The sequence below is a fragment of the Perca flavescens genome, chromosome 22 (genome assembly GCF_004354835.1).
Source record: "Perca flavescens isolate YP-PL-M2 chromosome 22, PFLA_1.0, whole genome shotgun sequence".
In the NCBI taxonomy this organism is placed as follows: domain Eukaryota; kingdom Metazoa; phylum Chordata; class Actinopteri; order Perciformes; family Percidae; genus Perca; species Perca flavescens.
Window position 1 is genome coordinate 17,415,781 of NC_041352.1, and position 288,358 is coordinate 17,704,138.

General features: G+C 39.8%; 10 protein-coding genes across 20 annotated transcripts in view; 6 read left to right on the forward strand and 4 right to left on the reverse strand.

The window, feature by feature from the left end:
• Window positions 1–9,637: 9,637 nt before the first annotated feature.
• Window positions 9,638–129,395, reverse strand: ptprn2 (protein tyrosine phosphatase receptor type N2). Its single transcript, XM_028569280.1, has 22 exons — window positions 129,075–129,395; window positions 115,021–115,071; window positions 107,962–108,075; window positions 100,922–101,157; window positions 98,348–98,801; window positions 97,912–98,208; window positions 97,625–97,665; window positions 96,652–97,070; window positions 93,543–93,629; window positions 88,020–88,099; window positions 60,514–60,578; window positions 36,572–36,787; window positions 33,987–34,190; window positions 28,836–28,983; window positions 27,713–27,786; window positions 24,066–24,143; window positions 20,546–20,665; window positions 19,066–19,232; window positions 16,637–16,690; window positions 15,586–15,650; window positions 13,474–13,547; window positions 9,638–11,202 (listed from the first exon to the last, which is right to left on the reverse strand). The coding sequence occupies exons 1-22, from the start codon at window positions 129,157–129,159 to the stop codon at window positions 11,131–11,133; spliced, it is 3,201 nt and encodes a 1,066-aa protein (XP_028425081.1). The 5' UTR covers window positions 129,160–129,395; the 3' UTR covers window positions 9,638–11,130.
• Window positions 129,396–130,992: 1,597 nt separating this feature from the next.
• ncapg2 (non-SMC condensin II complex, subunit G2) lies at window positions 130,993–147,638 on the reverse strand. 5 transcript variants are annotated; one of them, XM_028569941.1, is made up of 27 exons: window positions 147,550–147,638; window positions 147,162–147,290; window positions 146,302–146,481; window positions 145,597–145,711; window positions 145,340–145,497; window positions 144,632–144,766; window positions 144,421–144,515; window positions 144,186–144,342; window positions 143,996–144,088; window positions 143,779–143,904; window positions 143,009–143,188; window positions 142,609–142,761; window positions 141,260–141,482; window positions 141,056–141,153; window positions 140,514–140,681; window positions 139,550–139,620; window positions 139,282–139,435; window positions 138,980–139,153; window positions 138,710–138,826; window positions 138,050–138,196; window positions 136,730–136,829; window positions 136,244–136,452; window positions 132,724–132,858; window positions 132,480–132,583; window positions 131,676–131,776; window positions 131,469–131,562; window positions 130,993–131,350 (listed from the first exon to the last, which is right to left on the reverse strand). In XM_028569941.1, exons 2-27 carry the CDS (start codon window positions 147,237–147,239, stop codon window positions 131,299–131,301), a joined length of 3,417 nt encoding a protein of 1,138 aa, XP_028425742.1. In that variant the 5' UTR covers window positions 147,240–147,290; window positions 147,550–147,638; the 3' UTR covers window positions 130,993–131,298. The 5 variants fall into 5 exon arrangements, with proteins under 5 accessions (XP_028425742.1, XP_028425741.1, XP_028425739.1 ...); XM_028569940.1 differs by having other exon boundaries at window positions 140,514–140,684; XM_028569938.1 differs by having other exon boundaries at window positions 143,984–144,088.
• Window positions 147,639–148,380: 742 nt separating this feature from the next.
• esyt2b (extended synaptotagmin-like protein 2b) lies at window positions 148,381–183,601 on the reverse strand. 3 transcript variants are annotated; one of them, XM_028569667.1, is made up of 23 exons: window positions 182,682–183,601; window positions 176,158–176,199; window positions 175,426–175,560; window positions 175,040–175,116; window positions 174,020–174,092; window positions 171,145–171,234; window positions 168,184–168,239; window positions 162,432–162,552; window positions 160,721–160,897; window positions 160,439–160,521; window positions 159,825–159,873; window positions 159,535–159,624; window positions 159,338–159,433; window positions 157,669–157,725; window positions 155,305–155,379; window positions 153,295–153,381; window positions 153,007–153,156; window positions 150,876–151,228; window positions 150,499–150,597; window positions 150,085–150,216; window positions 149,648–149,753; window positions 149,489–149,538; window positions 148,381–149,378 (listed from the first exon to the last, which is right to left on the reverse strand). In XM_028569667.1, the coding sequence occupies exons 1-23, from the start codon at window positions 183,063–183,065 to the stop codon at window positions 149,306–149,308; spliced, it is 2,655 nt and encodes an 884-aa protein (XP_028425468.1). In that variant the 5' UTR covers window positions 183,066–183,601; the 3' UTR covers window positions 148,381–149,305. The 3 variants fall into 3 exon arrangements, with proteins under 3 accessions (XP_028425468.1, XP_028425467.1, XP_028425469.1); XM_028569666.1 differs by lacking the exon at window positions 157,669–157,725 and adding an exon at window positions 158,308–158,409; XM_028569668.1 differs by lacking the exon at window positions 157,669–157,725.
• Window positions 183,602–183,861: 260 nt separating this feature from the next.
• Window positions 183,862–193,528, forward strand: dync2i1 (dynein 2 intermediate chain 1). 4 transcript variants are annotated; one of them, XM_028569186.1, is made up of 24 exons: window positions 183,862–183,981; window positions 184,217–184,270; window positions 184,388–185,054; window positions 185,136–185,200; window positions 185,366–185,593; window positions 185,691–185,756; window positions 186,143–186,193; window positions 186,348–186,353; window positions 186,481–186,712; window positions 186,875–186,977; window positions 187,155–187,284; window positions 187,417–187,528; window positions 187,637–187,725; window positions 188,199–188,328; window positions 188,533–188,705; window positions 189,087–189,249; window positions 190,419–190,532; window positions 190,660–190,721; window positions 191,222–191,273; window positions 191,592–191,652; window positions 191,934–192,033; window positions 192,160–192,291; window positions 192,650–192,873; window positions 192,970–193,528. In XM_028569186.1, exons 1-24 carry the CDS (start codon window positions 183,967–183,969, stop codon window positions 193,139–193,141), a joined length of 3,201 nt encoding a protein of 1,066 aa, XP_028424987.1. In that variant the 5' UTR covers window positions 183,862–183,966; the 3' UTR covers window positions 193,142–193,528. The 4 variants fall into 4 exon arrangements, with proteins under 4 accessions (XP_028424987.1, XP_028424988.1, XP_028424989.1 ...); XM_028569187.1 differs by lacking the exon at window positions 186,348–186,353; XM_028569188.1 differs by lacking the exon at window positions 185,691–185,756.
• A 116-nt stretch (window positions 193,529–193,644) lies between these two features.
• Window positions 193,645–198,922, forward strand: wdr97 (WD repeat domain 97). The gene is made up of 15 exons (XM_028569984.1): window positions 193,645–193,723; window positions 194,462–194,724; window positions 194,815–195,392; window positions 195,482–195,603; window positions 195,691–196,411; window positions 196,505–196,653; window positions 196,729–196,962; window positions 197,064–197,154; window positions 197,260–197,392; window positions 197,501–197,577; window positions 197,658–197,745; window positions 197,843–198,001; window positions 198,350–198,466; window positions 198,636–198,749; window positions 198,845–198,922. Exons 2-15 carry the CDS (start codon window positions 194,572–194,574, stop codon window positions 198,920–198,922), a joined length of 2,814 nt encoding a protein of 937 aa, XP_028425785.1. The 5' UTR covers window positions 193,645–193,723; window positions 194,462–194,571.
• A 35-nt stretch (window positions 198,923–198,957) lies between these two features.
• Window positions 198,958–200,979, forward strand: LOC114549641 (uncharacterized). Its single transcript, XM_028570028.1, has 7 exons — window positions 198,958–199,033; window positions 199,134–199,328; window positions 199,416–199,537; window positions 199,784–199,952; window positions 200,287–200,459; window positions 200,550–200,614; window positions 200,699–200,979. Exons 2-7 carry the CDS (start codon window positions 199,326–199,328, stop codon window positions 200,878–200,880), a joined length of 714 nt encoding a protein of 237 aa, XP_028425829.1. The 5' UTR covers window positions 198,958–199,033; window positions 199,134–199,325; the 3' UTR covers window positions 200,881–200,979.
• A 3-nt stretch (window positions 200,980–200,982) lies between these two features.
• si:ch73-174h16.4 (leucine-rich repeat-containing protein 14) lies at window positions 200,983–206,967 on the reverse strand. 2 transcript variants are annotated; one of them, XM_028570026.1, is made up of 4 exons: window positions 206,881–206,967; window positions 204,096–205,545; window positions 203,168–204,010; window positions 200,983–202,531 (listed from the first exon to the last, which is right to left on the reverse strand). In XM_028570026.1, the coding sequence occupies exons 2-4, from the start codon at window positions 204,371–204,373 to the stop codon at window positions 201,964–201,966; spliced, it is 1,689 nt and encodes a 562-aa protein (XP_028425827.1). In that variant the 5' UTR covers window positions 204,374–205,545; window positions 206,881–206,967; the 3' UTR covers window positions 200,983–201,963. The 2 variants fall into 2 exon arrangements, with proteins under 2 accessions (XP_028425827.1, XP_028425828.1); XM_028570027.1 differs by having other exon boundaries at window positions 206,923–206,964.
• Window positions 206,968–219,427: 12,460 nt separating this feature from the next.
• LOC114549605 (MAM and LDL-receptor class A domain-containing protein 1-like) lies at window positions 219,428–221,699 on the forward strand. The gene is made up of 5 exons (XM_028569985.1): window positions 219,428–219,584; window positions 220,456–220,587; window positions 220,706–220,794; window positions 221,311–221,475; window positions 221,691–221,699. Exons 1-5 carry the CDS (start codon window positions 219,428–219,430, stop codon window positions 221,697–221,699), a joined length of 552 nt encoding a protein of 183 aa, XP_028425786.1.
• A 3,909-nt stretch (window positions 221,700–225,608) lies between these two features.
• malrd1 (MAM and LDL receptor class A domain containing 1) lies at window positions 225,609–278,344 on the forward strand. The gene is made up of 30 exons (XM_028569986.1): window positions 225,609–225,659; window positions 227,385–227,472; window positions 230,764–230,895; window positions 231,942–232,088; window positions 234,059–234,164; window positions 234,646–235,013; window positions 235,993–236,438; window positions 239,624–239,711; window positions 239,820–239,999; window positions 240,127–240,283; window positions 241,683–241,839; window positions 241,940–242,050; window positions 242,907–243,120; window positions 243,224–243,471; window positions 245,257–245,539; window positions 251,056–251,301; window positions 252,295–252,452; window positions 258,955–259,135; window positions 262,076–262,204; window positions 262,321–262,482; window positions 265,238–265,395; window positions 269,062–269,263; window positions 270,419–270,697; window positions 271,196–271,321; window positions 273,704–273,770; window positions 276,504–276,595; window positions 276,736–276,832; window positions 276,916–276,976; window positions 277,595–277,702; window positions 277,795–278,344. Exons 1-30 carry the CDS (start codon window positions 225,609–225,611, stop codon window positions 277,891–277,893), a joined length of 4,941 nt encoding a protein of 1,646 aa, XP_028425787.1. The 3' UTR covers window positions 277,894–278,344.
• An 8,167-nt stretch (window positions 278,345–286,511) lies between these two features.
• The window catches only part of plxdc2b (plexin domain containing 2b), a 100,403-nt gene continuing 98,556 nt past the window's right edge, over window positions 286,512–288,358 (forward strand). The window contains exon 1 of the mRNA XM_028569406.1: window positions 286,512–287,063. Within this exon, the coding sequence (XP_028425207.1) occupies window positions 286,970–287,063 (94 nt within the window). The 5' untranslated portion in view covers window positions 286,512–286,969. The remainder of the gene's footprint in view (window positions 287,064–288,358) is intronic.

The window sequence follows — 288,358 nt, forward strand, 5'->3', positions numbered from 1 at the left end:
GACACGCGGGACACGAAGGAAATGTGACACGGGAAACGATCCCCGGTCTCCTGGGTGAAAGTCCTGTGTTTGACCCATCCACCACCCTGGCCAACCTCCCTACACGGATTTTCACCCTTTCATACTACTCGCTAAGGCGTAAATTCATACGCAATCGCAAGGTAATGTAAGTCAATGGAGGCCAAACAGTGTTGATAAGCACGCTAAAAAGTGAGTATATGTACAAATTGGCGTGTCATACATATGCCACTTCATGAGATCAGTCTGCAGACAGATATCTGAAAGCAGCACAAATAAAATCAGTAAAATCTCTATCTCCATGGCTAGATACCACTAGCCTAGAAATCTAGACTCCCCCTAGTGGCAGCAAATTTATTTGGCAGCCAGGGGGGGGTATAGGCACTCTCCGTTGACTTTCAAGCTGCAAAAACCAAATTTTGGTCAGGCCAATCACATTGTGTATTGAGTCGGTGGGCGGGGCTTATGCTGCTGCTGGGAACAGCGGACTTCTGGAAGACTTGGAGTTAAGCTTTTCTTTGATAAAAGAACAAAGAACGGCACAGAAATCATTCTTAAAAAAGGAAGATGTGTTCGGAGTTTTGCCGACCGGATACGGCAAAAGTTTAATCTATCAACTAGCTTCGCTACCTTCTTCGTTGCTCTGCCTGGTTGTAGCGCTATCCTATTACGTGCAGAGGGAATTTGAAAGACAACCGTTTATCCCGCCCCTCGGATCGAGCTCCGTCAATGGTGAGTTCCCAGACCCTACATCTGGATGTGGGTCTGGCTTGTCAGGCTAAGATACCACTAGAGGTAAGTGAGAAAATATGCTTTTTCTTTTGGTAATTTAGATAAACTGACTTTTTAAAGGATAAGGTTGGTGGCATTCTGTGTTTTTGTTATTGTCAACAAATCCTATTAAAGTCAAAAACCAACAATGTGGTGTGTTGGTCCGTGTGTCATTCCCAACCCAATCATTCCAACTGAACGCTGAGGTAAATCTTTAAAAACTGGTCACAGATGGATAGTTTTATCTTTAAAATAGGTGAGGAAATGCCCTTTAAAAGCTGGCCACTGTAGATTTTAGCAGACGTTACTCAAATGGGGGGGAAATAGAGCATTTGTTGGAGACTATTTTCAGTTTTGGATTAATACACATTTGGCCTTCTAGTGAGTATTTACAACAGTGTGTGGTTGACTCAGTGCCAATGTTCATCATAATGAAGGAACTGGTACCCCAGTGCAACATTGTGAATCGCTGATGTTTTTTTACTAGTTTTGGACACAATAGAGGTCCAAGGCACAGATGAATAAGATGTAACAGGCTTTGGATACAGAGACATCAATTCATTGTTGGTTTTGGTCTTTTCATTGAATTTGTTGACAATAAGAACAAAATATCACTAGCCTTATCACTTAACTAAGTACCAGTATTTCTATTTGACTGAAACAAGTATTATTCCAGTCCTGAAGATTTTAAAACAACTGCTAGCATTAAAGTAAGCATATTGTTGGTACTTGCATAATACATTAATCATCTATTAGGGTTTGAATTTGAATACTCCACCAATTTCATGTTAGGATATACATGCATATCTGTGCTTCTGAAAATGTTCCCAGGAAGTTTCTGGTTGTTTGGAGATTAAGTAGTTGATATTTGGATTTTAGGGCTGTTTAAGGAAATGCAGAGAGGAGACTCTGTCGTCTTACTCTAGAAAAGAATAAAAGAATAAAAACTGTCCAAGTAAATAAAGTTATTGTTCAGTGGCATTCATCTTGAAGTTTGTGTAACTCTTTAGTCATCCCCTCCAGGCCAGAACGATTCTATACTGTATTGACGTTTTGAACATTTTGTATGTAGTTTTCTCCATTTTCTGGTTGCGCAGTAAGATGGGAACCCTGCATCTGTACACCGCACAGCGGAAAGAGCAAGATTACTCTTAAGTAGGGAGAGAGACATCAGTGTGATGTATTATCACACAGAATATTATTTTGGACCAGCACAGAGCATATTCCTTTGAAGTGAAGATCAGGCCTATCTGACATCAGATGACGGTCAAAGCGCTCTCTCAGAATAATGATGTATGATTACAGAGAAGCAGGCGAACAAACATCCCACACTTTTGGATCATCTAAATAATAATCTAAATCAACACTATCATCATTATGTACTGTTGTATTTAGGCCGCGGAGGAATATGTTTAAAATGAAGTACATAAGTACAGAAAGTCTTTCTTGAGAAACACACTCACACAATATGCATGTATTATCATTGGTTAAAAGGAAATAATAGTTGTCCTTGTAGAGATGCATTGTTGGACTACAGTTACAAAAAACAATATCTAATGCATTTTCAATTAAAATCCAATTAAATAAATGAAATTAATACATCTAGTGATTTCTTCTTCCTAATAAGAGTATATAACAAGCATACACAGGCAGTGTAGAATGTATAGATAATGTGTGTGAACATATTTAAGGTTTGGACAAAATAAGAGAAACACTATTTGATATAATGCAATGACAAACAGTAGGCTCAGAAATTAACATGGTAACAAATAAATATCCATCAAAGTTTTAATTGCAGCACATGTAATGTAAATGTTTTGAAATAAAATCACTTAACATGTCAATAGACTGTATTATCCTAGAATTGTTAATATTTTGAGTGATTATGATTTAAGATTTATACATATGTATGTATAGGTATAGGTAATTGTTCATGTATTTTGAGTTCCTGACAGCTTTATACTTTGTTAAATTGACAAAAATGAGAAGATGCCAGAGTTTGTGCTGAAAAAATGATACCATGCATGTGTGCTAAGGATAGTTTACAAGGTGCTAAAAAAAAAAGAATGCTTAGAAAGTCTGCAAAAACAACAACTAAAATCAACTTGGACTCCAATGCAGAAATTCATGAACCATGGCAACATTGACCTCTCTACTACACAGCAAAAGTGTTTATAAAACACCATTCGGAAATTATTAAATTCAAATGAATATTAGATCATGTACACACAGACCCACATACAGAGGGATACAGACAGAGTGTATAGCCCTAGACACACCCCAGTCTGGCCAACAGCATGAGGAAATGCATCATCACGCTTTTCGCATGTCCTCCTGTCTTCATTGGCTAAATTTTGATCAGGCATCAAAGTTTCTGATAGGTTGCTGCGGCAGCAGAGAGTTGTTGCTGTTGCTAGGATCCTGTTGCTAGGACGGTTGCCATCTCAGAGGCTCAGCAGGAAACATGTAATGAATCATGGATGGTTGATTTTTCTCTAAGCACCCTAATCTGGGATGCAGATGAGCCCAAAGCTTGCCTCCCCCGTCTCCACCCTCCTCCTCCCAAACGCAACCCACCCACCCCCCACCTCTGGATGGGTTCATTAAAAAAAATAAAAATAATAATTCAAGCTTCGATTTCAAGGAGTGGCATTTCAAATGGTACTGAGGTTGCTAAAGAGGGATGTGTGGAATAATGATATCAATTCTCATGCAAAAACAGGGAGGTCAAAGGTCATTATCAGTTATTTGTTGAGGGAGAGCCAGAGGGAGAACGGCGAAGACTCCTCCTGACCCCTCCTGACCCCTGAGATTATTCTTAATGCTGTGACTCATGACGTTTGGACAGTCCCACACCTCCTGAAAGGGGAGATACGTGAAAACAACAGCTGATATTTAACACTTTTAAGATAAACTTCATCATTTTAATTGTAGTCAGAAGAGAAAAATGAAGCTTATAGCTGTCTGTGCAACTGCATGCAACACAGAAAACTGTGATTTAATTTTGTGCTGCTCACAAAAGCATTTAACTGTGGAACCTTTTCACACAGCTGTTATTATGCTACATGCTACAATATGTTTTGCTTTTGAAACTCATGAAAAAGCCTCATTAGGATTCACAAAAGGTCATCCATCATGGTGCAAATGTGCCGGCTTGACTTAACAATCGCTGTGGGCATTTTTAATATCATGCTATTATACTGTGCAGAGGGTATGCAGGCCTGTGTTTAGCAGAGAATACAAGGAGGGCATTTCAACCCCCTATTGAACCATAGTGTGCATGACTTATTTATTCCTGTCCTGTAAAAAGAGTGCAGCTGTTTCATATAAAGTGGCAAACAGTTAAACCAGTCATACGAAACACTTCTCGTATAGACGCTGAACATTATCCACAGAGGGTAAGACAGTGAAAAAAGTGGTAATTACAGACAACAGATGACAGACAATATGGGCCTACTGCTTTAATGATACACAGCAGAAATACTAAGTGACTCTGCTGTATGTAAACATCTTGTGTTGTTCACCACTGTGGGTTTTCCTTCTACTGGAGCAATATTTTCTTTGATGTAATTATATGTTATATTTCAGGCTTTCAGGCTCCTCATCCTGCTGCTTTGCTTAAGCCCTTTGAGTGCTTTTGTGTTTATTCCTTCCTCTTTTTTGCTTATTATTTCACATTTTTGTCTGCTGTTTGTCTGCTACATTTAGCAGATGTTTTGTATTCTTTTTGACAGTCACTCTTAATCCCAATGGGGCTTCCTGGTCAAACAATGATTTAACACTACAAACACAATATCAAACTTCTCTGTATGTCCCATCCCTGGCCCTTTAATTAACCCTTCCATTCATGCAAAAGTGCATCCCCTGCCTTTTCCTACCCTTTGCCCTAAACTTTCCTCCCGGAACGCCACTAAACAGATTCTTTAGAATCTAGTTGTACACGGGATGCTAATACCTTCTGACACATTTGTTCACCATCTCTTTATCATTAATAATTATGCAAAGGAGCTATGTTCTCAGCCGAGCAAAAGAAAGCAATCTTAGTATGCAAATGGTTAAGGTCCCTGCGGAGTGTGGCGATTAGATGTGTGTTGATAAACTCACTTATGATGAGTGACAGTGAGCAGGATTGAAGTTGCGCTGGTCAGCAACCACCGCAGACACTGATGAAAACACCGCCACCAAATGCCAGGCTATCCCCAGATGCATGATGGGACAGGGATGAAACAGTGTAAAATGTCATTGTGGCTGCTGTGCGCCTATTAATAACCAGAGAGGAGGAAGCAAACAAGGAGTAATGAGAGGAGATTAGCTTCCTGATTGAAGGCTTTGCCTTTTCTGCTCAGCCAGATGTTGGCCCTCGCTGCAACTTGTCACCTTCAGCTGCTAACATCCCAAAACCTTTTAACAAACCTTGTCAACAATCATGACTGGACCATAAATCCCATTAAGGATCCAACACCCAATTTTACACCTGGATTGGGCTGCACCAGCAATTCCTGAATCCTTCACTAAGTTTGTGTGGTCTTAGTAACATGCACGATTTGGGTAATATTAGCTAGATTCAAACTAGTGATTAACTAAATTAGGTTGCAACAACACAACTTAAATAATGTCTTAGCTAGTAAAAACGTTTGCAGTGTGTACATTGGTTGTATTGGAGTATAACATATTATACACAAGGATCACACCTGGAATTTCTCTTTTCTTAAAATTATGTAGTTTTAATCTTTGCTTGATCCATATAAAAAAGCAAAACCAACCTTACTTGGAAAGGCAAAATCGGATACTTGAAATATTGTTTTTAGCTGATTAAAACAGTTTTGGTTGTTAGTTAAAAGATTAGAAAAAAACACAAGCTTAACAATCTTACTTACTATGCTTAATTTTGACAACATGGTGGGAGTCCATATTTTAAACCACAAATCATTGCATACGCACTAGTATGCGTAACTATTCAGGCAAGACCAATTTTCTCAGGATCAGCGTTTTGACGAACAGAAGAAGAAGAAGAAGAAGAAGAAGAAGAAGAAGAAGAAGAAGAAGAAGAAGAAGAAGAAGAAGAAGAAGAAGAGACACCAGCCGGGAGTGCCAAGTTTAAAGCTTGTTTGTTTCTTAAGAAGATCAAAGGTACCAAGGCCTTGGACAGGCATGAGAGGCACATCCTCTGCAATCTGCTCTCCATTCACTCCCAACAACACCAGCAAAGAAAAACAAGGCTTTTCTCTTTGGGAAATCCTGGAAAGCATCCCAGATAGTTTTTTTTCCAACAAGCAAACACTCTGGGCTCTCCCAACCCTCTCCACAGGGAAACGACATGTTTGTCAGCATGTTGTGTGTTATCATTCATAGGTTGAATGATCAGCAGGTGGATTTTCTTCGAGCGCGGACTTGGCTCCCAAACCTAAACGTGATTTGAAAAGTTGAGTAGCTGCTTCTTTTATTTTTAATGTACTCAGCAATTATTTTTTATAAGCAACCAAGTAGATCTGATTAAAGCTACAGTCAAGTTCTCCGCCATAATTCAACGGGACGTGGTTTAATCAGAAAAATCTATTATTTTTGTTGACTTATCCACAATATCTTAAGGGGATATTTTACCCATGAGGCTATTAGAACAAATACTAATAACAGCATTTCACTGCAAGTCCAAGCTTTTGCTGAGACCCACTGAAGTATATCTAATGCAGTGGTTACCAACCTTTCCTTTCCCAACATACCCCCACAGGGGGTAACACTGCAGACAGCAGGAAAAAAAGCTATGAACTCAATACTGACATATAACCCCTTCTATGGCAAACTTTTTAGTAAATAGTTGCCCATTTACACATCCAGCAGATGTCATTGGGAATAGTACTGCAGTTTATATACTATAGTTATTCCATAGTGCGGATAGAAAATTAAGAGTCCGGTCACTATGAGCGACCACTTTATTATACAAGTTGTTAGGTGAACTTTGTTAATAAAAAATGATTAAAGTTGTATCTTTTCTCTTAATGCATTTTCTGCAAGTGGAAAAGCAAGCAATGCATTTAGCATGAAGCTCAACGTCCTGTTTATTCTTCCACTTGCAGAAAAAGCATAACTAAGTATCAGGCAGATTTAAGTTGGTCCAGAGCATTATAGTGCAGAGAATATATATACTACACATAAGCATCACACCATTTTGTAACAAATATGTTTCATCTCCAAATATGTGAATGTATTTTTTTAACAAATCATCTAGGTTTTAAAATTAGCTGAGCTGCTTCTTGCCTTGGGAATCACTGCTCTGATGAAAGAAAGAGTTATCCAACGCATTTCCTTATAAGACTGCATGGATTTACAAGTGTGTCAGAAGGACTGAGAGCCAACAGTGATTACAATAAACCACAGAGAGATCATCAAAGAGTGGGCAGGAGCTGTAAGACTCACTGAGGTCCATGGCTGAAAAGGCCCACTTGACGTTCTTGGCGGTGTGGAGGCCCTTCTCAGGGACTTGCACAATGTGCTTTAATCTGCTTGTTTCAAGAATGAATGATTCATCGGCTTTGAGATGGCTTTACTTCAAAACTTTCTGTTATAAGATGTGTTTCCTCATTTCATGCCTGTGACTTTTCACTTTTGTGTTGCTCCTGTGTTTCCCCTGATTTTACAGCTTTTTGTGGTAGAATTTTAGTCTCCATGATGCCAGGCAGGTTTGTGAGTATTTTCTGGTGACATCAAGATTACACAGACATTTGTCTATTTTACAGTCATTTATATCCCTGTGATATGCCAGCACTTCTTAACAACAGCGAGATATGCTGATTTTGACGGATCTCACTCCAAAGACTTATCCAAGCTTAGCAGTAATTTAGAAATCTCTAAATTAAAAATCACTTTGAGTTAAACCAAGCATCCAAAGAGGCAATACACAGTATCTAATTTTGTGACTTTTTCAGAACGCATTAATCCTTCCAAATGGGAGCTGACAGGATATCACATGGTATTGTAGCACACCAGATACCTCAGGAAGCAATTACCATGAATACATTTTCTAATAAACTTGTACCCATCAGATGATAAGCAATTAAACATGCGTAATTATGGTTTCCATACAGTAATTTCTAAGCTGATTAGGTTTGTGTGCTTTACAACCTGAATGGGCGAATATTAATAGGGCTTTGGTCTGGTGTTGCTGGTTAGCGGTGGCAGCTCATCAGCAGATCTTATGCAAATGAGGCCTCAGGAAGTGCATGAAGCCTCATTCCTAGCTATTAGAACTGTCAGGGGGGGGAGGGACATGTCAACGGGCAGCACACATACACATGAATATGCATTCACAAATGAAGCACACACATTGTTGAAAGGAAGGAAATTACATATTCTCTATACAGACTGCATATGTGTGTTTGTGGCTCTCTATTCTCTGGTAACAGAATCCTATTATACTTTGTGTCAAATTCATAAAATTTTACAGTCTACTTCATCTTCATTTCTATTAATTCCAATATTTATTTAGGTTTTTAATAAGGCCTTTATAAACGGCTTAGACGTTGTGAGTAATGTCTTGATGTCTTGATAAATCATTTTATAGATCAGTTATAAACCATTAATAGGAACATCATTTGGATTGCCTCCTCCACCTCCCTCTTTACTTTGGGTCATCACTTTAATAGACTAATGTATGGAACATTTATTAATGACGTATTAACAAGATGCCTATTAGAAAGTAAGACACATTACCATTTATTAATGACTTAATGTTTGAAACTCAGTTTATGATGTCAAAACGTAAGTCAAAGGTATTTTTCACAACTCGGCAACGGATCTATGAAGCATTAATAAATGATTTATTAACTCTTAACAGAACTATTAGCTTAATGCATACGCCCTTTATAAAAGCTGTCCTATTAGAAAGTGGTACCTTTAGTTTTATTTAACCGTTATTCAACCAGGGATTCTCTTGTCATACATTATCTATTTTACAAGAGTCAAAAAGGTAACACACATTATACCAACTAACAAACCTTCCATGTGGGTTTATATGTTATAACATAACATTGATGCATCTAAAAAAAAATCACCTGAAAACTAACTCTGGAAAGCAGAATTGATACTAACTGGATTATCCCGGTGAATTGAAGTAAATAGCATTGATTAGACAACTGACCAACTCTTTGAGGAAGGATGAGATGTGGGTGAAAGCAAGTCAGTGGACGTTGTGTTGAGAAATGTAACATTAGTTTTATCATTAACATTTCCAAATATCACTTATTTGAGGGGAAAGCTAATTTTATTTTTTATAAAGGAACAGGGGAAATCTGCTCCCTTTAGTAATCACAAAACAAGACAAAAAGATTAAAATAAATGAAAATGCACAATTATGCACACATATACACGTTATCATAAGATACAATTAAAAAAATCAGGGAAACCTACTAAAATAAGCCATTATTTTCCGGCACCAATATGTTAAAAGTTACATCCTTCAGTAAACATTAATAAAATTGGACTTTTGGAGCCACTGAGCCTCCTCCTCTCTGTAATACTGTGAGAGTACCACAGTGGCTGAAATACATGACTGATTTCATTTCAAATCCCTGCCACTTTCTCCTCAGAGCTGGTGAACCAAACATTTCATCTATACAAACCTGCAGGTCTCCCCCAGATACAAACCCTCAGGGAACGTGATACATCTTTTCTTTGTGACTTTACTAAGGCTACCATTCGATCAAATGCCATTCACTGTTAGAGAAGCCTTCTCCCTCCTGTGTGTGTGTGTGTGTGTGTGTGTGTGTGTGTGTGTGTGTGTGTGTGTGTGTGTGTGTGTGTGTGTGTGTGTGTGTGCGTGTCAGAAATAACAATCACCAAGACAGCAAAGCAGTATAATCTGATCTGATTTATTATCAACCTGAATGTTACTTTTCACACAAAATATATAGTTCTCATTGAGGCTCTCAGTATACATTTCAGATAGCACTATATAGGGATTCATGAAGTCATTCGTTGTCTATACATAGAGGGAATAATCTGTCATGTTGCACAAAATATCACAATATACGAGTGATGGAGGGACAAACAAATTCAGCAACAATCCCAATATAAGTTCTGCTTAAATATTGTTTTATTGTTTAATATAATATTTATTGTTACTATCGATACATCTAAGTTGATATATTTGTATTACATTTAATATTAACGGAGATGTTCATGTAACAATGTGTAAAATGTATGCGATGAGGAATAAAAAACACTTGATATGTCAAGAATACCAAGAAATATGACCTGTGAGAGTCACAGCAGATGTCTGGACCCCAAATACACACACACACACACACACACACACACACACACACACACACACACACACACACACTTCAACCTCTGTACATGTGAAGCTATAGTGGGTTGATTCGGCTCACAGAGGAAAAGAAACATGAGTTTATTTTCAAAACGCTATATGTATCTAACACATCAATTCATTTAGGGGATGTGATCTGTACAATTTTAGGATTTATTTTTTACAGGCAATAACTTAATTTACTTTATTATTATTATTATTATTATTATTATTATTATTATTATTATTATTATTATTCTAAAAGTACTATAGGTAAGAGCTGTAATAATTAGTTGATTAAAGTTGAGTAAAAATCTATTGGCAACCGTTTCATAATCAATTAATCATTATTCTTTTAAACAACAATGCCAAACATTCTCAGCTTCTCAAATGTAACAATTTACTGTTTTTCTTTGCCATATATGACAGTAAATTGAATATCGACTGTTAGTCAGACAAAATAAGCAAATTGAAGACATTATAAATGCCATTTTATACAACTTTAACAATTTATCGAGAGCATAATCTGCATATTAATTGTAAATTGTTTGTTTTAAATGTGACAATAGCCATTTTCTAAGCATCTTTATACATGTTTCCAACTGTAGATTTTGGAACAAAAATCTTTACTTGACATCACGTAAACAGCTCGTCAGTGGCACTAGAACGGCATGTTCAGGAACTACATCACAGTTATAGAGGACCGGGGTTCATATGACAAAAGTCTCACAGTAGGAGAGCTGATCTAAGATCCCACATCAGATCAGATCAGGCCCCGCTGGTGCGGCCTCAAATCACTAAAACGACACAGATCCCAGATCAACAGTCGTACTGAGGCAAGACTTTTGCGAATATGGATCCAGGTGCGATATCTGGCACGACATTCATAAGTATACAGTATATATAGAGGTTGAGAGGAAACAGAGACAGAAGAGAGAAACAGAGCGAGGAGGAGAAGGAAGGGCAGAGAGAGATGTCAGTCTTGAGTGGGCAGAGAAAACCGGTGCTCAGCGAGCGAGAAGGTGGATGCGATGCCTTCACTGAGGAAGCGCTTTCAGGATGGCGTTCACCTCCTCTGCCACGGCTGTCAGCGCAAACTCAAACTGTTCCTGAGGAGGTGGATGAGGAGGAGGAGGAGGAGGAGGAGTAGGAGGAGGTGGTGGAGGAAGAGGAGGTGGAGGAAGAGGAGGAGGGAAGGATGCAGGGAAAGAAGGAAGGGAAGACATTTTTAGTGTGCGTAAAAGTGCTCATGATTGCCATATTCAGAATGATTGGCAACTGCTGCCTCCACCCCCTCTTCTTCCCTCTCTCCTGACCGAACCCTGGATGTGTTTGGCCACAGACTGGAGGTGAAGGTGAACCACTCTCTGAGCTTTCAACTCAGAGTGCACCCGCACCCGTCATCGATCCAGCCAGGCGTGTCTTAAAATAAAGCTTTTGAGTCAAGTTGTCTCTCAGCTCTGTGTGTGTATGTGTGCATTTGTTTGTGAATCCCACTCCTAGTTTTCCCCAAGGAGCGCAAAAGGGGGCTGATTGATGTTTGCCCCATGGACCTGGTGTTTTTATATTCCTCTCCTCTCCCCAGGCTGCAGGCCACGGGGTCCTCTCACAGAGAAAAGGTGCGTAGGAGTTTGCAGGGAGCAGTCTTTAGATGTGTCAACACATAGCCTGCCATAGTCTGGCCTGAGGATAGGCTAAATCAATACGGAGGAGTCACTGGTGGCTGTGTCTTTTGCTTTGCAGTGGAGATTATCTGGAGTGATTAGGTTTTCTATTTGTATTTGTATTCTGATGTTGTGATAGGGCCAGAAAATATGTAACTACATCCACCTATAGCTACACCACAGCTATATATGCCGATCTTATCCCAAGATGACTTTAAAGTTCTGTGTGTTAAAAAAAAAATACTTTTAAAAGCAAGTTTTGTGCGTGCTGTGCTGTTCACATTCACACCACTGGGGGGAGATCAATTTCTGCTTGACAGATCAGATATGGATGGTTAGAAAGAAAGAAAAACGGTCACACATGCATTTATTACTACATGTCTGTCAAAAGCAGTAACCATAAAAAGAAGGGAAATTAATGTTTTCTATTTTTGTGGCGGGGGTCTATCCAAAACTAAAGTGGCAACATCATGAAGGAGGAAAAAAAAACATAATTGGTTGTCCAATCCTTGAAACCTAACTCTAAATTTCATACCTCATTACAATCTAATTTCTGTGTAGACCCAGCATAAAGCTACAAAGTGGAATCAACAATATTCCAATATAAATTCACTCAGAGTTGTCAGAAAAAAAGAAAGAGAGAGTGCTTGAAAAGCTCTCCTGCGCTGAATACAGCAGGGCTGTAAAAGCAGCATTAATGAACCATCTAGGAACACTGGAGTCTGTTAGCAAGCAGTTTCCATAAATATGATCACCCTCTGCTGCATGAGGTTCGCCTTTATTATTATTATTATTATTCCTTCCAATTACAAGAGAGAAACAAAAGAGACTTTCTACATATTATGTGCATTACTGGATGAGAGAAAATGCTTTGTTCACACCCTAAACTATCCCCCAAAATAGTGTTTTAAGATGGAGGGCCCGCTATGATATCAACTGTTTTCAGTAGCTGCATTTTGTTAAATTAAGTGTAAGTGTGACATCGACAGTACTGGACCGGTAAAATGTATAAAGGTGAAAAGGAAATAAAAAATGTAATATTTAATTTATTGTCTGATGGAAATCTACCAAACATTACCTTGGTCTAGCTTCTCAAATGTGAGGATTTGCAGCTTTTCTCTGTTATATATCGTTATAAAATGAATATCTTTTGGTTTTGGACTATTGGTCAAACAAAAATGAGACATTTGAAGACATCACATTGGGCCCCGAGAAATCATGATGGGAATTTTTTTCCACTATTTTATAGATTCATTTTATAGATTCATTGATAATGAAAATAATCCTTAGTTGTAGGCATAGTTACCTGTACGTGTCTACTTAATTCTCCCTTTGATTCATTTAACAACTGACATCATGTTAGATAAAAACAGTACATTTAAAAGGATTAGGATTAATAATGTATGTTTATAATTTTATAATATTTGTTTAAGGGATAGAAATGATGAGAAAATCTTAAAATGCTGTGATTTCATAGACAAAATATGTCTGTTATCTTGGTCAGTCGCACTGTGTCGTGTGATGAATGTGGAACAGTAAGTTATTTTCTTCCAAGACAATGTTTTTCTAATCCTGCAGCATTTATCAATTACCACATCATTTCCCCTGATCCTGTGCACATGAAGTAGACAATCGTCTGTTTGAATGACTGCAACCCCTCCTCCCTCCCTGCCCCCCATATTCCCCACCTCTCTAACTCAAAGCCGGGGACCTTACCTTTGTCTGGACCATGCCAGCTCTCTGGTCTCTCAAGTGCTCCAGGGTAGCGGCAATATCAATCTCTTTAGCACCTGCAACAGACCGAAAATTGGACTGAGTTCAAAGCAGCAGAGTAATCCAGCTCACATCTGCCAATCTCTCTTTATACTGGGCTCCTTTTGGAACAGCGCAGCGATTGAAAATTATTACATTCATCCCTCGAAAGACTTGGACGAGAGCCACAGACTGTTTCTCGATAAAATATGCAAGAGGATATTTTTGGGGTGTGGGAAATTTGCAATAATGCTTTCAAAAACGCTAAGCACTGGCTTCTCTGCGAGAAACTTGTTAAAAAATTGGTTTAGATTATGTGCAACTATAAAGTCTGCTAAGTGCTTTTTGATACAACAATATCAGTGTGTGTACATGTATTTGTGACTCTCAGAATCAACAAACTCTAATTAAAATGATATATTGCCTTTGCAGCAGACCATACTGATGATTAACCTATGCAACAGTTGCTTGCCTTCAACAGTTATCAGCTGCTGTTGAGTTAAGTCTGTTTTGGCTTTGGAAGTTAGGGATGCTAATCTGAAAATCTTATTCTACTTTCAGATTTATGGATTTCAAGCAGCACGCCAAAGCTCATTTGAGAAAACCACAGAGAGAGCCTCTGAACTCTCAAGATGTTTTTGAAAGTGAGGCCGAGAAAGGAAGCAAAAGATATAGAGCAAGAGTGAAAATGTATGTTTGTGTGTGTGTGAGAGAGAGAGAGTAAAAAAGAGGGATTTAATGCAGCTGGACTTAGTACTCAAAGTACTCCAGTGCTCCGACAAGACTTTCATGTCTCAGAAGGACTGTGTTCCACAGTTAATCTGAAGAGAGGCTCTTCGACTTAAGAAAAAAAGATTTGGAGAGTGAGATTATGTTCATACTATACATTTGATTTTGGAGCAGGAAACAAAAGGTTAAAAAGAGACCAGGTGGCACCTTTCATCACCGTGGACAACAGCGCATTTCTCGCTGAATCAGATGAACTCCACGAGGATGGGTCAGTCTTATTACTGTTTTACAGAAAGTGAAAGGAAAGGTCTGCATCAGAGGCGGCCGTCCGCCTAACCTGCTCTGACGGGCTGGGATCGCAGGAGGAGGGCATGTAGAGGGGGAGGGGAAAGGGCAGAGGTCAAAGGGCAGGCTAAACTATGGAGGGCTTTAAGGTGACGTAAGGCAGCCTTTGGAAGAACCCAGCTCCTCTGCAACAATAGATGGCCATATCTATTGTATATAAAACTTGGATATCTCAAAGAATATGATTACAAAAATACTTGTTCATTTATACAAACTGAGCTTATTCATGTTCAGCTACAACTGAAGTAGAGATTCAGCTAAAAACAAGAGTTTGCCTTATCACAAGAACCTAAAATTTAGAAACAATCAAAACATTCCTGTTTTAGATGTAGTAATACAGCCACATCACAAATATCCTTTTTCAAGTTTTATATTGATTTTGGCCTGTAGATAATGATTTATCCAGCCAAGTTACTGTGATTTGTGACTACCTTCCTTGACTGTGCTTTTTGATTATACAATACTAACAATGGGCCAACCCAATTTTCAACTCATAATTACAGAAATTAAAAAAGCACCTGAACCACCAGATTGTTAACATCCTGGAGGTCTCGAGCAGTTTAGTTTATATTTTTTTAATGTGAGAAAAACATACATAAAGGGTGAGAATGGGTTGCAAACTATACGGATTTGTAATAATAATAAAATAAACTGTAAAAATTGTCCCCACTAAATATGGATTTCCCCTATAAACATTGTATTTCCATCTAAATTCATGTTGCTGTTGTGATGAAGATGAATATGACAATATATGTGACTGTAGCTTATATAGATAATTACTAATTTGGGTAAAGGTTTCTTTTTCATTTTCCTTTACTCTTTGTTCTACGCTCTCTTCTCCTTCCAGCTCCCTCCACGCCTGCCTCTATCTTTGCTGCCTCTCTAGGCCTCAGTAAAGTCACCCTCTAATGCATCCCCAAGACCCTCTGTGGAAAATGAGAGGCTTTGGCGTTGCCAGGGCAACACTTCAACATGAGTAAAAGGGAAGCCATTGATCGTTACCTTTAGCCATCCTATTGAGGACCATGTCAATCAGAATGTAACTCCCACTCCTGCCAGCTCCATCACTGCAGATAGTCAGAGAGATAGAGATGGAGATCATTAAGGTGGCAGAGTGAAGCTTTAATCTCAGAGTGTTTTTCTTATAAAGAAACAAATTGCTCATTTACATCTGCATCTGCTGAGAGACTGTGAAGTATATTTAAACACAAATGAGTCTATGCACACAGATACACACTGCTCCATCTGCTTATGAAATAGAATATTTAAATAGCAAAAAACAATAATAATCCTTAATATTCTGATATAAACACCTGAACAGATCAGAATATTTAATGTTCCAATTAATGTGATTATGTAAAACCCTTGCTTACACGAGTGCATGTGTGGTCTTGAGACTTGCTCGGCTATTGGGGAGAGGGGAATGGTTTCTGAGGCACACTGGGGACAAAGGCTTTTAAATGAATGCACCTCAGGAGCAGAGGAGAGGTTGAGAGGCCAGGGGCGGTTCGAGAACAGCTTTTGGAGAGCCTTGCTTTTCCATTACTCCAGAGATAGTCTTATGAAAAGCCTCCCTTTGTGCCCGATGGCCATTCAACGGCTCTGCATGTTAATTGCAAACAAGGCGTGCACATCTCTCTAATAAAGGCAAGGCCAATAAAACAGGAGAGCGGCCTGAGCACTAGTGCTTCATTAATCCACTGCTAGACACTCAGTCCGTCAGAGGGAGGGCTGCCTCCCCCCACGCATGACTTAACAGAATGTGACTATTAAAAGTGGTCAGACAGATACCTGGTGTTTAATACAAACCAATCAAGGCCAGTTAACTAACTCAACCAAATGGGAAAAGGAAGTGTCCTTGTGCCACACCATTTCCATAAAGACACAGCCAGTGGAATAAACAGCAGCTCCAGTGGACCCAGATAAAGTAAATGGACTGAGCGGGTTTAAAATAAACAGCCTCTACCCTTCAACACACAGGCCACGACAAACAATCGCTATCCCAATTCGGCAGAGCCAGCCACTGTCATAAGGTTCAAATAGTTATACTTGCCTGCAGTGAACAATTATTGGGCAAGATCGACCCCGGTAGCACTTGTTAACCTTTCTGAAATAAAAAAAGAGAAAATGAGATGTTATTGTAAGCTTGGCAGCAAGTTATCTTCAATGCACAGGCTGCTAAATCATACACTGAAAACAAGGTTGATTATTTGTGCTGAATAATAACAATAATTAAAGCGAGTGTGACTCATAAGGGACTTCTGTGCTTCTGTGGTCTGGATGAAATTAATGACAGCAACAATCAAAAGCACAAACAGAACCCTGAGAGATGCACCCTCCTGTCAATCAATCACTTTAATTTGAGGATGGAGAAATGAATCAGTCTCGCACCATGTGAATAAATTGAGCATCATTTCAAACAGCATTTTTGCGACATGTGGGTGATGGATGTGGTGGTGTGATGTTGTGATTGCCGACCGCCGACGCATTAACCCCAGCCAATTATGAATGTTATACACCACAGGCCCGGTGAAGGCCAACAAGCCTTTTCACACCCCACTGTTGCCATGGAAACTGACTACACAGAGAGCTTCCGCATCTTTCCATTTCCCTCGTGTTTTACCTTTCTCTAGTTATCTGCCGTTTTATGTTACTTTTCAAAATCACTACTACTTATAGATTAGATTATTATTATTATTATAGATTTTTAGTAACATGTAAATAAAACAATAAATGTAACATAAATCACAGGCATGAATATACTATAATAAAAAATAATCTGTCAATAAAGTCAATCTGCAGTTACTACTTTTACTATAGTACTTTTACTACTACTTAGAGTAATAATACTGTGTTGTAGCCTATAATTACATTGCTAAATATACTAAAATATATTATATCTATAAAAATGTGGTATATCAAATACTGCTCGTTTTCGTGTAAGATTTAACTCTGGTATGTATTTCCATTTCCATTTTCATTGTTTCTCTGTTGATTTAACCTCAGTTTTTGTAATCGTATGTTGTATTTGTGAAGGTTTCTATGCATTTGGACATTAAGAACTACAACGGTAAACTGCATTTCCCACGTGTACTTGCATTCCAAAGCACAGGTGTGCCCTCTTTTATGTCATTATGAGCTTTGAGCTTGGCTTCATCATTTAAATACATGCATGGAACATTGAAAATGTTATAAAGCTGCTTATATTTTAAGCAATCCACTGCTTATTTTGCAGAAGGAAAATTTTCTTTTGGGTATCTTTTGTGTATATTGCATTAATTTTTTGTTTGTACATCAAAATTACATTACATCAAATGTATATCTTTTACATTGTAGGTATATATATATATATATATATATATATATATATATATATATATATATATACATATATATATACACATATATGTCCTCAGTTAAAGAGCATACAGAGATAATTGGTGGTAGGAGTTCCCATGCAAGCCAGAGGAAGGAGCAGTGAGAGGAGGAGAGGGGAGACAGAGAGTCAGGACTGAGAGAAAGACAGTTTGTGCACAGGCCTGGCTGAGAAGACACAGTTTCCAATGATCACTTTTGTGACTATGCAACTGGGCTCATATTACTAGCTGCAACATCACAAAAATGACACTGGCAACCGCAAAATACCAAGTTGGCCGAAACCGTGAAAACCGTAAATGTACCGTACATCTCGTGGATATGAGACCTCTGAATCACACAATCAGAGAGTTTATATTCCCAATAACCTATAGCAGCATTAATGGAGATGCATCAAGGTAATCTAGTCGTAAGGGAGACATTGACAGCAACACAGCTCAAACCTGCACACCAATATCATAAATAAATGTAACTGACTGCAAGCTACATCGGGTTTAATTTGAAGAAAAAAAAGCACCGACTCACTGCACATCCTCCTTTTTTTGGCTCTCATCTGCATTACAAACCAGAGGGAAAGACTTCCATCCACAAATCAGATGCATCTTTTTTCATTTGGAGGGATTTTCCTATCCCTCTGGGTTCTCCCAGAGGAGCTATTGCTGCTCTTCTGCCAGAACACATTATATGGAGAACAGAGTGAGGTTATTCAGTCACTAGCTTTCTCCCTCTCCCATGTTTTTAGTGAGACAGCTCTCATTTAATTGGGTGTGTGAATTAGTTTTTTTCTTCCTCTTCTTTTCTTTTCTTCCCAAGCCAAGCCAGGCATTGTGGGGCTGTTAATTTGCTGCATCACATGTACCGAAGGGAGGTGAGGGAAATAGGCCCAGGATGAAAGGGATAGTACAGAAACACAGTCCTTATTAGAACAACCGTTCTCTAGGACACCAAAAGGCAGAGGGACAAAAGGGAGACGGACCAGAAAGGCGCTGACAGAATACAGAATATAAGGGAAGATGATTAAGAACAAGCTCAGCATAAAGGCCAGTTGTAAAGGTGGAAATCTTTCTGAAATCTGCTGAGCTCCAAGCAGCAGGATCTTCACTCTACCTGCGGAAGTCTAAAAGGGTTCTGGCCGAGTTGGGGATCCCGCGGTCCATCCAGGACAGGAAGTGGAACTGCGTGACGGTGCGTGTCTCGTTTGTCTGCAGGTTCTTCAGGTAGAAGCTCCGCACCAGGAAGTCCTCACACCAGATGTGCTCCGACACCAAGTTGACCTGCATATAGAAAGAGAATATGCAAAGGATGGCATTCAGTTAATTAATTACAGCTTCCTACAGCAACCTTAAATAGGAATGCATTCATAACCCACATGCTTTAAAGGGTTGGTTCACCCAAAGTATAAAAACATTTTCTGACTTAATGGCCATGCAAATAGTTTTGGTTTCCCAAACTAGCCATGTATTTTGTTGTTTCATCCTGTTCACAGACACACAAGTATTTTTCTTTAGAAAGAAACTGTGAGGAGGAAGGCAGGATTTTCAGTTTATGTGTACCTTTATTGAAGACAAATGATTCCAGCTGTCATTAAAATTAATTCATTTGTTAAAAAGGGTTTACACAGTAATCAAAGTGATAACTGTTCTTTTCAGAATTTGTATTAGGGGTAGCTTTGTGCGGTGAAATGAGGTGTAATTAAGTTAGATACCAAAGAATATAACAATAATTTGTTCCTTGTGAATGTCTTTATGGTGCAGTGTTGAACAAAGACCAGAGGCATTGTTGTTATGAGCAATTTAAGACATGAATATCCACTCAGTGGCCACAGTAAAATGTAATGCAATTCAATACAACAGCTCAGCCATAAATTATACCTTTACAAAATTAATAATAATAATTTTCAGTTTTGAATGACACTGTCAGAGAGATGTTAATTTAACATATATAAATGTATTATTGAAGTTGTAGTTTGCAGTGGTGTACTGGTGTTACTCATTTACTGGGAAGAATATTTGAAATACATATCAATAGTACAACACCACCACTGTATGTTTTTATACCTTTTTTGGGTCTCCATTCTAGACTCCTCACCTGATTGGCCAGTTTAAAGTGGGAAGGTGGGCTCTCATATGAGTGCAATAGAAGTTGGTGGAGTCTTATAAATAAATGGACTGTTTGAAGACCAGCATTAATACAAAGATTCAGAGATTTCTTTTTTGAGAGTCATACTAAAGTTTTGGGATATCGGCCCCTCAGATTTTTGCCACCAAGCCAATAAAATTAGCGGTGAAAAATTTTCGTTTGTGGTGCGCAAAGTTAATAAAAATTACATATGAAAAGCTCAACAGCAACACATTTTTATATAATTTAGTTAGTCTTATTTATCTCTATTTTAAGGTGTTTCAATCTTCCTAATACATTCTGCTCTTCAAAGGAGCTATATATGATATAAATTCATTAACTTACGGCAGCGTCCTTACTACTCACCAGCTTTTATAGGGACTATTTTATTTGGTAGGAAGTAGTTTTGGTGTAAACTGTTCACAGTAAAGTCTGTTTGTAACTTGTGCTTAATCTTTCACTGACATACCTCGTAGATGTGGTAGACATCAGAGCCTTCGTCAGGCCAGTAGGGATGACACTGCTTCACTCCATTTTCAGAAAGCGGGGTCAGCATGACGACGACGACGCAGCCACTCTCCCACACCATCTACACACCAGACGAAGACAACGTCAGACATCCCTCAAACACATCCAAACACAACAAACCTTTCATAATCATCTGTATGACATTACTGTAGCAGTAATATGGAGCTGAATTGTGCCACTAGGAGCAGCATATTGCACATTAGCATTACATAACACCCTTGAATTAGAGCTAAATTGATTTCTTAATCTTGGTTCAGGAAGTATGAATAAATGTCACCTCTCCACGTGCGACAAATGATAAAAGCTGAGTCAAACAGCAGGAGGTCTGTCAGTCATCTGAGTGAGATCACAACATCTACTGAGCTGCTGCTCCATTTCATATTATCACAATCTAATGTGTCCTTGGGAAAGAAATACAGGCCCATGGCAGCCATTAAGAAAATGAGGAGGAAACACGTCTTTTATGATTGCTATAAAAACACAATGGCCTTGACTATACACTAATCACAAGCGTCTGTGATCCAGCCCAGTGGACACATTACACGGCAACTGTGCCAACTGTGCCAGGATGTAATGAGATTAGGCAAGGTGATAATGTGGGGGAATATTATCCATTTAGTCTTGTAAGGTTTGGCAAATATTTGTAGGTAGTGAGGAAAAGGTGTATTTTCCATCTTCAGCTAGTAAAGTGCTTTGTGCTAATAAAATTTCTAGGCTCCAAAAAAACATACACCTACTATGCATCATTTTTATAGATACAAAAAAAACAACTGAAAATGACCAAAGTTGCTGCTCTGTGAACTCATTGGCTTTTGTTGCATTGAATTCTGAGGAGAAGTGAGTAGGAAAGCAAGGCCCAGCAGAGCTAAGGTAATAGCCGGGAAGGGAGGGAGGGAGGGGAGGTGGATGGGGGAGTGAAGGATGAAGGGATGGAGGAATGAGGAGTGGAGGATTAGAGCAGAGTGCCTTTCATAGCGCTGCCTGAGGCTGGTGTGGATTAGATAGGACAGAGCAAAAAGATTTGCCTCCTGCATGGTCCATTTGCATGAGAGTGCCAGTGTTTCCCCTGTTTGTTTACTTTTAATGGGAGGAAAGAGTGTGTTTTTTTTATCCTGCCACAACCCAAGATTTACCATACTGAATAATGAATGGCTACTTCTTATTTACAGACACAGAACTTATGTTCATTGTGTCAGTCAACCTGTGTCTAATTTTCCATAATTTTCTGCTTAATTGGAAAAGATTTAGTGTTGAGTTCATGGCTAAATAGCCAATTTTTATTAGATAATGGATATGTATTTATTCACCTGGCACAGAAGAAAATTGGCAGACAAACAAATAACCTAATTGACTAAGAGATAATTATCAACTGCTTCATTTGAGGCACTTTCAAATTTACAAATTAAATACCGGAAACAGGGCAGCTTTTATTCCTATTTGAGCTGATGTTGTCAATTAAGGTACACCTTTTAGATAATAGCTACTGACTCTTTTTCTTTACTCTTTTTTATCAATTTAAACACCATGTGAGGACAGAGCTTGTAAGCATGTTTGTGTTTTGGGTTTAAAAAGCGAATTTACAACAAAAACTACATTACTTTTGGTGTGCAGAACAAAACAAAACCACACCAGACTAAACTTGGCATTACCCGCCCTAACACAAAGTCAGTACTATCATAATGATTCCAAACGAGTATCCATTCACTACAAGACGCAGAGTGAACGGCCAGCTGGTCTGCCAGGATTTATGCTTCACACTTCTACATCCTGGTCACGACGAGCAGAGTTTCTTCACCATATGGAGGTGATGGGCCCACTAATTACGACAGCGCTGTCCGATTAACACATGAGAATGCCATTTGGCAACCATGCATCATTTAAAGCATACCTTCTCACAAGACAACATGTTTTACAATAGCCTATATCTGGTGATTAATGGCAGGTTTGTCTGACATTTATGGATAAGAGTAGGAATGCAAATAGCATGGAGGAAAATGCAAATATGAACAAACAAATCAGCATTATTACAAATAATAAGTCTTCCTGGGGGTGGGGACGACGACTAGGTTTCTATTACATATTCGGCTAGTGACATTGTTTTATTGATAAGTAAAGTAAGTAAGAACAGTAGAAGCACCAGTTGGTGGTCGGTCATGTCAGTTTTCCAAAAAATAAACTATTATTCTTTATCTTACCTCTATTTGAAGGATAATCATAACCTGGGACCAGACAAATATGTGAGCTCATGTTTTATTTGCTCTGGCACATATATCTGGTTCCTCTCCCATTCAGACAGATTTCCAGCCAACTTTGCCCTGGTTGGGTCAATCACAGCCGTTTAAATCATATGTGGCTTGTTTAATATGATAACTGACAACTTGTGGACCCTTCCCACTTTTCGCAAAATACGATGACGTCATTTTCGGCTTGCGCACCCTTGCGCCGGGTTGCGTCCAAAGGCATTTTGGTCTCTGGCTGTTGATAACGCCCCTTGGAAATCAAAAATGAACTGCTAGGTTCCAGACTAACTGTCAGGTGATGTCAGGCTAGTAATCAGGCTTCAAGTTTGGGAACTTGGGATGTAAATAGGATAATGTTGCCATGGATTCAGTGAGCCCTGGCAACTTTTGTTTTTGCTTACATTTGTTTACATTTTGGCAAATCGGCACCATGATAAGTCCGCTGAATTAGCTATTAGCATTACCTGTTTGTAATGTAGCCATAGATGTACAGACAACTATCACTGGATTACTTTGATACTGAAGAAAACTTGTGAAAATGTGATGGAGTTATGAGGAGCATCTTTTTTATGATTACCAAATGGATTTATAGAAGTTTGTTTGCCATGGACATTGGATATAATGATATCCTCTGAAAGTGTGAGTCAGACTGAATCTAAAAAATATGTGTATCATGTCTCTGAGTCTTGACTCAGCGAAGCAGTGCCATTTTTGACGCAACTTGCAGTAATCAGATGATCAGAGTTAATAATTTGCTTGTGACAAATATGCTATTTCTGGTTACGTGGATTAGAACATACAGAAAATACAATAAGACAATGGTTAAACTTGTTTTTTGGTGCAACAGAAGAAATATTTTTCCTTCCCGATGATTAAGAGTCTTTGAGGATTCAGATTTTTCAGAACAGCTGTAAGTGATGTTGAACAACCTTCTGGGTTTTTTGCAATAGAAAGGAACTTGAATGTAATGGTAGCACATGAGAGGCACAAACTGGGGCCATATTATTTCATTGATCCCACTTTGAAAAATTCAACCATTGCTTCACCACTAAAGAAATAGTAATCGAGACACTCTTGGACCAAGAAGAACACATCAGACAATCACACATGAATTGGTATGTCACACTAAACCATCTCTGTGGTGGTTCTTCCAAACCCTCATCTTTACAGAACCAAAACAGTAAAAGATGAAAAATCAGCATGATTGAAGATGAGTTTTACCTGCCAGAAGTCCGCCACGGTGGAAAAAAGTGGGCCCTGCGAGGCAATGTAAGTAGGGTTGCGAGGGTCATGGTCCATCTGGAAGAGAGGGAGCAGAGTGTTTGAGCAGGGACTGGCGGTTGAAACCATACAGTCTGGGTAAAAGACTCCCATCAAAGACTCCATCTGGATGGAGGAATGAGAGCAGAAAACATTTGCTTCTGATGTCTTCTTTCTCTTCATTCATTGATTCCTTCACTTCCTCTGTCTCCTCAAGATCTAACTATTTTTAAAGGGTGTCATAAGACTAACTTAAAATATAAAGAAAACTACACACTATCTTTGGTAAACCGTGAACATCACACAGTACTATGCTAGATAAGCTATAAACACATGTAGGAAGGTTGGGTTTGTATGCCTTTCAGTTGATCTTGTTTTTGTGAAAACATGTTAAAGATCAGCCTTTTCAAACATCATGTTTCCATAAAAAGATGAAATCCTGCTTTCTATCTGATTAAAGTTCCAACACTTCCAACCCTTTGACTATTCAACATAAACTTTCAATTTTATTACCTTCAGTTACTTTATTATGTCATCATTCAGGAATATTTATACCTCTGATTTAGTTAAGTCATGTACAGGCTTCTCTACAATGTCATCATACTAAAGACATCAAGAAATGGCTCAATTTCTGTCGTGCTTTGACGTGTTTCTGCATGAAACATGATAGCGTGGTGGGACTTTAAAGCCTGCAGGCTGCTGATGTGAGGGAGATGAGTGTTCAGGTGGGACATAATGACATGGGGGACTTGATTTGAAGGATGTGATTGAGACTTGATTGAGTAGGTGTTGGCTGGCTCGCCCCCCAAAATCAATGATCACATTTATATTGAATGGAATTTTTATGCACACCCTCGAGTGCGAGATGCATCAGTAGAAAGATGTTGACATATTTTGCAGGAAAATAAATGAATGGGTATATATCAATGCATTTTTGATGTATAGTTGGCATTATAATGATAGACGACACACCAAAACAGTGCTGCATTTTTGTAAGTATAGGGATACATTTAATATTATTTATAGTAGACCTACCAAAGATAGTCTTATATGAGCAAAATGTAGTAAGTAAAGTACTCAATTGCTGTTTAGTGTGGTTGTTTTTTTGCTGAAAAACAACTTGTCAAGGACACTGAAACATGAGCTCAAAAGGTAAACATCTAGTTTCCCATTTAATTTCTTTTTATGTCTCTTTGACTGAATTGTCAAGCTCATGGACATTACTTAAAGGAAAATAATTATTGGATCATTTCTTCATGGCTTTAATATCACCATAATGATTTTTCTCTCCTCATGTTCAATAACCTCAACAACAGGATTGATTCTTAATGCTCTGAACAGCTGATAAAACCGAACATACAACTTTAGTCCAAAATTGTGTCTGTTCCGGTCTTTATGTCTGTTTGTAATTTCATTTTATTTCATTATGGTGGATTAAAAATGTCAAATTGGTTTTACCTTTTTAATCTTCTTTCACGCTGGATTTAATTACAAGTTGGGCTCTCAGACTATTGTTGGTGTTCTTAAAGTGTTCAGGAGTACTGTACTGTAAATTGTTTTATTGTGGTGATTTTTTTTTTGAGCATTTAGCAGTGAAATTCTGAAATGCTGCAGATTCCCACAGGTACAGATTTGATCATATCTATGTTTTTTTTAATGATTTATAGACACAATATTTGAATCAAGTGTCTATGAGATGTCAGGCAGGATGTTATTATTTACTGTGGGTATTAGAGGGGTCAGAAGTGAAACATGAGTGACTTACAATGTTCTTTAAATACACTTACACAAGGGCTGCATGAAATGTGAAAATTTGTCTGCCTTTCTATAGAAGAAATTTCACGAAAAGGACACATAAACGCAGGACACATTATGTTCATTACCAATTATTCTACTTCAATTAGGTATAATGTTCGTAATGTTCAATTTTCTTTTCATGCTTCCTGGTTAAAATTCCTCTCATGGATTTGTAAAAAAAAAAAAAAAAAAAAAATCTCCCCCACCGAAATGAAAGGTGGTGCCGGATGCTAGTGCTGCCACTCCGTTTAGCCAATCTCAAGGACACAGACATGCTGTAGCTGTGTGTTGACTTCCCTGCATGAATACTAAAGCACAAACATGAAAGAGCTGTCCTGCATTTCAGCTGTCCTCCCATTGCCATTGTGGGTAGAAGATAGACTACAACAAAAAAGCAAAGAAGTGCTCTTTGGTTTGAAGTAAAATAGCTTGCACAAATATCTGTTCCTGGGGAAACGTTTCAACTTTCAACACCTTGCTGCTGTGCCTTGATTCTGCGTTTATGTAAGATAGAGAGCTTGAAAAGCTAAATGCAAGCTCGAGCTCATCCCAGAAAGTTTGAAAAAAAAAAAAAGCATGGAGAACAGGTGGTGAAATGGAAAAGAAACCGCACAGCGTTTGACTTCGTGAAAACGGACAGACAAGACAAAGACAACCAGGCTTTGACCACATTTTGTGTCACTGCACATTCCTTCTAAACATTCCTCCTGCTAATGATACCGTACATCTGGGAGTGCTTGCATCATTTGTGGTCAAGCATTAATCATTATCCAAGCCTTTTCCTTTGTGCATGTCACCCTCTGCTTTGCAGGGAGCTCAGATCGCTCCTTTCCTTTGCCTCTCTGACCCCTGATTCCCAGAAAGAAGCGACAGATTATTTACTCGTAGGTCACTGCCCCTGAAGCTAATGAGGAGGAAGAAGCCGCATTGACAGACATAATTATCACAGTTTTGCTGGGCTCAGCCAGGGGTCCCTTTTGTGGTGTAATTACTGTCCTTTTATCCACACACCAGTGCATCTGCCATTACTTCAACCATCTTCAACATCCGTTTGTCTTTCGAGATACTTTTCTTTTTCAACTGCACCAAAACAGTCTTGGATGAGTTAACTTTATAGCCTTTTTCTGATCCAGCAATCAGATTTTTTGCCAACTTCTTTCCCTGATTGATTAACTTTATTATAATATTCTATAAGAAGGCAAATGTGGCAATGTTAATAAGCTAAAAAACCTCTATGAATATGCCATTAAAAAACATGGAGGAATACATGTTTGTTTCTGAAGAGTAATAGGCTTTTAGTGCAGCTGTGCTTGCCCCCCTCATCTATCTCCTCAGAAATTTTTGGCACTATATTTGAAATGCATAGATTCCTGTTCCCTTTGATGGAATCCCTTTTCAGCAGCCTCAGGGGAAATCATGACTGGCAATGTTTTTTGGGAAAAAAAAACCCTTAGACCTCTCCAACACTGAGTTCTTTCTGGATTTGTGGGTAGGTGGTGGGGGGCATTTGTTTAGTCAAAAATAATGGATAATTCTTGAAAAAAAGGGGTATCTTCAGGGAGCAGCCATTTTGAAAGCAGTGAAAGTCATAGTGTGATTCAACAAGACACACCAAATCCATTGAGGCTCTCAACATGAAGAACAAAGTTTTAAAAAAGATCAATGCACTTGGATCGATGACAAGTCCTTTGAAACTTCTTTTATCTTAAAAAAAACCACAACCACAACAGGTACTTCTGGTAAAAAAAAAAGGCCTTGGAGACACAGACATTATCCACAACATAGAGCTATAATGAATAAGCAATACTCACTATGGGACTTGCATTGATGTAATCTGAGTTGCCGTGGTTATTCTCCGCTTTCAAGGTGATCCTGGAATGATCATCTGTAATAGAGACGCGTAATTCATCAACATATGTTTCCACTGTTTTTCATCCCCACACAATAACAACATCATTTTGAGTAGCAACAGAGAAACATGTAAGTAAAAAAGGCTGCAGGGACTGCAATTTCACCAGACTTTCATCATACACACACACTGTTCTGAAGTCCTGAATTGCTTCACCTTCAGTAACGAATGTTCCAAGTGAAATAATAATAAAATATCTTAAGAAGTCTGTAAGCTGTGAGCCTTAAAATCCTCTTTTTCTTAAACAAGTGAAACTGTTAAAAGATTCAGATAATCTGTTTCCAGTGAACTTAAATCCGCTAGTCCTCCTAAACAGATCTGCTTTAAATTAATGCCCCTGAAAACTTGGCCTCAAATGTTTTTCTCAACTTCTTGACTGAATAAGCAGAAATCTTTAGACATTACTTATGATAATTAATATGAGTCAAAAACTCTGTATGTGGACTGTAAAAAAGATATTCCACTTCCTCCAACTGTACAAAAGTAAAGCAAAAATATCCCAGATATGTGCACTGCCATCTTCAAATCTTCGAGCCAGAGTCTGCGCAGTAGTGATAGGGCAGTGGAGCCACAGTATTGAGGTCCTGCCATGCCCCCCTTTGGTGAGACCTTTGGCAGAAAATGCTATTTTCTTGTAGATCCCCATTACTCATAGGAAGAGGCTGATTCATGGATGTATAAAGAGCTGATTGAGGAAATTTTGAGGAAAAAAGGTTGTGACTAAAAAAAGATAAAGCAATTGACTGTTTGCTAAGCTTCGCCTCCCTAGTTACTGTTGCTACGCCTGTAAAGCTTTCCATTCTCAAAGCAGTTACAATAATAATGCCGGCAGATTTACCACTCAAAATTTGCAGTCTACATTTCATAAGTAAACACAAATATTTCTCATTTCAAGCCAACAACCGCTGATTTGAAGCATCCGTTCACAAACACATCAACAGGGATGGAGCTGCTTGTACATGGTACGGACATTCTCACAACAAAAAACAAAACAAAAAACTGGATGGACTTCTGAATGGACTCACATACGACCACGGCGTCTGAGCGGTTCTTCTTTGAGCTCTGCTCGCCCTGCCCGACACTGCAGGCACCGGGCTCTGCCTGGTAGGAGCACAGGGCCTCCCACTCACGCTCCAGACGGTTCTTGTTCTTCAAGTGGTCCTCCATGTATGACTAGAGGAAAACAAACATCACCTTAGCCCCCATTTGAAACACCAAGCCAGATCCATGCAAAACTGAATTTATCTCAAAATGTGGCTGTAAAAAGACATTTTGTTTTTGTTTTTGCAGCAAATTTGGATAAATTAAATGAGACACATATTATCTTCACCACAGCATTGCATTGTATTTTCTTCACCATGAGCCAACCAATAAATAAAGTGGAGCCAAACACTAAACCCTTAACATTAAAGCTATGATCAGGTGTCATGGAGCATTATTGTCCTATAAGCTGCTGTATAGCGTAACAACTGGGTGAGAAGGAGGCTGCAGAAGATCTAGGTGGGAAAGATTTGCTAATGTTTGTGTCTTTGTGCGTTTTGTGTTGTGTTTTTGACCGAGAGAGAAAACATCATGCACAATTAAGACTCCTGAAAGGTTGGTCTGCATTAGAAAATACTTCAGGGGTGTTTCAATCACGTCCCTCACTGCTTGCACAGCCACTGATAAGATTGTCTGCATTTAAGCCGTTGCTCAGAGAAGACAAAATTGAATTCACTAGAGAGACAAAGATGGAAAAAGAGAAGGGGGAGGGGCAGAAGCCCCCTGTTTGTGTGTGTGTGTGTGTGTGTGTGTGTGTGTGTTAGGGAGCTTAGAGGCTGTAGCTGGCAAGACGATCTTTTGTAGCGCAGCGCCGTGTTTCGCTTCCTCTCCTGTATCATGGCTTCCCTCCCAATGGGGTTAAATGGTTTAGTCCGCTATTGTGTGAGGCAGAAGATTACAGACTCATAAACTGATGTCAGGGATCAGCTGGCTAATACAATGAAAGTGATACCCAGATGTGCTGGGTTTTTATCCCATATTCAAGGCAGTATAGGTAGGCTGGGCAGAGAGGTGACACTCCATTGTTACATCCCACGTATTCACTCCTGTCTGTCAAATGGGAAATCCAAGTCTTTGCAGGATATATACAATTCCTACATAGATGACAATCACAAATAAGCTTTTCCAACACATAATGGGCAATTACCTTTTGATGGCTTATGAATTCAGACATCTCCCACATAAACGCAAAGGCTATTAGATGACTTATAAGAACATTACAAATCCTACAGACAAAGGAAATCAAAGTTTATTGTTTGATACGTTACCAAAGGTGAAACTTAAGACTTAAGGTCTTAAAGGCCACACTGAGAACTAAAAAAGCAACTCGCGCAGCTGCATTATGAGAGAACACAACAGAAACACTGTGTTCTATCTGAACCATTAATGACATAAAGGGATATTACTGAAATAGTACTGTAGATGTCTGCTGTTATACTTTCATCCATCCCTGTTTGAACTTTTAATGTTATGCATGCAAAAAAAACAATTATGAAAAAAATCAAGTTAATGTCAATTCTAATAGCGGCCAACACACGTATATTTATTTGCATGTGTGCTGTTGTGCATCACCTACGCAAACACAGTGCTGTCTTCCCAGGAAAATGACAGCATGCCATTATGGCCACTTGACAGAGCCTGTCACCACTATGCTCTTGTCACCCTGCACAAGTACTCTCAGCTTGCCAGCCTGACAGCATCCCACCTCCCCTACCAATATTACATCTCCATGTACTTGATAAATCCACTCTGAATTGCCTCCCATTCTATTCAAACGATGCCCTGAATCGATTGCATTCCAAATTCATATTTTAGCAGCTTAATGCAATGCAGCCAGCAGGCCCTTATCAAGCCCTCCGGTTCCTAGGGGGAGGCAGTGGACCTTGGCGTATTCCAGAGACAGTGTAACGAAGGTTTAGTGAATGGGGGGATTATGTCTGCCAATCAGAGGGTTGGGATGGGAGGCCGGGATGTCAGGGAAACAATGTCTAATCCTTCCTAAGCAGTCTCCTCGGCAGCAGAGGGTGCTGGGTGAAATCAGGATGAAGGGACAACCAGGGGAGGCAGACACAACAGGTAGCACATCACTGTCAAGCTCTGCTGTCAAATTAAAATGAACAATACTGGTAACAGTTTGTACAGGGAGCTTTATGATATGATAAACAGCAGTTAGAGGTGAAGAAAACGGTATTAATATATATGTTTTAGTGTGTTAGCTAATAATAGCTAAATAAAAAGAACACATTTTTATGCTTTTAATGGGACAGCAAATTGTTCTTTTGCTGATAAACTTAATTTAAAATTGTAAGAGTAAAAGCCACTGAGGGCAGAACATGTTGCATGAGTCAGTGGCTATTTTACTTTCCTTTCGAGCAAATAATTTATAATTTAAAAAAAATACAACAATAACCACTCATAATGATAAAAGAGTCTCAAGCGACACAATTATTGATTTTTTCTCTTTTAGAGAGGTGATTAAGCAGAGGGAACGCTACAGCAACCACAGCTGCATCAACATTTTGACCCTGTTTCTGGACAATAGGAGAGCTAGATGGACAGAGGGTTTTTTGTTTCACATGCTTGTCAGGGAAAAACAGGTTTACTGAGTGTAAAGTGCTGTCCATGGTGCTGAAAGGACTGCAGCAATAAACACAAAAATACAGCCACATCTCATGCTTCCATGTTACATCTGGTAATCATGTTTGAGGTTTTTAATAATTTTAAGTAGGTAACATTTGCATGCACCATACTGTAGCTGAAAAAGGCAAAAGAGAGAAGATAGAAAATGTAAGATAGCAGAGGTGTGATGCCCTGATGACTCAGCACACAGAGGCATCCAATTTCACTTTTGAAGTGAAGTCGCTATGCAAGACTTTTTAAGTCTAAGTTGAGGGGGGCCAAATGATGGGGCGCAACATCGTAGTTCATAGTGGTTATATATGTGTGTGTGTGTGTGTGTGTGTGTGTGTGTGTGTGTGTGTGTGTGTGTGTGTGTGTGTGTGTGTGTGTGTGTGAGATCGGGCCTCAAAAAAAGGACCTCCAGCATATGTGCTTTGGAAAGCCGGGTATTCATCATCATCCTTCTCTACACGGTGTGAGTTCCAAAGATTGAGAGAGGGGAGATGAGAGGAGAGGAGAGCTGAGATGGGAAAATATAGGTCTGAGATCAGTGATAACAAGGCAATCTCACACATGGTTTCATGTGAGATGGCGGTGGAATTTTAAAGAATGTTTAAAGAAGAACCCCTATAGGACATCTCCCTGTCAATCATGGCATGAAAGAGAGGTAAAGGTCCCTGAGTGTTTTACCTTTCTACATTGCAATGCCTGAGTTGAAAAAAAATTAGGGCTAATAATAACAGCTCCTAGAAATGATTCACAGTGTTTCTTTTGTTATTGCAGGGCTAAATGCTTTTCTATTGTCAATGTTTTCAAAAGAAGCTTCACAAACAAGCCTTGACGAGTGCAACAAAACCCATCTATTACCACAAATACAAGGCATTACTCAGATTCACTCTCATTCATTATAGCCTCCCAATATAAATGCTAGACATGCAGTGTGATGAATGCTCTCTCCATTAATGGAAACACTGCAAGGCATCTATCCATCTCTTTTATCAAGCTTGTCTCAAATGAATGAAGCGAAAGTTGTGCAAAATTAAAACAATCCATTGTGTGTTTGTGGAAGCGTTGGCAACCAAAAGCTTTTTAAAAAAAAAAAAAAAAAAAAACTCTAAAACATCCAATGATAATAATGATATTTCAGTTTTGTTTTGCTCTCATCATGCAAAACAATGTCTTCCTTATTTTGCTGCAGCAGGAAGAGAGACGAAGGGGGTAAAAGATGAAAATGACACAGAGGAGAGACACAGGACAGAATGATAAAGAGAGAAAATGATTCCAAAAAGGAAAAAAATTACAAAACAGTGCTGAGATAAAGCAAGAGGGAGAAAACAGCAGGAAGAGTGATGGGGAAACAAACATAACAGGGTTCTGAAGGGAATGTGGTGAGAGAGGGATGAAAAATATCCAAACAGATAAACAGAGAGAAATCAAGGTGTTGGTTTTCAGCACAGGGTCTAGTATATTCATAGGCAAAGGGAGTTTTAAAAGCAAACACCATAATGTATGCTCACATGAAACATCTCAATAGCCTATTCCTGTACATCTGTGACCAAAGGCCCTTACAGATGATCTCAAGTATCCCTACATTGACATCACCTGTCACGTTCCTAATGTGTTCATTTGAATTGATTTTAACGTGGATGTTGTTTAAAGCAGTTTATTGTTAAAATATGTTTACATAAAGTTGAACTGTCAGTGTTTAGGTTGGTTCAGTCAGTCATGTACTTTGTACACACATTTGTATTACACCACTTGGAGTAACAGAAGGGTTAATGTTATCCATTACTTTTAGCTTTTTATTTCACCATTTATCCATAACTTGTAGCCAAGTATTATCCATCACTTTAAGCTGACTATTCAACCTTTTTTTCCCCAATTGCTTTTAGCAAACTAGTTCACCCATGTATGCATTACTTTTGGCTATTTTGACCTTATATCCATTACGTCTAACTGACTATTCAACCTTTTTTTTTTTCATTGCTTTTAGCTAAGTATCTTAACTGTTTATCTATTACCTTTAGCAAACTGTTTCAGCTTTTCTTTTTAAATTATTTGCACACACTCTTAATTGCAACAGGTGGTGTACAGATGTTACAGCTGACCGAATATGTGGATATATGTGTTTTAGTTCAATCAAATAAAATTTATATATATTTTTAAATTAATTTAGAAAATCCACAATCCACATTGCCCATGGCAACATAAGTACCTCTTGGGGTGTGAGTACCCCTGGTTGGGAATCATAGATATAGATATATGATCTTGTACACCGGCCTGAACCTAATGCATTCTTCTCAAACTACACTAAACCCACGCTGGCAGGTTAAGTGCATAGTCAGTGAGACACGATGCTATGGTTTGTTTAGTTGTAAAATATCATGCTAAGAACCACAAAACATCTCTGAGGGCTTGACAGCAAACCACACTTCAACCAACTTCCTCACTCGCTACTTTTCCCACCACATGCATCATTGCTCACATTGTCTTTGGAGTCAAAGCACGTTCCTTACCAGTATCATGTGACCAGTGGAGATGTCCATGTTGGATGGCACTGGCTCTTCGCACCAGGAGGAGGTGCTGCTGCGGGTCGATGGGCTGGCTGCGGGGCCATCGCTAAACTGGGACGAGACGCTGTTGAGCCGTGAGTGGCGCAGGGTCTCCGGTCGCTCAACACGCTCCGACGTCCTGATTGCCATACGTTGGCGGCACAGCTCCTGGGGATTACAGGGGATAATAGTGAAGCACTGATCATCAAAAATGCAGTGTTTTTTTTCCAGAGTCCTTGCAAGGTTTCATGTATTTATCTTCTTTTCAAGCACATAACAATAGTTTTATGTAGGTTATGTGCTTATCCTTGCTGTTAGGGGCTGAGTTTTGTAAATGCACATCCTGTATCTCGGCTGATTTGATCTGTCCTCACTTGCCTGTAGATTAATGGCTTATCCTCATGGATTATGGAGTTTATACTAATTATGTCAAAAATACATGGTTGAGGAACCCTACACGATTTACAGAATAAATTCAGTCAGTCACACCTGGCTGCCACACAGAGACTGTGTTCATTGTTTAAGAATGGATCTTTTAGTTGTTAAAAAAGTGAGTTTTTAAAGTAAGATCCTGCAAAAAATCACCATACTGCAGAGTCAAGCTATAAAGCAAAAATGACTTTCTTCAAAAAAAAGAATTTGGATCATTTTTTGCTAAGATAGGAGAATATAAAAATCTATTCATCAATCAAGTAGGAGTTCCACAGTGAGTGTACATAACCCAAAAAACAAAAGGAGATAAAAATGCATTTGCACAATCATAAAGTATAATTATTTATTTTGATTGATATCTCCTGGTTTCTGAGAATCGCTTAAAGGGCCACTGCTACAAAGATTACACTTCTCCCAATGACTCAGCTTTTCTCCCATCATGCCTCAGTGCAGAAACCGTGCATCAAAAATTTAGACTAGGCAATATCTATGCTAGTATATACAAAATGAAAAAAACTAAGAAAAAATCCCTGTTGCTAAATCTGTGCAATTGTATACATGTGTAAACGAACAAACACAGCAACAGTCACACACTCCATAAAGTGTGGTCACACTTTTTTATGTGAAATTCCTAATCTGTAAACCCCCTTTATGTTTTGGTTTTGGGAAGCAAAGCCAGCCATGTCCACAGAATTAATTTGCATACTCAATAACAGCAAGGGCAGGGCAGAGCAGAGAAAATGCCTTGTAAAAGCACAGGCTATCTCATGATCTATCATAGTGATATTTCCCTCTGGAGCACAGGCCCCTCTAAGCCCTGGTCTTGGATCAGCTTTCCCGCCGTCAGACTTCAATGATTAGAGCCATGAAGCAGTGCCCTGGGCCTTGGCCTCGGGGAAATATCCAGGTCCACCTCATAATTCATCCTACTTCTTAACATTCCTGCAAAGTGCCGTGCAGCACCGGAGCTGGGAAATCGTCCCAGGAGCAGGCAGAGAGATACAGTTAGCACCGGAGAGGGCCAGAGGATAGACACATGTAGCCCAGAGAGGAGCACTGGTAGTGGGATTACAGCTTCCCCTGTTCCCTCCCCTATTACTAATAAGAAATAAAACAGGCCAAGAGGAAACGTCTCCAGTATGTGCTGCCATCTAACAATATGTCTCTCCCAACATAACTGTATCTGTCATTGAGAACACACCTACATGAACGCATGACAGAGCAGTTATCCATCCCTAAAGGTATATATTGAGAAAGAACAGGTGCCATAAAGAACTCAAATTTGCAGAGAAGAAACAATTGATAAACAAATTGAAAAACAGATATATAATAAACAAAACTGGACATACTTTACTATATATGTTTTATTTGCTTCTCTGTGGCCATCTTTATAACAATGTAACACCTCCAGCTTTGGATAGATAGAGCAGCCCTATGAAAACCTATTTACATATTGAAAATGTTAACGCGACATGCAGATAAATATGCTCGGAGTGCCACGCTGGGCACAGCTGAGCCCCAACGCTAAAAATCAATACAGCCCAGGCTGTCTAAGGCCCTAGAAGAACAGAGGGAATAGGTCACAGTGGCGGCCTGTCTCTCTTTCTATTACACACACACACACACACACACACACACACACACACACACACACACACACACACACACACACACACACACACACACACACACACACACACACACACACACACACACACACACACACACACACTTCTCAGGCAAGGGTGAGCATTGAATAATTGGATGGAGTGAATATATATTGGAGCATTAGGTCAAAAATTCACAAGAAAAATAAAGACCATAAAATAATGTAAATAAACATTAAAAAAAATTATTTCTGATGTACAATTATTGTACTGCACAATAACAAAAAACTTTCATTTTATCAAAAAAGCTAATCACTATCATCACAACAGCCAAAAACATCATGGAAGCAGTTAGAAGAGAACCATTCAAACATATACACACAAACAAACACACTCTCACAAACCAATGAGAAAATCTATCGTACTCGAACAGAGCATGTGTTCCAATGGCAGAGCACAGGCTAAGTGTCCTGGCCCCTGATTGGCTCATAGCAAGGGGGCTGGTCTAACCTGATAGGTTGCGGTTGCATCAGTACTGGGGTCAGTACCCAGGCTGGCCAACTTTTCCTTCATGCGGAGGTGGGAGCGCTGGCGCACACAGAAGAAGGTGGTGGACACTGCCAGCGCCAACAGGATGAACAGCATGCAGAGGACGGAGAGCAGCAGGAACTGGCCCGACTCCACCCTGGTCTCCTTCACCACGGGGATCTGGGTCAGGCTGCCCCTCTGGAAGACACACACAAATAAAGAGAGAACACACTGTCAGAGCAGTAAAGGATGCCACTCTGTCTTCTTTCTGATTGATATAGTCTTTTTTGATTTACAGCAACCGCCATATCAAGTCTGCAGTGCATCACTTTTCAGCTGAAGGCATGTCTCATGGGAAAGTCTCATGACTTTCCCGTGAAAAAATGTGGATGCAACAGCGCCGCAAGGGTTCTTTACCTACTTCCACTTCCTCTCCCCTCTTTCCTTCCACCCACCACCACTGTCTGACTGGCCCCACTCATTAGACAGCTCTAATACTGGCCTCATAATATGCATTCAGATTCACTCAACCCCTAATACCAGCCCCTGTCCAGTGCTGTCACCACACTGTGCCCCACTATAGATATTTACAACCCCATTTAGTGCTGGCATGGGGTGGGCTGGCACTGTACAGCTACAGGAGGTTGGGATACTAAAAGCTTGTGCTTAATTAGCTCCTCTGGTCCTGAGTTTGGCTGGATTAGGCCCTGGCTCAAGCCACACAGCTAATGGCTAACAGGACCGGAGAGACACAGGCAGCCCAGAGTGGACCTTCATACATCCACCACCAGTTGAACAGAAAAGCCTTTTCAAATGCACTGCATGTTCATTAAAACAGGAAGGTAGGGTTTGTCTCACTATGGCAGCCCTGTTTTTTATGTGCTGTAATATTATCTAAGAGATTTTGATCAGCGTTGGTTAAGGAATTGGCCTATGTGTTGATAATTGGTCCACTCATGGCCATTTACTGTAATGATAAATTCCCTTTAGGCCCCACTGATGCAGAATATTTTGAGAGCATAACAGCGATAATTAGGAGCAATAATTTGGAGGGATAATTAATGATACCTAAAATGTGGCTACTGTTAAAAATTTTCTTTGCTGATTTATAAAATATAGACATTGTGCCAAGTTAGTTTTGCATTAATCTCCCAAAATTAGAAATATACTATTTTCCCAGCACAATTTACTTCACATAAACCATCCTTACTGTCCTCTATTACTGACACAAAAACATAGGGTTTCACTAAAAGCCAGCTCCACAGTTTTTGATCACATTTTATCAGCTGCATAAATGCCAACAGTTATACATCTGCAAAAGGGCAATATCAATAACGGTTCACAAATACATCAGCAGGCTCCTAATTGTCTGCATACAATATTGAAAGATTGATGGGTGAAGTGAATCAAACCTACAACATGAGAAAAAAATGACAGAGCTCTGACATTTAGCTGGAGGGGTCTAATGGGCTGGCTACATCTTGTTATACCATTTTCAAAACAAGACACTTCACCTCACACCAGTAACAATTTGGATTGACCTTGTGGCTCGTAATTGCCAATGTTATAGCGGTTATGCGGATGCCAAGGTCTTTTCGATTATCGTATTGGGCCTGACGAGAGATGCTGTTGATTGCAATTGCAGTGGTTCAAGCATGTAGTTTTAATCAAGCATTAAGAGGTTAGACAACAACTGAGAGGTTTGAAGAGGCTGTTGTATGGGTAGGGGAGGGATGGCCTCGATCCAGTGACTTGTCTGTGTTGTTCAGTGACCGAATGAACATATAGACAATTTTCATTTGCTAGAGTATTTGTTGAGGGTGCAAACCTTTCAGCCAGTATGCTCTCTCACATATTCACACAATAAAAGACTGAATATATAGCACGTTAAAAAACCCTCATTAGACGTATTTAGTATTCAACATATTTTGCACTGGAGACACAGCATGTCACATCACTGCTGCCTCTGAAACCAAAGTGCCCCCTACAGACCTATTGGTTCAAATCTGCCTGACAACGGCAAGCTATTGCCTCTAACTAAAATATTTTCTTTATTCGACGGAAAAATACAAGTCTTATCGAGTTAATCAAAGATGTGGCCTCTACAATCTGTGGCTACTTTTACTATGACAACACCTTGAAATGAATAAAAAAGCATTTTCCACTGTGGGAGCGAACAGGCTTGAAACGCACTGCAAGCATAAGAGTGTTTGATGGCGGTAATCGTGTTAGAAAGAAACCAGAGGAGATACTGAAAGGGAAAGAGAAAGAGGAGGTGGAAAAGGGAGGAGATGTGAGGCGAAGAATTACCTTCATGGGCCTTTAGAGTTCTGTCTCTTTGCCTTTTTTATTTTTTTTTTAAATTGTTTCATGTTTTTAGTAATCATTTTATTTCACTATAATTGGAGTTAAAACAGATTTGTCTCACTAAAATATAAAAAAAAACACTGAAACACTGAAAAAAGCATTTTAATGGTTAAATATCAATAGGCTATATGAAAATTAGATCTTCAGCAAATCAAACTATTATTACCATAATATAAACTTGCAGAGATATTTTGATCTGAATGTTAGAGCAAAAATTAAATGGAATAAAAAATCTGATTTGTTTACCCTTTATTAATTATATTTCTAATCTGTTTATTGATACCTTTTAAATCATCTCTGCTATTTGTGTAGGATTGGCACTCAGTAAAGTAATTACTCTCTGCCTCTAACAGACTTTTCTCTGCTGTTTCTCTCTTCTATTCATATTGCCTTTGTGTGGTGAATTAGCCAATCTGAGAGGAGACAAGGGGCAGATGGATTTCGGTGATCTGGATTATTCAAATGATAGGGGAAAGGTCAGGCAGAGAGGTGTTGTTGGGGCGGCTGGCTACCCATTCACTCACATCACAATACCTTTAAGAAGTAGGCTTGCTTAAGCCTACAAGAGAAAAACCACACAACTCACAACTCAAACACACAACTCCTGTTTAAATAAGAAAATGGAGTTGCAGCTACAAATGAAGATTTAAGAGGTTTGAAATCAGCTACACTTAAAGTAAAGTTTCTATACGATAAAACGTGACTGATAGCCCTTCCATTAACACAAAAGCTCACCCACGAAATTCAAAATTTTACAAGCATGCTTATTTTTCATAGATCCAGAAAAACGCTAGCAACACCAACTACTCTATAACACTGTTAAAATTGTGTACTAATGGAAATCGTTAGGCCTATTTTTCAGACAAATTTGTAAACTCTAAAAACCTTTGAAAATAATGATTCATTTGAGAAATAAAAAATATCTGAACTCATATTAGGCCCACCATACTGCACCATAAATGTATATTTCTAATTAGTCAATCATTTACTATTTCGAAATAAATCTAAGAATAGAATAGAATACAATAATACGACATAAATTACCCTAGATAATGATGATTGTGTTTATTTTTTTACTTAACACGATTGAAATAGAATAATCTATGCTAACACAGAGCGGATTTACCAGCTTTCAGGTGAGTTTATGAGTTGGAGCTGCTGCCGGGCAGCACCAGTCAGGATGAACCTGGACACAAACTTTGTCTCCTGCAGACAGATGTGCACACCCCCCCGGTCTCAAGGTCCAGTTTTACTAGGATTTTCCCGATGAGTTTACGTTTAGATTAACTGTATTTGCGTGCATATATTTCCGATGCTCGGCCATATTTTATCTCATAAGCTTTTAGGAGACGCGATCTCCAGCAGACTATCGCAGTAGAAAAGATGAAACAAAATGAAACCATAAAACTAGAGCTCCTAAAAATATTGTGCAACACACTAAAAATCATTTTCATTCACATTGAAAATCAGCGTTCAACCTGATGTTAAAATTGATGACATGTTTTCAAAGCCGGTCCTCTAAGGCACCTTTACTCATTTGCCGCTTTAAAACTTGCACAGTGAACACGACACAGAAAAGAGGACAGAAACACGTTTCAAGCCAGGAGATAATTACCCAAATCCATGTCGCAGGGCAGAGCGCACATTTCGCAGCAAACGGAGGATGCTGTGTGTGTCCTGTATTCCACAGAGCACGGTTAACCACTGACGCCCGCCGCAGCTCCAAGAAGCGTTTGTGCGCCCCGGCCGCCGACTCTGTCCGCTTCTCCAAAAGTTCCCCTGCGAGGGTCCCATGCGTCCCCAAGCGCCAACAAAAGACCGCGGCTTCATCACGAAGATGAAGAAAGAGAAAAAAAAGGGAGAATCGGAGAGAATAAGAAAAAGGAGAAGAATGTGGGATATGCCCGCCTGATTTTCCGAGCCTCGGAAGAATGTGCAGAAGCCCCACGAGTGAGTCCTTTCAGCGCCTCTGTGCCAATGAAAAGAGATGGGGAGGTGGTGGGGTTGGGTTTTTTGCGATCATTTAGTTAAGGCTGAGCCCCTCCTTATATTCAGCAGCTCAGGAGTCCCCGTCCATTGCACATGTCATATCCACTGGTTGCTATAGCGATGCCTCCACATGTTGTCGACAGTGAATGTTCAAGGAGCGATGCCTGGCTAATAGGCTTGCGGGCCGAGGGGCGATATGAATGGACATAGGGCTAGACACTCATTTGTTGAGCTACTAGGGGTCTCTGTGTTTGGTGTGTGAATTGCTGTTTTCTCAGGCTCTCCTTTTCCTCTGCTCCCTCTCCCAGGGATTCAGTTATGTGAGCAGAATAAGGGAGATGGGGCAGTCCTTTCTTCAAAGTAGGCTTTTGCATTCAAAGCTGAAGTGAGCACTATAATAAGAGGCTACCACACAGTACAGTAGTTGTAAACTATATGAATGATGCATAGGACATTGGGTGCAGTCTGAAAAAAATTCTAAGCCTAAAGTAAATTGTGTATAATTGGCTACGTCTTTTCTTTGCTCCCCTCTAAGATTTGCCAGAATAAAGAAAAAAGGAGAGGAAAATTGCAAGTTTAACAAGTCTCAAAGATAAAACTCACCAAAAAGCTATCCTAATTAGCAATCAGTCTGAAAAAAAAAAGATCCAATGGAGAGCAACAGCTGCACTTAGCAGGGAGAGAGAGAGGGAGAGAGAGAAAGGGGGATTATGGAGAGCACAGGGAGAGAAAAGGAGAAAGAAAAAGAAAAGGGGCGGTGAAGAGAGGAGAACAGGGGTCCTGTCAAATGCAGATGACGAGTCTTGGGAAGGGGGGCTGTGTGACGGGGGGCTCTCCAGTTTATTTTTTCCATTCAGAGAGCACCCCCTCCTCCTCTCTATTGTTCCTCGGTGTGACAGCTGGAGTTGGCAATGTGAAGGGGAGAACAAAAACGAGCTTGCTGTCCAGCCTGGGTCCGTGGCTGCATCGGACGCCACCCCACCTTCAAAAAGCAGAGCCAACCAGGCGGCCCGCAGGGACACAATCTGAAGCAGAACACACTCAAACTGACTCAACATTTAGCATCCCCAAAACTCTTAAATGCGAGACCTTGTAACTGAACCAAAACTGAAATTGTGAATGCATTTTATTATTGTATGCTGTTTTTGTTCCTTAAAAAAACTAAACTAGGAAAATGTGTTCCTTCCTTATATATCACGAGTGGCACTTTTTATGTTATGCTTTCTGCACACTTGCATCCTCATTCATCAGGAATTATTCAGAATCCACATTCAGTTTTTTCGCTTGCCAGAGGGCACCAAAATGGTGCGACCACCAGTCGTCTGAGAGCCAAATTTTTATCTTGCAGCATTCAGTTTGAATACAAGAAAGAATCGGCTGCAGTGCTCACTGTTGCACGAATGCAAGATGGATGCAAGGGTAACGCATGGTGGGAGACTTTTATCATGGCTGCCAGTGAGGGGTTTTATTACTGGAAATAAATAGTGGCCCCAAAAGTTAATCCCCAGAATATCCGTCCCTACATTAAGTCAACCATACAATCATACTGTATCTGTCCTGTTCTCTGATGAACTGGAAGAGAGCCCTGTTCACTCTTTTACATATAAGATACTCTGGTCACCCACCTGTCAGCCCTATCTAAATCCACACTCATCCAAACAAGGGAAGCCTATTCCCCTGACACTGCAGTGGATGGGAAAAAAAAGAAAATGTCTACCAAACGCCATCTTCACCTGCTCTTTGAAGGAAAGCCTGACTTTGGCACCTGTTGTTTTCCTTCACTTGGACTCTGCGTAAATGGACAGATTTTCACACATTTCATCCACTACTATGCACTACACAGTACGATTTCACAACTCATGTCACATCCTCCAGTGAGGCCAGTGCTAATGGTTATCACACCAGGGAGATTTGACGTGCATCGATTCCTTTTCCCAAAAAAACTACAAGCAGTCAAATTCTGGAAACTACTGAAGCCACTCTTATGGTCACTGGCGATATTCGTAGAAGCTGTCACACCCGTGTGTTCTTCCAGTAAGTACTTCCTCGGGGTAACACATGTTCGAACAGTCGGCATGAGTCCTGCCAGGCTTATCTGTCCTCCTCTCCTGCGCTGCTCTAGTGTTTGCCTCCATGACACATTTCTAATAAAAAAGATTGAAAAGCAGCTAGCGTGTTTAAACAACAGTAGAAAGAGGTATGCAAGCAATTCACCATTTCGCTGAGAGAGGGGGGAGGAAGAATGTTCATGATCAAGTGCGAGACCTGAGATGGCAGAGCAGAGACATTCACTGATGCTTGTGCATGTGAGTTGAGGAGAGGGATAAAGAGACAATAACTTGCTTAAATATTTGCTTGCACCTACAGGCTGCACAATTTTTAACATATTAACATGTCTGTCCTTGTGTGTGCAATCGGAATATACATGCATAGGTGTTGGTAGTTCTTTCTTGCAAAACACATCTAAAATGCACATACATTTATCTGAGTGTGTATACCTGCAAGGACACCTTAGCCTGGACACAGAACTGTAATATATTTGAGCAAACAGAAGCTCAGTAGCACACTGAGCCAGTCCCACATACCAATCACACTGTAACAATATCAGCGAGAGGCTAATGCCGTTTACACTGCTGCTGTACAAGAAACCAACAGCTGCAATGTGTACCTGCAGACCTAACTAACGTGTGATACCGTTACACCAAAAATAGTTGGGATTTTTGCTCGGCTCTTTGAAATGTGGTGCAATAAATTATTCATAATAATATCTGAGCAAGACTGTTGCTGCAGCTCAATTTGGGAAGGTGTTGGAGGATTAGCTTCGAATTGTTATGGAGAGAGAAATGTATGCAAAACAAAACACATTCGGGTGTTCTGTTTTTTTTTTTTTTTATCAGATCCACCAGCAGTTATTATTATTGCTAAAATGATATTAGAAGATGTGTGAGAGAGAGAAAATATTTAGCCTAATCTGGGTTTCTACTCTTTAGTTTTTAAATGTTCTATCTCCAAGCTTATCTTTAACATTTGTAATAAAACAAAGCTCTCACATAGGCAGACCTTTGGTTTAAAAGTCTGTCGATTTGGATTCATAGTACAGTGATGTAATTTTGGTATTTTTTTTAGTTGGTACATTGCAGTTTGACTTTGTCTGCCAGTCATAAAATAGCCCGTATACTGAGATAAAATAAAAAAGGTGGCACCTTGCTCTCCTGTGTAAACTCCCTTTTAAACATCACTTGAGGTGCATAAACTTAACAGTGAGGTACATGTCTTAAATGCATTGTGTCTCAGTGAGTGTGTGAGAGAAAGAAACACAATTTTTCCTAATGGATGTTGTTCAAAGACACAAAAAGGTCCCATTTCTGGGTTTACTTGAACCATTTGAGTTGCTGTGTTTTATGCTCATCACTTGCTCAGAGAGAAACCATTCAAAGCCTGTGTGTCAGCCATGTCATTCTGGGATTTTCCCTAGATGGGCTTGTACAAATAGGCTTCTTTCTTATGTGTATCCCAGCACAGGCATTGCCCATGCCAAGTAGTTCAAAGCAGTACACATCAAGGTAAATGCTATGCCTGTCATCCTGACTATATTTAAAGCAGAGGCAAACCCACACACATGCACAACAATGTGAACTTCAAAAAGACAGTGTTGTGGCGTCATAGCCTAGAGTAGAAAATCACACCATATCTGGAAAATGATAGAACATTTTGCTACAACAAAGTGATACATATTTAGTGCTCATTTTACATTACTCATCACTTTACATGTACAGAGTGTACTGAAGTTTTACTGATGATTTACGATATACAAGTAAAACAAAGAACAGGCAACATTTCATGGACTAATCTGTATCAGATGGTATTATGAGCCAAACTGTTCAATTTCAGTCTAATACACCGTTAGCTAAGTCCCTCTTCACCTGTCAAATTTTCCATTCTTAAACAGGACATGCTAACGAGTAGGGCAAAATAGATAATACTCTTTTTGCTCTTGACTTCCTGTTTTGGAAAAGGCTAAAAAACACCACCCTCCAAACTCTTTAAATGCACAGCATCTCTTTTACTTTGTACCCCAATGTACACCGCTTTAACATCTGGAAAAATCCAAAGCTTGGACTGCCGTGAATAGTTACGTTTGCTAAGCTATAGGAGATGGCAAATGAGCTTACATACAATCATTTACATGAAACTTGTAATCCAATCACTTTTTAGGCTATTGCCAATAATGCACAGAAAAGCTAATTTGAGTGGTTATTTAAGAGTAAATATAAGCTCTGATCTTCCCTTTCAATACTGGCTTGGTTAATTCCAGAGAAGACCAAGCCGTCAAACTATGTTTGTGAAAGCCGAGTTGATTTACTTCCACTTTTTTTCTTATTCCTTATAATTCCCAACTGGTTTTAGCTGACAGTAATGATTCTTTCTACATGCAGCTGTGTTGACAATAGCAATATGTCTGACAAGGATAATGTTCAAGTTTGCTAAAGTGCCAGCCAAAAATAATTAAACTAAGTTAGCAAATGGTGCTCAAACCTAAAAATTAAAGTAAAATCAACTCAGTATCAGTAAAGATATTTGCACTGTGGCCTGAGACAGCACACATTACACTCAGATTTGCATTAATCTCAAAGACTAGAATAATTTTCAAGCTGTAATTAGTTCTTCATGAGGGATATTACGATACTGTAGGTGAGAAGTCATTAGACACCAAATAAAATGGCCAGGTCCAGAATGTGATCTGAGTTTCCTAAACCCAATCACGACATGTAATTGAAGGGGTAATACTTCATTCTATTGTGTGAAAAGATAAAAGAAGAACTGCCACTAAAAATCTCATCCAACATGTCCACAGTCAAAAACAGCAAGAATAACACCACGGTTTTAATTGTTTTGTTTTAATAGAATCCACCGTACTTTTAGACTATTATGTTCTCGGCTGGCTTTTTTTTTTTTTTTTTTTTTTTTATCTTGGTGAGAGATAAAACTGCAATTAATTTTGAAAGTGGGAAAAACAGTAAGACAATACATCAAGTCACACATGAGTGGTGACAGGCAGAGGTATGTGGGCTGCCGCAGAATAACAGAGGTAGTCAAAGGTAGCATTCATAATTGAAACCCTTGTCACAAGAGACTTAGTGGGCTGGGAGACTCTGATACTGAGACTGACAGTAAAGGGACAAAGAGAAATGTTCAGAGAAGAGTGCAGAGTAACTTCATGGGTTCAATTGGATGGGTCCTCTCTACACCTGGGTCCATATAACATCTGAAAGCCTCTGAAACACATTTCTCTGTGGCTGTTTGAACATAGCCAATGATGCTGGAGTTGATCGTCCAAAGAGTTAAAATTCCACCAAGAATCACAGAAAAATATAGAAGCGCTGCTGTTGGGGATTGAGCTCAGGTCGTGCTGGATGAGTGCTTTTTCTAAGTGCACCCTCCAGGCAGTGGAATCAGTGTGCTACCTTAACTGATTTTAGAAACTTGACTATCACACAATAGGATATCAGCTTGATAATGCTTTGAACACAATGGCTGTTGACATGTTTGCATGTCATTCAGGTCACAACACATGTCTGGGCTAAATCATGGCAGGACTTAATCGTGTCACCTAATTTAGGTTAGGTACAGCATAAACCTTAAACTCTCTGAAACAACTTGGTACCCTAGGAAAAGGTGTGCATCTGTGGCCCTTCAAGTCTGCTAAGGTATATTAGTAAAAGAATATACTTGACAGGACCTCACACTTCAGATGGCCCTCCATTTGGGTACACACTGAGGTCAGAAGAGTACTTTAAATTAATCAAATTTGGCACGTTCTCAAGGGGTGTTGAACTGCTGTTGAAGATAGCGTCCCCAGCAAATACCAGCACACTTCATGAGACCCCTGGCCTGTTTGTGTCCATGGCAGATACAGGATTTTGTAAGTCATGATGGGAGCAGACACAACCTATTCAAAACAACTGGGAACAAGAACTTCTGTGGAAAAACACAACCAATGGTCAATTACAGTGGAGGGTAATTGACCATCGTTTTTTGGCAGGCAATCAAAGTTTTTCTTATGGTCACATTTCTACAATAAATTCAATTGTGTCTGGAGTATACAGCCACCTTAATACAATTTGTATTTAAATTGCCCCCATGAGAACGCCTCTCAAGAGATTAGAATAGCCTACTGATTCTTCTAGTTTAGACTCAATGAAAACAATATTTTTCTGATCACACTGGATTAACTTTATTGGACAACCAATGCCACGTGTACCTGGGTGTTGCTCGACTTGCAGCATATTGAGGCCGCCTGCCTGAGCATACGCCCCATTGATCAGCTACAGCTTGTGTAAGAGATACATGTAGAGCCACAGGAGGCAGCGTGTGATAGGCCAAGGGTCGTTTCCCTGTAAATGCACACAGCTACAGCCTCATAAATTCTCATCAGTGTCTCCATTAAAGATTTTCCCCTGTTATCACCATGACAACGCCAGCCCAGCGTGCGCCCGCAGGGAGAGGCGTGTGTGCCTGTGTAACCCCGGGGGTTACTTTGGGGGTAACTTGGCACAGACTCCAACACCCCATACCTCTCCACTAGACTCACTCTTACTTTAGGGACAAGGGGGGGGATTGTGGAGTGGCAAGCGGCCAGGAAGGCTAGATCTGTTCCAAAGCGATCTCACTTGACAGGCACTGGCTGTGTCTGCACTGGAGGCAAGCGCTCTGATTTCTCTCTTTAATTACTGCAAATCGGAGGAGCCACAGCCCATGCTAATGAAGCCACACCAATCAGCTGGGGGAGAGTCGGGGGCTTTGCACTGCAAAACAATCCTCTGCACGAACAGAGCTGACACTCTGCCTGGCCAGCGCCGCAGCCTCCCTGTGTGTCTCTCTGTCTGTCTGTCTCACAGCTCCAGCAGATTTATAATAGTAGTCTGCCCCCGAGCCAAACCAAGCAGCGCTGCTCGTCGAAAGACACCTCTGTGAATCTCTAATGAGGCTGCTGCCCCAGCTGTACTGTAGTACGGTATCAGCCGCTTGTTTGCCATTCACATCTCCCATTGCTTTACACCACAACCTCTGACAACATTACAAAGTACGGCTGATCAGAAATTCTGAAGGCAGAATTAATTATGATTTATGTCAAGATTTTGATGGCTCTGTAACGTAATAATACATTGACGGCTCATTATTGTAAATGCATATAATCAATCTAGCCTATTTTCACCCACAAACATAATTACACTGTATGGCCTTTTGTGAAGCTGTGATGATGTCTTTTTCCACTCCTTCAAAGTGAATAATGTAATTAATTGTGACTTACATATGATTACATGTGTTCATGGACCTGGATTGCCAAGATCCTTTTGCCTTTTGCTGTTTCCAACAATGAAATGCAATTCCTTCCATTAGTTCTTGATGTTGACAAAGCTTTGAACAATGACACATTTTATGTGTTCTTTTTTCTTAAAATTATACATATTAATTCCCAAAGTGGGAGAGGTTGGGTTTCTTGAGTCATTTGTCCATGCTCTAGATAAAATGTGCATGAATATGTTTAAGTCATTACTGTTTGACATACTGTTATTGTTATTTTAAAGCTGCGGACATGTTTCTGTGCTCTGGTGTAAAGTATGATTCAGGCTTGGTGTACTTGTAGCAGCTTCTGTTCATGAGCAGGTAATCCTGTTTTTGTACAGATATCCACCTGCACCCCGTCGGGTGTTTGCTGCATCTGTGCATTTGCCGCTAATTCTCGACATGATGAGCATGTTTGTGACTGTCAATAGGCATGTTGGCATGGACATGACTGTGATATGTAAAGCAAAAATCCCATCACAACAGGATGCTTCTCCAGTTCACAGCACACTATCAGATGTCTGATCTTTGCCACTGCTTTTTAGCTTCACACATTCGCCACGTTTGCAATGATTGCATCATATATTAGGATGAAAGACAATATATACTGTAGCAATCACATTAAGGAATTGGCTTCGGTTCATGGCTAAAGGGTCTAATTATTCTCAGTTATTGATGGATATTAGACTAAATTAAATAACAGATCCAGGTAAAGAAAAAAACATAGTTTCAATTTCTGCAAATTTCTGCCAGTTTTGATTTAAATGCAATATATTGTTGCACTCCAGAGAAAACCATGTGTCTCATACATGGTTTTCCCAGTAGTGAAATGAGTATAGTATATAGAGTAAATTAATACATTAATATATACTTACCTATATACAATTTTATAGTTGAAAAACCTATTTTGAGAGAAATATCACATGAGAGGATCTGGTATGCGAGTAGCCATTTGAACTGAAATCTTATAGCTACTGTATGTGTTATTTTAACAGGTATAATATTTTTCAATAGCAAAGATTGATTTTTTTTTTATGGCTATCAAGACTCTGATTTATGGAGTGATAAAAAGAGAAATCCAAAATCCCCTCTGTAAAAACCTTTGACTCTAATATGTCAACAAAATGAAACAAGAATTTGGAATCTAGCTTTATCCAATGTTCAGATGTCAGTTCTGTATGCAAGTTAGTGCATTTTAGCAAGATAATGCCTCATTTGCATATTTAATGCAAAGGAGTTTAATAAATTACAATTTTCCACCGCGAAAGGCACGAACGGCTTTCTGGAGGACATCCACCAGACCAGCGGGCGCTCGTTGGATTGTTGTCCGCCGCGGCAAGCGAGTAGGGCGGGGAGGAAGCAGAAGCAGGGACGCCGGCCGGGCCTGCTAGCCCGGCTAAGGAAACTAACACACAGATCGCCACTGCCAATACTCCCACTCACCAACGCCAGATGGATCACACACAAAATGGATATATATGCTACAAATACACACTACTGCGTGTGGCTTATCACAGAAGCCTGCCTGGCTGAACACACTCCCTCCTGGACGGCAGCTACCAGCTAGCACGACGAGCTAGCAACCGGCAGGAGGTATGAGTTGAAAACACATCTTGTTGTCATGTAAGAGCCCTGTTCATGTTGCACAAACATTTTAATTGCATTTAATTGCATTAGCTAAAACTACCGTTTTAGCTAACTGGGAGCTATGGGCATTAGCTGCAGCAACTCCAGTTTGCTAAGACCGATTCTGTTCGTTTTTTTTTTTGCTATCGACAGTACTCACATATTTATAGTGATCAAGATTAACGTAAAATTGCCCAGAGTTCTCCTTTAATGTCAGTAATCAACTAGGGAAGTTTCATGGTGATATCTATTAGTTAACTTTTTTTCCCTTCACCTGGGGTGTCTCCCCTTAAATATTTACTGTTGTGTCTTAATATTGCCAGGCCATTAAAGCAGAATATTTTCAAGCAGTAAATACAACCAGTATAGATGTTGTAAAGCAACTTATAAGCAGAGTGGTCTAGTTTCATTTCATGCTTTATCACCACGGATGGAAGATATTAATACCGCCTCCCAAGTCAAGGTCATCATATAAAAGACCATAACAGCTCATCAAGCAATTTAGTTGACCTTGCCATGCCAAAAGTAACTAGCAGTTACAGCAGGATTCACAATTACAGTCAATTAAAGTCAATAAAAGATGATATGACAGTTGATTACATTTAATTTGCTGAGAGCAAAGTGGTTTTAGTATTGTGCGCTCACTGAGCAATAATTAATCGCTTTACATCAATCACAAACTCAAAATGTGTAGTTTGCTAAAAAGAAAGCTATGACTAATTTATACATGATCATTATATCAAGAATATTAAGATGAACATATGACTACAATATATTCTTTCATCATATATCATATTTTTTAAAATACTTTTTAAAAGACTTCAGCAGCAAAATCTGACCAACACTCCTCTCAATTCAAACCGCATTTCCAACAACTAAACCCTACAGATAGACTTAGAATTTACTTAAACACATACTTCTGCCCTAATTTTGTTGTGATGTTAAAAAGATTACCATGGGCCACCGGTTAGCCTGCAGCAAATGCTTTTCCTGCTGCTGTCAACGCTAAGGTGCCAGATGCGCTAGGCAAGTAGCCGCATGATAAATGGCAGAAGGTGAGAGCTCTGTGACTGGGACCGGGAGCACCCTGCCCCTGCATCCTGCTGCCAGTCCCTTGACATGCAGCTCGTCAGGCCAAATGGCAGCCACATCCCCCTTCAACGCTGACATTTAAAACCTCTGCCATGCTATCCAGCTGTGGACACTGCAGGTCTCCCCCCCCTACCCTCAGTTTCCCCTAGGCACCCAGCCCTCAACCCCACTGCTGCTTCTGCCAGACATCAGTTGACAAATTACCATAAACAGCTTTTGTTCAAACAAATGTGGCATTGTTTACGATGAAAGTGCATGATGATGTTATATCTGCAGATCTAAGTTAAAAAGGGGGCAGATTACTGGTATTTATAAATGAGGAGGTGTAGGCCTATTGTATGAGTCAGACACATCTTATAAGTTATTAGCGGTAGAGTAAGTGGCTCTGTCCTGCTCTTTATTGGAGGAAGTTTGAATGCCACCAAACCTAGCTAAACCTGTCAGCTGAGACAGTGTTATGTTTGCTAAAATATTTGCTAGTCCTCATCCTAAAAGCCTTTTCTCTTGTAGCGTTGTTACGTGAAAACATACTGTTTGAAAATGCAAACAATGAAGCATCAATCTAACCTCCGTCTTGCTTAACCTATTGCGTTTACTAAGTAGCTCAGCAGAATAATATTAAAATGAAATAACAGTCTCATCTTATATCGTCTCTTATAATACCTTTATTACTAGGACCAACACGTGTTAAACTGCATTATAAGAACAATGCTATTTTTTTTATTTCCGTCTTCTACATGAATCATGAGGATGTAACATTCTGCTTGGGACATGGAGCTTTAGCCTCAATCTGTTAGCATGTAGCCATCAAGTGCATTCTGTATTTATGAGACTTTTTTCTCAATTTGCCTCATGAAGCTAATGTTAGCTTAAGTATCTGGCTAGTTATAACTGACTTTTTGCTTTTGTCTACCTGTGAAATCAAAAATACATGGATCAAAATCAGTGTTAAATTGCATTTGCCATGCAAAAATATAAAGATTGACAGGCCTAGGAACAGTAACCAGGAGGGTTGGTTGGGGCTTAGCTAACAGTCAATTGTTCGTCTCGACACTTATGCAATACTTAGAACTAACACTGAAAATAACCACTAAAGAGAAAAATCGGGGAAACAAACCAATTAATCTATTATAGCATTAATGTGTGCACATTTGGATAAAAAAAAAAATAGTTAATTCCTCTGAACACCCACACAGGTGATTTCAGTTATTCTGGCTCATTCAGGCTCAGGTTGAGGGTGGGCCAGAGCTTAGATGGGAATTTATTACATTACAAATTTCATGTACCAATAAGATTGATAAAGCTGTCATTTATCCTACCCTAACAGGTGCAACAAAGCTAATAGGAGCTCAGGAATATGTCAATCAATCAGTCTGTACACACCCACACAGTCCTGAGAAGAGGTCCAATCAGCCAGAATAACTGAAAACACCTGTGTGGGTGTCAAGAGGTCCAACCGCTGAATAGCAGTTCATGTTAGGGACCTCACTGATGCATTTTCACACATTTTATAGGCTTTATTTCCAGTGTGGTATTGTTTTTAAAGCTGCTTTAGGATCCAGTAGCAGTCTACCAAGTACTACTAGAAATTACCAGTAGCACAGAAATCATAAGCTGTCCTATTCCAGGGAGAAATGAGTTCAATGATCACCACATAGGGAATTTACTGAGGCGAAGATGGAATAGAAGCAGCAGGGTGTCCAGTCTGGTTGCAGTCGTGAGTCATTATTTCTTCTTAAAATATGCCAGGCCGGTCAACCTGCACCCACAAGGATGTCATTGGAGCAATTAATCTCATGGAACTATTCAAATCTTGAATATTTATTTCATTTGGACTGCACCCTAAAACCTACTGTTTGGGTGAGAATTATCGAAAACAGCTAAATCGGTTATCTTTTTTTTATTTTTTATTTAATGTTTATTTGGCAAGGACAAATGCATAGAACATTGCTTTATAAAGAATACAAAATAGATGCCATGCATACAGGTTTATAGCCGTGACTAATTTGCAACCCCTGTATCTGGTTAGGAATTATAAGGTAACGCATATGTAATTCCAATCCCACACATACTGTGTATGTACTGTATATTTGAATAGGCTTAAACTGCAATGGTGAAAGCACAGCTACTTTGACTAAAATCGAAAGAGCTGATTTTTTTCTCAGGTCAGAGTGAAAGCTCAAGGGCCTCTCTTGATCCCTTTCTGCAGTAGCTGCTTTGGGCCTGTTTTGTTCATCAATTAGTTGGCAACTATTTTGATAGTTGATTCATAATTTTATTCATTATTATAAGATGAAATGCCAAACATTCTATGGTTCCAGCATCTAATGTAATGCTTGATGAGGATTTAATGCTTTTCATTATCATGTATGATCGTAAGCTGAATATCTTTGAGTTTTGGACTGTTATAAAACACACGGGGAAAAAATAAACTAGAAGGACATTCACTCAGAGAGTGCAGACCTCCGCCAAGGCTTGCCCTAACTTATAATGTTAATGCATCTCATTTTTTTCCGATTATTCCTAAACCACATGAATGCAACACAAACACTCTATGTTGCAATGTTAACAAAAGTGAAAAATTATTCATATATCTTCCCCGTTAATCGGATCAGCTCCAAAAGTTAATGAGTTCTTCCTTGGCAGACAAACAAATAAACCGACAGACCAACTAACAAACAAACAAACAAACAAACAAACCGATAAACCAAGATTAAAACAAAAATTCCTTGGTAGAGGTAATAATTGTTAGTGGCAGCCCGACTCCATACAGAAAGAAGCCTGAAACCAAAGACCTTCTTGCTTTGAAGAAACAATGCTAACCATTGTTAGTTAACACTATTTTGAGTTATTGGGAGAAATGCAGGAAAACATTGACTGGAAAAGAATGAATGCTTGAAAGCACTGATCACAGATTGAAGATTTATTTATTAATCAGTGAATTTTGCTTCAATTTTATCCAAACCTCCATAACACCTCCAAGGCAACCTTGGTGTTGAGCTTATTATTTTAGAGTATACCAGAAAAGAAATCATATTTAATTCCTTACAAAAGGCGGAAGAAGTGCCCTTCAACCAGCTGAGTAAAAATACCACTGTGACCGTACCAACTATACACAGTGCCCGTACCTCTCTTTAAGGCAGCGGAACATAAAAGAAAGAAAAGGTAGGAGAGTAAACACTTTACATTCTGACACTTAAAAACAGACAAGTGCACCCTCACCCGGGGGAACACACACGTCATGATATATAGAGAGGCAAATACCAAACTGCAAGGCATGGTATCAAAGGCATTTCTGCAGTCCAAAGGTCAGGTGATGGTAAAAGGTTGCTGAGAAACGGAGCTGCTGGACGGTCTTTCATCAGTGGGAGGCAGCTGGAGTCGCCAAAGAGGCAGTGTTAGTCAGGGCTCCAGGCACAGTGGGGCTGCTCCAATATGACATTTCACATCCAGATCTGCCACAGTAATGGCATTTTAGCCACTTTTAAAACAGCCAGATTGGCCTTCCTGCACTGTTGAAATTTTTATAGATGACACATTTTTTCATTGTTTGGGTTTTATTACAGTGTCTGAAGGAGATTGGATAGATTGTCAATGTGGAAAAGGCAATTCACGGCCAATGTAGAATTGATTTGATGACGCAAATACAAACACAGTACATACCCACTATACAACACAAGGATGGGTAGAAAATATCTCTCATTTCCTCTGAGCAGCCAAATTCACACTTAAATGAGAATAAGAGATCTTGAAAATGAACATAAAAATATATTTTTCTCATCTTGTGGTTCTTTAGAAAAAAAAAATTCTTGCAAAACCAGCGTGGGGAAATATGTTTTGAAGTAAAGCATATATACAGTAGCCATGCCATTATATGATCAATTTTTTTCAGCCTGTGTATCTGTCTCTTCTCTCTGGTCCCCTCTGAAATGATTTGTCCCATTCGCTTGGAGGAATTGCATTTGCTAATGGCTGCACATGGTATTTGTTAAGTGGTATATGTTACAATATTCAGACATTGTTAGATTAAAGGAAAGCAAAATGCACTGATATTGCCTGACAACCATACGCATAACATAGTAATACAAATCTGTAAATAAATCTTCATGTGAAAAAGTGTTCCAGAAAAACAAAATGCTAATTTAATGTGATCATTCCTGTACCAGAAGTTATTGGATCATATTGAGTGCATTAAGGGTGACTGTACAAATGTAGGTTTTGTTGCTTAAGTTTCCATTGAATTGTATTTAACATAGAAATGACACATGATGATCAACTGACGGTACATTATATGAAATGTACATTTGCAACAGAAATAGGGACAAACACTAACATAAATATTTTACTCCAGTCATGCTTGTGGCTCTGTGAGGCTGCATTTGCTTGTACTTGCTGTGCTAATGTTAGCGTGCTAACATGCTCTAAATGACAATGCTGACATGCCTACTGTATGTTTAGCAGGTATTTTAACACCATTTATGTGTGTTAGCATGCTAACATTTGCAAATTAACTCAAAGTACAGCTGAGTATCATGGGAATGTCATTAGCTTTACAGGTATTTGGTCACAAATAGGCGTGCAACGGCTCACAAAACTTACGGTTCGGTTCGGATCATAGTTTTCAGTCACGGATCGGATCAATTTTCGGATCAGCACAAAACGGGGGAATTTAAAAGATTAAAAATGTAATGACAATAACTTATAACAATAATAACTTATTTCACCAGTAAATTGCTGTTGAACGACAAAAACAGATGAGAAAAGGGTGTTTTACAATAACTTTGAGTGCATCACGATGTTTTCCAGTTTTCAAGTAAACGCAATTTAGTCCTGTCTATGTTGTTTTTCCAACAACAGCAGTGACCAAGTGCTAGTTTGTGTCTTTAGCAGCAGACGGTTGTACGTCCCGCTGTTGGCATCCTCTACAGTGAAATACAGTCACACTTTTACACCATTTAGCTGTCAGCTTTTTAACCATGTTTAATCCAGTTACTAGCTAATGGTAGTCTAACATTACCTGCTGCCAAGTATAACGTTAGTGTTAACTAGCGTGACATGCAGTGATGCTTCTGTTGCCTCTAACATCTGTTTAGGATCATCAGAAAGCAGCACAGGCATTTATGAGGCACCAAAATGAGGCACCGTAATCTGCGTTGCTATTCCGTCCGGTGGATACCGATCGTTTAGGGACCGGTGCCATATTAACACCGCATTTAACACCAGGGCTTTAAACCCCCTATTTTCAGGTAACTCAACTACCAACTGCAGCTTAAATTGCGTTGCCTGTATCTTTTCACGGCAACCCTAAATAGAGATTTATTAGCCTACTTTAAGTAACAGCGACAGTAAAAAAATATTTCACACTATTATTATGGTTAAACATTGCAATTAATTTGCGGTTCACATGCATTCCGAACCGTAAGTGATTATCTGTATGGACCACGGAACTATGGTCCGTTACAATACTAGTCACAAACCAAAGAACTGATTCCCTGGTGGCTAGAGAAGAAGTTAAGGGATCACCAAAGTTGATAGGATACATCGTCTGGCCACCATGGACATCTGTACCAAAAGTTGTGCCAATCCATCCTGTAAATGTTGAGATATTTCAGTCTGGACCAAAGTGGTGGACTGATGACTGACTGACTGACTGACATTGCCATCCTTAGAAACATACCCCTAGCATGGCTAACAAAAATAAATTTTAATTTCCATTTTTATGGATGAAATAAACTTGACTTGACTTGAAAGATAGTAGTTTATAAAAAGATGTAAACATTCTTACTATAAACTGGTTTGCTGTTGACGAATCATACTTGAAACCTGATGCACCGTCGTATTGTTTGAGGAAGCCTGTCAGAGCAGATGTGCTCTTGCATTAATTATGGCACAGGATATGGGAAAGAAAGCCTTCAAATCCAGTGTAAGGGGGCATCATTACATGTGACCTTTCTCTGAGATGAGTTTTGCCTCTGTGCCTCTGCACATAGTTCTTTCATTAGAAATACAACGTGAGCTTTCAACCACCATAAAATGATGGCATTCTCCAACAGTTTCTCTAGATTGTCACATGACAAGATTATAAACTAATGTTTATTTCACCTGCATCCACTTCCTTTAACTAGAGTAAGATCAAATGGAAAACCAATGACTTAAACAGTCACACACATGTCATGAGCACTTAAGGCCTATAAATACCAGTCACAGTATGCATTAAAGACACTGTAGACACACAAATATTTATACAATACACATTTACTGTAGCCAGTACACACACGTGCACAGTGCAGAGACTCCTTGCCTGCCATATATGATTTACATTTAGTTGTTGAATAATCAGTTGACATGCAGCTAAGGGAATTCTATACTTAATGAGAGCCTCTTCACAAGGTTTTTCTGGAGTTATCTCGAACAGGAGAACTCTGTCAAAATGTCAATGAATCTTAATTTAACTACCAACGTAATCACATAGGGACCATCTCATACTGTGCAGGCAGGCCAAATCTGGAGATATGCGCATCCATGTTGCAGTGTATTTGGAAATATTGGCATGAAGAAAATGGAAATCTGGGAATACATTACCATTGGTTCTATACAGATGTGCAGTTTAACATGTTTTACAGATCATTAGGCATTCTAACTGTTCAAAGCAATTTCTAATTAAGCAGGTATATTATAAATATTTATATATAATATTAATATTTTACTCTATTTACTTATTTTCTCAGCTTCTGAAGTTTAGTTTAATATTTAACTTCAGAAAATATTTAGTGATTAAATATCCCTTCACAAGCACTAAGTAAGATTTTAAGGGCATTAAATCACTTCTTCAGTACACAGGAAGCTATTTCCAAGCTTCAGATTTGTTATTTCTATCCTTTGGCCTCACATACGGTATAGGATTGTAGAATACTTTTTCTGACTAACCATATCAAGCAAGCTCGCAAGAAACATCTGACCCACATGTCCCTCCCTTTCAAAAAACATCTTTCTGAGCCTCCCTTTTATTCCCTCTCCATGCTCCCCACTGGTACCAGCCATGCTGTGTCTATGGCTGCCAGTGAAAGCAACCCTTTTTGCCTAATGCCTGGTCGCTGTCTCCAGCATGGAGGGGTTGACTCACCGACCCCCCTCCTGCACGGAAGAAGATACGAGGAGGCGGTGAGGGATGCACGGTCACAAAGCTTTGTGCAGTTTAGGAACGATGCTAGTTGAGGAAACAATGTATGGTATGATCTGCCAGGTCTTATTTCCAAACATAGAGTACTAAGTGTCTGAAGATAGCACGGATATATGTATTTATGTGTGGTTTCAATGCAGTATGAATTCAGACGGTGGACCCAGTTGCTGCTAAAGCTGCAAAGAGGCCACATCATCAACCATGCATTTCTTTCCACTTCACTTCTTTTTTTTCCCTCGCAGTTTTCACACATTTACAGGACTCACAAATTGCTGTGAGAGGACCTCCATTTGCCTTTCGGGTTTCCACAAGAGTGCAGCTCCCACTTGGGAAACAGCTGTTAGTAAGAATGATACTCATTATCATTGCTTATGCCCCAAACATACATACATTATTTGGGAAAAACTAAGTAGTATTTTTTCTGTTGTTCTTTTCACTTTAGAAAGCCAACTTCCCTGTGATCTATAACAGAGTAGATATCGCTCAGCCTATTGATTGATGTCTCCTTCCCCCCACTTTGACATTTGCTTATCCTCGTCCGCATCTACCTCTATTGACGTTTGCTCTATCTGGACATCTTCCTAAGCTGTTTTGTCATTTGTCACCTCTTAAATAAAAATGGAGGAGGGCGGTTGTCAGAGATAAGACTTAATGATACCAACCACATTGATGGTTTTATACAAGCTTGTGGAAAGAATACTGTCTGTGGAAAGTACAGATGCTTTGCTTAATTTCCAGCTTCATACCTCTTATGGATCCACTGAGCAATTTTACTCAGCATATTTCTATTTTTGCCACTAATAAGCAGACTAAAGAAGACCCATACTGCAACCTCCAGCCATGCATTCACTCATAACTGTGGACAATTAACTGACAGCAGGCTTTTGGTTTAACACCTTTTAAACTAATGTATTTAAAGAGCCCACTCCACAGGCTCTCCTGTCAAAAGCTACTATTTTCCCGACTTACCCTCAACTCTCCACTACTTGGATACAAACTGGTGAGATCACACACATCCACATTAGAGCTGTTGCTAATAAAACGCCCTCTGAGTGAGTTTTCAGGGTTTATTCTTTGCCAACTCTTTATTTGTAGTACAGTAAATGCCGCACTTCCCTGACATGCATTTCTACAAACAGTATCTGCCGTAGATTTTCTCCCCATGAGGTAGAAGACAGATTCTTCCTTTCCTCCCTCCCTCTTTCCATCCAACCCTCCCTCACCCTGGCTCCTGCAGAGAGGCTATTATTGCAGCTAATTATCTACAAATAGGCCCAATATGACAAACACAGCCCTATACCAGTGCTGGCTAAGCGCAGGAATCTGTCTGAGTGGGAATAAAAGAATAAAAAGGAGGCGAAGAGAGGCAGACAAAGAACAGGACAAAAGTCACAGTGAAGAAAAAAAAATGGGATTCAGAGATAATTTAGAAGAACGTGATAAAGACACAATGTGGAATAAGATGATAGAAAATGCGGTGCTAAAAAAGATATAAGTGGGAGGCAGATGGGCGAAGAAAGGCAGTGACACCAAAAGGGAGACAGCATAGAAGGGACTAACACTGGGAAATGATCTTGTCTATACAGTGTGTGACGGTTGTTGCCAATGGCAACTGTCCTGCATTGCACAGGCCACATCCATTTAGCTCCCAGCATGCCTCATGATCAGGGCAACTCAGGGGTCTAAGGCTGCCTCTCTCATTTCCATAGAGAAATTCATTTACCAGGCGAGCATGGAGGGCTATGATGCATCAATGGGTGCTTGATTAGATCCTTACCGCTGATACATATGAATATTTATCAGTGTACAATGAATACACATTTACTCTCCTTTCATCTGGATCATCCTGAGTGTCCTCCTGCTCTTCTCTTAATTCTCTCCAATGAATATGTCACAGGAGCATCAAGGCTCCCGACAAAGTGACAGCACTCAAGATAATCTGGTTATTGTTGCTCTTCTGTGATGATCAACACTTACTTTATGTTTTTACAATATGCATCAAGCTTTTGTCTTGTTGTGTTTTATTTGCCATGGTGACAACAGCTCTTAGTGACCTAAAGGAAATGAATACGGGGGACGATAATCAAAGCAACGTACTTAAAAGGATGTGTGTTTGGAATTCATTGTTGCTGCAGATTAGTGTTTGGCTGCACAACTGAAACTGCAGGTGTGATCCGGATGCCAAGACAAGCTGGAATCACAGAGTTATTCCCATCCCATGAGCCCAAACACAGAAGACGCACACAATCACAAGGACACCCACTTTTTTTTTTCTTTTACACACAGAGCTGAACAACAAATATTTTTAGTGAGTATGACTTACATCACTAACTCCGGCCTCCACTATCTTCAGGCCTGTCTCCTTCTCCAGCTGCTGCTTCTGTTGGACTGCACGGGAGACAAAAGCAGAGGAGGTGTTGAGTATGAGCAGTGGATGACAAAGTAGCAGATTTTTCAGTTCCTGAGGCAAAACAAGTGGTCAGTGAAACTGAGAATGATGCAATGGATGTACAGTAACAGCATGAGTCAGATGTCAAACTGGTCAGAGAAAATCACCAGCCACTGCACATACACACAAACACAGAAATTCTTCATCAAGAGGAGAAAGGGGGAAAACACTATCTTGAGGGTAAGACAGAAAGTTGTACTCCTGCTGACATGAGTCTGTGGTGGCACTTGTGGAGGAATGATACGGTGTGTGGGCAGTAGGCCTATGGCGGGTAAGAGCCTACAGCCATGCTAGTGGCTTGGTGAGGCTATACTTAGGCACAGAGAGCCTTTCAGCTAAATGCTAATGCCAGCATGTTGACATGCTCATAATGACAATGCTAACATGCTGATGTTTAAGCTGGATTTATGGTTGACATAAGGGCTTAAGGGGAGGAGGTTTGATTTACTGTTTGTTGTTTGTTGTCGGATTTCACCCGTTGATATCACCACTGCAACACCAGACATATGTACATGATCAGGTCATATCGCGCTTCTATTTTCCCCGCAGTAACCCAAATTTGTGAATATGGAACTATTCCATGTGGTCGCTGTATTTATGTTGTTTTCATTCACTGTGATAGCGAGCGGGGCCCGCATTAGCAGGAGATAGATAGATAGATAAATTTGATAGATGGGCATTACTGAAAAGAAGTCTTTAGATTAGCATTTTCAATGTTCCTGCTGACCAATCCCAGTTCTTGCAGTTCCCACATGCCATTTCTGTAACAACCATTGCCCTGATGTGTAGTTAAAGTTTTGAGGAGGTGCATGTCAGCTGCAGTGTAGCCTACAGCCTCACTGTGTAGCTGCCGTAAGTACGCAGAAGCATTAATGAACAGGTATAATGTTCGCCATCTTGCATGTTAGCATGCTAACATTTGAGAACAATGTTAAGAACAGCTATGGCTAATGGAAGTATCATTAGTTTTTCAGCTTTTGTGGTGGTAACATTTTAATTGTGACCTGCTGATATCACTAAATGAAAAGTTCAGGGATTAACAAAGTTATTGCAATTCATCCTGAGGGGAACATGAAGGTCTGAACCAAATTTCATAACAATGCATCCAATAGTTGTTGAGACATTTCACAGAAAACCTTATGGTGTCATGAGAGGAAAAGTCAAGGAATAAAAATCAATGGGTTCATCCATTAATGTCTGTACAAAATTTCATGACAATACATCCAATAGTTGTTGAGATATAGACAGACCGACATTTCCATCCATATAGCCATGGTTAAAAATATAAAATGCAAAAAAAGGTTTACCAATAAAATTGACCATTGAAGATTACCAAAAAGCAGATGAAGTACTTGTAGATTCGCAGCACACAATAACTAAAGCTGCTGCCTTTGTTTTTGCAGTAATTAATACACCACCCAAATTTCATCCTCAGATCTATTGATCTAATCAAATATAGCATGCTATTTCCAAAGCTTTGTTCACAAAAGATATTCTCATGCAAATCAAACCAAAGTGAGGCAATGTTAAATATCCATCGTTCAAGATCACACATTTCACCGACGTTTTCTTACCCTCTTGTGCTTAACGCCCCTTCCGCACTTTGATGGAGACATTTATATTGAAAAACAAAATCAAAGGGGCCTTAATAGATTATGCCAAATTATAGAGTGCAATGGAAAAAAATGGAGCATAATTTTAATTGAGTTTGTTAGCATGTGAATGTAATTGGTAATGGGGGAAAGGAAAAAAAGTGAGTTAAAGAGAGGAAGAGAAAGAGAGCAGGTCCTTTAAATCCCATTTCCCCAGATGAAGGCTATGCAAATGACCCTGAAGAGCTGAACCCCACCTCATACTCCAAATTCGGCAAAGGCCTGTTTAATTAGTATTTTAATCTATCCCAATGATTCCACTCAGTCCACAATGTATGCAGCATTCCATCTAATTAAGCACGCTACTTTTAGGATAATCATCCATCTCCCTCGCTCTTCCTCTCTCCCCTTTTTCTCTTTCTGGTTATTAAGGATCCTGCAAACATTGATCATCCTATCATCTCATCAACATGGCAGCGAAGGGGACATCTTATATTTTAGGTGTCAGCCAGGCGTTTCTGAATGATGGCTAAAAGGAGGATAAAGGAGGAGGCAAGAGAGCTGGAAAGGTCAAATATACATACACGTCTAAATTAGAGTGCCACATAAAAGAAGTAGACAGAGGAAGAGGAAGGAGAAAATCTCCTGCAGTTATTGAGAGGAGGAAAGTCTTCAACTGGCATTTCTCAACTCAATTTCATTTCATGTGCCCCCCCATGTATGTAGTCACAGACATATTGCCTCTCCATAGATAGCTACAGTACCTGGTCCTGTTGCTAATTAGGAGGGGGGTAATGAGCGAGGTAATTGGGCCCAGCTGGGTGAGGGCGTAGGTGGTGGGGGGAGGTGAAGCCGCTAAAAGGTCACACAACGTTTTGGTCCTAATGAGGACCCCTCTGGGGTTGCAACACATCATGAGTCAAACTACGAAAGATTAGCCTGGAGTCAACACACATGCACGTCACAGCGGTTGCATCTCAGGTTTTGACTGACAATCTGACATTAGCCGTCTTATAGTGAAACCAAAGAAGCCTGAAGGTCAGTATTTACTTGTGAATCAAAGTTAAGGACTCTCCAATCAACCTGAGGGAAAGGAGAGTCCCACAACAGCCACTTTAAATGTAAATACAATGAACTTGCCGGGCTCATTAGTTGGTAACCGGATGGATCTGGGATGCAGTGAGAATCCAGCCAATAGACTGCTTGTTCTGTCACTGACTGTACAGGTAACAACCTACAGCATCTCTTTTTGGTCACCCCTTATATTAACCTCCCACTGGAGCTCACACTCTTTCTCTCTTTCTCACATACACTCACATAGATTTTGTGAGCTTCAAATTAGCCACCAAATACTCCTGACAGACTGTGGAAAAGAGATGTCAGGTCTCATTTTAGAGAGGCTCCTCCAGCCATTTTTAATAGGCATTGTCTGAGTCTATCTAGTCTGATCTCTAATATCAAGATCTGATCCCTGCTGCTCATTTAATCTTTTCGGTTTCCGAGTCATATTGAGCCATATCATCTGATGTTCAGCGGGCAACAAAAGCACAGTAAAGACAAAAGGCTTTTTCATGTACTTTTGAATGTGCTCCATTTTCATGTGCTTTCAACTGAAATTACATACGCTTGCAACAGTTTTATTGGAGAAAAAATAAAATAGAGAATTGCCTGAATACCTGGGACCATTCAATACAAATTCAGTTTATGTGGATTATTACTATTTGGTGAATCAATGTCTAAAGCTGGCCTACAATGTCACTTGTGTACAATACAATTGGACCTTGCCCATGTTCACTAAAAACAATATAATTTAATGGACCTCTATTAGTAAAATAGCAATCACTGTGTAAGAGAAGGTGGGTGTTGAATCATGTTAAAGATTTTCATGAAATAAAAACCCATTTTTCATACTATTGATGGTCATTATCTTTTAAGCCATAAAATTAATTTACATTCTGTAATCGTCTTTCTATATAGTAGTTTTCATTGTAGAGTAGTTTTCATGGTTAGAGTCCGCCATTAATGCACTGGATTCAGTTTGCCTACCTGCACACGAGGGAGCCACAGGAAACAATGCAGCATGTAATTCAGTGTTTCTGTTTTTAATTTGATCTCATTGATATCAGCCAGTGAGGATTACTGTTCACTCTCATTACACTGCCAGAGCTGTTACTGCTAATGCAAGCTGAACATTTCCTACAGCTGCTTCTTCGCACTGAACTAAGACTGGGTGGCTTTTATTGTGAAGCAACCACAAAAAAACACAATGTGTTCTTCAAAGGTTAGTGTTCAAAAATGCATCTACAAAACAAGATAACAGTCATTTCATGCATATTTTGTCGGAAGATTATTTTCAATCAATGGAACAAGAAGGAGCAGCCAGAGTGAGCTTCTCAGCTCCTCAATTAAATTCTTTATTATTATTATTTATTATTTTTGTCTTACACATAAAATCCCAGTCACTTCCACAGTGAGGTATACAGTACACCTTATTAATTGAAGATTTGTATTGGATCAGTACTCGGTATTGGCCGATCCCCAAAGCCCAATTATCGGTATTGGGACTAAAAAAGTTGGATCGTTCATCCCTAGTTTAAAGTAAGTGCATTCACATGCAATGCTGCTCTATGTATAGCACATTTATTACCAATGCATGAAATACCACTGAAGGATTTCAGCTGGAACTGTGCCTGTGGCCAAAGAACATTTAAAATTACTCTTGTGTTATCAAATATTAGAAATGCACTGAGTGTCTCTGCTTAGGATCAGGAAATTCAGCCAGGTGAACAGAAGTAACTAAAGAATACTTAAAAAAACTCATCAAGAACTTGTTAAAGAGGAAGAAAGAAGAGGAAAAAGGAAGAAAAAACAAAAAAGGCCATTAATCATCAATTCCTTGAGACACACACACTAATGACTAAAAATTAAAAATAAAACACACACACACACAAGTACCAATTAAGCTTGTTTTTTTTTGTGACCTTTAAATTACTCTGTAGCATATGTGCTCAATACAAATTATATTGTGGCAAGATATAATTTGATTAAAATGTTGCTTTTCTCTGCCATATGCTGCAAACTGAAGCAATTGTGCACTCCTCATCATAGATTCTAATAGCAATTCAGAAATGATTATCATGAAGCCATCAGAGCTTAAAGTCATGAATATATATATTCATTTTTCAGATATACGACAGGGTTGTTATTGTTAGAAGCAATATAAATTCAGCATCGGGAGACAAATCACCTACTGTAGGCTGTAAGTATTTTGTATTTCAACACGGCACAGCAGCCAGCGCTGTCGTAATGTTGCCTCTTTGGCCAAACAGGGGTATATAGTTGACAAAATGCATATTTCACCACCCTCTGATTGATCTGTTAATATTGAATAACATCCACATCCATTCCATCTATATCCCCCCTCCCTTTCCTGCTCCTCAGGTTGTCTATTCACCACTTCCATCTTTCCATCTGTCACTCCAACCAAACAAAATGAAAGTGTTTATTGCGGAGGGCTGACGCTCACGCCTCTCCACAGCCGTTAGCCTTATCAGCAGGCAATTGCTCTGATATTAAAGCTGCCATTCCGCCCATCACTTTCCCCTTGCACATATGATGGCTGTCTCTACCTATCAGAGTGGAGAGAAGAGGAGAAGGGTGAGGGGGGAGAGAGGAAGAGGGAAAGAGAGGGAGATGCACCTGATCCCCTTGACAGATAAGATGCACAGCAACCCATTTTTCAGTCAAAATCCTAGGCGGGAAACAAAAACAATAATATCCCTTCATACTTCGGAGTATGAAGAACCACAGCACTGACTTCCGATCAGCAGCATACTCGTTACATGTATGATATATAACATGTACATTTGACGTCTGCACGCTGATGGTTATCAAAATGTAAATCAGTTCACAGATATTGTTGTTGCTTTTATAAGGCTTATTTGTTCACTGTTTTTTTCACTACCAGTATACAGAGAGGATATTCTACAGGAAACACGAACACACTAATATGAAATGACTTTTACATGAGCTCTGATGTTTTATTGTAAAGATACAATAAAACATCAGACCTCATGTGAATAACGTAATATATAACTGAGCACACACACACACAGACCCTCTGTCTCTTCTTTTTCATGCGTATCAATTGTTATTCTGCTCCTTGGCTTATATAAATCAAGACACCAAATCAAAGGACCTGCACCTACCTAGAAAATTAAACAGAGGAACAAGGTGATGCTTAGACGGAGGAGAATAAAAGGGGGCAAAGGTTAAAAAAAAGCAATAGATACATTCAAATTCAATGCCTCCTTCTAATGACATGATTATGTGTCAATATATAATCAGGATACGTTTAAACCATCAATAACTAAATAAAAAATCAAAAGCTATTTTGTTATTTGATCGATAACTTGATAAATTGTTCAGTTTTTACTTTTATATACATAATAGTAAAAGAATAGCCATCAAAATTTCGTAAAGCCCATGATGATGTCTTTAAATTGTTTAGTTTTTTTGTCTGACCAACAGTCGGAAATCAAGTATTCAATTTAGAGCTGAACTGCCAATTACTTGATTAGTTGATCCCAGCTTCTAAAAGGTAAATATTTGTTGGTTTTCTTAGTCTTCTTCAATGGTAAACTCAATATTTTAGGTTTTGGACTGTCGTTCGGATAAAACAAGCAATTTGAATATGTCCACTTGGGTTTTGGAAAAATGTGACACTTTATAAACCAACCAATTAATCGATTAATTAAGATAATAATTGGCAGATTAATCAACAATGAAAACAACTGTTTTTTTGCAGTCCAAATTCAATCCTCAATTAGACAAAACAGAGCAAATCTGAACATTAAGAAGGTGGAATCACTAAATGTTTGGCATTTTTGGTTAAGAAATAACTTAAAAGATTAATTACATATCAATCGTCTAATCATTTCAGCACTGATTAATATATCTTGCAACATCATTACGGCTCTCTACCACTCATTATTTAATAATGGCAGCTTATAATAATGATAATCTAGAAATCTAAAATAATTAGACATAATTTAATATAACCGTTAAAGTTAATCCCTAAATAATTTAACTGAACAGAAAACAAACCATCTTCACTCTCTCTTAGTATACCCAACATGATGGTAGACATGACATCATTAGGCTCTAATGTCCAATCAGCAGTGCCAATCATATACCACCATGTCTGTCACATGGTAGAGCCAATGCTGTTACCAGCAGGGGGTCTGGCTGGCTCACTGTTTATTCACCCTGATTGATCGTTTCCTGTGGATAAGCCAACAGTGCTCCCAAACAAACCAACTGCTGTTATTCAGCCTAAATTAACACACCACAAACCTTCTCTATCTAACAGAATACACTGAACTCTCTTCTGCTAAAGACTGGAGATCACAAAAGCAAAATGTTTTCTTTTAGATGTGTCTGGTTGACACATTATAGACCATATTAAAAGAAAACACAGTAGAAAAAGAGGATAGGAGATGAAGCCTGGTTTCAGCTCCTGTAATGGCTATGGTCGTGCAATCAGCATGCGCCTTGTGTCTGTTGCAGACCCTGTCGCGGCCTTTAATATCAAACACATTACAGGCCCCTTCCTCTTTCAAACACAACCCACATGACACATTTATAATTGCATACTACCTTATTAGAGGCCCCTTTCAAATATGGCTGAATAATACACCTGGATGAGTCTCTGCCTGTGCAGACACACACACACACACACACACACACAAGCTAAGACATGCAAACAGCCACATGCACATAATGTCTGTTTCTTTGCCGCCTGCTTGATTAATAGATTGTGGCTGCTCTGACACTCTGTGTAGAATAGGCATTTTGCCTTTGATAGGCGCTGACACCAATTCTTCACGGACTGCAGGACATCGGGGGAACAGAAGCATTACCGGCAAATGACTTGGATTGCAGGCACCTCCAGATGTGGGAGAAACTCCACGGATGTCACTGTGCGTTCTCACCGGGACACGTTTACACCATTTACGCTCCCTTTCAGAGATGACAATCTGCAGATGTGTGACATATGCGACGTAAATCACATCTGACAATCGCTCACAAAGAACAGATAGGTTTGAAGATTATAGTGAGTGATGAGGTGAACAATGCACATCTGAAACAATCATGGTCATCAGAAGTCCAGCATGCTGCGGAGGCATGCTGCTGGGTCTTTGGGTGACCTTTTGCTGGCAAAAAAGCTGGCAGCTTTACTGTCCATAAGACATTGCATAAAAAAAACATTTACTGCAGCCTTCAGGGAAACTTCAACAAGTCTTTATGCATCCACATCCAGATCTTCTCCAGTATATAGCACGCTGCAACTGAAATGTACTCCATGAGAGATACTACATGATACTCTAAAGCTACATGAAAAACATTCTCTCTTTCCTTTCCTTAGGTAAAATCATTCAAATAATGTTTATTCAAATAATTTACAATTGATGGTCTCTGTAAAAGATGCTTAATTTGTTTCCCTGGATGTGTGTGTGTGATACAAGATGAAAACATCTGGAAGTCTGCCACCGTCTGAAGGGAGCCTACTGGGGAAGTGCTTATTGGAGGAAGGGATGACGATGGCTACACACACACACACACACTCTTCCACTGCTTCCCCACTGAGGGAACTTTGACAGAGGCAGCCCTACCTGTCACTGTGGCAGCAATTATCCTGCAGGCTCTCTCCATGGACTGTCTCCTGCAGGTCTCCACAAATTACTAACCACATCACTGAGTACACAAATACTGAGTATGCACACTGATGCACAGGAGGGCGCACTGCACACCCACAAGTACACATACTGTACATATTCATAGACACATACGCACATGCATGCACGCGCACGCGCGCACACACACACACACACACACACACACACACACACACACACACACACACACACACACACACACACACACACACACACACACACACACACACACACACACACACACACACACACACACACACACACACACACACACACACACAGACACACACACACACAGACAGCTGCATACACACGGTTGTGCTTTTCATCCACAATTCGCTCTCCAAAAGCTTAAGGCTCGAACGAATCGTAATGATGTGTTGGTGCAGACATCCTGCTCAAGCCAGGAGAAACACACATCATTACGTGAATGTGAGTGCTCATGCAAGCATGCACACATACCTCTTCTGTTGTAGATAAATGCATTATCACGGATGAGACTGCTAAGAAGTCTGTAAATACACACACTGGAAAACCTAAATAAATCAATAAATATGCTAAAGTTGTCATAAGGCAGAGTTTGGAAACATAGCAGGCAGCATTAACATGAGGCCAGGATATGAGCTCCAGTGAGTCAAGAGATAAGAAGTCGTGGACATTGGAAAAAAACAACAGACATGCTGAGAAGGACAGGGTGTCCATTTTGGCTGCAGGGAGGTCTTAGAGGAAGGAATTGATCTGTTTCACACTGGATCACTGGAGCTTGGATCCAGGACCCAGTCTAAGGGTCTAAGGGACAGTTTGATTGTACGGAGCTGTGAAGGGTGATTTCAGAGAAAGAAAAAAAAAGAGCCCAATGTGACCTCATTACCGTAGATTTGTTCCGACTGTCATTAGGAATCACAAACGCCATCACTCAAATCAGGAATATGAGGGAGAAGATGAGAGGCGGGGTGAAGTAAGCAGGGGGTGGCTGGGCTCTGACGATAATCGAGTGGATTTGATCTGAAAACAGGATCAATCATCAAACAATCTATAGATAACCGAAAACATTTACACATGCAGTATGTTTACCAAAGCATATGTTCGGCCCAAGGACACAGATTTGTGACCGAAGACAATTACCACCATGAAACATTAAATTGTTACCATGATGAATCCACCATAACATGATGTGCGGCTGTTTAACCAAAGCAAGAGACTGAGGTTTGCTGATGGGTAACTTCTTTACAACTGTTTATCAGACATTTTTAGTTGTGAACCACAAAAACACAACATTTCATACAACCTACAATTCCCAAATTCTTGGGTAATTCTAAGAATTACAGTTATTACAGTTAGGCTAAGAAGAAACAGCATTTTAATGAATATACAAAAATATGTATCATTCTTAAATTGCTACAAATATAATGCCCAAAAATGTCAATAGCCTTGAAATCAAGACAGACTTTATGTATGTTCCAAAAAACAGAAAAATATTGTGGATAAATACAGTAAGTTTTAACCAGATTAAATCCAATTTCTTGGCTAAAATATTAGCTAACATATTTCATTTGTTTGTGAAGATTTAATGTCTCTATTTCTTGAGGTATAATTCATGTCTCCTTATTATTTTACCAAACTTTTGACTGTGCGATGTTGTCTGAAAAGAAGTAGGTGTATACTGTATGATAACAACTTCCACAGTTGGATTCATGTCTGTATCTCTACATTGTTTAAAGACTCTATCTCAACAGTGTCTCACTGCTAATCAAAGATGTCTGTTGTGGTCATAAATTGGGAAAAACTACATTTACATACACTCTGCCACAACTGTCATGAATGTGTTGAAATTTGAAATTAGGCCTGCAACTATCAATTATTTTCATTGTCAATTAATCTGTCAATTAAATTCTTCATGCATCAATGAATCACTTAACTGCCTTCAAAAACACTAATGTCTTCAAAATGCCCATTTTTTCCGACTATCAATCCGAAACCTGAAGCTATTCACTTTACTATTACTTAAGACAAAGAATCTCGCAACTGAGAAGCTGGGACCAGGGAGCTTGAATTATGACTTAAACAATTAATAGATATTGAATAGTAAATAGTAGCTTATTCATTTTTAACAATTAATGGACTATTCGTTTCAGCTCCATTTCAAATATCAAATTTTCCGTAATTTTTATTTCAAGATGAAGGACTGCACTCAAAAAATGTGACAGTATGACTCAGTAAAAGATCACACCATTTTCTAACGCAATCCAAAATAGATCCTGAAAAAGACCAATAATGTGCTGAGCTGCTAAACTCATCAAAACAACAGTATCAAAATATACTTGAAAGCATTGATTACAAAGCTTGTTTTGTCTCTTTTCAAACATTTTTAGCCTTCCAATTCCAACTAATGCACTGCCTGAGTATTTTAAATTACATTTCTGAAGCTCTTTTTTAACTGAGGTATTCAAGATGCTTTCAGTTAGAGGAGGATAATGTCAAAGCGAACCCATTTCCTGTCAGCGGCCTCTAAGTCAATCCCTCGAACCACGTCTACAATGAGGTGGACATCTTTCCTCGGAGAGTGGATAAAGTAACCTAGAGCTCCATCCCATCTGCCTTCCTCTCTCTGTATCTGTGAAGCATCCTGGCTGCTCCTCAGATCTCAGTGTTAATCTTGCCGTGGTGCCTTCCTGTGTACAGCTGGGAGTGGTGGGTGTAAAATGAAAGTGTAACACAGCAGTCTCACGCAGGTGTCAAAATGACAAATATGACATTTCCCTTTGGAGATTGATGTGTCACTGGGCTCTTTTTTTAATACTATTTTGCTTCAGGACAAAATATAATCATCATTATTATATGTCTAAAGCAGAGCAGCTGCAACTGCAAAGAGGAAAAAAAAAGTATTCCGGATGGGATGCAATTCAAAAATCAAAATACAGAGTTTGACTAGTGTGTTTGCGATTGTAGATCACCCCTCCCCCTCCTCTGAATCAATCATCTTACTGCAGAGTTTCTCACACAATTCCTTTTAAAAGTGAGGCAGCAATTCAGAGTCACAGCATGATGACTAAATCTACACACCACAGAAGCGCCGATACACTGCTTTTTTCAGCATTCATATTGTAAATAACTGCAGAATCTCTCTATATGTTCCAAACTCTTCTGAGGTTGAGCTCAAGTAGTTAGGAGAGGGGGAAAGACAACACTGTATAAGCACACCTCCCTGTCTTTTTAAGGACACCTGTTGGGCTGCATGGCTCATCTCCTCCTCATTTAGCCGTCTGTCTGGGCTCCGTGGGGCTGATTACCAGGAAGAGCTGATTTCAGTTGCACTGCTTATCAGTCTAATTAGAGCCCCTGGCAGGTGACTTAAAGGAAATTGTGTGTCTCACGAATGTTCAGGCACAGTGATTTGTACAGGCATGGAAAGCTGCTACATGAAACAAATAAAACAGACGGATGTGACATTATGTCTAGAGAATTGTTACTGTTAGTATAGGTGTTTTTGTGTGTGGGAAGTATTTTCAGGGCATTTCTGGGGTGCCTTGAGGAGTATTTTGCATCACAAGAAAATTTCAAGTGGCGACACCAAGTCAAGAGACAGAGGCGACATCTTGACTAACCTTTGGTAAAAGTATCAACTGTCAAAAACTGAGAGAGAAATTGAGACAGGCTATGGTTCTGTTGAGAGCGCTTCAATAGATACAGCAGAGAAAATGGAGGAAGAAATGAAAGCTCAGTTTAAGACATGGAAAAAAACCAGACAAAGAAAGACAAAAAAAAAAAAAAAAAAAAAAAAGAGATGCAGGGGTGGAAAGAAATCGAGAAGAGTTCAGGACAGAGGAAGAATCCACAGGAGGTGAACAAGTTTTCCAGGTAGTGTATCAGTCAACGGTAAAAGGTCACTTCTCTGCTATTCGCACATCCAGGTGCTAATGTAACACCTCTCACACCTTTCTTGGTTGCCAGTGTCTGGCTGCCTGCAGGTTGGTGGGCAGAAAGACTGTTGTTTGTGTGAGAATAATATGCCGTAATCCCCCATCTCAGATGTGGCCTTAACACAGGTAATTGGACTTTGTGTGTAAGGAAGCCTGTGGCTAGACACACACAAACCGTTGTGATGCACATAAACTGCAGTTTAGAATTGCTTATATTCTCAAGAAAGATATCAGGCCACTTATAGTGTATAGCCGCTTTGTTTCTGGTTTTACGCAGATTTTTTGTCACGCTTTTTGTAGGATTTCTCTGCATGTTGAAGCCGTGTAGATGGGGCTGTAGTAAGAGAGATAATCAGTAAAGAGTTTGGTTAGTTAGTTAGGTTCTTTTTTCAACCCTCTCCAAAACCAAAAATACAAGAGCTAAAGCATAAGGAATTAATTAAACAGTATGTTTGTCTGTTCTAACATAAGCAGTAAAAATCAAGATGCCTGGCTGAGCATTTCATTCTACATTGTGTGCAGTTACAGGTTGTTTAGAAAAAGCCCAGTAGTATTTCTCCACTGTTTGGATGCTACCTAAAAAAATCGGTTAGTCCTCATTATAAAAGCCTTTTTACTCCTGTAAGATAAAAGTAAAAACACACTGTTTGAAAATACAAACAGTGAAGCATAAATCTAACATCTGTCTGGTATATCCAAGACGAGATGCCCATGTAAGCTAAGCAGCTAAACATGGTTTGCTAGGAACATATAACTTAAGCTTGAGTCTTTTAGCATGCTATCATGTATATATCCACCAAGTGCCTTTTCAAGACCCTTTCCAGAGTTCACATTGTAAAACGAGTGAGCTGGAAACAATAAAAAAGTCCAACAAAAGAAGTCAGCTGGAGGTGCCGTTTTCAACCAACTCATGAAGCTAACATTAGCTTAACAAGCGAGCTAGCTACAGCTGACAAAATCTGCTAGCGACAGTTATTTCAAACTGGCTGAGAAGCCTGCTATTGTCTACCTTTGTCTGCAACCAAGGGCTCATTGTTTTGAAAATGCCACTGTTGCTATTGTATCTGTATTGTGTGATGCTACTGTGCATGAACAAGCTTGACAGGCATATAACAGTAGGCTATCTAAGCAGGGAAGGGTCAATTAAAATAAATCTTTGTAGGGAAGACTTTAAACAACATAATCCACAATGTATAGTGTATAGGCCAGATGTACAGCCCTTTCAATCTATGCAAAGACATAGCAGGTATTTAGGCATGCTCACTTTCTTTCTGGAAAAAAATTATCATATATATTTTCCTTTCCTTTGTGTCATCCCAAGTCAATCTTAGGTGGATATTGAAGTTAAATTGAAAGCCTTTAAGAGTGGTTTGAGATAGGAACGAGTTATCACCTCCACAGAGAGCCCTGGGAGACACAGCACTCCTCTGTTGCAGTCCAGCCTGATGCATACAGGTCACTGACCCATGACCGCCAGCCCGTATCGATTTAAGAGGAGGCAGAGGACACAGAGAGAAAGAGAGACAGGGGGAGAGAAGGAGGAAAGAAATGAAAAACAGTGAGGATGCCAGGGAGTAATATCCTTGTTAAAACGTATCCATAATTCATTGTATTTTCTTTCTTTCTTCCTTCTATACTTTCTTTCTCTTTCAGATGGATGCACGGCAAGGGTATGTATATTTTTAAGAGGGATTAGTGACGACCTAACACACACACACAGACGCACACGCACACACACACACACACACACACACACACACACACACTTGCAGCGTGGCTTGTAGAGCCAGGGTCCTACTGTGAGAAATAAGGAAATGTATAATAATTTATATATTACAGAGGTTAACACTGTATTATTGCCTGTACCGCCAAAACAAAATCTGTAGAGGTGTGAAAACAGACGCTGCCAATGCAAGAACTACTGCGCCCTGTAGTGTTTTAGGTGGAAGCGAGAGCAATTCTGGGCCTAGCACCCATCTCACTATTTTCTCAGGAGACGGAACGTCTGCACTATATCCAACTGATTAGCAGCGACAGACACCATGGCGGAAGGAGGAACCTGAAGAAAGATAAAAGAGTAGGGCAGAGAGAGGTCCAGGGTCAGACCCAGAAAGCCTGCGTTGGTGGTCAGGGTGAGATAGTCTGGATGGAATTCTGAACGATACGCGTATGATTGTATTACTTGCAATATCATTTTTACTAAAGATTTGTTATAACTTAAACTGAACGAATCCTGAGTATTGATTTTCTGGTCTACCAGCAACAAACACAGAACTTAAAGGTGCAGGGTGAAGTGACCAAATTGGAGTCAGAAAGAATCTGGCCTTTTGAGTCAGAGTCAAATCGGTCACAGCCTTTTCTTCAGTAGCTAACCCTAACCATTACCTTTCCCACAGTTTACTGGCCATAACCACAATTTTTCCCTAAACTTACTGTAACTATACTGTAGTTGCCATGCACAGGTATTTTAAAAAGCTATATTTAAAAAACAACAACTTTGGCATCAGATGTTACATTTCATTACTGAAACATAATTAGAGGTTTTGCAGAATCATTCAATAATTCTAGTCTAAGTTTTTTTTAACTACTGACATCAAAAACATTTTGTGAGTTGGTCATATAGCAAAATTAAATGCTCCCTCTGCCCAATCTATATTTTCCTTGAATCCAATTGTTCAACCCTTGTTGTATCATATATACACAAATAAATATTGAAGAAAGTGGCACCAAGAAAATAATGCTCAACCTTTTTTGATATATTATTTTTTGGGCGTTTCCGCCTTTAATTGATAGGACAGCTAGGTGAGAAAGAGTGGGAAGACATGCAGGAAATTGTCACAGGTTGGACTCGAACCCTGGACCTTTGCGTCGAGGCATAAACCTCTAAGTATACGTGTGCTTGCTATACCACTGAGACAACCCGGCCACAAGAACCAAAGAAAAATACAAATATGCAGCATGTCTCATCTGATAAAGGTAAAGACAGCAATGGAATCTAAATCTTTCCAGGCCACAATAGTGCATTATACTGTAGATGTTACTTTGCAATATACAGTAAATATCCACCTCTAGAGTTCAGTCACTCCCACAGCTTTACCATCAGTGGGGGGTTCATGCGTTTTGTATGACAAGACACACAGAAGCTGCATGTAAATACAGCTGTGCCGTGGGCATTCATGCTTCTCACGCTTCTTATAATGTCCGAAAAAATCAGCTTGTTACAGTCAACATCAAGAAAAAAACCCCACCAGATTTGGAAATTATTTACATTATTATTTTCAGCCAGTTGGGGATAAATGTTTCTTTACCACGCTGTTTTATGTTTATGTGGTGCACAAACCCGAAGGCAACAACAAACACATCTTTCGGACTCTAAACAAACCATAACATCTAAATCCACATGAAGACGCAGCCAGCGGTTAGTCGTGGCTGTGACTCGCCTTAATTTCAGGGACACCACAATCTGCATTACAGGAAAAAGGGGGCAAAAGTGGTCCACAAGAACACAAACAGGTAAAGAGAGATGCACAAAGGAAGTAAAAATTGAACATCTTTCATTTTTTCTTTCAAGCACCATGCCAAAGAAAGCTGGTGCTGCACCTGGACATGAATTATAGAGAGGCACTTAGATGAGGGGGATGGGAGACAGAGACAAGAGGAAGAGAGGTGAATGAAAATGAGGGGACACGGTGGCTTTCACGTCTCTCCCATCTGGAGACACTCACCAGGTGGCTCTATGGGATCAATGATCAATTCACTGTCAATAGCTGCCAATACGGAATAACACTGTGATATAGTGTACTATAGGTTTCATAAAAAGTTGTATTAAATTATGCATAATAGCAAATAATAGGGAAATAAATGTGTTTCAAAAACAATGACAGCTCATTGTGTATCCTTGTTACGAAATGGCCCTCAAATTGTTTTCAGACAGCTGTAATCCTTTAGGGAAAAAAATTAAATAATTATTCTCAAAGAGGAACTACAAAAGCAAATAATGCTTTGAAGATGGAAAGCCTAAAATGTCACCCACCCGCTTTGAAGCTCCCTGGCTCTCTTTGTTTCTCTATACTTGTAACTCACAAAACCACTGACAGAGCGCATTGCATTCAGGGGCCAATTTAGAGCGGATGTACCATTAAGAGGAAAAACACAGATACAAACACATGAGCTCAGACAATGATATACTGTAGAAACACACACACACACACCTGGAAAGACTACATCATGCAGCAAATGTATGGCCATCGCGCTTTGTTTTGTACCAACCTTTTGTGGTGTCAAGCACTTTAAGTGTCATCTCTGCCGCCTCTTTGATACACACACGTCCATTAACAGCCATATTCAACAAAAAAAACAACAATATATATCTATTCAGTGTACATCTTTAACATCATTATGAAGAGTTTATGGAACTGCAGATTATTCACTCTTGATTACATCAAATGTTTTGCAGCTGGTTTAGAAAAGACAGAGAGAGGTTGTAGCGTAGTAATAAATAAGATGAAAGGCCGAAAAATAATCAAAACTATTGTGTTAATCGATTAATCGTTTGTCTTTTTTAAGTAAGTTGTTAAACATTCTCTCTCCAGTTTCTACGTGTGGATTTTTTTTCAGCTTTTAGGTGGAAAAAAAGTCACACAAGTCACACACAATTAATACATCTCCAGAGTTCTTTAGGCTGCTTAAATGATTTTTCTTTTGGATTTCTGCTCTTGTTAGCAAGCTTACTCCTTTCTAAATGTAACTTCATTTATTGTGTCACATACTGGCTGTTGTATTTCAACAACCAGGAAGATGTTGTTGCATTTCCATTAGAAAGATATTAATAAAAGCCATATCAAACTTAAAGCCACTATGTGTACAAATGCGTACAAATGAAGTAGAATCCAAGCCACAGTAGATCGAGGAGAAGCCTTCGAGAATAAGCGCCACAACACTTACCTACAGAGACATAGAGAATGAGACAGAGTTTCTGTTTGAATAAAGGAAAATTGAGGAAAATTGCCAGCTTTAATGCGCCTCTAAATGTCAGACATAAAGACATATTCTTAACCTTACAAGTCATTCAGACTATTATTGAGTCCTAAAAATGAATTATCTTAAGTTAAATGTCTGCTAATGGGGTGAGGGAATTTCATCTGTTTCAAGAAATGGGGTAAATCAGGCAGCAAAAGTCCTGATACTAAAACAGAGATCTGCATTGTGTTGTTTCATGAAACAGATTTTTACTTTTTAGAAAGTATTGACTGACATTTAGAGGCGCATTGAAGTAGGAAAGACTTATGTTCAGCAAAACGTAATGTGCTCTAGCTGCAAGTTACTTTGGATGAAAGCATCATTCCCAGACAAACAGGAACATAAAGCCTAAGTCAAAAACCTTTAGTTCAGTATAATGGGAAATGTTTCAATGCTTTTCTTTTATTGAATTATGACTCATGCAGTAGCAGGAGATGGAAAGAAGCTCATTTGCATAGCTGTTTGTATCTGCTGCCTCATAAAGTAGCACCCATCAAGTATACAAACCACTGTGCACACAACAAACACAACGCACAAGTGCCTGCTGTTCTCGACATGAGGGCCATCAGTACATGGTCTCTTCACTGTGGGTACAGGCATGGAAGATTAGGGATGGAGGGAACATAGAGATGAGGAGTGGAGGAGGGGTCGAGATGAAGCAAAAGGGGAATAAGAGAGTACTGCTGGTGGCAGAATCGAAGAGGTTGGATTTTCTGCTCAACACGGTACTCAGACCCGCAAGTATTCACTGCCCATGGTCAGACAGCTTCTTCAGCTCCTGCTGTTGTCGCGACAAAACCTCTAAGAGAATACAAAAACATAAAGATCCCAAATGTGGCTTCAGACAGAGGGATCTGGAAAGTTTTCGAAAGCAAATAATCAAAATGTTCTGGTCTTTGTGAGCAGTATAGATGAAATACAAAAACATTCTGTAATTTTACTTTAGCGCATTCTGTTTAGATGCAGAAAGAAAACTCTGATGTTTGACTATCTCAGAGTCTCATTATGACTTTGTAGCAAAGTGTGCAGTTTTGTCAGTTCATAAAACATGAAGCTAGTGAGCCATTGTGCTATTATGTTCACCACCACGTGTGAGAAAATGTGTTGTTGCCAGTCGTCATACTTGGCTCAGCTGGAAATTAGATCATGGTAAAGTCCTAGATAAAAATTGCATCATCAACACTTTGGCTCCAATCCAGAGAAGAACAATTATGAACATTTGGAGTCACATTATGATGAGGCCCTGCAAACTGGAACTGTTTGTACCAAGCAAACACACATTCATTAGTTTTGTACACTCTGTATGACTGCAAATGAATATCATCTTCAAAACAAGGAATATCTTAGTCCAATACATGTATAATATGGACAAAATCCTCTATTATGCACAAGGGGGTAAGCTTCGCTTCAGAACTCGATGGCGCCATTTTGATGCTACGAACGATCACCTCCCGTTAGCATTCCATTGACTGCTATTAATTTTGACGTCACTTTGACTGCGAATAACTTTACATCTGAAGCGTTTAAAGACTCTATTTGTCCGTTGTTCATTTCTAAAGAAACACGGCAATGTATAAAAGGCCCCATTACCTTGTACCTCACGTTATGGCTCCGTAGCAGACGTTTTTGTAAAAATAGGCTAACGACTGTGTTATAACCAAGTGACTTACTGTTGCATAGTAGAGGAATTACCGTATAGTACAGGAGAAGCTCGCAGGCAGTTTTGACTTATATGAGCTGTTTCAGTTTAATTACTAATGTTAACTAGCATTTTAGTTAGCAGTAATTAGCCTGTGCCTATGTTATCTCCTTACATATAGCTATGCCCTGCGTCTCTACAAGATTTCTCTTGGCACAGCTACCAGAAGACTTCCAACTTTCAGACGGGTTGCTCACGTCACATTTACGTCGTCTCTCTTAGTTGGAGGCTGTGTAGTAACGCTCAGCGCTCACTGGAAAAGTGCTTCTAATATCCTTCACTGGTCTCCGTCCAGAGCAACGGGATCTGTTGGTCCAGTTTATATACTGTCTATGATTATGCATATGTATGTAAATTATATTTTGCAATACTGATATCTACTGGGATATAGTACGTTTTCTGGGGAAAACTAAAAAGGAAGTGTCTGTTTTTGAATAATCCAGTGAATTAAATACCTGACAAATCAAGATGGTTAATCACATTGATGAAACAATCAAAGAAGAAGACATGCCACTACCTTAATCCAAGTGGCCACAAAGTGCATGACAGGAAAAGGCTCTGCCACCAAATTACAGTTTTGTTAATATGGGGACAGATTCAGTGATAGTGTGGTCTGCATAGGTGAATATGGACTGTTAATGTTGCAGAATTATGATGTGTGTGCCACGCTGTTAAAAGTAAGACTTTAAATTAAAATCTGCTGTCATCTTCCTTCAAGAACAAACACCTACCGATGGAAAGTGTTTAGTGTGGGTTTCGACACCAGTATAAACATATTCATAACCTTGTCAGAAAGTTGGATTTTCTGTCAAAACAAATTTTAGGACAGACATTGTCTTCAATTCAAAAATCCTTAGGATTGGCAATTGAGAAAGTACTTTAATACCATGGCATCATGCTTTGACACACTTCACAAACATATTGCTGTGTTCCTTTCGCAATCCATGTCTTTCTCAGCTCAATGCCCCCCCCCCTCCTAATGAAACAATGTATATTCAGTTTTTGTTTACAAACTCAGTGTCTCTCCGTGTGTCTGAGAAAGGTTGCTCCGTTGTTCCAATTTGCGTTGCTTTTCACCCCTTACTTATTAATCTCCCTCCATTCGCTGATAGCTTCGTTTCGTCCACTAGAAATCACTTTCAATTATTCATGCCTATTTTCCCCAAATACCTTGGAGATGGAATTAGCAAACAAACAATGCCAGGCGACACTAATCCTCATCTACAGCAAAGATGCTTTAATGCACTAGAGATCTGGCCGGCTGTTGACAGGCACCTGTTACTGTCTTCAGCTGCTTCGCAACAGCAATGTTGACACAGTAAATATGTTTACAGGAGTGGTGCAGCCCTGACCCTACACTGAGGTGCAAGGATAATACTGAAGGAAAGGAGAGAGGAATAACGAAGAGCAAGAGAGCACTGAGAACGGGAAAGAGCACAACTGAAAAGGATAAACAGGATAAAGGGAAGTGTAAGACACAGCTCAAGTCATTAGTTGGGTCATTCTTGGCTCCTCAACACAATAGCAAACGTTTCCACATGACACCTTTTTCTGTGAGACGAGCACAGAGTCTCTGAATCAGGGACAAGGATAAAAACTGCATGTTTTAGACTGATTTTCCGATGCTAGAATGCCCTGTTAAAACATTTTTAATAGCTGTCTTAGACAATTTGAGATATGTTCTCTTCCTGGAGGCACTACAAGAGAAGAAAAAGCAACAAAAAATAAGGATGAAGCATTGTGACCTTGGAATTAAAAAGACATCTTACGCCCTGTTAGAAACGAATAGTTTTAACCAAAACAAAGCAGCAATATTATGCGGTTTTCTGTGACTCACACAACTCTGGTTATCTGGCATCCTGCAGAAAGCAACCACACATGCACACACACACACACACACACACACACACACACACACACACACACACACACACACACACACACACACACACACACACACACACACACACACACACACACACACACACACACACACACACACACACACACACACATACACGTAGAGTAAACAAATTGCAAGTTTACCTATTGCAACTGACAGACAGCAAAAGTTACTGAGATCAGCGAGGCATAAATGTTAAGGAAGACAGAAAAGTGAGAAGTGTCATATCAAATAAGCATCATCATGCATTTATATGCATGCGTTTGTATATACTGTATGTGTGTGTATGCCCTCTAGCAGACAGGAAGATGATGCAAGGGAGGGAGCCTGGCAGGGTACAACTGAGACTGAAAGAACATAGTGAGACTGACGGTTTAGACGACTGAGAGCTGGGCTTGTAGCTTGATGACACACTTTTACACACTTTCCCACACTCTCGCACACACACACACACACACACACACACACACACACAGAGCCAGGGGCAATGGAGGAGAAGAGACCGTGGAAGACTTTGATCACCGAACTGAGTACATTCAAGCACTCAACCAGAGAGGGCAGTCAGTGATGAGGAGGAGAGTGCCCAGGGAGAGAGGGGGAAGAGGGAGGAAGAGGGAGGAAGAGGGAGGGAGAGAAGTCGGTTGTTTTCTGACCTCTACGCTCATTGATACAGATGTTAAGGCATGAACACACAGACAATCAGTTATCCGACACAGACAGCACTGAGCTCTGTTGTATAAAAAGAAAAAAAAAAAAAAGGTTTTCTTGACATGTTTCTTGATTCTGTAAACCCAAGCTGACAAAACTAATTTCATTTCAGCTTTCATATGACCGCTGTGTCTTGACATGAGCATATTGAAAGTGGTGGCAACATTCAAATTGCAATCCACACGTATTTCTTCAGCCTCTAGCCACTTGCTGAATTCTGTATGGTAAATATTTCGATACCTGACACACCCCTGTTTCACATAGGAATCCCTGTGGCTTATATTACCTTTACAAACAGTATATGTTCGGAAACAGGCAGCCATAGGACTACAGATATGTCCTCCATGCCTGAGATGCAGGTGGATAAACCATCATGCTGTTTGCGAAGAGAGCAGGTAATTATCGTTGGCATTTTGACAAGTGTTTGCCAGAGTGAAGGTCAACTCTGTCTGCGTGGGAGATCTATGCTAATCTGCTCAGCTGGAAAAGACTACCACTTACCACTCAAATGGAAGCTAGCACCATTATGCAGCCACAGCTACCGTGTTTTCACTTTAGAGTTGTCTGCAAGGGTGCGTGTGTGGTGTGTGTGTGTGTGTGTGTGTGTGTGTGTGTGTGTGTGTGTGTGTGTGTGTGTGTGTGTGTGTTTAGGGAGAGTACCAGAAAGAAGAATAGACAGACAGACAGAATCAGGCAGAGACAAATGGAGTAAGATAGAAAAGAAACCCTGTTATATTTAGGCTGGCTCTCTTATGTTTTTAGAACACAACAATAGACTTAGTGTGGGCAGAGTACATTTCACATCTGCCCACAAAGTATAAAAGTCTCTCCTCTTTACTTTCAGGAAAACTTTTCATTAAGTGTGTTTGAATCCACTTTTTTATGCAAATATTCAATTTCTGAGTGGACAACCAAAATTTTGCAAAAAACATTTTTATACTTGGCTCAGGTGGAAATGTATCTTTAAAAACGAAATGCGACAAAGTAGCAATGGAAATTGACTAAGTGAATTAATCACAACATACATGAAGACTAATCCGCTGGAGCTTCTGCTTCTCTGAAGAGACAAACAAATTGGAGCGGATGGAAACATCAGATCTGCGTGGAGCGCCACCAACTGTTTATCTGTATCTATGTAGTCTCGCATTTCTAGACCTCCCTGCACAGCGCTGCGGAGGAGGGTCTGCCTAGTCCACACAAAATTCCGGGATGGGAGAAAAACGTGCTCTGGTTTATTTACATTTCTTCAAACCAATCGCAATCGTCTTGGACAGCGCTAAACGCCGGACAGTGCCACGGTGCCGCTGCAAAATAGCCTCGGGAAGGAACTTGTTTTGTATGTTCATGTATGTTCAAAGATTGTTTTAGTTGTGCAACAGAAAACTCAGATTGGACATATAGTCTGGCTAGCTGTCTGGACATACATTTTCTTAAAGTTTTTGACGATTTTCGTGATTTGTGTGTGTGTGTGTGTGTGTGTGTGTGTGTGTGTGTGTGTGTGTGTGTGTGTGTGTGTGTGTGTGTGTGTGTGTGTGTTTGTGTTTGTGTGACAGAAGCAGAGGCAGAAACATGGGAGCAGACATTGTCTACAACCACATCTCTGCGTGTCTCCCTCGGGTGACAGCCGTGTGTCAGGGTCTCTGCTCTCTGCTCCAGATGGCCCAGTCAGTTGCTCTCAGGGTCCCCAGGCTCCCAGCACTCATTGACCAGGGCCGGGGTTCTCACGGCCTGGGGGCCGGTGGACTCATTGCTGTGGCCTGGCCTCTGGGGCCTTTGGGGCCTCAGAGGGGCTCCGGGGTCACCCAGCCGTGACAGCCAAGACAATAGGAGTGTCCTCACCCAGCTCCCACCTACCAGCCTCTCTTAACACCTACATATTTATTCACTCATGGTGTTTGGCCTAGCCCTTCTTGACCACAGTTGGTAGACAGTGGCCAAGTCACCCGGCATCAATTTTAATATCAAACACTTACATAACCTGTTGATCAAATAAATACAAGTGTAATTATAATAAAAGTGGTAGAACACAAATGTGTCGCAAATCTGGTTAATGATTGATCCAAACAAATTTATACCGTCAATAAAAACAATAATGACAGGACATAATTATATACACTTCATTGAGCAAAAACACCCTTCCTACACATAAATCCACCTACTCGCTGTGAAGTGCACAAACATGTAGAAACAGGGTGTTGTAGATCAAATCCATCATCGGCTACAAAATTTTGCTTTACAGTGAGCAAAAGCAACTCTGGCAGATCCAATTTCCCCCTACTGAAGGTGATTTACATGTTTAGAAATCACATTGAGATTGAGAGGAAGTAAGAAGGCAAAAAAAGTTGAGTTCTAAACAACACGTTTCAACATTGGTTTTAACAGCTTGGCTGCCACTTCATCAAATATTGAATAAATCATTTTCTTGGCACAGTATGAACACAGCTGCAAAAAAAAAGAAAAAAAAAAAGAAATCACACATAAACATGCACACATCCCCAAACGTGCACACAAACACGGACACACAGAATGCCTTGTAGTTTTGATAAAGCAGCAGCTTTCTCTTTTGTTTTGCAGCCGAGCAGGGATTAGGCAGTCCGGTTCTTTGTCCTGCAGTTTTCCAGTTGAGCAGAACACAAGAGCCTCTACCTCCACTAATACAATCAGACCTCCCAGCAGGCCTTTCACCACACAGCCGCTAAGAACCTGCTGCCCAAAAGATGCTTTTCAATGAGTTATCAAATCTCCTCTATACTGTCCATGCCTTTCAACCGAGTCTCTTTGTCTATTCTTTTCAATGGAGCATTGAACACATCAAATAGAACTGATGGGCAGATAGATGGACAGCAGAATGTAGCAGAGCCATATTAACCTCCTTCAGATGCTGCAGAGTACAGTCAAGGCAACACCAAAAAGGTTTAATATATTGTTGCATATGATTGTACAATGTACAGTGTGTATGTACAAGTAGATCTTTTAAACGAACCACAGCCGTTTACAGTCAGTGTATTATTCCAGGTAGTTTTCCAACAGGAAAATTAATCTACCACATTTTTGACAATTGAGACAACACTCACTGCTTTAAGCTTCTCAAATGTAAGGACTTGCTGTTTTTCTGTGTTTTATATAATTTTAAAGTAAATAGCGCTGGGTTTTAAGCTGTTGGTCAGACTGAAGTCATTATGAAGATATCTCCTACCATTGCTATGCAGACGATATTCAACTATGTCTCATTTAAGCCTCAAATGTCACAAAACTGTCTGTTCTACAAAACTGCCTCAACTCTATAAAAAAAACTAAATTGCAGATAATTTTTCTATAGCTAAATGCTAACATAACAGCATTATTTCTGCCCTAGCTGGCTTAGTTCCGAAGATGATAGAAAGTCTTGGTTTTCTTTCCCCTTCTGTCAAATCTACTCTCCGTAATCTAGGTTTGTCTAGGACAAGGCTTTGAGGCTTGACCTGCGTGTAAATTGTTTGGTTCACTCCTGTTTCTACCAGCTGAGGAACATTGTGTCCCTAGCACCCTAGCATACTTTTTATACTTTAAGCACATTTCTTTAGGTCTGCATTTCATGTCTGTTTGATTTTTTGCCTATTATTGCAAACGACTTTGTGGCATCTGCTCTTGAAAGGTGCTGTATAAATAAACATTCTATCTACTTACTTAATAGTTATTAATAAGCTATAAAAAGTAATATTTTAACAGAATTTTCTACAACACTTTTTGTTTTGTTTTGTTTTATGAGTGCAATGAAGCATGCTGTGCTGGCTCTCAGCAGCAGGTGTAGCAGATAATACAGCAGGGTTTTTGATGAGTTCATTAAGAGGCCACGCCATTTATGCACAGTCACACATAAGGCATTGGTCAGCCAGGATTACCCAGGTGGCCATTGCATGCAAGTGTCAGTTTGATTTTCAGATTCCACTTATACCATGCTATTGCTCCACAACCTGGTAACCACTTTGAAATCACTAGACCAATGTCATACTGTATTGAATTCAATGTCATGCACGTATATTTGAAGTTGGAATATAGCTAAAAAATGATTTGAAACACTAAAAGTAGAGTTTCACTCCACGTTGTTTTTAATATCGGGAGGAAAGTCCACTCCACTTCACACTGTGATGGAAATAGAGGGGTGTAACAAGGTAGGAGGGGGGCGCAGGAGATAAAGCTCCAGCTGGATTTGATCTAAGGTCAGTGGGGGCACACATGTAGCTCCAGAGACAGAGGATTTAACCACTCTTCTATCTTCAAGCGCCATTTTTACATTTTTAATACATTTCAAAGGCGTAACCCACGGTCAGTCGGGATTGAACGACAACAACAATGCATCTGAAGTAGTTTGATAAGCTCCTTCTGTCGCATTTTACACAGCACCATTCAGGTGGGCTGTATAAATAATTCATCACCACAGGTCAGGCTGACGATCATGTTGACTTAACATTTGGTCTGACATTTCAGCCCTGCTCATGCCTGTCATTAGCTCTCGCCACACGCCACCTCATCAAAGTCAGTCACACAAGAGAGGGGGTAAAAAAAGACATGAAGAAGTAGAAAACGAATGGAAAAGAAAGACAGATGTTGTGACACAGTATAATTATTACACCTCATGCAGGAGAGGTAAATCTGCAGCACCTGCAATATTTGCTCATTTAATCATTTTGTTAAACAAACGTTTCAAAAGTGGGATGACGGTGAGGGATAAATACAGATACACACTGTTATCCAACACAACACGCACACATGCACAAAAACTCACACTCGAAAATCACTGAACCAAAGCTCAACCCCCGGCCCAACCTTTCTTGCGGGAAATCTGTATTATCAGCCATCATCCAGCACATCCCTGATAGGAAACGAGTTGGAGCCAAAAAATATCGCCACGTTGAAAAACTGAAGCAGCAACACATTTCAGCCAATAACAACACCACCATGTTGATTCCAGTGGGGTGATATTGGATGATATTGACTGTTGGGAGTATTGCTGTGCTTCTCAAAGTCATTTCCGACCAAAGCAAGGACATCGACACACATCACACACATCGCGCACGCACGCACGCACGCACGCACGCACGCACGCACGCACGCACGCACGCACGCACGCACGCACGCACACACACACACACACACACACACACACACACACACACACACACACACACACACACACACACACACACACACACACACACACACACACCAACAGCAATGCCAGGCAGATCGGAGTGCAGACAATGAACAGGGGAGAGGAGGCACAGTGACAACTCTCCTTTCTGTGGGTGACAGCTCTCCATCAGTCTACATCAAACAAGTGTATACATGCAGGCAAACACACACACACACACACACACACACACACACACACACGCACGCACGCACGAACACACACATACACGCACAGAGGAGTATTGCTGGTGCAAACCTGTTTCAACCTGTTAGATAATACTTTGTATTACACTCTGTGTGTGTGTGTGTGTGTGTGCGTCTGTATGTGTGTGTGTGTGTGCGTGTGTGTGTGTGTGTGTGTGTGTAGACGGACTCATCATCTCAGTAATTGATGGTCATCTGTCATTGCACACTGTTGATAATCTTCTTTGGGACAGGGGTTTGTCTGAACAAGATGAACACCAGCCTATCTACTGTATCTGGAGAGACTAATCTGTGTTCTCATTTACTGAAGCACAGACGGTGACAGAGTGGTCTGGCTAGTGAAAATGAGATGAATTGCAATGAAGGTCATCGACAGCATCATCATGTGATAGGTGATAGAAGAAGAAGAAAATAAACTGCTCTTACCTGCAACTTGAACCAGATCGGCAGTGGTCACGTTGTTGGGGTTGGGGCCAATTCTGAAAGTCAACGCTGGACCCAAGACACTGCAGAAAAACAGCGAAGATAAAGCAAAATAAGATGTTGTATTGACATTTTGGAAATATGCTTATTTGCTTTCTTGCTGAGAGTTACGTGAGAAGATCGATACCATTCTCATATCTGTCTGTTAAGTATAAATCTGGAGACAAGAGCTGGTTAGCTTTACCAAGCTAAAGACTGGAAAAAGCTAGCTTGTCTGTTCCTGGAGTCTTGACGTCACAGTGACGCCTCTTGAAACATGAGGCATTTCAAACACGTTTTACGGAAACACAGCGTATTCTGAAGCAATGTTTACAGAAAGTAATCATATCTACTGTAAACTCTTAAAACCCCCAAATGATTACATTGGATGATGAATTGTTAACGGCTAAAAGAACAAATAAGCAGTGACTTCATCGTCCTGGGCAGGGGTGTCTTTCCAAACAGGTTTTAACAAGGCAACAATAAGCATGTCATCCTCCACGAATGATGAAGACCCTGTGTGGGCCAATCAGTCACAAATATGGCACCTTGTTTTGAGTTGTAATTGTAGTTCCCCAATGGGCCAATCAGGGTAAGTCTGAATGCTGTGAGTGCATCAGTAAGATCATTTTCCTTAAGTTTTGTCAAAATCAAAATTAAATCAGTGATGTCTGAGACACTGATGATGAACACATGGCAAGTGAGCAAATGAACAATGCAGGAGACAGATGCATCACTCTCTCATGTTCTGAAAAAATTATTTGTAGTTGACACAGGTCGACATAAATTGTGAAGAGGTTCAATAATGGAAACACTGTACTTTTCTTTGCAGTGCATGTTTCCTTTAAAGTGTTTTTTGTAAAACATATTATTGCAGCTTCAAGGAGCTAAAACCTTCAAATATTCTTGGATGATCCTTCTGAGATACTGTATGTAATTAATACATAACAAACTTAAAGATTGTTGGATGGTATGGATAATACTTAGTCCTTAATCTATAATAAATAGTGACTATAAACACTCATGGCGAGTTAAGATGTCTACTTGTGCCATCTTTCCATCAACTCTAAATCACTAAGCCATTACACTACGTCATCATGTCTTCACAAGTCCTGGAAAGTGTACATACAGTACAGGCCAAAAGTTTGGACACACCTTCTCATTCAAATGCGTTTCCTTTTTATTTTCATGACTATTTACATTGTAGATTCTCACTGAAGGCATCAAAACTATGAATGAACACATATGGAATGATGTACTTAACAAAAATAATATTAATAAGGGAAAATAATTCCACTAATTAACCCTGACAAGGCACACCTGTGAAGTGAAAACCATTTCAGGTGACTACCTCATGAAGCTCATTGAGAGAACACCAAGGGTTTGCAGAGTTATCAAAAAAAGCAAAGGGTGGCTACTTTGAAGAATCTAAAATATAAGACATGTTTTCAGTTATTTCACACTTTTTTGTTAAGTACATAATTCCATATGTGTTCATTCATAGTTTTGATGCCTTCAGTGAGAATCTACAATGTAAATAGTCATGAAAATAAAGAAACACATTGAGTGAGAAGGTGTGTCCAAACTTTTGGCCTGTACTGTACATTTTTAGTGTACTCCTGCAGACTGTACAACAGAGATTTATCAGACTGCCAGAGTGCTGGGACACAGACCCACTCACCATCAGTCAGCCCGCTACAGAGGCAACAACACCCACTCCGCCAGGGGCAATATGTGAGCCGATACTGCTAGACAGACGGACCCAACCATGCACGATGCATTTGTGAACATGATCACACAAACGGCTCAAAAAAAAAAAAAAAAAAAAAGCCTTCTCTAATGCTTTCACCTGGCCTCAGTTTGCTCTCGTAAATGTCAATATTTCCACAATCTTCACCCCTGCCTTCATTCTCCCCGGCTAAAGGTATTCTGCCAGAGATGTTGATGCATCTCAAAATGAACTGACATGATTTTTTTTCTTCTTCCAAGTCACACAAACTCTATTTAAATATACTATGGGGAAAAACGCCAACTACAGTCAGGAGATGAAGTTAAGACAGATACATTTTCTGAAGGACTCCACACTGTCTTCTGCAGTTATCTGCGTAAGCTTGGACTTCATATTGGCTCTGCTGCTGGGACATGATGAGTGTAAATGTGCAAACTGGTTGGCGGGTATTGGCAGTGTGTGCGTGTGTGTGTGCCTGCCTAGACTGTGTCTAAGGATGGACTTGTGAGTGTGTATCCCACTCCCCCTAGTGTTTCTGACGAGTAAAACACTTACGTCATCTGAGAAAGGCACATATTATCACCCCACATCTCTTTTGAAAAGAAAATATATGTGCTGATTACTGTAGTAGCAGCCTCGAACGTAACTGTGTTCAGCGTCTGAAAATCTTAACAACATCGAAACATTCAGCCTCTTATTCTCTGTCTGAAATTCTTCTCTCCCTGTCTGTTCTCATATTTGAGTATCTCTTCTCCAGTCTTCCTATCAGGGCTCATCAGAGCGAGCGAGGGAAGAGCGGCCCCCGAAGCAGGGCGCCGTGCTCTGACCCGGCTCCCATACTCAAGCCGACTCATATTTAGACAGAGGCTTTCAAACATTCGCCTACCGTGGCCACACAGCGAGAGGCACAATGGGCTTGTGTCACCTCTCTCCGTCTTGGCTATTTCTACATGAATGCGCTTTTATTACGTTGTATAAGGAAAGAGAATGGGGATAAACAAGCCCAACAAAGAGGACACTTTCTGTACGTGTCATCTGTATAGAATACTGTTATCAATATGAGGTGTAATACAGTGTGGAATATTTATTTAAGGCATCAGTCTGTGGCTTTTACACTGGCTTAACAGCTTTAATGCGCTGTGATCATGGATATATGCAAAAGTAGAATAAAGTACATTTACTCAAGTATTGAGTATTCCCAATTTATACTACCTTGTACTAAAACCTAAGAGGAAAATATCTTTTAAGTACACTACATGTATTTGACAGTACAGGTACTAGTCATTTTGAAGATGCAGATATACAGATAGAACTTATCATCTGATGATTTGTTGTGAGACTACACCACCACCAAAACAAGAGAAAGCAAGGACGAAGGAGAAAAACAAACAAAACAAAATAAAACTAGTAATATCTATCTAAAAATAGATAGATACATGGATAAAAGAAAGATAGACTAAATTAGAAGTGGATAAATGAATGACTAAAGAAATAAAAACTCTGGCCTGATCCAGGATCTGTCCTATTGGCCCCGACATAGCTTCATCCCCGGGGCTCGACCGGAGATGCAACATAACCTTTATTTTTTCTCTTCTCTCGCTTTCTCCCTATGATTGTTGTTCTTGTTATTATTGTTAATGTCCCTTTTTTTTCGTTCCCTTCTTTTGTTTCCTTCTCTCTTCTCTCTACACACACAACTCCCATATGCACACATACACCTACTCACGTGCATAGTAAAATAAGAAATTATAAATGTATCTACATCTCTGTATTCAATTTTACTATGATACATTAATTAATTGTCTGTATTTCTATCCTTTTTTGTCGTTTTTTCTTCTTGCCTTGTCACGTCTCATTTGTGTCCTACTAAACACCTTTCTTGCACTATAAATGAACCCCACTCCAAAAAAGAAACTACACAGTGATATACAGAGAATTAGCTTGACCTTAACCAGCTACAACATAAATGCAGGAATTTTTCAAAGTTTTGGCAAAAATATGCTGAATGAGCTATTAGTCATTCCTGTTTGCAATGTACCCATGTGTGTAAAGATAACTATCACTACATTATATTGATACTGAAGAAAGCTTAAAATGTGATGATTCTCAGGCAAATTCTGGGATTACATGTAAGGAGGGTCTTTTTAAGCAGCTGTTCTCTAAATGGTATCTTTGGAAAGTGTAAGTCACATGGAATATGAAAATGTGATATCATGTCTGTGTGTTCAGTTTTGACCGAGTTATGACTCAGAGAGTGAATACACAAATTGTGCCTCACAGTCTAAAAACTCTGCGTTAATGCATCAGTAAAGCTGGGTGATATGGTAGGAATCAATAGGATATTTATACGTTTTTCAGTGTCAAAATATACAAACGTATGCAAAACAACATAATGAAATTCAATTCACTATAATGAACTGTGTTCCACAAGGATAATATTGAATTATCACTCAGCCCTTTTCAGCACAAATAACAATAACCAGTAATAATTTGCCAATAATATAACATTTTAAATTATATACAGTATATCATTGTGCAGAATGAGTACTTTTAGTTTTGATGCATACTAAGTTTTGCTGATAAAACTTCTATACGTTAACTAATGTAAAATGTTGAATGCATGACTTGTAATTGTACTTGTAATAAGGTAGTACTTTATTGTAGTTTTACTGCTTTTACTTGAGTAAAAAATCTGAATACTTCTTCCACCACTGGATATATGAATGCTCATACATTGCAATAATGCCGCTGGCTATTCATCCGACAACATCATCAATCACTACTGTATGTGCATCACGAGTTGAGAGTGATATGAAATGACAGGTGTAATAACAAGATTGACTCGATCAGTGCCAGCACGATGACATGTCCTGGTGTTCTTCCTCATTGAAACTAAATCCAAAGCTTGAATTTAAAGATAGGAAGCAGAACATCTCCTTGGTTGCATTTATTTTAAGGTCACTGTGTATTTTCAATGTTGAACACTAGATACAGAGAGTGCTGTCAGACAGTTTTCCCTCTCAGTAGCTATTATCCGAGCCAGAGTACAGCCGCAGACTGCAGTGAGTGGCTTTGGTGTTCATATGCTGCGGGTGTTACCGAACCACCCAGACTTCACTTCTCCTGCAGGAGCATCTTGAAAGGCTTGTCAGATCTTAGGCGAACACATCTCCTCTGCCTGCTACATGGGCTGACACCAAATGTACAGCAGAACCATGGTACAAGCACAAACCAACACGGGTTCAAGGACAGTTTGCCCGCTCATTAATAGATTAACCGCCTCCTGCTGCACTACTTTCTCTATTCTCAGCTCTCGATCCACTGCTGCTTCCCTTTCTCTCTCTTCACCTCTCACTGAAAGTTGTTTGATGGCTTGACTGCTCCCTTTTTGACAAGGCGTATAGTGACAATAGTGGCGAGGCAGTGTTTTGAATACAATGGAGACATCAGTATGTGTCTGGAGGTAATTAGGCCTGATTTCTCTCACTGTGAGAAGTCAAACACTCCAAAAGGTCAGAAAAACAACAAACGCCTACAGTCTCTGGCAGCTTGGCACAGTTCCTTCACACAAACAGTCTTTGCAACTTCTGGACAACCATCACTCTGTTTCCCCGAGCTCCAAGGCACAAAACAAAACCATTTTAAATGCTTTAAATGTGGCCAATTATCTTTTATGCGATGAATGGCTTGTAAACTGCAAGGTAAATCGTTATTTGCGACAATGTGGGCATGTACAGTGTGTTTGTGTTTGTACATACGAGAGCTGGGTGAGGTCTGCTGCATGGAGGTTCAGCCTCTGCGTCAGCCGCTCCATCAGATCCGAGCCCTGGTCAGTGGTGAGGGAGCTGGGGGAGAAACACACAGACAGCTGGGCGTCACGTTTGGAGGTCCACATCCATTCAACATCAACGCAGCTATTCAGCCGTTAAAATGCTATTTTATTTAGGGAGATGCTGCCACAATTCATAGCCACAAATGGGTCATTGCACACAAGAAAAGCCATGGTTGTCTGAATGGATGTACTGCACACATGTACACACTCGTGGACAAGACACACAGGCACGCGCAAAAACAAACAAACACACAAAGAGCCGTGCCGAGGGAAAAGGGATCAGCTGCCTCTTCAGGCTTGGTAAATCACCTGTTTTTTTCAGCAATGAGACAAACAATAAGGTGCAAATGGAACCTGCATGAGGTGTAATGGCTGTATCATATGAACGCGGCTTTCTCTCCCTTTCTCTCGCTCATCTTTCTTTTTCTTTGCCACATTCACTTTCTCTCGCGCGCACGTACACCCAAAGTAAACCATGATAACACAAAGTACACAAACACACGGGCATGCACGCGCCCTCACGGAGAGATGAGAATAATAAGGTGCAAATGGAATGGAGGTGAAGTGTAATGGTGGTCTGATAAAGCCATGCCTCATCACAGCTCAGTCCGAGGCTGCTCGCTCACTCAGAGAGTAAATCGCCAAGGAAATAGACCAAACAAAGGCAATCTGCAGGCCAACGCGCTGGATGGAGAAAATGAGAAGTGCATACACACACAAACACAAACCCACACAGAAATCTACTTTATTGCTGACAGCTTAACCTGGAATCACTGAGAGTGCCAAGTGTCTGCAAGGTGACATGCACCAAAAAGGCATGGATCATAATGAGACATTGCTCAAATTTTGTTAGCATAGAAATGTGAAATGAACTGGGAACCAATTCCATACAGTGCTGGGTTTTGAGCGCATTATCAGCTATACTGTATGTTTAATTTTTTTTCCAGACATTCAGCATCCTCTCACAGTTAAAAACAGTTTCACAATCATTTTACATATTCAAGGCTAAAATTATGCTGAGATTTTCTATTGTTTTGTCTGCATTTGACACCACAATACAGCAGCTTTCCCACCCCCAAAAGAACAGTGTACTGTGTGCATCAGTGGCTGATTCACTCCACCTTTGAGAGAGTGGGTGGCTCTTTTTTCTCCACTTGTTTGAGGGGTTTTGAAAGGTAAAGATTCCGAAGCAATTCCAGACACGTTTGCATCCCTCTGCGGTAATTCGAGCAACTGGAGAGCTCCAGGAGTGACTTGGTTGTTGATGCTAGCACTTTTCCCCTTGGGTTTCTCTGTCTCTTTCTCTTTCTCTTCTATCCATACCTTTCCACTTCCCCCCTTACACCTCCCTCCTATTCCCCAAACCCCCCACTATCACCACCACAATGTCAGGAGCTGTCAGATAAGCAGGTTTGCGTAGCCTCTCTGCAGGGTGCGAAGGAGCTGGGGATAACAACCGTGCAATCATGAGGTCTGCAGCAAATACAGAGCCCTCTATAGGTCAACTATAGCTGTCCGCTTGGTGGGCTGAGGATAGACGAGGAGGAGGTGAAGATATTTTATTTAGAAGGTGACCTGTCTCTTTACTCTGGCACAAACTTACCTACATACTGCATTTACATCTCATTCTGCATTTCTATGTGTGTGGCAATAAGGTGACAAAGATTGTGCCCATCGCGCCTTTATGAGCTTATATGTGCGTTGAACAGGTGAAGGACAACACACAGACACCGGACTCGATAACGCCATAAAGGGATTTGAGAGAGGGCCAAGGGGGAAGACAGTTGATAGGAACTTATCTTTGCTGAGCCTGAGCTGACTGAGAGGTGAGAGAGAAGGAGAGGGAGGGAACTTGGCTACCCTTCCTGACAAAGTATCATCATTAAAGCTGTAATACAGCACAGTAATACCCACACACTGAGGGATTTATCATCCCTGCTATTGTAATCAGGTGCAGCACACACTAAGGATTTCAAACTGCAGTATTCTTTTCCATAAAGACTGGAATATGTGGGTGGCTTTAGACAGAAATGATGTCTCTTAAAGGCAGTTTTAAGTAACCGAACAAAGGAGAGACATATGCTCGGTATTAAGGTGTGTAAAATGAGTCTGCCTTGAAACGGGTCCAGCCGTACGTCTGACTGGTGAGTGGAGCAGTAAACTATATAGCTGTGAGCTACACCGTCAAGTTGGTTGATAATAACCACTTAAGAACGAGACAGTGGCTTTTACAAGGTTGTCAGGGATGCTTTTTGCATGTACGTTTTCGAGGACAATGACTGAGGTAGAAGGGGTTAATGACATGCTGTAGATCAATCTAGTTACAGAGTCTGCACTGCTGTCGACAGTAAAGCTACAGTTAATATGAGTGCAACTCACAGACATTCAAGTGTACATCTAAAATGTTGCACAGGACAGCTGCCACAGCACATCTCTGTGTTTTATACTCTAGAATGCAATGCAATGCTGTTTTAAAAGCATTTATTATGTTTATTTTTATTGGAACAAGTACATAGCATTGGTCAATGTCCCATACCACACCATTTATAGTCTTACTAGAGGAACATTTATACAAATACACACAACTCAACATGTAAACACAGACCAAACACAAAACACAAACAAATGCCCACAAATCCTAATAAAAGGCATCTCATTATTTTTAATGATTACTAGTCTGATCCTTCTTTAAAAACTTGCATTTAGGTGCAGGCAGTCAGTTTAAATGGCTATCCACCCCATATTTAATATACAAGAATCATTACGTTTCAGGTAATCATTATAATCATTATTTGTATATATAATAAATATTGAGACATCTACCATCTTATTCCTCAATTTCTTTATAAACTACACTTTGTTATTCTGTATACAGGGGTGAAGCACCAGCTTAAGTTCCTCACCCTGTATGTGTATCCTTTCTTGGCTAGAAAGATACAATATTGATTCAGAATATTATAATTTAGAAATTATATATTACAATCTGAATTATTGCAATATCAATATGTAATATTGTATATCTCAACCATACTCACTCTGTGCCAGTGATAATGTAGCCAAAGTGTCTGTCCTTCCCCCTGCTGGAAAACTCCTTCACCGCCACGTGGACCAGCTGAGTTTTGACTCTCATGTCCTTCTTCTTCGGCTCCTCCAGCTGCTTTTTCCCCGCTGGGGCCTGAGTCCCCTTCATCCACCTCTGGATCTCTGAGTCCACCTGAGCGTCAGGCCCATCTGCACCACCGGTTAAACGCAGGGTGGAGCCTTCCTTCACAGGGATGGACTTCTCCTCCCAGCGGTGGGGTACCAGAACTTGGCCCTGCGTCGTCCGGCTTTGGACATTTTCCTGTCCGACCATTTTCCGGAGTGGAGCTGGTGGCCCAATGTTGACCTCTGGAGCATCACCGAAGGGCTCCATGTTGAGGTAGTCAAGCAGCTTGGAGAAGAAGGCTGCATGCTGTGTTAAATCAAAGAAGATTTCTCTTTAGAGTAATAAAGGCATTTTCTACTACATTTTCTACATTACTTTTAGTTTGCTTTTAGAATAGATTTTATTAAATTCTGAGGAAAAATGAATTAATAACTGGAATAGAGACTTCTATTAGATTTGTCAATCAATTAAAAGGTGTAAATTTGTGTAGCATTCACTGATTTCTATATCTGAGTGCTGGGCCAAGGTCTAATGACATCCTTTTTGCTATTACTATTAAAGGGTGCATTCAGTAGCTTACAAGTTAATCAAAAGATTCATGGCATCATGTAGAACTATTTTCATTCATATCGCTTTTAAAGGTCCATTAAATGAAAATATAGAGGTTAGACAACAGCATTTTATAAGATCCTACAGTTGTTTTCAAGTTTTTATAATTGAACAGTAAATGCTAGTCTGCACAACTTTTAAATTGTCCATATTTGAAGTAGCCATTCAAAAGTGAATAAAGTGTAAGTTTGGACATGTCTCTCTCCCTGAGAAACCAATTTGTTGGTTGAGCAGAGTAATTTTAAATTCACCTTGTCAACAGTCTCTTTGTCTGCTCCGTCTATTTGTTGGCCTGGAAACAAACACAATTTATGTGAGCAGATTGTGTGAAAACTAAAGTTCTCTTTTGTAATTAGCAATGAAAAAACAGTTATAACTCAAAATGAAAGACTCAAAAATAGATTTGGCAGCACTTTCTATGAGGGTTATACAACCAAAGCATTATTGACGTATTCATAAACTTAGAATGCCTCATACTCTTATATCTATGGCAGAAAATAAACCCAAAAGTATCTCTTTCTCAACAGAAGACACTTACCTTGCTGTTTCATTCTCAGTGTGTCTTTCTGGTTTAGGTCCTGCCCTTTGTCTGATTTCAGGTCCTGGTCTTGATTCAGTTGCATGGCTGCCAGTGGCTCCCTGTTACCCTCCATGTCCCCCCTGGAGTCAGCGGCTCCTGGTCCTAGCTGTGCCCCAACAACAGGCCGCTCCTCATCCACCTCCTGCAGCGCTCCTGTGATGACCCCAGCCAGCTGGTCCAGGTCTTTACCAATCAAAGCCTCCATGTTGATGCTGTGCCTTCCCAGCTGGTTCACCATATTATGGATGAATCGCTCTGGACAGGAAAGAGAGAAGAATGAAAACCCACAATCATACTAAGACAACATTTCAATCACTTAAATGTAAAACAAAAACCCCACAGGAACATTGTGTTGCAAATATAAAAGCCAGAGTGTGAAAAAAAGTGGTTTTACCATCCATGACACTAAGAGGATCTTTGACGGTCAGTCGGTTTGAGCCAGCCTTGAGCAGAAGTCTGTCTAGATCAGGCCTTTGGGTTTTGGAGCCAAAAGCCACCTGAGACTGCGGCTCTGCATGGTCACTTGGAGCTGGCCGGATGTAGCTGAGGTAGTGGAGCTTTCCTTTGGGCCACGCAGCCTTGCCACCCGGGAAGCTCTGCGGAGTGTTTGGTACCTCGGCAAGAAGCCGTTCCAGCTGCCTGGATAGCAGTTTGCTCCTTCCTGGGTCCCGGTTGGAGTAGGTTGCACTGAGCTTGGGGTGTCTGCCCTCTCCACTCTGTGTGAAGACTTTGGTGACTGGAGGTTGGCCAGCTCCTTTCTGATGGCTGTAGATAGTGGTCTCCTTCCAGCCGTGCTGGGGTTTTGACCGGCTGGGCTCCAAATGACCTTCAGACTTGATGTCTTCAATCTACAACACAAAATGCCACTTAGCACATGCAGAGCATTGTTAATATGTCAAACATTATGTATACATGCTAGAGGCGTGGCTCTGGGGACGGCTGATAGAATTATCTCCACAAGACTTTCATTAATTACTTTTTTTTTCTTATGTGTAACTATGTCCATATACCTCCTTAGGCCAAGTTTAATTAGGTGTTTATGATACCAAAATAGCTGCAAAAACTAATGACATTCCCATCAGCTTCAGCTGTATTTTGAGTTTAGTGCTAATTAGCATGCTAACATGCTAAACTAAGATAGTGAACATTACACCTTCTAAACATCAGCATGCTAGCAATGTCATTGTGAATGAATGAAGTGAAGCTAAAGTGACAACATTCATATGCTGAATCTTCAACCTAATTTCAGCTCTGCAATAGTTTTTTCCCCCAATAAGAACATTAGATGGGTTGCGCTGGGTCAGCATTGTTGTGACAGGCTTTAGTATAAAAAGAGAAGCAACCTGGGCTCGACTAGACAGGACAGGATATGAATAGGGATTCTAGATCAAAGACAACTGCCCTTGGAAATTGCATTATGGAAATCATAGATGAGATAGTGTCACTCAAAGAGTAATTTCATGCATTTCCACAACAAACTTTAAAAGCATATCCTTTCTGTCAGAGAAGTAGCAGCAATCCCTTATCTAAAAAGAAAAAAAACTATGAGACATCGGATTTCTGATTTAGCCATATGAGTTTATATTTGACACATGATGAATTATGTGTTCACATCATAATGCACTGGTACACAGGCATCTAGAGGCCTTTTAACTATTTTGGCATTGTTGTTGGTATGAATGTTGGCACCAAAATGTGTGATTTTGTCCTTTCTTCTCTCTGTGAGGAAGATAAATAATTCCTTTCGTCTGAATCATAAGGACCCACACTTAAATTCAGCATAGAGTATATCCGATCCACTGAGCAGCAATATTATCCATGTCTCTGCAGCACTTATACTAGCTATCTCCCTTGGTGCCATTTTCTGTCCTTCAAATGTATATAGAGAAAATGTCAGTCTTTCCGAGCCCGGCATACTGAGAGGCCATAATGCCATTAGCACAGCGAGACGGGGGTGCTCTGCCATTCATGCTAACCATGTTTGCCTTTTTCCATCACACTACACAACAAAGGACCTCGTCTCATCAATAAGGAAGGTCCTGAACTCTTCAACTTTGCATTATGGCTGCACTGACACAGCAGCAGGAAGCGGTTCGGCTATGAAGGATGCAAAGCACATTGCACACAAAGCCCGGGTTCCACCCTAAATATGAGGATTGAATAATGTAAAGAGGTGATGGAAGATCTTTGTGTAAAAGGGTCCCTGCTCAGTGGGAGAGGAAGACGAAGACAGAAAGTGAGAAACAAAAGTGGTGCGGGGACAAGAGGGCGACCCCAGCAAAAGAAATACGGACTCTTTTTCAAAAGGAATAGGAAGAGGCCCTTCCATAATTCAGCCAAGGAAAACCTTTTTTGTTTTGTTTTTGTTTACTTTGTGGACCAATATATCTAGCCTTAACCCTGGACCTAAATGCGATATCTCTACCGGTTACATTACAACATTAAAATATAGTATCTTAAAGGGTGACTCCAGCAATTTAATATGTCACTTTCTTAAAGTTCAGGGACCTGCCTGAGACAGATTTAAAAAATGGTCAAAACTGAAGCAGCAGAGGCTGAGATATCTTGAATTTTAAGTATCTCTAGTATAGACTAAGCTCCAAAAACACTGTATTTTCCATAACCCTGCCTCATAAATGTGCCCAACTTTCAAACCACACACCTCCAGTTTGTAGGAGGCTTACTGAAAAAAGAAAATCTTAAGATCAAGCCTAGGTAACCCAACAAAACTTAAGAAAGCTCCTTTCAGAGCCACAGAAGACATCATACAACTGTTTTCACAGGCTGAGTAGTACTCCTTGTGAAGAGTAAATTGAACTTCATGTGTAAAATATGTGGCATACCCCATTAATTCTCTCTTTAAAACTCTTCTATTATTACCCTGCATGATTTTTGTGCACTTGTCACACCTGTCCAAACCATTCTAACTCAGCAACTGCTACAAGTCTACAGAGTATAATACTTTTACCTGAACATTGGCTCCCTGTCGTTGGATTCCATGTTGTCCATCGACCTCAGACTGCGGCACGAAGCTCAGGCCCTTCAGGTATTGCTGAAGGTTTCTGCTTAGTGTCCTGTCTCTGGAGCTGCTGTAGGCGGTCAGGGGGCTTGGAGCTGTAGCCTGATGGTGGAGAGGAACGGTCCTCAGTTTGGAAAGCTCTCTAGAGATGATCTTCTGGGTGATGTCGTCCTGCCACGTCAAACCTGGAAACAGAGAGGTGACATTAAAATGCACCTTCAAAAATGAAAATAAGTAGCATATGATGGAGAGTTTAAACCCTTTGGTCATGGGTTCTTTGAAACACCTCTTGACTCAATATAAGCTTAAAACAAAAAGATTTCTGCAGATATCTCCAGGTCAAACACGACTTTGGAAAATAAATTATACAAAGCAGATAGTGGACATAATTTGGTCAACATATTCATTGATGCATATAATACAACTAATATCTGATATTAACATTATACAATAAAATACAAAACTCCAAACACTACTCAACTGATAAAAATAAAATATGGGAAAGCCAAGCTAAAATGACCAACTCTAGTTCTTTGTTATTGATATTTCCAAAATTGTTGAATGTTGGAGGCAAAATGGCTGACCAGTTTCATACTTTCTGGGCTTTTATTTGTTCATATATCATTGCTTGACATTCCTAAAGAGATAAATAAGAAGAGATTTGGAATAGAGGTTGCTTGCCTGGATAAACTTGAGGAATATCTCTTTAAAATACTTGTTGCTGCTTGCAAGAAAGCCATCACATAGAAATAACAGCAGGCTCCAACAAAGTAAATGTAATTGTCAATGCAATAAACTGAAACATCGATCTATATCCTAAGACTACGATGTGAACCATATTTTAAATACAGAGAGGGAAATTGACTACATACAGTATATGCCTGTGAGATGTAACATATAGTATTTCATTCAATATTGTTTTTGCATTAAAAAAAAAATCCAAACAATCTCTCATCTATTATGCTGTAAATATTGTAAGAAATAATGGTAACTGTTGCTGGGTTAGCTCAGTTGGTAGAGCAGGCGCACATATATAGAGGTTTACTCCTCGACGCAGTGGGTTTGACTCCGACCTGCGGCCCTTCGCTGCATGTCATTCTGTCTCTCTCTCCCCTTTCATGTCTTCATCTATCCTGTGGAAATAAAGGCCTAAAAATACCCCCAAAAATAATCTTTAAAAAAGAATATATATATTTATTATTGGTGACTGTACAGTATCTATGTTATCTACTTTGGGGAAACTGTTAAGAGTTCTCTTAGCTTTACAGGGTAAACAAAAGAAAAAGGATGAAGTCTAAAATTACGACACACTAAAAGGAAGCCATGCCTACACATTCACACTCATACACAGACCAGACATGTACCCACACACACACACACACACACACACACACACACACACACACACACACACACACACACACACACACACACACACACACACACACACACACACACAGCCAGTCAACAAGCCCAGGGAGAATGTCACACTGCAGCCTGACGCCTTGCCAACATCTCTGCTGATTGCCAACACATAGTTGGGATGCAGAACTCCTGGGCGGGGGCAAAGCGCACTGGTGCCAGGACCAGATGGAGCTACCCAAGCAAAAAAAGATACCCAAAACATGGCCCCATTCCCAATGAGCCAAGAGGCACAGCATTCCATCGGCATAGAGCATAGGAATACCACAGATATTGTACTTTTTTTAAGGAGCCAAGATGTTCACTGATGATACTTCATTTCAGTTTAAATATACAAAAAAATGAAAGTATTTACACCACAGAATGTCTTCATTAGCCTGGTTTCTCACCCATAGACTCTGGGTATTCTCATAGATATTCATAAGCACCAGATGAGGATCTGAGCAATGCAGAGCAGCTACAGATGCCTCCAGTCATTCTTGGCAGCGCTGAATGGAGCACAAAGCAGCGTATGTTGTCACTGTTCTGGAACGCAGCTCAGCCATCCATCCATACAACAATGACAGTTAACTACCCATGGCTTAACTGATGTGGTGTATACTTGTGTTATATATTAGCGTGGTGATGATCATTTATGCTATCATCATAGCATGGTGATGGGGAAATTAGGTCTGGCCCCTAAAGGATCCATATGGTACCTGCAGTTAACTGCAGCTGGTTAAATGGTTTCATGGTAAATGTGTGATGGTGGCACAACAGGATGAAGCTGGCTTCATTGACTGTGACACCTCTATCCCCTCCGTCTCCTGGGGGATGCACTCATTTCCATACATATCATGTTGTTGTGTGTCTGTGATGGGCACACTTGAGGGGAAAAAGGAATGCCAGCGCAAATTACAGAATCAAAATTAGTCATTTTGTAGAAGAAAAAGTCGGAAAGAAAAGTGGTGGGGCCTTTATGGTTGGATTCCTTTCAATCAACCTCTCAGCTGATTATCCTGGCACTGAGGAGCTAAATGTCATGCAAATTCAACTGCAAGTCCAGAGAAAGAGCGGGTTCCATCACCAAGTGCTGCTGGGTTTTTGCCTGTTAAGGATTGCAGGCCGTCTCAGGGAAATGCCTCAGTTAATTAACGCCTTGCCATTAGCGCAACAGCTTTGAAACAAGCAAGATATTTGTGTTGGCCTCCTGTCTGTTTTCTGCGTGACACATAGAGAGAGAGAGAGAGAGAGAGAGGGGGGGGGGGGGGTTCCTAAATATTCAAAGCCTATTAGAAGGGATCCTGTCTACATGTTCTGTAGTTTGATCTGCTGTTTTTGAAATGCAGATTTTCCCCTTTCCTTTACTTCTGTCCAACTGATTTTAAAGGCATTAACGGGAGAAAGCGTGAATAATTTAGCAGCGAGTTCTACCTAATTAGTAAAAATTAAATGTGTCAATCAAAATTGGAAGGAAAAATTAAAACAATATTGCAATAGAAAATATTAATATTTTGTGTACAATGTCATTAAACAAATATTTGTTATCTTATTAACATAACTTACATCACACTTACTTTTTATGGTCTTAAGTGAAACGTGTTTATAGCTGCACTATTTCTTAAAATACAAATATTCTACATATCTTTTGCATTATCGCCTTAATCCATCCATCCATATTTGCTATCTTTAGAGGTTTCTAAAAATTACATTTAAAATAAAGTTCTGTGAATGAAGCCTGACTGACTGACCACCTCTACTGCAGTAATTTCATATTGTCTGCAAAACAGTCAGTGAACATCTACAAGGACACAAATGATTATTTGTCTGTGGAGGAAATAATTTTGCTGGTAGAATCTGAAAGTAGAATCTGTAGCAGGTTTCTTTGAAATGATCCTGCCCCCTTCCCACAGATACGGACTCACACTGAACGGTTCAATAAAACCACTCTTGTTTTTCTCATAACAACTCCAGTTTACACATGGCATGTTAGTATATAAGTGTATCTGACTTTTTTTTTTCTTTCTAGTACCATCTAGCAAGGTTGTCAAGGAACAGACAGAGCAGAATATGAGGGGGAAGAACAACAATAGTTTTTGTCGATTGTCCGTCAAAGAAAACATGTTTGTGCAGGAAGCAAAGTATCGCTGTGAGTAACGTGGTTTCAGTGGCACTGGAGTGACATAATGTCAGTTTATAGTGACTGATTCTCCCTGACAGATGCCTCCTATCAATGCAAACGTCCCAATGCATCATTTTACTTCACTTGTCAGTACCATGAGAGTATCCACCGCTCGGCACAGGGTCAGGAGGTCAATCGACTGCAGGTTAGTGGTATATCAAGAACGCCAGTGTCACATTCTGACATGATCCTTTCTGATGTTGAGAGTACGGCGCTTGCCAGAAAAAAAAAAATACTGATCAGGAATTGAAAAATATGACATAAACTAGTTTAAAAAACACAGAATTAACCTTAATTTGCCCTGCAGTCCAAGTGACTGTTCGCTAAGCCCTAAATAAGCTAATGCTAAAACTTCATTTGGTTTTGTTGGTTTAGTTTGAAAACAAGAAATCCTCTAAATGGCTCTTAAATCTACACATGACAGCTACACATACATGATGCTGTGCTAAAAGACTGAGGCTAAAAGCTACTTGTCTCAGGAAAACATTCAGCATCCTTACTAATGTATAAGGAGCAGCATTGTCCATGCATTTCAGTGTAGAGCTAGTTAGCCCTAGTACTGTATTATAAATAAAAAATATTAATAAAACAATAATATTTGTTAATTCAAATGTTATTTGTTCTAACATAACCCTTGGATGGTTTGGATGCTTACTATAAAAAACATACTTGGACAGGCAACACAGTGGTTAGATTTATGCTTAATACCTCCGCCAAGAAGGTTATGTTTTCGGCTCGGTTTGTTTGTCTGCCAGCAGAATTACGGAAAAACTGCTGGCCAGATTGTCATTAAATTTTGTGGAAGGGTGTAGCACAGGCCAAGGAAGAATAAAATTTGAAGTGGATCTGAATCATGGGACGGATACACAAATTATTTTTCCTCTTCGTTAACATGAGATCGGGTATTTGTGCTGTCTTGATGTGGTGTCAGAATAATCTAAAAATAAGTTCCTGACTGGTAAAATTCACAATGCATTAATATTGTGACCATGCCTTGGTGAAGGTCTGCGCTCTCCGAATGCCATTCCAGTTGCTCTTATTTTACAAGAGAAAAGGAAACGTAACCTGTAACCCCCAAACATATTGTAGCTAGCTAATGACATGCCTCTCTAGCCTTTGTAAATAACACATAAGCTTGGTACATAAGCTTGGTTCCTACTGTACGTACTACGTACGTACTACGTACAGTAGGAACGTAATAATCTAGTTAGTCGGGAATGCACGTTAACTATGGATCATATCTCTTTACTAGTCCATAACTAAACAGACCAGCCTAGTTACGGTTGCTAAGCTATGACGGACATTTGGTGTTCAGGGGCAGTGTTTAGAGAACATTCAATTAAATTCTCACACAATCCCTATCTACACACATTTAGCAGAGCCATAATGACTCCACAGCAATATGACTGCAACCTGGCTATGAAATGTGTAGACACACTCTGGCTGCACACGGTGAATACTAAACTTGCTTGGCTTTAGGTGCTGTGTTATATAAAAGTAATTTGCAGTTGGATGACAGGGTTCAGCATTCAAAAGGTATTGTGGTGAAAATGTAATACCACACATTGTGCTCTGCCAATGGGGACACATCCAGACAACCCAAGCCCTTTTGTACAAGGGTCAATTTCTATTGATCTGAATGACATTGGTGTTGTGCAGTGAGCAGAGATTGTGTGATTTCTACCTGCATCTCTGATGGAAGATAAAGAGGATTGTAAATCGATTCCATTGATGTTCCTCCCCCGTTTTTTCCCCACTTCATCTCTTCAATTTAGGTTACAGTACAATGGTCTCAATAACCCTTTCTGGACTAAAAAAGAAACGTGTCCCACACGTCTCAAAGATGACACTTCAATAGCTAACTTCAATTAACAGTGCATTGTGGACCCATCCAAAGATAATGCTCTGTGTCTGTGGATGTGATTCTACAAGACGGAAAAGGGGAAAATTATTCAAAGTGATGATGTCATGTCTGCGGCATCTGTAAACGGGTGTCTACAAACACAAGGTCAGAGTCTCATGATAAAAAGCGTCTAAAGAACAAAACACTTCTTATAAATGGAGCAGGAAAAAAATTACACACCGGCTCTCTTCTCATCCTCCTCAATCTCATTTGTTTATTTCTAAGCAGTAATTAGAATAAATGTGTGGTCTCGCTTTGCTTAATATTCATCACTGCATTTTTCCCCCTCTTTTTTTGATTTCCTCTGGCCGACTGCATACTCTTAATGATTTTCAACAGTGGTTCACGCCTGTTAAAAGATATTAAGCTCAGAGTGGCCTGCAAAGCCAATTATATTTGGATGGCTGATGTATGTGGTCACAGCCTGTGTTAAAGGAGTCTACTGCCCCCTGGTGGGTTATAACTACAGTTACAGGCTGCCAAATGTGGTCTGTATTTTCCTATAAATGTATTAATAATTTCCTTAGAGTTTCCTGGAAATAACCATGTAATTAATACTAATTATAAGGAAAATAGAGACACAGGTCTGAGAATGTTCTTTTAGGTAGAATTTAGTTGAGTTCATGATTGAGCAAGAGTAATTTCCTTGGAAGAGCTGCTACATACATTATAATCCCAAGTAAATGTTCATCCATAATTTATTTATTATGAAACACTTAACTCTCCATATATGTTGAATTGTAGACACAAACTGAACACTGTGTCTGCATTATTTCACATATAATTATCAATTATCAAGAGATTATGGGCCCATGTAACCATTCGGGTCATAAAATCCAACATTACATTTAAGCTATTTTAGGCATTTTATGAGCAGAAAATAACTTTCCAAGAGTGCCTAACTTGTCTGTTAGAAACAAACAAGCCAGAGCCATTTGTTTAGCATTTACAGAAGCTCTGTCTACCACAGACAGTACAAGACATGGATACATGAATATAAAATCGTCTATATTATCGTGACAGAACTGAGGAGATGTGCTGATGAGATTTTTAAATTCTTGGCATGGCTCCGGGTTGGGAAACTTGAACCCATAGTTACTTCTGTTATGAAGACATCTTATTGTAAATGCACTATGCCCCTGAAGATGTAACCTGTTATAACAAACACATTAGCTGCTGCCAGTGATTAGTTATAATTATTAGAGTAGGAGAGACTGCATAATGCGATTACACTGTACACCTCACAGTAACTCATCCACAAAATTAGCTCTAAATGTCCCACCAGCATACAAGCCAATTAGATTGGCTGCTGGAGTTAAGCGATGATGGCAAAACAATGGCCCGGTATGAGTCAAATGACCTGTTCTAGCTCAATGGTGTTGCACTATGCTAGCCAAGGAGACAGCTTGGCTTATTTGGCTTGCATCACACAATGGCAGTAGACAAGCATTTTGCAGGGGGGGCACTAGTACAAAGACAGGCAGGCAAACGGGCAGTATGTACCTCTGTGAGCCAGTTTCTGAAGGAGAATCCTGAGGCGTTGCAGAGCAGAGGAAGAAACATCATATGTGTACAGGTCTGCAGCGGCCAACTCCTGGCACTGTCCAAACACTCCATCTACAAAAAAAGAAAAGAGGAAAACAGTGAAAACAGTGAAAACCAGTATGTTTTGATAGCTGTAAGTCAGAATGCAGATGATGTAAGATGTAAGACGTCTACCTGCCTAGTTGAAATGTTGTAATGGTGTGTGGCACCTGCAGTGTCTCTGCACCGATAACTTCCTGTTTTGGGGGAGGTAATAGATGACATTTTTTCTTCTGACAGCGCCACGATAAGCAGCCTTTCGTGGCAGGAATGACTTTATCAGGGACCCTGGTAATCTCCCACATCAGCAGGCCTCCTGGCTCACTCAATACATGTTGCTAGGCAACCCACGCCACAGAGTCCCTATCAGCCCCATAATTCAATGGCTGGTCTAGACCTCAGAAGGATGCTGAGGCTCAGGGGGTCAGAAAGCAGTGTGCAGACGCAACGCCTGGAATATAAATGACCCACTGCTGTCACCTTCTCTCAGCTGGAGAGATGAATCCATGCATCTTGTTGGCTAAACTCACTAAATGAAAGTCCACCTCTTAGATGATCCTGCAGATTCGATCTGAGCCATCTCATCTGTGTGTGTGTGTGTGTGTGTGTGTGTGTGTGTGTGTGTGTGTGTGTGTGTGTGTGTGTGTGTGTGTGTGTGTGTGTGTGTGTAATCATGCATACTACTGTGTGAGAGTATGTGTGAGGAAGCAACTGTGATTAGATGAGATCTAATCATGTGAATCAACACTTTGTCATGCACCACAGCATCCCATTAATTGGGCCCAAGATGTCGGACAATGACAGCAGACATCAATGGTACGATGGATGCCCGATGACACGTTGGGGACCGTAGTCTACACAAACACGGATGTCCTTTACATGCTGCAATTTTCTGTCTCCTCTTCCAGTGCCAATTATACACTACACGTGTATGACAAATAATATCTCTTATCATCTATATGTGAATTAACATTTTAACCCAGAGATGTTGAGATTCACCTTTGCATCAAAAATGAAAAAGAAAAGTATTCGCTTTTTATCTCTGTTCAAACATCACCAAGCATCAGTTTTTACCAAATTTAATTACATCGCCTTGTTTGGTGTAAAATTCAGTGACTGATGATTACAAAGATAATAACGTGATGTCAGCATCTAAATTCTCTCTCTCTCTCTCTCTCTCTCTCTCTCTCTCTCTCTCTCTCTCTCTCTCTCTCTCTCTCTCTCTCTCTCTCTCTCTCTCTCTCTCTCTCTCTCTCTCTCTCTCTCTCTCTCTCTCTCTCTCTCTCTCTCTCTCTCTCTCTCTCTCTCTCTCTCTCTCTCTCTCTCTCTCTCTCTGGCAGTCCTGTCAAATAAAGGCCTAAAAATTGTCCTTCTTATTCTAAACGAGAAGCGGGTGTTTTCCTGCCTTCCGCCCTTTTGTGTGTGACCCGTTAAATGACAGCTCTGTAGAGAAAGAAGCCCGTGGGAGTTGGTGAATTAGCATAGAAAACACAGTACAACGCTCAGGAGTTATTTTGGGATCTCAAACAGCGAAGGAAGGAAAACTTCCAACCTACAGACGTCAGCTGTCTCCGTACTCTTACGCTTTTTATATTATCGGGGGTGACATGGTTAATAAAATGACAGCAAAAGGTTTTATTTTTTCTAGTCAGACGCTAACAACACATATTATGTAAGAAATAAGGGGAGGCTGGTGACATAACAAGTGACAGAAAAATGAGTTTGATGCCCTGCATTCCTACTTGGTTTCCATGGCAATAGCTACTTCTAAACATGTTACTTCCTTCTCCGTTATCAGGGACATTCCTGATAGCAACCAGAAGCACAAACACACATGACCAGGTTTAAGGGAATTCTAAGCTGACAATGGATCAATTCATGCCTTGTGTCACTGTGATGATCAAATGGCAACTGCAATGCAAATGAACCTTGATCAATCTAATCTATAATGCATGAAAGGCCACGGAATCAATCAATCCGTACAATCCTACAAATCAGTGAGTAAAGAGTAGCCTCGTCTGGATCAGCGCCATGTTGACACAGTAATAAAGATGAAGATTTTCAGCCAAAAAAAAGGTAAAGAGCTGTAAATCCACACACCGTCTCTCCTCCCACTGAGACAGACAGAGTGACACCCGGCTGCTGCTAAAGCTATTTAAACTGTGAAGGCTAGGCGTCGGGATAACAGGAGCAAACGCTAAAGCCGAGAGTCGGCAACGCATTTCTAAAAGACTGTACGTCTCAAGGAGGGGAAGACGAGTCCAGGAGACAAATTAAGACGTATTGAAACAGGTGTATTGGCTGTGCAACTCATGTCATGAAAATGAATAGGCCTGAATCAATGCACCGAGACCGGCCAGATGTAGCCTGCTAATAAATAACAGAAACAAAAGTGATCAGGATATGATTAATGAAGTGTTTACAGATTATTCAGGTCTTTATGTGAAAATTGTAGCTACGAAGTGATGATTACATTGATGCATGCATCATAATCTACATACGTAAATACAGGAATTAATAAAGATAAACCTGATTCTCCGAGCTACATACACACATTTTGCTTATTCTGTTTGGCTGTATTGGCTCTATAATTACATTTTTTTTTAATAATTACATTATAATTTATTTTTTTATCCTTACCATTACTTCTCCCATTATTTCCACACATACTCTAGATTTTGTAGTAGTTACTTAAAGTGTTTATGCTGCAGTTGAACCCTTTTCAAGTTTTGATTAATAGAACTATCACCTAAATCGTTGAAATCTAAAATACAGCGCAGACGTTTCAGACAATATTGGCCCAAGTGGAGGCAAGGTAACCACCAATCGATAAAACGCTGTTGGTTAAGTGTTTAATAGGAGACAAGGTGCCCTCAGGGAAACTTTTAGCACTTATCCGCTGTACTTTAGGCTTATCATACCAATAAGCCACAGACTCTGGAGAGTTGCATTAAATTTAAATGCTTTTCCGGTCTCAGGGTAATCAAATGTCACTTTAAAGGAACCCCTGAGAAAGTATTCCACTGAAGATGGAAATAAAGATTTGAAGAGGTTGGTTCCAAAATGAGACATGACAGCAGAAGATCTAATGATATATGGAGGATGGTAAGTGACAGTAGAAAAACATATTGAAGGAACTTTGCTCCAAAAATGGACTCCTCATTTATCATTACGGAGTGTCTATTTGCACCCCCGGTACGAATAGCCTCGGCCACACAGCTGAGCTATTTACACCCTGTGACGTAACAACAAAAACACGTTGCTCGCGTGCACCGAAATCATGGCGGACGTTCATCTTCCATGACTGCAGAAACTGGCATATTAGGGAAGTTTTGTCTCTAAAGATTATAACAATTGAATTTATAGCGGAAAATGGAGACTACAGTTGCGCTTTCTGTCTTCAGTGAAAGCATACAACCGTTTGTTTGTACCTATTTTTTGTATACAGTATGGTTACCAAGCAACCAAGGCTTGAAGATACCAAGTGGTAAACAGTACAACATTCTGCAAGAACTGCTAGGTGAATGGTTAGAACACTGAGCTTTGGTCTGAGAGTCTAGAGTTCAATTCCCTGGTGAAGTGATTTTGTTTTTTCCCCCATTTTGGATTGGATAATTTGCATGCAATTGCAATTTTTTTTTGCAGGGTGGTATGGGGAAGACTCATGAATATGCCTGCTCTGTTTGGGTTGGTTAGGTTTAGGCAAGAGGAGTGGGATTGGTTATGGTTAGGGTAAGAATGTCAGGGCGATAATATTCCAAAAAGGTGTAATACATGAGTAGTATGGATAACTGTGTGTAAAATATGCCAAGGTACTGTAAATGCACAGGGGTGCAAATATCATAGATTGATATTTGTACGCTAATTGTACCAGGGGTGCAAATAGCCTCATCCTTATTATTATTATAATACTAGGGCTAACGGGCTCTACCCTGCAATACACAAACGTCTTCTACGTTAGCTGGATCGTTAGCTAGCATAGCTTTAACCTCAGTTTTAACCTTACATTTTACAGGGCTGTTGTTTTAAACCAAATCAGCTGGAAACATTAAGAAGGTCATTTGGAGAGAGAGGTTTTTAACCAAGTCATGGTGTTTGAGCAAAATGTGATTTTGTCATTTCAGCCGACACACTAGAAATGAGAAGCCTGCTTTATTTTTACTTCTGTGAAAAATTAAAGACCCATTTGCACAACTCAAACGACGGATTGGACCCAAACACAGACAAAGCAGGCAAGTCTGAGGACATCTGGTGGATGGATGGAAAATGGTAATGAAGAGGCCTGGGGAATGGGAAATGTGGCTAGAGAAGAGCGACAGAAAGGCAGACTGTGACACCCATTGTTTAAAAAAAAGTTTGGGTGGTAAATCCGGGTAAATCTGCCAACATTATCTTTGTACAGTAAACTTTATATTTTCTGTCTGAGAGCAGAAAGCTTAACAGCCGCACAGTAGCAATAATAGCTATTAAAAAAAAAAATCAATTGGTGCACCAGCGATGATTTGGGTGTGTCCTATTAAAGGAGATGGATATTTGTGCAAACATACATTTTGTACTATTTATTTTTTTATTAATTTAAATCTCTTTGTAGAGATCCGTTTTCACTTTGACATTAAAGGGTATTTTCTGTTAATCAGTGTAAAAGAGCCACATTAAATCTACTCTGATTCAATGTTGTAAAATAATCAAACATAAAAACTTCCAACAGGGGTGAATCATTTTTATATGCACTCTAAACGACAGTTAACCATGTATAAAATGGTACTGATTGACACCTCACAGAGCAGCTCCTTCCCACAGCCCTTCCCTCCCCTCAGTCACTTTGCATGGCAACAGCACGGGTGAGGAAGAGCACGGTTGGCCCAGCCCAGAATAAACCAGGTTACTCCTTCAGGGACCTGGAGAAGTTGAAGTGGTAGACCTAGTTACTCCCACTCATCTTCTGTTGTCTGTGCGGCGGTGGCTGCTGCTCATCAGGAGTCCAATGGAGAGTAACAGAGCGTTAAATATACATATAGGGTTATGAAGCAACTAAATAATGTTTCATTACCTGCATATTAGGTACAACATTAATCCAACATTAGTCTTTCTTGCCTGTATATATTTGCCTTTATCGAGCATAGCGCCTGTAATTATATTTTTAATTATAAGAGAAGATGAAAAGATGTGGGAAAAGAAATGACAATCCATGTCATAGATTTGCATGATAGTCTAATGTAATGTGAAAGTTCCACACCCACCATGACCCTCCTCTGTGCCTCTGGGTTTTTTTTTCTGTCGAGGTGTCAGCAATTTCCCTCTATTAGGTTACACACAGCTCCCCTCTGTACCAATACAGTCTGTGAAATTAAAGTCAGTTTTTTATATTTCTCTTCAGCGCTGCCTCCTCCTTCCCTGTTTCCTCCTAAACTGAGTTAATATGGAAATCAGGATAGGGATCTCAAAATTTGCTTCTCAAACATGCAACTGCAAATTCAAAGACTACTGACTTCCCTCCTCACTACGATTTTCATCAATATTTATTTTTGTATTCTTATTTTTTTCATCTCTCTGCAAAGCACTTTGGTGAACATTTAAACAGATATTAATCAAATGAATCAGCAACATCTTTGAAATGTAAAAATAGTATAGTAGTAGTATAGTATATTGTATGTGAGTGAATGTGTATGTTGTACTGCAATGTCTTGTCTTCTGTACTGTCCAGTCCTACCGAGGACCCTTGCGAAAATGAGATGACACATCTCAAGAGGTATTCCTCGTACAATAAATAAATATCAAATAGTAGTAAATTGAATATATCTGGCAATTGGAAATTAACTTGTTTTCTGTCATTTTATAGACAAACTTATTACCTATTATTAACATTACTTGAGAAAATAATGAATATAATTGTCAGTTGCAGACCTGATCAATTGACTTGACTATTGTATGAGAATTAAAACATCAACATTCATATCTTCACTGTCAATCCACAAGATGTTAAAGTACAAAGCAGCATTTTATATAAAATCACCCACATAACTAGGGAGAAGCCAACAGAGATACAAAAGATAATTATTTTGGGTCATTCTCATCCTCCTCTTTTTATTGACATATTCATATTCAAACTGGTACTTGTTCTGTGTGTTACTTCACGCTGTTTCCTATAGGTCACGTCATGTTTCGCATGTAATTCTACTGTCTGCCACAGAGCAAGTGTTCTCTTTGCTGGCTTCATGTTGTTTGTGAAATTTATTGTATGATGAATCTACAGAAAGTAAATGAAGTGAGAAAACAGAACAAAGAACCTCAAAGTGCAAGGGCATTTAATCATTATGCTCATGAGGCCAAAAACAAACGCTGGGATGGATGTAGATTTCCTGTGTGCATGTAAGAACAATATGGTGTTGAAACCTTCCACAATGGGAGAATACATTAACCTTTCACGACGGCTCTCTCGTAAAAATGATTCTGGATATCGACATGCTATCAATCCCCTTCAAAATTGAAGCCCCAGCTCTGTGTGATTCTGCTGAATGCCACCCTGTGGAAAGCCCTGACATTTCCCCTCCATTCATCAGGTGACACGTTGTCATGGCAACCACTGACACAGACACATACATCTTTCATGACAAGATGGTTTTATAGACGAGGTTGTTGCGGTTTGGGTCAACCTTAACATATAAAAGGGAAAACATCCTACTGGTATTGATCCTAAGCCTGGTTGTTAGTTGAATAAAATGAGACAACTGTTGTTTAATAGCTATATTGTGCTGTTCTTACTGTTGCAGCCTGGCTCCCAGTTGTTTTAATGCTTTTCTTAAACATGACTCATATGAACAAAATGCTGTAAGCAAGCTCTCCATCTATGTATCTATTATTTCCTGAATGATTAAAAATAGCCAGCACAGCTTTAAAGCTGCCGGTGATGGTTGATACCACAGGGATGATGTACAGTATAATGAGGTATGGTGGTGGGCGTACATGAGTCCGACTTACCATTGACGCAGAACTCATATGTTGTACAGAGCTCGTCTTCAAACAGGCAACCTGGAGGGGAGAGAAGGTGAAACACAAGACTTACTAATAGGCAAAAAAAAAAAAAAATGCTCTACAATATATCATTGAAGATTAAATACTTTACAGCATTTCTGGACATTTTAAATTGAAAAACAAGCATTTTGGAAAGTGCCGGTACACTTATTTGCTTTCTTGCCACGTGTTAGATGTGAGGATTGCGGTTTGGGGGTAAACAACGAGCCTTGGAAAGGCAGAAGGTAAAAACGACAATTTGCTAAACTAACCACAAAGGTATAAGAGTGGTATCAATCTTCTCATCTAACTCTCAGCAAGAATGCTAATAAATCTATATCCCAAAATGTCCAATTTTTCCTTCAATCTGTGAAGAAAATTAGCTGCAGCCTAATTTGTTCATATAAATCACTGTCAACTTAAGAGGGAAATTGCATTGTGAGGAAACATAACATAACAAATCTCTTGCATATGTAGTATACACAATAGACGACTGAATGTACAGAAAATGTACTAAATTGCAATTTAGCCCAATATCACAATTTCTAAATATGTCACCGCTCCATTAAAGTACAGCTTAGTACTGCATTAACTCTGGCGGTGGGCCTCGCTGCTAATGACAGAGCCATCAATCATCCATTATTGCGACTTCTCCTATCCTGTCTCTGACACTTATACCCCAACGTTTCCATATATGAATGTTATATGAATATTAATGAACTTTAACGCTTGGACCAGTGGCCGGGTGTTCCAGACTAATAAATGAACAGATGGCAGGAGCATTATGAGAAGCTGTTCCCTGTGTTCATATTTCACATGTGGGAGTTGGGCGAGCAAAGGGCTGATTGTTCTGCTCGCCAATCTGCACAGGTGATCCTCCACATTTACAGGAAAAGACGGAGTTGAAAGAAAAAAATTGTCTGTGGGGTAAAAGCTCCTTTAGAAGTGTTATTTTCTGTCACATTCAGGGTCAAAACAAGCCCAACATAATCTGACCTTCAGCTAAGAAAAGAGACACCAAGAACCATTCGGATTTGTTCAATACACTCTAGACAGGCTCATACTACAAAGCTTATGGCGTGTGCGATGTTGGCAACGCGGAGACAATCTGTAAACAACTGGGTCAAGCGTCAGCCCTCTTTCGTCAAGTCTTTTATCTTTGTTATTTCCCTGGTTCAGCTCATCAGTAGGAGTGACGTTATTGGATGTACCCTCCTGGCCTGAAGGCCTCGATGGACAGCAATGAGCAGCTTTTGACCGTGAATAGAGAACAGGCTGAGGAGGAGGAAAGTACAGTGGCCCTGAAGTGACAACAAATCTCACAACCTGAAAAGGCCTCTTTTATAATGACAAGAGAAGATCAATTCAAACAGAAAGCTGTGGAGACAGCAACTTTTTAGGCATCACAAGTTTATTCTAGTTTCCTCTTTGCAGATTCATCATTAGGATCATTATTCTGTTATAATTATTAAAGTCTAGTCTAACTTGATCATACAGATACAATATGCAGCCATTTTGTTTGGAAGTCGAGGGCACATTTTATGAAATGACATCTTTTAGAGGTAATGGCCTCAATATGTCTGCAAAATGGCTATTTAATGATGTAGAGTGAGGCACCATAACAGCGCTGTAAGGTCGCTCAGCTCTCAACTAAAAGGCAGAACGTCCTGAACTGAAGAAAAACAACTCACAGCTGTAACATCAAGAATAGAAATAGCTTTTCTGACAACTGGTAGTGTTATTTTATAACCAATACTTTCCTCATGTTCATGCACAGATTAAGCTACATTTTGCAGTTATCCATAAATCTAAAATGCTGCTGTTGGTTGAACACAGCACATGGACTTAAGTATTGTGTTCCAAAGCTTCCTGCCACAGCAGAGATGTTACTCCTTCCCACAGATATTAATACTATAGGGCACAATATAAGATATAATAGGAAACCATACAAAACTTTTTTGCACACTTTTTTTATTTTGCTTTACAAAATCTTGTTTATTAACAATGAATGAAATGACTGTGTGATATACTGTAAAAAGGGTCACTTGTGGTGACACAGAGATTTATCAGCAGTTTATCTGCACTTCCCATAGTTCTACGGAGCCTTTTAGCATCTTTCAGCTCTTTTGTTTTGGTCTGCTCTGATAAAACCCACCCAAACGACAGATAGACAAAGTTAGCGACTAGCTAGTAAACACAGAGGGGCATTTTGCAGCTAAAGAGCCAGATAGTTTCCTCACGAGTTGGTGGAGACAAAAAAAAAATAGAGTAAATATTGGACGTACATTCTTCAGATGGACAGAAAAACAACTTGAAATGAATGCCAAAGGATCAATATTTTACCAAGAACTTAGATTTAGCTTGAAGATGACTACACACATATATAAGACCATACTTATAGGCTACAGAGCACTTAGAAGCATTTAGAAAGAGTCACGCAATCCCTCTTGACCACGCATGTCACCGCTCTGCAATTAGTGTCAGTCAATTCAACTTTACCTCCTCATCACTTCCCTGCTTAATTCATTGGGTTCTCCGGGAGGCCTTGTCAGCTCTCAATATTAATTATAACCTTCCATTTAATGAAGCATGCAGCCATGCAGTTAGTCAGACATAGTGTGTGTGTGTGTGTGTGTGTGTGTGTGTATGTTAGACAGGGACATAGGATTGATAACGCCACATCCCCTTTCTCCAACAACATGCCAGAGATGATTAAAATGGCGCCTTTTTAATTAAAATGCAATCACAGTGGATGCTGCCGATTACTTCAGGCGGACAAAAAAACAAAAGGATGCTCGACTCATTGTGGCTGAGGAAGAAAGCTGGTGAAAAAAAAAAAAAATGTGTCCCAGGTTATATCTTAATGAAGCATCCTGACAAAAGAATAGCCACATTGTCTGTTCTAGGCGTACAAGATCATTTCACAAAGAAAATGACCTTTCCAAAAAACTGCTACACTTGCTATTGAGTGTTGATGCTCTATTGCCATGTCAACCTCATCACAGTAGCTCATCAGTGGGAAACTAGTCGAGTAAGTACAGCCTCTGTGGGATTTGGTGATGGATCAACAGAGAGGATTTGAGTGTGCTATCTGTGTTAAAGTCATTATTTTTCATCTTGTGTTCCAATGTGTCGTGATGATGTCTTCAAATTGCTTGTTTTGTCCGATATACAGACAAAACCCAATCAGTTTACAATCACAGAAGACTACAAAAGCCAGCAAGTATTCACATTTAAGAAGCTAAAACTAGTAAAATGTTTATACTTTGGGAAAAAAACTAAAACAATCCATCAAGGAATAATGTATAGTACATACTCACAATTGCCTAATAGTTGGAGCTCTAGATAATTGATAGGTTGTTTGGGTCATTTACGGAGTAAATATGCCAGTTAGTGTGTTAGTTTTATATTATTGTAAACTAAACATCTGGATAAAAATTCACATTTTCAGGCATCACCTGAGCTCTGGAAAATTTAAATAGGCATTTTAACTATTTTCTGACATTGTATTGACTTAATCAATTAACCATCAAAACAACTGTCAGATTAATTCATAATAAAACATAATCGATAGCAGCAGCACTGGATGTGAGCTAACTACAGGTACTGTAAATGTGCAGAAGCTTGCCCTCCAAAAATAGGCACTGTGTGACCTAATTTACAACTACAGTATGCATGGAGAATCCAGGAGGTCAATGGATGCAGTAAGTCAGTCCAGCTTTTCAACATGAAATCTAGTTAGTGGCCTGTATTCTCATCATCCTGTAAAACAGGAGATAGTAAAAAAAAAAAAAGTAGAATCCAACATATCTTCCAGTGTTTTGTCTCAGTCAGTCTTATTAAATGCACAATCCTAAATAAATTAAATGCAATATGTTATGGAGGTTTTGCATAAAAACACTTCCAGAAATGCATGCAGAACCTGGATCAATTAACGGTGGCCTTAACCTCTCAAGAGCCTCTATCCACAACTGTGTAGCACAGAGACACTTTCCCATCATGCTCCCTGCCTGTCTTGTTACCACTAATTGCTATTAAGGGAAGCAAGTGCATCTTCTGTATAAGTAAGCAAGGTGCAACACACACACTCTCACACATACGCACACAAAACAATTCACCTTCAGTTAAAACCTCAGCTACACAGCGTGTCAGGGACATAACAACATGGGTGTCTACCCTTGGGGGAGTGAAATCAGAGAGGTTTCTTGTTTAACGGAAATAGCTCATTTAAGGAAAAGCAATTACATTAGAATGACTCAGAGTTTCTCATTAGAAAATTACATAACCACATTAATATCTCAGATAATCTCCACCTGTACATTATCAAGCCATTCATTACACATCTCAGAAGAGGTTTCAGTCTGGAGGAGCTGCTGTCTCAAACATTTGGCCGTGATTGGCCGACCTTGCCTGGAACATAAAATGTGTCCTGATCAGGCTAAACCCAAGGCTGAACAAGAAGTCCGAGACTTTATCGTTCACTTTCCCCTCACAGGTGGTTGGCTTGTGCCGGGATACCATCTGTGATGTCTGAGGGGCCAAGGAGGATGCTGGGAGTCTGGCAGCTAGGACAGCCACTCCCAGAGCCTGCTGCAGTTTAGGACATATTTCATTCACTCTCTGGGGCCAGCGACTTATCTTTTATAATAATTATAACTTGCAACTGAGGACACCTGACTCCGTTTTACACACACACACACACACACACACACACACACACACACACACACACACACACACACACACACACACACACACACACACACACACACACACACACACACACACACACACACACACACACACACACACACACACACACACACACACACACACACACACACACACACACACACACACACACACACACACACACACACACACACACACACACACACACACACACACACACACAGCCAGCCAAAGAAGCCATTTCAGAACAGTGCAGCGGGTGACAACGGCAATAAAAGTGCAAGTGAAATTGAAAGGGAACGCGGCTGGAGCAGGAACATCACCTGCAAGCAAATTAGCATCAGCTTGACACCATGTCCGCAGATTCAAACAGCTTGTGTCATTAAGGCGCTCTACTGCTAAAATTAAAGATGGCTCCAAGCTTATCACTGCTCCAAAATGCCTGTTCTTGTCAAAAGCTGCACATCATGCTGTCAGCAATGCAGCCATGGTGGTTCAACATTTTCATACATTCCTCGTGCACTTTTTATATTAACATGACAAGACCTTTTTATAACAGTTGTTTAAATAATGACATGACATTCTGTGCAACGAGATTTCATGAGGACATTTTTTGGGGGTGAAACACACTGATAATCCAATTTTATACCATAAAATGACCATGCTACACTACTGTTGAGGCTTCTTTTTCATATTATTTTACAGATATATGTCCACTATGTGCATCCAGGCACAGTTTGACATTTTGGGAAATAAATTTATTTGCTTTCTTGCTGAGAGGGAGATGAGACGATCGATGACATTTTCATGTCTGTATGTTAAATATGAAGCTACTGTAAGCAGACAGTTAGCTTAGCTTAGCACAAAGACTGGAAGCAGGGGGAAACAGCTAGCCTGTCTTCTCTAACTCTAATTCTTGCCAAGCAAGCAAATAAGTGTATTTCCCAAAACGTTTTCTTGCATGAAAATGAATGCATCAGGGAGTACATCTAAAGTGATTTAAAAAAAAAAAAAAAAAGCATGAATAATAAGTAGGAGCTAGAAGCAGGGAGTCTTTAAAATCACTGATTGAAGAGCGAAGCTAACATAAAACCACCTAACATCCAGAGAAGTGTAACCAAACACATTTCTCACAGATTTTCCAGAGAATTTGTCTCAGAATTCCCGAGCAGGCAGGCAGGTCACTCTTAGTCACTCAGCTGCCAGCTCCAGCGGCCATGAATTAAAGATGGCAGCAATACAGTGGCAACTGAGGACCTAGAAATAGGTTGGTTTGACCTTTTCTCTGACCCGCATTGAATGATTCAGACATTGGATTGTCTCCCCTCTTCTGAGGTGTAATTGGGCGTTGAAGTGCAGAACTAGAGCAAGTTGAACAGCCAAGCATCCTACTCCTGAGGAACTCAAAGTGAACCAACACATCCTGGCCCAGGGGGAAATCTCCAGTCCTCCAGATGACATAAAAGGTTTAACTGTCATCAGTGCCAGTTAAATCTCATTTAAAGTGCAGGTCATCACAGCACAACAGTGTTTGGGTACTATTTCCCCTACTGATGAAAAGTAGAGATTCAAATGCAGGTGTGCTCAAGTCATTCTGGTGCCTGTTTGGTCATTTTATAGCTCCTAATTCAAGTGTTTAGCTAGATAACCTGTGGAGTGAAGTACCTTTGGTTTTGTCAATTCATATCAAGGGCCATTTGTGTACCCACTTAAGCATGAAAACTGTATCCTCACTTCTACCCACTCAGGCCACATATTACATTTTTCTGTGGCTTGAGGAGAATCCACCAATCTTTCCAAAATCAAACAAACCCATCAGTTTTATCTTTTCCAATGACAGTTTTCATTAAGTACAGCTTTTTAATACAATTGAAGCTTGTTCTGGCTTAGATTATTGGGTGCTTCTTAACAATGTCATCCACAATATATATATAAATACCTTCCATTCAGCTGATTAAATCTCTAACACAAGCTGTCACCATTTGAAATATTGAACACATTTCATTGATTACATCGGATTTCTGATTCTGAAAAACTTTTCTGATTATGATTTCCGGCTCACCTGAAAATGTTCTTCTGAGATATTATAATCGCCTAATGCTAAGTTGATTATCTGCATTAGACTATCCAAATATAGCACAACCTACAATGTTAGGTAAACTGAAAACTAGTTACAGTACCTTATGTACATTAAACAGGGGGTATTATGAAAATGTCTAGTTTTGGGTTGGATCTTGCAGAAGGAGATGTTATTTAAACCTGCATTGGCTAATTTTTTGAGGGCAGTGGAACAAGATATTGCCATGATACATTACAAAATGGTCCTATCGGAGAGTGAAAAGAATGAATCAAAACAGTAAAGTTGATGACAATAACAATGAGCTGAAAGACGCTATGAAGCTCCATACAGTTGAGGTATACTGCAGGGTTAGGTGATAATCCTCACTATGAGTCACCTCGTTCACATAGTCATTTGATCTATTGTTTATATAACAAATATTGAAAAGTGCAGCTATAAGGTTTGTTAAAAAATAAAGCTGGTACCCCTCAATAGTTCACGTGATTAAATTGCATCATTTGCAAAAGCCATTCCAAGCTGCAAGCCCCCCCCCCAAAGTAATGCTACAACAGTTGAAAAAACATTGGCACGGGGCAGAGTCCCATCACACTGGTTGTTTTTGAATAATGCTACAAACAGCTCGTTTCATTAGAGCTGGGTGTGGAGAGTTTTTTGTGGATTCAAATTTGCCAGTAAAATGTCACTAATGTACTTTGCAGACTAAAGTCTTCATATCAATTAGTCACAAAAATAGGATAGTACCTCCCCCATTAGATTGTCAGCATCTCTCAGTCCCTCGCCTTGCTTCCTCCCAACAGTCGTTTTGTTTCCCTTCTGCACTGAGAAATGGTCTGGAGTATTAATCAGCACCACCCAAAGACGAAGCAGACACATTACTGCTTTAATCACTGCTGAAATAGTATAGATTAATTCTTGTGCTCAACTCGCAGCCTTCAGAATCCTCATTACAGTGTTATTGTCCTCATTATAAATCTTGGCTCTGCAACACAGAGGTGACCTTCACACTGACCCCTTTACCAACGCCATTTAATTTCAACCAAATGCAAGTTGTGAAAAGGCATAACGGAGTCGCTAAGGCTACCCTTTAATGCCCGAGGATGTTTTTACACTCACTGTGTCACAAGGCAGTCAAGCTCAGGTATACGGCGCGGTGAGAAAGTACAATGCACGGTTATGTGCAAGTTGGAAAACTATTTTACCAACGTAGTAGTGTTCATTTGTCACATTCCTACACCTGACAAGTCTGCAAGGAGTAAAAAGCCTCTACTGAAGTGTAATTTAATTTGAGGGTGTAAAAGAAGAACTGTCCTCATAACCTTCCTTGCCTCTCTGGTGGCACTCTTCCTCCTTGACCCAGAATATTTTCTAGGTTCACCTTGAACCGAAGTAGGAAAGAGAATAACGAGATGGATTGCCTCGACACGTCTATTTGACACAGATCGGACTTCCTTCCTCTCAAAAGACACAGAAGCACAGCCAGCCGCTTTGCTCCCACTCCCTCATCTCAAGAACCACTCAAAGCCAACACACTCCTCCGAGCATCTGTTGAGTCACAAAGAAACATGGTACTTCGTCTGTTATCACACCAGGCGTGGCAGCATCCCAAGCCGGGAATATACTGCCTGCTCTGTGTCAGAAATCCAGTGCTTACACTTTAAAGGCCTGCAAATTGGAAATTAACTAAACAATCTAATAGTTCCCATGCATTTTGAAATACAGCAACACTTGAATAGCTTATCAGTCTACAATTCTAAACACAAGGCTGTAGCAGCTGTTTGTTGGTTCAGTGCAGCTGAGAAGAGGTCCTTTACAACACTGTGTGCTCTTTATTAGTTAGAATCAATAGGCATATATTACATTCAACAACACATAGCAGAAAATCTCAATGTTAGACCAATTACTGCACACTCACATTGAATGCTGCAGCTGTTGAGATTATTAATTTAGAAAAACAGGCCTTGCAAACAACACACCAAATGCTCGTTTAACCACCCTGGACAGCCATGTGCACAAAGAAGGGGCTGTATTGCACAATAAAGTCTCATCCAATATATAGTTTGCCTTTTAATGGATGAGTCAAAGCCTTTGGTGAATTCTAAAAAAGCTTCACATCCAAAGTGTGACTAAAGAAGACTCTGAAATGAGGGCAAAGCTAGTTGACCCTTTACCAGTTCAATCAAGATGACTCAGACATCCGGAGAGGTAAGAACAATGCACCGCGACCTTTACTGAGACTATGAGAGATACCGCGGTAAGGTTTTATTCCTATTAGTTTTTATATCTTGCATCAGTTTTTACTTTAATTATGATTTTGTTTCAGAGGGCATCCAAGAAGAGTTTTAGAAATGAGTTTTCATTATTCAGAAATGTCTCTACTATTAAATACAGCATGTGAGCAATGTGTTGCTTGTGTTGGCATTGGAAACTTATTGATATATGGTTTAAATGGACATATCACATGTTAAGCCAGTTGATTGAAGGTTTTTGGCCCCTCCAGAGCTCAAGGGATGGGTCTGTTTTGGTCCACAATGAAATATTTAAACTATTGGATGGATTGTCATGAAATCTTGTATAGACATTCACATTCCCCAGAGGATGAATCTTACTGACTTTGATGATCGCCTGACTCTTCCTTTAGTGCAACCATGAGGTTTTTAGTTGTCAACACCTTGTTTTTATGGACTGACGTGAAATTCGGTACACACATCCTTGTTTCCCTCAGAATTAATTGTAATTACGTTAATGATCCCTTGACATTTCCTCTAGCGCCATGATCAAGTCAATTTGTCCATAAACTCTGGTTTATGACCAAATACGGACAAAAACATAATGCCATTGCCATCAACCTCAGCAAAATTAGCACGATCCACCAGCCAAATGCTGGTTAAATATGCAAGAATGCAAATGGCTTGTAAATTTTCTTCACTCACCAGCCCAAAAAACATTGGTAATCTATTACGTTGCTGGTAAAATTTGAACATCACTAGTCATTTGGCAGGTAGACAAAAAAGTTAATTTTGCCCACTGTCTGTGAGCATGCTAAAGTTAGCATTTAGCTCACAGCCCTGCTGTGCCTGAGTACAGCCTCACAGATCTGCCAGCATGGCTGTAGACTCATTGTTCTCACTTCTATTCTGGCACAGACTGGCAAGACTTATTCATGGTTTGCCTTTACATACAGTATATGAATTGGATTTGAGCTACAGTCTCTACAAAAACTGTTTTAAAATGCTCAGTGTAATGTTGTCTTACGTGAACTATAGTAAGCTTGCTCCCAGGATAAACCAGGTCGATATAACTCATTCTCTGGGACAGATAGGTGTCCTTGCAACTCAGGAAATATTAAGCCAACACAAACAATCCAACATAAAGGATAAAAACAAAACACTTCCAGTGAAACAAGATCCAACCTCACTTGGATATACACCTAATCATAATCCACACTGTTGTAAAATGTCAATCCTCATGTCAGAGCACATTTCAATCCTCTCAGATGATTTATAACCACAATAAGATATTTGATATACCCAGTCCTGATATCTATGGGATGACAGACGCCCGTGGCAAAATAGATAGAGCTCAGCAGCCTATGAATCAAATCTAACTTGTCTGGGTATATTAGGCAATGGCTGCTATAATGAAAACACCCAGCAGCACAGCCTTAATGAACAATGTCTCCATGTACTGTACATATTGGAGATAACAACCCTGCCACATATTTCTATCTATCAATACATACGTAGCCTACTGTAACGCTCCTTAATTTAAGTCACAGAATCCTAAAATGCATCTGCAAATGCTACACACGGCTTTAGTAATCAACACAATCAATATGGAGACGTTTTTTCATTTTCATGCAGTCTCACTTTTGAGAAATGTTTTCTGCCCTCCGCGTTCCTGCAAGATTTGTGAATGCATATTAGAATAGGGCTAACACCCTGGTGGGAGTTGGATTGATATTTTCATTTCATGAAATCCCAAAAGCTATTCATAACGTATGTTTATTAGATTGATATTTCTCCATTTATTATCTGATTCCGTTTCCCGTTCAACAAAATTTCTGAAAGTATTTATCTTGCTAATAGAACACGACCTTGCAGCTGAAGACCTGGCTGCCTGTCTAGCTAACAAAAAACATGATTTTCAGTGGTTGCTATTGGGATTCAGGACACTGCCAAACCTCTGCAAACAGAAAAGAGATGCTGAACAGAATGAGAAACAGGCCTCATAGCAACGATGATTGCAAGGCACTGGAGTGTTGATGCACAACCTAATCAATTTCTGCAAATCTTCCATTGGCAGGGTGCTCTTGGTATTCAATGAATTCATTATTGAAATTATATTCTTCCTAACTGAGTGTAAACAGGGCATCAACCTTCCTGTACTCTAAAATAAAAAATAAGGCTTAGTGGAAAAAAATGCCAATCCTTAGATCAATTACATCCTTTTTCACTCCTCTTTCATCAGTAGAAAAATATTGCACAGCCTTCCAGGGTGTGTTTTATGACATAATTAACAGTGCTGTTAAGTTTGTCAAACATCGCCCACTGGTAGCAATACCACCCTTTGGCTAATTCTCAAGTATGCTTTTGAATTATGCCTCGCTTGAAAGCACTGGACTCAAGGCTGGTTGTTGAGTCACACCAGCATGAAAGCACAGGAAAAGTACACAATGTTAACCCGACCATGACCTCAACTGTTCATTGGAAGACCAGAGCGTCATCCTGGAAGAGACTTTATGATCGGATCAAGGTGACCAAACAACATGTCTTAGTTTTTTACTGCTGTTTATGTCATCCTGTAAGGGTTAGGGTGAATCTAAAGCACGTGACTCATTCAGATGTAACCTATAGTACTGAACTGAGCTACGAACACAGAGAAATACAGAAGCGTTGAACTTGAGAAGAATGGTTTTAAATTTTCAGGCTGGGGGCAACAGATAGAAAGGCTGTAATTCCTTCATTTTCTGCCTCTTTAGGCTGATTCAGTACATCTATAAGTGCCATAGAACTTACATAAGACCTAAAAATGTAGATACTATACTCTGCCTTTGGAAAATCAGGGGAAAACACAGCAACTACAAACAAAATAAATTCTTTCATCTTTCTTGTGCATTTTAACTACTTTTTTTAAGACAATACATGGCTTATTTACAGTGTATAGTTATTAAATGTATATCTGTTTTTCTAGTGTCAGGCAACCGTTTAACAACTGTCAAACAAGAGACTGTTTCGAGAATCTTTGGCAAACTTTAACTTTAGCTAAGGTTAGCTGTGGCTATCTACCCTGCTAGCTTAGCCTTGATACATCTCCCCATGATCTTCCCTGCTTTAGCTGTGCAGTTGTCTGTCTCTCTGTTTTGACAAAAAATGTACATTTCTATGGCATAAGTTATCGTAATACGGTAAAACTGATGCCAAAATGTCAGATTCAGGTCTTAACTCATTTTGACCAAATATGTAGTTACTGCATTTTGGCTTTGGGGAAACATGTTCTATATGCACACCTCATGTATTTAAATATTATCTTTATTTGTGTTGTCTGTATGCATATTACCACTGACACTGTGCATTAAAGTCAAATTCTGTGAACTCTTAATAGGTGTGGCCGATTGTTTGAAGTGCATTAAGTACTTCCAAAATGCTCAAGAGATGACACTACTTTTCAGGCTCTATGAATTTGAAAAGTTGAGATGTTTTTAGTGTCATGCAGAGGCTCAAATTCGCACCACTGATTACATTTTACAGCACTTAATTTCATAATCAGAGCATGCAGCTGCAGACTTATTTCCCCTGTCTGGCTTTCATGTGGTGTCAGACAGACAGGACATTAACTCCCACAAGCTCCCGCTGTCTCTCTAGCACACAAACACACCTATGTATATGCAGTTTTATTATAGATATACATACATCACGCCAACGCACCTTGATCCTAAGCTTTCTAATGACACAGCGTAATCCGCAGCGGGACTCATTAAAAACAATAACCACCTCTAACTCCCAGCCACATTGACAATGGAGACCTCTTCCACACATAGAGAGAAAAACATGCTGAGAATTCAATGAGAGAAATGCACTCAGGGAATAAACACTGACTCATTCTCAAGTATTGTAACCATAAATTAGCCAACTTGCAGGGAGAAAACCCCCCATGTGTCCAATAAAAAGTTCTGTCCTCTCTATATCATGTTTGTTAACCTAATATCCAACATTACTATACGTGTGTATATTAAAAAATGAAACTGCAATAAAAGCATAAATATTACACTTTTAAAAGAAGACACCCTCTGCTTCTAAATATAAAGAACATGATGCAGCTGGTGCCTGTATGAATCATCACAGAGCAGGAGTAGCAGCCTAAGACCTATCTTTGCCTCTTGCTCATTATAAAGTTGATACTGTCATGTAGCGACTGCTAATCTTAGAACAGTAAGTGTGATTAGAGGTGTAAATTGGAGGTGGTAAGGAGACACATCTGAAACACTCAAATCAGATCCTCTAATCTCTTTCTGTTTTAACCAAGGGCGCAATTATCAGGATGGCTTCTCTAACATGTCATACTTTGGACATGTGCCATACTTTTCAAATTAAAGTGGTGTCTGAGGCAAGAACAAATCAAGGGTAATGAAAATACAACTGGGCAAAGTCTCAAAATAACACAGGGCTGTGAAAGATGCCCCTGTCCTGAGGAGGCAGAATATTATTAAATATTTAACTGGATTTAAAATTGCATGCTCCTTAAGGGTATGTGTTGAGTAATTTGTATGGGCATGGAAACTATTACCATTTAAAATTGAGTGCATTATTATGTGTCAATCGGACTGTAAAACTCATTAATGGGTGCAAAAAGTGTTTGTGTGCGTGTGTAAAGTATAGCTGTGTTTACTAGCAGTTTATAACACCGCTCATCATACACGTAATAGGTCTCACAGCAAACATGTTATTCATTGGGTCTGAGATTATGTAACTTTTCCAGTTGGATCTTCAGATCTCATGCAAACAGCTACACCAAAGCACAACCTCTGGAAACTGCAAGAAAAAGGCGATATGCACTTGGAAATACTATATAAAAAAAAACTATAATTTAAATTAACTTTTGCAATGTTTGTACGAACCAGCCAAACCGAGACAGGCAGGTGGATTTATCACCGCGGACAGTCTGTGAGGCGCTTAAATGAGGACACACTCGGCGAACAAGAGGTTGTTGTTGGAAAAATAATGATAAAACAAAATGAAAGACAATTGCTTACCAAATTTTCTGTCAGCGAGTGCAGGTGAGGGGAAGAGGCTGACAGCCAATGCAGCGAAGAGGATGGGACACCACAGTGAATCCATACCGCTCCAGCCTAATACAGCTACTACTAATCCATCGCACACCTCCGCTAAAACAGCGTGATTAACGCCGACTCAGGGGTGAGCTGCTTGGACGAGACTCGGACTAAAGAGGCATGCTGGAGGAGAAAGCACAGGAGAAACGCAGAGGCAGAAGAAAGAAAAAAAAAAGAATCGCTAAATGGCAACACAATACAGGCGTTGTTTCAGCACCACAAACAGCAACCAGCTTCACGGAGGAGCCCCTCCTAAATTTCTGACGTCAAACACACATGGTGAGGAGGGATGATGCGTGCAGCATGCAACAGCGCCCTGGATGGATGGATGGATGGATGGATGGATGGATGGATAGATAGATGGATGGATGACTGCCCAGAAGCCATGAAGGAAACACATGAAAACCGAGGAGAAAAATAAGGAAGTTTACATTGATTGAGCGATCTTATTAGCTTGACTGAAAAAAAAAAAAAAAAAGAAAAAGTACTGTTCCAAATTTAGATTTATGAGAAACACATGACAACATATCACAGTGAAAGTGCCATTATAGGAAAGCTATAGAAATGCATAACATGTACACAAAGATTAAAAAAAAAAAAAATCCTAAAAGGCATATTGCACGATAACTGCTACAGAAAGTTTTGGTTGATTTACACATCTTATTAAGAGAACATTTTGACAAAATAATTTAAAAAAAAGATTACACACACACACACACAGCTCCATCTATCTGTGATACTATTAGATTAGATATGTGTATGTAACATTTTAATCTTTTAGTAATTAGTAACAATAGCAACACAAGTAAATGTAGTGGAGTAAAAGTACAATATTTGCCTCTGAAAAGGAATCAAGTACAAGTAAGATGTTCTTAAGTACAGTACTTGAGTAAGTTTAGTTAGTTACTTTCTACAGTGTTAGTAGATAACACAATCAACTGTCCAAATGTAGTAAATGCCGCCTCTTAAAAAGGTGACTAGCAATTAATCCAAAATCTTTGTTTCAAAGAGGAATGAACAATCAAAATGTAATGTATGTGCTCCAGAACAATGAAATAACGTTAACTTGCAGTTCTTTTTAAAAAAATCAGATAAAACCTTTGAATGTGTGTCCCTGGGGTGCATAATCACAAGTACTGACTAAAGCAAAACAGTATGCAAATTCTCAAAATGAATGCCATTCCCCTTTAAGAATAAAGAGAGCAAAGAGGATGATTTATTGCTTGTTTGAACAGTTATTACTCACCAAACCGCTGTACAGTGTCAAAAAGGAAAAACCCATCAAATTTAGGTCGATTGATACGTTTGTTTTATTCTTATTATAATAGACCAACAGATACATAAACACAAATAGTGAAACATGAAAAAATATATGTATTATGTGAAAAGAAAGCTTTACAAGAAGAATACAACTCAGTCTATGAAAGCATTTCTGCAGTGGAGAGCTCCATCTAGATTTGTTAACATTATCAATACACAAAGCCTGAGAGACAAGACTTGAGCACTGTGTGCCATCATGAAGAAATAAATAAACAAAGAGAAGTGGAGATAAGGCTGGGCAATATATCGATATTATATCGATATATATCCCATATATCGTGATATGAGACTAGATATCGTCTTAGATTTTGGATATCGTAATATTGTGATATGACTTAAGTGTTGTCTTTTACTGGTTTTAAAGGCTGCATTACAGTAAAGTGATGTTCTTTTCTGAACTTACCAGACTGTTCTAGCTGTTGTATTATTTGCCTTTCCCCCACTTAGACATTACTGATGATTATTTATTTAAAATGTAAGTGTGAAGATATTTTGTACCAATTGTCAACCCTAGAATATCGCCGCAATATCAATCGAGGTATTTGGTCAAGAATATCGTGATATCTGATTTTCTCCATATCGCCCAGCCCTAAATGGAGCCAATCTGGAAAAACATCAGAGGCTAGATTTCAATCCAAACTATTTTTCTTCTTTTTTTTTTTTTTTTTTTAAAAACACCTGGTCAGTGAAGTCGAAATATTTCATGTCATTTGTCTGCCAGCAACAGAAAGTCTGTCATGTTTACAGCAAAGCGGATATTATACTGCTCTCCTTAGCTTCATAAAATACAAATGTGTAGCAGTTATTACATATCAAACAGATCAATTTATAAATCCAGAATGTCATTCAAAGTCTTCAGTGAAGATTCATAAATAACCCTGTGGCAGGAAGGGATTAAATGTTAGTCATTACAGCTCATGCACCAAAAATCAATGAATAGATTATACACAGTCTCTAAAAGAAAACATCAGATATATCTTATTTCCTTCCACTTACCCCTGGATGTCTCTGGTGTCTCTGGCTGCATGTTTGTAAAGTTGCTGCTGAACACATATGGCTGCGCTCCTCAAACCTGCTTTAGACTGCCCTGCTAAAAGTGTGACATACAACAAACTGATTTTTCTTTACGAGCAAAAAGAAAAATATCAAAATTGCTTTTGGAACACTCAAATTCTAATCTCAATTCTGATCATGTAAACTCACTGTGTCTGATGACCGCCAAGACATGCAGAACGGAAGCTAGTTCACTCAGACTGCTGATGGCCTCAGAGTCGAAAGAGGAGCAGACTTCGGTCAAAAATGCCCTGAAACAAACATTTAAAGGGAAACTAGTGCTTTTTTCAAACTAGACCCTATTTTCCTATGTTTTTGTGTCTAAGTGACTGATGGGAAAAACAATCTTTGACATTGGTCCAGTATTAAGAGAGATTGCTGCAGTCAGCAGCGGCGAAACAAGCTACAATGTAAGTTAATAGGGCAATTGTCCATCTTGTATTTACCTTCACAAAAGAGCTCCTTTTGCCACTGACAGGCTCAGATTAATATTCTAAGTGTCTGACAACATTATGGAAAGGATTTCTATGGAGGTTGACCTTTCTGTTAAAGAGTAAGATCCTTTTTTTAAAACATAAAAACATCCGCAAAATCGGGTTTGCTAAACGCACCGGACTCCATGTAAATAAACATTAATTTTAGCATCGTAAAATACACTTCATTCAAAGTTGACAGAAACAAAATAAAACTACGAAAAGCCGTAGTTTTGGTTGAAATAAACACATAGTTTACGGATTTGCATGTGAAAATATGTTGGCTCTATACACTCTAAAAGTATTGCTTTCGTTAAATGAAGTCTGGTGGGTTTAGCGCTAGCGACTTCAGAGCTGTTTCTGGTTAAACAGAAAGGTCTCCTTTCCATAATGTGCGCAGGAAACTGCCGTCACACAAACAAAAAGCATGTTCGGTTGTCCCTGGTATGTAAGCAAAAGAAAGTGGACGTAGGATATTTACCTGGTAAGAGAGGGTAATTTGAGGATGACAGACAGTAGGATGCTGGACAGAGGAGGCATGTCCTCTACTGACTCTGGGGCGATCACCTCTTCAGGATGGGTGATCTTTAAAAATAAGAGCACAGCAGCATTCATTATTTCCCTTAATTGAATTGCTCAAGAACATAATCGATCAAGTCGCTTATGTACGCCCAGGACGTGCGGGATATTGGTAAAAGACAAATGCACTGGCAGGCAGTTCATACCTTCTGAAGCAAATGTCTCTTCTCCACAATGATGACAGCAAAAAGAGTAGAGAAGACCCCCCTGAGAGGTGCTTTGTCCCAGGTCACTGCCACTTGGAGGAAGTCTGTCAGGCCGGGAACGGCTGACTGACACAGCTAAGTCAGGACACATAGATGGAGATATCCTTTAGAGACCGTCTTATGGAGTTATGGAGCAAGATGTACAGTGCTGGGATATTGAAACCAACTAAATACCACTGCAACGTTTGACAGCCTGTTATAAAGGGTTGTTATAGATGCAATTAAAAGAATAAACCAATGAATGTTTCTGTTGACCACTAGTGAGAAAACAGCTGGCGTAGAGTCAAAAACATTCAGTACAGGGTTAAGTAAGAAATAAACCAAATAAAGTGCAGTTTCAGGGTTTTTACATGTTTCACCAGGTCAAATTTAAGACTTTTTTAAAGGGGTGATAGAATGCAAAACTGATTTCACCCTGTCATAGTTGAATAACGACAGTTCGGTGGGTAAATAGGACATACGTAGAAGCTCAAAGTCCCACTGACACCCCTTTACTATGAAAATCTCATATTTTGAAACTGCCGCTGAAAACAGGCAATCTCAACAAAGCTGGAAGTTGACGTCAATCTCCCAAAAACCGGAACCTTTGTCAGCCCATGGGTGTATTAAGAGAACGGTCAAGTCCCAACATTTACATAGGCTACACAACTGACCGGAGATCAGGTAGTCTTCTGAATCTAGCTAGGTCGCAGATCTCTGCTATTCCATAGCAAAATTCACTTCTGAAACTTTTTTATGCGAGAAATCAACTATGTAAACCTCAAATATGGGCCGCTTTACGAAAATGGATGGCTAATTGCAAATTTTGTCCAACTGTGTGTCGGAGTTCAGCGCCGGTGTTGCCTGTGTTGTTGCCTCGCCGCCCAGCCTGCCTTCCTTCACAGACCCCGGCCTGCTATGAGGTACTTGGAGCTCCGTCACGACTGGCAGCCCACAGCACTCCATACCCGCGCAAAGTCACCGTCTCTTGGGGAAATAGACAACTAAATGCCCCTGCCCTGACAGAGCTCCAGGGCCTTAAACTCCCCTCTTCCTGCTAGCTAGCTAAATGCCCGGTGTACGTGAGTAAGAGCGCGGTCAGCGAGCTTGTTACACCAGCAATCTCTTACCACAGGTTTCAGTTAATCTTTTAATGTGTGTAATTATAATGTGTTGAGTTATTTAAACAAACGATTGGGGAAATACACGCCTCTTGTCCGCGAGTCTCATTGATAGAGCCTGCGGCTGGATGGAGCTAGCTAGCCTCCTCTTAGAATTCCTCTGGAATTCACAAAAATTCATTGACTTGAAATCGGACACCGTTGTTAGCTTTATAAGACATTTAGTTAGATGAAGTATAACTGGCGTGGCAAAATTCAAACTGTAAATATACTCGGAATTTCGCCGAAAATGAAGCTAACTATCCGTGATTTGTAGCTACACATAGATAGGATTGAAGTGACAATCGCAGCTAACGAAACACCTAGCTAAACTTCACAAATATTCATTAACTTGAAATCAGACACCGTTGTTAGCTTTATAAAACATTTAGTTAGATGTTGTATAAGTGGCATGACGAAATTCAAACTGTAAATATACTCGAATTACGACAAAAAATGAAGCTAACTAGCCGCAATCTGTACACATGGGATTGAAGGGACAGTCGCAGCTAACAAAACCCTTACAGCTCACAAATATTCATTAACTTGAAATCGGAAACCATTGTTAGCTTTATACAACATTTAGTTAGATGTTGTATAAGTGGCGTGATGAAATTCAAACTGTAAATATACTCGAATTACGACCAAAAATGAAGCTAACTAGTCGCAATCTTGTACACAGGATTGTAGGGACAGTCGCAGCTAACGAAACCCTTACAGCTCACAAATATTAATTAACTTGAAATCGGACACCGTTGTTAGCTTTATAAGACATTTAGATGTTGTATAGCTAAGTGGCGTGACATTGTGTGTAACATTTGGTAAGAGATTGCTGGTGTAACAAGCGCGCTGACCGCGCTGTCACTCTCACACAACGGGCCATTTAGCTAGCAGGAAGAGGGGAGTTACAGGCCCCTGGAGCTCTGTCAGGGCTGCCAGCCTAACGGAGCTCACAGCAGGCCGGGGTCTGTGAAGGAAGGCTGGACGGGCGGCGAGAAGGAAGGCTGGATGGGCGGCGAGGCAGCAGCACCGCTGCTGAAGTCCGACACTTACCATACGTCTTACCATATTTGCAATTAGCCATCAATTTTCGTAAAACGGCCCATATTTGAGCTATATATAGTTGATTTCTCACAAAAAAAAGTCTCAGAAGTGAATTTGGTAATGAAACATTGCAGTGTCTGGAATATGAGATTCTGTCGCTTCTCTAATGTGTGTGTATTGGGGATTCGCTCAACCAATCAGCGCGCATCTCTAATGTCTGCGTGTGGCAATTCGCTCAACCAGTCAGCGCCCAGCTCATCTAAATATTCACGAGCATACCATATTTGGAAGAAAAGCTCTTGTTACAAATAGGGCCAAAACACAGGGATGCATAAGGGCCAATAAAATATCAACCAGGCCATTTTCAGCCCAACCAATGTTACATACCCCATTAGGAGACCATAAGGAACAGTGTGAAATACTCTATATAATCATTCTATCACCCCTTTAAGACCTTTTTAAGACCATTATGAATGAAATTTAAGACCTTTATCAGGACATCAAAACAAAGTCAGATGTCAGAGTCCGGAAACATTGTCTGAAACAATTCCCCGATTTACCTCATTGGCATTATAGGGCTGGTGTCTAGATTGGCTGCAATATAAGTTGCACGTTGGTCTCATTTGTAGTCATAATACAGCGAATTATATGTTGGTGACAGAAAGAACTAAAACACCACAGAATAATAATAAACAAAAACATTTTAATGACCATTAGAGATAGCGAAAATTAAGACCCGTTTAACATTATTTAAGACCTAGAACACAATACTTTTGAATTTAAGACTTTTTAAAAAAGGTCCCATGGCATGAAAATTTCACTTTGAGGTTTTTTAACATTAATATGTGTTCCCCCAGCCTGCCTATGCTCCCCCAGTGGCTAGAAATGGTGAAAGGTGTAAACCAAGCCCTGGGTATCCTGCTCTGCCTTTGAGAAAATGAAAGCTCAGATGGGCAGATCTGGAATCTTGCTCCTTATGTAAGGAGCAAGAGAAGGAGCAAGATTCCAGATCTGCCCATCTGAGCTTTCATTTTACCTCCCCTTTCTCTGCTTTGCCCGCCCTGAGAATTTAGCCCACCCATGAGAGAGAGACATCATGGCTTTCAAACGAGCAAAGTGGCAGATGGTCAAGGCCACACCCCCACCCTTTGAAATTTTAGACTTTTTTAAGACTTTTTAAGACCACGCGGAAACCCTGAGTTTATATAGAACAAATGTAGTAATACACCAGATAAAAGAATGAAATCAACACACTGGGGGTTAAAATGTCTACATACCTGTTTTCCCTCCTCTGGTTCCTTCCTTAGACGGCGAGCCAAGAGCTCTATAATCTTCTGAAAGATGTTGCCCACCACACTCAGAACGACAGTGGTTGCATCTTCCTCATTTTCCTGAGCGGGGTTGTTGTTGTTGTCCTCAGGTCCATAGCTGTCCACCACCTCTTTCAGAATCGGGAGCACTGCAGGAATACACAGGTAGCCTGCCTCTGGAAACACAAAGGCAAATACATTAAGGTCTGTAAAAATGACAACTCAGGTAACAAAACATTATGCAACAGGACAGTTTTAGGTATATACAATATAGCTTCTGTTACTATAGAATGTGGTCTAGACCTACTCTACATGTAAAGGATCTTGAGATAACTCTTTTTATGATTTGATACTATAAATAAAATTGAATTACATTTTTTTTTCAGTTATAATTGCAGTGTATCAGTACTCTTGTGGTATGGTTCACTTAAACAAGGCATTTGAAACACTCACCGGAGAGGAGGGTGAGCGAGCACAAGTGGAGGATTTGACCCTTAAACGTCTCGTCGCCCAAACCCACAAGTAAAACGTCTCGGCACACCATCAGGAAACTCTGGTAAAATGCATCATCGTTACGATGGAGAAAAACATTTGACACTCCGAAAAAAGAAAACTTTTTAAATCAAAAACAAATAGAGTCGACAGAGTCTTAGGGGAGCTACATTTCAGTATAATGTTCATTTCTACCACTAGCTGGTAGCCTGGAGAAGCTGCCTATGATCCCCGCCACTACATTAATAAGAAGGGAACTGAAACAGGGTTATTTTCAATATCTGATCCCAGCAGTTATGTGGTGACAGGCTGGAGAATGATGGCACAAATAAAGAAAATAAGCCCATTTCAGCAATAACGAGCAGGAGGAGGCATGTACATGAGTGTGTATGGAACAATCTGTGAGGAGTCTAACTTTATTGAGCAGAAATGAAAGTCCTGGAAGCAGGAGGCAAAAAGGCTCCACAAAACGTAATGCTCTGGATAACAACATAACGGTGTGTTCTCATCTACAGCCTTGGTACAGGCTATGTATCAAAGTGAAAATGAGTGAGACAAAAATCTAAACTGGCAATTTATGAACAAGGAGATATTATTTAATTTGCAAGAAGTCTGCATTTCTGCAGAGAAATCATCTTGCATGGACTGACTTTACAATTCTCATAAATGCAAAAAATATATATTTTTAGGAGATACAGATGCACTTCAATATGACACTTGCAACCTTCCATCCATGTCATCAAAATCAAGAGCTCACAGATCTCACCTCATAGTAGCTGGTAGGTATCAAAAAAATATTAAAATGTCCTCTACTGAGAGCACTTGGGTATTTAGGACACTGGCTAAGTGTTGGTCTAACTGTGTGGTTCAATATATAATGACCATGCAATAATTTACCTCCTCACAATATACAACACAGTTTCATGTGCAGCTGCTGAAGGTAATATTCTATTATGAAAATGTACCCACCTTGTGTGCCTAAGTCACACATTTGTGCTGCAGTGGAGAAGAGTGTCCCATCTCCCTTAATGGAGACCAACCACGTTTTCCATATTTGCACAAATTAAATTCTGGTGCTTACTGCAGCCCTGCATATTCAGCAAGTCATTTTAGCTTCACTAATTATAGTCGGGCAAGGCTCAATAGACACTTAGAATAAGCCCAACACAGGACTCAATTACTCCTTAGCAGATGTTTTCCAGTCTAAAGTCCTCTACTGAAACCATGTAAGTTGGCTTTTGGAAGCTACATGTTCACATAATGAGTAATGGTACAGCTCACCTCAGTTATCTGTGCAGCCAGTGGTTGTGACTTCTCCGACTCATCGTCATCATCGTTGGTACGTTTAGCCAGGAAGGGTAACACCCACTCAGCTACCCACGCTGCCACATGCTCCAGAGAGAGCATGTACTCTCGACCCTCTGACAACTAGGAAAGAAACAAATGGTTTAATGTTCTTACCTTTAACTTGTTTTTGTAGTTTACGAAGGAAAACAATTTATTTCTGGACACAGAAAAACAAAGTATACCACTTAGGCTTGTGACCAGAAAGTAACTGGCTTACAAAACTGAGTAATCTGGAAAAATGTGGGTATTCACTAAGGTATTCAGTTTACTATTATATATGATGAAGAGAAGCAGCACATCCTGCCACGTGACAAGCTGGAACATGTGAATGTGCAGCATTGTTTCACTAGTTTTCTTTTTTAAAAATGACTGGAAAAGATTATTAATAAAAATAAAAATAAATTTTTTGTCAGCTCTAACCTATTGCCAAGCTTCTAGTGGAGTGCTCATTTACAAAGAAAGTAACTGCACTTAACATCCCGTAGCTGTATGAATGTCTAACAAAGCGTCATTGGAGCAAGCAAGTATGGCCACTGACTGGATAAATAGAAGTGAAAAATGGGATGAGTAATGTTTGTAAAATGAGAAACTCACATTATGTTGCAGATGTGCACAGAAACGCACGTGGCACATGAAGACTTTCAGCGCAGTCTCCATACTGGGACTTTTAGGGTCTTCTGTTGGGGAGCTGAGGTGAGTGTACAGGACCAACTGTTGATAAAAATATCACACTGACTCACATGTCAGTGGAAAACTGCTTCTCATAGAGGAAAGACTGAAATACTTTCTATAAATGCTGAAGATAAATGTATTCAAGACTCGCGTCTGTTGAAATGAAATACTGATGAAAGGTAGCCAACATACCCTCCAGTTTCCTAGAACTGTATGGAGCTGCTTCAGAGGTTTCTGATCAAGAGCAAGGACTTTCTCCCGTGTTGAAGTGTTGCTGAACAGGTACTCCAGGTAAGCCAGTGCCAGATCTGGTTTGGCCTCCACAGTCTCCTGGATACGCACTCTTCGATTGGTGTTCACCTTGTCCTGAAGTTGAAAGAAGTTACATAGATCAACAAAGGATGTGTGTTTGGATTAAGGCTCTTACTTTTCAGACAGATCTGAGAAACCCAACAATACAACAATTTCTGCCCTTCAGTGTTGTATTGACTGACCCCTTGCTTGGGCAGAGCCTCAGTTAGCCAGTCAGTGACGAGTTCGAGGATGTCAGCAGCCTGGCCCCAGCAGCACATGCAGTCTAACAGCTGGCTGTACTGTGTTAGCACTGCTCCTGAGTCCATCCTCCTCAGTCTGGACAGGATGCCACAGCTGGGAACGAGAGAGCGGGATGAGAGACAGGTTACACAGTAAAACAGAAGAGTAGAATGGGTGTAAAAAGCCAAACAAGATGGAGACAGAAGAGGACATCGGTCTATTGCTTACCTGAATGTTGGAACTGCAGCTGGGGGCATAAATGAGGCCAGTTGTATGAGAGGAACGGTACACCGCTCATCCTGGAAAAACAAATCAAGAGAGTTTTATAGTAATACTTGTTCATAAAAGAAAGAGTAAAAATACAGTGTGTGGGAGTTTTCATCGCTAGGTTTGTGTATCAAAATGAAATTTAGATACATATTTTTTGTTAAAATCTTTTATTTACTATTCCTCCAGAAACATGTCATGGCTGTTGTGGATGGCGTGACACTAGTGGCTGCTGTGTCCTTAAAGGTCCTACAAGACGGTGACACCTACAGTGCTCTTCTGGAAATAACCCACAGGCTTCACGGTCAGTGTCCTTTGCTATTTATTTTTTCTCCCTGCAAAATTCACGTGTGTACAGATAGATAGTTATTTTAACTTCATCATGATGTTTTTGTCTTTCCCTCAGATGTTCTAGTCTCAGAGTAGAGCTGAAGATCTTTGCCTTAATTGCTATCATTTTACACAGGCTCGGGCTCTGGGTTGCATGGTAAATGAGCAGTCAGCAACGTTTTGGTTGCACTGGCTAAGAAAGCAAAGTCTGAGGTGTGGAAACCTTTTGACCATGTGCATAATGACAATAATGAGCCAGTGGGATATGTGAAATGCAAAAGATGCTACATTCTGTTAAAAGTAAAGTAAGTAAAATGTATAAAATTACTCATTCTTGACAAAAGGCAAAAGAGTTGTGTGCGTGCGCACATTTGAATATTGTCGGACTGTAAACTAGTTTGGGCTTTTAAAAAGCTGCCAATCAAAATGTACTTGTCGGGCTCGGGCCAAGTTCTGTCTGGCTCGGGCCTTGTAGGGCCTAACTTTTAAGGCCCGATTACAGCTCCATCTCAGAGGCAGCCCTGCAGCTCCATATCCACACACTATGCGAGGCCTGGTGGAAGAAGGGGCTGAAGGAGAAAGGAGGCTGAAGTACCTCAAAGGCCTGGAAATACTTGGCCATGACATTTCCAAACTTGGCAAAAGTGTACTTCTGGGCCTCTTCATTTTGTTTCAGGGCCTTCTCGACACTTCTCCACAGGATGGCCACGACCTCCAGCAGACTGGACACGACGGCCAAGTCTTTCCCAAGCAGAGGTTCAGCCTGCTAAGATCAAACTCCAATTTGAATCTCCATAAACTCAGACACATAGTATTCAAAATTTTAACTCAAGTATCCATACTTTCCCATTATATCTGATCAAGGTTTGGACAGAAAAAAAAAAGGTTTGGATTGACTAATAAATTAACAACTACACCCTCAAAAATTCCAAAACTAATATATATATATTGTGACAGGCGTTTTTTTTTCTCACAATTTTTGACATTTTATAGAATCAACATATTTCTCAAAGTTTAGTTTGTGGAGATAAAGTAATGCTCAATTATCTTTTTAGAACAACAAAAAATGCAAATAATAAAAAATAATAATAATCCAAACTCAAAAAACTGTCATTTTGCTTAGCGTCTCAGTCTTACTGCACTGTTCTCCTTGTTGCTGTCATTAATCTGGGACAGGTCAGTGTCAGTCTGGATAGAGCTGTTCAGAACACGGCGAATGGCCAACATCAGCTTTACTGGAAGAGAAGACAAAGCAATGGATGAACCTACTACAAATGCACCATGCTAAATCATTTCATTTTTGGCTAGTCTTAAACTGTGCCATGTACACACAGCACTTACTTATGTTAGTGGGGGCTGTGTGTTTGTGGGCATGCTGGTAGAACTTCCTGGCAGCCATGGGGTTCATCTGGATGAGGGTGATGCACCGACAGCACCACTCGTGCTCAGAATCGTTGACGGGGAAGAAAGACTTGAAGAGCAGATCGACAATGCGCTTGGAAACCGGATGGGAATCGATAGCCAGACGGGCCAGCAGGTGGTCCATGTTGCACACGTCCCAAAACTGGAGAGCGGCACACCATGAGAAAACACAGCCTCTTTTTACACCTGGCATTAACTTGCATCTTGTAAGTGGATTGTGTCTCAATGCAATTTGGCTGAATAACATCTGGATTTGTACCAAGCACTTAGATATATCTTCAGTAGCAGACGTTTATGACAGAAGCTGCATGCCAACTATTTGATTTGTGTGAATGTCCTTGTTGGATTTGGACATGGAAGTTAATTTTACAACAGCTTCGTGTATTTTAGAAAAATATTGTGCATTCTGTGTTCCAACAAACTGCCTTCACCATCTCAAATAACAGGTTTCCCTTCATTGTTTATGTGGGGAATCTATCCTTTCCAGTATTTTAATTGTTAAGGTCATTCATAAGTAGATATTCTAACTTTTTATTTTCAAGCCTAATAACATGTTTTCTTGCATTATATTGTTGGTATTGTTTAATTAGAATGGTATTGTGGCCGGGTTGGTTCAGTGGTAGAGCAGGCGCACATATACTGAGAGGTTTATGCCTCAACGCAGAGGTCCAGGGTTTGAATCTGACCTGTGACAATTTCCTGCACGTCTTCCCCTTCTCTCTCCCCTTTCTCATCTAGCTATCCCATTGAATAAAGACGGAAAAAGCCCCAAAAAATAATCTTTAATTTGAATGGTATTTATTGCTTGTGGATACGGTTTGTTAGATTTATTTTTGCCTTAATCCTTGAGTCTTTGTGGTACACGCCTGTACCTTTGTATTTCTGATTTAAAAGGGTCCACTGAAATATGACAAGCTTGTTCGGTCATTAAAATACATACTTTATATACTTTATATAGGCTTAACATGGTGAGTCTGCGATTGTCCAATTGTACTGTATTTTTCTTTTCTTTGTTGCTGCTGCTGTTTCTGTTGTTTGTATAGTTCAAACTGTTTTGTTTAATTCTGAAAACTAATGAAAAAATTGTCTATTAAGTGTCAAGCCAGATCCCTGTGTACTTTAAAATGGCTATACAATTCAAATAAGAGATAAACACAATAAAAAAAAAAAAAAAAAAAAAAGTGATAATAACACAAGAAAAAAATCAGCCCTATTAAGAGCCTGTATAACAATGTACAAAGCAAAAAGAAACCCTAAACATACAGTACCTTGGCAGCACGCACTGCCTTGACCTTAATAAGCATGTCAAGGAAAGCTGTGCGGACTTTCTCTGAGGTGTCGTGAAGGCTGTATTTGAGAGTAGGCAGGAGTTTTTCCAATATTGGATGGCTGAGAGTGTTGTCCAAGACAATAGTCAGACACTGTGGAAAATATTACACAAACCACAAGTCATTAAATAGCCTGTCTACAGCCAATAAAATCAGTCGTGCTAATTCCGTCTGCAGTGACAATAGTTCTAACAATTCGGCATCACAAAACTTCTGGACAAGAATACCTAATTATTGTAATATAACTTGACTTATACTGACGTTTGTTAAACATGCTCTCAGCTTAGACCCTGGATTAGATTTCATGTTAGTGATCCAAGAGAGAAACGGCATTTCGTACCTTGAAGACTGAGCACCGGACATCAGGGGAGCTGTTGTCAGCCGCCAGCTCCATCACCAGCTTCTTCAGGAAGTCTGTGATGATGATACTAGGGATGAGCTCCCAGCACTTGGCCAGGATCTTACACACGCCCAGGGTAGCACTGGAGCGTACAGTGGTATGGGGGTCATCAAGGAGGCCCTGAGGGTGACAACTAGGTGGTTGTCATTTAGCACTGAGGTTCATGTTCAAATTCAAAAGGTCCAACAATTAATTTTGATTTTATTTTGCTCCTTCTTAAGATCAGTATCTGCGTGTTGAAACTTTACAGCACCAAAAATAAAACACTAGGTAAAAAAGTACTGAGCATTATAACTAGGGCTGTCCTCGACTAAAGAAATTCTTAGTCGACTAACACTTATACAATTTTATCGACTAATCGATTAGTTGATTTAATTGACAGAGCTGTGCGCTTTGAGAGGTGGTTAAGACTAGAAAAGCACAATATAAATGTAGTTAATTAACCAGTAAAACTGAGTTTCTCCACAATTAATCCTGCAAAAGCACCACTTTAAATCTTGTGTTTACCATAAATGTGCTCATAAGTTTCTTGGAAATGAGTAATTAAGCATGAATAAGCATAAAAAATGACTAATCGACTAAAGAAATCTTAGTCGACTAAGACCAAAACGACCGATTAGTCGACTAATCGACTAAAAGGTGGCAGCCCTAATTATAACTTCAGTTTCCACACAACAAAATGTAGTTGAATGGTTTGAAAAGGTTCTCACCATCACTGTGTCCAGCTGCTTTTGAACGACCTCATCTATATTCTTGTAGTTCTGCTCCGGGTCATGGACTGGGAAGGCATCAGTGAAAAGCAAAGTGGCATTTGCACGCACCTCGAAGTTTGGAGCCTGAATAAATCAAACCGAAACACATTACACTAGAATAAAATAAAAAAAATAAAAAACAAGTATGAATGCAGTTAGAAACCTGTATCTGTACACTTAAAGCTTTCCAGAGAATGGGCTTGTAGAGATTACAGAGCATCTTGTCCACCTTGCTACAGCCCTTCCTTGTGTGGAAATAGCTTACGATCTGCATATGAAAACAGGGAGATCAGAGAATAAACACACACAGTATAACGTGCATATCATGATTGGAATTGTTCTTTAAAAACAGCTAATAAGTCTACCTGTCGGACTTTGGCATGGACAGGAGATGTTCTATGAAGGAGGATCGCATTCTGCATAAAATCCTGAATGCATAAGTTCTCAATCCTCTCCAGAAAGTCTCCGCTAGCCTTATTCCAGGCTCTGAAGTAGATCTCCGTAATATCAGTGGTCATGTTCCTGCACAAAACAATTTAGTAGTCAATAACATGAAGATAAAATTGACTACTTTCAAACAAAATAAAGTAAGCGTCTTACTTGCTATAAAACTCCAGCTGGTTTTTGATGGTGCCATGAATAATCCAGATGAAGTCGACATTCCAGCTGAAAAGAAACACCAGGAATCGCTTTCCCTGTGACAATATACACATCATCAGGCTGACAGCTCAAAGACAAATGCACAACAATGAGAAACATAACAGAGACAGTGACTTGAACACACATAGCAGCAAAATATCACTCTACTCACGTCATCGCTTCTAATGTAAATAGGATGGAGAAAGCATTCAATCAACAAGTTGATTATCTGCTTGTTGTCTTCGGATGTGTAGTCCAGACTCCAAAGCACATCATGGAGACTCCAGACTCTTTGGATCTCAACACCCTGACAACACAGAGTATGTATTAAAGTTAGGGCCGAGTATCTTTTAAAAATGTCCAATACCGGTACCGAAACCAATATTGTGACTTTGATACCGGTTCCTAAACAATACTTTTTCGATTTAAATTTTATATAACAAAAAGAAATTACAACATTACGGCACAAATCTTTTTATTTATTTTTCAGCTCTTACTACGTGAGCCCCGTCTCTGTGCAACATAGAGGTTTTCCTGCGTCTCTAAGACGTGTAATGTTAGACAGCCAATTACACAAACATTATTAGATGCATGCTACATGCTTATTGGCTCACTGACGCTGTTGAGGTTTACTACCAAGGTACTGAAATTGGGTATTGAATGACGAAGCATTTGTTAATACTTGATACTTGAGAGTATCAATTCGGTTGGTGCCTAAAGTATTGAATTCAGTACCCAGATCTAATTAAAGTTATTTTAAATAATGCAACAACACTACTAGAACTGAAAATAAAGCTTAGTGATGATACTCCTAAGGCCACATCAAAAGGCCAAATGTTGATTGTTTTGACATACAGTATAACTGAGGTCAAATACTGACTGGTTTCTTCAAAATTAAGCTCTTCTGCAGAGAGATGAAGAAAGCAGTGCGGCCAAACTGTTCTTTCTCCTTCAGCCCTTTCTTCCACCAGGCCTCACACAGTTTGTGGATATGGAGCTGCAGGGGTGCATCTGAGACAGGCAGCGACACCAGAACATCTGAGGGAAAGACACAAAGATCATCATGAAGTTAAAATAACTATCTACCTGAAGACACATCAATTTAGCAGAGAGAAAAAAATAGCAAAGGACACTGACCGTGAAGCCTGTGGGTTATTTCCAGAAGGGAACTGTAGGTGTCCCCGTCTTCTAGGACCTTTAAGGACACAGCAGCCACTAGTGTCACGCCATCCACAACAGCCATGACATGTTTCTGGAGGAATAGTAAATAAAAATAGATTTTAACAAAAAACATGTATCAAAATTTTGTTTTGATACACAAACCTAGCGATGAAAACTCCTGCACACTGTCTAACTTGCAAAAATATATCAAGTTTAATAGTAGGCAATGTTTTGGTCCTAGAGCATCTTCAGGCAAATGGTGTTACATCCTGTGAACCCATCTTTTGTAGGAGGTTTTTTGTGCACCAATCAACAACTTCCACATGAAATCAGGCATTAGTGCATAACATTCATTCACATTTCCATTACTAAGCTTAAACCTCAACACAACCCCTCTATAGCAACCAGATGGCTTCTCAGGATGTAACACCATTTGCCTGAAGATGGTATAGTACCGAAACGTTGCCTAAAATTAAACTTTATATATATATAAATAAATATTTTATATTTTTGGAGTTTTCTTCGCAACTTTTGACCTGCTTGTCCCCCCTCCGATCTACGTTGTAGATGTGCAAAGTATTTTTCTGTACTGATACACAAATCTAAACAGCAACAGCTAATCAAATTGTAATGCCATCAAAGTTTATGTCACAATTGTCATAAGTGGACTAGTAAACTCACAGGGTCTGCAGCCGACTCCACTTCCATGCCCTCATCCCTGCCCTGCACCCAGCGCTCTGGAGGCAACTCCTGCAGGACATCCTGAAGGAGTGAAGCCAGTTTTCCCCACAGAGTCTGCCTCTGGTCTCTGGGCATCTCCTGCACCACCTCCTCCACATCGAAAGGCTCCGTTTTGTTCTTCTGCTCGGCGACACAGACATACAGTGCATGATAGACACACTCAGCTACAAAAACACTTTATGTGACTACAAAAGGACTTTTCATTCCCAGTAGTAGATGACTTATACATCCAAAATAATCTGTTTCCACTTTGTGATTGTTAGCTTTGATTGATAGCTTTTCTGTGTTATGAATTCTTTGTTTATTTTAGGGTGTTATCAGAGTCAGTAAATGTAACACTTAACATCGGGCTCTAGTAACATGTGTCCTATTTAGACATTTAATCTACATTTTAAAGCTAAATCAAACAGAGAACTGTGATTTGCAGAAACTATCAGTAACAAAATGTAAGACTAATTGTACCTGTAATACAGTTCACAATTGATATTTTTTCACAATATAAACCCGCATTTAGTTGCCAGTTGTAGAACTTGCTAAAACTGATCAAGTCAAATTATAACAAATAGTTTTAAAGTGGTTAATTTAACTTCATGGTCAATTTTGAGGCTGCAGTTTGTGGTGCTCTTGCATAGTATTATAATGAAAAGTGTAATATTTAGTTTACAGCTCGTGTTTTAGCGAAGTTTTAACGTAAGAGTAAGTAATAACGTTATATTAACCTTAGACACATCCAGGAGATCTGGTTGGCTCTAAGGCTTCCTGGTTTCATATCTACGTTACAAGAAGTTAACGTTACTCACATGAAGCTGGATAAAGCGAAGGAAGTCTTCCACATTTTCCTGACAGGCAGCCTCTAAAAACGCCTCTCGCTTGGACATGTTATCGGTTCTCCAAGCAATGGTAAGGGACGTGAAGGTTTCCCAGGCACACTGGGAATAAAAAACACAATAACGGTAACGAGAATACCTAACGTATTAACTAACCTAACGATAGCTGGCTAACGTTAGCTAAGTTACTGTAACGTCAACGTTAACGTTAACAAGATCAAAACAAATATGGCAGCCATTTCTCAAAAGCGTTAAAAGTGTTATTTGCGAACGTTAATACTACTCTGTCCGTTGGTACTTATACAATTATGAGTTATAATCAGCAAAGTATAAAATATGAACCAATAGCTTCGTCACTTACCTTTTTATTTTTAATTATGTATAAGCCTACAACCGTTGCCTGACAGCCTCCTAATAACAACTGCAAACCCGCGCAAATTTGGATGAAAGTGCGTCATGACGTTGTGCGTCCACTTTGACGCTGACGTTATTATTATTGTTTGTAATGTTTGCTTCCACTGCCACTAGATGGCGACAAGTCCCTGCATATATCATACAGCTTGTGAAGTCTTTTAGTAGTTGCACTGTTCTCTTAATACACCAATGAGTTGCACCTATTAGAAATTCTTTGGTTGCACCATGGAGTTGCGCACGCCATTTTATTTATTCTATAGGAAATCTCTCTTATCGATTACACCCAAACCCTCAGGGGAAATTATGATGCAATGTAGGTTGAATTGAACTTTTTGCTCAGGGGCACAGTGGTGGAAAGTAATTATTTTCTCGAGTACTGTAATAAAGTACAATTATATACAGTGTATAAAGTAATTAAAATGAGCTCCACCTTTACAAACCGCAACATTAAAGTACTACCTATATTTTCTATCAATCATTATGAACCAATAACATAATATACATTATTCTGAAAGGTGCTGTTTTGCATAAGTACTTTTATTTTTGGTACTTCAGTATATTTTGATGCTGATAATTTTGTACTTTTACTTAGGTAACATTTTGAATGAATGACGTTTACTTGTAAATTGTATTTCTACACTGTGATAGTGATAATTTTACTTAAGTAAAATATCTGAGTACTTCTTCCATCCTCATAACATATCATATTCAAAGTGGAAATAATTAATATTCTTTGTAGCTGAAGAGGACCTTTAAAAAAAAAGCATGAAAAACAATGTTCACAAGAGAAACCATTTATTCTTCAAAACCCATGAGGCATCATATCATTCAAAATAATAACATTAGGAAGGCAAAAATTACATAGCAGGGTTTTTTTTTTTAAGGCACAGGATAGATAACAAGAACAGTATTAAAAACCTCCAACAGTTATGACTGTGTGGTAAAACATGTACATGCCTTACGACATAGCTGTGTCACCTTAACAACAAGTTCTGGCAGCCCTGCTCATAAAATGTAATAGCTGTTATCTCTGCTCATAATATTCAGTTTGTTCAACAAATCCATCAATCAAACCTGATTCAAGTATCCTTCATATTATACAGCACTTGTTCATAGCCCTAAAATGCTCACTGGTATTCAGTAACATCCAATATTTCACAGTCATCTTAAAATATACAGAGCAATCATTTTTTTCGCTGCATATGTTTATTCCATGTTTGTAATCAAGCATAAAGAACAATAACAGGTAAACAATCAAATAACACGGCATGACAAAAAAATATCAAAGTCAAGACTGCTACTTAAGCCTACTTTTGTGATTCTATCTGTTCCTTTGGTAAGAGTTCTCTCAGACGACAAACCAGAATTTGTCACATTTGAACAAATGCGACAGAAAGCAATAACATTTCTGACACATTTCAATATTATTTCTTTTAAGGAAATATAATGCCATGAAAACCCCTGCAAATTATTATATATTAGTTATTTGATATTTACATAAAACACTGAAAATAGAGACAAGGCAGTTGGTGTGTTTCATTACAATATGTGACAATATCTCACATTAATTAAATGATAGTTGTTTAAAAAATGTCTTGCATGCTAAAATAAGTGTTGTAAACTATATGAAAAATTTACATGAATACAACAAAATGGTGTGCCCTTATATTAACAAATCACTATATTACAGCGGAGAGGTGGTTTCATTGTGTGAGGAGGGAGTCTTGAATACTTCTTATGCCTTGACACGACACACCATCTTCACTCAGATCATACCTGCAAGAGAAAATAATAAAGATATATATATTAAAGCACTAAAATAGGCCGTTTATTACCTAAAGAAATCCCTCAATGCTGCACAGGGCAAAATTAAAATACAAGCTTACCATTGTGTCCATCCTTTTGATATATCCACCCCACTTAAATCTACCAGAACCTGTGATTTTGAACAAGAAGCAAAACAGACATTAGGTTTTTGGAATATATGGCGTACTAGGGAGTGGCTCTACCGCTGGAGAATACACATAATAACAGCCAGAAATTACCTTTCCCAAAAGCCCTCTGTGTTTGGACAGGATGCTCCCTCCGTTCTTCACTGCTACATCCAGAGTTCTCCTGTGGAGCTCCACCATAGATACACTAAACTCAAACCTGCAAACACAAATACACACAGATGGTCTGAAACCAATGTACCATGGAGTAATTTTTTCAAATGAAAATGCTTCATTTGTTACAACATTAGACATTTTCTTTAATTGTTCATTTGGATCAGACTCTTAATGTTTGATTTATTGTAGAACCATATTATAATCACAGTAATATAATAATGTTATAATAAAAACATTAAGCCTATTATTAAAAATGAAACCTTCAATAACAGGGCACCGACAGCTGCAACACACATCTGATATTATATCATAAATATCATAGATTACAAACATGCTGATTTTAAGCACGAGATATTAATAGTATTTATACCCACGTTTGATCATAAACAGGGTTAAGGTTCCTCTTGATTGTGCTGGTCTTTCTCCTCCCCGTTCGGCTCTTGTCAGGCAGCAAACAGAGGCGTATGTAGGGATCCGAGCTGTCTTTGGTGAAGGCTATCAAGTTACTGAGGACACACAGGACAAAACTGTTTCACTCACATGTCGCCAGTCACATGTTGTTTAGGTTAATGGTGCCTGTTTATTCTTAAATGTTAGTACCTTCACAGGAAGCAAAAAGACCTGCTTACTGAAGAATCACTAATTATAATAAATGGAAACGTGGGCCAAAAAAGAAATTAGTAGGAAAGAGTCCTTGAATATGAGACCACCTTTTAACTAAATGTCTCCCATTTATCTATCACAAAACTAATTCAAATGCAGGGTATGATGGCAGTTGTGGACCTCACCGGCAAGCGTGCACCACCACAATGAGTTTGTTCCTTTGGGAGCTGTGTCGGACAGTCAGTTGGATCTCGCCCAGGGGGTACTGGCTGGGGCCCGAACCACTATAAACACACCAGAGTAAGTCTTCCAGTTAAATTATTCAGCAGGGACAGATGGATAGCTTGACAGGTCAGATAAAATATTCACATATTCCAAAAACAAGTCAGGATGCCATTCTATCAGAGCAACAGAAATGAAATTACATAAATACATAAAAAAACCAACAAGATCCCTAAAATAAGGAGAAAAACATATTCATAAATGGGGGGCAATCTCTCAATGACAGGAACATTAAGTGGGAAACCGTTCTAAAAAATAACGTATCGTATATGCCATTTACTTCTGCAGCTGACGAAGCCTTTGCTGAAGCTCCAAGGTGGCAAAGGGCAGGGAGATATCCGAGGCCAGGCTGGGTGTGGACTCCTTGTGAGGCAGGTGTTTCTGGGAACTAGACATGCAGGTGCTCAGGTTAGAGAAACTGCGGAGAGGGCTGGCTGAATATGGCTCGCCGTCCCTGTGTTGGAGGGTGAGGGTGGAAGCGTCTATGGGTGGTGGAGGCGTGGGTGGAGGCAGCGGGGAATCTGAGGCTGATCGTCTCTGGGTGGGGGCTGGGGTTGGCTGCGGCACACTGGACTTCCTGATCTGGACGGAGGAGGGCTGGTCGGAGGATACCTGCTTCTCCAGGGACAGGATCTACAGAAAGACAGGAGGACATTACTGGGAATAATGAATAGGAGCTACAGCTAAGTACTGGAATAATATCTGTATACAATTTGTAATTTACTTGTGTTGCGATGTTATTTCCTGTCGAGGTACTCAAGTAAAATACCATAAAATAAAAACATAAATAAAGGGGATTTGGTTAGGTTAGTGGTTTTAAATGCAACCTTAAACTGACTAAAGCAATTCTCTGACTTGTTTAAAAACTGTATGGTTAAAGTGACTAATCCTTTATTGTAAAGTGGTCTTAAAACTGTGGATACTGATGAAAAGATTCAGGTATTTTTGAGTGTGTTTGTACAGCCGATTATGTCTTCATGGAGCAATCTATCTTTCAATCTTCTGGTTCCAAAACGGTCAATAAGCCTGTAAAGCAATTTCCCACTTGGGATATCCGTTCTGAATCTTGATGTGATGGTTGTGATCCAATACAGGAAAGCTATTTCAGTGCAGGTCAATATTTTTATAGGGCTGCATTCATTTTCTTATTTGATCAATCGTAATGATTCAATTCAAGAGAATGCACTTTGCGTCAGTGTAATGAAGGGCATTGCAATTTAGTTGCTACAGTATCCTGTGTTTTTTTAAACAGTGAGGGAAATGATTCTAGTCTTAAACAGAAAGCCAATATTAGCATGATAGTTTTATTAGTATCATATAATGGCAAGGAATCCTTATGAAATGAGAGAACGTTTGAGTTCAGGAATTTGTGACGAGGGGGAGCACTTGTCCAATGACATTGGGGGGTTGGTTGTGACTGGGGTGGTTTCCACAGACCACACTGTTGATCGTTTTCATAGAAATTATCTCTTCACTAGAAAGTAGTTCCAATGAAATGTGTAAATTGTGTTCTATAGATTTGGATTGTCAAAGCAATTTTTCTAACTGCAATTTCTTTTTTAATGCTGTACTAATTCTATTCACCTTCATTGAATCGGAGAAATGTCAGTGACAGATATCTCACATTTATGTAAATGGCTGGGACGTGTATTCTCGTCTCGGTTTCCTGGCATTATACCATACACGTAGCCATCATGTGTATATTTAAGAACCTTTTTAGAAGATTCTCGTTTAAACAAAAAATAAAAAGCTGGAAGTATTACAAAGATTTTTGAGTGGTAAAGCTGCCACCGTTATCATTGAAAACTGCATATGAGCTTTGTGAAGAAACCTAGATAGATAGATAGATAGATAGATGGATAGGCCAAAGGTCAAATTAGAATTGAGCTGAGACCAAAAGCTGTTAACGGTGCAGTACGTAAGACTTATAAAACTAACTTTCTGTCATATTTGCTGAAACTGACCCTATATTCCAGTAGAACTACATGAAGCAGGTAATAAAAAAAAATCCAGCTCTTCTGGCACCACCTAGTGCGATTTGCAAAAATCCACAGCTCCCTGTTCAGATGCACCAATCAGGGCTAGGGGGGGTGTCTAACTGTGTGTCAATCACTGCTCATGCACACACATTAATTCTCCCTTGTGGGGGGAGGGGCTTAGGAGTCTGATTTGGGCGTTAGCGGAAAGGGGGGAGGGACTGAGAAGTTGTTGATGACACCTTTAAGGCTGTTTAATACATAATTTTGTTGACACTTCAACACATTAATTCTGTCCTGTGCCACTCAATCGCAGCCATTCTGTTTTAATCAGCAGATCATGAACCTCTCTTGTGGTATCCTCAGCCTGAGGAACTGAACTCTCACATCACTAATGCATACAGTATGGTGAGAAGTGATGCAGTCCAGCTTTACCCTCAGGGCCATCTTCATTTTAATGGTGGAGCTGGGCCCGGAGTTCTTAAGAGGAAAGCACTGAGTCAGCGTCATGTCCTTCTCCTCCAACAGGCCGCTTAAGGGCACCGTCAAATTACCCAGGGTGCATTTGTGCTTGTCATCTTTTACCTGTGCATTGAGAAAGATCTGCTTTAACACAAGACAACTACTTACACCATGTGGTGCATGATCTTATAACAAAAAATATATAATAATATAACATGTTATATCTGTGACAATCTGAAATGAGTGGTTAGGCAGCTTTACCTCCAGCTCAAGCTCCTGCCTCCTGGGATTGTGAACAAAGAAGGAGAAACATTCTTCCCACAGTGGCTCCTTGTTCTTGTACCGGATCTTTGTGGAAAACAGGTAGTGGTTTGTTAGTTGGTAATACAAATACACCTGAGAGCAGCTAATTAAGAACACAATTCATCAGAAGACATCTCTCAATAGTACCTTCAGTCCATAGAACGTGTTTTATTTTAAACTTGAATGTAGAATGAAAATAGCACTAATGACATACTAATACTGTCAGCATTGTACTATCAACTGAATACCATTTATTTTATTGCATGTTTTGGTTATTTGTTTTGTATATTTTGAGGTTATACTTATTTTCCCTTAATTGTTTGCATCTTTTATTTTTGCACACCTTGCAACACAAGTATCTGAATTTATTTGAATACATGTGTAATTTCACTACTACAGTTCTACTTAATAGACTAATGTTGTTCAAAAAACCTCTAATTAGCTGTTTTGATTTTCAATCTACTATCAATTAGCCAGTTTCCCCACAAGATTTGTTCTCATGAATAAATAATTAGGACAGTTATAGGCTTTTCATAGTGTTGGTGCTGTAAGCAAATTGGATTTTAAATGGAACAATGACTATGAGGTTAAAGTGTTTTTTTCATAGCCCTGTTCTTACATTACAGTCCTCTAATTTTAGGACAATAAAGCTGGGCAACAATCATAAACATAGTATACTGTAGGCAAGGTGACCAAAGAGTTTGTATAGCCAAGCTGAATGATTCTGACTGGCCAAGTCAGTCATCCTGATTAAACCTCTCCTAAACACAGTGTGGGCGTGTACGGACTGTGCTTGTTTGACATCACTCACTCTAATGTATACAGTTGTCAAGTGAGAGGAGCTATCTTGGGCGAATCTGGTCTGTACGTAAAATAACATTTATTTTTCTCCAAAGGTAACGTTACAGTTGGAGAACCACTTGGATGTGTATGAAATTCTCCAGGTTGAATCATTAGTGCAAATGATTAACAACTTCATTAGAAAATATCTGGTTCTTTAATAAAAAAGTTAACTACGACTCCCAAGGTGCATTTCAGCAACACATCTAATCACAGAACTTTGGGATTCTGGGTCAATTTTTTGATTAACTCAATAATTATGGCACCCTGTTTTGTTTCCATCTGCAACAACATGTCCAAGACTCATGGGTATTGTAGCATTTGGAGCTGTCCGTCATCTTGAACTGACGGACAAGACATGATTTCTCAGAACCATTGAAATAGTTCAAACTAATGGACCCATCATAAACCTATAGGATTGTAACATTATAAATATGTTTTTGTTTTCAGGAACTTACAATATGATGACTTTATCAAAGTTCATGTTAACTTTCCAGATTATTCTCTGTTACCCAAAAGAAAAGAGCAAAATGTATACATGATTTATTTGATGTGGCTGTAAACACCCATAAAATAATTAAAGTGCCTATCTTATAACTCTGGTACAAAAGGAGAAACAAACCTCCCTAAATCCATTACAGTACATACTTGCAGTAAAGCGTCTGCATCAAAAGTGGTCTTGGTCCACTTATGTTGTTCTTTCTCTTGAATAATTTCCCTTTTGAACTCTATAGAACTCGCCCACAAGAAATAGCTGGTAAACACAATATTGTCGGTGTAGAAGCTCTTTAGCTTTACAGTTAATGGTACGTTGGAGGTTATACAGTAATACCTTTCTTTTATTTTATTGTACAATAACTTTCAGTTCATCTATCTTTTAATACCACAGTGAGAGGGAAACATTTTGTAACAGAAAGCGAGAGACTGTTAAAGAATGAGATGTGTTGGCTGTTGGACTTCAATATGTCTTTGTGTGTAAGAATGTTAGAAATATTCTGCTAAATATAACTGCTGCGTTCAATCTTTGGTTGTCCAGATGCTATTGCCAACTTAACATTTCTTTTCATAATGAAAGGAAGGGACAAAATCTGACATATAATAGTAATAATGGATACCTATATGACTCACCTTGCTCTCAAGTGTTTTGTGTCCAACAGTAAACTGGACATACGAACTGGGTTCGCTGCTACTCTTCTTTGCACACTATTCGGGAATCAGAGAGAGGGGTGTTAGCTGATTCTCCTCACTGTGACACACAATGCATAAACGTCAGTATCTCACGACATCATAACACCCAAACTCAAACATAAGCTCCTTGAGACTCTGTATGGAGTACAAAATTGTGAAAGAACCAGTAGTTCAAAGTGGAAGGAACATGACCACAAAGTTTGACAAGCAGGGCTGCAGGCAGAGAAGCTACCAAGGAGACTGCCAGGCTTTGTCTCCTCTGCTTTCTAATTTTAGCATGCTGGGTTTTGACAGCTAAAGTATTATTCAGTACCCCTTACAGAATAATAATGCCCTAACTATCTACCAGCCGGGGGGAATTCTTAACTTACTCATTAACTCATCCTTTCTCTTGAGAATGGTGATTAGATTTGACAAATCTTTCTCACCAGCATTAGAATTAAGCTCCACGTCGTACATTCAGGCTTATTAACACAATCAGACACTTCAATATGTCACAACTTGAAGTGAGAAGGCACTTAGCACAAATAACTTAAATATGCCTTGGGTTTTGCCAAAACATTTGATCATGTTTCTCTATATTGCAATGCTACACCTGCTACTTCTGTCTAATGTGTATAAACAACACCTATTGCACACATGTCCGTCTTAGTGGAGTTTATCCTTATCCAAAACGAGGGTGTTGTATATTGTTCATATTTAAAGGTGCTCTAAGCGATGTTGGGTGACGGCACTTCTTGTTGACGTTCAAAGTATTTTCAAACAAAACGAGGCTAGCTCGCCCCTCCCTCCTCCTCATCCCGTCCCCTCTCCCTCCCTTCCGTGCTTCCGAGCACTAACCCCCACCCCCACATCCTTCTTGTCGGTTATTGGCTGGAACGCTGGAAGATTGTTTATGTTTGGTGGTGCAGGTTGGCAAAGTTTATTTTTGTTGGCGTTTGTGGAGCCTGGGCTGTCTACAGAGACCGCGTTTTTTTACAGTGTGTTCAGGGGACAGGCAGCTAGCAGATAGTGAGGAGTTGTTTGCTGTATGTGACAAAAAATGTTGTAGCCCAAAAAACGTGTGACATCGCTTAGAGCACCTTTAAAAGCCCTCTAAGACAAATCTATGAACTCATATTTTACGATTATTTCCATATATTTCCATTGTGGTGACTTGGTTGTTAACAATTAAATCACATTTTTGTATATCTTGTCTTCATCAGGTTGGTGAAGGCAAGCTAAATGAAAACGTTTGAGGTATACAGCACGATATGTCAAGAAGAGTTGGGCAATCTGATTAATTTTGATTGCCTTATACCAAAGCTCACACTGGTGTGCACCTCATTGTGTGTGCACTCTCAAAATTGGAGACATGTCTAAATCCAAAAAATGTTCACTTAAATCTCTATTCTGATGCCAAGTGATGCTTAAAGACCTGTACGAAGGATTTGGCTGGGACAATTAGCATTTAAAACACAACCACCTCCTATTATAGACACAATGAGGAAAATAAAGAAAGCTGCACAACAAAGAGATGCCATCTGTCACCTCTCTAACAGGTAGCAGCAGCACTGCAGTCAGGATATCAAAGAGTGAACTATTGGAAGCAAACCTGACAGATTTATGCTCCAGTTGCCCTATAATGCTGCATGAAACAGACACAAAATGCTGCAGTGAGTTTCACCATACACTGATGTTGCACTGAGGGAGTGCCACTGCATGCGTGGCAATCGAAATACTGCAGTAACGGCAAGATATGATAATGCCGTAGTTGATTTCTGAGAAGTATGAGGTTTCTACGAAATGCAGAAATGCTGGCCTGACAAGCATGACTTCCTGCTCCATGGCAAAGTTCCAACATGAGGTAGATATAATCAGCTACCACAGGCTGGGTTGCTCTGCTGGTTTGCTGTTGAAAACATGTGACCCAATTCACTTTCAATACAAGAAAAATGCCCACATGTTGGATAGACAGGAGACTGACACCTTCTCAATCAACAATAAAGATTGAAGACATAATGAGAATACAACAGGTTGAAATATTCAAGTGCAATTTTAGACTTGTGCAGGCAAGATCACATGAGTTAGTAAAGGTGGAAAATCATGTATCACTACAAAAAGGAGAAAAGAGTGTACATCACAACAAAGGCACAAAACCTATGATGCAATCATCCATCTTCATACACATTTGTTTGAAAAGGAAAATTCACTCTGCTTGTTTGATAATCATCACAATCCAATGAGGTTGGATGGTGCACTTGAGGAAACACAGATGAGACACAGGGTGGGATCTGTGCATGCAAACCATTTTTCCCACATTACCTTCAGAGCCTTAAAGACTTGCTTCAACCCGTCATAGGTGAAATCTGACAGGTTGCTCTTTAAGCCATGAGGAGATTTGGGGGAGAAAATCACACCCACAGTTAGTACATCGGGAGTGGTTGTGTATGGTTTAGAGGCATGAGGAAAAAAAACCAAAACATGTTGAAATATGTGTTGAATTAGAATGATATGGGGGATAAATAAAAGGCAGCAGGAGGGCTGATATTGTTGAAACTGCAGGGAGCTAACAATGAAAACTCAGGTCAGAATAATGATATGAGGGTGTTTACTTCAGGGAAGATTTGGAGGAGCTACTTTGAGCATGAGCAACACATACATTGGCTGACTAATGCACACAGATCATTATGAGCTCTTTGTGCTGCAGATATTTTTTTAGCCTTGAACTAAGCATCGGATTTAGCAGAATATGCATCTAACTAACGCAAAGGCATAGCTGAGTCCTTAATGTTAATGGTTATTGGGCACTCAGGGTACTTTTCATCAGACATAACAATAAAACCATGCAGCTAATACATGCTTTGAGATGCAAGTTTTCAGACTCCTGCTACTGTTCAACCCACGTCATCGCACACTGCTAATGCTTACACTATCAGGATGCAAAAGTACTGGGGGACTCACAAATATTGTTCTATATTCTGAAGTATTGCTCTCACAAAAGACTAGACCAGATGCTCTCCTCTCACTTAAGTTGCCACAGCCTAAGCTGCCTGTGAAGACACTCTTGGGTGAAGAGGAAAGAGTAAAGAGAAAAAGGTGGAGTTATGAGGAGTGAGATGGCTCATAAGGTTACAGGTAGGTTTTACCACATTTGGTGCAATGATAGCTTTCAAATCCTATTAGATACACTGTAAAGTCCTGAAAAGTAGAGGTTTTGGAGGTTTAAGGTTCTCATCTGACAGCAGCTACAAAAATACTGACATAAGACAGAATTCCTGAGGTTTAGTGACTTGATCATAAAACTTGATAAACTGTCTGGAGGCTACATCCATAATAAGAGTTTGTAATAGCTAAGATATTGAGGAAAATATTAAAAATACCTTGAGTAAAAAATTTAAAAAAGCAAACTGATGAAGTAAATCAAGTGTCCCAATATGGTTGTTAAGCAACAGTCCTTAGTTAAACAAGTATGCAACACTGATATTTCTTACTGAACTGGTTCAGTGTTCACCCCAAGTGAAGGGGTTCAAGTACCTTGGGGTTTTGTTCAGTGTAAACCAAATGTTACAGTAAAGAACATGGAAAGCAAACTGATGAAGTTTTCGTTCCTAAATGGTCATGAAGGCTGTCACAAAAAGAACGAATCCATGGTAACAGGAATGTGGAGCATCCGGCTGTGCTCACTAAAGGAGCCAACATCTGTCCCCTGGCGCCCCTAGGTTTCAGGCAAACAAGTATGCCCAACACTGATATTATATCTCCAACCTGGCCTGGGAACGCTGAACCCCAGTGGTTCAGTGTTGCTAAAGGGAAGTTTGGGGTCCCCTGCTGGAGCTGTGTGTGTGTGTGTGTGGATGTGGATGGATTGTGTGTGTGTGTATTTTGGGTGGAGAGCAAGAAGGCTGCCTAATGCTAGATTTTACCACAAGCTATAGCATCAGAACAATAGCACTGCTACATTCAAAACAAAGTGAACATTGCAGTATCTTACAGGCAAATTCTTTGCTGAGTCCAGATGGACCACAAGCAGTGCTGACGATAGTCCATCATTGGCCAGGCTCCTTTCTGCACGCACACTTCGCAGCACCTGATTGGACAGGAAAGACAGAAAAGTCAGTCACCAGAGAAAACGATGACAAACAATATTTTAGCTTTGTTAAAACAAGAAAGTTTGTTTTTTTGTTGTACCTGGTCCAACTTCTCAGGAGTGGAGAGCAGAGACAGCCACTCCAGTTTTAAGTGGAGTTTCCCAGTAGGAGCTTCTTCCAGGTCAAACCACTGTGTAAAAAACATCAAAGTTAAATCATTGAGTTAAGTCACTAAAGGGACCAAAACTATTGATTTTTGTAACGACGGGCTAAAGCATTATCTTCAAAACCTGACAAATATCGAATTATTCCTTTAAGACGTATAATCTATAAACTCTAAACAAATTCTAATTAAATGAGTAATATAATGTTGCCATAAAAATGCTTTACCTCATCAACCTTCTGTTCGTTGTGCAACTCTGTCATATCAATCATCAGGCTGTGAATAATGACAAATAATTACTCAGATTGGGACGGCAAACAGTAAACAGAAATCACAGCAATTAATCTGAACACTGAACAGAGGGGGTCCAGCTATCGATTGGCTGCTTTGTGTTGTCAGCGCTGGGTGTAGTGTTACAGTCTTGGGGTAAAATCGATTGACTTTACCCTTGGGCTCGGAACTGTGGAATGACATATCTTCTTTACTTTAACTGATGTCTACTAGCACAGATACTTTCAACGCACCTTCCGCTCAGGTTACAACATGGTGTTTAAGACACAATATGTAAGCCATCAACCTGCTATGGACTGCAGATGAAAATTAGCCTGCATGGCTAAATCTGGCACATTTACATGTTGGACCCGGTGCTCATGTTAATTAATGTGCGTTGTCCCTTTTAAATAGAAAGAAATCTAAAATGTAATGCTATACCAGATCCTTAGCATTCCTATATATAGCTGGCCGATAAGAATAAAGCTTGCTGTTACATATCCGCCACATTGAGAACTTGTTTCTTATGTGAGATAAGATCAGAGCAGGGCAGGAAATGAGAGAAACTCACCTTCCCAGGAAATCATCTTTGTCAGGATCCTCATCAAACAGCTCAATCTCAAGGTGTTGACCTGAGTGTTCGTACACCAAAGCCTGATGAAGACAACAACAAATTGATGCATGTTCAAGCAGATATGTCCAGTCAATAGACTGATAACCTCCATTAATGTAATGCAGGTTGGGAGAATACACTAGTTTTCATTGTAAACAAATGATCGGATTACTCAAACTACACTATTATAATCATGTGCAGAGTGTGCTCCCTACTCAAGAGACATCCCAAACCTGTCACCTCATAAACTTCGTTCCATTTGGGATTGAGGCTCTCCTTCACAGTCTTGCTCTGAAACAGCTGGTTGCCAATCTGCAGGACACCGTACGGGTCGGATTTGCCCTTGATCAGCCCTCCCAGAAAGGTATCCTTCCCTTCCAGATCCTGAGCCTCCAAGAAGTGAATCCTCAGGACTCCCTGTGGAGACATGCAGAGCACAGCGTTAAGGGGAGCAACTCTGAAATAGCATCTTCTGACACTTCGAGGCCACAATGGAGTCTGACTTGATAGGATGTGATATTACCTGCTGGGTATCATGAGGCAATGTGAGAGAAAACTGGGGATTATTACTAGGGTTAGGTAGAAACACAATATTTCTAATGGGGTTATTTATTATTTACATTTCATTTCATGATATACATTAGAGACCAGAAATGAAAAAGACAACTGTATAGTACCAGGTGTTGTATGTACATCATGATGAAATGATGACAATGATGTCAAGATCTGTCTGCGTGTAAATTTGAAATGTAGTACTTTTAACTTACTTTATCTTCATTTAATGTATCTTTAATTATTTCTGTAGTAATATCAAACAGAGAAAAGTTTTTGATTAACTTTTGTTTTTATCAAATTTTTACCGATCAATTGATCAACTGATGTGGTTCCATATTTGTTATGTGGGCAGCTGTTCTCCCCGTTTCTGTGTGCCTCTCTCCCCTTTTTTTGTCCCCACTGTGTCCGTGGTGTGTGTATGTGTGTTTGTCCCCACTGTGTGTTGGGTGTCTGTATGGGTGTCTGACTACTCTCCTGGAAGTAGGTCAAGGGGCGTGGCTGGGGCTCTACCTCTCTGCGCAGCTGCTGGCAATCCCACTGACACTTACCTGCACAGCTGCTTCCACTTCCACTCAGCAAACCTGCAGTATATATTCCTGGGCTTGGCTCTCCTCAGTGCCAGATCATTGCACCTACCAGTGTGGTAACTATGCTTCCAAGTTAAAATCAGTCAGCTAGTTTTTGTCTTTTAGTTGTTATTTTGTGTTTTTTGCTAATGTCCTTTTGTTTGTTCCTGCTCAGACCTACACCGTGAGACCTGCTGCCGTGGTGTGCCTTGCTGCCAGCTCAATCCACTCCTTCACTCCAACCATCTCGTTTGGATTACTGCATGACAGTTGTGGACGTTCCTCTGCCTGCCTGCCTCAGCCTCTATCCAGCCCAGAGCCGACCTACCCTGCGTTTGCTTTCCTTGGACACCCAAAGAACTGAATGTTCATTAAAAATATTTTTTGTTAATCATACTCCTAGTCCGTGTTTGTTTCTCTGTTTGCTGGGTCAGAACCATAGCCTAACAATATTAAAGTCAGATTGGTAGAATTATTAGCAAAAAGAGTGAAAGGCATACAATAATTATAGCATAAAATATGTTAAACATCACAAAATATCTTATTAAAAAAAGGATGCTGCAAGTTATTATCGTGTTACCAATGAGACAGGTATTAGCAACAAAGCCTTGACATGCTTTGGCTCTTTTTCATTCAGTTTTATTGCTGTGAGTTACATACAAAACCTTGATAACTGCTTCATTTTATTACAGAAAGAATAATAAAACACACCACACACAGGCCCCTTTTAGATTGGACTATCAAAGACATTCAGATACTAACTATGAATTCCCTCATAAAGAGGCATATTGAACCACCTGTTTAATTGCATTTTCAAACTGCATTAGTACCTTTGGCATGGGAAAGCGTAGTCTGGCCAGTTCGACATCCCCAACCAGGGGGATGGTGATACGATTGGGTAAAACCAGATAGCTGTTGATAATGTCTTGAATCAGATTGTCAGAGAAGCCACTGTAAGGACAGTAGATAGGGTTGAGAGAAGGGAGGAAGGGAAGATAAACAGAATGAAGCAATTCATTATTTAAAACCATGACAGTAAGGGTGCCCTTGGGTTATAAATGTCCCCCTTTATCTCAGCTTAGTACAGTATATTTCTGATTTACATGTGAGAAGATAGGAAAATTGGAGTCAGTTCAAGCATGTTGGTGCTGCTAGCCAAAACCCTGTGAATGTCTATCTGTTCCTCTAATGATTCAACACTTAGTGACAACAACAACAATGACAACGAGGCCAGCGAATGGCATTACCACCAAGCTTCCCTTTATTTATTTAGCTGCCGTGGCACAGCTGGAAAATTGCAATCACGGCTGGGAAAAATGGAATTTGAGTGAGAATTCATCATCCGGTGTTATTGCTAAGTCTGTCACTCGAAGAAAAACAGTTGTGATTGAAATAATTTCCCCCTGGGATTATTAAAGTATTTCTGATTCTGATTTCTGATTACGGCAGAGCTTTCCATATATAACGATGTGAATATCCAAATCAAAGGTGTTCGTAAACTGGAAGTGATCGTGAAATTGTCTCTGGAGTGATACCAGGACTCTGAAAACACACCGGCGAAATCTACAAAATGGGCGGCGGGAAACGCTTAACTGCCGACATGGGAGATACAACAACATGGTCAGACATCTAGCCTAATAAATCAAACATTTACTAATACACAGGACCTGATACACCTATCCCATGTGCTTTCTAGTTGTCCAAAAGTGTAGCAACTTACAGTCACTAGATGACAGCCTGTATGTAATTGGTGTGGTATAAATTTAGAAAATTCCTATCCTATGTGTCTTGTTGAATTAGGCCCAGGACCATTTTCCACTAAAGTGTGGTCTGGCTACACCACTTATCTATTCTGGGAAATGATCTAGCGTGTTTGTGTTTCTTTAAACTAATAACAATGATCCTGGTCGGCCCTAATCAGTAAAAAGTATAAGTGAAAAGTATTTTCAGGATTTTTTTTTGTAACGATTAATAATCAGCATGAAAAATCTGTTACACAGTTGGCTAAGGTCCTTCAAACTCCAAACCTTTTCTATCAACTCATAATGACAACTAGTTTCTAAGTGTCAAACCACCCAGATGTCAGCAATGTATAATTTAGCCAGCAGCTATTTGACATCTTAGAGCATGAGTAGTTCTGATTTTGCTCAAGTTTCATTTAATTGAATTTGTTCAAGATTGGGAATCCAATACAATGTGATTTACAATTTATGTTTTGAAATTCCTGCAGTAAATTACACCATTATATTTTATTTCTTTCATAAAGGCAACTAATGTAATGGGTAAGCCCTAAACTTAGACAGGTGAGAGTAATTTCTATAGACAAGTGACAATTCCTGAGGCTCCTTCAGGACTGTGAACCAGTTGAAAATCCGTCAGAAACTTCATTTCCTGCTCTAAAACAGCACTGAACAACACAGACACCATGAAACAACACAACGAAATTAACTCAATTTAGCCGGCTGTGTTTGTCTCTGGAGTCAGGAGAAACATTTATTTGATCAATCAGCTTATCTTCCAATGAAACAGCAGGCTACAGCTCTTCTCTGTGAGCCCATTAGAAACATTATGATTCTCTGCTGGGGGACTGATCAGAGACGGAGCGTTTCTCCAGCTGAGAGCTGAGAGGGTGTAAAGGGATTCCTGCTGCATCACCGCTTATTGCTGCATTTTTGTTGCTCCCCTGGCGTAAACACTGAAACACCCCACGCACCTGCTTGTGTGTGGCACACAAAGTAACAAAAGTGGGACAGTTTTATTAATTCATTTTAGGACAAGAGTGCTGACTGCAGACATGCACTCTCAAACTTTGTAATATACAATATGGTACTGCATGTTTTACTCTCCTGTGAGCCATGTCAAAGACACATTTATTTTATCCTTTAACAGATAGTAATGTTTTTAGCCTTGGTAGCGGTATGACTCTAGAGATGGCAATGTAGGTCCACTTTGATTCAGACTGAAATATCTCAACAACTATTGGATGGCTTGGCATAAACATTTCTACAGTCCAGGGTTCCTTGAGGATGAATTTGAATGACTTTGTGATCCCCCTGACTTTTCTTCTGACAACACCATGAGTTTACTAGCCTGGTTGACACCAGACCCTTCTCAGTTGTAACTGAGAGTGGGTCTGGGCAAGCTTCATTCACAGCTCATTTCCAAAGGGGCGTCACCAACGGACGCTGCTCAAATGCCTCTGGGCGCAATTGAAGGATAGTCTTTCAACCAATCAGACTTAGCAGCGACAGCGGCATCAATGGCTTGCTGCGCTTCGGTGGCCTTCGTGTTGAATGTAAAGAAAAAGCTGCTTGCCGTCGCTGCGCTATCGTCATCGTAAAGCCCGCTTCAACGGTTGTGATTGGTGCCTCGATTTGGAAAAATTGGAAATGGGCTATGAGTTTACATTTGTGGTTTAGAGTAAAAAATCTTAAAGGTGCCATGGCATGAAAATTTCACTTTATGAGGTTTTTTAACATTAATATGAGTTCCCCCAGCCTGCCTATGGTCCCCCAGTGGCTAGAAATGGCAATAGGTGTAAACCGAGCCCTGGGTATCCTGCTCTGCATTTGAGAAAATAAAAGCTCAGATGGGCCAATCCGGAATCTTCCCTTTATGTCATAAGGGGAAAGGTTACCTCCCCTTCCTCTGCTTTGCCTGCCCAGAGAATTTGGCCCACCCATGAGAGAGAGAGAGACATCATGGCTTGCAAACGAGCGAAGCATGGCAGTTGGTCAAGGCCACACCCCCACCCTCCACCTTGCCCCGCTTCTCTCCTCCTCATTAGCATTTAAAGCTACAGACCCAGAAATGGCACGTCCTGAGGAAAGCTCATTGTGGGACTGGCTCTGGCTGAACTGCGGGAAAGAGACTTCAGATACAGTGGGGGACCACTAAGGTCTATATAAAAGCATCCAAAAAAGCAGCATGTCATAGGACCTTTAACAACTATTGGATAGATTGCCATGACATTTGGTACAAACATTCATGATGAATCATAAAAACTTTGGTTGCCTGGTGTCTGTCTGCTTCTATCCCCACACCCGGGTATCTCTTTCATCCCCGTCCACACCTCCTTCACATTGTTTTGCTGCCATTTGGCCTCCAGCTTCCTCCTATATGAGTCCTAATAGTCCCTCAGTTTCTCCCACAGTTCGTGCTGCACTTTCCTTAGTTTCTCTCTGTCCACTGACCTGAAAGCTTTCTTCTCATTTAGAAGAACCTTAAGGTCACTGGTGATTCACAGCTTGTTATTGGGAAAGCAGCGTACAGTCTGGGAGGGCATGGTGATGTTTTCTCAGGATTTAATGTACTCTGTGATGCAGTCTGTCATGTTATTGATGTCCTCCCCATGTGGCTCACAGAGCATGTCTCAGTCTGTAGACTCTACGCAGTCCTGCAGTGCCTCCTCAGTCTCCTAAGTCCACTTCCTCACAGTCCTTGCGCATCAGCAGATAGTAAGATGTAAACAGTGATCACAATGGTGGTGGTAAACTCCCTCGGTAGACAGTACGGACATAACCCCAACTTCACATGCACATGAGTGGGATTGCACCACTTCTCTCTCACATACAGTGCAACCCCCCCTTCCTTCTTCTTACCACTTTCCATAATAATAATAATAATAATACACACGGGATACACTGGTAAGAGCAAATTACATTTAACCATGTATTCAGCAAATGTATATAGCTCACTTTACTGTATTGTGTGAATAGTTTACTTCATTTAATATTGAATGTGGCGTTTTCTTTTGCAAACGTTCCTTCCTGAGACCATTTTGCAGATCCACCATCTTTGCAACTGGAGCTTAGCGCCGCTCAAGACGAGGATTGCAAAGGCATTTTTTTTCTCCTATCCAGGAATGTATGTGTGGAGGGGCCAGACTTTACTTTGCAGCGCTGTGGAGACAGGACTGGCAATACAAAATTAATGACCAAATAACTGCACAACTAATGACATTCCCATCAACCTCAGCTGCACTTTGAGTTTAGTGCTAATTTAACACACTAACATGCTAACCTAAGATGGTGAACATGCTAAACATTCAACTGCACCTGCTGAACGTCAGCATGTTAGAATTGTTATTGTCAGCCTGTTGGCATGCCAGCATTAGCATTTCTCTCCAAGTGCCGCTGTGCCTGAAATCAGCCTAACAGAGCCGGTAGCGTGGCTATAGACTCCTAGTCTTGTTTTGATTCTGAGTCTGAAGCCAGCTCAACAGCGATGACACATCACAACATGAACACAAGTAAGACATTTGTTGCATAATGATAATGACACAGTTTAAGAGAGACCCACTAGGAGAGCCTTCATGTAGGCAGCTGATGCTGTCTGTCTGTCTGTCTGTCTGTCTGTCTGTCTGTTGCTGCATTCAAGAAACTCTGTCGCTGAAGCTATTTTTCACCATCTGGGTCTCTCCTACAGCAGCTAACCCCTCTTTTTCTGCACGCGCCCCCCTTTCCTCCACAACCAAAACACCCAACACACACAGGCACATGTGCCCCTACACACACACAAACACACATACATTGCATTGCACAAGTTACATGGATCAATTTCACCCCCGCGGAGGACTTGACAGAAGAGAGACCGGCCACTGAGCTCTGCCTGTGTCAACATGTCTGTCCACATCAGCAGGGTATATGACAAGCAGCTGTAATCCAAGAAAATCACATGCATTCATGCATGTGTCACTTTATTTAGGGTATAAATAATGTATGAACCACTCAAGACAGCAGCGAGTTATTGTGTTGGGCTATTAGCATCTCTTAATCAACTCTCAATTACTCTGCGCTTACACAACTACCCAAGGAGAATAGACACTCAGTACAGTAATAAAAGCAAAACAAACTAAGCAGGAATGAGGAAGCACATGTTCTGATCTGACCAGTTTTATCCCAGTTAGATTGTTTAACTATTATCTTAACCTGGTCATTCACAGTAATGTGCGCAGTGAACGTACTGCATGTCACACAAATTAAAAGAAATACATCATACTTGAGCTAAGTTTTTGCTTGCAAAAAAACAAATTTAGGTATATCAGCTGAGTCTGATCAAGCTCTTAATCATAACAGGAACAAGAACAAGGACAACCCTGGCATTCAGAAAACTCCAAAACAAAAATGTTAAGCAGAAAATACTTTCAGCACATTTGGTGGAATTTCCTTCTCAGATACTGGACAAGAAAGTACAAAGTGAAAATACACCCATAAGGTCCAGTGAAAGTACGGCCTACAGTATGCATTTTCAGATTAAGTATCAGGTGTATAATAAATTATGTTTTTTTGAAACTTGATAATCTTCTTAAAAGGCTAAATTAGCAGATTTTCGAAAGGTAAAATGGGTTCAAAACAAATAAAAAACGGTTGCACAGTTATACTGTACTGTATTAGAGTATATGATTGACTCAGTGGCGTGAAAGAATGTAGGGATGTGTCCAGTTTCCTGAAACCAAACACTAAAAAACTCCTACTTGTTTGAAAACTCTTCTCAAATGTCAACGTTAATTTCATTATCTTTCACAGACACCAACAAAGACATGTCTTGACGTGCAAGAAAAGTAAGTTTGAGCGGACTCACCTGAGCCCAGGAATGTCAAGTATATTGGTGAGGCCAGTCCAGTTTATGTCCAGAAGCTAAAAGAAGAAAAAATAGTGAAGAACATATAGGTTTAGCAGAAAGTGTATAAAGTGTCAATTACTTTAAATTGATCATAACACTTAAAGTGCTCATATTATGCTCATTTTCAGGTTCATCATTGTATTTATAGGTTTATGTGGTTTAATTTTCAGAAAACACCATATATTTGTTTTCACCCTGTGTGTTGAGCTCTCTGTTTCAGCTACAGAGTGAGGCATCTCACTTCTGTACCATCTTTGTTGTGAGTCGCACACACTCAGTAAGTACTGCTAGCTTGTCAGTTGCAGTTGCAAAAAGCATAATATGAGCGCTTCAATGTTATTGTTTCCTGCCCCTTGTGCTACATTTACCACTTGGCATTTTATTCTCTGGCCAACAAATACTGTTCATTAATAACATGTGCGACAAAGAGTCCTACACAAATTGCAGCAAAAATAATATAAATCAAAAGTTCTACGGATAAGTTGCTATTGTTTTAGTCCATTTTTTTTTTAAAACAAAGCACTACTTTACCTACTATATTGTTGCCATATTCATTACGTAAGAAACATCTGACTTATTCTGGTGCTTCTCACTGAACACCAGTTTCGCAAAGAAATGTAAATTAAAAAAAACTTTCTCTGGCCTTGTATATTTAAGTGTATTGTTTTTACTTTTTAAATTTTTTTCATCTAAGTTCACTCAAGCGTATAAACAGATGCTGTGTGCGCAATTAGAAACAGTTTATGAGTCACAACAAGTGGTCAGAAAGCACAGATCCCTGTACGGAAATTTATACAAAAACATCTGCTTACTAAAATATTTATAAAAGCAGCAGCAAGCCTCAGAGGTCTCATTAGTAGATCAGAGACATGTATATTTACATGGTCCAAGTACCAGTAGTATTCTAGAGTAAGAAACTGATTCAATATTCAAGATTCAAGATTAACTTTATTGTCCCACATCATGGGAAATTTGTCTAGGGCACTTAACCCATGCTGCAGTCATAGTAAAAACAAATAAACACAAATATACAAAAATACAAATACAAAACCAAACCAATTTCCTTTCACTTTCTGGGTAAAACGGGCAGCAGATATGTCAAATTTGGTATGGTAAGAAAGACAGTAGAAGAAAAAAGGAGAAGAAGAGTGTGAATGTCATCAGCTGAGACTTGAAGTGCAGGCAGAACCTCCCCCTCACTAAGCTTTGATCCGTTTCTGCCTTCGTACTGAAGCAGCTTTCTTAATGAGTCTTTCCCACCCTACTTTTCTGCCCAAGTTGCTTACACTGCAGCAGATACACTGACGCCGCATGGGAGAGGGAAGCACTGCAGGGCTTTAAATTATGTGTTTGAGAAGAAGTGTTGTAGGGAAAGGGGTGTGGAGGGACAAACGCATGCCTGTCAAAATACTACATTTGGGTAAAAAGGATGTACTGAAAAAACAGCACTGTCTTCCAACTATAAACCTAGTGGTTTCTGCATTTAAGTCAGAAATAATTAGTCACTAAATCAATTGCATGTTTGCTTTCTTGCCGAGAGTTAGATGAAAATGGAAAGTATGCAGTCTGAAAAAAAAAAGTCCCTATTTAAAGAAGTAAGACTGTTCAGCTGAGCCCGAGCAATGGACTCTCTTTAGAGGTCTCACAGCAGAATGTGTTGCATCTTTTTATGTACAGTGCACTGAGTCGAGTTAGTGCGATCACACAGCCCCGCCGTGGCCAAGGCCACTTATGGTCTGGAAATGTTTCTATTTCATTTGACACTCAGGATAAATCCTTGTATGGCACGCCGAGAGAAAGAAGGTGAGCTATTTAAATTCCAGGGTACACAATGTTGAGATACTTTTGCCCACAGGAAATTACTTTTGCAATTTATTTGCTTGCTCCTCCATACAAATACAAAGGTATACAAATGTAATGTTCCTAATCTAAAACCAGGAAGAAGATTGAGATGCATGCAAGTGTGTATATATGTGTGTGTGTGTGTGTGTGTGTGTGTGTGTGTGTGTGTGTGTGTGTGTGTGTGTGTGTCTGCAGCACGATTCACTGACTAGGGCTGCTGCCTTTTCCTTTCAGCCTCCTACAATAATATCTCCACCTTGAGCTTTAGCTGAGTGCCTGGGGTAGAGAAATCTGCCAAAGTAGGGCTGGCTGGATCTGTTGCTATTTAAAGCTCCACTATAGTTCCACTGGGTCCTCCCATTTGGTATAAATCGGCCAAACATTTTTAAGCTGTGCAGCAGTGGCTCTGCATAGGGGTTGGAAAGGGAGATTGATGGAATGTGCATTTGGAAATACTGAGATATGCAAACAACTGGCAATGGGAAATGCAAATCATGGAAAGTGATGTGGAGTGTTGAGGCTGCGAGACAATGCTGATAGTAATGCCAGAGAAGGAAAACAAACTGGAAGTCAGGGTTGTAAAATGAAGGGAAAACATTGTACTGTGATTCAGCTGTGATTTAACTTATATAACAAACATTTGAAGACCGATTAACATGCATTATATTGCCTGAAAGTGGCAAACCAATAAGAAAGCAGAAAACCAAGGAGGGATTTATTTTATGAGGTCCCATGTTCTAACAAATAGTTAGAAAACCAAAGCGGGGTATACAAGATATTCAGGACATTTTGTGATATTCACAGAAATAGGGTCAACCTTCAAATATTGAATAAAGAGAACACAAAGAAAGCATCTAGTGCAAGTAAAAAGAAAGTTTAACACTGTATGGGTTGTTCCGCTGCACCATCTCAGGTGCTGGAAAAGACTAAGAAGGGACCTGTTTTTGTTTTTCAACATCACAAATCCTAGTTTAATAGCCTCTACTCTATTCATATTGCATTTATTCAGACTGCTCTGTACAACAGGTTTAATTGAATTGACTTGTGTCATACTGTATCCCCAGCGTCTGGACTTACTGGCTTCTTGAGAAAGAACACAGAGAGAGCTCCAACAAGAGGCATATCACTCAGCAACGGCTCCATCACCACTCTCAACATGCCGTGGATCTATGGAAACACAAGAGGAACATATTAATAACTGTACACAAACGTACACAAAGGGAGAGCTACAGTAAAGGGAACTTTCACCCCGCTGGCCCTTGACATTCTTCAGCGGTGGAGCCGTTAGCTGTAGCATATGACAGATTGGAAACTCGATCACAGCCTGACTTCACACCTGTCCAGTGTCATCCTCCACCTTCTCCATAACATATTATGACAATTACAAGGATTATGATATTGGTAGTGCTTTACACATGTCATGTGGACACCACATAGCCGTTCTAATCCACACTGGAGAAGAGAGGATGTTTAAATTCTAGCACCAGTCTATTTGTTTTGAGGCAATACTTTCAGCATGGATAGCAATAAAATCTTATTGAAAGAGCAATTACACCAGTGAACCCAATACTAATAACACTTTTGAAACCAAAACTAATAAAGCTCTATGAGTGTTTGTATGCAGTTCTTTGAAGTAAATGCCATCGCATTCATTTTAAGACTTCACTTCATTAAGTAATTTTGTGAGATTAAATCAGCTTCTTAGAAATGACATGGAGAGTCAGCTGGCAAACCCAAATTACATGTGTATCCTTGAATTTCTAAGCGGTAAAAGGTCAAACCTAATTTTAAATGCAGGAATTCGTACAAAAATAATTTCTGAAGTTTCAGAGTATTGACTTATCTGTCAAAAAAAATGACTACAATTGGAAATCAATCAGAGAATGTGATTTATTTGAAGGTTTAACAGGCTTTTAATGTACAGTAGCTGTGAGGATTGGACATCCATCATAGTAGTGGGAACACACGACAGGCTGATATTACTGTAAATAAATATTAAAAGGCCAAGACCCCTCTTGTCACAAAGCCGCAGTAATGTAAGCGTTATTGAGTCAAACGCACCTGCTCTGTGTAATTTAAACCAGCTCAAGGAGTGATGGGGACTGATGTATCAGTGGCTGATAATGAGCTGAGGAGATATGTAGGTCTCCCTGAGCTACATAATGAGGGCAGCGAGTAACAAATGTCTCCTGGGGACAGACCTAACAGCACTCAGTCTCCAAGAGGCACACACTGATTGTTTCTCTGCCTGCTATGTTACACTGCAGCAACAGAAAAGGGTCAAGGACATACACGAACAACAAAACACACAAACACACTTATGTAGTCAGGCACTACAGAGAGCAGGGAGGGAGATATGAGTTGTAAGGTTATATACACATTACTATTACACATTATAATACATTATGTAAATGTGTTATTTGTTAAAAAAAAAGTATGTTTATTACATACATTTATAAGTGGGACTCTAGTAAGATAATTATAATCTTTTACAGTAATTCAAAGTTAACTTCTACAGTAAAACCTTTTATTTGATTATCTTTAATAGTTCTACAGAGTAGTCCCCAACTTCAGAACCACCTAAGTGGTCTTAGAATTCATAAAATAGGATAGGATGGAATAAATAAATAAAACAATGTTGCAGAACTATTTTTTCTTTGGAAATACTAGATAGTTTTTACCTCTAGAGGCCTCTAACAATGGCAGAGGAGAAAATGACTCTTTGGTTCAACTGTTGGCATCATTTCGACATGATGCTTGTAACAAACGTGCAAGTAGGCAGTGCTTTTTTTAAAAGGGGTATCAAGTTAAAAAATGTTAGGAACCGATGTCGTAAAGCATTTCATAATGGTTGTTTACAAATGCACACCATGCTTATTTTATTGTAGTTGTTGTTTGCTTCATCATTACATGACAGCCCCATCATTGAGTACACAGTACACATGAGTAATTTGTGCTTTCATACCAGCGTATGCGGAAATCTTTATACATGCAGAAATTTAATAGATGCCACTGCACAGAAATAATAAGAAATATTGTCTAGTGAAAAGTAGAGATGTTCCGATACCAATACCAGTATCCGTATCGGCTCCGATACTGCCTAAAACGCTGGTATCGGTATCGGGAAGTACTGGAGTTTATGCACCGATCCGATACCACGTAATAAAGCCCTAAAGAAAATCTACGTTAAAGTAGTTTATTTATGTTCTTTTTCCGTTATAACCGACTGTCAAACTGGAGAATAAAAGAAAGTTGTACGACATTCATTGTTTGTGTTTGTTCATGTTTTACAAAAAGTTTAACCTGAGCCAGACAGACAACAAAGATAGAAATAATATCACATCCATACGGGGATAGTAGTATACAGCTGTTATACATCATATCACATCCATACAGGGATAGTAGTATACAGCTGTTATACATCATATCACATCCATACGGGGATAGTAGTATACAGCTGTTATACATCATATCACATCCATACAGGGATAGTAGTATACAGCTGTTATACATCATATCACATCCATACAGGGATAGTAGTATACAGCTGTTAAACATCATATCACATCCATACAGGGATATTAGTATACAGTTGTTAAAATATAATAAAATATATGACGATACGCAAGTTCAGGTATCGGAATCGGTATCGGGAAGCAAAAAATGGTATCGGACCATCTCTAGTGAAAAGAGAAAAGCTCCTGTCCTTCTTCAGCATCATTTTTATGTGCTGTACTAAATTCAAAGCTGCGGTTTCTTCACTACTGAAAAAGCCTCTCAAATTAGAGCCGACAGGACAGACCTTTACCTGAAGTCACTGTGCCGCTCATATCCAATTTATATCCGCTTAATGTTCCTTTTCTGACAACCTTTGTCGAGGCCAAGACTAATGCCAGAGGAAAGTACCTCTGTGAGGATGTGATACAAATCAGACAAAAATGAATTTCCTTGCCTGGATGCTCTTTATGCCGGCTTTGCAGTAGTAGCGTTTGATGTCTACGTCAATCTCGGTGTTGCCAACAAAGCTGAGGGACAAAAACACAAAATATATGTATGATAAAAATCCTGTACAAGGGTTCTTTGGTATGTTTTTGTGGTAGGCATGTTTTCTAGCAAATCTTGTGGTATTTTTTGTTGTTAGTGGCAGAGTCCCCCATTCATACGCTGGATTCAAGTTACGATCATTGTCGCATGTAATCCACCATTGCTGTTTTTAATTAAATATCAACCTCATTGTTTAATGTTCATGTTTCTATTACCATGTCAGTTACTAATGCATACCAAAGGTGTTTGTAAGGTGTGTAGGTGTTGTAAATATTCCAGGAAGTAATGGAACAAGACTGAGCTGCAGGTAACAAGCTGCATACCCCAAACGTACAGTATCAGCAACCAACTTTACTGTGCTCTGCAGTTGTGTGAAAAATTACCTGCGCTGTGTGCTTCTTTATTAAAACAATATGAGTTTGTCTGGCAGCACAGTAAATGGACACACTGGTTTCTCTTCTGATGTATTTCTGAAATTTTCTATTTCTCTTAGATCAACAAAGAAAAGGTGGACTTTTTTGATGTTTTTTGAGGAGTACGACTGGGTATGTAAAAGAAAAAGTTGTAAAAAGCCTTTTGTGGTTCTAGGGGGAGATGTGCAAAATCTGACAAATTACCTGAAATGGTGTCACATTAGTCGTTACTAGCATTGCACCCCCGGATTTTGGACCAAACCGTCAAAACGGTCGAGTTGCATTGTGGGTAATAAAGGCATCAGGTTTTGACAAGGAAGCATACGTGGAATAAAAAATTTGCTTCACCAATTTGGATCCTTTTTTTTTTTAACTACCCGTCATGAGTCTGACAATGTTATATAAGGTCTTATGGAAATTGTGGAAAACATTCTAAACCAAAATCAGACAGACGCTTAGAGGCAATATAATAACATAATAAAATAATGATTGAAACAGGGATCTGGTGGGCTCACCTGATCTGTAGGTCCATGATGATCTGTCGCTTGTCTACATTTTCTGTGTAAACCTTGACCCCGTTGATCCTCAGGGGCTACATTGCAAGAGAGGGAACCATTATGACCACTGCACCACTCCAGTCCATCAACACTGCACCAACACTTCCACTCCTCCAAACCCCCACACAGTTAGCACAAGGTCGACCCCTCTCCTGACCCCCACATGGAAACTATTTATGAAACAAGCACACGTGGTAGCGACGTGCATGCATGTTCACGTTCAAGCACCCACACACCCTCACCAGCTGTCCCAACGGCACCTGCTGCCAGTAGTCCGTGTTGTCACTGCTGTAACAACACGTGATCAGTCTTAGAACCATGCAGGAACACTAAGAGGTGCTCACTTTCTCTCCCAAGTCGATCTTGCTAAAGCAGAAGGTGCTGAGGTGGGCGTTCGACTCCTTCACCGCCGGCTCGATCGTCTCGTGGAACAATTTCTCCACCAACTGGCAGATGTACGGCCACATCTGTTTCACTGTCTGAGAGGATACAGAAAGAGAAGACTGAACTTAAAGATAAATCATAGTAGCCTTGTTGGGACAAACTAAAGAATTTTGCCCTTTTCCATCATATAATTATTTTAAAGGGCGTGTGCATGTGCAAGACTGTGGGATATTAATGTCACTACATCAACTTCACTGCCTTTATGTATTCTTGCTACCTCATACAGGAAGCTCTTTGACACTGTGAATGATATAGTTACTTTAAAATATTCAAAATGCAGTTCTATTTAAGTTGAACCTTGTCAGACTCAACAAACATCAAAGCAGGGACACTAGCAAATTCAATTCTGATGTCAGCATCTAGATCATTTATAATGTGTAGTCATGAGTGCTTTACAATTTACATCCAGGTCGTTGCCATGGGGATTCACAAGGGTTAATGCATTTCACAGCGCTGCAGAAACATGGCTGCATGTCAAATGTGCGGCAGTGTACAGTGTGGAAACATTCACAGCCCCAGTGGGAAGAGGAGAGAGCAGAAGAGCGACAGACATCCCATTTACTCAATAAAAGGTAAAAAGGAGGGCTTTACTCAAGCAGACAAATTCAAGCGACAGCCGCTTAATTCTTTACCTTGTTCAGCCACTCCACTCGCTCTACATCTGGGAAGTGGACCTACGATGGAGAAAAGAGAGCAGATAATCTCTAGTCTATGTTGGTTTCAATAAGGCTGATAATGCAAAACATTTTAAAGGCAAGGCTTGCACTAAAACGTTTTTAGTTTAAAAAGCCTCCACTTACAGTAATACCTAATACAAAGGTGAAGAATTGCCCTGATGAAAACCAAAAGCTTGGATAAATTATTACATGTTTGCAAAGGACCGTGTGCAAAGCCTTCACCTCTTCCATTTCAGTGTCACATTACTACTGCAAATTCCAAGAGCAAAATTAATCTTTCGTAACCCAAATTTCACAAATTTAGATTAAAGTTTGAAGATGTCCCATTTTTGTCATTCCAAATATCTCAACAAACCTAGCATTCTACATTGCTGCAGCAATTCACTGTGAATATGCCATCATTACAAAAACAATACAAAGAAGAGAGGGCAGAGTGGGTTTAAATGAAGGGACAAGGAAGACATTTTTGTTTCAAAACACTCAAGCAAACGTCATTGGAACCTTCATTTTATCCATAAAGAATGCATTGTTTTTCATTATCATCTTTTTAAGTGTTGGGTGTTGTAAAAATGACTGACATGAGTGCAGACCTTAAAACCTACTTTTTTCTTCACATTTGAAGTGTGAGCAAAGTGCATTATTGCCATGTTATTTGCCCAATACTATTGAATTTACAGATAATTAGAAAATAGAATTAGGACTTTAATACTGTGCTTTGTAATGTTACTACATTTCAAAATAAATCCAATATCAACCAGTCTCCAGACCTCCATAGATCTCCACAATACAATCAAGTTGTGAGACTGAGCTGCAGTTTGACTAATCTTATTTAAAGACCAAAGTAGATTGAGCATTGATTTAACACGAGGTAACGGAAGTGTCTGGAATACGTGCACAAAGGTGTGCAGCAATGCACACACCACCCTTATAAATACCAGATAAACAGCCCTGCCTGTCCATCACTCTGAATTGAAAGTGTTTATTTCTCAATAGTTTGATAAAGTGATGCTTCTGGCTGGAGTGCTGGTGAGATATGACATGCAGTGTGACAGCTACAAGGGACAGCACTATTCCTAATGGAGGCAACAAAAGTGCTTATCCAGCATTTATGTCAAAGTGTGGATAAAGCAGTGCCAAGAGCAGGAAGCCAGGGAATAGAAATTTCTAGTTAATATGACAGATGTAGGCCTATATTTTTGTTATGAGCTGGAAATAATAATAATTATCTGCAGGAGATGCTGAAAAGGCTTCATTATTACACCTGACACAGTGACCTTATACAGGAAATATAGGTGAAGTAATGGATGATACACCAAATGGGACAGTTTAAGTGCTGGATGATAAAACCGAGATGTGCAGCAAAAAGTGGGAATAAATAAAGCATCTTAATTATTCAGCTTGCTGCTTTGTTATCGTAAAACTGAAAAGTAATTGGGGTTTAAGTCTTGAAAGCGTGTTTGTGTCAGTTCAAACTGCCTAAAATAAAGAGGTCTGGAAAGTAATCAGGACCTGGAAACAAACTTGAAATACAAACTTGTTGTTAATTAGACATTATATAGTTAATGATGATATCTGTATCTTGAAAAAGTAGAAAAGTACATTCAGAAATACAATAGACAAACTATTTGATTCAGCTGACATATAATATGTGTGCTTGTTGATTACTATCGGTTACTATTGTTTGTTTAATATGGCGTGGTTTAATTTATTCACTGTTTTATTGATATCGCTGTCTTATCTTTGTTTTAATTGCTGCCGCTTTCTGTGTGGACCCCAGAAAGACTAGCGACCACTTTGTGGAAGCTAATGGGGATCCAAATAAAGAATAAAGTATGTCCTACTGATTTTAGAGACATAATGCCAACTTGTACTTGCTCATACGTCACACTGACAGAAGTGCATCTAAGACACTCTAAACAACACAGCTATCAGCAAACTGAATTATTAGAAAATTGGAAAAATCTCTGCACAAAAGAATTGTGAAATATGCATCAGATCAAAGCACAACTTCAATAAAGATGACTCTGTATATTTACTGCTGGTAATGTTCTATAACGCTCTTTGTATGACATGTGTAATTGTATCTTACACAGAACATTCCATAGCAGTATTTCATGTATGATTAAATTGTAAGATTGAAGATGAATAGTGGCAATTTTGCCCTTATTTACTTACATTTTCTGACTGTTTTCTAAACATTTTATGGAATATGTTGTTTTAAAGAAGTGTGTGTCTGCTCAAGGTGTTTCATTCATTCATTCTGTAGCCCTCTGATTGGATAAGTTAGTCAGCATCGATGTATACAGTGGGGGAAATAAGTATTTGACCCCTTGCTGATTTTGCAGGTTTGCCCACTTACAAAGAATGCAAAAATCTACAATTTTAATCATATGTACATTCTAACAGTGAAAGACAGAATCCCAAAGAAAATTCCAGAAAATCACATCATATGAATTTATTAAAATTGATAACCATCTGATGAGGAAAAACAAGTATTTGACCCCCTGGACAAACAGCAAGTATTCTGGCTCCTACAAGCCAGTTAGTCTTTCTTTAAGACACAGCCCCAATCCGAACCAATTATCTACATCAAATATACCTGCCTCACCTCGTTACCTGTATAAAAGACACCTGTGAACACCCAAACAACCAGCATCCAACATCACTACCATGGGCAAGACGAAAGAGCTTTCTACGGACATCAGGGACAAGATTGTTGATCTGCACAAGGCTGGGATGGGCTACAAGAGAATCGGAAAGCAACTTGGAGAGAAAAGATCAACTGTCGGTGCAGTTATCAGGAAATGGAAGAAGCACCACACCACCGCCAACCTCCCTCGGTCTGGGCCTCCACACAAGATCTTGCCTCGTGGGGTGTCCCTGATCATGCGAACGGTGAGGAATCATCCCAAAACCACAAGGGGGGAAACTGATGAATCAACTGAAGGCAGCTGGGACCACAGTTACAAAAGAAACGGTTGGTAACACACTACGCCGTCATGGATTGAAATCCTGCAGCGCACACAAGGTCCCCCTGCTCAAGAAGAAACATGTACAGGCCTGCATGAAGTTCGCCATTCACCACCTGGACGACTCAGAAGAGGCCTGGAAGAAGGTGATGTGGTCAGATGAGACCAAAATAGAACTTTTTGGCCTCAACTCAACTCGTCGTGTTTGGAGGGCAAAGAACACCGAGTACAACCCAAAGAACACCATCCCCACCGTCAAGCATGGTGGTGGCAACATCATGCTTTGGGGGTGCTTTTCAGCCAAGGGGACGGGACAACTCCATCGTATTGAGGGAGGATGGACGGGGCCATGTATCGTGGAATTCTGGACCGACATCTCCTTCCCTCAGTGAGAGAGCTGAAGATGGGTCGAGGATGGGTGTTTCAGCACGACAACGACCCTAAGCACACCGCCAAAGCAACAAAAGAGTGGCTGAAGAAGAAGCACATCAAGGTCCTGGAGTGGCCTAGCCAGTCTCCAGACCTGAATCCGATTGAAAATCTTTGGAGGGAGCTTAAAATTCGAGTTGCCAGGCGACAACCTCGGAACCTGAATGATTTGGAGGCTGTCTGCAGGAGGAGGGGCCAACATCCCTGCCGAAATGTGCACAAACCTTGTCACCAACTATAAAAACCGTTTGACATCTGTGCTGGCCAATAATGGCTTTTCTACAAAATATTAACATGGTGTTTGTCCAGGGGGTCAAATACTTGTTTTTCCTCATCAGATGGTTATCAATTTTAATAAATTCATATGATGTGATTTTCTGGAATTTTCTTTGGGATTCTGTCTTTCACTGTTAGAATGTACATATGATTAAAATTGTAGATTTTTGCATTCTTTGTAAGTGGGCAAACCTGCAAAATCAGCAAGGGGTCAAATACTTATTTCCCCCACTGTATATATGGAACTGTTGTGATGCTTGCGAAATACCTGACGAAGCAGATCAAAACGTCATAAATTAATAAATACACCAGCCATGTGCACACTGACAGTGTGCAAAATTTATTTCCTTGTGATACTAAACAAAGATCCATTTCGTTGCTTTTAGTGTAAGTAGCTGCTACACCAGCCAGCCAATGACTCACCCTGGGCGAATACAGCTGAGGGTGTAAACTGGTACAAGGAGTGCTCTTTAGCAGTAGGAGTTTGTAAATAGGGGCACTCCACTGTGAAAGCAGTGCCATGTATATGAAGACTCACATCTGCCTAGTGGGGAGAAACTGGCAATAGCAAAGATTTAGGAGCTACAATATAACTGGTGAAAGTCTCCAACCCTGATGGCATGGCTGTATATATGCATTGATATGCGCTCAGCTTGTCAGTCTGGGGGATGCCAATCAATTGCTGTAAAGCCCTGGAAGGTGTAATGTGATTTCCTGTGATGCACAGCCTCACCAAGTATGACCAGAGATTAGAGCTGGGCAATATATCGATATTATATCGATATCGTGATATGAGACTAGATATCATCTTAGATTTTGGATATCGTAATATCGTGATATGACATAAGTTGTGTCTTTTCCTGGTTTTTAACTGCATTACAGTAAAGTGATGTCATTTTCTGAACTTACCAGACTGTTCTATTATTTGCCTTTACCCACTTAGTCATTATATCCACATTACTGATGATTATTTATCAAAAATCTCATTGTGTAAATATTTTGTGAAAGCACCAATAGTCAACACTACAATATCGTTGCGGTACCGATATCGAGGTATTTGGTCAAAAATATTGTGATATTTGATTTTCTCCATATCGCAGCATACCCAGCCCTACCAGAGATACATGTAGTGCTTGTCTTGCAGTTTCTTATAAACCACAGACTTAAGGCATGGGGGGATGGGGGGGCTGAGGCCATTCAATAATGCCTTTTTCCTCAGTGGGATGCTGTTGCTATATCCCATCAAGCTCCTCCACCCTCATTTAAAAGACTTGATGCCTCCTCAGCCATGTGTCAGCAGAATACGCTTTTTACTGATCCCAAAAAATTAGGCTACACTGAGCATAGGGGCAATGTTAGTTCTTTTTTGATCCTGGCACCCCTAAAAAATAATTGTTTAAAAAGAAAAGTCTGCGTTTGACAAGCTCCCATGAGATCGTTTTTTGAGCTACAGGTTCTGGTATCAACTGAAACTGCACATCCAGCCAAACAAGTAGGTGTCGACCACATTAAACATGCCTTCAAAGTCGGCGAAACTGTTTCAAACCTAAATGGGTATGATTATTTTCAAACGGGTCCATTATACTCTCACATCAAGATAATCTAAATGAGGTGAAGGTTATTTGGCTTTGGTGAGAGTCATTTACAGCCATGTCTGACACATGTCAGCTAGCTGTAGCCTGGGTAAGTTAGGTTCAGAGTTCTGCATGAAGTGAAAATAATAATTATTGAAATTGTGAAAATATGTTATTATTATCAGCTTTTTCCCTTCCCTGTTTCTGCATACTGTGGCAGCCTATCTTTAAGTCTTGGCATTGTAGGAATTGGATGTGACTAAATACTGAACCAAAGAGCCCAATTGATTCAGTATTTGCATAATACCATTTCATTTGTAATACCACACCACCTTTGTCGTAATGGCCCTGTGGCTCAGCCTTTTGAGGTAAGTTTTATCAGAATAATTGTTTTTTTTTAGAAAAACCTAAATGCATTACCTTATTATAACACCCCAAAAAGAGGCCAAGCCATTTACTTTGAGATGTTTCCCCCTGATGCTATAATCCAGCTCCCTCCAGACAGCAATTAAAAAAAAGGATTACATGGTGTCTTACAAACTCTTTCAGGGCAAGTGCTGGACAGAAGTCACATAACATATGGCTATGTGAAAAAAATGAGTTGCGCTGCAAAACATTAGATATTCATTTTGAGAGGAAAACAGGGCCTGCAGTTATTCTTCACATATTTATCTCTGAAATATCAGCCAAGTTGTTTTTTTGTGTTTCGGTGCTACTTGATTAAATGCAACCTATGTCATCTTGTTGATTATACTGGGGCTGCTGAGGGTCTTTGGGGAGGTTTCAGGAGAGTTTCACCGAAACCCTAAACACCAAACTGTTAACCATGACAAAGAGAAAGTAAAGAATCCCAGTGCTATCTAACAATGTTGCCAAGATAACGTGTTGCAGTAATAGAGTGAACTACCGCAAGAGAGATAGCAGTGTGAATCCCAAAATAACAGGGACCCTGTTGACATGTTTCCCTTCCAGCGTGGTGTCTGGTTTACCATTGTACCCTGCTGTATTTAGACTGGGACTCAGTCTAATGTCACTGCTGGGTGGACAGCTGCTTCATCGCAGCTTTACAGCTCAACTCTGCTCCTCGTGCTTTTGTCAGCTGATTGTTTCTTCCTGGAAACTCAAAAATATTGTTCACAAAAAATACCACATGCTCTTCAGAGAAACAGCTCAAGTAGGATAAACGACTGTGTACATTATTTCACCAACGGTATTTCACATTGTGTCTTACCCATGGTGGTAAATCAGAGCTCGCAAGACCCTGGTTGATATTCTCCTCTTGCTCAAAGAAAGCAAGAGCTCGGCTCAGTCGGCTGTGCTTCCCTCCAGTGATTCTCCTCCACCAGAAGAAGATAACAAGTCCAATCAACAGCCAGCTGAAACTGAACTCAAAATAGCCCAATGCGTAAATAGGGAAAATCAGAACAAACGTTTTAGCAACGTGAGCCCAGGTCTGTGTCAACTCGCTGTTCGAGGACACCGGGATATCATCGGGTATGTTCCCCACTGAAGGATGGGGAAAGTTGGCGCTGGGCTGCGCGGGGCTCGGCTCGATATGTCCATTCTCCTTAGGCAACTGGGCTCCTCGTTTATCTGTCATGCTGTCTCTAGACATGGCTCTGTGCTCCGGAGTCCGTCTTTAAACAGTTAAATGCGAATAAGGTTGGGTGACACGGCCCCCATGTGCGAAGCGGTTCCTTTCGGGAGCCAGTTCTCACGTCGGCTCACCTGCACACCAGCCCATGGCCTTCGGGGGAATCGTTGGCATTGACCACTTTAGTTTCCGCAACGACTAAAAGCTTGGGAATGCATTCAGCATTTTTGTGGTCCAGTCCACAGCTCTACTCGCTCTGCCTCCACACAGGTTAAATGCTCATTTCCAAAAACGCACAGGGATCATGCTGTCAGTGCTGCCCTAAAAAGAAAAGAACACCGCCATCTGCTGCTCATTAGCGGTAAACACAGCTGGTAATGAGCAATTGTACTTCGGTAACGACGAAGAACTTGTCAAATAGCTAGCTATTCTTAGCAGAACTTAACATGTGGAATTGGCTGTATTTCAAACAAGTAGCTAGCTTTAAGTTACCTTGCTATCAAATGCAAGAGCCGTTAAGGCCAAGACACGGACGGGTGTATAATGACGAGCACAGAGAAATCGATCAACAGACGACAGCCATCTAAACTAAATCAACCCAAACACATCTAGCAGCACCAGATGTATTAGTAGTATCAATCATTATACTCGTTTAAACAACCACATTTAATTTTTAATACGTTTTTTTTAAACACATTTAGTTATAAAGTTATTGACCGTTGGCATGGCAACTGCTGTTGATCCCAGTGATTGCTCTGCTGTTGATTACCAAGCCTGTTGTCAAGCTGAAGTGACGCGTTCTCCATGGTTTCGACAAACTACGCTTGCGCATAAGAGATTTACCATCATGGCGGCGTCATTACAAAAATATGAGTTGATTTTTGGCGTTTGAAAGACTTCAACAATAAAAACATAAGAGAACATGCATAGTGACAAGGTAAGTGCTGTTTACCGTTTAACTTACCGTATGCGGACTAAAGATAGAGAATTATTTCTCAGTAGAATATCACCATGAACGCCGTGGTAGTTATCAAACGTTAGTCAGTTAGGAAATGAAAGTTGTCATGCTGATTGGCATGGATTTGGTTTGCTATCATAAACATATGTTGATGTTGTCTATGAATAAACGTTGATATGATCATCCAGTGAACATAAAACATTTATTTATTTAGAAAATAACCAAGGAAGACACATGGAGACCAGCAGACCTGAGAAGACACATCAAGGTAAGTTTTTGAGAGTTTAGGAAAGCATTGCACAAGGTGGTGATTCAATCTCGATTTATATCAGTAGACAACATTACATGGAAATAATACAAATGGTTTTATTTCCTTATTTTTTAGGAGGAAGGAATAGGTGATGACTATGTCAAGAAGCGAGATGACAATGAGAGAAAGCACCGTGCTGGTGAATCTATAGAGAGACGCCGCAGAGACCCAGAGAAGGAGTCCAGACGAGAGAGAGACAAGCCCAGGGATAGTACAAGGGAGAGAAGAGATGAAGACAAAAAAGACAGATATGCAGATCGACGGAAAGAGGTCTCTCTGGATAGGAGAGGCGTAAAGGAAAGGGATAGCAGAGATGACAGGGATAGGGAGAAGAGAAGGGAAAGAGACAAGTTGGTAGATGGAAAGAGGTACGATGATGATTACAAGAGGAAAGAAAGGGAGCATGAAAAGGAGAGGGACAAGGACCGACATAGAGATAAAGAGAGGGAAAGGGATAGAGAAAAAGGCAATGAGGAGGGCAAGGACAAAAGGAGGGAAGAGAGAGACAAGGAGAGACGGAGAGAAGAACGGACCAGAGAGCACAGGACTGAGAGGGAGAGACGGAGACACAAGGAAAGTGGAGATGGAGAAAGAGATCGAATGGAAAAGCATGAAAGAGAGAAGAGAGATCGGCATCGAGAGAGAGAGCGACCCAAAGATGAATATGAAGGCAAGAGGAATGACAAAGAAAGACGAGAGAGACATGAAGACAGAAAGCATTTGGAAGTGAAGGAGGAAAGAGGTAAGGCCACAGCAGTATGCACGCATAACCTGCCATATTTACAGGATTATAACTTCTGTATGGGGAAATTTCCGATTTCAGAGCACAAAGAAGAACAGAGAAGACATGGAGAGGAGAAAGAAATGAGACCCAAAGAGAGAGGATATGTAAGATACATGCAGTAATATTCATCACAATTTTGCACTTTGAATCGATTCATTAATTTGTCTATTTCCCACAACTGTAGAGCATTTCACTTGTGACTTGTATGAGTAAATGTAGTTCCTTTGATCACAATCGTTTTACTGGTGTGGATTTTTGCTTTTCTCTAGGATGAAAAGCGGAAGCATGACAGCGAATCCAGGGAGTATCGAGACTTGAAGGGGTCAGGTAAAGAGGTCAAGCATCATGGGGGTGACAGAGATCGAGCAGAACGGGACAAACACAAAGAAAGAAGGCACAGAGAGGAGGGGAAACCAGAAAGAAATCACCACAGAGATGGGACCAACTCCAAGAAAGCAGCATCTGACAAAAGTCATAAGCATGAGACTAAAACTGAGGTTTGTATGGCCATATATTGCCTATACTGTAACCATTTTCTCTTTATGGTTCCCTAATGATGGCTTTTTCCCTCCATGTGTCATTTTTATGATCCAGGATGTAGCAAAGGTATCTGAGCACCAGACAGCTGGTGTGAACGATCTAGGAGAAACAGAGGAGCCTGTAAGATGCTTGGTTACTTTGCTGTGCATTTTGTTTTTAGTTTAGCCGTGTGTTTTTTCTCATTGATAACTGGCTGAAACATAAACAGTATAATCTCACAGCTACATTTCGGTTGCTTGCATGAAAGCAAACCACATTTCAGCTCAAGCTGCAGCTGCTTGTTAGAAGTTATGAGCTGAAACTGAAAAAATGAACTGATGGCAGGTGAATTGGTGTTTTATTGTTTGGTTAGTGAGCCATATGCTGTCTGTACTGCATGCTATGAACTCCTTTTCTTCTGCACTACTTTTAGCTTCAGTTTCACTTTAGTGCTGCATCATCCCAAAGAATTTCTGCATCTTTTTTTAAGTGTTTAAGATATTTTCTACTTTGTGCAACGTTTGCAGGTTGCCAATGATGAAGATTTGGCTGACGAGGAATATGAAGATGACTTTGAGGTAATAAGACAGCCTTTAAGTTATGAAATAGGCTACATACTGTAAAACCAAATTCTGTTGTTTCTAAGTTTTCCCATCATGTTTTTTTTTTTTTTTTCTAAACATTCATTTACTTCTATTTTGTGTTACTTTTGCTTGCTGTAATCGATTAAAGAAACTGGTGAGTATTCAGACGCTTTTACGAGTGCATCCATTTTCATTATTACAAAGTTTGTGCTCATAGCATCTTTATTTCTTAGCGTTAAACATCTTGTATGTAATAAATGATGGGATTTCTCTGTTTGAAGGATTATGAGGAGGATTTTGAGGAGATGGATGAGAGCGCAAATGAAGATGAGGACGAGGAGGAGCCACAGCCTCCAGAGGTGGGTGAAGAGAGGGAGGAACTAACAGAACAAAAGAGAAAGGAAATCGAAGCAATTCAGAGAGCCATGGATGAAGAGAACGAAAGAGTCGGAACAGCTCAGTCCAGACAAATTCCGAGCAAAAAGGAGGAAGAAAGGCCTAAATGGTCCGGAGGTACAGTTGTCTTGTCTGTCTGTCTGTCTGTCTTATCAATCCAAAACATGTTTTAACTAAAGAATGAGATGTTATTGCATGTTACAGTGGACCCAGATTTGTTTCTTCATGTCTGATCTGAATTAGAGTGGATCTAATGCATCTTTGCTGCTCTGTTAATAGGGTCTGAAAACAGCCAGAGTAGAGCCTCCCCACGTGGGAAGTTTATCGACTTTGTGGCCGCAAAGCAGCGTGAAGTCAGCAAGAAAGTTGCCACAAAACAGAAGTAAGTGAACTTGCAACAAACATGTTCACGTTAATTGGCTTGTAATATGATTGAATACTCATGATGACTTCCTTTTTATGATTTGAGGCACTTTTGTCTTGGAATCTTAAACAAGGGTTTATCATCTATGTGTTTCTTTAATTGCACCCTCAATGTGTTTTTTTTTTCTGACTACAGGAAACGCAGTACAGAGCTTCTTCGCTTAATTGATCTGGATTTCTCAATGACAGTGTCGTTGTTGGATCTGCCACCTGTTAATGAATATGACATGTATATCAGAACCTTTGGAACTGCGAACACTAAGCAGGTCAGTATTTGTTCTCTTTTACTTTACACAGATACATGTAACCAAATAATAAAAGAAGCCAAAAAGAAAAAATTCAATGTTTCCTATACACAATAGCTATAGCCTATGTCTAAATAACTTCTTCCTTGTCAGGCATATGTTCAGTGTAATGAGGATAATATAGACAGGGACATCCAGACAGAGGAGATAGAGGTGTGTGAGAAGTGGACGCAGCATCCTCCAGAGCACAATGGAGCCTGTGGGGGTAAGGAAAAGCCTGCTAAAATGATTTTTCTCAGATGAAGTCAGTGTTTACATGTAGAGTTCAATAATGGTGTTTTATTTGTATTTTTATTTTTTATTTTTTTGACAGATCCAAACCTCTCTCAGGAAGCACGACACAAAAGTGAAATGAACTTTGATTCACGGCGTCTGACAGCGTTTTTGCGCTCCGCCTCTCAGGTTATCTCTCATACACAGTTTTAAAAATGTAACGCTTATTTTTTTAAGTTAAGTAGGGCTGGGCGCTATGGAGAAAATCAGATATCACGATATTCTTGACCAAATATACTTCAATATCGATATTGTGGCAATATTCTAGGGTTGACAATTGGTGCTCTGACAAAACTTATTCACACTTAGATTTTAGATAAATAATCATCAGTAATGTGGACATAATGTCTAAGTGGGGAAAAGGCAAATAATAGAACAGTCTGGTAAGTTCAGAAAAGTACATCACTTTACTGTGATGCAGCCTTTAAAACCAGGAAAAGACAACACTTATGTCATATCACAATATTACGATATCCAAAATCTAAGACGATATCTAGTCTCATATCACGATATTGATATAATATCGATATATTGTCCAGCACTTAAGTTAAGTTGTTTTGTGGCCAAAACTAACGTTTGTTATCATTTGTGACTGAATCAAGGTCATGGTTGTGCTGTTGGAAGAGGATCGGGCTGAGAGAAAATCCCTGAGCAAGCTGAGGTCTCAGACAGACACACTGTCTTTCAGCGATGGAAGTTTACAGCTCAACACTAAGTTGCCTTTTCTTTATGGTAATATATGCACAACAATCAGAGAAATTCATTTTGTTCTTACACTAATTGTACTGCAAAACCACTGTGTTCTCATTAGTATTGTATCTGTTAGTTGTACCTTTTGGATACCAACTGATCACAATATGCTGTATACATGTGTGTGATTACACCACTCCGGCAGCTCTTCCCACAGTTTAGGACATTTTTGATCGTAAATTGCAGGTCGCCGCATCAGCCTGGTGCACTTCTCTCAGGTCCAGAGGCACACCATGATGTCAGTCCACAGCCCTACAACGAAGCCCAGTGCTGTGCGTCTCGACAGCTGCACCATTATCTGCATCTGGAACATTTGGGAGCCATCCAGACCTCAAAAAGTCCTTGTTTACGAATCTGAGGTGACATTTTCAAGTTCTTTTTTTCAGTTGTTTGTTTAGTGACATATGAGCAAGGTTAGTATTTATTTGCTCAGATTCAATAACTTCTACACACTAAACATTAATCATCAGACCTTGTTGCTCTGCTTGTTCTCTGATATTAATAACAATTACAATCAAAATGGCATTGTAATTCTAGATATTTCATTATATGATTATCTCAAAAAGGATTGTCTTACAATGCACCAAAACCATTTTTTTTTGGGCCTGAAAGCAAAAATCTGCCAATAACTAGTAAAGGAACCAAAGTCACCTCACCTCTAACGTCCACAAACATGTCTACACACTGCCCCACTACACACTGCCACTGACAGGAACTCCTTTTAATGCTCACTGCTGCAGGTGCAGTGTTGTTGCTTCAGCCCTGGAAAGGCCATATTGGTGTTTGCAGGCACATCAGTTGGCTCTGTGTTGCTGTGGGACCTGAGGGAGCACACTAGTGACCATTACAGTTTGAAGATAGGGGAGGATGAGTGGACTTTCCGACAGCCTACCTTCTCCACTGGTATGTTACAATTTAGACCTCAATTCCTTTTTAATACAAGGACAACGGCTGGTTGAGACGATAATACCACGGATGAATTCCTGTTTGTGCTACAGAGTTTGAAACAGAGATTTTCCCAAAAATTTAACAATTTCACTCATGCCCATATTGTAATTTTCCTGTGTTTTTTGACTTTTCTTTTTACTTTCTTCTCTGTTCCACTATACCTAAAATGTTGTTATTATATAAAGAAGGTGTGATTTTCCCCAGGTTTTGCAGGGTCCGCCAAGTTAACATTTTTAATATCACATACAGTAGAATGCAATTTAATACCTTACAGTCCTACTGGCCAAAGTATGTAAAATATTTTTGGCAGTACTTGCCATCAGTATATAACAAAAAATCCTGGATAAACAGCAAAAATAGATAGACAGAATTATCACAAAAAAAAATAACTTATTCATTTAAGGTCCACATGAATTTTACATACAGTCAGATGTCTTGAGCAATAGCAGTGGGAATTTTTCAGCCAGTTTTTGCAAGAACAAGTAATATTACTATTAGGCGTTTTTGCGGGAATCAGAAGCAGGATGAGATGTATTGCCAACGTAATTTTCACTTGCATGGAATTGGCCTTGGTGTGTTTGGTACATACAATAAACATAAAAAGAGTATAAACGCAAAGTACTGCAACAGCCAACAACATAAATATAGAATAGAAATTTGCAATTAAAAATATGTAAAAGACACTATAACAAATATGTATGTAAATATAATTGTTTTAGAAAGGAAAAGAAGGCTGTACATTTTTGTGCAGTGTGTGCAAAATATCAATCCTATCTTGAAATCAATGCTTTTCATGCCTGTAAATATACCATGTCATTGGCCATGCTAATTCCGTGCAACCTTACACCAAGCATATGTTTTCCGAGCTTTTTTTGTCTGTCTTTATTTTGCGAGTATAAAGCCCCTTGATATTTCACTCGGTCATCTTTGTTGTTGTGCATTTCACTTTTTGCACTGCAAGAAAATAAAAGTCAGCAGGCAATAAGTGACAAACATTCTTATTTACTGTACTATAAGATGATTCCCTTTCTCTCACTTAAATTCCCAAGGCTGTTTTCTCACATAGCAGTGGGGTTCATTCAGTGTGTGCTGACATCCTCTCTTTCTTCACCTTGTCAACACAGATGCAGTGATGGCCGGTTCAGGCCATTTCTCATCTGTGACGTCTGTAGAAGTTGTCCCCTCCACTGTAGCAGGGGGGCTGAGGCCAGAGGTCCCACTTTTGGCATCTGAGGAAGGTATGAAATGGTATAGGAATGGTTAACACATTGATTGAAGATCTTGTACATCGTTATAAATATGCCATATGTTTCTGCCATTCACAGTTGGCTTTATGTTTAATGGCTATTCTGTTTCATAATCCAGAGTCGGCAGGATTGTCATTCCAGTTGGCTTCTCTGGATGAAATTGGGGTTTTAAATTTCTGGGTAAGTTGGGAAACAAAGTAAATCCTACATATATTTTCTACACCAGAGGTTTTCAAACTGTGGCGGGAGAGTTGAAGTGTGTGTGTGTGTGTGTGTGTGTGGGGGGGGGGGGGGAGTCAATTCCCCCAAAAAAAAAAAAAATAAAAAAAGTTGTAGCCCAGAGCTGACTCATTGACTTCATGGCAACATTATCCTTCCTGTTTACATTCGGCAAAATTATAAGAACTGTAGTTTTGAAACTGTCAACATGATTATAACCTAAATAAAGTAAGACAAAGAATATTAGTAGGAGTGATACAATCCATTCAGCACAAATATCAACTTTCTTCTGTATCAGGCTCAGAATGGCACTTTTTGTCTGTCCATTTGTTCATGTACAGATATTAAGTGTGTTAAAAACCAGTGGACAGGGCGACTTTGAAAACTCTCAACTCGCTCTACGCAAACAGCAAAGTTATGGACTGATGATGGACTTGCATGATTTCCTCTGTGTCCTTTAGGTGGTAGTGGAACTCCCAAAAGCCAACGAGGCAGGCTCTCCAACCGATCTAGGTAAGGCAGTCACGTTTTACAGCACTCCCTCTTTTTCCACGGACATACTCGTCTTTCTCACACATGTGGACCAGCTTCAGTCTCTCTCTCTCTCTCTCTCTCTCTCTCTCTCTCTCTCTTCTCTCTCTTCTCTCTCTCTCTCTCTCTCTCTCTCTCTCTCTCTCTCTCTCTCAATTAAATTCAATTCAATTCAATTCAAAGGGGCTTTATTGGCATGGGAAACAGAAGTGTGAAATAAAAACCAAAATGAAAACAACAAAGATCTACTAAATAAAGTGTATCTATTTCTCTCTCTCTCTCTCTCGTTCTCTCATGCAGGGCTTAGGCCGGGCGGCAAAGTAAAGTTACTTCACAGCTCCCAACTCCTCACTGCTGAGAGGTGAGATTGATAAATAGCTTGTGATCATCCGTCACTGACAACCAATAGGCTCAAAATACCCTTTTGCCCAGTGGAAAACAGCTGCTCTGTCATGGTCATACGATCTTGTTTGTTAAGTACTGTGGGCTGTTGTTTTTGTCGCCTTAACATTTGATGGGAACATATCCACGGTCAAATATGTGCAGTGTGAATGTGATGAGGTGTTATGTTTTGATGAATGTGGTGGTCTTTGACATCCAGTTTGGCTTATTTCCCCCTCTCTTGGTCTGTCTGTCTCTCAGGGTATCGCCACGAGATGCAGCGAAAACAGGGCCGTTACAGACACTTCATTTCAAATTCCATCCAACGGACTCCAATCATTTCTTTATCTGCACCAATATGGTGAGCATTATCTTGCCTGCCACAGTATCATTCAAATTAACCCTCTTAAGAGATTTGGAAAATATTACCATCCCAATGCCCTACACTTGTTCTGTGTCATTTTTAATAGTGTATAATTTCTGTCAGGGTCTGGTCAATCATGAAACAAGTCACGGTTTGAAGGCTCCACCGAAGTTTTACAGGTTTCAGGAGGCCGGAGTCCGACCTGTTGATGTCACCTCAATCCACTTCTCTCCCTTCAGGCAACACTTGTTCTTGGTGAGAGTTCTTTTTATTTTTATTTTTACATAAAAGTGACTTTTGTTGTTTGTTTGTTTTCCCCCCAAATTAGAAAATCATTTTTTTTTTTTGCCTCCATGAAAATGATAAAGAACAGGGGCAGTGGTTACACATCAGTGGCCTGCAATGCTTTAATGTTGTGCACAAAAGAATGGAAACTGCTCTTATTTTTCAGGGTGCTTTGATTATAATTCATTCCAGAGATTGCAATTTTAGTTAACTGTTTTGCTATTGCAACAAATGCTTTGCTAATAAGAACATCATATAAATATACTAAATATAAGAGATAAGCTAAAACAATAATATACTATATGATGTTTCCCTGTCCTTATTCCAGGTGGGTTGTGGGGATGGCAGCATCAGGCTGCATGCAGTCAGTCATGAGCAGCCTGTGGCAGAGTGGAAGAACAGTACAGCTGGTGAACCAGTGGTTTCACTGCAGTGGACCCAAACCAGACCAACAGTATTTTGTGTGCTCGATGCAGCCTCTAACCTCCACATATGGGACCTGCTGAAAAATGACAGTGAGCCTGTGGTCACCGAAAGGATGGATTCTGACAGGTAACACCAGACAGACGTGAGGGAGGATTGATGATATTGAGTGAAATTCTATGTGTAATATTGATATGTGGTGTTCATTTTCTGCTGGCTTCTCAGGGTGACGGCCATGGCTGTGTTTGGAGACTCAGGACAACAAAACACATATTCAGGAATAGCACTGGCACACGAATCAGGAAATATAGAAATGCAGTATTTCAAAAAACATTTTACTGTGGCCATTACTGCAGAAGAGGAGAAGTTGGAAAGTGTTGTGGCTGAAGCCTTCTGAAACAATGCATCTTGTATAGCTGCATTTGGATTGATGTGTGTGTGTGTGTGTGTGTGTGTTCATTCAAAAGATTTACTTTCAAAACTCTGGAAGAGCATAAAGATCAATTTATAAATCTTTTTTTTGTTACAGTCACTTTGTATCTATGTCATATTTCATTTAAAGTGTGTTCAGTTTTACCATGTAGACAATTTTACATCAACATAGCTATTAGAATAATGTTGCAGAGTACCAATTTTCCTCTACAGGGGCCACAATAGTATCAATTAATATCCTCTATTAATACATTATAAGAAACATATATTGTAAATGCGTGTTGATGTAATATTTGTATTAACAACTTAATTTTTTATACAATAAACTGACTATATCTGTATGTGTCCTCAACGATACAGCCCTGTGTTTTATTATATTTATTTAATTCAAAAAAAAAATAATAAAAAAAAAAAATTCTGAGACACCATTATTTTGCTGCTTGAAGTTAAAGTTGTGCGACCTGCTGCCATGGATGTAGCCGAGCGACCGGTTGCCTAGCAATAGCCCTTCGACGCTCGGACCCCATAGTACAAACTTTTAGCACAGGTATGCTAGCTTTATTTATTGTTTTTAGCTAAATTAACGTAACATTGTGTAAAGCATATATCTACTGCTGTATTCGAGCTACTATATCTACTAGTTAAACACAAGTTTAACTTAGTTTAAGCACCTATAGGCTGATACCTAACGCTATACATCTTCAACTTTATAGATGACCTAAAAACAAACTGATTTAGCTAGCTAGCTAGTCTTTAGCTAAATGGGTAGCTTAAGGTGAGTTATTTTGGATGTCTTATGATACTGACTTGAAACCATGTTTTTTTTTTCACTTTTTAATTAGTGTACCTAATATTTGCCCGTATTACTAAATAGCATCCATTAACTTTAGCTAGGCTATTTGTTAAATTTCCAAAGAGATAATAGGCAACCAGTAACATTAAAATACTACAAAACAGAACAGATTATAGAAAATTGGAAAAAGATGGTCCCCTTGTTTTCCTAGAACTGGCAGATGACACTTTAGTGTGCATCTATTTTTTTTCCCCAGTTCATATAGAATATGTCCCTAATCCAAGAATGATGGGATGATTATAATCAGGCTTTACAAAGGCTACTTTCAATTGATTTGATTTTAGCAGTGTGACTCCAAATAAAGCAGTAACTGCAGTTAGTCAGGCACTGATGTGATTTGTGTATTTGTAGCATGTTACATTTTGTTAACTACCATTTTTAAAGCAAACAAGAAAATAATATATATGTAATTATTTTTTGTTTGTTTGTTAGTGCCCTGCACAAGTAAATGTCACATAGCCACCAGCAAAAAAGAATTGTGGCAAAAAGTGCAAAAGGTCAGTGGATGCAGCAGGGTCAGTCCTGTGTAGAAAGTGGCGGAGATGGTGGCCCCAGGAGAGGAGATGAGAACAACAACAGTACTCGTCCCCAGTCCCACCCTGAGGCTGTTGTCTCAAGAGAATGGGACATCAAATGGAAGGACGCTTGGAAAGCAGAATTTGTTCAAGCAGGATGTGAAGCAAGCTACAGGCAAGGTAGACCATGTCAACATGATGCATACTAGCTTTGTGCACTTTCAGACATTTTGCACACCTTGTATGCTTTCTCTTTGTCTGACTCTCTAGGTAAAACACTCTGAAAGCAAGCAGCATGTGTTTACTCATGGTCTTCATCGCATACAGCAATTCCCCTGCGACAGCCCTGTGCGTTATATGATGTATTCTGAAGCTGCTGCAGCATTCATTAGCCTCCATTCAGACAACACAGTTTGCCTTTACAAAGATGATGGCAACAAGCAGACTTCCATAGCACAACTCCCTTTCATGGGCCTGACCGCCACAAAGTTCCCAGGCTCTCTGGTGGGTTGGGGCCCAGGGCCTGTCTTCACACTTCTGGATAGTGAGTTACGCTCCATGGATGCTGCTCACGATGCCCTGGACATACGTGTGTGTCAGGCTGCAGAGCACTCCACAGAGTTGGTGACTGCAGGTGAGGGGAACGTGTGTGTGTGGTCCGTGATGCTCATGAGGTGTAAGGTGAAGATACAGGAGGAGCTGCAGCACAGCACTTTCACTCAAATGGCGTTGGCTCCCCCACGGTCTGACAGGCCCCACAGAGCCTTTGTTGTGTGCGGGCAGGTCGTGACGTTGGTCGACCTCGATGCCGGGAAGGTTTTGGAGCACAAGAGGGATCTCTGCTCACGGTGTGTATGGGTACATGTGATGGGAATCAGATTGTGATTGGTGGAATTTGAATTTTTTAGCATAAAGATTAACAAGTTATGTTTTACAGAGCTATCACTGCAATGGTGTACTGCTCTCAGCTGGACTGTTTGATCACTGCATCTCAAGAGCTCTCCATTAGAATATGGGGTCCAGATTGGGAACTTCGTGTGGCTTTTGTAGGACATAATGGTAAAGCAAAAATGTCTATCCAAATTATGTTTGTCCCTCTTTATGATTAGACATCTTGTTGACATTTTCTGTTTTATTTGTGTCTAGGTATGGTGAACTCTCTGTACTACTGCTCTGCATTAGGCATGCTGTTATCAGCCTCTGTAGATTGTACGATCCGTTGCTGGAACGTGGAAAAGGGCGATGTGGTCGAGTGTGTCCACACAGAGCAGAAAAACGTTGCGTTGTGCATAGGTGGCACTACAAAGGGAGATACTTTCTTCTCCTTCTCTCACCAGGGAGTTGATGTCTGGACCTTCAAAACCTTGTACACCCTTCACTGTAAACTCAAAGGGGATGAAGGAGCCCCACTGAGACAAATCCTAGCCTCCCCCTTTCCTGCTCCTTACCCTACACGAGTCCTCTGTGTGAGTGGTTACAGTGATATCATGCTTGTGGCTGCAGAAACAGGAGCAGTGTTGACTTCATTCAAGGCAGAGCAGAGGATTTTGTGTGCTGACTACTGCCTGCAAAAAGAGATTCTGTTGGCTCTGACTGTCACAGGTACGGTGCTCCAAGCCAACACACTCACTAATCCAATCACTTTGATGAAAGAGTGGAAGAGGAGAGGCCAGGGGCCCTGGAAGAACACAGACCATGTGACTGAGGATGACGCCCAGAATCTGCCGATCCCTGGCCCGGCTTTCTGTCTGATACTCTACAGTTATGTGGCTGAAACACAGGGAGCTTTAGAAGAGTGGAGGAGTTTGCAGGAGGAAAGAGGATGCAGTCATAGGAATGAGGCAGCTCTTGATGATGCCAAGAATAGGTGAGCATTTTGTCTGCTTTTAAATAACATTTATGTAAATATACTATGGGGCTAAAGTATCTTAATTTCAGCAAATGTGATTGTACTTGACAGGTTTTTGATCATTCTCGGCCAAAGTGGAGGCTGTGTGAGTGTCCTGAAAATTGATAATGGGAAGGTCTTGCAAAGGATGCCAGCACACAATGGCCAGAGAGTCACCGCATTGCAGGTGTATCCTGAGAACGGTTACCTCCTCTCCACAGGTATTTCCCAATGCAACTTTATTGCTTTTGTATACTTGTCAGTTATGACTTAACAACTTTACCCCAATCCCTAAGGTGAGGACATGACAGTGGTGGTGTGGAAAGTTAACCCCTACATCCAGGAGTGTCTCACCCAACAGCTGAGCCTGCACTGTGGCCAGTCTCCAGTCTACCTGGCAGCACTAGGGCCCAAGCTGGCCCTGCCCTTTCACGAGCCCAACAGTGGCACCTACAACCTGATGCACTTTAACCTACTCAACCAGAGCCAGAAATGCCCACCCAAAGAGGGACATTCAGACCCCTTCACAGGTCACCCAAACTTATTTGTTTATGTTCCTACTGAATTGTCTGTTGTAGATGGCGTTGTGGTGTTCGTATGTGTGTGAGTGACTGGGTGTTTGCTCTTGCAGGATTGTGTGTGTGTCCTGATCTGGAGGTGTTTGTCTCCAGCAGTCTAGATGGGTTAGTGTGTATCTGGAATGAAGAGAATCACCTCATCAGGTTGGAGCTCATTACCTGCCACTGATCTTCTGCAATACAGTACATGTGAAAAGCATGCAGTAATTCAGTAATGTATGACTATTTGTCTATCTGTGACCCCTCCAGGATGCTGCAGTTGAACGCAGTGCCTGAGTGTCTGGCTTACAGTGGGTTTGGAGGGGAACTGTTTCTTGGCATCGGAGGGGATCTGTACAGGATGAATTGCGCAAAGTTCCTGCCACACAACTTTCAACAAATGGTAACTAGTCAGTTTACAGTGTGTCTGATGGATGTGTGGGGGTAATTTAGACATTTTAACAAAAGCTGCAAAAATATAAACCCATTTAATCCCATTTTATTTTCACAGCTCCTTTACAATTATTGTGCTGAGCCCCTTCCTGACATGCCTATCATCGAGAATCAAGAAAATTCCAGCAAAAAAAAGTAAGATTTACTCATACTACATATAAAATATATTCTGAAACAAAGCCCTGATAAACTATGAGCAACATTGGTGCAAACAGGAATACGAGCACAGACAAAGATGAGGAAAAGGAATTGCCAGCCATTACCAGCAATTTGTTATTGACCGAAGACAAGTGGAGACAGAAGGTGTGTGTGTGAATTGGTATATTTTATGCCATGTCAATGGCACATTGAAAACTGTATTCAAATACCTAGATTATCTTGTCCGTCTGTCTTCTTCCAGGAGTATGTAAGCTCAGTGACCTCGAACATGGACCTAGCTGCACTCCTACGAGGCTCAGTAAAATGCCGAAAAGGAAAGCCGCCCAGTACAGAGGAAACCAAGAAAGAGGCTTTTGATCGCTACATGAAGATAATATATGGGTTGCCTCCCAATATTAAGGTTTCTTTATCTTCCTTTCCCCACTCATTTTACCTGCTTCCTGTCCAAGCATACACAGACTTTTGGCAAATAAGCTTCATAGCTTTATAGCTTTTACCCTTCCCTTAACACACTCTGGCAGTCTGAAGCTAGCTCATCAGCTTAAAGGTTTAATAAAACGGTCTGGATATGCAAGTCAAAACACAAAATTAATCTACAAGCGTCTTTCTAAAACAAATTGCCATATTTCTTAAAGTAGCATCTGCGTGATGAGAATGTGGTAGTACATTATTTTTCAGAAATCAGCTATTTTATGTTTATTATTCAGAGAGAGATTTGTCATTAATAAGGTAATTTCTGTGTTTTCAGGTTGATTTGGGTGACACCTTTGACCCAGATAAACTTGAGATACCGTATGACAACAAGCCCTGTAACCTTCCTACCTTACAGAAGAAAGTCCACCTTGATGCTAAATTAAAGATTCCTGTAAATGTGGTGATGCGTTAAACCTTTTTTCTCAGTCATTTTAGAATTTTGTTGCAGACTTTTACAGTAGAGCTCACAGATTTGTATAAGAGTTTCTGAATGTAAGTTTACATGTACAGTAATTGACAGAAAATGAAGCAAAGTTTTTGATCTGTTTCTCTAACTTCAGGAGGAAAAGGCACCCACAAAGAGCTCCAAACCAAAGACCCCGAAAAAAGTCAAGCCAAGGCCTGTTGACAAAGTCAAACCCAAGAAACCTGTCATAGTGGAGAAGTATGAAGAGGTAAGAGCATGTATTACGTTTATTTTACAGAGACCAAAAGAATGCATAATACTAACTGTGTGCATCTATATGTATGTCTGTGCTTGACCCTGTAGCCTCCAGAGATAATTTCTCCGATAGAGCAACCCAAACCACCTCCACCCCTTTGGACGTTGTTGTGGGGTCTTTTGTGACCCCTTGGATGAGTCCCGCTGCGCTCTTGGGAACCCACCCCTGAGGTGCCAACGTTTCTCAAGCAGTTTGCAAATGCAGGCTGGTTTAAAGACCTGTATCCTGATCAAAAGGTAACCTAAGCCAAGCATCTTTATCTGCCATTAACCATGCAGTTATATCATGCACAATGGCACAGACGTTCAGATCTTGACAAGTATTGTTTGTGTGCAGTGCATCCCAAGCACCCTGTCTCCAGAAGACTTCTCCTTGCAGCTGCTGGGCCGTCTAAACAGCTGCAGCGCTACGTCTAAGATAGAGATCCTGGCTGCACTGCATGGACTGCGCAGCCAGGATCTCTTACGGAATACAGACGAGTTTTACCAAGGCCTCACTGACCTGGTGCCCGGGTTTGTGAGACCTCACATGGTACTGTATATTCAGCATCGAGATTGCCATAAGTGCATTTTAAGAAGTAGATGTGTCTAATGTTTTTTTTTTCGGTGTGTGTTTCAGTCACCTGCGCAACGGGTTGTGCTTGTTGAAACGTTGAATCTACTGGTGCGTCTTCGGTCTGCCAGCTATGAGCTTGTGAAAAAGCTTCTCACACTTCTGGCTTTTAAAAAACTGGGTCTCCGGTGAGTCCATCAAGGTTAGAATAACAATCAATGACAATTCAGGCATCCTAACGCTTATATTTAAAGCTTTATGCTATATTTAATATTTTTATGTGTGTATGAATGCAAATGACAACTTGTTTCCACTCCCCCCAAGTTGCAAAACATTATTGCAGGTTTAATCTAAGAAACTGTAATGTTCTGAGTGTAATTAATAACTTTCTAAACTGACTAAAAGTTAGAATTATCTTGTCGTCCTGTCAATAGAGAAACACTGCTGCGCATGCTGACTGCATTAGCTGTAAATGAGGCTGAGCAGTGGCTGCTGCCAGAGCTGGAGAGCTGGGACTCGGAGCTGCAGGACCCGTCGGACATCTGGAAGAGCCTCCATGACAAAGCAGACTCTTGGCTGGAGTTTTGGATCTCCAAATACAAAGTAACAAATACATGCTTCATTTAAATCTTAATCTCTCTATCTGTCAGTTCTTGTTTTAATTCTAGAAAAAAAAGAAACATCTCTCACATTCATTATCACCATCTAGCAGTGAGTATTTTTAGAGTATGACAAAAAGGACGGAACAGGTGTTTGAAAGCTGAGAGGCTTTCTCTCTTTGAATCAGCTCTCCACTGCTTCTGATGGCCTTTACTGTGACCTAAACTCCTCTAAATAAGGAATGCAGGAGAGCCTATGGCAGTGTTGTTGACTAGCATGCCCGCTGGTCCCGTGGCAAGTGATTAACTGCTCTCCCTCTCTCTTTCCATGCCACCAGGAACATAATAGGTTACTGTACCTTAGGAGTACAACAAAGTGGAAGCCATCAACCCTAAGCATGGTGGATGTGCTGAATTATTTCTGCTGTGTCCAAAAAGAGGAGTACAGAAAGGCCCGATATGTTGCACCTGCTGGTCCCAAAAGAACTGTTCTTTTGCCCCTATATGACTGGTATGTGAAAGTCATACGGTACATATCGTCATTTCCTCTGCGAAAGGTTGTCTACGACAATGTTTTAATGTTCTGTGTTTCTTTCTGAAGTAGTTCCAAACCAATCCTTCGTCTAGGAGAGACTTACAGCATGGCCAGGATGTGGCGTCCACCAGGTAAGATTTCACTGTACTTTAGCAACAACTTCTGATTATAGAATTGATCTAGTATATAACATTTAATGCATTCTTTTTATTCAGGTTTAATTCTTCCTCCCCTGAGAAGCCGTCCCTTCCTCATGCACTTTCCCAATTTCATCTCTTTGCCATTATCGCGGGTCACTCTTTACCCCTTTCACATCTACTCGGACAAGGACTGGGTGAAGGCCTCACCTCGCCGCTACTTCATTCAACAGCAGTCGTACGTAGAGTACTACAGATGATGCCTTTTAGTCTGCATCACTCCATAAGCCATAGCAAACATTAGTTTGAAATACAGTATGTTCATTCTTTTTGACAATTAAAAGACTCTTAAAACATTTGTTCAAAGCTTTTTGACTGATTTATTTTGTGACTGACAGCATGTAAATGCATTCATGTGGTACGAGGGTGATTTGGTACACGCATTTCCTGTAAAGGTGATTTTTGACCTTTGACTTGACATTTACAGTAAGATGGATGAATACATTAAAGCACAATCCTTGACATTTTAAAACAGATATTCAAGAAATATAGTATGACAAATATGTCATTTAGAAAAGCACAAAGACAAAGTACAATACTCATATAATTGTAATATTTGAAATATTTTTTGTAGTTACATTCATTTCCTGTTTAAGGAACAATTATGCAAATACTTACTTACTTACACATACTGTAAAAGGAAACCACTGTCGAACTTGTAGTTTTGGTTGTTGACGTGTAGTGTGCACATGTAATAAGTGATCAGATACGGAATATGAATGAGTGCCTTTTATAAAAAAAAAGTACTGCTTCAAACAGAAGGATGATAATAGTTGTATTCCAACTATCCTGTTAATCTGATTATAAAGCCCAAAGTAATTTTTGGTACAAAACCAGCATATGCAACAATTTCATTTATACATTCAACAAGTGAACTAATTAAAGTAGTATAGCACCATTATATTGTAGCATGGCTTATCAGTGTCCTCCCGAAGGACTACAGGTTATTGTATGTAATCACCTCCATGTGTCCTTTTGTCTGGCAAACAAATATTAAAAACTGCCCGTTCCTTCAGAGGAGGAAACCTTATCTCCCAACAATAAAAAAAAAAAACCTGTTGCTTCGGTGACAATGACATCCCCCCCAAACCATCACCCTTAACTCTGTCTACCCTTAAGAGAAATATACATGAGACAGATTGTGATTAAGTAAAGATAAAAAACAGACAACTGAATACTAGATCATTATTAGGGTGACAATTTCATTGTCAGGTATATATCTACATTGCTCTGATATGTGTTGGCAAGCTAACTAAAAAAAGCATCTTCCCTTCACCTCTGCTCTAGTCCACCAAATCTTTGTCATAATTGAGCAGGTCGCATGTCAGAAAGAGGTCTGTGCGCCCGCTCTCTATCAGCACCCTGTTGAGCTGGCTGCTGGTAATGTTGATGTCTGTGACTTCATCCAGCGGCCAGTCTAAGAGCTGAGCACTGGTGGGCAGGTCAGGAAGGCCTGGCTGGTAGTCCTCCAGGGGGTTGGGGTACAGTAACTGACGGAGAGAGGGCATTCTCACAGCCATCCTAACCAGGTCAACGAGGCCTGCGATGGAGAGTGGGTTCAGGGCCAAAGCCAAGCTCTTGAGGGCCCTGCAGCCTCCCAGTGTGGGCAGCAAGAGTCCCAGCAGGCCATCAGTAATGCCGCAGCCACTTAAAGAGAGGTGCTGCAGGCTACTGGAAGCCTGGGAGAGGAGGCGGCGAATAGAGGTCAGGGTGTTCTCATCTAGATGGTTCTCGCTTAGATCCAGCTGCTGCAGCGTGGAGGCATGATGGCTGCAGGACAGATAGGCGAGGTCAGCAGGGCTCAGGCTCAAATATGGTAGCTCCAGTATCTCTAGAGGCTGAGGCAGTGAGCTGTAACAAAAGAACATTTAAATATGTATTATTCAATTCAAATATTCATTATAGGAGGAGGAATTGTTTGTTTTTTTATTCATTACCTCATTCTAAATACGACTGTCACTTTGGGCAGATCTGCTTTACATTAAAGATAAAATAGGTCTCCAATGTTTGAAAAGTGCATTTTAGATAGGAGTTGTGAGAGATTAGGGCTGACTAATTGTTTTCATTATGGATTCATCTGATGATTATTTTCAAAAATAATCTATAAAATGTCAGGAAATGGTGAAAAATGCCCATCAAAATTTTCTAAAACCCAATATAGTTTCTTCAAATGTCTTTTTTGTCCCGCAACGATCCTAAATATTCAGTCTACTATCAAATAAAACAAACAAAGCTGCAAATCCTAAATTTGCAAGGTTAAAAAAAGGCACTTCTAATTAATGTAAACCAAATAGCAAAATTACTAATGAACTATTTGTTTCAGCTCCATTAGAGATTGATATATTGCCTTTCCATTTCCTAACTCGAAGGTTGGACAAATCTAAAAAAAAAAAAAAAATTATTTATGTAAATTATTTATTTACTACGCTCAGGGTGTAGGTACAAAGTTACAGGACAGCAGGCAGGTAATGGAGGATCACGCCATACCTAAGCAGCACACGGAGTTGTCCAGGCAGGCGCAGCGCAGTGAGGCTGAGGCGTCGCAGTTCTTGCAGCTGTGTCAGACCCTGAGACAAGTCCCTCAGGGCCTCTTCCTGGCCAGGCTGGTCTCCGCGAAAATCCAAGTTACAGTAGTGCAAGCGAAGACAGTTCAGTGCTGGGAAGGTGGAGAGAAGAGGCAGCAGCTCAGCCAAGCCAGCCACCCCGAGGCTGCTGTAGCGAACATCAATGCCCAGAAGACTCTGGCGAGGCAGCATGCCTAGCAGAGTCCTGATACTAGATACTGAAATCTCTTCCACACGTAGGTGTCTGCACTGAAGCTTGAGGGGTCCCATTGAACTCAGAGCCCCGCGAACACGCTCCCAAGAGCGAGCATTTACAAAAAGATCAGCTCTTACATGCACCAACACATCACTGTTTACATCTTTTTCTTCAGTCTCATTTATACTACTGCCACCTAAACCTGTCATGGCAATCTCTCTTTTCCTCTCTATCTCCATCCTCCTCCTGACACCTTTAATCAGCTCCTCTTCGCCCAGAATCCCACATGATCCCATCCTCTCTCTGTCATTTCCCCCCAGCTCCTTATTATCTGTGCTTGCCTCATTGTCGCCATTTGTTTCCTTCCCTCTCTTCCGCTGTCCCCTCTCTCTTTTCACATTCGTTTCTCTCTCCAGAGCTGAGAACCTTTTCCTCTCCCGCTGTGCCCCAGCTCTGGCCTGAACAACCATGGTGCAGAGAGCTACAGTCAGAGACCATCCTCCCATGGGATCTCCCATCCCTCCTTCATCTCCTTGCAGTCCACAGAGGTCCAGTACATGCATGGCACACCTAGGAAAGAGGAATTGGAAATGTCACTCACAGATGACAGATCGTGATCCAATCACTGTAGCTAGAATCATAAACTACTTCTTACCTTTTGTCCGACAGTCCTCTGACAACTGCAAGTAACAGAGCTTGGATGCAGAGTCGATTTGGCCCAGTTTGCCCTTGTTTCCTGCGTCTGCCGACCCGCAGCGTGCGTTCAGGCCACCTCTGCACCAGTTCACCAACAGCCAGCGGTCTGCAGCTGGCGAAAGAGGCCTCCAGCAGCGGTCTGTACAGCTCCCTGGGCACCCACCTCAGCCAGCAGGGCGACGAACTGTGGTCACTCACCACCTCCTTGGCACAAAGGCTTACCAATGAAAGCACCATATCAGCACAAAGAAAGGTGAGCTTTTAGCATAAAAAAAATATTAGCCGAAATAATGCTGAGTGCAATTCCTTTGCAAGGAAGCAGTCTTTACACGTCTGAGAGCTAGCTAGCTGAAACTAGCTAATATTAACTTTACGACAGTAATTTGATGCGGTCTTGTAAAGCCCCAAAAAAGAATTTAGAACATCATCTGATCTACTTGGATTATTTACAGTGATAAACTAAGCTGGTGACCTTTCGCTGGTAAAATATTAAACGCGGAAACATCACGTTAGCTAACCCGACAAACTATCACTGAGGATTGAGGAAGCTGCTGCTGGAGCGCGAGGAGTGTTTACATTTTAGACTGACGCATGCCAGTGACGCAGCACGTAAAGGCGAGACGTCATGACTGTAGAAATGTAAGCATAGATTGCATCCATAGGTGAATACAATTTCATTTGCACTTGTTTTTTGGACTCGTTTATTCTCGATTGTGTACAGTTATTTCCCATAAAAGCGTTATTAACTAGTTTTACCACCACCCAGTGCTGTTGAATTATTGTTCTCTGTACATTTATGGGTTTATATCCCTCCAAACGAGACATAGTTTAAGGAGATAATGCTTTTGACTTGGTTCAACTTAGCTATTAGACATGTTGAGGCAGCGCTGCCATAGCTGGCAAGTTTAGCCCTCAGCCCTTAACCTTCAATAGGTGTTATGGATATACTGTGACTATAACAACAGGACCCTGCAGGGACTTTGTAGCTATGTTGCTCTTGGTGAAATAATATATAATACAATTTTTATAATTTAAGTTAAATGAATACAGAAACGTAGAAGTTATCAGCTAAATGTACTTTAAGTATGAAAAGCAAAAGTACTCATAGGGCAAAGTGAGTGTTATATTATTATTGTAGTATTGGATTAATATTACTGATGATTTCATGTTTTATGTTGTAGCTGGTCATTGTATTTTACAGTCTAATGTCACAGTTAAAGTCACAATGTACAAATGTAAATACTCAATTACTCACAGTATTTGAGTAAATATACTTAATATCCGCCTTATAAATAAGACTTATTTCATTAATTCAGTATCTCTATCTATAAACAGCAAAGGAATACAGCAGGTTGCTCCATGGCTCCCATAGGTCAGCTTAGTGCATACTCCCACTCTCCATGCAGCAACTAAATTAACGACAGGTAAACATGCAGTACATTCAAGTTCTATTCAGTGTGATATTTCTACTGTGAGTTTACAATAGTTGCATTACATTAAGAATATGTACAAAATTAAATGAAGTTATTTTTTTATACAGGGTAACAGGTGGCTGCAGACTGTGCCAGCATGCATTTGGCACTGAGGAAGGGAGACAGACAGCAGTCCAAGAAATAAAGAAATTGTAAGTCCCTCACTTGCAAATCCATGCGACAAATGTGCCTTAAATATGACTTGTATAAAAAATATAGTCAAGATAAAACACGTGTATTTCAAAGACACCACAAAAAGGTCCAAGAGACTTGATCAACAGACAGTATGTTACTCCTACACATAAACTAAATTTGGTTTGTGCTCAGTGACTATATTGTCCTAAAAGAAGCCTACTGTGGATTAATCACTAGGTGGCGCTAAAGGGTCATGCAAGGCAAGCTGTGCACACTTTACAACAAAACCAGGCATACAACCTCCCATAACAGAGCATTTACAGTACATTCCCTTTCATCCTTAGGTTTATTTATATGTACAAAAAAAATCACAAGACGTTTTACTGTCCCTCTATATTGTTAGCTATTCCGTATATTAAAATACTTAAATATTAAATATATATTCTAAGCAGCTATCGGATAAAAGGTTCAGATAAAACTTTTTTTATTTCATCCTTGATCATACCGGACCTTAAAAGTGTTTTTGTTTTGACTGGAGTGATTAGTTTAGATTTAGATTTAGATTAGTTAGTGATATGTTAGTAAGTGGATTTATATCATGCATGGAACTGTAATTCTTCGCTGCTCACTCAAGCTTTATATTTATGTCTTAGCTGTAATTGATGCTTTATTTGTGAACATAATCACTTTTATTTAGAGCCTGAAGGACTAATTTCACAGAGGGCACAGGTAAACACTGCTATTAATGCACACACACACACACACACACACACACACACACACACACACACACACACACACACACACACACACACACACACACACACACACACACAAACACACACACACACACACACACACAAATAAATATGCTTTTACTTAATTTATTGCTGCAATCCCTTCAGATGACCTGCATGGATCTTTGTCCATCTCATTACTTTTGCCTTTGATATAAAGCAGTTTAATACCACTTCCATCATATAACACTTTATGAAATGTAAGCAGGGGACTTCTGTACTTCTGTTTTCATTATGTCATGGCCTTTGCTGTGTGCCATTTACTTCACATAGTTACTTCAGTATCTATAATTGTTGTTTCCCAAAGTCAAAAGATTTAAAGAGGAAGAAATTAAATTACCAACTATCCAGAATGACATTCATGGGCGCCTGGGTAGCTCACCTGGTAGAGCTCCGGAGGCTCAGTCCTCGATGCAGTGGCCGTAGGTTCGGTTCCGACCTGCGGCCCTTTGCTGTATGTCATTCCTCCTCTCTCTCCCCTTTCATATCTAAGCTGTCCTATCCAATAAAGGCCTAAAAAATGCCACACAAAAAAATCTTAAAAAGAATGACATTCATGCATGTCTATCCTGAAATTTCATACATTACATTTTTTAATGTGTGTCATAATAATGAACTGTACTACTTAACAAAACGTTATCTTTCAAGTTAAATAATCATTATATGTAAAAATCCAAACTAGTAAAAAATACCTTTTTGATAAATTGAGGGCAAGTACTCCTCTATGCATATAGTTTACACAGCTAACATTATGCTAAACAGACTATTCTAATGAAGACAGTAGTACTAATAAGTGATTGTTAGCATGCTAATACGCTAAACTAAGATGGTGAACATTGTAAGCATTAGCCTATACATATTTTCACCATGTTGTTATGGTTAGCATGATGACGTTAGCATTTAGCTCAGTAGAAGTACAGCCTCACATAGCTGCTAGCATGGCTGTAGACTTTTAAAGTCGTTTTACAATCTGGCAATCCATAGAATGGCACAAAACTATGTATGAAATATCATACACCTTTTTTTCTCACATCAGACTTAGGTTAGGACAGAGGTTTAATAACATTAATGGCTCTGTTCTATTTACATGTCCTAGTAAGCCACAATAGCATAGCAGTGAGGCCGCACACACAATACCAGGACACTGAAAATGAAGCACCTAAATGGAATTCAGCTTTAATTTTTTATCACTTACACCTGCTGTATTTTTCCTACTGTGACATTTCAACAGGTGAAATGTTTACCCTTTCTGGATTCAGTCACACTGACATTATGTTGGTTCACAGATTGTATTTATTCATTTAGTTTATTCCCTTCTATCTGAAATCTGTTATGTATGTTTTTTCACATATGTAGACTGTTAAATGGGCAGCCTATTAAAGACTTTTTTGAGTAGAGTCAGTCTTTCAGAATTAAGTTTGAAATCAGACCAAACCAATTTGTTGCACTCAAATTGAAATAAACACCATATGCTCAACAGACTGGAATAATTGAAGCCTTGGGCACTTGCACAACAAACCAGGGAAGAGAGAAAACACCTTATTTGTTCTTGTGATGTTTTTACATTGTTTTACATTAGGAAAAATAACTTTCTTGCTTGTAGTCCAACAAACGCCTCCAGGAAATATGTGCATTATTGTGGAGCCTTTTAAAAACCATTCAAACACACTATCCACACACTGATCCATAGATAATTCTTCCTGCAGTTATTTAATCCTTAAACAGAAATATTCACACATAGGGATCAATATATAGGGACCAATATCTTCCTGATTCCCCTTTTCCTACCAGTCAGAATCAGATGTATTCATTCCCATTAATACTGATGTTCACTTGACTGATATTCTCTGCTCAGAGATAATTGAGCTGCTGATTAATTCACAGAAAAATTCAATTTCCTAGATGTGTTGTAGAGCCAACGCTCTCATGACATTTTTCCTGTCATATAAATGTCAGTTTAAGTCTGTCTTCTTATACATTCTGCAGTTTCATTTGCATTTTACAAGGATGCTTCATTGCTGAACCATGACCTCCCCAACCCCCTACACTTCCATCATATATATACCCAGTTTAGGATGCATGTTACACACAGTAGGTCATATAAAATGTAATCTTTACCTTAAGCCTCTCAGCATGTACAGTACACACAAAGCATTCAAAATACTGAATGTCTTATATACAAATATTTTTTTTTTGAGATGTCATAGATGTTTAATTCAGACCAATTGCCATATTTCTCATCTATTTACCTCTTATACCTGTATACATTTCTTTCTGTGTGATTGCAAAATGAAAGCGTATTTCTAGTTGATATGAGAGTTAGATATTACAGTAAATCACAAGGCGATATAACCCCTTAAACATCTTGTAATGGGCTTCCTACTTCCAAATTGAATTGATTTTTGTAATCGTAAAGAGAAAAGAGGAAACATAAGACAGGCAAATAGTGCTTGTCTAATGAGAACTGAAATCCCCCACAAAAAAAAGTAAAAAGTAAATGTGAACATACTTCATTTTTGTTCAAATGGAAAGTTAATTGTTTCTCAATAAAAAAATGAAAACTAATAATGCAGTAAAACATCTTTATGTTTCAATAGGCCTTTAAGACAGAACATGTTGAGCATGACAACAGGTTTATCAGCCACCCTAATTTTAACCGTATTATTTTGGGATGTCTAAACTCTGCCAGATTATTTTGCCCTGTTTCCTGTATTATACAAAGTCCTCTGCCAGATAACATCAGCTAAGACATGTTGCCATTTTAACTTCATCCAGTCACAAGTGTTGCCATACAATGGTTAATATACTTATCAAATTTCCAAGTATATCTGACTTTGCAATAAAAAAGAAAGTAAGTTGTTATTATAGGAAGAATGTTTTTCAGTTATTGATGCCTCAAAAAGCCTTCTGTACAGTTTTTTTTTCAGTTTCAGTTTACAATTGTCACTGAAAACGTATTATGTGAAATTAGTAATTTCTCAATGTCATTTTTGAACTGTCCATGTGTTTCATCTTAGTAAAGCGTTGCCCTTGAAATGAGCCAGTAATAAAAGTGATATATTGACTTTGACAAGTTGAAAGCAACTTCTCCTGTTGGGGCACATCAAGGGCATTCAAGAGAGGAAGCACTGTCTTTGCCAGACTCTATCGGGAACTCCTTGAACCTTTCCCCATGAACTTCACACATAAAGACAACCTTTTGAACTCTCTGGCTGAGTAGAGTGCATCACCCAAATCATCCAAACCAGTGGAGCAAAGAGACATCTAATGGTGCTGAGACATTTTGACATATTTCCAAACTGCTTTCTAGGTGAGGCCCATTGCACATTTGCCCCACTTTCTTTCTGCTAACAGTGGTAAAGACAGAAGAAGGCTAATAACCAGTTGTAGCAATAACATTCTGTCGATGGTAGGCTACAATTGCAATGCGTTGAATCATGTTATGGTAGTAACAAAACTGACATGTAACTATGATTATATATATTTAAACAAAGTATGTAACAGCTGTTACAATGTATTTTACTATAGAATATGTAAAAATGTTTAAAAAAAAAGAAAAAGAAGTAAAAATATGGACGTGTGATGCCTGCTTAGAGGTTTGAGGCACTGATCATGGGCTGCTGCATCCCCAGCACAAATCTGGCTGGGGGACCAGCTTTGTTGTGTGTCACCTATCCATCCTAATTTCCTGTGATCCCTCTATTGTCAAATCTCTAAAGCATAAAATGCCAGAGGCATAAAATGCTACATTTTGAGAATAAGCTGTGGTTAAGCTTCTCTGAGACCTTATGGAAGGCTGTTTTAAATTCAATTCAAATTCAAGGTGCAGTGATACCGTCACGTTTAGTTTTCAGTTGTGATCTTGGAATATCCAGAGTCCCTGCTCTACGGACCTGAGGCTTCTCCCAGTAGTGAATGGGGATAAGTCTTCTGACCTGTCATGCAAATGCCAAATGTCAAAGGTAAATTGTTTAAATTGAACAGGAAGGCAGTGAGGTGTAATGTGAGATTAATTTCTTGTTTTTGTTAAAAGTCCTAGACCAGTTGGACCTGGGCAAGTGCAGATTGGTTGAGGTAGAGGCATTATGTGATGATGGCATGTGTGACTTTTTAACATTTAACATTCTTTTTAAGGTGGCTAATTAACTTTGGATAATTGTGCAGAACAGTATCTAGGCTGAGAAAACATTAACATCTGTTTTGTCACATAGTTGCAGTAAAGTTTGAGACATCTTTTCTTTTATGGCAACAAGGCTGTTTGAATTAGCTGTATAAAATTACTGCAATTAATTGCAGTAATTTTATGCAGCTAAAGCAAAGGTCTCCATATAGGCCTACATTATGTTGTCAAGGAGAAGCATATACTTAGAGAACAGGAATGGACCAAGAATTGACCCCTGGGGCACACCAAGACAAGTGGGGTGAAGCCACGCCTGCAGGTAGCTGAAAAAAGTGTGGTTTTAGTGGTATTGCGTAATAATAAATTAGAAATTAATATAATTATAAATAAAATAAATGATATAATAAAAAATCCTTGATTGGTGCTGTTCAATTTATCACTATTCTACAATTTAAGGTTGTAGAATAATGTATAGTTCAATGACAAAACACATCCCCTCCACCCTGAGTTTATGTTAATCCCTTCAGGGCACTATAAAATATCCCTAGCAACGAAGTAAATCCTTAAAGGTTTTTTTTTTTATCCAAAATGCAATTAGTTTGGTCAACAAACTAATTGCATTATAGTGGTGAAATTGTACTTAATGTTACAACTTTTTAAACAGACTGATATGAATTCATCATTTTCAGACTAATGCTATATGAAGGAATGAAGACTAAATTCTGATGAACAACACAACAGTGATGCAAAAACTGACACAAACAATCCAGTTTCTTGTGTTCTTTCAGTTATATTACAGTTTAGGTTCTACTTCTGGCTCTAACATGAAATCAGCCAAATCCCAGGAACATGGTTAACCAAACGAGGAAAAAATACAAAGTGAGGTCATCACATATACACATACAGTCCGTCATATGTCGTTCAATCTAGCTATACAATAAAGAAAATCTATTTGTTATGGACATCAAGCTAGGCTATATGCTAGCGCCATATGTTAGCTAGCTAGCTAGGTGCTTAAGTTATGTTACTCACCCTCGTAGTTGTGGACATAACTTCATATGTCCCACTTCAAAGCTTTCTCCCGTTTCCTGATGGGTGCAGGTGAAAGTGCGTCGACCATTCTGTGCACATTGTTGACATATATTTATAATAAAGCAATGAACGGCGCGGGGATATATAAACTTGGTTACAGTTATCGGTTACAGTGCAGCCGCCCTCAACAGACGTTCTAACGTAAAGTGAACGCACCCTCAACGGGGCAGGGATAATTTCATTGGTCAACACTACAGCTGGCATTCTATTGGTTGTTGACTTTTGGCAGGGTTATAACACAAAAAAATCCAAGCGCGCAGGAGAGATCCGAGAGCAGAAAATTTGCAAGCGAGCAGAATCAGCCTGAGTGCGAGGAGAAGGTTCAAAGCTGAGAGCAGGAAATCTGTCCAAACAACAACATATCTGAGTCTAAGCAGAAAGTTTGAGCACAAGCAGAGCAAATCTAAGCACGAGCAGTGACTATTTGAGTGTGAGAGCAAGAAATCTGAACGTAATATGAAATTTGTGATGTAGAACAGCGCTCATGGTGACCGTAGTTACTGCCAACGACTTCAACAGTAGCAAACAGAAAATCAAATTGCAGCGGAGCATGCTTTGAGCGTGCGCATTGGTGTTTTCCATAGGCGTTTTTCCACACAGGCACTTGACGTTGTGAGGGTGGCGCTATCCCCAATTAGTGGCCTCTCAGACTTATGCTGCGTTCCAGACACAGTTTTTAGCCCGTAAGATCGGACTTCAAGTTACGACTCACGACTTGGTAGCGTACCAAATTTTCTTGGTCCCAACGAGTAAATTATATTTACAAACACAAAATTTCCACAAGATAAAATCGTCACATTAACATGCATTCATACCCATAGTGTACAGCCTACACTCTCATATTTATGCTGTGTTCCAGACAGTTTTTAGCCCATAAGTTACGACTTCAAGTCACGACTCACGACTTGGTAGCGTTCCAGGCAAAGTCACCACAAACCCTTCTAGCTAGTGTTAGCTAGCGGCTACCTAACGTTGACGTTAGCTATCTTGGTTACTTTACGTTGCCTATTGATGTCTATTTATTTCTACTTATCACTGTTAATAAACGGCGTCTGTACAACATCAATGGGGGTCGCCATTGTTGTTTATGTGTGTGTGATGTCAAAAACTGGTTGTAACTGGGAGTACAACGATCTGGTACGAGTTCACGGGTAGTAGTTACGGGTTTGACTGCTGTTCCAGGGCACTTTCACGGGTAGATGGTTGTGAAAACACAAGTTACGGGTGGCCTGGAACGCAGCATTAATTTACTCTAGTAAAATCTAAGCACAAGCAGTGACTATTTGAGTGTGAGAGCAAGAAATCTGAACGTAATATCAGTGAGAAATGCTCTCAAATTGAAATAATGCGCTCTTGACTAATGGCAGTAATATAACTCCATAGCCTACCAGCCCCGGGATATTGTTATAAACCAAACCTAAAATAATGGGGAAAACGGCTAACTGCTAGCTTGTCAGCAAAGAGACTCTTTTGCTTCTCGTGTGTCTCTCTGAGAGGATAACCAAACATGAAAGCCGCAGAACCTGAGCAGTTAAGTGCATTGGGAAGTAGCTAAGTTATGTGCTCAGTCTGATTATCACCTGTGTGAAACTGTGTTAAAGTAGCACAATTATGTCAAATTGTAAAATGGTGTAATTTTCTTTTAACTTGATAGTAGAGCATTAACTTTTTAGAGAGGGGATAGACTACTTTTTGTGGTAGGTTGAAATTTCTATTTGAAATGTGATTAACGTTACCCCAATAACTTTTCTTTAATGAATAACCCTGCGTTCATGGACATTGGAAAAACATTTTTCCGAGTGAAAACGTCACCATTCACGTAACGTCCTGTGGGAATCAGAGGTCGGAAACTCGGGCTGGATTTTGATACCCGAGTTTCCCAGTTGGTGACACGTTGACAACTGACGTTTGATATCGGCGACTTTGGGTCACTGAACATATTTTAATGACAATAAACTGTTTATTGTGGACAAATGCCTCTTCCAAGAAACATACACAGACATAATATGTTTCAAATTATTCATAAATAGGCCCACGTATATAAAAAAAAACACATTATCACATTTTGTTGCTACAAAGGTATCACCTCTTGTTAGCATTCCGCTGACCGCCATTTTTTTTTTACGTCACTTGACTGTGAATAACTTTACATCTGAAGCGTTTAAAGACTCTATTTGTCCATTGTTTATTTCTAAAGAAACATGACAATGTATAAAAGGCTCCATTACCTTGTACCTCACGTTATGAAGTTCGATAACACCTACAGCTTAGACACACACACACACACACACACACACACACACACACACACACACACACACACACACACACACACACACACACACACACACACACAGGCCTATATTTTAAGGTTGCAGCACTTGAATATAAGTTTGTTTTGTCACATTCCTTTTTATTTATCAGCTACAGAATTATATTTGTCATGATACAGTAGACTACACTAGTGTAGTATCAGTTTAATATTTTGTGATAAGGTTTAATGAGAGTTTAAATTTACAGTGGAGGAAATGTGGCTAATTCAGGTCAGATATTTATACTTTTGGATACTGGATGGCACTATATCACTTTTCCTTTCCTCCTTTCTAATAAACCTCCTCTCTGTCTCTGACTCTGAGTCATTAACAAACTGTAATTATTCAGGTGATTTGCTTTGAGGGCTAATGACCATAGGGAAAGAAGGACCCAAACTACTTTATCATAATCTGATGCATTATTTACAGAATATGTCATACTGACCTGTAGCACGTTACCCACAACAAGTCAATTAGTAATTAGTTTAGTTGTTGTAAATGCTTTAACTTAGGCAAAATATTTGTTCTTATGAATTCAAAATTTCAAATTTGTTAAACTTTGACCCAAGCTGCACTGACCTTTTTTGTGTCTCTTTATTTCCAGAATTGTACAATTAAAAACTGGCCTCATATCGAGACAGACAAAAGAAGATATTGGTTGCTTGGTGGAGTATCGGCATGCAGGTAAAGTACAGCTAGCACATTTGTTAGAAAAACAAGGTTTGAGTCTCTGAAATGTAGCGATATACTGCTATCAACATTAGCATTGCAGCTAAGGTGGCACCGCTTAGTACAGCAACACTGGGAGTTCTGGAGTGGTAAATACTGTGCCGACCCTTGTTTTTCTGCTGTGATGTGAATGCACCTTAACAATCCCAGGGCTATTTTTTCTGCAGTGAGTACTTTTACTTTTGATACTTTAAGGACATTTTGCTAAAGGCACAAAAATACTTATACATAAGTGACATTTTTAATGCAGGACTTCACTACTTGTACATAATTCAGTATTTTTTATACTTCAGTATTGGTACTTTTACTTGTGGAAAGAATTTGAATACTTCCTCCACTACCGATTTATTGCAGTTGTGAAGTATATGCTTTTAAAAATAAAATGTGGTAACCTGCAGAAGATGAATAGCACGACTGATGACACAGACAAACTATAAAAAGCTAACTGGCTTCCTGTAAGTTACCTTTTTATAACTTTTTTTATTAGTTTCATTTAATTTAGTATTCTGGCAGACTGCATTTTGAAGACTGCCAGGTGGCAGGACAAGGATCTGGCAAATGGGATGCATTTGAGTCAGCTGTTTAGGGCCCATTCACACCAGAAAAAGCGATCTGGCGATTCGCCGTGTGGGAGTGTCACTTAAATGGCCCATTTGTGGGACGTCCTGTTGTGTTCTTTACTCCAAGACTTTATATTTCACAATTACTGTTTTCCGTCAGATTGTTTATAGATCTTGACATTTCCGACCGCACTTGTAGGCAACTTCATTTCATGGAGAAAGAAAAGAGATGGAGGGTCTGTGCTTTGTTTTGTTTTTACCCTCTGATAGTGTTTTAAAACTTTCTTGTGGCAGATACAGAGGCAGTGATGTTTCCTGTTTGCTGTACGGGTCTCTCGTACTGCCTGATGATTGGCCACCCCAGTGTGACGTTGGTTGCATTAATCTGAAAGTTGAATCGTTCTCAACCTTTTGCCGCAGGAAGCTGTGGTTTCTATCAGCTCTCCCCTGTGGCTCACACTGCCGCAGCCCAAACACACAACCCCTATTCAAAATGAATGGAAAGACCTGTGTTTACACCGGACCGTCTGACGGCCGACGCGGTCAGGGTGAATGCAGCTTAATGCAGTCTGGCTTTTATATAACACATCTGTCAACACTTTGTTGGCTGCTTTGTGCTCAATCTCACATCACAGAGCACTGCAGGATCTTCGGACTCATACTGTCTTGATTAGAGTTGCTGAGTGAAGCGTCTCCTAAAGGTACGCTGTTAGGATTAAACCCCAGCTGGTATGATGACTTCACTCAGCAGTGAATCACCGGATTCAGGTTGGAGGAAAATTAGCAGGTGTTGCACATTGCCACAGCTTGTGTACCATTGTGAAAGCAGATTGGCCGCATTGAAAATGCGATGCAAATGTTCTTTGCTGTCAATAGGTTCTAACAAACTGTTGAAAGGTGCCAGGAAAAGAGCGATTGATGAAGCAACACAGCTTAACTTGGTTTATTTTTGTCACCTAGAGCTACATTTCCTATAAAAATGCAGTCACGCAGAATCTTTAACAGCTTTCCTACTGCTGCTGACTTGAAATGCATTCAATCTTTTTTGTACGCAGATCTTTTAGAAAAATTACTATTTGTATGGTTTTTGCTCGCAGCCAATTACCTGAGCATTCTTTGATTTAGTGCATCGTGTGATTGGCCTACTACTGCAGCAGCTACAACCTGTACAGTCTGTGGTGAAGTCAAGCGTAGTGTATTTGACGGAGTTGGCAGTTCTGCATGCCAAAAATGCTTCTGTTCACATGATCGAATAAAGAAGAAATGAAGTCCTCTATTTATATCAGTATCACTTTAAGGGTACTGGTATTGGTACTGGTATCGTAAGATTCCCGGCGCTAGTCTGGGAATGTAAAGTGTGTACTTGAAAATTCAGAGATTTCATTGATTGCTTTTCTTGCCTTTCTGTTTCTGTGCTACAGCAGGGCAAAACCGGATTTATTTCAGCTAAACAATGACACCAGTTTCTTTGTACATCCTGGTTTTATATTCAGCACAATCCTGTTTTTTTACTTGTGAGATAATGGGGTTTTGCAACTATATTTTTCCATTCCAGCTTACTGTGCTACTCTGTGAAGGTAACCTCCCATTTACCATTACTCAGATGAAACATCAACAGAAAGGGCAAAACATTGAGGTCAAAGACAATCAGTGTGGTAACAAACAGGAACAGGATTGAATCACATATTTGTGTTAATATGTACAAAACTGTGTGTGTGAAATAGATTAAATAAAATCTTTGACAAATGGCTGCACTGGTCTCACCAGCCACCATTTGTCTTATTTTAGTCACTTAAAGTGACCTCTGTTTTGCTCATGAAGGTGAATTGAATCACACAAGTTCTTAAGAATTCATATGAACTGTAGAAGAAGGAGACGGTCTCAGATTAACAAGGTGAGACGAGCTGGGGAGGGAAGACTTTTTGAAAATATGGCACATTGCTTCTACTTGCAGAAGTGGCCATTAAATGTTGTATTAGTCTGCAGTAAGAGTGTTCGCCCCCCATGTTGGCTGAGTCCTGCAGCAGCGCAAGTTCGAATCCGACCCGCTTCCCTTGGCTACGTGTCATCCCCCATCTCTCTCCCCATTTCTGGTCTATCCACTGTCATTAAAGGGAAGATCCCCAAAAAATAATCTTTTAAAAAGAAAAAGTTGTATTAGTCAAGAATTGACCTTCCTCCACAGTGATGTGAAGGAAGGTCTGGTGAGTCCACACAGCACTCCGGGATGGGAGAAAAACATGCTCTGGTTTATTGGCATTTTTTTAAACCAATCACAATCGACCTGGGTGGCGCTAAGCTCCGGACGGAGTAACGGTGCAAAATAGCCTCGGGAAAGAACTTGTTTTGTTTAAACACGTGTACGTTCAAAGGTACAGTTTTAGTCGTGCAACAGAAAACTCAGATTGGACATATAGTGTAGCTAGCTGTCTGGATTTACCCTGCAGAGATCTGAGGAGCAGTTAACCATAGTCCTCATACATCAACCAGAGCTTAGAATGCCAACACAAAGAAAGCAGAAGGTGACAGACATCCGGCTGAAATGAGGGACATCTGGCGGAATTTCCGGTGGGCACTGGAGCAATCCTGGAAATGAAATATCTTCGATATAGACTAATGTTGTACAGACATTAGCATCAGCATGTTAGCGTTGTCATTGTGAGCATGTTAACATGCAGGCATTAGCATTTAGCTGCTAGCATGGCTGTAAACTGTTAGTCTCGTTCTTTTCCTCCATCATCTTCATTTCAAGGACTACATTTTACTGAACAGAATATTCTTTATATGAAGTTAAAATCTAGTCAGTTAATCAAGCAGTATTAGTGTTATAGTAATGGACGGATTTAATATCCTGCAGCACTGAATAGTATGTAAGAAATGTACTTATTTTTTTATGAACTCCCGCCTTTATTTACTTGAGCTTTGTGCTGCCCTGTTGGCTCGGCTCTTTGCTGGCAGATGTTTATGACTCCCTCTTGTTGATATTGGCTAATTGTAGTTATGATTGACCACGTTGCTATTCTGTAGTCTTGCATCTTCCTGTCACATGTTAAAACTGGAATAAGACGATTAGTTTGTCAGTCTTCCTGACTTTCCTTCCCATGTATTTTTGCATACTGACACTGTTATTCAAAGTGACTGATTGAGGTATTTTAGAAAGAGCAACTCACCAGGACACATTCTGCACTATAATGTATGTGGCACTGTCTCAACATGCTGCCAGCTGCACTCAGTGCAGTCTCACTACCACTGCCAATAGAGGTCAATACAGATGTGATCTTTTCCTTGTTCCATTGGTCCCTCGTCCCTCATGGAGCCGCAAAGTTTGCCTTTTCTCCCAAGGTTAATTTAATTTGAACTACACCAGCTCTTGCACAGGTCCTGTCTTTATTGATTGCTGTGAAATGAAATTATGCCTCAGTGTAAAGAGGGACAGAGCCCCGTTGGACACAGTTAATTATCCTCTCATAGCAGTTCATAATCCCAACCTCCTCTTCTTTCCTTTATTTTATAGGTTAGGCAGGTTTTGTAGGTTCCACCAACTTGTAGTTAGAGCTGTTGTATTTTATCTTGTTGAAAACAGTGGGCTATCTGCAGGCTTTTTACAGTTTTCACCTGGGCAGACGGACATAGTTTTCCAATTTAATTATGTGTTATTATTAGCAGTGAATATTTTAAAAGCCCTTTGTGCTCAAGAATAGGAATGTAAATACTTGCAGACTGTTTAGGTTACAGCTCAAATACATACATACATACAGAAACAAACACAGACACCTAGTACCTGATGTTTAGCTAAAATCACTGCTGTGCCTAAGTACAGCCTCACAGAGCTGCTAGCATGAACACACCAACCAGAAAAGTGGCCTTATTGAGTAACAGTCATAAAAGTCATTTATTACCCTTTACAACATGCTAACAGCTTCCACGATCCGAGCAAACTGTACACGGTGAGGAAAAACTCTACCTCGACTGAAGTTCGTCCTACCAACAAAATGCTTTACTTGGAGGTGAAGAGAATGTGTTGTAGTTAAAAGACAAGCGATAACCAGGCTGATGACGTTGCCGCTGGGCTCGATGTGGCTGCTGTTGGCATTCTCTCTGGTGTTTACTCCTGTGTCTGTCGGAGCTTGTTCTACTCAGGAGTTTAGCTGCTCCCAGGGCCTATGTGTGCCTGAGGACTGTGTGTGTGACTTCACCGACAACTGTGGAGATGGCAGCGACGAGGGAGACTGTGAGTAAAGCAGGAAAATATACAGTATAATAATGATAAATGAGGATGATGATTTGGTATGGTTTTCAGGGGATTGTCACTGACATGGAGAATGAATTACCTCTCTATAACGAAGGTGTGCAGGATACAACATATCCATGATGTACCGTTGTGGCATTTCATTAAAAACTGGCAAGCCTATTTTCAGCTGAAATGACAAACGTGTATTTCACACACAAACTAACAGCCTGTAACTGCATGGGACAAGAAAATTATTATTTTTCAGTCTGTTTTTTATTAACAGCTTTTCTTCCTTGACAATAAAGATTGTCAGAGGTTATTTAGTGTCAATTTCCCACTTGCAAAAGCAAACATTGTATAATAGTTAACCATCATTAAAAGGGAGCATTTTGTAAACAAAAAAAAAATATATACAGATCTAAATCAAAATAACTGTTTAACAGTGGCTTGGACACATACACTACTCAAAGCATTATTGATATGTGCACGGCTTTAAACATAGCATACCCAAATACCATAGCCAAAAAACGCAAGTAAATTAAAAACGAGGCTTCTGTGAAGATATTCAGTTCTTTAAATGTAACTCTTTATTGCATCATTGCTGATCCTGCCTGGCATACCTCTGAAAATACAGTATTATCACTAGTTCTTTATAATCCCTCGTTGCACATTTGGCCATAAAGTCAAATTTAGATTAAAACGAGATTCTTATAATGACAAAACCACTTTGTTTCTGATCTCTGCTGAGTTGATGAATCTTTATTATGCGTAGGAACCACAGGTTAATCCCAATACAGATTCATGGCCAACTATATTTCAGGGTGGAACACAAAAGAGCAGAAGTGAAACATGTTTTTTGTTGTTGTTGAAGGCTCTAGATATAAGAGGTGTGACTTTGAGGAGGGATTCTGTGACCTGATCCAGAGCTCAGAGACGCTCTCTGGATGGACCAGAACAGCTGAGGTCCCGGGACTTAAACAAGACCAGACCAGGAACACGTCAGGTAGGAGTATCTGAAATCTGTCATATGGGGCATACTGTAACATTTTGAATTCACAACCTTAACCTTACTGTATCTGGTTTATTCATATTGTTGCACCCCTGAACTCCCTCTCCTTTAGCACATTTCTTGTCCCTTTTACCTGCCAGTGGAAACAGAACCACTGCAGACCTGAACAGTCCCGTCTTCCTGCCCACTCAGACTTGCCAGGTAACAAAATCCTAGGGCTGGGTACCGAATTCAATACTTGTTAAGGCACCGACCGAATTGCCTCTAAAGTGTCGAGTATCGAAAAATGCCTCGTCATTCAATACCAAATTTCAGTACCTAAGGAGTAAATCTCGTTAGTCAGTGCGCCAATAAGCATGCAGCATGCTTCTACCAAGATCTGATAATGTCTGTGATTGGCTGTCTAATGTTAGACGTTGTAGAGACACGCAGAAAAAACTCGTAAGTTACACAGAGACAGACTCACCTACAGTAGTAGTAGGAGCTGAAAAAGAAATACAAATATTTTGCCGTAATGTTGTAATTTCTTTTTGTTTTATAAAATTCATATCGGCAGTTGTTTAGGAACCGGTATCAAACTCATGGTATTGGTATCGGTACCGTTACCGAATATTTTTGAACGATACCCAGTCCTACAAAATCCTCTGTTGGACTAAAAACCATCAACAACCACATTACAACAACTGGTGATATCTTCCTTGCATTTTCATTTAACAGATGAGTTTCTACTATTATGTTGGGGCAAAACATGGAGATCTTCAGGTCTTGGTTCAGTCTCACGCACTGGGTCAGAGCACAGAGGTGTGGAAACACTCCACACAACCACAGATAAAAATGTGGCAGCGGGCAGTGATTAAGTTTTCCAGCAATCACAGTTTTCAGGTCTGTAACATTCACAATTTACTATAATAGAGTTTTAAGTTGCTGTTTAATATTGAAAAGTATAGAAATATTAAAATGAAAATGAATATCTAACATATATCATGGTATATCTTATCTCAAGTTTTCCAGTCAGTTTTGTCAGGTACCAATCAAGTTATATTATTTTAGGCCCAAAAGACGCAGCTCTTCTTTGCTCTCATATTTTTTTTTTACAGAAGTCTTGAAGGACTGTCATTGTATGCTATTTTGTTAAGGAAGCTTTTTTGATTTGATTTTATATTTACAAGGGACAAACTACTTGTATGTGAAGTGAAACCACAGAGAATCATCACAGACAGACTAGTTCACTTCAGGTCCTCTGAGCTTTTTTTATGCATCTTTCAGCTCGTTCCACAACTTTACTACTTGGGTGCACTCTCACTGCTCTCATTAACCTTATTTCCAGCAGCAGGCAGCTGTTTTAGTGAGAGACCATACGCTACCTACCCAGCACCAAACCGCACACAAGTTAGCATAGTTGTGGATATTTCCTCAGGAGTTGGTAGATACCAAAACAGTGATAAAAGAAGAGTGAATATTGAACATAAATCAATTAGGTCAAAAGAAACAGAACACTAAATGAATGCTAATGTTGCTCTGTATTTGCTGGATGTGTAAAAAAGCAACTGCTAAGATGTATAGTTTACATCTTAGAATATTGGCCAGTGGTTCAACTTAAATTCAATTCAATTCAATTCAATTCAATTTTATTTATAGTATCAAATCATAACAAAAGTTATCTCGAGACACTTTACAGATAGAGTAGGTCTAGACCACACTCTATAAATTCCAAAAGCCCAACAATTACAGTAATTCCCTCAAGAGCAAGCATTAGCAGTGGCTATTGCGACAGTGGCAAGAAAAACTCCCTTTTAGGAAGAAACCTCGGCAGACCCAGACTCTTGGTAGGCGGTGTCTGACGGGCGGGTTAAAGGGGCGTGATGAACAGTGGTGATAACAGTCACATTAGAAGTCACATTGACTTTGAAGGTTATCGTGGAAGTTCATGTCATAGCAGGGCACATCGTGTCATACTGAGTAGTGCAGTCTCCTATACCGGATCCTGACTACTCTGTGCGTATGAACATCACAGCAGGGGGCGTTGCGGGATGTAACGTGGGCGCTGCAGAGCACGGGGAGGCTGCGGATGCAGCAGGACGCAGCAGGATGCAGCCGGAAATGCAGAGAATCGCAGAGCATAGCTCTGCGAAGAAGAAATATAAGGACTCCGGGGAGTAAACTCCCCAGAGCTAGATTAGTAACAAGCATTTCTGGGACAGGATGCATACAAAAGTAACAAGTAGAGATGAGAGAGCAGCTCAGTGTGTCTTAGGGAGGAACAGCCTCCCCGGCAGTCTAGAATTGTAATAGCATAACTTAAGAGAGGCAGGTTAAAGAGAGGTGCCTGGTCGGGCTAGAACTCCCCCCAGCCGGGTCGGGCTGTACTGGACCGCCTCCCTCTACTCTCGCTCGATTATTAATTATACAGTATAGAAAAAAAACTGATGACTACGAGGAGAAGCAGTGGGCCGGGTTAGGTGGACGCTTCAACTCCTAGTCCCTAACTATAAGCTTTATCAAAGAGGAGGGTTTTCAGTTTACTCCTAAATGTGGTAACGGTGTCTGCCTCTCGAACCCCGACTGGGAGCTGGTTCCATAATACTGGAGCCTGATAGCTGAAGGCCCTGGCCCCAGTCTACTTCCAGAGACTCTAGGAACCATAAGTAGCCCCGCATTCTGGGAGCGCAGTGCTCTAGTGGGACAATAAGGTACTATGAGCTCTTCTAAGTATGATGGTGCTTGACCATTTAGAGCTTTGTAAGTCAGGAGGAGGATTTTAAATTCAATCCTATATTTCACTGGAAGCCAATGCAGAGAAGCTAATACAGGAGAAATATGATCTCTTCTCTTAGTTCTCGTCAGAACACGTGCTGCAGCATTCTGGATCAGTTGGAGAGTCTTAATGGACTTATTTGGGCAACCTGATAATAAGGAATTGCAGTAATCTAGTCTAGAAGTAACGAATGCATGGACTAGTTTTTCAGCATCGTTTTGAGACAGGATATTCCTAATTTTGGCAATGTTACGAAGATGGAAAAAGGCTATTCTTGAGGTTTGTTTTAAGTGGGCGTTGAAGGATATATCCTGATCAAAAATAACTCCTAGATTTCTGACAGTAGTGCTGGAGGCCAGGGTAATACCATCCAGAGTAACTATATCTTTCGAAAACGAAGTTCGGTGGTGCGTTGGTCCTATCACAATAACTTCAGTTTTGTCTGAGTTTAACATCAGGAAATTGTGGGTCATCCAGGATTTTATATCCTCAATACACGTTTGAAGTCTTGCTAACTGACCACTTTCATCTGGCTTAATTGACAGATATAATTGGGTATCGTCTGCGTAACAGTGATAGTTAATCGAGTGTTTCCTAATAATATTACCTAGAGGAAGCATATATAAGGAAAATAGAATTGGTCCAAGCACTGAGCCTTGAGGAACGCCATGGCTAACTTTAGCGTGCTTGGAGGGTTTATCATTAACATTAACAAACTGGGATCGTTCAGAGAAATAGGACTTAAACCAGCTTAGTGCGATTCCTTTAATGCCAACTAAGTGTTCCAGTCTCTGTAACAGGATAGTATGGTCAATAGTGTCAAATGCAGCACTAAGATCTAGTAGAACAAGAATGGAGACAAGTCCTTTGTCTGCAGCAGTTAGAAGGTCGTTAGTAATTTTCACCAGTGCCGTCTCTGTGCTATGATTCTTTCTAAATCCTGATTGAAAATCATCAAATAGACTGTTGCTATGTAGAAAATCACATAACTGATTAGCAACCACCTTCTCAAGGATCTTGGATAGAAAGGGAAGGTTAGATATAGGTCTATAGTTTGCTAAGACCTCAGGATCTAGGGTGGGTTTTTTCAGAAGAGGTTTTATCACAGCAATTTTAAATGACTGCGGTACATAACCTGTTAGTAAGGACATGTTGATCATATCTAATAATGAAGTGTTTACCACGGGTAACGCTTCTTTGAGTAGCCTCGTTGGGATGGGGTCTAAGAGACAGGTAGACGGCTTAGCTGAGGATATCTTTAACATTAATTGTTGAAGGTCTATAGGATAAAAGCAGTCCAAGTATATGTCGGGAGTCGTCGTTCTTTCTAGCGGTCCTGCATTTAAAGATGAACTGTTAGAAGTTAAGGGCAAAAGGTGTTGAATTTTATCTCTAATTGTTATAATTTTATCATTAAAGAAGCTCATGAAGTCATCACTACTCAGAGCTAGAGGAATAGATGGCTCAGTAGAGCTGTGGCTATCTGTCAGCCTGGCTACAGTGCTGAAAAGAAACCTTGGGTTGTTCTTGTTTTCTTCTATTAATGATGAGTAATAGTCTGATCTGGCCTTTCTTAGGGCCTTCCTATAGGTTTTCAGACTGTCTTGCCATTCCAAACGGGATTCCTCCACTTTGGTGGAGCGCCACTTACTTCGATGTTTCGTGAGATTTGTTTTAATTTGCGAGTTTGGGAGTTATACCAAGGAGCTAATTTCCTTTGCTTTATCGTCTTCTTTTTGAGAGGAGCGACAGAGTCTAAGGTCGTCCGTAGGCAAGTCGTAGCACCGTCTACAAATGTATCAATTTGAGAGGGACTGAGGTTAACATAGAGGTCCTCTGTTATGTTAAGGCAAGACATAGACTGGAATGCTGTAGGAATATTTTCCTTAAATTTAGCTATAGCACTGTCAGATAGGCATCTAGTGTAGAAGCTGCTATCTGGTTTAGTATGGTCAGGTAGCAAGAATTCAAAAGTAATTAAAAAATGATCTGATAATACCAGATTCTGCGGAAATATTATTAAATCCTCAATTTCAATACCATATGCCAGCACAAGGTCGAGGGTGTGGTTAAAACAGTGCGTCGCCTTGTGCACACTCTGACTGAAACCGATTGAATTATGCCATATTGTGGTGTTGATTATTTTCATTGCATGTTAAGAGCCATGTAAGATATAAACTAAGTTTCCTTGAGACTGATAAAGTCATCACAGCAGAAATGAGCTGCGCAACAGGAGCAGTTTATGTGCAGAGGGAGGATAATGACCCAACTGGACCCTTCAGAGGCCATCTGGAGTCCTCTGAAGCCTGCTGTTTGTGTCCTTCCTACAGTATATCCTCAGACAGTGTCAGTGTGTCACCCTTCCTCTTTGCCTTTACCATCTGTCACTGACTTCAGCCAGATCAGTTTTATAACATGGTAAAGAGAGGTAAACTCTCTGCTAGCATTTACCCTCCATTATTCTGCTTCCTCTTTTAAAATGGAGTTAATTGGGTTCTTATTTACCTTGGTGGTTTCGGCCAATTTCAATTTCAGTCAGTTCAGTTAATGATCTGCACTTTCTCACCTGCTTAAATATCTCCAGGGTTTTGTAGTTGTTCTTCAATTGTGTTGTAGAAAACACTTTTCTTTGCACAGTTTTATTAAAATTTGTGCATGTAAAATATGGTACTATGCATATACACATTTGGTCTAAAGCTTGAAACAACTAGAATTAGAACTACAATACCTCATCACTTCATCAATTTATCCAATCAGACATTTGTGTGAAATGTTGTCATATTAGCATATGAATTCTGGAGTTATGGCCAAAAACTTGTTTTGTAAGGTCACCGTGACCTTGCCCTTTGACCACCAAGATGTAACTTGGCACTTGAAGACATTCCCTCCAGGGGTCCCTGAGATAACCCGTTCACAAGAATGGGACAGACGGACTTACCACCTGAAAACTTAGAGCACATTTAAGTCCCGCCCCCATCGGAGGGGAAAACCACTCTCTGCTCTCCATTAACTTGTATCGTGTGAAGGTGCATCCTCATCAATTCCATCTGCTAGCAAACAACAGAAAAATGCCTAAAACAGCTGTGTGATGGGATGCACTACCAAAAGGGATTTTCAGAGTATGTCTCTATAATGCCTCCAGCCATGGCTTTTGCCAGTGCAGAGGCATACAAACCCTATAAATAAAATAAAATCTATGATGTGATTTAAAAAGTTTGTGGTGTTTGGTTCTACTGACAATAACTAAGTGGCTGTGTGGATAAAGGTTCCGAAGATTTTCTGAGAGTGAGGGCACATTGTCTGGATCAGATAAATAAACGTGTTTGGCTTTGAAATCCTAAATTAATAGTTCTATATACACTCATTCCTATCATCACATATACTTTATTACTTTTATGGCCTCAAAGTCCAGTTTTAAGTGAACAAAGAAATACCAGCTGACAAGTATGACCAATGAAAATTGTGTATTTGATTGCATTTTCCCATCACCCATGATGACACAATCCCCCATTTGTTTAGATCAGTCATAAACGGTGGGTTATTAGACTCCCCTGGTGTAGATAAAGCTGCTCTGTGGACTTGGATCAGTGCAGCATTGATAATATTAGCACTGTGAAACTCAGAGAAAATGTGTTGTTTATAGATAACTAGCATTGTGGCTCTGGAGATGGCAATGTCTGTAACAGTCTCAACAACTACAGTATTAGAGGGATTGTCGTGGAATTTGGTACAGACATTTATGTCCTCGTCAGGATTAATTGTAATTTCCATTTGTCCAATGACAAAATGGATGCAACACATGACATTAGCCGCTAGCATGGACAAAAACTGTTAGAGTCTGTCTTCTAGAGCTGTTTCGTTAGTGTTAACATTAACATGTAGACGCATGCGTCACATACTACATGCAAAGGCACTAATGCACACACATGCTGAATGTGCACACAGGCCAGAATACACAAAGACAAGCAGCCTGTGTAAAAAGGTAATAAATGAGGTGACGGAGTGATTTCTTGAATGTTTTCTGTGTGTCAACCAGGTGGTAATTCGAGGGCTGAAAAGCAAAAACTCTGAGGTCCTGGCCATCGATGACCTATCCTTCAGTCCCGGCTGTGTGACTGTGCCTGGTACTGCTACCATTAATAACATCTCACTACACAGGCAGGACAAGTTCAGACCTTAACATTTGGAAATATCACCACACATAAACAGACCACCACACACCTGTTTTGAATACTGATAATCGGGGAAGACACTAATGGATAGGACTCATAACAGAATAACCGATTCATTAGAATAGTGCCTACTATACATTTTTCTACACTGAACATGGAGCAGTCAAAGCCTCGATTCATGGGTTTATTTATGTCTGCTTTAGTGCGCTGCCTGCAGCTCAGTGATGAATGTGATACAGCTGAACATGTTGGATGGGAGCGTTTGATAAAGTCCTCTTGGCATGTTAGACATTATTTTTACATGTTGCCTTGGTGATATATAGATGTTTCAGCTGCCATTACAAACTATAGCATCTTTACAGCTGCTATTATGTACCCAATATAGGATGATGTTTCTGCTCTGCCTGTAAAACAAGAGTTTTATTGATTGCCTCATTTATGCTACGACCTGTAGCCTTCAGCTTTTTTAGGCCTCTTTCCCTGGTGGAGCATCAAGGCCAGAGCGGAGAGTGGGGACGGAGCTGCACTAGATGCAGAATTAATGTCACTGAATTACATTAGATGTTAATGGTCTGAGCTTAAAGGGATACACCACCGTTTGCTGAAATAGGGCTTATCACAGTCTCCCTTAGCTGTAGATAGGTGGGCCAACGCATTTTTTGTGCATGCATTGTTTTAGTCCGGTGCAAGACCGGCAGCGCCGCGGCTAGTTAGCTTAGCATAGTGAATGGAATCCTAGGTTGCCGGTTAGCATGTTGTGAGTAAAAGTGAGCCAACAAAAGACAAAAAAAACAACCTAATTACTTGCACTGAGATAAAAAATGCGCTGTCCCACCTATCTACAGCCAGGGTAGACCGTGATAAGACCTATTTCAACAAACGGTGGCTTATTCCTTTAAGCACCACAGTTTTTCAAGGATGGCATATTGTCAACTCGAATTGTAAATAAGGATTTTTCTGAATATATTAATTTAAAAAAATCTGATAATTACTACTTCCTCATACATCCATTAATGACCATTAGGATAGATTAAATATTTATTGTTAGTAGCAAGATTGCTACAGTAGGTGTTCCTTGCTTTTTAGTCAACCATGTGGCTGAAATTTCCAGTTTGTCCACTACAGTATGGTACTGCCTCCTTTGATTCCTGTCCTTGAAGCCCACGTAACCTAAAGAGGCTATAATCAATATTTTTATATTAACAATCAATCAGTCAAATCAATCTGACTTTATTTGTAGAGCACTTTTCAAAATGTAACACAAAGTGCTTCACAGAATCCAATACTGAAAGAGTGAAGCTACTGATGACAAACCTACAGAGAAGTATAACCCGAATTTGCTGTTCCCGTCGCTGTTTGTTGTGGGTTTGTTAATCTTCCAGCTCTTTGTTTTGGTTTTCTGGCCAACAACTTGATGTTTTGGTTCACTCTAAATGACTCTACATGAATGCTAATGTTTGCAGCTTGTTCACCATATCATGTGTGTCATTTTCGTGCTACCCCAAAGTGGCTGAAAAAATTAAATAATGCAGCTTTGAGTTGAGTTAAGTGTGTTAAATAAGAGCAAAGACTTAGGACACTGTTGGACAGACACCTGTCACCATGGCACTTGGTCCCTTAGCTTCTATCTTCTGTCTTCTGCTCCCAACAGCGGATTTGTGAAATGCTTTACACCTCAGAATGGGCCGTGTTATTATATAAAATGCATTAAACCTGACGATGAACGGTAGTGCACAACAGGCACAGAGCTGGCAATACCTACATCCTAAACTCAAACATTTTTTTTTTTTTAATTACAGTCGAAGCTCCAGTATTGGAAATAGGTGTCACTGACCTGTACATGTGAGGGAAGACAAGGACATTGTTTTGATATGTGGCTCGCATCTAATTTGCTAACTACATGCCATTATGGTCACTTAGAGGATTCTTTACTGAATGTACCAGGTCCTTTGTTATTCATCCTATCCACTACAGAGCCAATACATTATTGGCTCTGTTATCTTATGTTATGACTGTTATCATAAATCACACTCTTTACATGTGTGAGTGTCTGCATGTTTTGGGAATAAGCTGGCCACCATGTTATTTATTACGGATATCTTTTTATATGCCTAATTGATATTCCCAATCATTTTTGTCTGTCCTGTTCTCACTAGTAAATGCTAATCTGCCATCTTTAGATAAGAGAATTATGTTTGCCTTCTTCCCAGATACTAGGATATACCTTCTCTTAAACATGTATTTAATATATGACATATGGCACCAGAAATAGTAATCAGCTGCATGACAAAGCACCTTACTGTCCAGCGTCAACATGTACCTTAATCATTTTATCAAGATATTTTATCTTTCTGAGAAGAGTCAGCTTGTGAGATACTATTCAGAGGTGTAATATCCCAATAATGTATAGACAACGGTTGCCTAGCACAATTATGTTTATATGCCAGATGCGTTAAGTTATTTTGTTCATCAACAATTTCTCATTATGTTGTATCCATGAAAATGTAATCCAGGCTGCATTTTGTTTCCTACAAAATGTATTTGCTGTTGCAAATTAATTGTATGTAAACATAATTTTCTTAGGAGGCAGGATTGGTTCAGATGCACAAGACAGTTGGTACTTTGTACTTGTAAGCTGCACTAATCAAATATGTCATTAACAATGGATTAAATTACTGTAATGTAATGTAAAAGGGGATGCATGCAAAAAAATCAGTTCATTAATACTGCTTTGAAATACTTTGATACTTTTTTCCCCCTTTGCACCCATTCGAGTGGGGACTCTTTATTCTTTCTCTAAGTACTGTAAATGCACTTTGGAGACCTCGCGTAATTGCCAGCATGGCTCAGCCCAATATCAAAAGCTTAGTTACAGCAGAAATCTTAAATCAGAAACCATTTAAAGACTAATTTTCAATAGCCAGCCAAAAGCCATTTTAAAATGGACAATTTTTCACTAAGGTTTTAAATACTCCTCATAAGCAGAATTGAGTTCATTCAAGAGAGGAGGTCTGGGGCTTACTATTGATCAAAATATCTGAACTTCGAAGTATCTAATCTTTCATAATACAACTAATGTACTGACTCTTCTCGTACCGTAGCTGAACTCATCTATATTATTCCACCATGATCTCCAATGAGTGCTCTTTAATGATACAATCACTTGCTAGCTCTTAGTATCTGGTGGGTCTACATATGATATGATTGATTGTATTAATCTTTAATTTTTGATTCCTGTGACAGAGAGCAGTGTACCTCCTCCTCCGGTTTGCCCTCCCTCGTTGTTTGCCTGTGGCAGTGGGGAGTGCATCGAGGAGAGCAAAGTATGTGACTTCACCCCACATTGTCCCCAAGGAGAGGATGAAGCCAGCTGCTGTAAGAACCTTGTTGCCAAGTAACCCATTCAAATAATCCACATCCTATTTGTACACTTGACCAAAAGCAGTTTTGGGATATATATTTATCTGCCAGTTTGACAGCAATGGCTGACATTTAAATCGACTGATGATTTACATTGACTGTTGCCTGGTTTGGATCTCCCCACTTTTAACAAGAGTTTCATCTTTTTTCTGGTATTTTTACACTTGATTTGTCAGTGCATGCTGAGTTCATTCAGAATGTTAAAGCTTTATTGCGTAACTTTTTGATATTAATTAACCATTGCTAAATGAGTTGCTATTAAGCTAATTAAGAGTATAGGCTCACAGGGTCACCGAAAGCTTGTATCATGTGGACGTGCTGACAGTTTTGTTGTCATTACTTAGAATTCCTCATGGGGGCGGCAGAAACTACGCACTATAGCTTTAAAAAATCGTAATGTTATCAGTTGACACAACGATCTCACCACGAGGTCCATAGAGTTGCATAGTGGAAGGAAGTTTGTATTCCTGTTTAAATTTTTGATATTCTAAGTGTTACTTACATAGAAACACGGGACTATAATGGATAACGTAACATTCAAACAGGTTTATGTTATGACCACCAATTTTTCTTCTGAATGAATGCAAAATTAACCCAGGATCCAAAAGTTAAACTGTTGATTGTATTGTCAGTTGCCAAAATGTACCTTGAGAGTTGTGGTTCTCAAGCTAAGTTTTTATGTACAAAGGCTTAATCTTTTATACTGATGATTTAACATTGAGAAATATATATTGCGGCATTCTGGAGTTTTTGGTCATATCGCACAATCTTCTTCAGCAGATGGACTTTACCCATTTGTCATGAAACTGTGGCTATTCAAATTTCCAGTTTTCAGAGCACTGACTTCTCATCCTTGACCTTGGAAACAGAAGTTGACACATACAGTACATCAAACCACATGGTCCATCAGTAGCTTTTCTGGAGCTTTTAGTCAGTATCACACACAATAATTAACTTTAAGTCACTACACTAAATCATTTTCCATTTCTCTACTCATTCAGCCTCTGAGTGTGACTTTGACGGTGGATCTTGTGGCTGGTACGAGCTCACCCTTGGCGATGGCTTTGACTGGGTCAGGGGCTCTACTGTGGACATACCTCCAGACTACCACCCACCACCTCTGGACCACTCTACAAACAGCACTGAGGGTAAAGAAACAAACACACATCATACAGTATTTCCAGTAGCAATGCTGCCATTTGCAATATACGATACAACTCTATTATCAGTTTACACTGAAATCCATTCTGTGTTCCCGAGCAGCTCCGCTCAAAAAAAATGTTGGACAACAATTATGCATATAGTACAAAAGATGAAAACACATCCATGACAAAGAAAGTTGCCATCACCTGTTACTGGAATAAGAATAGAAATATGAAGAGGCCATGAGATGATTTGACTGTGTCCCGGGTGTTTGATCTGAAATAACCGACAAAAGATAATATTATCTACAGATAAAATCGAGGGTTTTGTGTAAGCAAAGAAAATCCCTTGTCTGTGTGTTTTTGAGAGATAAGCACTTCATGGAGAAAAGCTTTCTCAGCCATCTGAATAATAAAAACATGCTGTACCCGTTCTGCATATTAACACCCCATCACTCACTGGAATACACATTACTATGCGGTTGTAACCTAAGTTTATGTTCCACAACATGTTACTGTATATGATGCCTCATCACAGCTTTATACGCAGGCGTTTCTCCACATCTAACCTCCAGAAAACATTTAACTTTTTAGGATGGATTTTCTTGTTGTGAATTGACTTGATTCAATTTTAGCAACACCATCTGTTTTTTTGTTATGTACATTGTGTGAACATGCTGTGAAAAGATGGGTCCCTGTTATGTTTCTTGGAAGCTTCTTTTTACGCTCCAGGCTTTGTGAAATGATACATATCGTGGTGGGAGCATCTATTTGAAGGTTTAGGGAATATGACTGTGACCATTCAAAGATTTAAAACAATGTGCAGGTATGTGGTGGTGTTCAAACTTTGTTTATTTGGCAGTAAGACACCTAATAGGAGCCAAGAAAACCTTCCAACTTAAACACACCACCACCTCATACTGTGCAGCATCGGGCAGAATGGACACAGCCAAAACACAGTAACAGAAACGATTCAGAAAGATATTGTTATAAAGCATCTTTGACTTCCGTCTCTGTGCCGCTGTAACATGGGAATTTCCCCCCAAAGATCAATACATTATTATCTTATCTTATCTACATTCTACATATTAGAGATGGTATCGGTATCGGCATCTGATACCACCTAAAACGCTGGTATCGGTATCGGAAAGTACTGGATTTTATGCACCGATCCGATACCATGTAATAAAGCCCTAAAGAAGATCTACGTTAAAGTAGTTTATTTATGTTATTTTTCCGTTATAACTGACTGCATAATAAAAGAAAGTTCTGTGGCATTCATTGTTTGTGTTTGTTCATGTTTTACAAAGAGTTTAACCTGAGCCAGACTGACAACAAAGAAATCATATCACATCCATACAGGGATAGTAGTATACAGTTGTTAAAACATAATAAAATATATGACACACTGGTATTGGATCGGTACTCGCTATCGGCCGATACACAAGTTCAGGTATCGGAATCGGTATCGGGAAGCAAAAAATGGTATCGGGCCATCTCTACTACATATTAGGTGGAAAAATGTTTTGCCATTTGTTTTACCACTTTACCTAGCTGATGAGCTTTAGCTAAAGCTGAAACTTGTGTTATCTGTTATTAAACTGACTGAAGTCAAAATTCAGTATGTTATTGCACATAGCTAAATGAGTCAGTAGCTAAATGTAGCCATGAAGAGGAATACAATCCTAAATCCCAGAGGGAGAGATATTTCTGAGAGAATGAAATTGACCCATCTGGCAACAACAACAATGAGCGAAGGCGTTTAGTCGGGAGCTGTATCCCAGTTTTAGCTTTTTTAACTTTATTTTAATCTCTGTGAAATCATATTAACCATTACAGTTTTGCATAAGTTTTAGCTTTTTCAAAGATGATTCACTGTCTGGCGGAACATGATGTTTGCAGCAATGTGGGGGTTTGTGTAATAAAGTAGACGCTGATTATGGTTTTAATAGTAATTTTTTTCTTACTCACTACAGGCCACTTCATGTTTATATTGAAGAACAGCAGCAGTCTTTATCCAAGGGCTGTTCTCCGCGGACCCTGGTTCAAACAATCGGCCTCCGGGTGTACCATGACCTTCTGGTGAGAGTCACACTGTAGCTTCCTTCTCCACTCTATAAAAGTTGTTCAACTTGACTCGTAACCACAATCTTTAGATCCACCTGGAATTTCAGACCATCATTTCACCTATCTCAGCTCTGCTCTCTCAGCATCTCTTATTTCACAGTCAAACATAATGAGAAGATGTGCATCTGAATCTGTGATTTTTGACATCTTTATGGCCCCTAAAAGTTTATGTCAAATGACAGATTTTATTTTTCCACTGGATGATTGGAGGGGCATTCCATGCAAAGAGGTGCTGACATTTTATAAATTTCATTTTTTTTCTGCAGAGTAATCAAAAGCACTGATGTTTTATATCCAGTAAGCATATGCATTATCACAAGAGGAATGTGTGAGGAAGTCATTTCAAAAGTATAATACCACAGAATGCACACATTGCTGTGCTGGAATATTATAGTCAGTAACATTTTTGCTTCCATATCTCCCTCATCCCCTTCAGGCATTATAACTCTGGTATTTCCGTGGGGGCTGCAGACATGTACCTTAGACTCAATGGAGTTCAAAACAACACTGTTATATGGAGGACTTTGTACGACCAAGGAACCCGTTGGAACCAGGTCACCGTACAGCTGGGACGCATCACCCAGCCCTTCCAGATCGCTCTGGCTAAGATCAGCCTTGGAGTGTTTGATGGGGTCTCCGCCTTGGATGATATCACCTTCAAGAACTGTTCACTGCCCCCTGCAGTGGTGGTGTGCCCCGTGCACACACATTTCCACTGCGTGCATACCAAGGCATGTGTGGAGCACTTGCAGCTCTGTGACCTTGTGGATGACTGTGGGGATGGATCCGATGAGGAAGGATGTTGTGAGTGTCTCTTTTGGTTACGTAAATATTCAGTGGTGGAAGAAACACTTAGGTCCTTTTACTTAAGAGGAACTCCACCAATTTTACACATCAAAGTCTGTTTACAGTTCTTGAGTACCACTGCATGAAGTGAAAAAGTTACATAAAGCCTTTTGTGGCTCCAGAACAAAATAAATTGCCTCAAGTGATGTTACTTGCGTCGGTTGAGGCTAAAAACTACAAGTTTGAAGTGTTGAGAGAAGCTAGAAAGAAGTGAGCTTACCAGGCTTCTGTAGCCCGCTCCTCATCTCTGCTTGAGACTAGCAGCTTGAGTCACTACACGCATATAACACTCAGATCTTAGTCTGAATAATCAGTGTTCGAGTTGCATTGTGGGCAAGGTAGACGCCAGGTATGGACAAGTAAGAAGAATGTACTGTATAGCATAAAAAAGATGCTATGTCTTTTTTTCCCCATCCTAAGTCTGACAAGGGTGCAGTGCTGCATCAGTGCAGTATTTGTACTGCAATATAAAAATACACCGTTACTGTACAAGTAAAACGTTCTGAATTTAAGTAAAAGTAAGTATTTTAGCTAAACGTACTTAAAGTATCAAAAGTAAATGTGCTCATACAGAAAATTGTCCCCTTTGATGTTATACTATTATATTAATTATTTAATTATTATTACTGATGCATTGACATGTAAGTAACATTTTATTGTTGTCGGTGGTGAATATGAAGCTAAATGTTAACAATTTTATAGGTTAGGTTAAACAGTGCATATTTCATAATCTCATATGCTTAGTTTGTAAAATCTAATCTGGAAAGTAATTAGTAGTTGTCAAATATGTGTAGTGGAGAAGAAATATTTGCCACTGAAATGTAGTGAAGTTCAACTAATAAGTGGCAGAAAATGGAAATGGTCAAGTAGAGTACAAATGTCTCAAAATGATGTTTTCCAGCACCAGTGTTCGTTCATTTCCTGTCATGTCTTACAGCTCCAGAGCTGCAGTGTAACTTTGAACACGGGCTGTGCAGCTGGAAGCAAGAGCAGAGTGGAGGAGATGAGTTTGACTGGACCCGCATCCGAGGCCCCACTCCGTCCTTGAACACGGGGCCCTGGAAGGACCACACACTGGGCACCAGCTATGGCCACTACCTCTACATCGAGTCCTCAGTCCCCCAGGAGTTCAAAGACACAGCCGTGTTGCTGAGCAGAGTCTTCCAACCCACCCACCAGCGCGGCAAGGACCCGTCCAGCTCCCGCCACCACTGTGTTTTCCGCTTCCATTATCACATGTTCGGCTCACATGTGTTCTCTCTGGCAGTTTACCTCAGGACCAGCGCTACAGGGCGTGGGCACATGCTGTGGGTACGATATGGAGACCAAGGAAACCTATGGCACAGGAAGACGGTCTACCTCTCCAGTGCTCGGCCGTTCCAGGTAACTGTGATCCAAAATGAGACTTTTGCTTTATAGAGTAGGCTCATTGAGTGTGTACAGGATATTTCTGTCATCAAATTTCATTTCTTACTTTGCAATGAGCAGAAAGACAGAATATGCTTCAGATATTGCTTTCACATCCCTTGCATTACTTAAGAAATGTAATCATTAACACTGAAGACAAGTTGGGTAGTTTAATATAATACCACTTTGGTCGCATCCCATCCCGCTTTAAATCATTTGCTTTCAGTCCCCTTCTGTAATCAAAGGTAGTCATGAGCTACAGGTAAACACAGTTCCCTGGCAGGCGACAATGAAATGCTAGCGAAGCCAAGAGTTTGTGTTTAAAAGTGCACTGCAGCGTTGCATGATGATCTATCTAATAGCTCCACTGCTCGACATCGATCCCTCAAGATGGATGTTCTGCTGTCATTACTCATGAGTGAGTATAACTTGACAGGCAGTTAAATACTTTTTCTTCCATTATGGCATTGAAAACAGGAGCTCTGTCAAGTTAATTGACTGCAGAAAGGGTAAAATGGAAATAAAGAAGAGACACTGATGAATTGAATTCAGATTATGTTTGCTACCACAGTGGGCACGTTGCCACAAAATGATAAAGTATGATTTGACATCAAGATATTTACTCCTGAATTTGCGTTGTAAGATTTAATGACCAGTGTAACCACATCTAATGTACAAAGAAATGCATGTAAAAAGCAGTAATGAGCTTAGCAGCATTAAGTTAATGAAATTGTTTCCAAGACAAGCTGTTTGCCAAGGCAGCAAGTGGAAAAGTCAAGATTATTGGAAAAATATTTCAAAACATGTTTGCAAAACTGCTGCTTGAATCATGCTAATGTAACATTCTAACAGTAAATACTCACATGGTGCCTCTTCCACATAGTACTTCAAATAAACATTTAACAGGCATTCTTTGTTTATTAGATTAGATGTATTCTGCAGTGCACACGTGCTGACTTGATTACTACAGTAACTGTGTGTGTGTGTGTGTGTGTGTGTGTGTGTGTGTGTGTGTGTGTGTGTGTGTGTGTGTGTGTGTGTGTGTGTGTGTGTGTTATACGCATATCTCTAGAACCGTTAGTCCGATGGATTTCAAACTTGACAGGTGTCTTGCTACGGGCACGAGTGAGTACGGTAAAAGAAGCACACGTGGGCTTTTGCCGCTCTAGCTCCTGGCCACTCACACTGCACACTGACTGAGCTTTGGCAGCTAAAATATGAAATACACCTCAGACCCACAAAAAAATATGCACTACTTTAGACTGTCTTTGACTTTGAATAAACAAACGACAATTCCCGAATTCAAGGACGTTTCAGAATCCCACTACTGAGTTTTTTGTGGCAGACAGAGCGTGATGCCACTTATAGGGAGGCTACCAGACACTGTTTTTGAGGGTGGTTACAGCCTTTGACTCTTTTCCTAGCTCGCTACATGATTTCTGGATATACCAAACTTACTTTTCTTCGCTAAGACGAAACTCAACAAAAAGCCATTTGCCAACACTAAATATCAAACAAAAGCCAGACACTATATAGTATTAAGTTGCTGTGAGCTGTAGCCTACATTCACCACTTCTAACCAGAGGCAGAACATAGTAATCTCAGAGATTATTCCTTCACAGCGCTGTGCAATGTGAGAAAATCTCAGAGCTGAACCGGGCAGACACAGCACTTTTCATCAGACTCACCCCGGGTTAATTAAGTCCACTGCTAACTAATAACATTACCGTTGCCAAAATACCCCCGCGAATCAATTCCCCTACTTCACGTTAACCGTCAAGCCACTAAACCTGCATGGAAATGAACACCTCTGCTGAAATGTTAAATTCATTAACGATCATACGACACGAGACAACACCGTCTATCTATCTATCTATCTATCTATCTATCTATCTATCTATCTATCTATCTATCTAGCTATCTATCTATCTATCTATCTATCTAGCTATCTATCTATCTAGCTATCTATCTATCTAGCTAATGTCTGATTACTCCACATTGTCATTGTGCTATGTTGTGATTACATTCTGAATCTGCAATGTTCTCTGTCAGGTAAGTTAGTAGTAGGGTATAGAAGGGAGTTGTATATGAAGTGGTTTTGGGTCCTTTTATAATTTTGGGGTACAATTTGGTTTTGATGAATTCTACAAGCAGCAATACCACAGGCCAAGCAATGGCCCGTTCCAAACAGGCACATTTTCAACGGGCACTGCACTAGTCAGCAGAATTCCAAATTCTGTTCCACTTCTTGGAACAAAGTCAACAGACTGGTGGCTGCTGACAACTCATCTGAGGAAATTATATTTTAGCTAAATGATATTGTTGCATTGGAAAGCTGCTGATAAAACTTAAAGTTCAGTGTAGCAACACTTACTGGCAAGCAGACAAGAAAATACTCAAACATTTAAACAGTGTTAGAAACAAAGCAACCCTGTTTCTGCATTTCAGTTTCTGGAGTAAAGCTATGGAACAGTCTACAGGTGGAACAAAAGCAATGTCCAAAAATAAAGCAGTGTAAAATCGTTTTGGTTACAGTTTTATTATTATTATGATGATTATTATTATTGTTGTTTTTATTAATTTTTTGTTTTTTTGTTTTGAGTTTATGAAATGTTTTCTTTCCTCCTTTACGTTCCTCTGTTTTGTAAATAATTGATGTAAATATGAAATTGATTTTGGGTATGAGGGAGTTCACATTCACAATTGGAAAACAGGTAGATTTCACTATTATTGAGTTGCATACACACGGGGTGGGATTAAATACATTTATATTTCTTCCCACTCCTTTTCGGATATGTAAACAGATCGTGAAGTTGTTATTATTATTATTAATGTATTGTGTTGTTATTTGTTATTGATTTGTTTTGTTTTTATTTCTTGTCTGCTGTTCTGCTCTTTACATATTTTAAATAAAATCAATCAAAACCCCACATGAAGATATTTTTTCATGAAGACGGTTTTGGTGTTTTGGTTTTGTATGTAAATGGTAAAAGATTAGCTGCGTAAATGTAGACCATTTTCACATGTGCAATTAAACATCAATTAATGATGACTGCATACCATTCAGGTGTTCCAGCAATATACTATTATGCATGCTCGCTAACTGGCGAGGCTTACTGGAAATATTTTCTTGTGTTTATTTTCACTTTCTCTTTTGTCAGATTTTGATAGAAGGTACAGTTGGAGATGATTTTAATGGAGACATTGCCATTGATGACCTTTCATTCCTGGACTGCGAACCATATGAAGGTAAATGATTGTGCCATAACAGAAAATATGAACATTTTAGGACATTGTGTTCCCTTATTTTTAATTTCACCTGTTGCTTTGTGTTTTTTTTACCATGATTTGTTCCAGGAGAGCTCCCCACAGCGAATACCACAAGCCCTGCAGTGACCACTCCAGCTCCCACAGTTCAGCCCCACAGCTGCCCTGATGGAGAGTTTGTGTGTGTGGCACATGGAGAGTGTGTTGCCAACAGCAAAGTGTGTGACTTCAGACAGGATTGTTCTGATGGCTCAGATGAATTAAACTGTGGTAAAACATTTATATTCTCAGAATGTCTACATAGAAAGCTTAGATTATGGCATTGCAATGTTTTTAGAGTGCTGTCTGTCTTTCCTGCCCCTCCCTTCTGTACTTATTTACCTTTCTCTTTCTCCAGTGAAGGAATGGTGCGATTTCGAAGGTGGTGACACTTGTGGTTGGAAGGGCATCGACTCCTCTTTGGACCCAATCCATGCATTTCGCTGGTCCCCTGACCAAGGGGTGAGCATTCATGATGGAGAACAGTACCACCGTCCTATTAATGACCACACCCTGTGAGTACCAGCGAATTACTATATACTGTATATATTGTTACGGCCACAGAAAAGAAACACAACTTAAATGCGACCGTCAACATATTGAATAACACCAAACCCAAGGATTAGTTAAAGTAATTTATTTTATTTTTAAATAGTTTGTATGTATATTAGAGCTGGGCGATTTACGATTCGATTCGATTTTCCCCCCCTTCCATTTAAAACAAAATAACTGCGAACTGTAAATATATTTTAAAAATATATATTTATTGTATTTAATTAAAGTGCATCAACATAAACAAAATTGCAAAGGCAAACCCTTTCTCTAAGTGAAAAGTCACTGTGCAGTGTGCAACAAAGATTATTAAACATCCAAATTATTTATACTGTATTTGGATTAAAAAAAATCGATTTTTTGAAAATATGAATCGATTTGACCTACCAACTCGATTTTTAAATCAAATTGATTTTTTTCCCAGCCCTAATGTATGTATATATATATATATATATATATACATATAACTAGAGAATGTTACTTAAACTAATTATCAGTTCTCAGAATCGTTGTTCATAAATACTTTGTTGATTTACTAATCGAGTATTCTACTAACTTAACCAGTTGTGGTTGTCAGAACTGAAAGTAAACATGGTTGGAACAATAAAAATAAGACCCAAGCTGAAAACCTTTTCATGTTTGCTTATTGGATGTTTGACCTTTACTGTGCAGAATGATGTATTTGCAGAGTTTGACACCAGAAGGCTGTTTTGACAGTCAAACGCTGAGGGGGAAAAGTTTCTCTGTGATCACCTTAAATATGCAATTTACACAGGTGTAATCTAAAAAAAGACCAGTTCACGTGTACTGAGCATGAATCTTACATGAACAGTAAAGTTCCAGACATCTGATGTCCAGCAAATAAACTTAGAAATTAAAAATATTGTAAGTTTTGTAATTTCAACAATGTTTAACAAAGTAATTTTATAATAAGAAGTGATACATTTTTGTACACATCTGGAAGGGATCATTGAATTTTCAGGAAGCCACTGGAAGTAAACTAGGAGAAGGAACCAAACAAGTTTTTAGTGAATTTCAAATTGCAGAAAAGAACAGGGTTTGTTTACCATTACAAAACAGACATTCTAGAGAAACAATCTGTACTTGGAATGGAAAAAGGTGGCACACACACTCAAAGCAATCAGTGTCCAGAGGCCTTCTCTTAGAGCCGTAGTGTTTCATAGAATGTCACATATATACAAGAAAGTCAATACAATGACAGACTTTCACTCGGGTGCTCAACAAACCCAAACCCAATAATGATGCAAACTCTCAGTTGATACTAAAAGTCACTGCTGGACTCACAGGTTGGGTGAAATAACTCCTGAAGTTGTTCTGTACTTTCTGTCTTTCCTCTGATAGAGGCGGTCCAGAGGGTTGGTATATGTGTGCAGACAGTTCCAACGGTGACTACGGTCAAACCACTGTTCTCCAGACACCTGCCATCTCCTCCACTGGGCCACACTGCACACTGGTCTTCTGGTACTACATGTGTGGATTCACAGTTGGATCGCTGCAAGTAAGAAGAGTGAAAATACTGTATTCAGCCAGAGAATAATAATCAGTGTAAAGGGTTTTTATCAGAAAACTCATATTTATTATTCTCACTCTATTTGCAGGTGCTGTTGAAGTATGAAAACGTCACTCATGAGGTTTGGTCTCAGACTGGTAACCAAGGCAACAAATGGAGAAGAGGAGAAGTGTTTTTGGGGTTATCAAACAACGTCCAGGTCTGTAAATGACTAGAGATACATTTAAATGTGTTATACAACTAAACTTTGTTGGCAGAATAATCACCTGACATATCTGAGTATAACACAAAGAAAATTTCTGAAGCAACAACTTCTATTCATTACTTACTTTTCATAACTCTTGAACTGAGCACCTTTGTGACTGTTTGCAATCTTGGGCTATATGTGAGATAAAATAGAGTTTACAGTGAAGAGCCCTTTTGACATGGTGTATATTCCAGTGTAATGATCACTTTTACATTAATATACATTCTGTTAAAAGGACAGCCTCTTAGGTGACTGTGTACATCAATGTAATTTGCCTAATTTCAGTCATGGCAGGCTAAATTAGACACCCAGACTTTATGATCAATGAATTGATTAAGTCTAATTTAGTCTAATGACTCTTAACTTGTGAGTTTGACAGTAATCAGAGTTGCAGTCCCTTCATGGTGTCTGCCTGCTGAGGTTATTCCAGGTCAGTGTGACTACACAGGCAGAGGTCCTTTGTTATTGCACGGGAGCAGGCATTTCTTTGACCAAATACCATGGCCTTTCCACATTTACAGTTATGCACATTAATCATTCTCAGACCGGACAGTCAGATCTGTGCTGATGGTTCAATCTGCAGCTGAAGGGCATTTTTACACCGAGCAGCTATGATCCTCATTTTAAGAGTCCAAGTGCCCTTTTCCTCTTTTCTCTGAGACCTTTATCAACTGACTGCAGAAAAACATCACTCATTTAAACAGCATCTGTTTCAATGCCTTGTCTGATATTAACCCTGGCGTTTAAAAAGTATGACAGACAGGGCAAAGAGTCGATCCTTACAGTAGTTTGTTGTCCTTTTTGTCAGGTGATGTTTAGGGCGAAGCGAGGGATCAGCTACATGGGCGATGTGGTGATAGATGATGTCAGCTTCCTGCACTGCTCCCCTCCTCTTCCTTCAGACGGGCCATGTACACCTGAGCAGTACGCCTGCGCTAATGGCCACTGTATCCCTCAGGACAACCTGTGTGACTTCATCAACCACTGCGGGGACAACTCTGATGAAGAACCCTACATCTGCAGTGAGGCCTCCCCTTATGTCTGACTGATGACACCCTGTGAAAGATAAATTTTCAGACAATTGTATAATCTGGATTGATTTCTTCTTTTATTGCTGTCTTTCAGAGGGCTTTAGCGGGCGCTGCAGTTTTGAGTTTGACCTCTGTTCCTGGCGTCAGTGTCGACAGGATGACTTTGATTGGCTGATCAAAGCAGGCAGCACTCCCACAGTTGGCACCGGGCCATCGAGTGACCACACCCTGAGAGACCCCTCGGGGCACTACCTGTACCTGGAGGGCTCCTTCCCCCAGGCAGCTGGAGACGCCGCCCGCATATCGGGACCCTTACTGAGCCGCAGGAGCTCTCAGTGCAAGGTAAGGAAACAAGACTACAATAAAGACAAATTATAAAACAAGTTGGTATGATGCCATCATTTTAAATGTAACAGCTGGAAGAACACGATTAATCAATTGACAATTTATTTTTGCATTGATGCTCCCGTGAGAACAAAGGTTCTGCATAGAATATATGGCTTCAAATAAACAAATACTATCCAAAGTAATAAAAGCGAAAACTAACATTTAAAATAGATGGAATAAGTTTAAGAAAACCAAAAAAGATTAATAAAACATTGGCACTCCTGACATGCATGCTGAAACTTACTCTGTGGATCTAATTTGAAAGCTTCCTGCAGTTTCCATTTTAAAGGAACAAAAAAGTGTATTTCCACTAGTCTCTGTATGGCATGTTCTAATTGAAGATAATGCACATGTTTATATTATATAGGTATAAGGTATTTATTATCCAGTGTTCTAATAACTAAAGAGGCTGTGGAAACAGTATAAACCTCATGCTGTAGATGCAACTCAGAATATAATTTCCAATCAGGAAATAATACGCAACACTGACCAATTTACAATTTCTGTCCATTTCACTATGGCTTCATAAGAAAGTGTACACGAAGAGCGGAATTCAACACTTTGGTATATTTACAGTAATCACATTTGCAGTTTTAGTTTGACTTTATGGGAATAGATGAGAAGATAGACAAGTCCAATGTCTGTCTGTTAAATATGAAGCTAAGGCCAGGAAATCTTAGCATAAAGACTGGAACCAGGGGCAAACAGCTAGCCTGGCTCTGTCCAATTCTTTCCATGTCATGTCCAACATGTTATATCGTGTTGGTTTTATCCGTAAAAAAACAAAGTGTAAAAACAAGTTGTGTTTTTACAGGGTTAATTTTTCCTGACCATTAAATAATAACAATATATAACGAGTCTTGAGCTAAGCGGCTCCTGGCTATAGCCTCATATTTATCCTATGTATTTATCGGACAGACACAAGAGGGGTATCGAGCCTCTCATCTAACTCTGGGCAAGAAAGCAAAACTACTCCTTTAAGCTTGCAGTTGAAAATGTGTTGCAACTAAACAAGCAATTACAAATTGAGTGTATGTGCTTGTGCACTTCGTAGTGTGTATGTGTGTGCGTCCTCCCAGCTGTCAGCCTGATGCTCTACCGGGAACGATGTCTTGATTGACAGCTGAGTTTGCTCTGCGTTTCATGTCTGTCTTATCCCACTCCTGACCTGTCAATCAATCACGCAGATAGCAAAAAGGCACCAATTAAACTGAAGGGAGGCCTGTGCAGGGGAGAAGTGAGAAGAAGAGAAGGATGGGGTAATTTTTCTCCTGAGATGGAGGGTGTAATTTTGCTGCTGTAGCTCCATTTGTAGAGAAAACCTATAAAACATATCACTGCCTCCATGCTGTGTCATGGAGAGACACTTTTTCTCTCCGAGCTTTAATTAGGACAAGGACTGAAAGGAAAGCGCATAGATCTAGTGACAGGATTAAAACGTAATTACCTTTCTATGACCATACTTTTGGTTTCTTTCCATATTCTGCCAATTGCAATATGTAATACTATATTATGGCCTGTCACTCAGACTTTGCTCAAACTCAACATTTTGATTGCATACTGTATTTTTCTTCAAATATGTAGCTGCAAAATCAGTTAATATGCAATATGTCTACACTCTTGTGATGTGAATGAGAAGAAATTAGAGTGGGAAATGTTTGGAAAGTATCATTCACATCTGCACACTCTTAAGTCGGTACCTTATTTTGACATATTTAAAATTTTCTGTCGTTTGTCCAGATGCGTTTCTATTTTCACATGTCTGGAGACGGCCTCGGGACCCTCAGTGTGTACAGAAAAAGCGAAGGGCAATTTCATCTCTTTCTGAACCTGACGGGAGATCAAGGCAACTATTGGCAGATGAGGGAGATCCCGCTGAGCCACAACAGGGACTTTCAGGTCATGTTTGAGGGCAAGGTGGGCCGAAGTGAAAAGGGTGACATCTGCCTGGATGACATCACTTTTTCTCCAGGGTGTCTGCTCGCCTCCTCACCTAGAGTAGAGGACAACACTCCTCCTGCAGGTAGACACTTTACTTTGTCTCCCTTGTTTTATATATGCTAAGATCTTTTTTCTCTTCTCCAACCAAACCAAATGCTTGAAAAACTAATGACATTCCCATCAGCCTCAACTGTACTTTGTGTTTTGTGCTAGTCATCAAATGTTATCATGTTAAAAAGCTTATCTAAAATAGTTAACATTAACCTGCTAAATATCATTTAGCATTTAGGTCAAAGCACCGAAGTCTCACAGAGGCACTGACATGGCTTTATATCTGCGTCATGTTCTTCCTTGCATTGTTTAGCGTTATGTTGCTACATAACAATTGCGACCTTTTGACAACTTTAACACAATATAAACTCAAAAACAACATTTCAAAGTATCAGTTAAGTTCAGTAGACTTTGGTTCAACAAGGCACTGTTAAAGTAAAACGCCTGGCTTGTTCGTACTTGAGCAATAATAAAAAGCCAGTTTATTTCTTTCAAGGATGGGAGCCCAAATGAAGGCCAGTGTGGAGCTGGAACATGTTGTATTTTTATTATTGTTCCTGAAAGAACAAGCCAGTCAATTGCTTTTTAATTCCATTGTGACAAGGAGAGTGCTGGGATGGCAGTCTTCTTCTTGTCTTTAGTAGATAACTGCATAACTGTATCCCTTTAGGGCTGTTTTGCCATATAACAATATTTCAAAATGTTTAAACATGACTGACAGTGTGAGGATAACATGACTATGGAGCCCCAAGTGCCACATTACATTATTTTCCTGATTTTTGAAAGATATGACTCAATCATTGGTGCTTTGATTGCTTTCCTTGATAAGAAAATTGGCAGTTTCAGAAATTGATACAATATTTATGAACAAAACTAAATTAAATTCAGCTAGCATGACCAGGGGCACCTTCGATAAATGAGTAAATAATATGCAGTTTCTTTCATTAGTGGTTCATTCTGCAGCCATGTAAAGACACAATAGAAATGCTGTTTTATTTTGTCAAGAAACTAAAGTTATGAAAAATGTCTGTTAACTGCTGAAGGACACTAGCCTCGTGAGACCGTCCTGATCTCGCGAGCTCCAGTTTTCCACTCGCAGATCAGTCTGGCATCTTGAGGCAGAGAAAATTTGGAGCCGTTAGCCAAACGACCGGGACAATCAGCGTTGGTTTTGAGGTGGGTTAGGTGGTGATAGACAGATGGTTTATCCAATCAGCTAACCAGTATTTTCAGACAGCGGTAGCCGCTCGCTAATGCTTTTTTTCTCTTGGATCCTTCTTTTGGAATATGGTCCGTGAACCTGAAATGGTGCCTTTTATTCCTAAATTCTCGTTACACAAACGGCAAATATCCTTTACCGACATGTTTGCATTCTGAGCTAACGAGCTACGCTTTGCCTGCAGCAGCAGGGGCGGGCTTGTGGTTGTATTTTCCTACGCTTCGTGGATCTGATTGGTTTATTTGGCCCATCTATCACCAACATAGGTGATAGACAGATGGTTCATCCAATCAGCTAACCAGTATTTCCGCCCCTTCCCAAAAGTTCTCCAACGGAAAGTTCCCAGATGGATATGCCGAGCAAATGCGAAGCAATCCATCTGGCGGAGTCAGGTTAGAAGGACACTCAGAAACGCTTTGAAATATTTACTTGACATCCTGATATCCACTCAGTGTTTGTCACTGTCTCAGCACTGACTAAAGCAAGTTCAGTCATTGTCTGTATTTCGGACTTGGGATTGATTCAGCTATTTGAAGTTCGTCTGCGTCCCTTACATTCTTTATTGGGGGACCCTTTAAGATACGAGAGAAAGCAACAAGAGCTGATTTATTGCCATTGTTACAGCGGCTATAATTGGATCTATTAAATTTATTGCCTTACTCTTGTATTGGATGTCGGGGAGAGGAAAGAGTTTCTGGATTGTCTGTGCTCAGAAAACTGTGAAGCCGTGTGGCCCTTGTCTCCATGTCTTTTTGAGATGAGCTGGAGGAGGCTCCTGTCCAGCAGCAGAAGTGTGATGTGTTGGATTTTCCTTACAGCTGTCTTTTTCTCTTCACTGTCTCGCTGTCTCTCTGCATTTGTCAGTATAAGTGATTACAGCGAATAGCTAGACTCCCTCAGAGTCAGTGTATTAATCGGTCACTAGAGAGCTCTAAAGTAGTGCAGCCTCTCTGAAATGCTAATGATGCTTCCATGTTAATGCTGTTAAGCATCTCCCCAACAGTTTATCATATTACTCTCCTGCTTTGCTTTTTGCCTTCACCAATACTCTGGAGTTCAAAGGGATGCTTGAACAATATTTCGGTTTTGAGCAGTATGTTTACAATTTTTGCTGCTGAAACATTTTCTCACATACCTCTCGTGCTTTTTACAAATAGTTTTGGCTTAATTTGTCCAGGTTTTGAGATATCAACATCAGAGATTTCTGCCTAAGCTGGAACACAGTGGAGGTGAAGAAATAGGCCCTCTGAAGGCTGTTGACAGTTTATGCTGTGGATTATCCAGAGTAACGGGACACTGTCTTTGGAAAGACGTTGCTGTTAAATTTGATTCACCTCTGCTGTATTGGAGTGGAGGCAGACATTATGTTTTATGCATGTAGCTACTGTACAACCCTATCCAGACTGACTCAAAAGTTGTGCATCGGCACAAACAAGCTTATTATATATACATATTCTGTAAGTGATTTAGCTTAAGCAAAGGAGCTGGCAGTATCTCTCATATGGATTCAAGTGTATATAATAAGCTTTGTTAAGCAATATTGTGAAGGAGAAAGGGCTTTTTTATTTTCAAAACATGACAGGGTCATTTTCAATACAAGTAAAAATAGAGCAAATAAAGTGGGATGGAAATAGAAAGGGATGTGAGTTGTGTGACCGTAGAAGGATTTCTTGAAGGTTAAGACAGGGAGTAACACTGCTGCCCTGACAGTTCATCCCACCATGAAAAGAGAGCCAGGAAGGAGAAGAGTGTCTGCTCTTACTGCCCCCTTCGCTGCTGCAGGCTGCACAGAACGAACAGTAATACTGATGAGACCAAAGACAGCAGGAACTGTAATTATATACTGAAGCGCCTCACGGGCATTTTCCTCCACCGCTTCATTTTATATCACATTATGTGATGGAGTAGTGAGACACACTGCATGCACCCCCATCGTGTGTTCTTTCATGGCTGGGAATTTTATCTTGGCTTTAACAAGACATTGTAGAATATCTGCCAACTATTTTAACATTATGTGCTGTCAACATAGGCTTAGGACATTCAAAGACTACTATGTATGTGTGTATGCCATCTGCATGGAAAAATGAAAGAATATCCTGCAAAATTTTACATACAGCATTTGAGCAAGTCAGAAATATAAGTCCAAATTTAACATTATGCCATTCTTTGCTTTAGCACTGTCGGACTTAATAAACTAGGCAGCAGAAATATTTACTTATTGAACTATGAAATGGATGAGAAAATGTATTGGGTTCACTAGAGAGAAATGGAAAGATATCCATCGTGCTCATGATGGTCATTACTGAATGCTTCAGTAGCAAAATACAGACAAAAACAAAAAACTCTCTTCCGCTTCCATATAATTTTGCATGTTCTGTAAATGTCCTGTCATGTCTGAAGAAAACTGTAAGGAACATTTACTGTACGTACAGTCACCTACACTCAGTGGACACTTTATTAGGTACACCTGTTTAATCTAATGCAGTCCAATTCAACAGCCCTGCCATCTGCCTTTACAAAGCTCATAATGTTCAGTCTTTGATGATGAATCATATCTTTATTATTGAGGTCATAGTTAAAGATGGTGTTGTACTGTGGACTACATTACATTTAGAGGTGTTTCTAATTTAGTTTCCCTTCTCTATTTACATACATGAGATGTGCTGAATATTAGAAACACCTCTGAATATAATGCAGTCCAGCACCACACAACCACCAACTATGACCTCAGTGCTAAATCATATAATTGAATTAACACCTTTTATGCGTGCATATCATCAATTAAAATTAATCTTCCTTTTTGACACTGAAATGGAAATAGAAGAGTTCAAAAATGACAACAATACAATGGATCACATCATGACACCTTTCGTTGCCATTATTAGACAACTTGCTTCACTTTATCCGTCAGACTTCTGATTCCAGAGGTATGAATTCATTAAAAAGTTGATCTGGAGCAACATCTTTGCACCAGGGGGCAGTATACCATACCGACATACTGTATATCAGGACAGTGGGTCCAGTGGATCCCTGGTCTGAAGTTCACATCACACACGGCAATGCAGAGCCCCAAAGTTATAACAAGATATGTATTGCAATTCATGAGGACACATAAGTACAGTCAGATGCTGTAGTAACAGGTGAAGAACTGCACATTATTGGCTTTAACCAGTTTTCTCTTAAATTAATCCACCAGTATGCTCCACATCAGGTGGTGAGGCATCCTGGCTTCACAGTTGGGAGCCATGGCTTCCTGGCTTCCTATGTGCCTTTGTTGGGGCTCATTGCTTCTGGTCCTGTGCATCTGAAGAGGAACAAAGGATTAGGAGGGACTTGTACCCCTTTCTCTCCTTCACTTAAAGGGACCCCCCCCTGTTCATCACACCTCATCTCCCTTTCTAACACTCCCCAAAACCAAGCACTAACCCCACTGGAATGCCAGACGCCAAAAGAGGCAGATTAGAGCCTCCTGCAGCACCGCCACCCTATGATACACCGATTTGGGCTTATAGCCCCATACTCCCTTGTCTTCCTAAGCTCCTTAAAGAGACCTCTTGGGGTTCGGTTAAATCTGTTGAAGCACAATTTCTTATTTCATTATCCAATTTGCAAAGGAGTAGTCTGACATTTTGGGAACTATGCCATTTAGCTTTTTTTGTTGAGAACTAGATGAGAAGATTGTTACCACTCTTCAGTTAACATAGTAAATTTGAAGGTACAGCCGGCATAAATATTAGCTTAGCATAAAGACTAAAAACGGTTGGAAGTAGCTTGTTGGGCTCTGTCTAAAGGTTACAAAAAACACCTACCAGTAGCTCACTGACCAACTCGTCATATCTTGTTTGTTTAATCCATACAAAAACCAAAGCGTAAAAGCGACATGTTGCAGTTTCACAGGGGATTTTGTGCCAGACTGTTACTTGGCCGGAAGCAGTAATCTGAAATCGAAATCGAAAATAGCTTTTGTTACCTTTGGACAGAGCAGGCTAGCGGTTTCACCCTGCTTTTGAGTCTTTATGCTTAGCTAAGCTAACGGGCTTGATATTTACCATGCAGACATGCAAGTCTAATTGGTCCTTTCATCTGTCTTTCAGTAAGAAAATGAATAGGTGTATTTCCCTCCTCACAATGACTTGACCTCTGACCCCCAGGTCTCGCCGTACAATAAAATGTTAGCATGCTCGCTAGACACAATGTCAGCATACCTTATCTTTGCTGGGAAACCTACAACTTTACATATAAGAACATTCATAGCTACAAACTGATGTTTGTAAACAAACACAGGGAGTCTGAATGATATAATTTACTATATTTATCTTTTTTTCCAGGCTCCTGTCCTTCAGGTTTGCTCCCTTGTGAAAATGGTGGATGTTTCACTCCTGGGCAGAGCTGTGACTTCACTGATGACTGTGGTGATGGCACTGATGAAAAGGATTGTGGGACTTCCTGCTCCTTTGAGAACGGGCGATGTGGCTGGAGGAGCTCCCTGGCCGATAATTTTGATTGGACGTTAGGGACCGGATCTGTGAAAAGCATACGGCCTCCATATGATCACACGTTGATGGATGAAAACGGTATGTGTTCACAATTTTGTGCGTCACTCATGCACACGTCAACAGTCAACTTATTTCAAAGTTATAAAATTTTGTTAACTCTTGATTTCTCATTAAAAAAATAAGTTCCTTAGTGTTCTAGCCTTCTCCACAACTGCACCTTCACTTCTGGCTGGTTTTGTATAATCACAATGAGCTGACTTTCAAATTTCCACCTGTTGAACCCAAAATGCTGCAGTAGTTCTCCAGAAATGTTAAATTCATGACTAAATCAATGAGCTTCTTCACGGTATGTGAATAGCAGGTGAGCTTTCAGGTGATCGATGCAGGGGTTTTAGCGCTGTAATTCCATTATATTGTGTGCATGGTAAAATGCGATGCACATGAATAAATAAACACATATGTAGCCTACATTTGCACACACCGCTAATGGAGGGGCTTCTCCTAAACATCTTAAAGGTAATATAGCTTTGATACAGCTTTGTGAGAGTGAACAGTGAGGCTGATATAAATTAGATATTATTAAAAACAAAACCCTGGATTACATGCACACCTCATTTGCTGTGAATCCTGCTTTCGTGTGACAATCCAGAGCATGAAAGGCATGCTCCACCACGCTAACAATGAAAACTACTATATAGAGAGATAGATACGGAATGTAAATGCATTAAATGGCTAATGCTGAAAAATGCAAGCCATAAATTAATGATCTGAATTAAGATCTGAATGGATTCTAACTGTAAAATGTAAGCTTGTTCAGTAGTAAAAGTTATAAGGATAAAAAGTTCCCAGGTCCGCGGGTGTCGGAAGCCAGTGAGATATTAGGAGATCTGTCAGAGATTAATCTGCAACCCTTACCCTTACCCTCCTACCACACTGTTTGTGACCTTGCTGTAATTTGTCTCTGGCTGTGAGAGCTGCTCGCATACACAGTTGGTTATCAATTCCTCTTTGCCCCGTCTTCCTCGTTGCTGCTTTCTTCACCATTACTTCTCTTTTTTCTTCTCTCTTTAGGTCATTTCATCTTGCTGGAAGCTACACCAGTTGGACTCAAAGGCAATAAGGCTCACATTAGGAGCTCTGTTTGGAAAGAATCGAGCGTCATCTGCAAGCTCTCCTTCTGGTACTACATTTCCCACAAGGCCTCAGGAATAATCCGCCTGCTGATCAAGGTAAACCATCTGCCGCAGTGTGTTTGGACTCTGATATTGGTTCACACAGTCACGATAAAAAATGATGAATCTAACTGATGCCAGCTCATGATAGTCAATAAAATGAACCCTGTAGACCCGTTGCTTTCTATCAAGTGTAGTTACCATGGTTACACTCGGTCAGGGGTAAAGCTTGATTATATTAAATCATGTAGATATGACGTCATATTAGCGCTGCTGTCTAGTGGTGTCAGTAATTTGGTAAAAATAGCAGTGCAGCTGTCAATCCCTCTGCCAGTTTTTTTTGCGATCTTTGAGGGGTTGAACCGAGTCATGGGGGTCGCTGTCACCCTTCGGCCCACAGCAGCCCCACCCCACCATCTGGGCACACACCAGCCCTGCCAGTTCTCAAGGCTTCTTGCTTGTTAAGCATTCGGCCATGTAGTTAGTTTATGCATGGTTGATTTTCAGGGATTAAGATTTTCTGCCATTGAAATTCTGCTGTGATTTACTGTGCCTCCATCCTGTGCTTTCTGCAGTCTCAACTTCTTTTAACTTTGCCAGCTACGACTCAAGGTCAAGGTGCAGAAGTAGTACAGATTCATTCTTTAATGTGTGATTGTGCGTGCAAGTGTGCAGATTTGTCTTGCACACATACATATGCGCAGCACGTGCATGATTGTTAGTGTGTCCTTGTGTGCACTGCAGAAACCATTTTATGCAATTTGCAAAACACGTCAGCGAGTTTTCATGTAAATATGTGGGTTTTTTTCCCCCTTCAAACAGCAAGGATTTGTATCCCGCCTTGCAAAATTTACATATCATTATTCTTGCAAAAAATGGCACTAATACTGTACCATGCTACAGTCATAGAGGCAACAGAGCTCATGATGTGTCTTTTTTTAGGAGAGAAAATCTAAGTTATTTAGTAGGTAAAAGCTCCATCAGCACTTTAAATGTGCCTGAAAGAGTAAGTCTGTGTTTTTTTATTGTCAAGAAATGCCATGAAATGCCCAAAACCGACTATGAATTGATCGCATTAAGAAGCTAGCAAAAATGAATTTTCATTTTCATACAAGTTAGTGCAGTTAAACGTGATTTATAGGTGAAGAATAATATAATATTAAGGCAAACATAAAGGCAATTAGGACAGCACTCCCATTAATACTTTATATTGCCACACAATTAAGGTATTAATTGGAGGGCTGTCCTAATTGCCTTTTATATTTTTTTTATTCACATTAAGGATCCAGCACCAAGTCTTCACAATATATTTAAATGTGAGTTGAGTGCGTTAGGTCTTTTTTCTTTTTTTCAGGTGAGTGACAGCCCAATAAGACTATAAAGACTGTGGAAATAAATACATCTATACATTACATTATATAATCATTAAAACAATAGATATTAAAGAATACATCTAACAGTATATATGTATATATAAATCTAACAAAATATACAGTATATATATCCTACGATCCTACGAAAAGACTAAAGAACACAGAAGGGTAACCTCATCAAAGCTGTAAATACTCACCATTGCCAAGTCTGTGGCTGAAAATAGTCCCCAACAAATGCACTATTTACTGTTGTCTATTGTCTGAGTAACCTCTGCAAAAATCAACAGTGCCTAGCTGATTTAGAAAATGATGTAGCACGTTTTAAAGATGTATGTATTTAACTGGAACCAATGGGGTCTGAACGTACTGAGAAAAGTACAATTTTGGTCCTTTTTATATATAACACACTAAAAGATGGGAAAAATCCAAAAAAGCATAATAGGTGCTCTTTAAAACATTATAGCATTTCCATAGCCTCAGTGTTGCCTTGAGTCAAACCTGCTACATAAAGGATAACATGAATACACATTTGCACACTCTGCGAGCATCAAAGTGTTAATACAGTGTGAACTATCTTTAAAGGTTGATTGAAGAACAATGGCAGTTATGCTAATGACGCTGGAGACTTTTTAATGGGCAGAGACACAGAGTGGGAGGGAGGGGATTATATTTACCTGGCAAGTGTTTCCCTCTGTGAAGTCTCATAAGGGGCTCAACAGTCCTGTCTACAGTATTTATATCACCAAGCCTTTGAACTGCTTGAGTCGTTATTCATCACACAGTCTCGGCAGCGAGTGGACTGGACATGGCAGGATTTTGGAATGAACCAGGAGGGTGCAGCAGCAGACAATTTAAAGAACACTGTGTGTGATGTCTGCATGCAGTCTGATAATGATACGTCATTTAATGTATGCGTCTATAATATGCAACACTGCATGTGATACAAAGATCCACCAGATATTTAGAATGTATGAGAGTAGAGTCACTCCCAAAAAGACTGAGGCACATTTTCAGTTTTATGGTTTTGGTTAGGGTCGGGCGATATAATTTTTTTTTCTTCTACAACCGGTCACCATCTAGCCTGGCTCCGCCCTCCTACGTACTAAGGCTCAATTTTCATTTCCCTTCAGAACTACGTCTGGGTTCGCGGTATAGTCTTGGGTTTTCTCCAGCCAAATTTTTGGCGGTCCAATCAGCGAACAGAGAGAATGGCTGAGAACGATGACGTTGAGGCTGTGCGCTAGAGTTGTAGTTCCGTAATGGCGGCGGAGAAAGATGCGAGCGAAGCCATTCGTTCCGTTGTGGCAACGCTGCCGAATATCCAGAAGTTTAAGCCCGAGCAAGAACAATCTTTGCTGAGTTGTGTTGGTGGCCATGATGTTGTGGCCCTCCTCCCCACGGGGTTCGGGAAAAGTTAGATTTTTCAGCTCGCTCCATTAGCGTTGCCAGACCTTCCTCCACAGCGCTGCAAAGGAGGGTCTGGCTAGTCCACACAGCATTCTGGGATAGGAGAAAAATGTGCTCTGGTTTATCAGCATTTCTTCAAACCAATCACAGTCGTCTTGGGCGGTGCTAAGTGCCGGATGCAATGACGGGGCTTCTGTAAAATAGCCTCAGGAAGGAACTTGTTTTGGTGGAACATGTGTACCTTCAAAAGTTGTTTTAGTCGTGCAACAGAAAGCTCAAATTAGACAGTCTAGCTAGCTGTCTGAATTTACCCTGCAGAGATCTGAGGAGCCGTTAACCATAGTCCTCATAAATCGATTGGAGTTTAGAATGACAGCACAAAGAAAACGAAAGTGAGGGACATCCGGACGAAAATGGAAATCCGGACGAAAATGTAAATCCGGACGAATAAGGGCCATCGGGCGGATCTTCCGGCAGCAGCAGAACAATCCCGTAAATTAATCGTCGTCAAAATAGACTTGTTGTAAAACACGCTTCATTAAAACGCAACAGAAACAAAATAAAACTCATCTGAACAGTCTTGGTTAGTCTTTGCACTGTTCCAACAATCACAAACTGGTTTTGGTCGATGTAAACTCTGCAGTTATTATTATTATTATTATTATTATTATTATTATTATTATTACTTTTGTTCATTATTAGTTCTCCTCAAAGCCACCAGACTTCATTAACATAAACAGTAATTTAAAAGCTCTGACTGCTCTTGGTTAGCCTAGAAATCTAGACACACCATAGTGGCAGCAAATTTATTTTGCAGCCAGAGGGGGTCTCGGCACTCTCTATTGACTTGCGAGCTGGAAAAACCAAATTTTGGTCAGGCCAATCACATCGTGTATAGAGTCGGTGGGCGGGGCTTATGGCTGCTGCTGTAGGAACAGCGGCCTTCTGGAAGATTTGGAGTTAAGCTTTTCTTTGAGGAAAGAATAAAGAACGGCACTGAAATCATTCTTAAAAAAGGAAGATGTGTTCGGAGTTTACTTTAAAACGATGCTACATAGCCTGACATTTGCTTATTTATATAGTTACATATGACGGAATGGTTTCAAATGTGGCCTGCCATTATGGTGAGCCAAATATCTTCCAGTCAGCCAAAGAAAGGACGTTCTACCCGAGTAAAATATAGCATGACAAAGATAATCATTTGAATGGGTTTTTGATTTGAAGTGTAGTTGTAGAGCGGCTCTATTATATATAAATAAAAAATAAAAAAGTGGATGCACTCTGAATTGAAGGTGAGCCGACCGAGTTACAGCTGGCAGCGGTTTCATACAATGAAAAAGCCATGAATACAAATTGGATTTCAGCTTAGTGGAGCATTCTGTATATGGTTAAGACATAGGGGATTTAACATTTTCAATAAAATAAGCATTTTTTTTTTTGTGATTGCAACTGTCTTTGTTCTTTTTTGGCCTCTTGACTGTCACCGAGGGTAATAAAAAGAAATTATGCAAAGGCATATCCACTTTCTTTTGAGCTAATTTTTGGTTGCATTGCCTTGACTGCACACTCAGGAAATGAACCTTCAAATTGATCAAATAAACGTCTTGACTGATACGCCACCGAGACATCAAGTGTGAGCTACATATGCCAGTATCACAGACTCGTCTGTCGCTCCAAGGCTACTTTTATGGATTGAGCTTGTGCTCCATGACATAAATCTGGATAAGTCCTGCTGTAATGCAGCCTGTTAATCTATGCTCTACTCTCGCAGTAACAAGATTATTTCAAGCCAGGGCTGCACTGGCGTAAAGCAGAGGAGACAGCCTGTGCATTCCTCACCCAAGGGTGCATATTAATAGGCTTTCAAACTGCAGAGTAGGATGTGACATTGCTTGTCCTATGGTTTTAAGTATATCAGACCAGATCTCTTTTACTGCAGTGAAACATCTGGCCACATCGTGCAACTACAAGTACAGTAAGTCTGACGTCTTATATCGTTAGAAGTTATACTGTGTCCTGTTTACTTGCTCATCTGCAGTGCCAACAAAAGATTGACACTTCTGAGATTGATTTTCATTGTGATACTATCCTAAAACTGAATTATAGACCATGCAGTCATTCTGTCACCTTTCAAAAAGTCCAGAGGACAAGGAAGCTTTTATGAATAATTGCAGCGGTATACCAGTCTTAATATGAGACTCATGAACTTCAGTAGGATGGGTAGTTAAATCTAGTGTCCTCTATTAAACACTCAGTGGTTTTACACTGCAGCGCTTCTTTCTATTGACCTGAAGCTGAAGTACATTTAAAAAATCACTCTAATCACCTCAAGTGATAAACAAGATAAAATGTTTGTGAGTGTGTTTCCACAAAATGTAATGTAATTCAAATGCAAGTCCCAGTAAGGCCCTTTCGATCTATATCACCTCCTCTTTAGCTGTCAGGTTGCTTTAGGAAGCAAGTGATGATGCATCAGGCTTGCTTCAAGTAACACGTAAAGGATAAGGGTCAAACTGCAGTAAATAGGACATTTGTTTTGGGACTATTTTTTGTGGATTAATACACATTCGGTGCATAAGTGAGTATTTACGGCAGAAGGATCATGTACTGTACAGTATGTTGGATCGACTCAGAATAATCAGCAATGCCTGTGTTCATGGTAATGAAAGAAGATTTTCCACAGTGCAACAGTGTGGATTATTGATGTGTTTTAGTAGTTTTTGGACAACAATGGAGTTCTATGGCACAGAGGAATAAGATCAGGCGTTGGCTACACAGGTAATACCTGTTAGTAGGATCAATTCATTGTTGGATTTTGGTCTTTTCATAAGAGTTGTTGACAATAAGAAACACATAGATTATCACCAGTCTTATCCTTAATGCTTTGTTTAGTTGTATGCTTTGCTTCATGCTTTTGCAGATCTAACTGCTTTTGACTGGAGCCAGTGCTGCAGAGAGGCTGATATTGTTGTCACAATGTGTTTGCAGATCAATCTTCCTTTTATCCTTTTTTGAAAAGGATTTGTCTGAATTGTCTCAAATTCAATGTTCCTTGGTTTAATCTGAGACTACTAATAATATATACTGTATACTGTAACTTCTGTATTTTTGTTAAAATTGAATAATCAACATAGAGAATGATTTGTACTGCTTTACCAATAACTGTACTAGTTCTTCATATTCTTGACTCTTTAATATGACTTTGTAAATGTCTCATTCATGCTCTTGACACAACATTAAAAACCGCCGGTGAGATGCTGGCTCATAACAACATATATCCCCTAAACCTCTGTCAAGTCCCATTCATTGTTTTAAAGCTGCATTAGTCATGATTTAGTGCCCGGCTTGTACCATGGGAAAAGACAGAGAGGACTTACAGAGGAATACACAACGGTCTGTATTTTAATATGTTCCATATGTGGCATGAGAGAAATCCATTACCATAACTCAGACTGAGCACGGTTTAATTATGAATAGCAGGTCTCCAGGAGAACTTATTACTAAAATGTTATGCTGATGACACTTTAATGACGCTGCTTGTATGGTATTCACTGTTTTTTCAGCAGTCTGCCCAAAAGTTAATTTCAGCTCATTTTAAAGTTCTTCACTCTTGACTTATGACTTATTGATACTCAAAGTTTGACATATATGTTTCTGATAATAATCACCGCTGTAGCCTTGAGTCCACTTTAAGGCTCTTATGAAATGATTACAGTTGACGTTGTAACCCGAAATGCCACCACATGATCATCCTCTGTCAACGCTGCTCTTCTCCACAGACGGAGAACGATTTGTGGGAGGCGTGGAACAAAACGGGGCATCAAGGGCATAAATGGAACCGAGCGGAGATCCCTCTGAGGAAGCTGAGGAACTTCGAGGTGATATTCGAGGGCATCCGCTCGAGGGACATGAGTGGAGGAGCTGCCCTGGATGACCTGGAGTTCATAGACTGTGCCCCAAGTAGGTGATATGAACAGCACACACATTTTGTAAACAGTGGTAATAAGTGTTGCCTATTTATCCAAACCAAGATAAAAAAGATATAAGAGAAATAACTGCCACTGCACTCAACACTAGACTAGACAATAATCATTTGATAGTATAATTAACTGTACACAAAAACAAAAAAAACTTTTACCAGAGTTAAGAGTTAGATGAAAAGATCAATACCACTCATATGTTTAGTCTAGCATAGAATAAAGACTGGAAATTGGGGGAACAGCTAGCCTGGCTCTGTCCGAAAGTCCAAAAACGTATGTTTAGCGACGCTAACCAACCTGCTGGCTCTAGCTTCATACTTAATTCACAGATATTAGACTGGTGTCGATCTTTTCATCTAGTGCTCTGGAGGGAAAAAAAAGCAAATAAGCTTTTTTTAACAAAAAGTTTATTTCTTAGATTTATACAAACAGAATGTTATTTTCAAAATGGAAACTAGTCAGCTACCTAATTAAAGCTGGACTACAGTGGTATTGTGTGACCGTGCTAGTACAAATAGCCTACTGCCTTCTTTGCGGCTTTGCTTTGTCATCTATGAAGTGATTCACCTTTGTAACTTAAATACCTTGCAGCACTTCCATCTATGTGTGAGGGTTTAAAAGTGCAAGTAGGTGGGTAGAGGACATGAGAAATGTCTTGAAATTTCATTGTCCCAAAATGGAGCACTGGAGTGGAAAGTTTGTGTAAAGCCAAAAATCTCACCACCTGGTGAAGTCTCTGCACACATATTAAGGTCGCTTTGTGCAGAGTGGCAATACAAATCTAACTTCTGGCTTCTCTAAAAATAAAACTTAAATTTTACTGAACTTTAGATAGTTTGAGAAAAAATATTCATGCTTAAGACTTGTTTACTCATTTATTGTCAGTCAGCTTTTCATACCAGCACATATCTAACTTTGCCTAAAAGCCATGAGGATATCTTTACACTTTGAAGATTACTGAATTACCCGAGAATTGACTGACAAATTGACTGAATAAAATGTCTAAAGTCCACTAACTATTGATGGGAAAAAAAATTTACACTTACTTTTACAATTACTTATTCAGGTGGTTTAGCTGAATAAGAAATCTAATCTGAAATTTAAAAAAAAGTTTTTGGCAATATTACATAATGTGGACTAAATTACATTCTCCCTTGCTATCTTCTGTCCTTGTTTAATAGGACAATAATCTTCGCAAGGGAGATATAAATATCATGTTTCATAGTTTCATAAAATATGGTATGAAATTGTGATGCCACTGGCACACTCAGTGTATGAACAGAGAAAGAAAATAAGAGTTGGTGTGTCTTAGAGAGAGAGATTTTATTGTGGGATGACCATTGCTGACAGACGCGGTTTGATGTTTACGTGCGAGACAGATGTTACACATTAAGCAGGACCTGAAACCAGGCTGGACACCATGTGGGGTGTTTCTGCCAAGGCCCTCTGCAAAACACAAATACAAACACAGTGACACAGAGAGCAAAACACTGGCCTACAGATGGACAAACTAAGACATAGATCAAAACTGACTGAGAGATGTGCAAGGACCAAACTGCCACTTACAAACAACGTCCATCAACTTTAAATGCTTGTATGGATTTGTAGTTTATTCTATGATGGTATTAACTAGAGATAGTCCAATACCATTTTTTGCTTCCTGATACCGATTCCGAAACCTGAACTTGCATATCGGCCGATACTGAGTACTGATCTGATATATTTTATTATGTGTTAACAGCTGTATTACACTATCCCTGTATGGATGCGATATGATTTTTATATATATATATATATATATATATATATATATATATATATATATATATATATATATATATATATATATATATATATATATATATATATATATATATATATATATATATATATATATATATATTTTGTTGATGCTCAGGGTTTTTGTGAAACATGTAAAAAAACAAACAATGAACCCCGTAGAACCCCTTTCTTTTATTATCCAGTTTGACAGTCAGTCATTACAGAAAGAACATATACTTTCAGGTAGGTTTTCTTCAGGGCTAAACTACGTGGTATCGGATTGGTGCATGAACTCCAGTATTTTCTGATACCGATACCAGGATTTTAGGTGGTATCGGAGGCTTTTCCCGATACTGGTATCTACGGCTGCACGATATGACGAAAATATCTAATTGCGATTATTTCGACTGATATTGCGATTGCGATATGGTAAAGATATTGATTTTTCTTTAATTATTCTAATTTTCCTTGAAAAATATTTTAAAAAAGTAAACGATGATAGTGTGAAGATGTTTTCTTTAGTCTGTAGGATAGGATTTGTAGACTAGGACATCTCTGCAGCACCACAATACTTCATTCAGAATGATATGACACATATTTTGCCTTTAACAAATATAGCCCCCTCCCTGCGATTTGAATATTGCAGTAGTCCATAATGCGATTCTGATAAAATTGCGATTAATTGTGCAGCCCTACTGGTATCTGTATCGGAACATCTCTAATATTAACTGTCATCATTTAATGTCTCAGCCCTTTAAAGTTTAACATCCACATACTGAAATGTAGTTATATGCGTGCTGTCTCTGCTCTGATCTCTTTTCCTTCCTCCATGTTCTGTCTCAAACAAGGCTGAGCTGGAGGCAGGATACTTGGATTTGTCTGACAGGCTTTTGCCTGCTTTTGTTTACTGTCTCCTCCGTCGCTTGTTTCCTTTGGTGCAAAGAACAGGAAGTTTTTAATGGGACACAGTTGTTCATCGAATTATTTTACCTGATGCTAGATTTGATTCATCTGAATGGAAAAGGGGAGATAAGTTTCCTGTCTAGTGGGTCAGTCCTAAAAAAGATTAAATAAGATTAACTGATGTTGAATATAAATATGAATAATAATTCTTTGTTTGTCTGTGTGTGTTTTTTAGATGTTGTGGAGCCGCACAGTTGCCCTGCAGTCACAGACTTTGTGTGTCACAGTGGCCACTGCATTGAGTCCCACCTGGTGTGCGACAACAAGGCTGACTGTGCTGATGAATCAGATGAGATAGACTGCGGTGAGTGGAAATGGGTTTCTTTGAAATTGAGAGTGAATCCATCTTACTTTAGAGCAGAAAAACAACTTTCGACCCAGACTTCTCACTCATTCCTTCCATCTTTCTCTCTCTTGTAGCACACATAGTCAGCTTGCCGGGTGCTTGTAATTTCAACATGGATGAGAACCAGTGGGAAGATTCCTGCCAGTTTTCTCAGGACGCTGATGATGACTTTGATTGGAGGATCGGTCATCGGAGTGAGACACTAGGAACTGGACCTTGTGCTGACCACAGTCCTGGTCAGTACCCATTCAGCTAAACATCAAAACATTAAAATACGCCATCAAAATAGGCCCTTTGTCCATTCCCTCCAGAGAGACAATATTAGTATTTTCATATTAATGCTCCTATTAACAGGACGGCATTTTGTGATCTTAGGCCATCATTGTTAAGGTTTGGTTAGATCTAGGCACATACGCAACTTGGTTAGGAAAAACTGTGGCTTGGGTTATCTTGACTATTTTGTTAAGGTTACGGGACATTCGTCTTTATGGTTACAGTAATAACCACGTGGTTAAGGTTTTGGAACGACTGCAGTCATGGCTAAAAGAAACCAATATTGACTGCAGTATACACTCACCTAAAGGATTATTAGGAACACCTGTTAAATTTCTCGTTAATGCAATTATCTAATCAACCAATCACATGGCAGCTGCTTCAATGCATTTAGCGGTGTGGTCCAGGTCTAGACAATATCCTGAACTCCAAACTGAATGTCAGAATGGGAAAGAAAGGTCATCTAAGAAACTTTGAGCGTGGCATGGTTGTTGGTGCCAGACGGGCTGGTCTGAGTATTTCATAATCTGCTCAGTTACTGGGATTGTCACGCACAACCATTTCTAGGGTTTACAAAGAATGGTCTGAAAAAGGAAAAACATCCAGTATGCTGCAGTCCTGTGGGGGAAAATGCCTTGTTGATGCTAGAGGTCAGAGGAGAATGGGCCGAGTGATTCAAGCTGATAGAAGATCAACTTTGACTCAAATAACCACTCGTTACAACCGAGGTATGCCATAAAGCATTTAAGCTACAACACGCACAACGTTGAGGCGGATTGGCTACACCAGCAAAAGACTCCACAGGGTACCACTCATCTCCACTAAAAATAGGAAAAAAAGGCTACAATTTGCACAAGCTCACCAAAATTGGACAGTTGAAGACTGGAAACATGTTGCCTGGTCTGATGAGTCTCGATTTCTGTTGAGACAGTCAGATGGTAGAGTCAGAATTTGACATAAACAGAATGAGAACATGGATCCGTCATGCCTTGTTACCACTGGGCAGGCTGGTGGTGTAATGGTGTGGGGGATCCCTTTCGCCTCCAGAACTGCCTTAATTCTTTGTGTCATTGATTCAACAAGGTACTGGAAGCATTCTTTAGAAATGTTGGGCCATATTGATAGGATACGATCAAACATGGTATTAGTATGGTGTTCCTAATAGTCCTTTAGGTGAGTGTATATGCAAGTTTGTGAGTTTTTCATGACAGAATGAGCACTTGCCATCACACAACTTTAGGGTCTTGTTTATGTTGCTTTCTGTCTTGTTTTTTATTAAAAGATTATTAATGCTGTCAAAAATAAATTAAAAACAAACAACTTCTGCTTCCTCCTCACATCCTCCTTGTTTTCAGCTCTCAGGCTGCTCGGTGCAGCGTCTTTTGTAATTACAACCTGACAGCTAGGAAATAGGAGCTTCCAACAGGCATGTGAAGGCAGGGTTAATAACACATCCTGATCAATGTCAGCCTGAGTCAAACTGAGCTTAACAGCGTTGGACTTGTTGTTTATCTTGTGTACAGTCATGCTGTTGAATCAAAATATGATGTTTGCTTCGTTGGTGCTAAGGTTACACTTACACTCATCTATACAAGGCCATGTTTACCTTCATTTCCATGTGACTTAATTTGCATTATTATCGTTTTGTGCCTTGGCTGTCAGTATTTGTTCTTTTTGTTAATGTGGCTTGTTTATACAGTAGGGTTTCTGAAAATGACTCTTGGGGTTGAGAGGCGTCCTTGATAAGTAAAAGATAACAGCATGAAAATAATGAAAAATCTTATTACAGTTTTGTTTATCATGAGTTAGTTTGGGGGAAACGATGTGGTAGTGTACAGTTTGCTTTACTTCAGAGAGAAAAAGAAGCAAAAGACAAAGTAAAGCAGAAGTCACCTGAATCCATTAACAATTTAAAGTGGGTTAAGTAGTATACGTGGCTATTAATCAATGTTCATAACTGTTGTTTAATTGTACTGGGAGATGTATCATGTATCATCTAAGTTATATCCTCCGATGTATTTGTAACTGGTGATGTTTTTTTCATTGTTAACCGCTTTAATGCCTCCTTGTATTGGCTGTGGGTGAGTTGCTGAGTCCACACCACAGTTTATTGATGTTAGAGATGAATCTCAACACCGGGCACTGTGTCACAGGGTGAACTTATGATCTCACTACAGAGTGGATCAATAAACTGGCCATCTGTAACACACACATGCTCATAAGAGAGCGGAAGGACAAGAGGTGCACATGACATCACTTAGTTGCAACATGGGTCCACACAGCAGTTCTTTTATCTGAATATATGCACAGACTCTGTTTTTAATTTTTTGAGTCAGAGGACAAGAATCCAGTGCTGTGGGTGGGAGCAGGGTTTGCTGTGCGCTGTGGATTTTGCTGGGCTTAAATCCCCTTTAACTCATGTGGAAAACTCCCACTTTGTTCTGGCCTCACACAGATGCTGTTTCTTCTTCGAGCCTAGCTGAGCTGAAGAAGCTCTCTGCAGCTTTTGGCTGCAAGCGACATTTCACGACCCCACAAATGCTTTCTTCTGTCCAAATAATATGCATATTGGAACCAACAGGAGAACGTTATTGGATTTCTTGCCTGCAGTAAAGCTGGAATTGAATGGTTGCCGCTTCATCACACTGAAATATTACTTACATTTTACATAAATGTACTATAAATGTGAAGTGTTCTGCAATTTATTTATTTCCAAAGGTGGTGGGGGGAACTTCCTTTACATACACTCAGCCACTCAGAGGGAGGGCGACGTTGCCAAGGTGACGACCAAGAGTCCATTTTCGACCAGTATCGGCCTGTGTCACCTGCGCTTCTGGTTCTTTATGCACGGCTCTGACAAGATGGGAACGCTGAAGGTGATTTAATCTGAGCCACATTTCCATAAATAATTCAAAGCCATTTTGTGTTTGTTTGTGTCAGGCATCTAGCTTTCAAACAAGTATTTTTTTTTTTTTTCATTAATTGTCATTTGCTGTAATGATCTGTCACAGTCAACCTGAAGGCCTACTTTGGTTTTGACAGAAATGTCTTCGCTATTTTACTGCGCCTCTCACTGCATGACACTCTGCTTACTGTCAATCACCCGATGCCCACAGGAAGAAGAAATGAAAGCCCCATGCAAGAAAATAATCCATCAAAGCATGCCACCTCACAAACTTGATTATCATACCCATCTTTTCATGTCTTTTTTCGTTGTCTTCGTTTGGGTTAATTTCATGACAACAAACAATAAGCAAATGTTAAAAATATTAATTGGGTATGGAAAATGCCAAAAACTACATGTAGCTGTACACTAGATATTCACAAAAGTGCTCTAACTTAAAATAGCACCAGTATTCTCCTTTCATGTGCAGTGTTTAACATTAATTATTCTTTATACATCACGCACGCTGTAACAGGTCCGTCAGCACGCAGCTCTCGGTAAAGTTTTAAAGTTCTTGACTGCCCGGTAAAGTTGAAACAGTGAAATAGAAAATTTGTTATGTTGTTCCTGCTGACTAGTTGTCAAATCATGGGACTGTATAACTTATTTGTGGCCAAAAAAGCCACGGAAGTAGGTTGGGCTGTTGAATCGGCTGGGAATGCAGGAAAGAAACATTCCAGTCAAATATCTTTTGGACACCATGAACTGTTTAACAAATTAATCCGACCATTCCATAAACAACGTAATGCCAAATGCAACAGGAGGAGTATTATTGGGGAAAGAAGGATACACTTTACGCTCCTGTTTTTAAAGAGAGTTTGCTTCTGTGCGGAGATGTTCACCCATGTCCTGGGCCACCCACCTGTAAAACACCTAAGTGTCCACGCCCGAACTGTGGAAAGACTGTGAGAGCGAATGCAAATGCAATTGCTTGTGATTTGTGCGTCGAGTTTGTTCACATAAAATGTGCAAACATAGATCGTAAAACATACACCTTGGCTGTAAAAGCTCAGGCAAACATTCAGCTGGTGTGTAATGCCTGTTGCGTTATGGAAATGTGCTCCCATAACGCAACAGTTGGTTGGATAGCTCCATTGAGGATAAGGAAGTTGAATTGCCAGGCTTATACTTTTAGCGGCGAGACCGCAATAGAAATGGAGGAGGGGTATGTCTGTTTATTAGGACTGATTTATCTTTTATCCCATGCCCGGAAATACAGATAGAGACACTGGAAGCTGCCTGGGTTGAAATTCGACTACCTAAAACAAAGCCTATTGTTGTAGGCGTGTGTTAAAGACCCCCCAAACAAAATGATTTTTATGAATTATTAGAATCAGTATGTATTGACAGTAATGTGTTAATGGAGAGAGAATGTATTGTTTTAGGTGATTTTAATACAAATTTGCTTATGTCCACAAAAAATGGGCTGTTGGTAAAGTTTTTACATTACTGTAAAGTGCTTGGTCTGGAGCAACTTATAATGGAGCCAACCAGAGTAGATGGGTATTCTAAATCTATTCTGGATCTGGTGTTGGTTACTGATAGAAACATTATCAGCTGCTCTGGGGTTTTGGATATTGGAATCAGTGATCATAAAGTTTTTTTTGTAATCGCAAAATTTCAAAAATTAAAATAGGATCAGGGTCTCATCATTCCTTAAAAATAAGATATACAAGACGATATTCTAAGGAGCTATTGGAGGGTAAACTGGCTGAACAGGATTGGAGTACAGTTATTAACAGTAATGATGCCGATCGGGCATGGGAATTGATTAAGGAGAAGTTCTTAATAGTATTGGATATGGTTGCACCAATGAGAGAAATTAGAGCGAAACAGAAGAGGGCCAAATGGATGACTACTGAAATTATCGATTTAATTAGACAGAGAGACCACTATTTCAGGAAGTATAAGAAGTCAAATATGCAACCTGATTTTGATAAATATGTGTATAACCGAAACCAAGCAAGATATCATATACAGAAGGCTAAAACTGAATACTATGCGGAAGCAGTGACAGAGAATATTCACCAACCAAAGACATTATGGAAAATTCTTAAAGAGTTAGGTGCAGGGAAAATAATTGGTAACAGCTGTAACACTGGGATTGACATTAATAATGATATTTGCTTTGATAAAAAAGTGATATCAAATCATTTCAATATGTTCTTTACTACTGTTGCATCCAACTTGGCTTCACATTTACCAACAGGAGCTGGAAAGTATGGGGTATCCTTCCTGAACTCCCTTTATCAAGATGTGTCATCACATACTCTTAGTGGTGAGCTGCAAAATGTAAGAGAGTGGCTGATCGACAACAGACTTTCATTGCACTTAGGGAAATCTGAGTGCATCCTATTTGGTACCAAACATAAGTTACAAAAGGCATCTGCATTAAAAGTTATATGTAACGACAATGAAATTGAAGCAAAGAATTCTGTTATTTATCTAGGTATTATATTGGACCAAACATTGTCAGGATATTCCATTGCAGAGAAATTACTGAATAAAAGTGCCTGCAAAGTGAAATTTTTATACCGTAATACAAAACAGTTTGACTCCAAAATAAAAAAACTCCTCGTCTCAGCACTCATTCAATGCCATTTTGACTATGCATGCTCAGCAACGATGAAAATGAAAAACAAGATGCAGATCATGCAAAATAATATGATCTGTTTTATACTGTCTAAACCTTCTAGGTATCATGTGGGAAGAAATGAGTTTAAGAGGGTTGAGTTCCTGCCGGTTAAGCTTAGGGTTGAACAACCTAAACTCAATTATATGTACAGTATTATTAATGGTGTAGCCCCAAAGTATTTGGGATTTCAGATTTTAATGGTACATACTCAACATGCACATGAGACTAGGGCCAGTGTCCGTCCATGTAAGGTGCCTTGTGTGAATAGTGAAGCCAGAAAATCCTTTTTTTATACAGGAATTATTTTATGGAATAGTCTTCCACTTCATATCAAAATGGCAGTAACGAAAAGGGATTTTAGACATAAAGTTAGGGCCTACTTATGGAATAAAATAGATAATTAGGGGGAAATAAAATCTATATTGGGGACAGGGAAATTTATTGTTTGGTAGGTCATGGTGTTTTAGCTGTTTTTTTGATGTGTAGTGTTATTTTTTTATTGTTTTAACCTTAGGACTGTATTTGTTTGCATGTGTTGTATGTCCTGTTCTCTTACACGCTTTTACATGTTATCCCTTGGATCCCCTTGTTGTCTTTCTATATCCATAAATAAACCAAACCAAAGAATAAATGCTTAAGTCAATTGTAATACTGTATAAAGGATTTAATAATTTCTTAAATCATTACATACTGTTCACTTATACTCACATGTGGAAATACATATTACACAAATCCAACTTCAAAAAGCCATGTATTATAAATTGTGAAATTAAAAGCTTTATAGTTCACTTAGAGACCTTGTAGATTTGAATGTATCTAATCAAAAATCAAGCTTTACCTGAAAGTAGATATTAATTAAGACCAAAATGTATTTTAATTAAAATTTTATTGACAAAACATGTCAATCTTCAATGTCATTCCTTGTCGCCTATAATGTCCAAGTTTCTTTTTTCACCTCACCAGGTCTACACTGTTGGACCCAGTGGCACCAGTCTGCTGATGTGGGCAGCCACTGGAAACCACGGTAACCAGTGGACATACGCTAATGTCATCCTTTCCAACCCAGCACCTTTCAGAGTGACCTTCCAGGCAGAGGCGGGTGGAGACATGTGGACAGACATTGCCTTGGATGACATCTCCTACACTGCAGAGTGTATGGTACAAGGTAAAGTTTTTATTTATTTATTTTTGGGTCTCTCTTTGTTCTTCCATTTGTTTTTAGTTTTTTCTTTATGTCCTGTCCTTTCAGCACTGTTCTCATTTTTCATGCAATTTCCTATCATTTTCACCTTATCCCATTTCCTCTTTTTCTACATTTTCTGACCGCTAACATCCATGCTCCTCTGCTCCGTTTGCATATAAATTGTGTGTACCCTCGGGGTGAGTGTAGTGAATTAATGGAGCCTGTTGCCCTGTAGGTCCATATAAATCCACTGTGAAGACTGGGTCAGCGTCAAGGGATGGCACAGAGTGCAATCGGGGGGGCAAAACAATTCCATTTATAATTTGTTGTTTCATCACTCCTACCCAGCCGTTCTCCTTTCACCCCTGAACTGCTTCTTCGGCTGACTTTCTGAAGAAGACCATTATCTAGCCCCGGTTTTGTTCGCTCACAGGCAAGCACATGCAAGGGGTGAAATGGACCCCTAACTGTGCTGCCCAGCAAATACTGTCCTGGTGCACCTGTGCTATTTGCACATATTTGAATTAGGTAATGTGCATACATTTGGTGCAAAATTGGCCCCTTTCTATGCAAATGAGTCTTGTTGCAAAAACAGTCCAAATGGCAAAGATCTGCGCTAATAGCCACACGCAGTTATTGAAATAAGCGTCTTCAGGGAGTTAGTGGTAACTGAAGCACATTTATAAGGGGTAATCTCCACTTCAAATCATGCCATCTTCTTTTACAGTCTGAAGGTGTGCGTTTTGAAAACAGAAACAGCACGGACAGACAACCCACATAAGGTTTTTATCTGTTAACCTGGATTGTAGCTCGCAGTCTGAAAAGGCAAGATTTATATTTGGATAATTGCAATCAGAGGCAAAAAAGAGGCAGATTGCACTCAGCTGCAAAACGTTATGGGCGTGTTTGAGCTGTGAGTGCAATATCTTTTGTGAAGCGGACCCTGACACGGGGGACATAGCGGTGGGCAATTCATGGTGCTATCAGCGGCTTCAAGCCATTCTTTGTGAATTTCTCTGAGGTTTCTCACTGTTGTGTGTGAACTAAAAATGATGAAAGGGGATTTAGGGTGTGTTAAGCTCTCTGCACGTATGTGTAATTACGTGCATGTATCCTCCCTGTGATATGTCCCCTCAGGACCAGTAACTCCCCGGCCTCTGACCTGTGGTGTGGACCAGTACCAGTGTACGTACTCTTATCAGTGTATCCCGGAGAGTTGGAGGTGTGACGGAGAGATGGACTGTGCTGACCAGTCCGATGAAGAGTTTTGTCCCACTGTGGAACCTGGTACTCTTCCGCCTCAGGGCCGCTGTCCCATTGGACATTACCAGTGTTTGAATGATGTATGCATCCCCTCCATACTGCGCTGTGACGGTGTCCCAGACTGCCCTGATGGAGAGGATGAGTACAGCTGCCGTATGTATATTTGTGTGTCTTTGTCAAGTTTTTGACTGGTGCCAAACCCATGTAGTGCTGAGTAAAAAGCAAACGTGTCTCAGCAATTTTCACAATGACTACATATATTGTGTGTTACATACATTTATTTAAATTTTTTAAATACATTAATTTCAAGCACTTTTGTTTAGCATTTGTTGTTTTTCAATGTGCTCTATAAATAAATCCATTTCATGTCATCGCTTCATGGGTAAATAGCAGCAGGTTTATGTTGCCTGGCATGAGGACAATTTTTCTAGCTAGGAAGTAAAAGTGCTCTGAACTTTTTGTGAGATGAGTAATTTTCAGCATGTGAACCCAGGAAATGTAAAAAGTACACTCTTTGTTTGTAAAGGATCAAAGGGTCAGTTTTAAGTACCATTTGTGGTATGCATACAGTGATCTGTGAATACATCTCCCAAACACCCCTCTACATATTTGACCAATTTTCCTGTTTCTGCCTCTCATTTTTTCCACCAGGTCTGCTGCAGTGTGAGCTGGGAGAACTGGTGTGTGAAACTTTGCCTGTTTGTATCCCACTTCAGAAGCGTTGTGATCACTCTGCAGACTGTCTGCCTTTTCACTCTGATGAGTCCAGCTGCCATGGTAACATGTTTTTATACACCTTCCCCTTTCAAGCTTTTTTCTATTAACCATGGTCCATTTTATGATTCTCAGACATGTCACTAGAGGCACTTTAGAGATGTAGCTTAATATCCAGCTGGGAGTTTTACAATTGATTATACTAGTGCAGTGCCGTTGAAAATGTACCTGTTTGGAACAGACCGATTGCTTGGCCTGTGGTATTGCTGCATGTAGAATTCATCAATATCAAATTGTACCCCAAAATTACTTACAGAAGGACCCCAAACCACTTCATATGCAACTCCCCTGTATACCCTACTACTACCTTACTGATTTACCTGACAGAGAACGTTGCAGATTCATAATGTAATCACAAAATATCACAATATAAATGTGGAGTAATCAGACATTAGCCTCATGGCCGGGGGGCGGTGTTGTCTCTTGTCATATGATCGCTAACAAATTTAACATTTTAGCAGAGGTGTTAATTTCCATGCAGGTTTAGTGGCTTGACAGTTAACTGGGAAGTATGGGATTTGATTCGCGGGGGTATTTTGGCAAAAGTATTGTTATTAGTTAGCAGTGGACTTAATTAACCCGGGGTGAGTCTGATGAAAAGTGCTGTGTCTGCCCGGTTCAGCTCTGAGATTTTCTCACATTGCACAGCGCTGTGAAGGAATAATCTCTGAGATTACTTTATGTTCTGGCTATGGATATACAGTAAGTGTTGAATGTAGGCTACAGCTCACAGCAACTTAATAATATATAGTGTCTGGCTTTTGTTTGCTATTTAGTGTTGGCAAATGGCTTTTTGTTGAGTTTCCTCTTAGTATATAGATATAGACACGGAAAAGCGTAGCGCCTTTTTTTTCGCCAACCTTATTCCAACAGTCGCGAGGTTCCTTTCAGCTATCCGCTTGTGCTCCAGGAAAGTGAATAAAAGTAAGCAATCATGTAGCTGATGTTGGAAGCAGGAAAAGAGTCAAAGGTGGTGGTTTAAAATGCATTGATTTTGCTATTTCATTTATACCTTTCTTATTTTAGCTATATCAAAACCTCATGAGTCACTAGTCAGTTTTGACAAGTGTTGCCAAAACTTCTATTGTGTCTGTTCATTTCCAGCCTTAGCAATGAATCCCCAGACATTTTCAAGGCTGTCTGCTTAGTCTTCAAAGCACACCTCAACGGTTACAGAGAGCTGGCAAAATCCATTAAAACCTCTGACTTGCTGCGTTTTTTAGGAAAAGGGCCAAACCTCATATTTAGCCAGCATTCAGTGCCAAGCCAAACCTACTTCATCAAGGCTGAACAGGACTTAAGGCTTTCAACCATGAAAATATTTAACCGGCAGCCCTGAGAGCTGCTAAACTGTGTTTTGCACAAGCAAATTAAGAAAACCCCTTCATTAATTTAACAACACATGCGCAGTGTTTAGGAAACGCGCTGCAAATACAGAAACAATGCAAAAAAAATAAGCTCAGAACCCAAAAATCTTGATTTTGAACCCTTGGGGAGAGAGCGCTCTGCCTTTTTATTACCACGAGTTTACAGACACGTCTCTGCTGACTGAGTATCACCTGTGACTTGAGCCAATAAACTAGAGACACACCCACCAAACGAGAGAAAACATATCTCAAACATAGACTTCATATTTACAGTCTATGATCTCAAAGCAGTTGCACACTGTTTCACAACGGTGCACACCATTCTGAGATTGAACATGCCCCGGCTCTCTCTCTCTCTCTCTCTCTCTCTCTCTCTCTCTCTCTCTCTCTCTCTCTCTTTCTCTCTCTCTCTCTCTTTCTCTCAGTGGGGTCGAAAGTTTCGCTTAGCGCTAGCCCTAGAGGCCTGGAGAACTTCCGCTGTGTAATCTGGATGCAGCGTTTTTTTGTTGCATTTGTTTTCGGGATTGTGTGCTTTTCTTTTTGCATCGTTTCTGTATTTGCAGCGCATTTGTGAAATTTGGTTGTGTGTGGGTATTTGCAGCGCGTTTACTAAATGCTGCGCATGTGTTGTCAAATTAATGAAGATGTTTTCTTAATTTGCTTGTGTTTTGTCTATTTGCGTGTGTTTCATTAAGTTGCAGTGTGTTTGCCCCTGTCGGCCACCGTACAATAAAGATCTATTCTATTCTATTCTATTCTATGATGATGCTCACACAACCTGTGCAGGGAGGAGTATTCGTCATCAGATGCACAGGAGGGAAGAAAAAAAACTTTTTATGTACATGCTGACACTCTCTGCAGAGGTTAACAGATGATGCTCAACAGTGCACCGTTTCCCCCCAACAACATAAATCACGGATTTCATGTTCTGAGCAGCAACATGCTTGAGAATTTTTTTTATGTTATTCATTATTTGATATTCAGCAGTGGTGGTCAGTTTCTTTTGTGTCATTTTCAGATTGCCCTCCGCTGTATTGCCTGGATCATGGCTCATGCGTTGTGGAGAAATACGGGCCTGTTTGCATGTAAGTTGAACTTCACCCTCACACATTTATAAGCACACAGCACACTCTGTCACACTGGTAAACATGCACAAAGACAAGTATCATGTCTGTTCTTCCCAATCCTCCTCCCATCCTTTATCTCTCTAAGTGAAACTTAAAAGATGGAAATCCCATTAGTCTTGTTTATTTCCTTGGAAAACACGCTTCACAAAGCATGTGGGAATCAGCTTATCCCCTACAGCTTAACCTGGGTGGTTCTGCCTTCATTTATCTACTAGCACAGTGTTTCCTGGGAATCACTGATGGATTCTCCTGGTCAATATTTAAACATGGCCCCTGCTACCAATGGTCTTAGTGGGTAGACCACAGAAAAATCCAGACAGACACTGCAATCGCGCTGTTGGAGTTTTTTTTTTGTAAGCTCTAGTTGTCTGCATCAGCAGCTTGGAATGCCTGCAATGAGATATTTCATTATAAAAGTTAAAATGCAATTGTGAGTCTTGCTGCTGGATCTGCTAACATCATTATGCACCACTGAATGGTCTCTGAGAGATTCACATTTTTCCATCTTTATGTCAGAAGGATGCTTTTGCCACAGACTGGATGTGTCCGCAATGCAATCAGTGTGTCATATTACTGAAAATGCTAAATGCTGGAACAAGAGAACACTGTTAGGACTATCTGAAATTGAATTGCATGCTATTTTTTTATCTGCTACGGCATCTATCTATTGTTCTATCTATATCATCATACATCTGTGAATATCTGTGGATTAAGTCCTGTGCTCATCTGAGAAAATTACCCAAAAGGGAGAAATCCACATTTTTTGGTTCTTCTTCTTCTATCTTTGCATTAATTTGGCAAATACTGTTAATGTTCTGTCTACGTAGAGAACTTGTTTTAATATAGTCAATCAACACGTCATCTTTTTGATTTCCTCCACTTTGCTTCAACAAGCTAAGATGCGGGGAAAAGTGCACTGCTAACGTCGGCAAAATAGCCAGTTAGCTGCTCAACTGTAGCACACAGCACATAAATGTACCTGCAAAAATTACTTGGGTCCATTTAGATGGTGTTGTAGTCCTTATTCTTCAATATTACTGCAAACAACAACTGTCTGTCAATGGGTTATAGGCCACAGGTCTGTTTACCCTGCCGCCGGTACCGGAGCGCAGCCTGTCAGCTGTTAGCAATCAAACACAGACATTCCCCTCCAGACACTGACATTGTTTTTGACAGCAAAAAGGATGACGAAATGTGATTTCAGCTTTACTTTAAAAAGTTGTTTCTGCAACAAGAGAATACTTCACTGCTGTTTGTGGCAGAGATGCTGCCTCTCGCTCACTCTCTCATTCTGCTTCCTTGTGTTTGATTCCCCTTCTTATTCATTCTCCTGTCCAACATTCCCTAAAGCAGCGCCGCCACCACTGCCTCCTCTCATTATGTAACAGGACTTTACCGCCGTCATTCACTGCACAGTGTGGTATAGAGCGTCTGTAGCTGTTCCAGCATTGATAACAGCCCTGCTGCTGTAGCAGAACCCGGGGCCTGCATTGGAGGGCACCTTTGGCTCAGTATTTGAATCACGTTCCTCCTCTCTGCTGAGCAGGATCCACCCGGGAACCAGGCCAGGGACGTCCCACTGCCATGGCCAGACCGTCATGTACCCTGAACCCCTCTGAATGATAATGACAGTCTGCTTTCGCTGAAAGCTGTGTGTTTCACATTAGAAGTTCAATGTTGCGCAGAAATCAAGCTGATACTGAACAGATGTTGACTTGGAGTAAAGTCTTCATTTGGGAGAAGAGGAACTTGCTTTCTTTCTCAGAGATGCAGCTCACCAGACCAGGGCCAAACTATTTGCAGTTAGTGTGTTTTTCCATGCTGGATGTCCTGCAGATAAATCTTGCACCATTTGTCAATATAGTGATGTTGGTTATGTTTTTTTTTAATTGGTGTGAGATAATCAGTCTGTATGTGTACAGGGGTTATGTCCTACCTATTTCCGTTTTGCTTTATTAGGCTATCTATATGTTTCTTATTGTCATACATTATTTATTGAAAAGATAGAACTTGTGATTTGGATAAACAATATATATTACAGTACAGGCCAAAAGTTTGGACACACCTTATCATTCAATGCGTTTCCTTTTTATTTTCATGACTATTTACATTATAGATTATCACTGAAGGCATCACAACTATGAATGAACACATATGGAATTATGTAGTTAACAAAAAAGTGTGAAATAACTGAAAACATGTCTTATATTTTAGATTCTTCAAAGTAGCCACCCTTTGCTTTTTTATTAATAAGGGAACAAATTCCACTAATTAACCCTGACAAAGCACACCTGTGAAGTGAAAACCATTTCAGGTGACTACCTCATGAAGCTCATTGAGAGAACACCAAGGGTTTGCAGAGTTATCAAAAAAAAGTCGCACCCTGTGTGTGTATATACATAACCAAATATTTATGTTGGGAGGAAAATCCATTCACAAATAGGATTACAAATTGGTGTGAGGCTGATTTTTAGTCCAACCAGCTAATAAACTACCAGCTACTAGGTCCATTGCCAGCCTCTGCCACCCAAATTGGTAGTATGCAAACTTGACCAAACCTACTTTAAAAAAAGACTTCTATAAAAAATACTTGGTTTAATTGATTGGATATTTTGCTCCATGCGACCATGCAGCATGTTGCCCCAGCATCAACGTCATAACTTTGTAAGATTTTTTGGTACCTGATCACAGGTGTTGTCCAGGATGGACAGGCAACCGTTGCCACGTGAGGGAGAAACCATCTCTTTCTACCTCGACACCCAAACCAGAGGACACACAGCTGGGTAGTAAAGAAACACATTTCCCTGCTCTATTAAACTGTCTCACATGAATTTATTTACTGTATCCTTGCATAACCTGTTAATGTCTCTTCAGTTCATTAAACGTTTGCTATGCAATAATTAAATGTACCTCCCTCTTGTAGACACTGTGTATGTTGGCATCGCCATCGGACTGCTGCTGCTTGTAGCCGGAATCGCTGTCTGCACTCTGGCTGTATACAAGAAAAAACACTACCTAATGTGAGTTCTGAATACAATAATGAGTCATTTTGGCTGGGGATAATGATGATGATGATGAGTGCATTTTTTTGCTGGTTCTACAGAAAGCCCGACCCAATGGACTACGGTGTGATGGATAACCCAGCCTCTGACTGGAGAGCAGAGGTTAGCGCACAGAAATTTCCAATCAATCATCAGCAAATTCTGTTTGGGCAAAATTAGGTTTCTCAGCTATACAAATCTCATTTTTCCACCATCCGCCCTACATTAATTCAATAAGTGGATCTAACATTTGAGGAGGTTAAAAGGTTGCTGAGCCTTTCTGCTAGGTAACATTTTTGATTCAGGATTATCGATTTTGTGGTTTATGTGGACATTTGTGCTTCTGTGTGTGATTTATATACACACTATAGTGCATATACAGCAGGTAGACACAATAACTGAACCATATAATGTGAGTAAATGCAACACCACAAGCTTTACACCAAAAATAACCAGTTTAATTAAAAGCTTTCTGATTCAGTCTAAACATTTGTGAAAAAGGTGGTACTGTATCTCTAAAACACAGACAGATCCTGTTCAGCACTTGTTTAACTGAGCAGTAGAAACACTGTGTGATTATTCCACCTCTGGAAGATGATGACATGTTTTATGGCAGTTAGATGTGTAATTATGGATGCATAGCAGGTCAATTTGATTTTAATTGTGCCTGCATTTTGTGCGCTCTCACACATTAAGGCTCATCTCATTTTAAACCAGTGTACATCATTGTCTTTCAATCAGCCCCCGTGCCTGCATGAAAGACCAGGCTGTTGTCCCAGACTTAACCCCAGCAGGATTGATGGTAGGGGCCTTACCATCAGTGTCTACCCCTGGAGGAGGGAGGTGGAGGTAAGGTGCCTCCGCTCAGCCTTTGGGGCTTTACCCTAGTTATCTGTGCAGAAGTCAGTGACGTGATACATGTCTCTTTGTGTCCGCAGCAGTCTTTAACCCGGAAAGATGCCAAGCTGTCCTTCGCCAACCCACTGTATAATCACCCCCCTGATGCTAATAGCGCTGACTACAAAAGCTCTGAAGCATAAAAACAATGGACTTTACATTTTGACACAGCAGTCGATCTGGGTCCATCAGTGTGTGCACATACTTGATGAGTTTGTCTAAACCTGCTGAGGTATCAAGTGGCGGGGAAACAATGCAAATAATGAAAGAAAATTTGGATATTTTCCAGGAAAGTATTTGAATGTCAATTTTGATACACTGCTGTTGTGATTTACAGCTGCATTATTAATAATCAAATGAATAATGTGAAAAACACTTTCTTTAAACCAATCGCAATCGTCTTGGGCAGCGCTATGTTTGCAACACAGCAACGGTGGCTCTGCAAAATAGTCTTGAGAAGGAACTTGAACCCGCGAATGAAAAACGCCACATAAAATATTAAATTAGTAACATGAGCTAATTAAACTAGCTGGATAAGTGGTTAAATGTAATTTGCTGTTACCAGTCTATCGCCGTGTGTATTTTCTCCATAGCAATGCCCACTAATCCCAAAACGTCCCAGTTAGATCGTAAATGCCGTAAGCAAATTCTTTGTAAATCTTTACAATCATTCCCATGAAACAATCAAGCTGGCCTGCCTTGTTGCATGATCCAAATTTTCTTCAAAACCTGCCATTTTCAGCATGTAGCTTACTAGCTTTGAGTTTGTTGTTGAACGCAACACACAGGGAACAGAAGGCAACGGACATCCAGCGCCACTGCAAGTAATTATCCTGGAAATATACTTCTGTTGATCCAGACTAGTTTAGCCTAACATAAAGACTGGAAGCAGCAGTAAACCTGTCAAAATGAGCATTAGATCAAATCCCCAAAAAATAGGTTTTTGCCATTTTGTAAACTAAATACAACCAGTGTTGCAAAAAAAAAAAAAAAAGCAGAAAACATCCAGTGACATAGAACTGACTTTGTTAGTGATCCTTTTTAATCCCCACAAGTGCAAATAAAATAGTTTGCCCCTGTTTTATTTGCAAATTAAAATCCGTTACAAGTCAGCGCCCTGCATTGTATGTGGTGTGAACTGACTCTCAAACTCTCCGTTATCAACCAGCGCTGAACAGATAGATCATAAACACTGCACGGTTCAACCAGTCTGTTATTAATTTGACAAGTGTTCAGTCATGGCTCTTCTCAGCTGTGTCTCATCAAAGAGGCCATCATAAATGACCTTCTCATATTTGACAGTTAACATGATGATTTACAAGAAGAGTCCATGTTCTGTATAGTGAGATATATTAAATAGACCATCAGTTTGTGTAGGAAGCTTCCTTTGAGCCTCAATAAGTACTGCTAATATTTCAGGTTAAAATTCAGTTGAAGAAATTGTTAAACATTTTGTGAAATATGCTTAATTGTTTTCTTTCCCAGATTTACATGAGAAGATTGATAATCCATTAAATATGTTGTTAAACAGCTAGCAGCCAGTTAGCTTAGCATAAACGGGTAAACAGCCAGCCTGGCTCTGTCTAAAGGAAAAAAAACTTACCAGAACCTCTAAAGCTCTCATCTAACTCTTGGGCAAAAGCAAATTCTGTAAAAGCATTTCCTAAAAGAAAAACTATTTCTTTTAAATCATGTTAGGCAAAACAATGATATCCAATGTTGCATAAATAATGTCTTAAATCATCATCTTCATTATCATCTTCCGTTGCTCCGGATTTGGATTTTTAAGACATTTTGCAATCTGGTGTGTCACAGTTGCACTGCTGAATTAAGAAGGAAAGAAAGGGTCACATTGTTGCTTTGTTAACATATTACACTGATATATTAGACTACATGTACTGAATTTTAATGAAACTAAATAAAAACTTGATGTGATTAGCATTGTATCCCCTACTGATGAGCCCAACGTTGCAATGCCCATTATTAGATCTTTCTTGCACTTGTTTAACTGTCTATTTGTCCACTTTTTTTCCAATATTAATAAAATAGTACTGACTTGCAAAAACCGGTTCTGCTACAATTGATGAGACACTTAATTATCCAATGAGCCATTTTCAAAGAACACATTTTGTCACCGTACTAGAAGCATACATGTCAATAATAAAATTAATCATGGATAAACTAGAATGGACCCATTGTTAATGTTAGCAACACCTCTATTATGATACTTTAACTCAAAAGGTCTGCTATGAACAAGGCTTATGGGATTACATATTTACCAATATCAAAAGCTTGGCATATAGGGGAACAAAAATAGTTGTTTTCTTTCTTTGGCCTGTTTTTTAATATGGTGGTACTTGTGGGTTTTATAGTGAGTTGGAGTCTCCATCCCATTTATAATAAATGTCAGGTAAATCTGCGTGTGAGTGCTCTGAGAGAACTGCACTTAGTCTAAAACCCATCCAAACACCCATTCCTTTATATTGCGTCAAGTTCAAGTTCTGAATCTTTAATTTTCAGACCGTGGATGAACACAATCTCCAGTGTCATTACTGTTTAGTCTCGTTCTCCATCACTGTGGAGTCTTTGCTGAGTCTGTAGGAGGGATTCTGGGTCAGATTTATCAAAGGACCACAGGATCAATTTCAGCCTTTGAGCTGCTCTGTTGTTTTATTGTTTGTGCCCTCACTTATATCGGCTCACTGCATTTTTCTCTGACACTATTCTGCCCTACAAAGCCAAAGAACAGAAAGTACACAATTGCTCAGAAGTTTAGAGTTTAGACTGGAATCTGACTTGTTGGCATCCGTTTTACCATATAAACAAACATTATGCCATAGCTGTATATTGTAATGTAATGAAAACGGCATGTAAAGTTGTCACAGAGAGTGACAAATAGACAGCTACGCTAACATTAAAGAAGCAGATATAGCTAGTTGGATTGCTTCTGTAATTGGCGCTCTCTGCCTTCGTAAAGCAGTATTGAATTTAGCCCCCATAACAACCCATTCAGCTAATTGATCAGGCAAATAAAATAAGAATATCTCTTCAAATATTGTTTATTTAAGGGATAGGTTGACTGATTATGGAAAAATTATACAAATTCAGATTTTTGTCTACAAGTTTGGGTCAGTCTTTTTCCTATTTGTGTACTTGTATAAGTTTTAGAATTGTTACCATTATTAACTATTGCAAATCCAACAATCCTATGAAGGGCACCTTTTTGTCTCCCTCTGTGAAACATCAAAAACACCAGCTCAGCCTTCTCACAACCTCTACATCAATATTTGTTTCTCAACCCAGTGACATTTGACATAACACAACAATCAATAGCCGTCACAAAAACCTTTTCCACTAACATGCCGCCACACAAACAATGCCACCCTCTCACACGATGGCCTGCTGACTCAGAATGTGCAGCTATCAGTGTTTTTTGTTCCGAACATTTTTTTCTGGTAGCTTCGTTATTCATGCTGTTGAATAGCACACAGGAGAGCTGCTACACGCTGCCAGCCTTTGTCCTTGTTGGTAAAGGCAGCGTTAGTCAGCTTTTCTCACCGGAGCTATTGTTGTCACATTTTGTTAATCACAGAACCCATCTAAAGGTCACTTTTTGTTTGTGTGCCACTCGGAAAGGTTCCTGTAATGTGTAACACTCAGCAATGACAGCCTTTAAGGACTCCTTCTGTCAAAATAACAGTTGATTCTTCATTTACATAACTGCTCACCTGAGTCCTCGCCCACCATGAGCTGTCCACGTGCTATTATAGCATTCAGTCCCAATTTCCTCCTCCTGCAGCTGGGGACTGAGGTTTTTCAACCAGCCCAGTCAGGTCAAGGTAGAATTCACCCCATTTCTTTGTAATGATAGCTCTGAATTGGTTCTCCCATCCTCTCTGGCTGAGTGCAGAGGAAAATGTCTGTTTCTTCTCTCTGTAGTCAGTGAGAGTGGATGGCGATCAGCCCAGGGGGCCGTCCTCTGACCGTTCTTCAGAAAATCGCTGCAGGTCTCGGCTTCTTGTGGAGGCTGAGGAGAGGAGGCGCCGCTGAGCGCCGTCTGATTGGTTCTCTTGTGGTTTTCGGGCTGTAAAAGCGTTTTATCTAAATCTTAACTGCCTCCTGTGTTGTACAGCAAAGCTTCATTACTTGAAAGAAATTGTAAAGGATGTTTTATGGACTTTCTACAACCAATTAGACAATTCCCTCATTACAGATTGGGTGATGATGGGGCAGTTGATATGACACATGCCTTTGGTGCGGGAGATCTGGGTTCAATTCCCACTGCAATACATCAACCAATGTGTCCCTGAGCAAGACACTTAACCCCTAGTTGCTCCAGAGGCGTGCAACCTCTGACATATATAGCAATTGTAAGTCGCTTTGGATAAAAGCGTCAGCTAAATGACCTGTAATGTACAGATTCAATTATCATCAAACATTGCTGAATTAATAAGATTCTTAAGTTTATTATTATTATTGCTTCATGAGATATACAATCAAAGGCTTTAGAGAATGATTTGTTCTTCCATGGACTGGAATGAATTACTCATGAGCATTTGATATATATATATATATATATATATATATATATAAAAAAAAAATTAAATTAAAATAAACACAAATTATCCCCCTCCCCCCTGCAATTACACTGTGTAGTCGGCCATCGTTCCAGTCAACCAGGCGTCTCTTACTCACATAGAAAAATATTCAGATCCAAAATAATAATAATAATAATACATAATATACTATATTTGATTAAATTAACCACATTTTACATAAATACATCAGAGCCCGAACGTCAAAGATCAGTAGTTTTCACGTGTGAGGCTTTTTTCAGAGCTGCTAGAGGTGGCATGGTGTTGCTGAAATGACAGCTTGGTGCATTGCTCCTATCTCCTATTTATGTTGCTATAGCAGTCATGGTGTCCATCGTTTGTTAGTCTCGCATTGCCAGACCTATCTTTACAGTGCTAAACGTGTATTAACCTAAGCCCTCCTCTATAGGGAGCTTGTTATTGTCCACACACCTTTCTGTTTGACTTGGAAGTGTTCTGTTAAGGTTTAAAGCAGTTAAATGAAGAGAAATCAGTTGGCGATGTAATGCAACATATTGACATAGCAACATCTCCCAAAGTCTAGATGCTGGGGTTTAATGTTAGGAGAAATAAGTAAATATAGCAGCTTTAAAGGGCATTAGGAACAGCGTTTAACAACTAATTGGTTGATGTATCACAGATGAAATGATTGGGTGGATATGATGCTGAAGTGACAGCGAAGTTTAAAGCCTGAAAAAGTAGAAGAAAATGGACCATTAAGAGAAGAAAGTTGACCTTTTCTTCCACAAGCTTAATGATTGTGTGCTTTCAGGTCTTGGTATATTGTGAAGTGGAAAAGCTAATAATCGGCAAGGCTATAATGGAAAGACAGAAACAGAGCTGAGCTTGTTCTCCTCGGTGGTTTCAGTTTATGACTTTACTCTGTTCTCTGTTCATTAAGTAGCCAAGCGTCATAAATGCTGCGGTGACATGCTGCTCTGCAACTCAACAAGTGGGAACCAAATCTACATATTAGCACTCTTTGGAAAATGTACACTTGCCAGCACCCGTCAGATCTAAGACCCTTGATGTCGCTCCCATCTCATTTCACTAACTTCATCGCAGACGTTTTGATGCTCTTTAAGGTCACCCTGGGGAGAGGGAGACCGAGTGCGGCGTGGTCTCCAGCCAATCAAAAGTTCACAGCGTCTGTGACTGACCCTGCTTTACGTCACACAGGGAAGAAGGCAGAGAAAGAAAGGCTTAAAGACAGTTTAGAGAGAAAGATGATGCTTTAAGAAAAAAAGTGGATAAAGAGAGAGACTTTAAGAGTGGTAGGACTAGCTGGGCTTTTTTTTTGCTGGAGTTGTGGAACAAGGTGATTAGAGCAGCAGACTGCATGGGGAGTTGTGGCCGCTGAGTCTCGAGTGATGATTAAAGTGCATGGAAAGAGTTGCAAAGAGAGAGAGAAAATAAAGGGGAGTAGAAGCGCATGTGCTTCAGCACTAAATCCTATTTCATCCTGATACTGGACTGCGTGGTCTGATTGAAAGATTCTTTATAGTTTAAATGTCCGTGCTGCATTTGTCAACAACAATCTCCTTTTTATGAGGGAAATACATCACTAAGCAGTATATTTTTATGTCCATCTGGGTTGGAATGTATGTGTTTGCTGTACACAAGTTTGATATACGTCCCTTTGGGTGCACAAGAGATTTGTGTTGATCGGATCACGCAGAAGGTGAATCAAGATTTATTTGAGAACGTGCATGTGACACTATCAATGAAAGGCGCTGTCAGCAGATATGAATTTGAGTGTTATGATCTTAACAGCGTCGAGCAGAGCTATTTTGGAGGGAAGTGAAAGAAAAAGCATGTGACTCACTCAGTCGCTTCATCTAGGCCTACTTCTGAAATTTGGGCAAGGAGTTTTCACACATCCCTAAATGCCTCATCCTCAAGTGCTCAGACCAATAACTGCATTAAGAGCCTTCAGGATTATTATATTGACAACACATTACGTCGACAAGAGGTTCAGTTTTAAAATGTCCACAGGTTTTCAACACTGGGCAATGTGTATCAATAGATAGAGAAGAGCTTCATTGTTCCAGGAATATAAGAACCATGTTAGTGGGTTTAATAGTGCTAAAAAATATACATTTTGTATGTAAACAATACATATTTATGTGTTTTTATTCTTTTACAGTATTTGGGGGCCATGGGGAATACAAACAGGAAGTATACTGTTGCCATGGAGTCAGTAAACTCAACTTGATCCTCATTTTTTCATTTTTGCTGATATTTGTTTACATTTTGGCACCATTAAAAGTGTGCCAAATTAGCTATTAGCAGTTCCTGTTGGTATTTGTACCCATTGATGCACAGACAACTATCACCGGGTTACTTTGATACTGAAGAAAACTCGATGTGATTATTAGGCAAGTTCTGCCGTTATAAGGCGCTTTCTCTAAATGGTTGGCTTTGTTTACCTTGTATGGCTAAAAAAAAAAAAAAAGGACGAAAAAAAGACAAACTGAAGTGTTCCTCTTCAGGTCAGTGTCATCACTGACACTTTACTGGATATGGCACAAAGCAGCAGTTGCATTCACTTTGTGCTGAAACAAAATCCCCACCAGAGCCAATTTGTTAGCAGTTGGCAGTTGCCACTCTGATTTTTTTTTTAGTGGCCAGTGGAGATAATCAAGGGAATGACTAATTACTGACAAAGTAATTGTAGTAATTGCTATTTATTGATCTTTTTTTTTTATTTTAGCCGGACTGGTGTGCTTTCAGAAGTTCACAGAATATTGTTTGCCCCCATGATTGGATTATAATGACTTTTTTTTTATTAACCACAAAAAGGTTGAAAATCCATTTAGCACAAAACAACCCTTTACTTTAAATGTTCAATATGCAGCCAAGTACATTATAAAAGTGGTCCTTTATGCAAGAGTTTTTTTCAGTTTTTAGCTTTTCCATGACTTGTGGTGCAGCTCCTGAATTCCCACAGCGAGTGTCTTAATTGGAACAAGCATGTGGTCCAAGTTATCCTTCCTGTGCAAAATGAGCACAAACTAAGCAATGAGGAAGAAATGTTCCCTCACGAGAGGTTTCCAAGTTCTCCCCCTCTGAGACAATGTAACACACAGGGGAACACACAACGAATGTCTTCTCTAGATTTCGTTTTTTTGCAACATCATTAGAAAAGGGAGGAATTTACATGTCAAAATTCCCATCCATCCATTAACCCTTTTGATCTGTGATTTGTGTCCTGGAGACCCAAGCTCCTCTGTAACAGCTCAAAAAAATAAATTAAAAGATTTTATGAGATTTGCATAAAAATGCAACCTTGAACAGATGACATGTTTTAAACGTCTGCTAAATTACACTTTATTTATATACAATGAATTTTCATTGTCGCTTATATTATTACACTATATGGTGTTGACAGTTTTTATGCAGCTCTACCACCTAAACCTCCCAAATTTGGATTTCTCTGTCTGGATTTTTAAGAGGTTTAATGGAGGGGGTTAAATGGGATGCAAGTGACCCCAAACATGAGTAACATCACTATGTAGGATAACATTTCAGTGTCTATGAATTACCCTTTAAACAAACTAAATGATTACATATTTGTTTATGCATAGCAGACATAAAACAAGAGATATTTCCTTTGCCCATTTGTGGCAAAAGGAAAGGCTTACCACTTCCAGCATGTTCAAAGTCATAGTCAACAAAGAGGGTTAATGTATTATGACCTAACTTGCACCTGAAGAGGGCGCCATCACTGTTCAATCACCTGTCTGTGTGTGCAGTGAAGGGAAGGAACGAAGGAAGGAAATAAGGAAGGAACGAAGATGGCTAGATAACAAACATTAGGACACTGAAATAGGGAGATAAGTAAAATAACACAAATAAAATAGTAACTATATGAACCTCCAAACAGCCCATATACAACCTAAACCTCTTGTAGCCTATACGCATTCATTAATAAAAAAAAAGGCCTCTGAGGAACGAGTCCAGCATGTTCAACATCTTTTGTCTGCCGGCAAACAGCAGCAGCTCCTGAAGCTCCAAACACATCTTTCCACATCACTCAAACGCTGCTTGTCAGACACGGTGCAGATAATATCCCAAGGCAAACATCTTGACTGTCTCTCCTGCATCTGGAGAAACGCTTTGTGTGTTTGTCTCCTTCGCTTCTTTTGCACACACAGAGCATCAAACAGAAGAAGAAGAAGAAGAAGTCATTGGCTCCGAGGAGCTGATGACGGAGGGAGCGCACTGTCTTCAGGAGCGCATTAGCCCACAAAACACAGGAGCACACACGCACAACACACACACTGCACCTCCGGCCAGTGGGATGAGACCCGTGTGTCGGACTGGGATGCAAATTTAAGTTAAGAACTTGTTTCCTCCTCCTTCTGCTGTTACTATTATTTGTTTATTTTTGGAGGTGGAGACCTGTTCGGACGAGCGCGTTTACACTCTCCAGGAGCGCGCAGTGTGGCACACGCTGGAACAAACAACAGCTCAGTGCAGCGAGTGCAGCGCAGGCAGGTTTCCGTTTTAAAAGCAGCAGGAGAGGCACGAGAGTTACGGAGTCCGCGTGGAAGCGGTGTCAGTGCATGAGGAAGACGGACAGCGGGATATTGAGGAAAAAAATCTGCGGCGGAACTTGGATATGGCGGGTGTGAAGACGTTCGACCTTCTCGTTGGAGTTGTTTTAGTTTTGCAGTGTGTGGGGGATTCCCGAGCCGAGATCACAGCCAGCAGCGGTAAGAACCAGCACCTTAAACCTTAACCAGTCCTGAGTTCGAGAGGTCCGTTTCTTCATGCAGAAGTCAAATGCGTCTGCAAAACATGCAGGAGAAAACAACCATTAGACACATGTGGAGCGTGTGTTGCTTTTGCATTAAGAATGACTTTGATTTGTGCTCAAATTGCATCCTTTGTGGGCGTATTAAACCTATATTTATCATATATAATAGAATAAAAGAAGACCGACACCCTGAAAGCTGTTTCTCTTTCATTTTCTTATTTTTAAGGAACAATCTATGTAGAGGAGGGCAACATGACCTCCTAACTTCCTTTTTTTCTGTCTAGATCAAAGACATTGTTTTATTTGAATTATCATATTTTCTTGCATGTTTGAGTTAATTGCCTTTCTTTTTTTTTCATCTTTTGATCATGCATTTCCCCTTCCCCTTCAATGCAGGGTATGGACATCTCAAACCTGCCTCTGAAAAACGTCTCTTTTTTTGTTTTCTGGCATATTTATATTTGAGATTTTTCTCTCTGGTATGACCTGGAACATCCTTCTGCAACTTTTTGCAGATTTGAGATCAGTAACCATTACATAGTGCAGGTGCTTTCTCTGTAGAAGTCCTACAGAGGAAATGCTGCACGATCTGACCATCTTGATGTCCTTGATTATAAGACACGGTCAACACTGGAGGATGGGGACTCCAGTGTGAACAATATCCCTACTGTAAAGCCACAGCGTGTGCACCTAAAGTCCGCTAATCTCAAATCTAGTCCATCAAACACACACACACACACACACACACACACACACACACACACACACACACACACACACACACACAGTTTGCCCTACGACAGACTATGGAATAAGTTCATGCCAATGTTCTGTTCACACAGGCGAGCTCTTGTTTCCCAGAGCTTTTATTGCTGGCAGTGGATTTTCATCACATATCAGAAAGTGGTTGGAGAAATGTTGGGCTGCTGACAGTGACTGTAAATTAAACCCGTGTGTGAGTGCAGACCACAGAATTACTGGAATGTATGGCTCTGTTTGGGAGAGATGCTATCGGCCGTGTGTGACCATTCACAGACACTTTTTAGTTTCACACAGGCGTACTCGGTCTTATTTATGAATTCAATCAATCTGCTGGGCTGCTGCTGCACTCTGGCTCATTTCACATCAGTGCTCCAGTAGAAAACAACGGCTTGTGTGTGTTTCATGTGGGATAACTATCAGAATGAAGCTTGTCAAAGGTTGCAAATTGAAGGAAACATCCATAAACAAAATGGGATATTTTTCCTCTCA

What these genes read in the sequence shown, in the direction of transcription:
- ptprn2 (XM_028569280.1), bottom strand. Translation starts at nt 129,159, where the DNA reads ATGGATTCACTGTGGTGTCCCATCCTCTTCGCTGCATTGGCTGTCAGC. An exon ending in ACTCGCTGACAGAAAATTTG is followed by an intron (nt 115,072 to 129,074) that starts GTAAGCAATTGT and finishes TCTCCCCTCCAG; the next exon opens with GTTGCCTGTTTGAAGACGAG. An exon ending in ACATCAATGCAAGTCCCATA is followed by an intron (nt 24,144 to 27,712) that starts GTGAGTATTGCT and finishes CCTCTCTTCCAG; the next exon opens with ATGGACCATGACCCTCGCAA.
- ncapg2 (XM_028569937.1), bottom strand. Translation starts at nt 147,239, where the DNA reads ATGTCCAAGCGAGAGGCGTTTTTAGAGGCTGCCTGTCAGGAAAATGTG. An exon ending in TTCGCTTTATCCAGCTTCAT is followed by an intron (nt 146,482 to 147,161) that starts GTGAGTAACGTT and finishes GTCGCCGAGCAG; the next exon opens with AAGAACAAAACGGAGCCTTT. An exon ending in AGCAGCTGGACACAGTGATG is followed by an intron (nt 143,189 to 143,778) that starts GTGAGAACCTTT and finishes TGTCACCCTCAG; the next exon opens with GGCCTCCTTGATGACCCCCA.
- esyt2b (XM_028569666.1), bottom strand. Translation starts at nt 183,065, where the DNA reads ATGTCTAGAGACAGCATGACAGATAAACGAGGAGCCCAGTTGCCTAAG. An exon ending in CCGGCATAAAGAGCATCCAG is followed by an intron (nt 171,235 to 174,019) that starts GCAAGGAAATTC and finishes GTGTTTCCATAG; the next exon opens with ATCCACGGCATGTTGAGAGT. An exon ending in TACGCTTTCCCATGCCAAAG is followed by an intron (nt 160,898 to 162,431) that starts GTACTAATGCAG and finishes ATGTCTCCACAG; the next exon opens with GGAGTCCTGAGGATTCACTT.
- dync2i1 (XM_028569186.1), top strand. An exon ending in GAACTGCGAACACTAAGCAG is followed by an intron (nt 187,285 to 187,416) that starts GTCAGTATTTGT and finishes CTTCCTTGTCAG; the next exon opens with GCATATGTTCAGTGTAATGA. An exon ending in TTTTGCGCTCCGCCTCTCAG is followed by an intron (nt 187,726 to 188,198) that starts GTTATCTCTCAT and finishes GACTGAATCAAG; the next exon opens with GTCATGGTTGTGCTGTTGGA.
- wdr97 (XM_028569984.1), top strand. Translation starts at nt 194,572, where the DNA reads ATGGTGGCCCCAGGAGAGGAGATGAGAACAACAACAGTACTCGTCCCC. An exon ending in GAAGAGAATCACCTCATCAG is followed by an intron (nt 197,155 to 197,259) that starts GTTGGAGCTCAT and finishes TGACCCCTCCAG; the next exon opens with GATGCTGCAGTTGAACGCAG. An exon ending in ATGCTAAATTAAAGATTCCT is followed by an intron (nt 198,467 to 198,635) that starts GTAAATGTGGTG and finishes CTCTAACTTCAG; the next exon opens with GAGGAAAAGGCACCCACAAA.
- LOC114549641 (XM_028570028.1), top strand. An exon ending in TTTGGATCTCCAAATACAAA is followed by an intron (nt 199,953 to 200,286) that starts GTAACAAATACA and finishes CCATGCCACCAG; the next exon opens with GAACATAATAGGTTACTGTA. An exon ending in CTTTTGCCCCTATATGACTG is followed by an intron (nt 200,460 to 200,549) that starts GTATGTGAAAGT and finishes TTCTTTCTGAAG; the next exon opens with TAGTTCCAAACCAATCCTTC.
- si:ch73-174h16.4 (XM_028570026.1), bottom strand. Translation starts at nt 204,373, where the DNA reads ATGGTGCTTTCATTGGTAAGCCTTTGTGCCAAGGAGGTGGTGAGTGAC. An exon ending in AGAGGACTGTCGGACAAAAG is followed by an intron (nt 204,011 to 204,095) that starts GTAAGAAGTAGT and finishes CCTCTTTCCTAG; the next exon opens with GTGTGCCATGCATGTACTGG. An exon ending in CAACTCCGTGTGCTGCTTAG is followed by an intron (nt 202,532 to 203,167) that starts GTATGGCGTGAT and finishes CTTTTGTTACAG; the next exon opens with CTCACTGCCTCAGCCTCTAG.
- LOC114549605 (XM_028569985.1), top strand. Translation starts at nt 219,428, where the DNA reads ATGTGGCTGCTGTTGGCATTCTCTCTGGTGTTTACTCCTGTGTCTGTC. An exon ending in TGGCAGCGACGAGGGAGACT is followed by an intron (nt 219,585 to 220,455) that starts GTGAGTAAAGCA and finishes TTGTTGTTGAAG; the next exon opens with GCTCTAGATATAAGAGGTGT. An exon ending in TGCCCACTCAGACTTGCCAG is followed by an intron (nt 220,795 to 221,310) that starts GTAACAAAATCC and finishes TTCATTTAACAG; the next exon opens with ATGAGTTTCTACTATTATGT.
- malrd1 (XM_028569986.1), top strand. Translation starts at nt 225,609, where the DNA reads ATGACCCAACTGGACCCTTCAGAGGCCATCTGGAGTCCTCTGAAGCCT. An exon ending in AGAGGATGAAGCCAGCTGCT is followed by an intron (nt 230,896 to 231,941) that starts GTAAGAACCTTG and finishes CTACTCATTCAG; the next exon opens with CCTCTGAGTGTGACTTTGAC. An exon ending in ACCAGAGGACACACAGCTGG is followed by an intron (nt 276,596 to 276,735) that starts GTAGTAAAGAAA and finishes TCCCTCTTGTAG; the next exon opens with ACACTGTGTATGTTGGCATC.